The 250,280-nt window shown below is 53.6% G+C and overlaps 8 protein-coding genes and 2 long non-coding RNA genes across 26 annotated transcripts in view; 4 read left to right on the plus strand and 6 right to left on the minus strand.

The window, feature by feature from the left end:
- The window catches only part of ARHGEF37 (Rho guanine nucleotide exchange factor 37), a 16,716-nt gene extending 3,281 nt beyond the window's left edge, over positions 1–13,435 (minus strand). The window contains exons 1-13 of one of the 2 annotated variants that reach the window (XM_065690743.1): positions 13,110–13,435; positions 9,363–9,578; positions 8,810–8,939; positions 8,516–8,663; positions 7,461–7,660; positions 6,771–6,901; positions 6,151–6,255; positions 5,134–5,244; positions 3,763–4,092; positions 2,716–2,844; positions 2,241–2,436; positions 1,708–1,880; positions 1–1,451 (exon numbers count right to left, since the gene is read on the minus strand). The exon at positions 1–1,451 is cut by the window's left edge and continues 3,281 nt beyond it. In XM_065690743.1, the coding sequence (XP_065546815.1) occupies positions 1,242–1,451; positions 1,708–1,880; positions 2,241–2,436; positions 2,716–2,844; positions 3,763–4,092; positions 5,134–5,244; positions 6,151–6,255; positions 6,771–6,901; positions 7,461–7,660; positions 8,516–8,663; positions 8,810–8,939; positions 9,363–9,566 (2,067 nt within the window). In that variant the 5' untranslated portion in view covers positions 9,567–9,578; positions 13,110–13,435 and the 3' untranslated portion in view covers positions 1–1,241. Of the gene's footprint in view, positions 1,452–1,707; positions 1,881–2,240; positions 2,437–2,715; positions 2,845–3,762; positions 4,093–5,133; positions 5,245–6,150; positions 6,256–6,770; positions 6,902–7,460; positions 7,661–8,515; positions 8,664–8,809; positions 8,940–9,362; positions 9,579–11,540; positions 11,699–13,109 lie in introns of those variants that run through there. The other variant, XM_065690742.1, reaches the window with a different exon arrangement.
- A 15,952-nt stretch (positions 13,436–29,387) lies between these two features.
- Positions 29,388–64,653, plus strand: CSNK1A1 (casein kinase 1 alpha 1). Of its 4 annotated transcripts, none has more exons than XM_065691075.1 (11): positions 29,388–29,950; positions 30,746–30,852; positions 43,428–43,554; positions 45,256–45,354; positions 47,751–47,834; positions 51,148–51,287; positions 54,465–54,543; positions 55,543–55,617; positions 56,899–57,005; positions 57,832–57,980; positions 63,136–64,653. In XM_065691075.1, the coding sequence occupies exons 1-11, from the start codon at positions 29,828–29,830 to the stop codon at positions 63,141–63,143; spliced, it is 1,098 nt and encodes a 365-aa protein (XP_065547147.1). In that variant the 5' UTR covers positions 29,388–29,827; the 3' UTR covers positions 63,144–64,653. The 4 variants fall into 4 exon arrangements, with proteins under 4 accessions (XP_065547147.1, XP_065547149.1, XP_065547148.1 ...); XM_065691077.1 differs by having other exon boundaries at positions 57,832–57,944; XM_065691076.1 differs by lacking the exon at positions 63,136–64,653 and having other exon boundaries at positions 57,832–57,985.
- Positions 64,654–77,909: 13,256 nt separating this feature from the next.
- LOC136019829 (uncharacterized) lies at positions 77,910–82,526 on the minus strand. Its single transcript, XR_010615076.1, has 2 exons — positions 81,141–82,526; positions 77,910–79,966 (listed from the first exon to the last, which is right to left on the minus strand). It is a non-coding gene; the product is annotated as an uncharacterized LOC136019829 (long non-coding RNA).
- A 5,525-nt stretch (positions 82,527–88,051) lies between these two features.
- On the plus strand, positions 88,052–98,021 carry IL17B (interleukin 17B). 2 transcript variants are annotated; one of them, XM_065690634.1, is made up of 3 exons: positions 88,052–88,194; positions 96,789–97,075; positions 97,286–98,021. In XM_065690634.1, exons 2-3 carry the CDS (start codon positions 96,816–96,818, stop codon positions 97,542–97,544), a joined length of 519 nt encoding a protein of 172 aa, XP_065546706.1. In that variant the 5' UTR covers positions 88,052–88,194; positions 96,789–96,815; the 3' UTR covers positions 97,545–98,021. The 2 variants fall into 2 exon arrangements, with proteins under 2 accessions (XP_065546706.1, XP_065546705.1); XM_065690633.1 differs by lacking the exon at positions 88,052–88,194 and adding an exon at positions 95,866–95,906.
- Positions 98,022–98,599: 578 nt separating this feature from the next.
- PCYOX1L (prenylcysteine oxidase 1 like) lies at positions 98,600–101,558 on the minus strand. The gene is made up of 6 exons (XM_065690416.1): positions 101,468–101,558; positions 101,092–101,298; positions 100,524–100,698; positions 100,235–100,446; positions 100,001–100,141; positions 98,600–99,424 (listed from the first exon to the last, which is right to left on the minus strand). The coding sequence occupies exons 1-6, from the start codon at positions 101,556–101,558 to the stop codon at positions 98,766–98,768; spliced, it is 1,485 nt and encodes a 494-aa protein (XP_065546488.1). The 3' UTR covers positions 98,600–98,765.
- Positions 101,559–103,841: 2,283 nt separating this feature from the next.
- GRPEL2 (GrpE like 2, mitochondrial) lies at positions 103,842–115,836 on the minus strand. 3 transcript variants are annotated; one of them, XM_065690542.1, is made up of 4 exons: positions 115,712–115,836; positions 110,445–110,613; positions 109,495–109,576; positions 103,842–108,121 (listed from the first exon to the last, which is right to left on the minus strand). In XM_065690542.1, the coding sequence occupies exons 1-4, from the start codon at positions 115,777–115,779 to the stop codon at positions 107,766–107,768; spliced, it is 675 nt and encodes a 224-aa protein (XP_065546614.1). In that variant the 5' UTR covers positions 115,780–115,836; the 3' UTR covers positions 103,842–107,765. The 3 variants fall into 3 exon arrangements, with proteins under 3 accessions (XP_065546614.1, XP_065546616.1, XP_065546615.1); XM_065690544.1 differs by lacking the exon at positions 115,712–115,836 and adding an exon at positions 115,217–115,614; XM_065690543.1 differs by lacking the exon at positions 115,712–115,836 and adding an exon at positions 110,839–110,925.
- A 1,970-nt stretch (positions 115,837–117,806) lies between these two features.
- On the minus strand, positions 117,807–139,176 carry AFAP1L1 (actin filament associated protein 1 like 1). The gene is made up of 19 exons (XM_065690604.1): positions 139,097–139,176; positions 125,854–125,982; positions 125,238–125,321; positions 124,832–124,932; positions 124,574–124,685; positions 124,093–124,191; positions 123,237–123,448; positions 122,729–122,908; positions 122,020–122,106; positions 121,550–121,643; positions 121,256–121,408; positions 120,629–120,840; positions 120,184–120,329; positions 119,718–119,796; positions 119,500–119,605; positions 119,136–119,300; positions 118,752–118,930; positions 118,369–118,497; positions 117,807–117,992 (listed from the first exon to the last, which is right to left on the minus strand). The coding sequence occupies exons 1-19, from the start codon at positions 139,110–139,112 to the stop codon at positions 117,969–117,971; spliced, it is 2,307 nt and encodes a 768-aa protein (XP_065546676.1). The 5' UTR covers positions 139,113–139,176; the 3' UTR covers positions 117,807–117,968.
- Positions 139,177–140,492: 1,316 nt separating this feature from the next.
- ABLIM3 (actin binding LIM protein family member 3) lies at positions 140,493–191,140 on the minus strand. Of its 3 annotated transcripts, XM_065690564.1 has the most exons (23): positions 190,699–191,140; positions 160,267–160,407; positions 157,743–157,926; positions 157,288–157,400; positions 155,120–155,246; positions 154,890–154,983; positions 150,893–150,980; positions 149,973–150,031; positions 149,661–149,732; positions 149,107–149,262; positions 148,007–148,036; positions 147,629–147,758; positions 146,677–146,775; positions 145,339–145,389; positions 144,015–144,149; positions 143,700–143,764; positions 143,370–143,517; positions 142,777–142,806; positions 142,312–142,370; positions 141,776–141,836; positions 141,666–141,673; positions 141,045–141,125; positions 140,493–140,657 (listed from the first exon to the last, which is right to left on the minus strand). In XM_065690564.1, exons 1-23 carry the CDS (start codon positions 190,709–190,711, stop codon positions 140,544–140,546), a joined length of 2,058 nt encoding a protein of 685 aa, XP_065546636.1. In that variant the 5' UTR covers positions 190,712–191,140; the 3' UTR covers positions 140,493–140,543. The 3 variants fall into 3 exon arrangements, with proteins under 3 accessions (XP_065546636.1, XP_065546634.1, XP_065546635.1); XM_065690562.1 differs by lacking the exons at positions 140,493–140,657; positions 141,045–141,125; positions 146,677–146,775; positions 148,007–148,036; positions 149,107–149,262 and having other exon boundaries at positions 141,159–141,673; positions 160,267–160,404; positions 190,699–191,130; XM_065690563.1 differs by lacking the exons at positions 140,493–140,657; positions 141,045–141,125; positions 146,677–146,775; positions 148,007–148,036; positions 149,107–149,262 and having other exon boundaries at positions 141,159–141,673; positions 144,015–144,134; positions 190,699–191,130.
- A 9,119-nt stretch (positions 191,141–200,259) lies between these two features.
- Positions 200,260–200,915, plus strand: LOC136019767 (uncharacterized). The gene is made up of 2 exons (XR_010615035.1): positions 200,260–200,322; positions 200,397–200,915. It is a non-coding gene; the product is annotated as an uncharacterized LOC136019767 (long non-coding RNA).
- A 738-nt stretch (positions 200,916–201,653) lies between these two features.
- SH3TC2 (SH3 domain and tetratricopeptide repeats 2) lies at positions 201,654–220,058 on the plus strand. 8 transcript variants are annotated; one of them, XR_010615033.1, is made up of 20 exons: positions 201,655–201,841; positions 203,630–205,208; positions 206,124–206,222; positions 207,382–207,486; positions 207,740–207,865; positions 208,282–208,387; positions 208,741–208,884; positions 209,010–209,211; positions 209,808–209,881; positions 210,662–210,857; positions 211,891–212,027; positions 212,141–212,182; positions 212,276–213,979; positions 214,083–214,263; positions 215,564–215,714; positions 216,487–216,609; positions 217,144–217,294; positions 217,918–218,114; positions 218,200–218,351; positions 218,460–218,542. XR_010615033.1 is itself a non-coding variant. In XM_065690315.1 (19 exons), the coding sequence occupies exons 2-19, from the start codon at positions 204,912–204,914 to the stop codon at positions 218,239–218,241; spliced, it is 4,077 nt and encodes a 1,358-aa protein (XP_065546387.1). In that variant the 5' UTR covers positions 201,655–201,841; positions 203,630–204,911; the 3' UTR covers positions 218,242–218,438. The 8 variants fall into 8 exon arrangements, 6 of the variants coding, with proteins under 6 accessions (XP_065546386.1, XP_065546387.1, XP_065546385.1 ...); XR_010615034.1 differs by having other exon boundaries at positions 218,200–218,301; positions 218,460–218,536; XM_065690315.1 differs by lacking the exon at positions 218,460–218,542 and having other exon boundaries at positions 218,200–218,438.
- Positions 220,059–250,280: the final 30,222 nt, after the last annotated feature.

Here is a 250,280-nt window from a genome sequence, read left to right on the forward strand (position 1 = left end):
AGCGCCTCCCAAATGGGTCGGCAGCATCATAGAATGGTTTGGGTTGGAAAGAACCTGAAGATCATCCAGTCCCAACCCCCTGCCACAGACAGGGACCCCTTCCACTGGAGCAGCTTGCTCCAAGCCCCGTCCAGCCTGGCCTTGAGCACTGCCAGGGACGGGGCAGTCACAGCTTCTCTGGGCACCCTGTGCCAGCGCCTCAGCACCCTCACAGGGAAGAATTTCCTCATAGCTAACCTCAGTCTCCCCTGTTTAAGGTTGAACCCATCACCCTTTGTCCTATCACTACAGTCCTGATGAAGGGTCCCTCTCTGGTATCCTTATAGCCCCCTTCAGACACTGGAAGCCTGCTCTGAGGTCTCCACGCAGCCTTCTCTTCTCCAGGCTGAACAGCCCCAACTTCCTCAGCCTGTCTTCATACAGGAGGTGCTCCAGTCCCCTGACCATCCTCGTGGCCCTCCTCTGGACTTGTTCCAACAGTTCCACGTCTTTCTTACATTGAGGCCATCAGAACTGTACACAGTGCTCCAAGTGGGGCCCTGCTGCGGTGGGAAACCAAGGCCAGGAGTGATGCTTGGTGGCCAGGAGGGCCTGGGGGGACCCAGCCTGGCACCTTCCACCGCTGGCAGTGCGGTCGGGCGCAGGCTGGCATTGCTGTGCCCTTCATAGCAGGATGTGAAGGCTGTGCTGACAAAGGGACCACAGTGGCACATCGGGGTGGGCACCCAGGCAGGTGCAGAGCCTGGTGAGGAGCAGGAGCTGTGTCTCCAGGGCTGCTCCACCTCAAGTCTCTGCACTTACATCAGCATTGTCCCAAGAGCCCATTTCCAAGAGCCTCAGTTGCTCCCCACTGGGCTGAAGACCCCTCTGCAGCACTGCACCCTTTGCAGCTCCATCCTGACCTAACTGGGGACAAGGACAACGCCGTCTCCTCTTCCCGAGGGACCTGTCACTGACATGGATTTCAGCAAACCCCTGGTAAGCACCAGCTGCCTGCCCTCACTCCCTCGTGCTGCTTCCCTTTGAACAAACACACATGGGACACGGCACCCTCATGCCTACCCATCGAAAAGTGCTTCCCAACTGCCATCCCTCACACCTGTGTCCCTTGGGCCCTATTCTGCCAGCTCCTTCCCACCATCTTCCCAGCCCGGGGTCACCCCCCTCCAGCATCTCCCTCAACAAGTCCTCAGGTGCCAGGCAGACCACTCTCATCCAGTGAAGCCCATGCCCTTGGGTGCTCACACGGGCAAGCTCCAGCCCGTGGGCTCCTGCACGGGGACGGTCACCAGGTAGCTGGAGGGCACGTAGCCCCTCTGGCCATTCACCTCCACCAGGCTCCACTCCTTGTTCCCCTTCTTGTCGTGCGGCTCCAGCACCACCACGGGCTGCCCTGCCTGGAGGGTCACCTCCTGCGGGCTCCTGGCTGCGAAGGAGAAGCCAGCGACCACCTGTGAAAGGCAGGGGAAGGAGGGAGGAAGCCCTTGCAGGACATGAAAGGGGGAAAGGACAGACATGGCAGGAGGCCACCCCTGAGAGGGCAGCGCAGCAGTGCCACGGATGCAGGGACACTGGGGACCACACCAAGCACAGCTCTGTCCATCCCCAGGTCCCAACAGAGCAGACACCACCTTCCCCCCCACCGCCTGCACACACAGGGACTAGCACAGAGCTGGTGGGGTTGCTAGGAATGGTCCCCAGTCTTACCTGGTAGGTTGGGGTGAAGGTGGGCACCTGTGGCCTGGGAGCTGCAGGTGATGCATACGAATGTCTCCTTCTCTCTGTGCCACTCTCAAGGGTCAGCATCTGCATCCCGGGCTGCTGGCTTTGTGCCGGGCAGTAGGGCTGGAGTTTTCCAGCAGGCACAAACCCTCGGGGACCTGGAGAATAAGCACACACACAGGTCATGAGGCCCTGCTGGGGCTATCCAGCAGCAAAACCCCCCGAAAGGGATTTCAAGATGTCTCTGTGTGCATGGGATTCTCAATTCTCCTTTCCCAGCCACAACACTTCATAACAAGAGTGCTCTTTGGGGAACGAATGGGGAAACCTGAACTTCACTGCTAATGGCTACGGGTGCAACCGGCAAAGCGAAGGTGGTTTTGGGCTGAGCAAGCCCTGGAGGGTAAGACCCAGGGGGAAATGGCCCACTGTTTCTTCCAATATGAAAAGGTGATTCGGGTTTGGTTTCTGACCCTGGCGCCGAGGGGGGGAGAGGCTCCCCATAGCGCTCTCAGTACCTCCAGCATCCACCAGCCATCTGTTCGTGTTCCCCTTGGTGTCCACACTCTGCAGCAGAGCTACAACCTGTCCTCTTTGCAAGGTCAGGTCCAAGTCTCTGCTGCCACTGATGTTGCTTGTCACTTGGTAAAGCTTGTCTGGGCCGTGCTTGCTCACAAGGGAAAGGACCTTCCGCTCCTCAGCAGGGGTCAGAGGCTGGTGGGGAGCAAGAGACACAGGAGCACCTGATGAGACAGAGGCGTGCACACGTGCTCTGCTTTCTGCAGGATCACAGGTTGAGAGGTTAGAGGGGAAACTCCTTCACATGAAGCTCTGCTTCAGGGTTTGGAGATGAGTGTCCAAAACCAGAAGAGCTGAGACAGTGGTTGTGGAGCCTTCCCCACGCCACTTTCTGAGCCAGATGTTATGCACTGGGAAGCCACAGCCCTTCCTCTTTATCCATGTGGCCTGAGCCATCCCCTTCCCAGCTCCTACCTGCGCCACAGGGCTTGGTGCGACGGTCTCAAACGTCTGTTCGAAAGCATGGAGCTGAGCACCAGACTGTTGCAGGGCATCCTCCACCATCTTCCAGAAACTGGGCAGGGGCATGCGGCCATGGGGCATCTGTGGAGACAGACTGAGATCAGAGAGGGCCCCGCAGAGGAAGAGCTGCTGGTAGTGTCAAAAGAAATGGAGCAAGAAGAAAAGGGGCGAGAAAGCAAGAGAACAGACCCAGCCACTAAAGATGCACCTTGCGTCTAGGATCAAAGCTGCTCCTCTCTAGCTTAGAGCCACCTTCCCTGGGCAGGACCATCACACATGGGGCTCTTGGGGTGGCCCCAGCTCACCAGAGCAGTCCTTGAGTCCTGCTGCCCTGCCCTGAGGCCACAGCCCTTCCCTCTTTATAAATGGAGATGGGCAGATGTAGCTCCAGGGTAGATGTCTGCAGCATGAGCACTCCAGACTGAACAAGAGGAATCCAACCTCACAGCCAGGTGTGTATGAAAGCTGCCTCCATGTGGCTGCACCTTGTTCTTGTCTTGATCATGGGTTAGGCCAGGGCCATGCTCTACCCCAGGGCTGTGGACTGGCCTGACCCACTGCAATTGCAAACGCCAGCCTTAGGGAGTACTGCGTGGTGGGGAGTCCTGGGAGACACCTCCCAGTGGATGGGGTGAAGGGATGCTCATTCCTCAGTCCAGAAGCTGTCTCTCTCCTCCTTGCCTTCCCAGCACAGAGCTCTCAGGAGCTCAGAGTTAACACTGATCTCTCAGGCAGCACATCAATAAATTAACAGTGGTGTCCTCTAAGAGAAAGCAGGGCAATTCCTGGCAGCGAAGAAGAGAAAATTTGGCTTCTCCCAGCCAAAGGAGAGGAGAGACCCCTACAAATGCTAGGGGAGGAGCTGTGTGTCTGCATGAGCGGGCTTGGGCTACAGCAAATCAGTGCCCTGATGTCCAAGGGATGCCCCAAGCCTGAAGCAGTGGGTCTGGCTCAGCACGTGTGCCAGTCTGGGCACGCACACCGAGGGGTCACTCTCACCTGCTCCAGCTCCTTTTCTGCCTGGTGCAGGACCTCGGCAGCCAAGTCCCCCTGCAGGGCACTGAGGGAGCGCAGGATCTGCCCCAGGAGCTGCAGGGCGGCCTGGTTGAATGTCGGGAGCTCGGCCACGAGCAGCGCATTGATGGCGAGGTAGGTGTTCATGGCGGCCTCCTCGTCGTACGTCACGCTGCCCACCTCGCTCTTCCGCTCCTGGATCTCCTCGTAGTCCAGCAGCTTGTCCAGGCGCTTCTTCACCAGCTGCTGCGGCCCCACCAGCATGTCTGAGAGGCTGCACAGGGGCTGGCACACCAGCTTGTCCAGACGCTGCTTCTGTGGGGCGAGAGAACACGTGCATCCATGTCAGCCCTGAGACAGGACAGGCTGCCTGCATGGGGCTTGCTCTTACAGAGAGGAAAAGACTTGGGGACCTGTTGAAGGGCTTGTATGGAGAGGGGAGCATCTGAAGCATCCTCCCCAACTAAACCAAACCCCAGTAGAGAGCAGTTATGCATGCCATGATTCCAAACTCATGTGGTTATCCCACACAGCTACACCCTCTCCCTGTGCTGGTGCTCCCTGGGGATTCTGGCACCCAGATGTGGGACCCAGGCTGTCCTGCTACACTCCTCACTGCTTGGAAAACTTCCCCAATGGCATGCAGGGGAACAGCCACCACCCAATAGGGAGTCCTGGACAACCAAGCAGTGGTAGGAGGAGGAGACAGATGGAGGGTCTTGGGCCCTCAGACATAAGCATAATGTCCACAAAGCACGGGTAGGTTGGATTTGGGAGCTGAAGCCTTGTGTGAGCCAAATAAACTGTACCCCTGGGCTTTCCACCACCCTGTCCTCCACTGCAGCCCTACCTGCATGGCTGGCCATCAACATCTCAGGGTCCTGAAAGGCGCAGACAGCCTTTAATAGCCCAAACCAGCCTCACCTGGGGCCTCCACCCTGCTCACAATCCATTTAAAGGCCTCCTGCTTCTCCTTGTTACTGCTCTGAATGTGTTGGGTTTTGTGTTTTAGCTAAGCCTTGGATCCCTGCTGTAGGTAGCTTAGCTCTTGGATGAACCTATCAGCTGGGCATTGCAGCTTGTCTCTAGCCCTGGATGGGCTTTAGAGTTGTGTTCTAGCCATGTCTCTGGCTCTGCCTCCTTTTTCCTGGCTGGATGCTGGACTTGGTTCTTTACTTCATGTGTCTGAGGCTGCTGATGACGCTGTTGCCTGGCTCTGCCTGCAGTGTTCAGCCCCCAGAGGAGTGTGCCTCTCGGTGAGGACACCGCTTGCTCTGGGATCCCCCTCAGCTCTTGGCTGCCCTACCTACCCTGGCGGGAGGCATGGCAGCAGTGCCTGGCAGAAGGAGCACTCACAAACTCAGGGAGAGCAGTGCAATGGAGGTGCTGTGCAAAGCGGCGGTGCTGCTGCGCAGGTCCCTCGGTGAGCTCCAGCTCATGCTGGTGTGGGGTGGGCAACAGGAATGCCTGAAAGGGAGAAAGCCATCAGAGCTGACCTGCAGAGTCTGTCACCACTGGCTAACCTGTCTGTAGCCTGGCCCTGTGTTCCCAAAGACATGCTAGCGTCCCTGTCTGGGTGCTCTGCAGCCCGGTGGGATGGGTGCTCTGTGCTACTCCTGTTTGCAAGAGAGGGAACTTGCTTGGGTGTTAACAAACATCTCTGCCCAAGCAGGGGTCTTATGTTGCTAAGTACCTGCTCAAGTACTCCTACCCCAACAAGGTGGCCAAGGCTGCCCTTTGGCCCCAGGCAGCCTGCCCCAGATTGATGCTGCCTGGTGCTTTGGCATTTGGGTTTGGTGCTCCAGCAGCTCTGGAGCTTCTTGTATTTGTGAACAAAGCCTTCTCCCTGCCTCTGCAATGAGAGTGAGACTGGTGGGAAAGAAAACCGGCCAGGGACGGTCTGGAGGAGACCTCAGCTTTGAGAGGCTTTGCCCTAATGTTAACCCTGGGCAGCAGCCTCCTTCCTGCCTCTCCTGCTACTGAAGCAGGTGATTTTGGAGGGGAAGTCTGTCATCAGGCCTGATCTGGGGACATTTCTGTCTCATACCTGTTATTAACACAGCAATTCCTTGGCTGAACAACACTTGGCCTTTTCAGCTATTTAACACCTTGGAATAATGATCATTTTAAGGACAGGTTATCCTCAAATGACACCCAGCTCAGACTGCATTGACGAAGCCTCATTTTGTTTTAAGCTCCCCTGGACCTGAGCAATATTTGGATGCTGTGCAAGTCACCAGCACAACAGTGCCCTTCAGCTGAGAGATGCAACTCCCTGAACATCCCCAACTGCTATGGGCTTCCACAGAGCTTGAAAGTATTCTGTGACCCCAAGAAATAGGTCCTGAGGACTGAAAGAGGTCAAGGGTTTACCTCTAAATGGCCCATGTAGGATGCCACATTCTCCTTCAGTGTGGTCACAGCAGACACCACGTACTGGAACTTCTCTTCCAGGTCATCATACTCCTTGTCCCGAGTCTGCAAGGCAAGGGACAGCTTAGCACCAGCCTGGGCAGGCCAGGTGATGCCTTGACAGAGAGGATGCCCCTCACTGAATGCCAACACAAACAGCATCTTGCCTGAAGCTCACAGTGCTGGGGGCAAGCAGGGGAGACCTCGAGAGGGTCCAGGAATCTGAAAAGGGCTGAGATCTGGTGTGCTCAGGATGCAGCTAGAACCAAAGCTTCTGCTATGGTGCTGCTGGAGAACACTGGGGTGTCTTTCCTTTTGCTGGGGTGCCCAAAGATCCCTTTGGAGGGCAAAGTGCTCCCCTGCAATGCCTTGAAGCAGGGAGGGAGGTGTGTACCTGCGTCCCTCCTGCCCTTGCTTGGGATGAGGGATCGGGAGCCGGGCTCCAAATGCAACTGCAGCTCCCATGCCAGCACCGGCCACCGGGGGTCAGCATCGGCCACCCCACCCGGCTCCGCTCTCCCGTCCCGCTGCAGAGGCAACCCGGGCAGAGGCAGCAGGTCCGTGCGTGCAGGGCTGCCCACCTTGGCCACGATGCCGGCCTCGTGCATGAAGAGCCGGCTCAGCCGCGAGGTCTTCTTGGCGATGGAGTGCGTGTTGAGGCGGGCGAAGCGGTCCCGCAGCGTCAGGTGCTCGGCCTTGTTGTATTTGGTTGCTGCCTCGGGTCGGGGCACAAGGGGCGAGAGAAGAAAAGATCAGAGGAGGAAACTTCAGGGCAGCATCCTCAGCAGCCCGAGCGGGCAATGAGGCCCCGAGCTGACAAGTCGTGATCAACGGGATAAGCACAACCCACATCAAAAAAGGGAAGCCCCGGGGCAAGTGCGAGCAAAACCAAAAAGAAGAATAAGCTCCTCTTTGTGGGGAGCCTGACTTCTTCTATCCCAAGGGCACGACTGTTCCATCCCATTCCCCATCTCCAGCAATGCAGACACACTGGTTTTGTGCCCACCACTTCCCACCACCTTGCTCCTGCACCCTTTGGGTCTTGCCCAGCTTGGCATCTGCAGGACCAGAGCAGTGTTGGCTGCTGCTTGCACCATGCCAGGAGCTGCCTGCACTAGGCTGTGGCTCCACAGGTAGGACGGGTGGAGGGCAGGAGGGGTCTGAACTGATTCAAGTGGGAATTAGTGCAACACCAAGGGGAGACAACTGGGACTGGGCTGGGGCTGCCCAGACACTGTGCCCCCTGCCTGCACCGTGCCCCAACCACTCACCCACTTCCTTGCGCCGCTTGTACTCGTTGATGTTGGTGTTCACCTGGGCCACGGCACGGACGGCTGCCTCCAGCGCCGAGTACACGCTGGTGTTGGGGGGGGTGTTCTCAAGGATCTTCCCCAGCAGCAGCGGGTATTTGGTGACCCTCTGCACCGGCATCACCAGGAAGAAACTGAGGTCCGATGCACCAGTGTGAGGCCTGATGGAGAGGGGATCGCTCAGGGCTGGCATTGAGGGCTGCCCCCTGCTCTGCTGTTCCCCCAGCTTCTCTGCAAGTATTCCAGGGGGAAAGCAGCACCTCTCCAGCTGCAGGGGAGCTTTGCTGCCTTGAACCCACAGGCAAGCTGTGCCCAGCAGCCGGGGGGGTTCTGGCTGTGAGCCCTGCTCCCTGCCAGCCGCTGGCAGGGGATGCCATCAGTGCCAGCCCCGAGCAGTGCTCCCTAAACAGTGCCGTGCTTGTCTAGCTGAGAGGCACAGGATGAGAGCTTGCTCCAGAGGCAATGGGGTGGGAGGGTGTGGGTAAAGTGCAGGCAGGCTGCAGGCAGGACAAGCATTCTACCTGCACGCAAGGCATAGCTCATTTGGGAGCTGTACCGCCTGTGCCCTGAAACAGAGCAGCAGATCCCAGCAGCTCCTCTGAGGTCATTCCTGCTTCTCCTGTCCTACTCTCTGATGATGTTTGTGACTCCTCAAATAGTTCAGGAGGGGTTTGGCAGGTCACCCAGGGCCAGCCTGTCCCTCTGGTCAAGCTGGGGGACATGTGTCCTATGTGGGCACAGCCTCTTGGACTGTGGAGCAGGCAGGAGATCTGGGTGCCACCCCATCCCTTACTTTGGGGTCCACCATAAAAGCCCACCAACCCGGCAAGTGTCCCCAAGAATGCAGGACAGGCTGCCAGCGACTGCACCAGGCAGTGCCAAAAAGGCAACGGCCATGAAATTAGACTCGGCCTGGTGGCATGTGCCCATGCAGCCGCTTGTCCAGACAGAAGGAGGACAAGGCCAGTAGGTAAAACAGGGAGAGGGAAGCAGTGGCCTCAGCAGCAGGTACCTACACTGTTGCGTTCAGGGTGTCCAGGATCTCCTCCTGCAGCCTGGGGTCCTTGCGGTAGCTCTCCACCAGCAGGAGGGCATGCTCATAGCTGGCGCAGTAGATCTTGTAGGTGGTCTCCATCTCCTCCTTGAACTCCTGGAACAGTGTGCCTGGGGATGGAGAGCAAGGTGGGAGAGGATGGCCCTTTCCTGTGGCCTCAGGGAAAGGCAGAGGTTTCTCCCCAGCCTGCTGGGAGGGTGAAGCTGGCAGAGCAGTGCCAAACAGCGCAGGTCAGCTCTCGTGCTGTACCACTTACTGATGCAGAACAGCTGCTCGTGCTCACTGGTGGCCGTGGTCGTGTCCTCAAGACCCTTCAGGAACCGTCTGGACATGTGCAGGATGTCATCAGTGTTAGAGAAGAGTCCTTCCAGGTCAAGGTCAGGCAGCTGAAGGGAACAAAGGTGCCCCAAGGTAAGCTAAACACATCAGGCAGAGGTGGACTACGTGTTCTGGAGGCACCCATGCCCTCCTGAGCACTCGTGTCCTTCCAGCTGCCCCACATGACACCCAAGGAGCTGGAGCGATGCTCTGTTTCAGGAGCACTGGGGACGCTGAGACCTGCCTGTGCTCTTGAGTGAGACAAAGAGGCCCCTTCATGTTACAGATGCAGGGTCAAAGCCATAGGACAGCTGTACTGGGTCTGACCCAATGTCCAGCCAACCCAAGACCTTAGTTGACTGAGGGAGACCAGGAAGGTAGAAGGTGAGCATGCGGCTACCTCCCTGCAGTGATTTTGGACATCTTGCAGCTCTCAATAGGTTCATGCTGCAGTCCCCAGCCCCTGGGTAGGGGGATGCATCCTGTCTCACCTGCTTCTTCTGGAGGTGTGCTCGGATGTCCAACACGCAGAGCTGGATGTTGTGGACGTAGCTGGCCTCGGTGGTGATGAGCTCCTCCACGGCCAGCCGCTGGCTCAGCTCCATCCTGTCGGAGGGCATCACCTCCTCGTAGACACCCTCTTCAGCCTCGGCTGCATCCTCAGCATCAGGCTCTGCCCTGGGGTCACTCGCCATCTTGGCAGGACACTGCAGGAGGCAGAGGGTGTTAGGGACAGCCCACACAAGGGCAGCCCCAGGACCAGTGCTCCAGTGCCCAACCCAGCTCAGTGCCCGTGCTCCCTTCCCTGTGCTGGGGGCACCTCACAGCACATCCCCAGGGACACTCAAGCCATCCACATGCGCTTACAAGCAGGTCATGGATGACACTGCAAACCCACAAACCACAAAGTGCTGCAGGCAGGAGCAGGCTGGCTGCGGAGGGCAAGCACCCACGTGAGACAGGCAGGGACTTGCCACACACAGATGCCCAAGCTCCAGCAACCACGTGCAGGGCCAGAGTGCAGGCAAGGGGAGCTCCATTGCAGGCAGCGGCCTGGCAGCATTCATCCCACACTGGGACTACGCAGGACTGCTCCCCAGGGCTCAGTGGTGTTTGCAACCTCTGCTCCCACTCCTTGCTCCCAAGGCAAGCTGCTCCCTCCCTGCTGTGGTTGCTTGCGCCTGGCACCTTGCCTTGCCTTCAACAGGCCTATTCAAAGTACAAACAGTGTTTTTGCAGTGCTCGAACAAAAGACGTTTCTGTGGCAGGCAGAGATGGTTTAATAGTGACGGGGATGGGGGAAGAAGCTGCTTGCGCCTCTGCCAGGAGCACTCCCAGTCCCTGGTGCGCAGTGCCTGTGCCCTGCCCAGCACAGCCTGCTCCCCGCTCCCTTCTGCCTGCAGAGAGCGTGAAAAATTGGAGCTGATTCATGCCATTTCCTTCCCAGGGAACATCCTCTGCTGTAACCGATACTGAGGAGGATGGAGCAGCTCCCAGAGCACCACAGATAGCGCTGATCTCAGGCAGGAGGCCTTGAGAGACAGGCATGGCGCAGCCCACACCAGCGCAGCGCACAGCTTGTCTGGATCCAGACCCCAGCCAGGGCCGGGAGGGATGGATGCTGCCAGGCCGCCTGCCCGTGGAGGAGTGCAGAGCGAAGGCAGGGACGAGGTGGCTTGGCAGGATAAAAGCTAAACGGCAGAAGCAGCAGCACTGCCCTCTGCAGCCTGCCCAGCCAGTGCCAGCCCACAGCCAGACCGGGACACACCAGGCTCCTGCTTCAGAGGCTGCAGCCCCGGGCACCTGCAGCGGGAGCAGAGGGGCTGGCAGGACATCCTGAGCCTGGAGAAGGGTCCAGCTACCAAGCGAGCATCGGGCAGGATGAACGGCTCCTCCTGGCACATGCGCACTGTGTGCGCTGGAGGAGAGCTGGGCTTGGCACAGCAAGCCAATGCCTATGACGAGGCATGGGACCTCTGCCTGCCTTCCCGGGGCACGATCCCCTGCCGGCTGTCATCCCTGCCCTCTGCACATTTGGCTGCCACCCCTGCCTGTGGCATGGCATTGGCTGCTATGGGATATGCGGAGTGGGAGACGCTTTCCTGTGTCATTTTGGGTGCTTCCGAGGTGTCCAGGCAGAAGGATACCCATCAAGAACGGCTGGACAAGCCCAGTGCCCTCTGCCTGGGGATGACAGCAGAATCCTTGCTCAGAGGAAGGGCTGCGATGGAGGCAGGTGGAGAGCCCTGGTGTGCGACATCCCTGAAGAGATGCCTGGCAGCATGCAGGCAGTAGTGCGTCACTGGTCCCTGCACCAGCATCCCCCAGAGCCCGCTGCTGCTTTGGGGGGTTGTCCCCAAGCTGGGGAAACCTCTTTCCCTCCCCTTACCCCCCTGGCCTGAAACATCAGAGGAACAGGAGAATAGGGCAACACGAATAAGGAGCGTTTCTGCGCAGCGTTGGACCAGGCAGGGAGAGGAGGAGCAGGTTTCCCTCCCCGGCTCTCCGCCCAGGCAGCTGCCTGCCTCTGACATGTCACTGCTGCTCCGTGCCTCCGCGGACCCGCACGGAAGGGGAGCGGTGGCCCCGGTACGCTCATAGCGCCCGCAGCCCCGGCACCCGCTGCCCCGGTCACCCCGCGCCCCGAAACCAGCGGCCCCGGCTCTTACCTGCGGAGGCGCCGGGGCTGGCGCCGGGGAGCCGGGCCCGGCCGCGGCCGCTCTGCCGCCGCTGCTCCCGTTAATGATCAACCCGCGGCGGGACCGGGCAGGGCGGGACCCCCCCGCGCCCGCCGCCCGGCTCGGGCCCCGCCAGCGCGGTCAGATGAGCCGCGACGCGCTCCCTGCGCAAGCCCGGCCGCGGCGGGGGGGGCTGGCACCGGGCGCTCGCCGCCTCCCGGCAGCCGAACCGGCGGGAGAGGAGCTGGGAGAGAAGATGGGGCCGGGAGGTGGGGACAAGAGACGGGCAAACGCCGCCGGTCCGCCAGCGCCGTGCCCGGTCTGGGCTAACCCCCGGCACGGCAGCCGCGGACCCTCCTTTCCGCCCCTCCACCCCCAAGCCTTGGTGCTGCGCCAGTGCCGTGATGTCCTGAGCCGGCGGCAGCTCCGGCTGGAGCGCAGGGGATGATGCCCCGGCTCACTCCTGCCGTAAAGAAACAGGGGAAAGTCCTCTGGGGCTGTTTTTGCTATGGCTACAGCGGGCTGCTGCCCCAAGGGGAGCCCAGCTGGTGCGCTGGGTGCTCCCGCAGCCCATCCAGAAAGGAACAGGATTCCCCCTGAGTTATCCCGTGGGGAATCCGGGATATGCCACATGCCCCTCTGCCATCGCTTCCCAGCGGCTTAGCCATGGAAAAGGAGCAAACAGAAATGAAAATATGTAACTGAGGAAGTGGTTGCACGGATCGGGCCATCGGGAGCTACTGGTTATTTGGTGTGAAGTTGTTTTCTCGCTGGTGAGGTGTTCGCATTGTTAGGAACAACTATTAGAAGAGAGAAGCTGATCTGCTGCCAGCTCCTGCCACTGGAGCTCAGCCACAGCGTGGCCACAGGGAGGGGATGGTGGAATATGAGGTTTCCAGGCTGACCCACACTGTCCAAAAGCTGTCACAGCAAAAAGGACCTGTGAGTCAGTGACTCACACAGGTCACAGCTGGTGTCTGCGCCCACAGACAAACATCCCTGTGGCCAAGAAGAGCTCTCTGGCACAGCACTTCCCTCTGGGTCTATTGCTGAGGGGAGTGAGCCAGCCCCCCAGCTAAGGTGCAGGGTTGATGTGGGCTGGGCAGGGCACATGGGGGCCTGCACGCATCTGCTCCACTGGCTCCCTCCCAGTGCTGATGCCAGGAAGGCCAGCCTGCCCCACCGCCTTCCCTGCCTGCATCCCATCCTACCCACAGAGGGGCTGGCTGCAGCTCATGGGGCTGTGCCGAGGGGCCACAAGCTAAAAGCATGAAATCTCTCTCCCTCACCCCTGTGCTGGAGGGATGCTGCAAGACACAAGAGGGGCTGTGAGTGGATAATCTGGCCAGCAACACAGCAGGAGGAGCCAGGGATGCGAAGAGGCAGGAGCATTAATGTCCCTGCAGGTCCCTGGGGGAAAGCCAACGCACAGCAATGTCCCCTCGCTGGGGTAAAGCCTCCCCACGAGAATGGTTCCCAGGCTGACCCAGATCATACGGGCTTAGGGAGAGACGTGGCCATGGGAGAGACCCGCACACAGCTGGGCAGCAAAGGCTTTACCTGGCCTTGGGGACACAGATGTTGTCCTTCCTCCCTTGCACGTGGGAGCAGGGATTCAGTCGTCGCTCAGGCACTTTGTGAAGCAATGAAATGCCTGGCCAAGCAGCCTTCGGGCTGGCATCACACTGATGTCAGGAGTTGTGCAGCTCTGTCCTTGGGCAGGCACTCTCGCTGCTGTGTCCAACAAAACCATCATCCCTCCAGGCACGTCACCGGTGCTTTGCTCCTACCAGCATCTTGCTGCTTATCACGCCAGGGCAGAACCCACACTCCAGTGGATGCTGATGGAGTCCTGGAGGGCAGCGCGCCCCTTGGATGGTGTCCTCATGTCCTCACTCCACAAGGGCCGGCACAGCAGGCAGGGTTCAGGCCACCCGCTCCGCCCCGGCCGGCCCACGTCACGGGTGTTGCCTTGGGCATAGTTCCCATTCCAATCCTGTTTTTCAGTCGCTGGATAACCTGCCCCCAGCGAGCTGCTCGCAGCCCAGTGGGGAGCGGCTGACACCTCCTCTTCCCCACTGCAAGCCGTTTCCTTTCTGCCATGCTGCTGCTCCCCTCCCGTCCAGCCCAGGGGCTGGGGTTGCCGTGGCTCCGCTTTGCCTGGGTGGCACGGGGGTAGGAGCGGTGTCACAGCGCTGTCACCACCCCAGGGCTCCCCAGGGAGGCGAGACCAGGCTGGCTGCCCCGGCCTGGCTCTGCTGACGGAGGAAAAGCAAACAGGCGCCGGCTGGTCCAGCTCGGCTGTTCGTGTCCCAGGGCGAGGTGCTGTGATCAGGTTGAGCCAAGCTGAAGGGTCCCAGTGGGGTGAGCTCTCCCCTGGCACTCGGCATCGGCACCAGTGTGTGCAGCTGGCGCTGCCAACGCGGCACCTGGCAGGCGGTGGGACCCTGCAGTGGGGAGCAGCAGGGAGGCAGGACTGCCTTCACCCGCAGCAGAGTCAGGCTTGTGTAACCTCGAGTTTATACAGGGTGCTTCTTGCAGAGCAAGGGTGAGCATCCTCCACAGCACTGCCCAGCCACAGCAGAAGCGCTCTGGCAGCTCTTTTATGGCACTGTTTAAACAAAAACCAACCCAAGCTGCTGGTGGGACAAGGTCCCTCTGTGATACTCCTCGTGTGAGGACCACAGGCCCAGTCCAGAGGCTGGAGAAGCACCTGCTTGATGGTGCTGGGCTCCAGCTCAAAGCATCAGCAAGAAGAAGACAGGTTTGCAGGGCAGGAGGCTGATGGTTGCCCGAGCCAAGCTGAGGAATATGTGGCTGCCCAGTGTGTACGCAGCAATCTCAGCCCAGAAGGTGGTTATTGCCCCCCTACATCTTACCCTGAACTTCTGCTGGCTCCCGGAACGCCTTTTGCTGCCATCAGAGCTTTCCTACTACTCAAAATGTTAAAGCTCAGCTTGCAGGGATGAAAGCTAAAGCCATCAGGGGGCTCTCTGGGAACACAGCAGATAAGCTCTGAGCTAGACAGGGCTTGCTCAGAAAATAAACACAACTTCGAGCCATGCAAAGCACGGCTGTTCAGGCTGTGCCTAATAACAGCAGGCAGGGGCTCCTCCCCGAGCAGCAGCTTTGCACAGGAAAGTTACATTTCCTCTGTTTAATCTTTTCCATTATTACTGCTCTTTGGATTTCTTTCCCGTCTTGAAAGGACTTTGTGACCCCATGCCGCTATCAGCCATTCATGGTGGAAATGAAAACACAGGGAGAAACACAGCAGCTCAAGAATGTGCTTGCAGGTGCGTCCTAATCACTGAACTTCCTCCCACGCTGCAGGTCTAGGAAGTGGACTTTGCCTCCAACACCATTGCCTGTGTGTGCTGTGGGGCAATTTGAGCTAAGGTGGTAGGGAAATGGGGGAACAACCCATGCGATGTAGGTCTTCATTCTGCTACGCTGGCCATCAGCATGAGCAGCTCCTGAAAAACCACTTGGGTGTCATTCCTTTCTCTTCCTTCTTCCCTCCCCAGCTAACCTAACCTGTGCTTCCATCTTCTGTGGGAGGCAAGGAGGGGTGATCCCATCCGTGCTCTTGGCCTAGGGCCTGCTCCTGGGCAGGTAGAAACCATGTTGGCTCCAGTGGTCTGGAAGGAGCTGCAGGCTCCAGCCTCATGGCCGGGGAACACTGCCTGCACCACAAGGCACAGCACAGGCTAAAAATAAGCAGATAGAATTTGATCCAAGCGGAATAAGGAGCCAGTTCTTTATTTCTAAGAGGGTTATTTATGGGCCTTAGTCAGACCTTCATGGAGAAGTCTTCAACTGCCCTTGGCTTCTCTGAGGCTACAGCAGCTCAGGTCTCCTATATCAATATTTTAGTGCTTGAAGCTTCGTGTCCACCAGCCTCTGTGGTCCTTCCCTCTCGCCATCAAGTCCTGCTGCCTTGCACTGCTTTTCCTACCCCAAGATCTCCATTTCTCTCGCAGGGCTGGTGACTCTGGGCCTTTCGCCCATGTGTCCCACGTCACTGACACCCCATCAAAGGGCAGTGCCAGTGGCACCGCTCCTTGCCCAAAGCATCCTACAGGGCAGGTGCACCATCCCACCCAGCACCCTCAGTGAGGAGGGAACGAGACATGAGGGAGACAAGAAGAGGCTCTGGTGGTCTGTGCTGATCTGCCGTTTCCACTGATCAAACCCGCATCTTCTCCCTGCCTGGCTTTGAGCAATTCCTGCTCCTGCCGACTCATCACACCCACCGCCGCGGCGCTGAGCTCCACGTGAGCACCACCACCTCCTCCCAGTGCTCCCCACACCCTCGCCCTGGGCCACCCCAGCGCCGGGCACCCACCCCGGAGTGCAGGTGTGCTCCTGCGCAAGGTGAGGGTGTGAGAAGATAAGCAGAGGTGCAGCCCCTTGAGATTCACTTGGGGATCAGGTACCTCTGGAGTCCCACCAGCACCTGCTTCTCCAGGCAGATCCCTGCGGAAGGGGTTATTCTGGAGTCACTGCAGTAGCTGCAGTGCACAGGAATGTTTCGGGGGCTGACATCTCTTGCTCAAGAGAGAAATGAGGAGGAGGAGGGAGGCAAGAGCAGCCCTATGAAGCTGCCAAGCCAGTCCATGCGTAAGCTCTCCATCCTGTGTTCCACTGATGCAACAGGGAGTGCCTCTGCCATGACGGGGCTTGTGTCTCTGCCACAGGCAAGCCTAAAAGCTGCCCCCTTGAGAGGCATCATCATGGGCTTCTTTCAGTACTGAAGGCAGACACCCAGCCCAGGAATCCTAGCCGGTGTGCTGTGTCATAGTAAGGATGCCTGAAGCAAAGTCCTTGCAGTAGGCCACCAGTTCCATGTACTGGAGGGAGGGCAGGGGGGGACAGCCCCTGAGCTTTGTGCAATGGGCTGGAGAATCCCAAAAGGCTCTTCAGGGTGCAGTATAATGCCTGGGGTCTCCTCTTATGTTGTGGGCAGATAAACCAAGCAAGGAAAACCAGGCATCTCCCCTGGAGGCTGCGGAAGGCTGGGGGAGGCAGCTGCCTAGCATTAATGCAGCTCTGAATGCAGATCGCTGGCAGCATGGTGCTGTTGGGGCTGCCACATGCCAAGGCTGAGAAGACAGAGGGATGTGGCCGAGCAAACCCACAAAGGCTGAAAAGAGGCTGAGGTGGAGGGAGAGGTCCAGGCATCCTTGGAGCCCCAGCAGCAGCAGAGAGGCTGCAGGACCAGCTCGTTGTGTTGCCCACGGCCTCCTCTACCCACCTCCTCACCACTTGTCAAGGAGGATGTTTAACTGGGGAGGAGTTTGCTGTGGAAAAACACATCATCAGCTAATACCGTGGAATGTAAAATGATGGCCAGGAGTCCCAGGCGCTGGTGGCACTGTCTGCCACTCAGCATGGGCACAAAAAGCCCCAGACCATAAGGCTCAGCACCCCCTGTACCTGCCAGGTTACCCAGGCTCCAGCAACATGGGGCTTCCGGCCAAAGCATGCTCTGCCCGTCAGTCACTTCTGCCGCAAGCAGAGCTCCACTGTTGCCAGCAGCCATTGCTTCATCTCCTTCCCTCCAGCCTCAGGATGGCTGCAGCGTCAGAGGGACGTCTCCATCACTAATGTGCGTAAATGAGATGCCACCTCCAGCTCTTCCACCCGCCTTGACTCACCAGTGTACGCCCCAGCTGCAGGTCTCCTCCCCAGGCCACCATGGTGGAGAGCCTCCAGCCTTGGCACCTTCCACTTAGAGACCTCTCTGCCAAGCCTTGGGTCTTGCTCTCAGCCAAGAGCCATCACAGGGTGATCCAGCAAGGATGTGGGGAGGGAAACCTGGTTCCTGTGGTCTGCTGGGGTGCACAGTGAGATGTTCAGCCAGCCTCCCACCAGAGACCCTTGGGGTCGTGGTGCTGTATGGGAGGGAGAGGAAAGACCTGCTGGGCAGAGCCGTTGATACAGGCAGGAAAGGAAGGACTGAAGTCAAGGGTTTGTTTTCACAGCAAAGGGGTGTTACCCACAGAGAACCATTGAGTGTGCCCAGAAATGGTTTGAAAAGGGCAGGGGTAGCAAAGTGACCGTGTCTGTAATCAGCACTGAGTACTTCAGAGCAGAGCAGAGAAGGGCAGGCTGTGAGGAGCTGCCAGGTCTGCCTCCCCAAGCAGTGGGACAGTAAAGCAGCCAAGGAAACTGGGGCAAAGACAAACCCACAAACCCAGTCCTAGTGCTGGTAGCCCAGTGATGGGCTCTGACCGGTGCATCTTCTTTCAGAAAGGAGATATTGTTGGTAATGTTAAATGAGGTTTCCAAAATGTCTGGAGCAGACGAAGCAGAAAATGGAACATTGGAAGTGAGTAGGAAAGAAACAAGAGGCCGAGAAAGGAAGCATTACCACTGTGTAAGGCAGCGATGTGCCCGTGCTCAGGGGGCTATGTGTGGGTCTGGCTCTCCCTGCTGCCTCCATCTCTACAGGGATATGGAAGAGGCTCAGAGAAGGGAAGCAGGAATGACCAAGCTCTGGTGCAACCTTTGTGTGAGGAAAGGCTCCGTGGCCAGGAAAAGGGATAATGGAGAGGGGTGTGGTACAGATCTGCACCATCTTGAGAGGCATGTGAGGGCATGGAGGGGGGATTGCCACCATATGTTCCAGTACAAGCTCCAAATGAAACTACCTGGAGGGAAGTTTAAAACAAGGAAAAGGAAGTGGTTCTTGGTGCAACCTATAATTAAACCATATTGCTCCTTGCCACAGGATGTGACAGATGCAAAGCATTTAAACAGGAACTGGATGAATTCATGGAAGAAAAATCCTTTGGGTTATCAAATACAAAGAACCACCATCTCTCTTCCTTACGGCTGAAGGACTGGTGGGAGCTCAGGGACTGCTCTGAGGAAGTCTTGCTGTGCCTGTACTCTGCAAACCTCTGCCATTGGCCACAGCTGGAGCCAAGGTATTGATCTGGATGAGCTGTCACAGGGCTCTTGCGTCTTGTCAAACTGGGACGAAGCCACAGCACAGGCAGCTCCCAGGAACACGGCACACCACTTCCTTACCCAAGGGAAGGCCGGGACCTATAGGGAGGCCGCCCCACATGGGGGGCTCATCCCAACCTGTGCCACATGCCGAACCAGCCATGCTATCACAAGATGTTCCCATTCCCTTTGGCTTTCAGAGAACAGTTCATCATCATCAACTGACGTTCACTGTTTTTCTTGCAGTGTTTTGGGGGATGACTCACCCGGGGAACATCCCTCTGCCTGCTTTCCTCTGGATTTTCAGGCAGCATACGTACAGCCTAACGAAAGCAAATACTTCTGCTGCTAACAGCCTTCTGGTGATGCCCTTGAGAGAGAGGAGGGGAAAAGAGTCTGGGAATTCATGGAAGCCACAACACACGTTCTGGTTGCAAAAAATCAGTCTTAAAAGTTGTGTTGCTGTGACTCTGTCCTGCCTCTCACTCTCTGTGTGCATGTCTTCCCTCCACTGCTTAATGTTTTCAGGAGCTGTGATCAGCTCAGAGGTGGCAGGAGCTGGCTGTTGGGACATAGCAGCTAACGCCAGCGTCTTCTGTTCACCTGCTGCCACACAGTTGATGTGACCTGATCACTGTGATAGGCAGGCAGCCCTATCTGCTGAATCCAGTCTGAGTTTGAAGGTTGCAGATCATCGTCTCCAGTTCCCTGGGGGGATAAAGCAAACCTCACAGCAAGGGCACACAAGATGCTGTCATGTGCCTGGAGTTCCCTGCAATGCACCAGTTCTCAGCAGCCAGGTACCAGCTGCTGGGTACAGAGGATGTGACTCCATCAGCTTTATTGGGAAGATCTGACTCTGGTCTGTCCCCTCTGTCACTTGGGAGAGGGTCCAGGAGAGGTGAAATGAGGAGAAATGTCTATTTTTAGAAACATTTATTCTCAGGATAACTTTTCAGAGGTGACTGACAGGGCTTCATGTGCTCCAGAGCTAACACAGCAGTCACAGCGTGACGGTGGCACATACGTGACCCTTGGGCAGTGAGCAACACACTTCAGGGGCAATGATCCTTTCTCTAGCCTTGGGTGAATGTCAGACACTCATTACTTCCCCTCTGGCCTCAGGCCATGTTTTGTGTCCCTGCAGAGGGGATGCAGGTCCTACACATCTGAATTTTCTTGGGCAGCTTCAGAGGGGTGTAAATGGCCTGTCTCAGGTGGCAGGTTGGATGTCATCCCAGGAGCATGGCTCCATCAACCTGGGTGGCCACCACACACCTTCCTCTCCGCTGGGGACCCAGGATACTCTGTGTCCCACTGGAGGCAGGACCACAAGAGACCTTGGGACAGCAAGGGAAGTGCCTCGCTTGGGAGAGAGGTGGCAAGTCTTGTGCCTGAGCCACAGCAGATTTCAATCTGCTCCCCAGGTTCCAGTGGGCTTTGGAACAGGCCAGCAGCACCCATAATCAGGGTGAGGCATCCCTGCTGTGTGCCATTCCTGCGCCAGGTGTCACCCCCCACCACACATGTGGCTTCACAGACCCAAAGGAGACGTCAGCAGGAAGGAGCATGGGTTTGAGAGCTCTGCACACAGAGCCTCACACAGCAATAAATAGAAACTCCTGTATTTTCACTCAGCCTCAGTGACAAGAGCAGGCTGAGAGCAGCAGAGCTGTGTTCCCATCATGGAGCTGCTCTGCAGCTCAGTCTGGTCCCAGGCTGTTGGAGGTGCCCTCCTGCTCTGTAGCAGGGATCAGTCACCACCAGCGCTCACTCCCCTTTGGCAGAGGGCAATGAAGCAGGACCTTGTGCTGCTCATGCTGGAGCTGCAGTCAGTGCAAAGCAAAGGGAGGCTCACCCCTAGCTTATGATGCTCCCATATTCACATCATGGGCTCAGTGAAGCACCCTGCTCTGCAAGGCACCCAGCTGCTTCCCAGGGCAGAGATGTGACTGGTCCTGTGCATCAGGACACCAATTCAATCTGCTGCCAGGAAACACCATGTCCAAAAGCTGCCTTGCTGTGTCACAGAGCCCGCGATAAGCTGTCCCCACAGTGTCTCACTGCCTCCCAGCTCTGGGTCTGAAGCTGGTGTGTCCCTGGCTAGTTTGGAGCACGGGCACAGCAAGCTCAGGACTGCTGTGAGATCCTGCAGAGCCATTTCTGTGTCTGGAGCGTCTAACACAGACCCCTGCTTTTGCAAACCATAGCCCCTGCTCCCCTGTGCTGTGCTGAGCTCTGCTGCTCATTGGTGCTAAAATTAGCCCAAAGCCCATCAATAAAGGAGCCCTTGAAAGAGCTGGCTCTCAAGAGCATCAAAGCAGGGCAGCCTGCACCCCATCTGCTGGCTCTGCTCCTCAGATGATAAAGGGGGACCCACGTGCGTGACTGCTGCTCTAGAGATGTGGCGCGGGGCCTTGTGCATCAAGGGGCTGATAGATTTGTTAGTGATATTTCCAGTGCTGTGGCAACAATGACATGTGATGAGCCTTTCCCCTTATCTGGCAGTTTGCACCCTGTACTTCCCCCAGGCGCTGATGAACCAGAGCTCGTGACGATCTTTGGAGCCTGGGAGGGAAAAAAATCAGGCACAATCAAACAGCATCTCTCAGCCCATGGTTTTGTCTCCTTTCTTTATAAATCTCAGCAAGAATCACTTTTGAATGTCATGAAAAGCTGCTCCATTGAGAAAAGAAGATATTCAGGCCTTCAGGTGACTATTGGCAGGGACAAGATACAAATGGATCCTACCCCCAGGAGGACAAGCTAACAAAGGGGCTGGAGACCCAAGTTTCCAGCCACAATTTGCCTGGAATCAGGTGCTGCATCCTGAGTCTAAATCCTGGGTGCTCTGCCCTGTAGCATCCCAGTGCCATGCCCTTGTGCATGGCTCCTGGGAGACGGGCCAGCACTCAGGATCCATCAACGCTCGTCTCCTACAAACCTCTCCCAGGATTTAGAAATCAGGAGGGTGGCCCAGGAAACGTGATGTTAAAATCCACAGAGAGATTTAAGAGCAAGCCCCTGGAGGGGTGGGCTCCTTCCTGCTGCACCCTGCTCTCCAGGCCCTCTGGGGCGCTCTCAGACATGTTTTTCTGTCCAATCTAGGGAGGAAGCAACTTGCTTTAGCAAGAATGGAAGGAGCTGTAGTGCCCTGACTCCACAGCACTGACTGCCTGCCCCCTGAGGAGGTGCAGAAAAAAGCCACCGCATGATGTGCTGTAAGAGATAAAATCACCGAACTCAGCAGCACTTGATTGCGTCCCTCGTCTGCAATCTGCTCGAGTGCTGATCCTCATCCAGAGGCAGCCTCCAAGTGTTTTAAGATTCAGGAGGTGGGAGGCAGAGGGAGAATTCCTGCTGCAGAGGGGCCTAGGGGCAGCGGGGCACAGTCTCTGCTCTCAGCACCGTGTCGTTTCTCCCGCAGCGCAAAAAGAGATCCAGAGCACCCCAAGCAGAGGGCGATGGGGAGCCCGCTCTGATGGACTTTGCTCTGCCGGCTCCTGCCATGGGAGAGCAGCAGTGTCCACTCAGCACACCCAAAGCCTGCACTGGGCAGGCAGGATCGAGCTGGCCACATCCTGCAGCCCAGGCAGGCTCTTGCTCGGCTGCTGCAGCAGACACTCTGCACCACCTACTTTCACTCCTCTTATCCTCCCCAGCATCCTAAACCACAGCACATGGCATGCATAAAACCCATGTTCCCTAAAATAGTTGAAGAAATTGTTCTTAGGGGGAAGATTTACTCCCAGGTGTACCAGCCATCATCCACAAGCTGAATTACTTTGCGTGAGAAGAGCCTCACCTCAGTAATTCAAACCTGACTGGATCTAAGCAGCCTCACAGAGGAAGTGTGCCTTGGATGCCAACTACCAGAGCTCTGCACTAGCAGGGTAATTAATTCAAAAGCACCACTGAAACTGCCGCTGAAGTCTTATCCACAGCACTTGACATGCAGTGAATCAGCTGTGCTGCCATTTACATCTTTTTTGGCTGCTCCAGTCTCTCGCCTCAGCTCCCAGTGCATCCGCTCAAGTACCCAAAGCAATTTTAAGTCTGACATCACTGGAAAGTTTGGACCTCAGCTTCACCCCCGCTCAGCAAATTGTCCCTAGGGACTGTGCCAAAGGAAAGGAGATGCAGCTCCTCCACCTACATGCAAATGCTTCTGGAGCTGCACAGCCTGCTGGCACTGGATGAGGGAAGGAACCTGCTTTTGGGAATCTCATGGCATTTCAGAGAGGTAAGGCGAGGTAAAGCAAGGTGTCCCAAAGGAAATCAGATGAGCTCCATCAAGAAAGAAACTTGTAATGATCTCATGTCTCTGAGCCTTTTTGCCTGGATGGATAGTCCAAGGTCTGCAGCAGAGCCGGGGCAATCCAGGCAGCCGGCAGATGCTGCTGCTTGGCACTAGCGTGTCCACTAGATAAACCCCTGTCTTCCAGGGAACAAGTTCTTCAGTAGAACTTCAGCTGTACACTAACGTAGTTTCCTATGAATCACCCAAATTGCTTGAAAATCCCCCTTTTCTGGCAGTACTTAAAAACCCCAACCTTCTGTCCAAACAGCCACGAATGTTCCAGACTGAAGAATTCCCCTCTAACTTCATGCAAGCCTCAAAAATGGTGCTGTTACCTCACAGACACCTTCTCCCTGGACCCAGATACCTTTGGTGCAATTCAAGTGCCATAAGAATCAGATTGGTCCCAGCCCTGCTCCAGGCTCTGCCCAAACAGACAGAGCCCTGCACCAGCTCCAGGACCCCCCATGTCCCTTCCCTGCTGGAGGACAAGCAAGGCACGATGCTATACCCACACTGTCGTGGCTGCAGATGGTGGGGTCTGTCTGGAGACACGATGTGGTCTAATGCAAGGAGTTGGCATAGGTGGGGAAGGCTCACCACGCCTTGCCTGTCTCTGCTGCCCCTTTCCTGCAACAGTGCTGGAGACAGAATCCCAGATTGGACATGGCTCGGCTGCTCATATCTTTTCTGATGCATTAAAGCATCGCCTGTGCTGGCTGTAACCCTGGGCTATGAGGGAAGACAACTTTCTGAGGGTTATGTGCGAACACTTAACGCAGGCACCCTTGCCAAACACAATGGTGCCTCTTGCCTTGTGCCAGCACTGGCGTGGAAGCTGTGCGCTGAGATCCAGCCTGGCAAATGCAGCCGGTGTCAGACTGCTCCGGAAAAACAGGGTTATTTTCAACCTGGAGCAGTTCCCTGTGCTGGCTCCCCACAGCCCTGTACTGTCCTGCCAGTGCAGGGGAGGGAGCAGCAGCAAGGCAGGGACTAATGGCCCTGGCAGGAGTGGCCACCAGCACCTCCTTGGTGCCTGCAGATGCCCTTGGCATGGGTGGGTGTCAGGCAGGAGACTGCCCAAGGAATGTGGAGGGACCGGATCCCTCCCACCCCACTGCAACACCCTGGTGATCCCCACTCAGCCTGCGGGGGAGCAGGGTTTGGCCAGAAGCATGGCAAAGCCACCTTGTGAGGTGTCCTTGGGCACACAGACAGGACCGTCCAAAGGTGAGCTACCTCACGTGGGATCCCAGCACAGCCTGGTTTGGTTCCTACCGGCACAAACTGCTCCTCTCCAGTCACCTTCCCAAGTGCTGTAAGCTCCGCTAACAATAGCTGGCTGGAGAATCAGCTAAGGTCAGCTCAGAGCCAAAGCCCCAGGGCTCAGAGCTAGGGCAAAGGCCCCAGTGTGAAGGTGTAACAGCATGGTCAGGGGGAGTGCAAGGAGATGATAAAGCAGAACAGATGACCCCAGACAAGCAACCTGCTGTGTCTACAGACCTGCAAACCACATCTGATCTAAAACACAAATCCTTCAGCCCTACCAGAAGCCCCTCCTGCCCAAGAGCAAAGGAATACTGAGATGACTTTGGCTGCCCAGGACTCAGTGAGACCCTTAGGTGGTCTCTTGGTTTCTTCAACTGCACTTGGGCTTTGCCCACTTTCAGGGAAAATCTGGGGGAAACTGCCTTGGGTTCTCCATCTCTGTGAGACAATAAATGCTTCAGAAAACAGAACAGACCTCGGGTTAAAGATAACGGACCTTGCTCTTTCGGGCTACACAGAGTGAACTTGCCCCTCTGGAGAGGGGCTGATGCTAGGCAGCGAGTTAAAAGAGAGAGGATAGCAGGTTTATTTTTTAAGATCTTCGGCTTCTGCTGCTCCCACTCTTCTTTTCCCCTTGCATCAGCACCAGCTTTGTTCAACCTTGCCATGAGACAATTTGGTTCCTTAAACCATCAGAAAACTAGCCCGCAATACAAGGGAATCATCTGCCAAGTTAGGAGGTGCACTGGGCTCAGCGAGAGGCCAGTCTGCTGGAGTGGCTGTCCAGGAGGGAGCTGGAATGGGCAGGGGATGGGATCTCTCAGTTCAGCTCAGCTCAGTGGCATGTAATTTTGCTCTCTGTGGTGGGTAACTTGGCCCTTTGCAGTCTGTACTGCAGAAGCGCTCAGGGCGTGCATCCCTGGTGCTCCTAGGTCCTACCCGCAGCAGCAGGAGGTAAGTCCTGAATGATGTCAGCTCCACTCTGGAGAGGCTCTGAAACTCTGACTTGACCTGAACATGAGCTGATGGCTCTGGAGCAGAGGCACTGCATGCCCTCTGACTTTTTCAGTCATGATTTTGTCATTTCACTGTTCCTCCCTCCCCAGAAGTGTTTAGACGGGAGCCCAGGATATCCCTGCTGCAGAGGAGGATGAGCAGTTCCCTCCTGCACCAACTTCACAGCAGCACGTATTTGCTGACATTGGTACAAGCATGCAAAGCTCCATCAGTGCTGCATCAAGCAGCTGGTTTATTACACTGAAACACTCCTCCCCATTGCTGGGATCAAATTAAGAGGTTTGGAGATGCTCAGCTGCAAAGCAGGCACAAATAAGAGATGAGCAACTTGGATCAAGGAGGGCTGGTTACACTGGAGGCTTGGTCATGCAGCAAGACTTCTGGCCCATCTTCTGGAAAGAGAAAAGAGGGAATTTATTCCTTTCACTTTACCAAGTGATGCAGCTATAAACGTGTTTTCACTGTTTTGGTGTCCCTGAAAGTTGTGAAAAATAATAACGAACAGGAGCTAAAGAATACCTTGAGGATACTTTAGCTCTCCAGTACACCCCATCCTTTTTGGCAGTGGTGCTGAGGCTGGTGTTCTCCCTGTTAGCATTGAATGCAATGATTCTCATGCTCTCTCCTGGGTAGAGCACCTTTCTGGGTAGCAGGGGATGTTTCTTCAGTCTTCCCCTGTGATTGCTCCCATCTGGTGTTCTGTCTGACAATGTCACTGCCAGCAGGGGACAACCCTTGCACTGTCCCCCGATGCTCCTCGAGCCATTCAAGTCACTTGTCTGTGAGAACATTAACCCAGAGGAAACACGAAACACCAAGAGAGACCATTTGGACAATCTTCTGTAGGCTTGGAGAGACAAACTGACCACAGAGGGTCCAACAAGCCACAGAGCTGGGCACTGAGAGTGGGCTGAGTAGGAGGAGAAAAGGATGCAGAAGTGAGAACACTGTGTTAAGTGCTTAGATCAAGCCAGCTGCTGTGAAACCACGGCCTGAAATTCCCCTCCCAACCTACATTTTCAAAGCTTTTAATTATTCATTTAAAAATGAATCTTTTTAAATCCAATCAGTGTCTCCATTATGTCTGTGCAACTCTTGGTATTGTTCGTGTTTGTCTTCACCAACTTCTGAGCTTTCCTAAAGACTCAGGACACAAACTCCAAGGCAGAGGCCATGGAAGGATTTTTACAAGGCCAGCACTGCTCTCAGACTGTCAGTATCCCCATTGCTCAGCAAGGCAAACCCCAAACATGGTGCCATGGGATGTGGTTTCTGCAAGGGGCTAGAAGGGGAATTTTCCTGTCACAAAGACAGAACGCATCCATTGGCCAAAATAAAAACAGCAAAAGCTCTTGCACAGGTGGACTTTGTCCTGACACAGGAGGGGACAACACACCAGGTAAGACCCACCTCCAGATGTGATCTGCTTCTGGACAACTAGGATCTATCAGACTAAGAGTTTCCTCCAATCTCATGCTCTGAGTAGTGGTGTTCATGCATCGGGTTAAATTCTTCCCACCCAGAAATACACATGTACCTTCCCTCTTCTCTGAAACAGAACAAAGCTCTCCTTGCTACTGGAGTGGCTGAGGTGTGAATCTGGAAGGTAGGATTCAACAGATGTGGTCTGCAGCCATGGGAATGAGGAAACGGGAAGCAGGTTGAGGTCATCTCGGTGTGGCACATGGTGGGAGGCTGCACACGGGGCTCCCCGGATCTTCCTCCATGGAGCGGCCCGAGCTGGAAGTGGTGGAGGTTTTCACTGCACTCCTGGTCCCGTGTTTGCAGGAATCCTCACTGCTCCTGCAGGGGTGAAGGAGCTGCAGCTGCACTGCTCGGTGTTTCTTCTCTTCTGTGTCCTGGTTTATGGCTGACTTCTGCCATCTCTGCTTTCCTCCAACCTGCACGTTGCCTAGTCTGGTCCTCCTCTGAATTCTCCATTCCCATCCTTCCTGCAGGACCCATTAGTGAATGGATGTTAAAAATAACCAAGACAAAAGATAGCAAATACTGACTGCTGGCCATCTCTTTTTGCACAACACCCAGCTAGATTGCAGACACACTGCAGACATTCCGGGGAAGATGCGCGCCTGGGTGCATTTGCACCAGATCAGCTCAGCCAGTCCTTGTCCTGTGCGATGTTCTCCGTCCCAAGGCACCAGCAGTGCTCCCTGGACACAGAGATGTCCCCCGGAAGGCAGGAGGTGGCAGCATTGTATAGCCCAGGAGATCCTGCTCTCCTGCATCCCCATGCATGGTCTATTTACTCGCCAGGAGCTGCAGACCTGTTTTTCCAGCTCCTCCAAGGATACGTGACTCAAGCCGAAAGCCTCCAAACTGCTCAAATCCCACCCAGAGCAACCATTAAAAACAACTAAACCCCAAAGGCCGGTAAGTGCACATCAGTCCTGAGCAGTCTGCAAACCAGCATTAACAGCCATGTGGGGGCAACTGAGGACACGGGGGCTCTGCATTTAGAAACGAGTGTGATGCTCAAAGATACCTCATTTGCCCTCGAAACTCCAGCCCCCTTAACTAGTGTGCGATGTATCTGAGCTCCTCCGCACAAGATCTACATTCCCTTTGAGTGACAAGGGTGCAGATATTCTTGCTTCAACAAATGCTCCCTGACAGAACTGAGGTGGGAATGAGTTGGAGGCTAGTGTGCTCTCAGAGCATCGTTTTCATTCTGGTGCATCTGGCACAGGCCGGGCTGATTTTGAATCCTTCACATTTTATTTTTATTAGAGACCTGTAGTAAACCCTTGGATCTGAGCTCCCTGAAACACACGGGGAACTTGGAACTGGTATTTGCTGTTCAGTGGATTTCTGGCTGCCAATCTTCCCTCTCCATTCCTCCTGGTGTCTCGCTATGGAGTCATCCTGTAGCTGACTGAGTCCACCACAGGAAGAAACAGAGGCAAATCACAGACTTCCCTCGCTGCCTAACAGCCAGGTGGATACAAGCCAGGACTTTTTTTCACTTGTGCAGACAGAAAGTGTTTGTAGCGCAGTGCCTTTACCAAGCTAGAAAGCAACATGGTGAGTGCAACACAAGCCTCTATCACCGTGTGAATGCTGTTCAGAGAACTCCTTTACTTTCTATGAACGCTTTCCAACCAATATAGCAGTGTCCTAACCTGAACCTCTTCATTGCACTTTTTTCTCCAAAATAGTTAACGATTAAAAAAAATAAATCTCTGCATAGACCAGCCTTAAAATCGAATTTTTATTATTCTCATGGCCCTGGGTGTCAAGCAGGCAAGCTGGAAAGCAGATTCTCCTACTGCTTCCCTTAAAGGCAGACACCATGAGTAGGCTTTGCTTGTACATACATGAGCTGCATTCCTGTAGGAGCTTTCTCCTGCAGACTGAATCATTTCCCCAATGTAGGCTTGCAGAGCAAAGACGCCGCTCTGACAGGCAGCGATGATGAGTCACCGGGAACTCACAGGTTTGTGTTCCTGCAAAGGCAAAGCTCACAGCACCCAGCGAGGGGGCAACGGAGGAGGCTTCCATTGGGTTTGACACACAGCAAGGAACAGCGCTCAGAGCGTGAGCTGCTGGGTCACAGCAGTGTGGGGAAGGGGAGGACACGAGGGTAACGGCCCTGTGAAGGCAGGGGCTGCAGCGCTAAGAGATGCGGCCACTATGGGTGCCTGTGCCCGCAGTGTGGTCCTTGTGAGGGGTCACAGCTCCCTCAGCGCCTGCTGAACCCTCACTGCATCAAGGAACTCAAGCCTCGAGTGAGCCGAGGCTGAAGGTGCGAGGGATAAACTGGACACGTCGGATGAGCATGGGTGGTGAAGAACATGTGGCGTGCACCCGGCAGTGGGGAAGGCACCGCGATCCCCTCAGCCCCACAGCCTGCAGACGCTACAGCACGGGAGACACGCTGCTGTGGGTTCACACTGACACCCGCACCACTGCCGAGCACGCACGTCGGGTGTGGAGCCGATAAGCACCTTGCACCAGCGCCCGCCACAGCCCCACATGGAACCGTGCGTCACAGCAGCGGCTGCTCCAGCCTTATCTCCTGATGGCTGGCGGCACCCCACAGCCCTGACGGGGACACGGGGACACAGGGTCACGGGGGAGGACACCCGCAGCCGCCTCCCCCGGAGGGGTCGCCTGCCCCTTTAAGAGGGAAGGTGGAGAACACCGCCTGGTCATCGCCTTTGAGGGCGGGGCGCGCTCTTGGGCATGCGCAGTGCACGGGCTCGCAATGTGCGCATGCGCACCCGCGGCACCGCCCTCTTGCCCCCACCCCGCGAGGCGGGGCGGGAGGGGCGGGGTCTGTGCGCCGTCCCGCCCCGCTCCCAGCGTCCCCCGCGCGGTGAAGAAGCGGCGGCCGCAGGCTGGGGGCATTTTGTGTCCGCCCGAGCAGCGGCTCCGAGACAAGATGGCGGCGGCGGCCGCCGAGTGACGGGCCGGCGGCGGCCGCGACCCGGGGGGCTTAGCGCGCCCTTTCCCGTTCCCTACCCCTGTAGAACCGCGGGCCCCGCTTCTCGTCTTTCTGGAGGGCTCCGAGAGCCGCCCGGCAGCGGAGCGGGACCCAGCTCTGGAAAGGGGGCGCCCGCCGGAGCGGCCCGGCTGGAGCTGAGCAGCGGGGACCGGGCTTCCTTGTTCTGTCCCCCTTCCCCTCCCCTCTGTTCCCTCCCCTGTCCCTTTCCCCTCCTCTGGGGCGGCGGTAGAGCCCTCTTTCTCCCCTCGAGCCCCTCAGCCGCCCCTCACCATGGCGAGTAGCAGCGGCTCCAAGGCCGAGTTCATTGTCGGAGGCAAGTACAAGCTGGTGCGGAAGATCGGGTCGGGCTCCTTCGGGGACATCTATTTGGCGATCAACATCACCAACGGGGAGGTAAGCGCGGCTCGCACTCTCTTCCCTCTTTGGCCCCATCGGCGGGGTCCCTCCCGCACCTCGGGGAGAACCGACGACCAGCGATAACATTCCCGAGGCCTGGTTTTGCCCCCGGTATCGCTCCCTATGGCGGCCCCTTCTCGCCAAAGAGGGGGAGCGAAGGTGCATAACCCAGGGTTGGGGGGCTAAGCCCCTCGAGAGCCTTCATCCCCGAGGGCAGAGCCGTGCGGTCGTCGTGTCCCCCACCCAGCAGCTGCATAGCTCACTTGTGTGTTGCAGGAAGAGGAGGCCACCATTGTGGGCAAACATACTTTGTCTTTTATGGGTGGCCAAAGTCGTCTTTTTCCCACCAATCATCTATCCCCCTTTCTCTCAGCCGGGGAACACTTTAGCTCGATTTCATCAACAGTAATAGAAACAAAGAAGATCCCTTGTTTCTTCAGCTCTTTCTTTTTTTCTTATTTTTTTTCTTTCCTCCCCCTCACGGCTGTGAGCTGTAAAGAAGAAACACCCACATATGTTCTTCCTCACTTACATGGATCTGAAGACTTTACATCTCCAGCTCAGTTGCATGACCTGGGATGGATGTTTGTGTACAGATCATCACCATATGGATTTTATTTGAAGAAGCAACAAAATAACAGGACATTAAGCACCGAGAGCTTAAAAAAAATTACACCTCAAAGCATTTGCAGCAGGGCTGTGTGGGGGATATTGAAGTGCTGTGCCCCTTAAACCTCAGTGGCAAAGCTGTGCTTGGTGGACAGTCTGACTCCTTGTTCCCTCTCACTGTAGGAAGTTGCTGTAAAGTTGGAGTCTCAGAAGGCTAGACATCCCCAGCTGCTGTATGAAAGCAAACTATACAAGATTCTGCAGGGAGGAGTTGGCATCCCACATATACGGTAGGAATCCTTCATATGTGCCAGTACTTTGAATGTTAGTGTGAGGCAGGGCACCACCATTAAAAGGAGATTTACCTGGGCAGGACTGAGCTGTTGGGGGGGGGGGAATACTCCATTCCAAGCTGTACAACTAGTTGGGTATCCTCCCAACTGGCTTGCTGCCTGTTCTTACCTGTACATAGTGTGCTTTGAAAGCAAGATGTCCAGCAGCTCCTGAATTGTGATGGGAGCAGGGTGGGCCTGCCCCGGTGTGTTGCTGGGGCTGGAGTTTGGAGCCGGCTCTGGAAATGGCTGCTTTCTTTTGTTGCTTTTTTTTTTTTTTTTGTTCCAACATGTCTTCCTCCTCCGCTCAGAAAATGGCGGATGGACGTGATTAACCCTCCCCCTTCTCGTGTTGGGACAAGGGACGTGCTCAGGCATGTATCTTTTCCTTTCATAGTTATGTGCTGCGAGGCTTGAGAACCTCAACCAGGAACGAAATGGCAGCCCCCTTTCTGTTACCCGCAACAGATGCGTCACTCGGGTTTCCGTGCAATTAAAGTGCCAAGATGAATCTCTCCCAGTTGCTGCTTATGCAGATCCTTGCTCCATACTCTGAAACTTTCAGTGGTGGTTAATAATTTCCTGATCTGGAAGAAAATCACTGGTGCAGCAGACTCTGAGGAGTTCTTTCTCTTGAGATTATTGAGGTGTTAGTACTGGATTAGTTCCCAACTACTGAGTCTATTAATCAGAACAGTTTATGTGAAACTTCAATATTCTTCAGAAAGACTTCGTATAATAAGTTATTTTTTTTAGACTTTGTTAATGATTGTTTTCAAAGTCAGAATACACTTATGGCGTAAAGGAATCTTGTTCCTTGAGCTGCAGCAATGATTTCAGTTTAGATACTTCCATTAAACTGACGATTCCATGCAATCTGTTAACCCTTCCCTGACTTCATTGTATTGCACCTATATGAGTAGTGGCCTGTAGGGTCTATTGCAAGGTAACGATGATGACTTATTGTAGATTGTGTCTTAGTTTTAACAAAGCCTAAACCAAGGTTCCGAGGTTAATAGCTTCCCCCTGTCCTCTTCCCTGCCTGCCCCAACCACAACTGGCTGTAGTCCTGCTTGTAAGCTGGAGCTGTATGGTGGAGGAGACAGTGTTGTCGTGGCCATCTGGCCTCATTCACTACAGCCTTTTGGTGTAGGAGCAGGACAAACATATTCTGTTTGTATTCTGAATTAATCAGAATACTTGCAGCTTACATGGAGCTGCTTATGTGAAAACATATTTAGTCTTCATTTTAGACTACAGATTCCTTTATTCCTTCAAATGTGGTTGCCTTCCTTTCACAACTGAAAGACTAGAAAGTGCATTTTGGAAGGCTATCCCAGTGTAGTTACATGCTACAACAAGGAAAACTGGGAAAACAGCCAAAGCCAGCAGATATCAGGTGTTTCATCGCAGAACTGGAAAAGCAGGCATTCTTCAACTACTTTTTTTTCTTTTTTGATGCTATAATGAGGCCCAAGTTGGAATTTTCTCAACTTTTCCGTGTAACAGAAATGAACTGCTGAGTTCTTGGATTTGGTGAAAATACCCTGAGAGAGTTTTATTTAAAGCTGGAATACTGGAAGCAATCTTGCATTCTTACTTCCAGCTTCAATTGTAGCAGTCATTTTTAAGGCGTTTTTTCCTCTCTGTTTGATGTTCAGGGTGTGTGATCTATTTGATAATGTTAGTGAGTCTTAAAGTTTTTCACTTTCAAGTTCTTGCTGTATAAACCCCAAATATTTTTCTTAAAGTTTCTTTCAGAAAATTTATATAAATACTTTTTTTTTTTTGTCTTCACTGAAATCTATTTACATCTATCAGACACTGCTTGACAGGTTTTTTGACTGGGCTTTTGTTACCAGTTGTCCTCTTCCTGTATGACATCTGGTGATGCTTGAAGAAATCCCAACCATTATTTTTCTCTTTAAGAGGAAGCTGAGCAGGGTACCCAGCACAGGTTTTGCTACAAAAGTGCATGTGCTCAGTAGAAGTAGAATCCATGGCTCTCTGAATCTGAGGGGGAGGAGTTGACTGACCAGATGAGATGTATCACTGTGGTTACTTAACAATGATGCATCTTTGAATAGGTGATTACAAAGAGTAAGACCAAGATGAAATTACTGTCCATATTGTTTCGGACAGTTCAAGCTTTTCTGATGTGTGTTTTCAGCAGCAGCTGAGCTGAGACTTTGTACTTAGGTCACTTTGCATGTGTAATTGCTAATACTCCTTCCACCATTGTTTTATAATGGTATGCTGTCAAGTTGGAATAAGCTGTTCTTGGCTCAGTGGATGTAGAAGGATGAATCAAGTTGAAGGAAAATCACTTGATACATTTTAAGAGACTTCTGTACTGTGACACCTTTAAACAACAGCAGCTCAGAGCATTTGATAGAAAATTAAGAAATCACTAAGCTTTTCCCATTGTCGTGCTAAGCTGGGCTCAGCATCATTTTTCTCTCTGTGATCCCCGTCTGGGAAATGGAGGCCTGTAATCTTGCATTCATCATTTAAGAATGAGGGACTTGTTCTCTATTTTTCATCTCATTAAGTAATGCAGCAGCCAAGATCAACGTACTAGAAGTTGCGTTACGTGTCTTTGCCTCACTAAAGTGGTCTGCTGTGGTTCTTTGACTCACAAAGCTGAAATCATAGGTGAGGTATGGATTGCGCATTCATTCTGGGCACCTGTTCCTAAACTGAATTCTGTCCTTTAGATATGATTGCAAACTTAGTAATGATAAGATAGTGTATCTGGAGTGTCACTTTAATTCAGAACCAAGCAACTTGGCTTTATAGCTTTTCAGTTTGATTTGATGGCCTTTCTGGCTGACTGCAGGAAAGGTAATGAGCAAAATCTCAGTTTTGAATTCAAAGGTTTTTAATATTGCTTCTGTGGGATCAACTGTGAGCTTGTTGTGGAGGGCCCACAAGGGTTGGTGGTACTCACTGGAACAGAACATGCAGTTTGCACATAAAATAGCAAAAATTGAGATGGGAGTGTCCTTATTCTCTGAATGTTCTAAACCCTTTTAAACTTGCAAGTCTTTGACTTTGCTGCTTATTGCTTCCTGGAGGAGCAGCAAAGTTTCTGAACTTTTGTCTCTGGAGTTTCAAAAAGCCTCATGGAATGACTCTGAGATTATTTTTTTTTTTTAAGCTGTAATTTGTTGTCAATGTACAAATTTTGGTGAATTATTACCTTCATTTTTCACAAAAAGCTCTTGAACCAAGCTTCATGTTCTAACAATGTGATCTGCCTTTAGGACACAATGCAGAGCCTGCAGTATTCTGCTGGGCTTATTCTCATTGTTCTCAGCCACCAGCTGTCTTTTTTCTTTTTTCCTCTCTTTTTCAGTGACAAAGCGTTTTTAGCTGTAATCTTGTTAACTGGGCACTGATCCTATTAGTGTGCACTGTCTACCTTTATCCCTATACTCTTGGTTCTGGCTTGGAGGAATGCAGCAGAATGGGTTTGGTGATGTGTGTGTGGTGCTTTGTTCATAGTGTAACTGTTACAGCACTCTTGACAAAAGCAGTTGGTCAAATTACCTGTGACAGCACTTCTGGTTTTTGCCATTTATGGTGTTTAGCAACTATTGCTCATCTCCTTCTACCTTTATGTACTCTTTCAGACATACTTTTAAAAGAAAAGTGGGCTTCAGACTTTTACCCTGGCAATATTATGGGATAAGTTGTTATTGTCAGTTTGAGATGGAAAACAGCTATGCTGAAAACAGCTCTGGCTGTTGGTGTTGTATTAGATTTATTGCACTTAATAGCAGGAAGACCTAGTGAATATGAAACATATTGCATGTATTCTGGGCTGGGCAAGGCTGAAGAGATGCTGTAGAGCATGTGAGGCTGAGCAAAGTGATAGTTTATAAGTTTAGTCATTTGGAAGTTTAAAAACCAAAAGCTACTGAGTGGGCAGTGCTTATATTTTTGCCACATCCTCTTGCAAAGGGAGCAACTAAATCCCTCCATTTCTGAGCTTTTCAATGCAGTATGTTCTTGCAAAAGATTTTGATGTTGAGAAATTCAGTATTGCCACCCATGTGTCACTGCGCAATCTTCCGAATAGTGAAGGAATTGTCAAGTTTCTGTCAAGAAGTAAAAGACCTACAAAAGTATCTACAGTTTTTTGTTGTTCTGATTGCTGACTGCCATGTTGGATAATGTATTAATAACAGACTCTGGCTGCATTCATCTCACTGAGTAATGCATGTAATGGAAAAATGTGGTCAAGTTTGATAGCTTTAGGGTTGTTCTCACAACAGTTTTTTCCTTGAGCACTTCAGATTTTGATCTCTATAAGCAGTGCTTAAAATCTGTAAATATACCTCTTGGACACCTTCGTTCTGAACTGTTTTCCCAGTAACTTTCTGCAGCATTAAAACCCACCCCAAAACCACCACTGGAAAAGCACCTGCCAGACCCACAAACAAACAACACCTCACCAATGCTCTTCCCAACAAACAAATACCCAACCAAACACCCCAAAACAATCCTGAAACTATTGGTCATATAGTCTGAAAAGTTTTCTCTTTTATTTTCTTTGCCAGGACTGGTACTTCTATGTAGGTCTGCAAGTAATGAGGAGGAAGGTTCTAGCAATAGAGCCTTATGTTAATTAACCTTCTGTTATTACTTAAGGCTGCATACTGAAGGGCAGAACCACTTTAGTAGGTAAGAGGAAGCCTCTTGTTCTGGTAGCTCAGACTAAAATGGCCAGCAAGTATTTTGATGCCTACAGTTTCTTTACTGAGAGAATGAATGTCTTTAAACAAAACCTATTTCATGTTTTATAACATTCTAAACTTCTGTCTTAATCAGTCTTTGTGGACTCCTTTGGAGCATCCAAGAGAGACCACGGTTTGAAAACAAATTAATCTGTCCTTTTTGATTCTTTCCTTTTTAATCCTTGCCTTAGCTCAGTCTTTGCAGAAACAGCTGCAGAAGTTCAGTGTAACTCCTGTTTGGAACAGGTATTACTGAAATGCTTCAGCTCAGCAATGTTTCCTATGCCTACTGTGGATTAATGGCTTTACCTTCTCAATTGAACCTTCTGACTTTTATGGAAGAAACTTGGCTTAGTTGCTCCTTCCTTCCTACCAGGTGTTAATGCACCTCATAAACCAGCTAGCAAAACAGCAAGTCAGCTACATGGAAGTATATATGCAACATAATAACACTTGGCGGATGAAATGACCTTATTGCTTAGGAGATGAGTTGCTCTGGTGTGCTTCACACATTCATATTTCTCTCATAACTGTACAAAAAGTGATACAGAATTTTATTTATAGAGTCTAGCTAACTTCATAGCGTAGGGTGTTCATTGCGTTTCTTTATTTAGTGCTTGGGTGGCCTAATTCATGCTCACCATGGCAACTAACGTTAGATGACATCTGCTAAATATTCCACTTCAGTATTTCAGTCATGCCATGTTATGTTAAGTTCATTTATATTACTTCTAGCTGGCTAACAGTTTAGAAGTGCTTTTCCAGCTTCAGGGGAGATAAAACTAGCAATATAAAATGTCTCAATTTAGACATGGATCTTAGGATGATAGATTACTTTTCTTGTGTGCATTGCTTCAGTGTCTGCTAAGACTCAAATTAGTATATTTTAACAGGCAGAATATACTTGCCAATTTGTTTGAAACATGATTATGTCAAGAGTTGTCTGTGCTGAGAAGTCTAGAACGTGGGACTAAAAGGGACCCCTTTGGTCCACATTCATCACCTGTTTTGGACAACATGCAGTTCTTCCTGTGCATTGGTCAGGTGCAGTGGCAAAACTTTCTAGGCTGGCACGGCAGTGCTTATGACTGTTATACAGAGAACATGCCTCTGTTCCTAGCTAAATGCTTGTATCTGTATGCATTCAGCTCCTATTTATTTCTTCTGTGATCTTTCTTTTTATTGATAACCTTCTGCCTGTTACACTCCTCCTGTATCTGTAAAGAATAGTTGTGTAACTCCTTAGCTGCCTTGCTGAGCTGTTTGAATAAATTATTACAGTATTTCCCATCTTTCTTGAAAGTCTCTGTCCCTCTTGATTTGAATTTCCTTTCCTGAATGTTGGTGACGGGGTTTGCACGTCAGTGCTGAGCTTTGGTACAGATTGCTTCACAGTCTGTGTAGAACACTTGTATTTTTACTGGTTAGGATTGCTTATTATTTTTCAGTGATGCCTGATATTAAAACTAAATGATTATAGGGACGTCTGGTTTCTCTTTAGTCACATCATCTGACTAATGCCTAGTTCAGACACTTTTGTATAAATTACTTAATGCTTGCAGAAATGGAATACAGTTCTAAAATGTGCATCAGTTCAGCGTCATTTGGATTTCTGTAGGATGTCTGAATCCTTTGTGTTCATGAGGCCTTCCAGACTTGCATATTCACCCCCATGCTCCTGCTGACTTGTCAAACTTACTGATAAGGTGATCTCAGGTAATTCTAGTAGTAAGCTCTCTCCAGCTTGCTTGTTCACTGTATGCCTTTTGTTTTAACAGCTTTTTTATCCGCTCTGGTTTTGACAGTCTCAATTTTTGTCATGTGAACTCTTTTGCTTGGTGGTTTGAAAGGCCAAGTGCTGGGGAGCTAAATTGTGTAGGATTACACAGAGTAATCATAGGTTCGCATACTATGAATTAGGGAAGTGGCAGAAGTTTATGTAATGTCAAAGGAGTCCAGACCTGCCTCTTTTTCTTTTTATAGTGACTGAAAGGTTACTGCAAGTCTAAAGGTTTGAGTTGAACTATTCAAGTCTTGTCATAGAAGCATTGCACTTCCTTACAGTGAGGAATAAAGAGATGTGTTTTGTCTCATGAAAGCATGACCTTCTGCAGTTATTTCTGTAATTCCAGGTTGCCACAGCCTCCAATGGAACAGTCTGTGATGGAGTTGACAGAAGCTTTTAGTGAAGGATAGGTTACCTGGCAAAGCAGGCATTGATTGAGGAGAGCTTTTATTAAATTGATACAAAATAGCTTGGGTAGAGCTGCCCTGGTAGTAGGAACACTTTTTTTTATGGTACTGATTTTTGGTTTGTATATAATAAGCTATAGACCAAATGATGCACCATTATGCTAATGGTGGCAGTGCCTTTACTCCATGGCTTCAGAATGCATGGGATTTGGGGTTTCTTTACTGAGGACTGTAGAGCTGTTGATCACTGGTAATTCAGTTCATCTTGATCTGAATTTGAGATTTTTCTTTTTCATGTGAATCTTCTGAATACTGTTATTTATCACATGAACAGCTCACACTTTGATAATTGTGACGTTTTTGTTACCTTGCTGTAGCAATTACAAGTGCCAGTGTAATGGATGAAACTGCTGCTGATCTACTAACGAATGCTGTTTAAGTGGTACAGGAGTCTGAACCTGGCCTGTAATTTCATGTCCTATGTCTGAATGAAATGTTCTCTCAGTTAAAAACAAAACAAACCAATCAACAAGCTATTAACAAACATTTTCTCAAACATTTATTTTGTCCTTGGCATTATTTACAAAATATGCAGTTGCTGAAATGTACATCATACAGTTTTGGGAAGCTGCAGCTATAAAAACAGAGGAGGATTTTAAGTTCGGGTAGAACTGACTATAGTCTTTGCCACCCAGTGCTAGAGGTGCACCAGTGCTTCACTTGCTTGTCTCAAGGTTAGTCAAGGGACTTAAAAGCCCCACCCTGCATGAGTTCAAATAAGCATTCACTTGTTGTGTGATCTGGCATCCTCCCCATTGTACTGTATGTGAGCTGGAAACTGAATCCTTTCAAATGACATTGCCATGTGACTCAGTTGTTGAGCACGGAGCTACAAATGTTGATACTGAAGAAGTTACAGAACTTCATCTCTGTGTGTGTGACTGCTAAACCACATGGTTTGGAAACTTGTTGACGTGGTGAGACTTGGCCTTTCAAAGTAGACAAGTTGCTGAAGTCAGATTAAGGTCACTGTTCAATGTTTAAACGAGCATTGACAGATATAAAGATATTTACTGTATTCTCACTGATCTGTAGCTTTAAACAGATGAGGCAAGGGAGAGTGACGAAGCATTTTAATGCCTGCATGAGCCTGGGTGCGCCTAACAGCTTGAATATGGCCTAGTGTTGTTACCAGCTGTATCAGATGTTACCAGTTCAAGGGCAACTCTTAGCATTTCATAATAATATTGTCCTTTTAATGTTTTGTTTGCTCTTCAGTAAACTGCTGTTCAGGAAAGCTACTAATAATCTTTATGTTGTGTGGGGTTTTTTGGTTTAAGTAGGTATAAATGCACCTGTGCTACAGAATCAAAACTTGCTCTAGGAAATATGTCCTAATAGGACATGCAGCACTATGGGATTGAATTAGAGAAATAATAAGTTTTCCTAGATTAGTAGTTTAGCTTTTCTTTTCAAAGTAATACACTGTATATAGCAATCTGAAATACCCACCCAAAGTGAACTGTCATGTTGTTTAATCCTTTGCTTCCATTTTCCACTCCCCTCCAAAATACTCCCTCCTTAAAATGTACTGGTGCTGTTGCTTCCTCAGCTTTAGCATTAGAGAGTACTTAAGTGTGCTTAAAAAAAAAAAGTCTATGGAGCTCAAACAAACGTGGGACACTTGTGTTCTGAGATGCTGTTGTCATAGTTGCCCAGGGCCTTGTAGGCATCATTCCTTCATATTAGTAGTTCAATCCAAGTTTCATTATTAGAAACTTGAATTAGAAATGCAGTATTACAACTGGGTTTTTCTTTGAGACACCAGTTTGGCATGCAGGTTTTAACACTACTGGGCAGTATGGCAAAAAAAAAAACCTCCCAAAAAACCACACACACAAAGCACTAAAAGTGCTCTGAATCTGTGCTCATCCAAAACCTGTGCTTATGCCATCTTACATTGATTATGCGAATGTGGGAGTAAGGAGCACTTGCCAAGCTCTTATGTATCATTATATCCAAGGTTTACTAAGAAGAGCCAAGACATTTTTTACTTAGAGCTGCCAGTAGTAGCAGCTACAAGACTGAATGGACGTGATGTAGCCTTACTTCTTAATCCCATTTTCCCTGGAAGTGTTCCAAGGGAAATGAAAACTTACTTGCAGTGTTAGCAAAGTAAATAAAGTACAGGTTACTCCAATACCCCAGCAGAAGTGTCTGTTCTCAGGAATCCTGTGAGGAATTACAGGCAGGTAAACATGAAAATAAAATGTTGAGGGCCAGACTTCTTTCTTTGTCTTGCAGAGCTGATCCTGCGTTCCAGCAGTGCAGAATGGTCAGGAGATTAAAGTTTTCTTGTGCATACGTAGAAGTAGGCCAAATGGAGGTTGTGCAATCAACCTGAATTACTGTGCTTATGAAGCAGAGAGATCCCTATAGAGGAACCAAATGCTTTTTAGAATGTAGCTCCCAGGGTAGGCTGCCTTTTCATCAGCTTTGCTTTTTCTGTGATGCTGTAACTAAATTTTCTTAGCTTGGTTGAAGACTGATCTTTGATCCTTTTCCCTTGTAGTGCAGTCTCCTGGGCACTGAACCATTACTGTGGTGAACCATTACACTCAGTATCAGTATTGGACTTCCGTTTCTTGAAGAACATTTTTTATCTAGATCTTGATTTACTTCTTAGGAATCTTCAAATCTACTCATTGTTCTTTAGGCTTTTTCACAATAAACCTAAATTCCATGTGACAGAATAACAAGGCAGGGCACATGGTCCAGTTTTCATTATGCTAGATAATAAGTTTTCAACTGTGATCTACAGACTTGTTCATAGAGCCTTGTCAAAACTACTCAGCCATTTGCATAGGTGACTGATAGTAACCAAGAAGTAGATTTACTGGCATAGTCAGTAATTCTTGAACCAAATCTGGTTTGGAGATTGCTAAACTTCTCAACAGCATCTCATTTTGACTCTTTCCTCCATCTCTGCATTGCACTTTTAGAAGACTCCTCTTGGTTACTCTTGCAGTTGAAACTCCTTCTCACCAGTCTTTAGAAGGGCCCTAGGCAGGTCTTAAAATGTGTATGTTTCATGGCTCAGTATCAGGTTGCAGTGTGAACGTTAACCTCTCCATAACTTACAGGCTTCATCAAATAATACCATCAGCATGCTTTCCTATTTGAGTCACTTGCAAGGGATTTTTTTTTTTTCGTACATAATAGTACATTCAGTGAATTTTTAGATGGCAAAACCTGATGGATAGTACTTACAGTATTGGTATGGTCATTAACATTTTGGAGAAAACTTTTATTGACATGCCATTTGGATGACTGCTTTCAAAATACATTTTTCTACATCCCTTCCTGATGTAGGCAATGAATAAGGGTCCTACACTGACCAGTAAAACAATATATATGAGCCATGGCTCATACTCAACTTTTATAAGATGTTCAACAACGCATTACAAAGTGTGAGGTTTCTACTAGAAGAAGGTACAAGCCAGTAGTTCCTGAAGCAAATCCAAATATAGTCTTTTCTCTGCAGTTTTGTAAACATTTGACTCTACTACCCGGGCAAAGCTTGGAATCCTGTGAGTACCGATGAATTTGTTGGCTTTTTTAGTGCAACTATTTTCCAGACAACCGTGTATTAGCCTCCTGGAGTCATTGCCTAAAGTGGAAATAAAATGTCTATACACATCTTTAAGCCCCAGCTAACACTGTGTTTGAGCTGAGACTTGGTATTTTTTTTATCTACATGCTCTTATTATGGGGTCTATTCTTGGTGTATCTTTTCTGCACCCCTGTTGTTGGCACTTCAGGACTCCTCCAGGAGAGGAGTTGGTCAGTGCATTATCCCCTGACGGCTGGTACTAGGACTGGGTGCCTGGGAAACGCAAAATGCACCCTTCTGATTGAGGTGTTGAATCTTTACAACAAAGTATTAGAATTCAGCACAGCTTCATAAATGGTTTTTCACATGCACTTCTAGCTTAACTGTAGGTATCTGGAATGTACAGAAGGACCATAGAAAATAATATTCAGGTTATGTCTTTCAGTGGCCAAAGTATGGAAATTCACAGCTGAAATATGTGGAAGCCAAGGTTGTGACTCCAGGTCTTCTCAGGGGTAGTTTAGGTGGTGACTTACTATCTGCAGTTGCAGATAATATAAAACAGTGCGATGGTGGAAATGCTAGATAGACATGGATTGAAAGGAAGAGCATGTGTGAGGCTGCCTGCTTGTCCTCACAGCATTGGTAACATTGAAGTTTTTTTGCACTGAATTGATACCTGGGGGTCCTGGTGGATAGGAGGATGACCATGAGCCAGCAATGTGCTCTTGTGGCCAAGAAGGCAAATGGCATCTTAGGGTGCATTAGAAAGGGAGTGGTTAGTAGGTCAAGAGAGGTTCTCCTCCCCCTCTACTCAGCCTTGGTGAGGCCGCATCTGGAATATTGCGTCCAGTTCTGGGCCCCTCTGTTCAAGAAGGACAGGGAATTGCTTGAAGGAGTCCAGCGCAGAGCCACAAAGATGATTAAGGGAGTGGAACATCTCCCTTATGAGGAGAGGCTGAGGGAGCTGGGTCTCTTTAGCTTGGAGGAGACTGAGGGGTGACCTCATCAATGTTTACAAATATGTGAAGGGTAGGTGTCAGGATGATGGAGCTAGGCTTTTTTCAGTGATATCCAGTGATAGGACAAGGGGCAATGGGTGTAAACTGCAGCATAGGAAGTTCCACATTAACATCAGGAAGAACTTCTTTACTGTAAGAGTGACAGAGCACTGGAACAGGTTGCCCAGGGGGGTTGTGGAGTCTCCTACACTGGAGATATTCAAGGCCCGCCTGGACAAGTTCCTGTGTGATGTACTGTAGGTTACCCTGCTCTTGCAGGGGGGTTGGACTAGATGATCTTTTGAGGTCCCTTCCGACCCTTGGGATTCTGTGATTCTGTGATACATCAGGGCTTAAGGTGGATATAATAGCCTGGCTGCAGTTGATGTTTTGCTACATTTGTATTTTTGCTTTTGTGACACTAAATGTTTTCCAGTTGGAATGTTGAAAACCTGGTGAAGAGTCCTCATCTCCTACTTAAAAGGACACGGGAACTTGGTTGACATTTGTTAAATTTAGATGAATGAATAAGGAGTTAACTGCATGAGATGCTTTAGTCTGTTGCAAAGTCGCCTGAAAACAAAGCCTGAAGGATGTGGAGTTAAATAATGCAGGAAACTGATGGGAGCATAAGGAGTCCTGCAGATGAGTTTCAGCTCAGACTTTGTACACACATGTCACTGTAATGACATGTAATGGCTTCTGCTTTGATTGCATTTTGATTTTGGTGTTTGGTATTTCAGTTGATGCTTAAGTGTAGTGTTTCCTCTTCAGGGAAAATGAAATATGCTCACACTTGCCAATTTGTGTGTCCTCTTTTGTCCTCAGACTTTGTTTCCAGGAAAAATACAATTCTACAGCCTTAATTTTTAGTTAGCACTCAAGATTCAACATTAGTCAGCAATGTGCCCTTGCAGCAAAGAGGATTAATGGTATCCTGGGCTGCTTTAGGGTTCCTGCTAATTCTCTTTTTCTTCTTTGCAGGTGGTATGGTCAAGAAAAGGACTACAATGTTCTAGTTATGGATCTTCTTGGTCCCAGCCTTGAAGACCTATTCAACTTCTGTTCTCGCAGGTTTACGATGAAAACAGTACTTATGTTAGCAGACCAGGTATGTACAGAGCTTGCTGTGAGGAACTTAAAAACCCTGAAGTATTTTCTGCAACGTGGTAATTCTTAAGAAGGTTAATTAACATGGTAGTGTTGTATATAGCCAAGTGAAGACTTGACCCACGTAGGAGTGAAGTAATGGTGACTGGCTGTGTCATACAAAACGAACATGGGCAGCATGGGAATGTGGCAGCACAGATACCACCTCCTTGATGCTGCAGATCTAACAAGTGCAACTTTTATAAAGTGTCGAGGCTAGCACGGGTCAGTCATATATCAGCCCAGTATCAGCCATGAGGATGGTGATACAAGGTCTGAAACAGTCTTCAGTTATGGTTGATATGGTTCAATGGAAACCTGTTGTCCAGCTGCTGTGGTGGGCAGCATGGAAGCATGTGGGTTCTTACTGAATCTCACTGTGCACTCACAACCTTCTGTAACTTCTGGTGCCAGACCATGAACTAATGAATACTGGTTTGGTTGTTGTGGTGCTTAAAGGCAGTTCTTAAAGCTGTTAGTTGAGATACCACTCCACCTCAAACTTAATCAGGGCCTGTAAAATTGAGGTCTGTTAAGTCTTTCTCTAGCAACTGATATTTTTGCAACTTGGTCATGCGAGTACATGACAGCATTTGAAATGGACAGCCATTGCATTTTCAATGGTGGTTTAAATTTCATCTAATATTTCATAACTGATGTTAGTACCAAATTGTCACTTAGCCAGATGCTCGTAGAATCCCAGGCTCTTGGCCAAAGAAGTTCACGGCATTTGTATGGAGACAGGGTCAGCTGTCCCTGTTGTCAGATGCCTTGAGTGGTACACTGTCTTTAGAAAGCCATTTGCCTGCTCTAACACCCTGGAGTCTCAGTATTAGAACATCTCCAGGGAACCTCTAGTTTTTATGCAGTATTCCTTTGGATGATAAAACACTAATTAGTTGCCATCTGGGAAACATAGATGGGATGTATAGTATCTCTACACAGAACTGGCTTTTAAGGCGTGGTGCCACAGAACAGCTGTCAAGGGTATGGTGTTGTAACAGTTCAAATCACTGTGGACTGTGTGAGGGGTGTTGTAGTGGCTGGAAAGCTGCACCATGTAAGTGCCTGTGCTGTGATCTCATGCGCAGGAAGCTGCATGACTGCTTATGATGATACAGATTTGCCAGACTTTCTTTGAGTCTTCATTGCTGACACTCCTGGATCAGCCTAGATATGACACTATGGGCCACAATCTCGCTTGCTCTGTGAAAACTGTTACCTGGAAAAGTGATGCTTGATGATGGATGAATGAATAACCAGATGAATGAGTAACTGGGACAGGGGGGAAGGAAAGAGCTTTAAAATTCTATTATAGCAGGTATAGAAGACCTTTGAAGTAAGAGAAATTACTCTTTAATGGGTCACTATAGCTAGAACATGAACTTGAATATCTGGAAAGTAGTTTCAGGTATTTAATCTGCTATGTCCTGACAAATATTACAAAGTTTTAACATAGAACGCACATAAACACACCCCCCCACCCCCCCAAATTTATTTGAACAGCATAAAAACAAGACTTGGTTTTCATTAAGCAAATATATAAGTTGCAGAGGAAGGTAACACTAAAAATTCATGCTGTCATTGCAGGTTTAAGTGAATTGTATTGCTTTCATTGAAACCTCACCTGTTCTCTTGTTGCTTTTTTTTTTTTTTTTTACAGATGATCAGTAGAATTGAATATGTGCACACAAAGAATTTTATACACAGAGACATTAAACCAGATAACTTCCTAATGGGTATTGGGCGTCACTGTAATAAGGTTAGTCTAATGTTCTTTGTTTGAAAGATCCAAAGGGAATGGCATGTTACTTGATTCAAGCTGCACAACCTTTTTAAAACTCATTGCTAATTTTGATATTTTAGATGCTAAACATTATTCTTGACATGAGAACTTGGATTTCTCAGTGTCTGCTTCCAAGTGCAGTGGCATACATGTCTCTGACCCACCATGTCAGATGCACTTGATTGCAAGCCTAGAAATAATCTTGCAACAATATGATAAACTAACCCTAGAGAATATTTTACTACTCTTCTCTCAGTGATGGTGTTTCAGTATTGAGAACTGTTATAAATAGCATTTTTCTCCTCAATGGTAAAGTCAAAACTTATCTTTGGCTTTGGGGCTGACTTCCTGGACGGAAAGAATTCATACCAATGTGGGAGCTGCTGACCTACCAGTCATCAGGGCATTAAATCTTGCAATGACAGACTGGTAAAGAGAACTCTTCAGCCATCAGATACAGCTAATAGCTAATACATAGATAAATTGCCTTTATAATCAATGAAATTATGCAGATATGTTGACCATAGTACCTGAATATGTTATACAACAAAAACTGCTCTCAATTTACTGTGTGGGGCAAAAAAAAAAAAAAGCAGGGGAGGGGGGTGGCCTGAGGTTGCACTTGTTTGGATGGGTAAATGTAGTCAGAAGTGCATGTTTCCTGTTGAAAACCTTATATAGAAGAAAACTTTAATTTTATTTGTAGTTCTCTTGAGTGAAATATGCTTAATCCTGCAATTTGTATGTCGAGCTCGGGCAGACAGGCAGCATTGGCAATGCATTAAGCATGCTACTTAATAGAAATTAACTTCAGGACAAATGTATGTGATCAAGCTGTTTATTGGAAGCAAGATTCCCACTTATCTTCTTTATATGCCATTCAGGAATGTCTCATCTCTTTAGGCACTACTAGTATTTAAAATGTTTACCTTTGTTTGCCTGTATGAATGCCAACTTCAGGGCCATGAACATTAGAAGGGGAAAGCTTGATTAACATGACATAACAGCTCTTGTCTGAAGAGGTGCAGTGCACTGAATGTTTAGATCCAACCATTGTTGGAAAAGCTTGTAAGTCCAGCTGAAAGGCATTTTTTATGTAATCCTGTTGCTGTTAAACTTTGCTTGTTCCCAAGTTTCATACTTTCACTCTGTAGAGCTCTATTTTTCTCTGCTGTGTTGAGCAGTTACACTCCTGAATTTTCTGGCATGACTTAGAGGACAAATTGAAAACTTTGATTTTTATTTTTTGTTCTAGTTTTAGTTTCTGATTTCCAATTGTTCTTTTGGGCCATTTTTCCAGACTTCTGCACAGTCATGCTAGGTTGGCATTGTTGCACTCTGGTTCATCTTGATGTGGATTAATGGCCTAGAAATTGCTGCTGTGCTTACTTTAGTGGAGGAACACATTAGATTTGCATCAACTGAAATGAAAAGCAAAATTGCCTGTAAACCATTATATCTTTTTCCCATTAGTAGCCTAGCTGGGGAGCCACACAATGATTTGGTGGTGAGCAGTCTGTGGGCATAGGCTTGCCTTACTGTTGCAGGGTTTTAGAGATCAGGGACATAGTTCTTGATAGATTTACATGAGCAAACTGAGGAATGGGTTGCTTCAGTTTGGAACCAAGTGCTTTGTGTAGGGAACACTTGCCACTATACAGTATTTACCTTGTTTCTTTATTGTAACTAAGTGTAGTTTGGGATTTTTTAGAGCTGACTGTACCCAGTTTAAAGCAAACCATCCAGCAGGACTAGAGCAGCATGGTAATCTTGTTCCAGTAGCTTCCTGTCAGTTGTATTTTAAAAAAATGATTTTTTTTTACATATTTTTTTTAATTCCAAATTTGAATTGAGTGAAGGGGAGAAATTTTGCTCCCACCTTTAAAAGACGAATCTTTAGCTCTGTTAGAAATCAGCCCTGCATGCTTATGAAAGTAAAGTTTAAGGTGACTAAATGCCTTCTACCTCTTCCTTACTGAAGATTTATGTTTTCCTTGGGGGAAGGGCAGTTTGTGGAACAAAAGGCTGCTTTTGTAAGCAAAACTTCCAATTTCCTTTTTTAATAGAGCCAAATGTCACCATTGCTATCCCTGGTCAAGGCAGTGCCATGTTGGAGCGGCTCACAGTTCAAATTGACCTTGTCACATCTTCCAAATTTTCTCCTTGGAGGAAAAAAAAAAATAAAAAAAACCCTAAAAATTCAATGTGAACATAGCTGGTTTTTTTGCGAACTACAGTGCTTGGTGGAAGAAGGATGGCATTTGGCTACCCTGTTCTTTCTCAAACGCCTCGGTGTTGCCTGTCTGCGCCGGCCATTGTTGCAATGTAAGCAATACTGTTTGATGCACTGCCACCCTCTATTGTTTGTTCAGTGTTTAGAATCTCCAGTGGGGAAGAGGAAAAGAAGCATGACTGTTAGTACTTCTCAGGACCCATCTTTCTCAGGATTAAACCAGGTCTGAACTGTCTCCTATTCCAACCTCAACCCCAAATTCATGTGCTTTATTTTTGTTTTGTTTTTTTGGTTTGTTTTGTTTCTTTTTTTTTATTTCCTGGAGAATGTAGACCTTGCAAAAGCACCTCTTATGTTGGCATTATTCAGACATACTTGGCAAACATGTAACATTACTAAGATGTTTCCCTGTGGCGCTTGTTTAAATGGTGGAATTATTTCTAAACTGGGTATTAAAAAAGGCTAAATGTATGTGCTTGATTTCACATGCAGAAACGGTTGTATTTTTGTCCTTTAAAACTCAAAGGCAATCTGTTGAATGTGTTGAAGGATAGATGTGCCACCCTAGTGAAATAGTGGGGCTTCTGGGTAGGGCTGTCTGCTTGCCTTTCTGTAGGGTTCCTGCAATACCTTTGAATGCATGTGGAGAAGTTCTTTTACTGCTTCAGCTAGACTCCTTCCCTTGCAGTTTTTGTTCAAAATCTTTCCAAATGTGTAATGAGGACTCCTATTTTCATCCATTGTGCTCATAAAATGAAATTACTCCGGTAGGCTATGTCACGGAGAAGCATGAGTTTATCTTGTAGGGCTAAATGTACTACTCCTGACTCTCTAAGAGAAGATAAATTGGAGAGGAATGAAGCCATATGCCAGTTTGTAGCAGGACAGCTGGAAATTGCTGAGTATGAATCATAGCTCAGGAGTTTGGCCATAGAATCGGTCCGTAGCTTTCCACAGTGATAGCCTTCATGTATTAAATCCCAGGCAGCTCACTGCTGTATGCAAGCTGACAGGCTTCTGTTGTCTGCCTCTGAAACTTTCTTATCAGTCAAGGCAGAGACTTTGATCTACTTCTCTAGTTGCTCTTGGCAGAAATCTTGCCCTACTTCTCCAGTTTCCTGCTGATCGTGCAACAAACAGAATTAAGGTGGTATGAGGTTATCTGTGGGAATACATCTTGTGTTCCTGCTGGCTGGCATTAGTACTTTCTGTGCTCGTCCAGATCAAGCTGTGTCTTCCAACTTAATTCTTTGCAACATGGACTTGCTGCTTTGCCTTCCGCTCATCATGAATGGGAAGTACAGAATGGCCCCGAGCAAGGGAACAGAGTAAACTTCCCCAGTAACATCAGTGCTGTAAATAATATCCAGTTACTTGACTAGTGTAAAACAGGTCTGCGTTGCTGAATTGATTCCTCTCTTCTTAGGGGTTCTACCCATACCTCTTGAGAGAATTTGGGGTTCCCTTGTTCAGGTCTAATATTGAGAGCTTGTAGATGCTAGGGAAGAGGCAGAGCATCATTTTTAAGTTGTTTGAAGAAAGTGGTCTTACCATTACTGTGCTAAACAGGGCTGGACACCAGTTATTTGTCTATGAGGCACACTTCCAGTGTTAACTATTTTGATTCGTGAACTGTATCTCTTCATGCGATTAAATGCAAGATCACCAGGATGACAGAAAGCACATGAAGGCTTTGACTTGTTTAAAGAGTTTGTAGCTAAATATGCAGTGAAAGTATTCGACTGATGTGCATTTGGTTTTCCATTCTCAAGTCACAGTATTTTGCTTAAAATAAGGGGCAGAGGCCCTGCAAAAGTAATTGGTGCAAACCGTGCATCAGAGGCTGTCATTGGGTTAGAAAGCCTTAATCAGAAAATAAGGGATTGCATTTGAGCTCAGCCTTTGCTTCTAGGAAAGTTGCATTTGCAGTATAGTAATTGCATAGGAGCTTTGTACTGTCTACATTAGGAGTTCAGTATCAACCTAGTTTATTGCTTGGTAGCTGGAGAACATATCCATCCATGCTCACTAAGTAACTGACTCTAATGTCTTTGCACTGACACAGCTACCAAGACCCCCAGTTTACTGAACTGTCTGACCAGTATAGTTGATATAAAAACTTGGATTTATGTGCTCTTGCTCTGAGCATTCTGGGCTTTCAGGGCGACCTTCACCAAAACAGCAAATGTGCTTTGTGGCTGCGTATAAATCATGGCAAGACTTCAATTCAAGGTTTTCTGCTCTGACATTGGTAGTTTAAGAGGGTTTTAGCTTTGCTTCTCTTGTTGAGACTATTATAGTTAGAAAATCTTTAACCAGAATTCTAGGATGTGCCTTACATGCAATTCAGAAGCTTTCAGTCTTTCAGTGTCTTTGATACACCTCGTGTCGCTTTATAATTCAGTGTTTCAATGTGCCAGAGTGACCCTTTGTTCCAGTTTTGGATGCAGGTGTACCTTCATATCAATCTCCAGTACTTGTTTGCATTTAAAGCTGCCTCTTCTGTTCTGGAATCACCTTTAAGATGATTAGGTTTTTATTGGGAATTTCTTGACCTTTTTGTTATCTTTCCATCCAGCCTTCCACCACCCCTTACTTTCTCAGTATTCATTAATCTGTAGGAGTTGTCATTCCTGATCTTGTAGCGTTAATCCAGTGTTGGAACTGGGATCTCAGCCTGATGATTTGTAGTTACAAGACTGATAGCTAGAATTTGAAGTGTTCCTGACATATTTCTGCCTCAGGTTTTTTTGCCTAGTCCTGAAATCTTGTCACAAGAAGGTACAGTCTGCATTAACCTTCGTACGTAGGCTGGCTGTTACACACTAATAACAACACGCACTCAGTTGTTGTTAAATATCAAACCATTGGGCAAGCTTGGTTATTAGAGACTAAAATTGGATTCCAGATACTAGGCTGTAGCTTCCTGCCTGTATTAATATTATCAGCAAGTGCGTCATGCTGCTGTGATAGTGTTCTGGTAGTCTTAAAATGAGCGTATGATTGAAAGCAAGATGTCTTGTTTGCTGTTGAAGGTTTTGGCCTTATGCTCTGCAGAATGGCCAGTGCTCTTTGAAACCTGGAGAAGAATACAGGATGTGCATTCATTGCATTAAGCTGCTGAGCTGCCATTAACTCTCTGTATGTGTAAACTGCTGTAGCGTGAATGGGGTTTTGTGAAGTGTGCTTTTGCACATACTAGTTTCCTTCCTAAACTGTGCACTGTAGTTATTGAGCTAATGTGATACAAATTACAATAGCGACTTCAAATAGTTGCAGGTCTGAGATACAGATGCAGAGTAGCACAGTCTAACCTATCCCACTGGACTGAGAAAAAGCTTGAACTAATTCACTATGAAGTTGTTTTAACTGGCTAGTTAAAGCTAGTTGTGACACTGCACTGTTACTTTGCTTCCTCTGTAACTGTAGGCTGTTACATTGTGTGGATGTCTTAAAATGTAACTAAGGCCTAGTGAAAGAGGTTGGGGATTCCTTGCGTTGTATAGGAATATAATCTATTTTCATTTTTCTTTAAGTTATTCCTTATTGACTTTGGTTTGGCCAAAAAGTACCGGGACAACAGGACAAGGCAACACATACCATACAGAGAAGACAAAAATCTCACTGGCACAGCTCGATATGCCAGTATCAATGCACATCTTGGCATTGAGCAGAGGTGAGTTCAAGGATATTACTGCTGTGCTTTTGAAGGCTGTAAGATGATCGTATTTGTAAGCTTCTGAAGTGTCTGAACTAATGTTATATGAAGAAGTATATGTATCCCTTTGCAAGTGCTTTTCTTTTTGGCTGCCTGTGTAAGGGTAGGGCAAAAAAAAATCCAAGCATCTGATTCTCTTATTGAAGAGACTTAGAAGTCTTGAAGGCATGAGGTGGATGCTCTGCATACAGTTTTCCTTTTTATTAAAGGATAAGCTATACTTTCATGTGGATCTGTCAGAGGACCTTCACAAATAAAGAGGCGTACTTTCCTGGCTGTGTTGGTATCTGTTGATGCCACTGCTGATTGGCTTGAGATGCAGCTCTGTAGCCAGGAGTATTCTAAAGCTGGTGTTTGTGTTCTGCTTTTTCACTGTCCTTTCAACTGTGGTTTGTCCTTTTGCCTGCAAGCAAGACTTAAAGATCTTCTACTTCACTCACATTATATTTTGGTTTCTGGTATACGCAATCACAGTGGCTCTGTATGTGTGTGTATACACACACGTATATATATATTTATATGCTTGAGCTTTGCTTAATCAACAACACGCTTTAATCATCTGGATCAAAAGCATATTGCTATTTAAGTGTCCTAGCAGCAGTGCATTGGAGATAACAATTCAGGTTGATTGGAAGTATAGTTAGGTACTCTTAAGACACGAAGTGATGCCTTTCTTCCTTACCTATATGCCTAGATATTGTATAAGTGTAATAGTGTGGCTCTGTCACATGATGCTGAGGTCACTTAGACATAGTTAAAGCTGCTGTGAATGTCTCTGCTTCTGTCCTTCAGTTTAATCAATATGAGAATGACTGAATTTCTAGTGGTCAGCTTCAACAGAACATGTGACTTAACAAATACATGGTGCTTTTAAAATGCTTCATGTTTCATTTTTTGCTTTAATTTCCTTAAGTTTCCTTAAGTGGTTTTTTTTATTATCTGTCAGTATAATTATTTAAGCCTGTTTGACATGGGACGAGTAAGGTCATTTCTGAGGTCAGTACATTGCATAGAACCTAAGCTGTTCTTGTAAGGGAATAGCTGTGTAAAGGGGAGGAGCTGCAAAGGATGATGCTTTTGAATTTAGTTGGAGGTCTTGTACCATCTCTGCTGGTACTGGGAGTTCTAACATGTAGCTTGGTGCATATTAAGAGCCATTAAATTGTCTAGATGAAGTCAGTGGTGAGGCAAACAAATAATATATTCCTGTAATAAAGAGAAACCAGTCCTGAAGCTTATGGCAGAATATTTCAGCTGTTACTGCTGTGCTTGGACTGCTACAGAACATGTTTTCCTGTTCGCAAGGAGCTGTTTACAATGTTATCCGTGTTCTGGTTTAGTGATGGAGTGTTGTCCTGAAAATCACTTCATATGCTCCAGTGTAATATGTCCATTACAGATTTACAGAACTAAATGTTTCCTACTACAAAATAATGAAATTAAACATTAAAGCAATGAACTGAATGGGGGATGGAAACTATTAATCCCTTTATTGCTTCTGAATTTACCACTGCCTTCTTGGAAAATGTAATTTTATATTATGACCCCATACTGGTTCACTGAATCCCGTTGATGATTAAAATCTGCAATTCTAACAGAATTAGCAAGTTTTGCAGGCTGGAGCTTGTAGTCTTGGTATCGTTTTTCATCCCTCTGTTTTCGGCTGTGGCTTCGTGTTTCAGCTGAGATGACCTCAGAGCTAGCTGCTGTCAAGAGGAGAGAACCAGTCTTTTATTTTGCTTCACCCCTGGGAACAGCCAGTGGTGAACTGGTTTAGGGAGCCAAGCTGGTTTTCTTCTGGGATAGCTGAACTGGATCCCCAAAGGGTTAGAGAACTGGAACATGAGTTGAGGGGGTGACAGGCTGGCCATTCTCGTGATTGGTAGTGCCTGTATTGGGTTGGCTATAACATAAAGCATTGCCTACAATTTCTTTCCTCTCATACCAGGATCTGGAGATAGATCTGACAGGGTTCTTGCAGGTTGTTTCCACTTAAAAGCTGCTTTACCCTCATGCACTCCTGTAGTACTGTTTGTAACACTGTTCTCAGCCTTTTGTGCCCTTGTGCAGATAGTGTGTTCAATTTCCTGCCACCATTTAAATGCTTTTCTTGTAGATGTGCCTGGGTGGCAAAGCAGCAGCAATATGTGTCCAGCTCTTTTGATAAGAGGGCTGGGTGGAGAAAGACCAGTTGTTTTTGTGTCCCTTCTTAAATAGATAACAGCTGCAGAGGGGCAGTCAGAGGAAAAACCTGATTCTACCACAGCCGGGAAGAGGCAGCTTTGCCAAGAGGAAAAAAGACCATGGAGCATTTTTTCCACTTCAGTGAACTGTACTAGGCCTAGTAACCTTCAAAGCCATGTAGCTCAGTAGATGGTGTTCATGTGGCTGAAGCATGGATGTGGAGCCTGTGCAGTACAGAAAACATTTGAAGCTTTTTAGATGAGTTTGCATGCAAATTCTCAGTGAGGTCCATGGGTGGAAATCTTTAAGTGCCTTGAAACAGACTTCTTGTGGGAAGAAAACAGAGGCTCTTCTCATATGGGTGCATGCACCTTTCTAAATTCTGTTTGTCTTAGAAGTCACAAAGACAATTCAGGGTGTTTTAACAGAGTGGAGAAAGAAAGCATTTATGCCCTTTTGGAGCTGGATGTTCGGTATTGGTCCCAGATTGAGGCAAGGTTCAGGGAAAAAGTTAATGAAGTTAAAGCTAATACCATGTATTTTGTACAATGCATTCTGTGGTTCCTGCAGGTAAACTTGAGCTTCTATCCAAGCTGTTTAATTAAATGGGAAAGATGTTTAATGTTTCATTCTTATTTTCCCAAGTTTTTTGTTTCCCAAATTATTCTAATGTAACTACAGATGGAAACTTACCACACACAGTACCTACTGACTGTTCCTTACTTGGAAAATGAATAGGAGCACTTCTTGCTTGTGAAGACTTGCATGCCTGCCAGTGGAATCCTGAACACCTAGATGTCTTAGCTGTGTTAGAGACCTTCCTTTGCACCAAAGCTTAGGTTTTATTCCTTAATTATTCTCTCTTTAAATAAAAAGTAATACTTGCACTATTTGGAATCAAGTGTGAAATGTCCAATTGTGTAAATTGGTGTTTTCTTCCTCTTTCTCCAGTCGTCGGGATGACATGGAGTCTCTAGGCTATGTATTGATGTACTTCAACAGAACCAGTCTGCCTTGGCAAGGATTAAAGGTATGTTAAGTTGCCTTCCCCTCCCTCCACACCCTCCTTTCCTCTTCTTTTTCATGTTTGGGTATGGTGCTTTCCTCTGGTGCTCTGGAGAGGTCATTTTATATAATATTAAGCTTCAGTTACACAAAGTGGCTTTTCCCAAGGCCATGATATTTATAGAATATAGAAGAAAGGGTCTTTCTGCTTCTCGTGCAGCAGGCAAAATGTGTATTGTTTGACTGTCTTGTAAGCTATTGTTCAGCATAAGTTTTCGTCATCTTTGCAAATTATTATTGTCCTGTTTAGGCTGAGGCCCTTGGGAAGCAGAAAATTACATTGTTAGTGGAGAGCATGGAAATAATCTCTTGCGTAGGAAGTTTAGCTTTAGTGATACCTTCAGTCCAGTTTATGGCACAACTGTAGCTGCAACAGAATTACTTTGAGTGGTTTTCATGTATGGTTGCCAACTAAAAGCATGGCAAATATTTCTGTTCTCTGGACTTCAGTGATTTGTTTTCATGTTTTAATTATTACTCTTCCTCCATGTAAGACTTGTGTAACTCAGATGGTGTTGCAGCTGCAGGGTCTCTGTACAGGCAAGCTGCTTGTGTAACACTGGAACTCTTCAGCTGCAAATGAATGTAATGGCTGCTTGCTCTAACATGCAGGCAGCCCTTGAATGGGGTGCTGAGTGGGAATTAATAGAACTTTGGCAAATGGAAATGTAAGTCTGGTCTGTTTAATGGACAAAAGCAGCAGCTAGAACTACACGAGCTGTGCCATGTGATGGAGGCATTAGACTGCGACAAATGGTATTAAACTGTGTCCAAATCTTAATACCAGATTGACCTTCATTCTCTCTGCAGTAAGTGTGTGGGACTTGGAGATTTCACAAAATGCTTATGGTTGACCAAAGGATTTTTGTCTCTGGTTTTTTGTTTGGTGGGGTTTTTTTGCTACTGTCCTTGTTAATCCATTGTTGCACAATATCTCTCATATGGTGACCTGCATGTTCCACAGGCTGCAACAAAGAAGCAAAAGTATGAAAAGATTAGTGAAAAGAAAATGTCCACTCCTGTTGAGGTTTTGTGTAAGGTAAGAGTTTCCAAATGATGTCAGACTGTGAAGTGGAACATCTTTGCTTTCTTTAGACAGGGGGAGGGTGGTGGTTTTGGTGTGTAGTTTTTAACTAGAGCCAATGTATTAGGTATTTTCACACGGTATTTGCTGCTGAATAATACTTCTCTGGCAGTCATGGTTGCCTTGTTTGGCCACCCAGCAAGACTGTGAATGTGTGTAACAGGGCAGGCAATTGTTGCTGTTTCTTGGCATTGTTCATGCCACTATCATTCCAGTTCTTGGTGCCTGTCAGCTGTGCAAGCTCTCCAGCTCTCTTGGGTGAGGCTTGCTCATTTCTTAAGTTTCTACAGTGAAAGCTCTACATGTGCCCTCTTGGATAAAAAGCAAACCAAGATAGAGCTGTATAGCTTGCCTATATACACTTCTGCTTCTTCAAGATTGTTCATATTGTGTTCTTTATTTCCAATCATAACTCTGACCCCAAACGACCTTTAGAGCCAGAACGTTTTTCCAGAGCTGCCACAGTTCAAGAGAAATCTGAAGACCCAAAGTATACTTTTGGGTCTTGAACTGTGGCAGCCATTTACTTGTTAGCAAAGGTCCTTGAGAACATGTGGTAGTCTTTGCACATAGAACAGCAGCAGCAATGATTGCACTTTCTAGTCATGCACACTTATATACCCTTACAGTCTGACAGCATCTTTCAGAGTGCTGAACTGTTATATTCCATTTTCTTTCTTGCAGTACAGCACTGTGCTGTATGCTATTACCTGTTTACATGTTGGCTTTAGTATAGCATTAAATGTACAGATACGTAAAGCAGAGGATCTTTGAAGGAGATTTCCATGGTTCAAGTCTTCACACTTACTAGTAGTAACTGACCTTGCTTCTAGTATGCTGAAGTAGATTGTAAAGGAAACAAGGAATGGAATCTTTTAAGAGACAGTCACTAATTTCAGAGACCTAGTTAATGAGAACTAGTTTTAACTAGGATGAATGAAGTGCTTTAAATACGTTGTGTTAAGGGTTTTGATGGTAGAGAACTTGTGATTGTGAAACATGCATCAGGTAACAATTCTAGGGAAGGCATGTGTACTGGGGACTTGCTGATCAAATCCACTTTCTGAAATACAGTATAAATGAATAACTAGAGGCTCAGTGGAATTTACACTTACGAATCTTCAACCAGTTATTATCTGCCATTATAGACAGAAATACAGCTTTTTGCCTTTATTACAGGGTTGTTAGAAGCTTTTTGCTGCAAGCTGTGGCTTGATTAACACTATTGATTTACAGGGATTCCCTGCAGAATTTGCCATGTATCTGAACTACTGTCGTGGCCTGCGCTTTGAAGAGGCACCAGATTACATGTATCTGAGGCAATTATTCCGTATTCTTTTCAGGTCAGTCTCAAAGTGGAAAAGTACAGGAATGCTGTCAATGCTTTACCAGTTGTTAACTGCTGTTTGGGATTTGCACTGCAGAAAGCTGCCTCGTGTGTGTGAGGGGTAGGGAGTTCTTCTGGGACTTATTTTCATTTCAGAGTTCAAAAAGCTATTGAGCAATATTTTTAGATCCTTTAAATATTAAACATGAAGGCAAGGATTCTCTTGGTTTTGTGTTGCAGAAACTGACCACTAATGCTAGAGGGTTGAGCCCATGCTTCAAGTTCTGTTGCAGGTAGCTTTAAAAATGGACTCAATAGATGGGTTTGAAACTTTGTGTTTGGAGATTGGTGATGGGACTAACAGTGGTGCTCAAAGGATGAATTTCAGTGGAGGGGAATAGTGCTGTTTGGCTGAGCTTTTTAGAGAAACCAGAACATAAACTCAACCTTGTAGAGTGAACAGCATCTGTCAAAAAAAAGAGCTGGTACTGATATCCCAAGGATCTCACTCCAGGTTTCTGGAACCCAAAGTAATCTTTATTCCATCATCTTGCAGTCCTTAAAACTGTGTATTAAAAGATAGAAAAGCTGAGTGCCTCAGTGCAGGCAAATAGGTAAGCTGGGTTGTGAGGAAATAATGCTGTTACAAATGCAGACTTTCGTGTAAGCAGTGATGAAAACACTGCTCGATGGTATTTGGGCTTGCTTCAGGAATCTTTTTAAGTTACAAAAGCCTTTAAGCTTACAAAAAGAGTTAACCTGTAGTTCCAGGGTTTCAGCAAAGGATTGGTATTAGCAGTAAGGAAGCTGTGATGTGTTAAAGTATTTCACTCTCTTTCTAGGACCTTGAACCACCAATATGACTACACATTCGACTGGACAATGTTAAAGCAGAAAGCAGCACAGCAGGCAGCCTCTTCCAGTGGGCAGGGGCAGCAGGCCCAAACCCCCACAGGCAAGCAAACTGACAAATCCAAGAGTAACATGAAAGGTTAGTAGCCAAGAACCAAGTGACGTTACAGGAAAAAAAAATTACACTAATTTGGACAATGTTGGCAATTTAAGTGTTAGATCAAGGAGGTGGTTAAAAAAAACATATTTGGCTGTTAATTGGAGAAAAACCAAACAAACCAAAACCAAAAGACGTCCTTGGAGAATTTGACTACTAACTTTATACCAAAATGTCCTTGTTCTTCATATCATTTCTTCTGGGGATGTTGGGTCATTTTAACCACTGCATCTTTTGCTCCCGCATTAACCACTTTCCAAAAACAAGAAACTGACTTGGTGTTGGGAATGTGACATCTTTATTTTATATATATATATACACATATATATATTTATATATATATAAATATATAATACAATCCAAAATCCTAGACCTAACACTTCTCCAAAGGTAAATCTCATTAACTAGACAAGGATCTAGTGACTTTGGGTTCTACTCTGTTCCAGCTGGTGTAGTGCTGTGGGTTTGCATCTGTTCTGTATACCTCAAACATTGGAAACAGAAAATTGTGAATGATCTGGCTTCCTCCAGTGGGTTTACATTGAGACATTTGGTCCAGAGTTAAAGGAGAGGACCAGTGAGCTCAAAATGCCTTGCCTAAACCAAGGAGTAACCCTGAGCTGATGGGGATTGCCAAATCACAATTTTCTGAAGTGTCTGGATACACCTGGGTGGGCTTCAGGTTTCTTGACTATTTTTAATGTTTCCAGGTTATGGTTTCAAAGGGAAATGTTGTGAGATGTTCAAGGTGTAATTGTGTAAGAATTGAAAACTGAGTTCTGAGAAGGCAGATATGAATTACTTGATTTATTGTTTGGGGTTTTTTTACACATTCTCTCTAGAAGTGCTTTTTTTGTTATGTATATCTCCCAGCGTTAAGTCTCTTAGGTTGCTAGAATGAAACTGCTACAGCTAGTGACTACTGCAGGCAGCCTGGTAATAAAACTGATTCCTCAAGATGAGCTGTGGATAAAACTGAAGCTAATAAGGTTGTTCAAGTAAGAATAGAGAAGCTAGGCTTAAATTATGTACTGGGGTATTGCTAGTACTTGCTGCTCTTCAGTACATTCTTGCTAACTATCACTTTTATATGTATAAAACAATATATGAAGCTAACCTGGCAGACTTGAAAGTCTGAGAAATGCACAAGTGTTTACAATAATTCAGAACATTGGTATTAATGTATTGTGGCTGCGTTCAAACATTATCAGGTGACTTTAGTCAAAATAGCTATCCAAAAATACAACACTTCATCCAGAAAAATGCATCCAGAAAAATGCTGGTCTTCCTAAGACTCCATCTGAAATGATTTCTTGAAGAAAAATTTCCATAGGATACCATTAAAATGTCAGGTTCTTTGTAGCATTGAAAGTCCGACCTGTTCTGCAGGAGCCAACTGGTGTTACAACATTGAGGGCCATAAACCAGTTCCCTCAGCCGAAACCCCAGTGCATACAGAACCAGTGATTAAGCACCCAGGCTTCCTGAACTTCAGCCCCCAGTGCTGAACCCAGCCCTGTGTCAGGGTGTGGAGAGGCTGGTGGTTAGAGCAGGAGGAAATCATCTGAGCAACAGTGCACTCTTTGCAACAGCTGGTGCTCAAAGTGAAGCTCTTACAGGAGGTGATGATCTGTAAATGGGCAGTGCCCTGAAAAGCAGGTTGTATGCACTTAAAATATTGCCTTGCTGGTGAGGTATCCTGAGGATTAAGGTGCTTTTCTCCTGGCTCACTTTTCAACTGCTATACCTTAAGTGAAGAAAAGGTCATTATAATGATTATCTGCCTCCACCTTGTAGTGATGATTTAGTGTGAGAGTGCAAAGTGGCAGCTGACTGACAAGCATGAGTACAGGGAAGCTGTCTTGCTGTTGAACCTTACAGACCATTTCTGTTTCTTGACACGTTCCTTACCAATTGTTCTTTGATAATAAAGCCATAGCTATAGCTACAGAGAAGGTGCTGCTGGTCTAGCAGAATTTCATTGACGCTTGCATGGAGTAACAGCCTTTGGAGGAATGACTCCCTCCTCTTTCCTCCCCATGATGAAGAAAAGGCTTGTGACCTTTGGATTGATCAAGCTGTAATGTCAGCAGAGTGTTAACGTTGTGCTTGTCCAACATCTGAAGACTTCCCCAGGTCCTAAAATAGTTATCTTGGTCTCTTCATCCAAGTAAAGATTCCAGATTTCTAAAATCCTACATGCCTTTATGTGGGGAATATTGCTTGTTAATGAAGCTTTTCTGAAACCAGCTAAGCTCAAGCAGGAGACTGTATGAGTTGCTGAGTGTGTAGAAGTTGCTGTCACATCGAAGACTAATGAAATACCTGGCAATTTTTTTTTCCCCAGAGTTCAGTTAAATTCTTACGTAGCTGCTGTAGCAAAGCCTATGCTGAAGTGGCTTAAAAGGCTTCGTGGTATCAAATTATATCCCTCTGGTAACCACATCCAGTTTAACAAGAGTACTGGAAATAGCAATGCACAGATGCATTTATTGGTTAAATCCTCACAGGATACCGTATAAAGTGCAAGTACTATTGAAAGCATGCACCTGGGGATGGTGGTGAAATGTGAATTCTTTCAAGTACAGAGACTTCTGTGACTTTGAGTGCTTGAACAATGTGCTCATTTATCAACATTCCTGTCTCGGATCCATATTAAACCATCTCACTGAGTTCTGTAGGCTGTTCAGGCTGAATATTCTGTGTGGTTCCAGGGCAGCCTGTCCCGTCAGTGGCCTTTTCTTTCCCCTCCCTGTCCCTCTCTGGAACTGTGTGCTGTGCCTTTTGTAACAGCAAGGTCAGCTGGTTTTGAACCTGGGAGATGTGAACAGAGTGAGCTGTTCTGCTGACACAGGGAAGTTCAGCTCTTGATCTCTTGACAGTGCAGTGGTTCAGGTGTGATTTGTAGCAACGCTTACAGTCAGCTTCCCTCGGTCATAAAACTGACTCAAGCAGTCAAACTCTGGGATAAAGCCTGTCAGTTCCATTTGCAAGAAATGTTTTAATTCCCTTCAATGTTGAGTTCTGTAAGTCTGTCAGCAGCCCCATTAGCCCCGTTAGCTTGTGATCGTGGCAGTATTTCTCAGAATGGACTATTAGTTCACTTCTTGAGATTTAGCCAGTTGACAACCAAATACTTCTGTTTGCAGGTATTAGAGAAAAAGGTTGAACACCTCTTAAGTAGAGAAGCTTCTTGGAGTACAGCAGTATAGTTACTTTACCCTTGCTGATCAGATCTGCAGCTATGGTAATAATAAAGCAATCTTGGTATCTCTCACATAGCATAGAGGTTGAGGTTTTGGGTATTACCCCAGGGGGACAAGGAGTGATCAATGTGCAGACTCAAGCTGGTCTTGTATATAGCAAACATTTGTTAGAGAGGTGCTGGCATAAACTCCTCAGCATGTTCTTCATATTGGCAAAGTCTTGTGTGCTACATGAATGAGTCAACATCTCACTTGAACAGCTGTGGCTGTGCGGTGTTTGGGAACATCTCTGTGTAGTCTTAATAGGACTTGCAAGGGATGTTGTGGGTTGAATCCAGTTCCCTATAGTGCTCCATAGTCGGACATTCTCTTGCCTATAATACCTTGGATTTGAGGTACTCTAACAGCAGCAAGTCATTTGTTAGCAAATCCTTTGTCCTCAGGTTCAGGATCCTGCTTTCATTTGAAAGGTCCAGCCTTCTGAGGCAGGGAGTTTCCACGCTGGGAGCGCATTCCTCCTTTGTTGACTTAGTTTTGGCTGCTTTGATGGAGAAAGTGCTTCAAATGATGAATCAGAGTTCATGGCTGAGCACCCTATATGGAAAAACAGTGTAACTTTCAGTTGTACGCATCAAGTGAGGGTTATGGACAACTTTATGCCAGTGGAACTAGGGAATCACTGAGTTTTCTGTGAGAATTTGCACTCAAGTGGGAATGGCTGTCCTAGTTCTGGTGCAGGAGTTTTATTTTTAATTGCTAGTGCCGGATAAAGAGAATTGTCCTTCAGTGCATAAAGTCTCAGTTCAAACAAAGCTATTGAATCTCTTCTAAATTACCTGTAGCCTATTTTGGAAGACTTAAAGCTGTCTTCTGGGTACTGTCCAGATACGTTTTTTGATTGAATGTGAGGCTGTGTTTAAGACTTGTTTGCACTTGCTTCTCTCTGGATGACAGCACAAGCTATAGCTGAGGTCAGCTTTGTATTTCACTGAAGAGATTGCTGTTGCTAAAGCTCAGAGCTGTTGCTCAGATGAATTCATCCATCACCAGAACACTGTGCCTTTGGAGGGCATCCAGAACGGAAACTTGCTTAGCAAAGTCATCTTTGCTTGAGGCTCCTTTTACCTCTTTAAAGCACAGTGCTACTACCTGAGTAGTAGAAATGAGTACATAAGCAGTCACATGAAGACTGGCTTAGCTTGCAGTAACTGGTTCTTGGAGATGTGTGTATGTATTCCTTTACTCTCCCTTTTCCACAATGTCTTGAATTTGTCATTTGGAGTACTGACTGTTGAAAGGATTGTTCCTGACACCCCATCTCCCCTGTCACATGAGCTGTTTCACTTGTCCTTCCAAGGACAGAAGGTATATTGGGTTCCTAGTCACTGACAAAGGTTCACACTTCTGGTTGCCCAGAGCGTCGTACATGTGAGCTTGTAGCTAACACCAGTTACTGTAAGGTAAGTTATTCCTGTTCCTTTTCCTTGTGTCTGTGTGACACTGCTGTACTGCTTCTCTGAAAAGCACCACTGCAATCAGATGACAGTTTGACATTCAAGGATATAAACATGAGACACTGCAGACAAGTAGAAAACAATCCTATGAAATTACATCCTGCTTCCTAGTGGCACTAACACATCTTGTTTTCAAACTGTTGGTCTGAATTCCTATTTGAGGAATGTGGCATCCAGCTGGTACATAAATCTCTTCTTCAGTGTGGTAGTAGGTGTGAGCGAGAGGTGTGTGTTTGAGCTGAAGGGCGGTGGCAAATGCTGGTTAGCTTTGGAAACGGATACCAGGAACTCTGCCGTTCTGAGACAGCAGCATTTTCCCCTTTGAATGACCATAACTGATGCTTAATTCTCCTACTGTGAAGGCTGTTTCTTGTTTCCATCCCATATCAGTAAGTTGCCCTTGTGTTTATCTTGCAGGTTTCTGAGCATGGCGAGGATGGGACAAAGCAGAGCAGATCGGAGCAGGACTTGTCACTCCCCAAATCCTAGAAATTTTAGTTCATACGTACACTTGCCAGTGGCTGTGGGCAACCATTTACTTGGTGTAAAGAACTTACTATCAGTATAAACTGGCTCTGGGCAGTGTCAGTGATGCTGCACTTTGAGTTGTAGCAGCTGTAATTGTGAATATTACTGAGATAGTGAAACATGGTGTCCAGTTTTCTATTGCATTTTTTTCAAGTGGAAAAGTTGACTAATGGTTGACACACAAGTGGAGAAAATTGTGCATATGCCAATTTTTGTTACCTTTTTACTTTGAACTACACTGCTTATGAGATCTCATTGTTTTGGAAGAATGGCATGAACAGTCTTCGGCAACAGTTGTGATAATTGTAAATGCTCACAATTGTGCACTCTTTTCTGGTTATTCCTCCCTGGGTTTTGAAAGTTGTACACTTAAAACATTCTTAAAGTTGTTGGCTTCTATGTGCAACATACCAAGCCAGCTGACATGGTAGTAACCAAAGATTCCAGTTTTTAAGCGTATGAAAGACTCTGCCTGCTTACCTGTGCTAGAAATAACAGCATCTAAAGTGAAGACTTAAGAGAAACTTAGCGACTACTAGATAATCTTTAGGACTCTGCATTAACTCTATAATGTTCTTGGTATAAAAGGAAAAACAGCATATTTGTCACGAAATTTAGTTAACATCTTACAACTGAACCTGTATGTAAGTTGCTTAGATAAATGTAATCACTGTAAACATCTATATGATCTGGGATTTTGTTTTTATTTTGAAGCGGGAGCTTTTTTTGTTTACAAGTTCATTAAAAACTAAAAACTGTTTTCTGTAAGGAAATGAGGTTTTTTAATTTGCCTTGTTAATTCAGTTGAAGAAATCTGCATTACCCTGTTTTTAAACCAAGTTGCAAGGCCATTTGTTAAGCAAAAGACGTCCTATTTCTTTCTAAATCATTTTAGATTTAGTGTTGTAACTCTTCCTCGTTTTGTTTTTAAATAAATTTTGTATTTTTTCCTTCAGGGGGAAGGGGCAGTCTTGCATTTTTATAACTTGTTGGTTGAGACCAGCCCTCTGTACTAAAGATTGGAGCTTTTTAAACCAAAATGGCATCTTTTGCAGACCCGGCACGGGCAGCCCCCCACCAAGCGCTGCCATGTCCCGCACCGGCTGGACTGACCTGGGATTGCTGATTTTAAGCAAACAAATTTGGATGGAGTATTTGGATGGTTTTAAACCAAGGCATTTTCTTTCAAGTTCTTGTGAAGTGGATATGACCAGATTTACTCTTGTTCTCGGGGACAGCCTTGCACCATGCAGAGTTCACATTGGTTACTGCCCCAGGCTGTCTTCCTTCTCACTCCTATTCTAGCCCAGCTGAAAGAAAGAAATACTTTTATTGCTGGTAATTCTTTAACAGTGTAATTTATTCCTTTATAGCATGTCAGAATAAATTAAAAAAAATGTCTGAAAATGCTGCCAGATGCCTATTGTGTAAATGTTGTTTGTATGTTAGCTTTTTAGACAGTTTCCATGCATGTAGCAGAGTTCCTGCTCACAACTCATCTTTTTACTGTTTGAAAAGGTCTTTCCTTTTGAAAACCATTTCTCGAAGATCACAACACTTACACTGTGCACCCTCTGCCCTCATGGAGGGGTTACCTGGATCAAGGCCGTGTTCCTGTGCGGTCACTATGCATACTCTCCTTACAAGAAGGATCTGCCCTGAGAAGATGTTAAACTTTAGGTGGAGAACATTGTGTGCTAATAAACATTTGTATAGATAATCCGGGAGTACAGGGCAGCAAAAAGTCTGCTGGGCTTCAGAGATAGCGGTGCACATTTGGAAACCTCTTCTGAGTCAGAGCAGTCTCTCTCTGGTACCTGGAAGGTGGAAGAAGCTCGTTCTGGCTAGGATGTTCTTCCAGACCCAAGTATTGCCCTATGCGAATAAGGATGCTTTACAAACAATGCCTCATATGAAAACTGGTATGTTTCTAAGAACTGGTATCTAGAATACTGTTATGTCCTTATATATGATTTCTACTGTCAAGGCAATGCCTCTGACAACATACATTGGTGGAAGGGGAAGAAGCATCAACGAAATGCCTTCTTGACAGCTGTTTTCAGAGTGGCTGCTCGGAATTGTTTTAGCACCACTTTTCTTGCTTTGACATGAAATATTTGAAAGTTGGAGGGAATGATTTGGTTTCAGGAGAAGAAATTATTTCCTCTGTCCATTAAATTTGCTCATGACTTTGAGGAGGGTTGTCAAACTTCAGAAACAAAACTGCCCTTGATAAGCACTGTAAGTAAGAGCAGTTCATGTGCTTGGAGTGTCAAAATGCGTTTGTTTGTAGTTGTTACAACTGCAAGCCTTGTCCTATGGAGGGGCAAGGAGTCCAGTTAGTCTTTCAGATGTGGTGTTCAATAGAGTTTACTCCTGCGCAGAGGTGTGAGCTTGAACTGTCAGCCTTGTTGTGCTGCTTTACAGAAAGCCAGCCTGCAGCAGGCATGTGAGCAGTGCACGAGATGGCAACCTTCCTTAAAGAGATGCTGTGATACTGAACACTCATTTGCTGTGTAATCAATTTGGTTTGTAACAAAGACTTCCAACTGAAAGCATTAAAAACTATGTGGACCTTGACTTCTGGCTGCAGCTTTGCAAAGGGTTTGTGTTGGGAGGTTTCTTCTTATCTGCTGTCCTGATGCAAAGTCAGAAACTTCTGCAAGCAATTCCAGGCCCTTCACAAGTAATTATCATTATAACAGAGGCTGTAAAGGGCAAGAGCTACAACCTGGTGCTCTCTGGAAAGTGCTGGAATTCAGGTAATGACATTAGGCTGTGACAACAGGTTCTTAGTCATTTTACTAAGCTGTGTACAGGGTTTCAAAGCAATTTGTTAACCTCCTTATAACAACTCTTGAGGGGCGTTCTAAGGCCACCTTGCAAAAGGATTGCTTAATTTGGATTGTGAAGAGCTCCTATGTGCAGTGTACCGGTTCATTAGTTTTAACCTATTTAAGATGTTCCTTGTTAAAAGCAATTGAAAACCTTTTCTCCCATAAAAGGCTGTGAAAGAAGGACAGATTTCTGTAGGTATCACTTGTTGGTGACATTACTAATGTTCCTCTCTCTGCCTTGCCCCTGTTCTGTGTGGTGATGGGCACTGGGACTAAGTGATGAATTCAAGCCCTGGCTGTGTTGAGAGCAGTCGGGCTGAAGGCTGGGTGTTTCTGGTAGGTGTGTCAAGTCTGTCCAGTGTGCGCTACTGTAATTCTGTTTCTGCTGACTCCTGTTGAATTCCATCTGTGTGGGGTTCTTTTTCAAGGTTGCGTGTCCTGCTGCTGTGTTGTTCTGCCTGTTCTCTCATTTGGCTCTTTCAGGTGTGTTGCTTACAACTTGCAGGGACTTGCATGTGCTTTGTGTGCCGTGCCTTTCCTACATGAGCTGCAGCAGAGGTGAAGGCCCCTGAGCTGTGCTGCTCTGATCATGACATTGTGCTCTATGCCTCCCTGCAGTACCTTCCAGCTGGATTTCTTCTGTGATCCCAGGCTGGCTTTTTTTGCATCAGGCTCTAATTTCTCTTGACAGCATTTTCCGATTTAGATTTGTTGCTTAGCTGGCTCCATCAGCCCCATCTGCTCCTTAATTGCAGTGAAATCATCATGATATCATATCAGCTTGATGTCATAATGCAAGTTCAGGAGCATGGCAGGCTCCAGGCTAAAAGGAATAGTGGCCTGGGAGGAAGAGCTGTCTGCTCTGAGCACTAATGCCTCTGGAAACATGAGGCGAGGGATGACACAGAGGAAGTGCCCACCCTCCTAATAGGGCCTGAGTGGAAGGGCTGCGTTCGTGGCGTGTTCTAATGTGGAAATGGCTCTTTAATGTAATCCCAGGGCTAATCAGGAAAGGGGGAGGGTGGTACCAGGCCTGCATGCAAAGAGCTGGGGTGGACTGTGGTGCTAGAGCATGAGGACAGGCGCTGTTTTCAGCTGCATTAACAAAGCTTTTGAGAATAGAGCCAGGAGTATTGTCCTTCACCATGGGGAAATGCGCTGTGCTAAGGGAGGGCTCTGACCGTGTTTGTAAAGCAGCTGCAGTGTGCTCAGCTGCTGCGCAAAGCTCAGGACTAAAGGTGTGAAATCTTTTAGATTAAGATGCTAACTTGACTTTCTGCATTGTGTGAGATGTTTGTAGATGTGACTGTTGCAAATGCTGCATTCAGGTAGCTGGAAGTCAGAAGGCGCTAAGGAGTATTCTCACAAAGTGATTAGAGAACAGCTTGGCATTTTGGTACCAGGGTCTGCTTCAGAAGTACCTGAGCACACTCGGCTCTAACTGTTCTGCTTGCCTTCTCCAGGAGCATTTTGTCCTGTTGATAATGTGGATAATTTTTGTGAACACAGCTGGTCTGAACTCCATGTCCTTTCCGAGTTGAAGGATAGCATCAATATGCTGCTCTGTGCACTCCCTGTGTCTCAGAGAGCCAGCTCCTGGTTCCCTGTTCTCACCACCTGTGAAATAACAGCCTTACGCTGCTTTTCAGGTGATGGACTTGGAACTTCTTTGTGAGTGCAAGCAATTCTAGATCATCAGAAGAGCCTGAAGGAGTGTCCATGCTGTCGTACAGGCTGTGAGCTTCCCTTGCTGCACCCAGAGCCCCTGCGCGCAATGATGACCCTGGGCCTTGCCTTTTACAGCGCTGTAAAGGCACAGGGCAGGTGTCTGGTGACTGCAGGGGTGGGGTGGTGGTACCTGCGTGACTCACTGCTTCCTGCCACCTCCCGGTCCTCCACAACAGGGGCACAGCGAGCAAAGGGGCCAAGGTACGAGGAAGGGAGGAGGCAGAGTCCCTCCCTTGTTGCTGTGGCACATACAAAGCAGCGCTCTGGGACTTTCCCAAGTGAGACCATCGGGTGTGTGTAACTGAGAACCCCGCGATTAGAGGCTGGTGTCTTGGCACCGCTCACCCTTCTGTCTGTGTCTGGCTCGCCCTCGCTGCTGCATGTGCTGCTCATGGGGTTTGTACACCAACTGGTAACTCTGCTTCTTGGCAGTGTGGGTAATTGAAAGGTCCTTGAGCCCAGCTCTGCATGACTAAAAGGGCTGAAGTTTCACCACTGCTGCTGGCCCCAGGACCAGCTTGGGGCTTGCGGCTGGGTTCTAAAGCAGGTTCTTGCTGCTGGACCAAGCTGACCAGCCTCTGTGGATGGGATTTGCCAGATCTTCATCTGGTGACAGCTATAGGTAGGGCTTTGCCCAGATCAGGCAGACAGGAGCAAGGAACCATTTGCCTGCCTTGGTGGACAGGCAGGTACATTCAGGCAGTGCAGGCCAAGAGCAGAGAAGTAAAGCTAGAGACTGGTTTCAGTGCTTTGAGCTGAGAAGAATCACTTGGGCAGCAAACAGATTGGTTCTTGCGTGCTGAAGGCCTTCCCTGGCATAGCTCAGCTTGTGCACAGCTTATTCCTCCTTCTCAGTGGCTGCTGGTGCTGGGCCAGGACTGTTTGCACCAGACCCATCCAGGCTGGGGTTACTGGAGCACCTGTAGTGTTTGCACAGTGGAGCTTGTGTTCATGTTCCTGGGGGCTGGCACTTGCATTATGCCAGTCGGACCTGGGGTAACTCCTCCTGCATGGCACTGCTCGAACAGCAGCTATGGCCAGAATCCCCCGCTGACTCACATCCTGGAAGCGCCCGGCTTCCTTCCCAAGACCCTTTCTTCTGGGGGCCGAAAGGCGAGGAGCCCATCTGCGGCCATTCTCCCCTTGGGCTGCCCAGGGAGCATTAACTGATGGCTTTTATTAGCTGGGCTGGTGCTGCGCTGCTGAGGAGCACCAATAAACCCTGTTTGCACTGCACGCCCGGCGTGGGCAGGTGCTGCTGTGCTAACGCCGAGTGACGCGGCCCTGCCGAGCTCCCGCTGTTAACAGATCCCACAGCCAGATTAAGGGCAGAATTCACCACACAGTGACCTCCCGCTCATCAACAGCTCTTCACACTGCACCTTTGCCCTTCCCATACCTGCTGGGGAGGGCTCGCAAGTGGGATATGAGCTGAGTGCTGCCAGCGGCTTCCCAGGAGGCAAAGGATGGGCTTGGGAGCTTGATGCTGATTGGAAGTGGCTTGTTTTTTGCTTCCCGACATGCAAACAGCTTGTGGGGTCTGTGCTGCTCTGCTCAGCCTTTCCTAGTGAAAGACTGCTGCGTTTGTCTGCGCTCTGCTCCCGTTCCTGCCCTGAAGCGTCCCACAGGGCTGCAGTCCGGGGTAGCTGTGTGAGCAGACGCCATCAGTGGCTGTGGAGGATGGAATCACTGCACTGGCCAGACCGGCTCAGCTGGGCAGCTCTTCCTGAGTTGGCTTTTCCAAGGAGGGAGCTGAACAGCCGTGTGCTGAGCCTCCGGGGGCCGGCCAGCCCCATGCAGAGGGTTCCGGAGCTGCAGCATTGCTGTCTATCAAACACGGAGTTCACAGCAGCTTCCCTGTAATCTCTAGGAAGAAGTTTAAATGCAAGACACTGGAGCAAGCAGGGCACAGACAAGCCTATTGCAGGCTGGTTCTCCCGAGGCATGACATGGGGGCTTGTGTGGAGCATGGTGGCAAGCCTGCGAGGTTCTATCACATGTGGGGCTGCCATGCTGGCAGGCTGTGCTCTGGAGGGTAATGGGAGAAGAAATCGATGCTGGGAGCAATCCTGCTGCTCTAAATAGCTTGCCAGCTGCTGGTGTTTGTTAGTGTGGCTGAGCTGTGGGAATGTGGGGTACTCGGGATCAGTGCTGCAAGGGGAGCTTTGTGGGATCGGAAGGAATCCCAAAGCCCAGGGAATGCTTTCCAGGGAAGAAGTGCTTGTGCCCGAATCCTATCTCTAGCAGGGCAGGGCAGCCTCCTGTGTGCATCCACGGCTGCTTTTAGTCCCACTGTGGTAATGGAGAGCCAGCGCTCAAGTCCTGCTCTCAGCCTCTCTGCCAGCACCCTGGGGACTTAAAGGCTGAACCAGCTCCACGTCAGTTCCCGAGAGCTCTCCGGCTGCCCTGGGGCTGACTGCGTGCGGCCTGAGGGTGCCGCCGGTCTGCAGACCTGTGCGTCTGCTCTGCAGTGTGCTCCATAGCACTGGGCCAGCCCAGGGCTCGGGCACATCCTCACCCTGCTCCCCTCTGCCCCGCTGGGTCCTCACTGCCTGGGAGCATCTGCAGAGATGGCCCATGGTAGTGCTGCAGCAGCTCTGCCTGCTCCCAGCCTGCCTGGCTCCATCCCAGGGGATGGGAGTGCTGGGCATGGCCTCTGCAGGGCTTGTCCTGCTGTCCTTGAGCCTGCCGCTGCCAGCAGCCTCGTTGGGAAAAGCCCTGATGCTGCTAAAACCCCATGGATGAATTAGGTGAACACGAAGCAGCTGAAGCCTTAAGATCACCCTTGTGCCCGCTTGCCGGGGCTGTGCCCCAGGAGGGACGGTTGCTGGGGGACCTGACACACATCTTTCTCTCCAAGAAAAACGTTTTCTGCAGCACTCTTGAGTGCAGGGGGGTTGGTGCTGTACTTGCTCCAAGAGCCCCTAGAGCAGACACGTGTGTTCTGCAGCACAAGCAGAGCTGGGGCAGAGCTCCCTCCTTTCTGGGTCTGCAGGATCAGCCATGTCTGCCATCTGGGGCACAGGCAGTGTCTGTGGTGCTTTGCACACGGGTTCAAAACGCAGTATTGAAAGAGCCTGGTTTATAGGTGCTGGGTAACGCAGCTCAGCCTGGCTGCCCTCTCCAACCCACCCGCCACGGTCCTGCGTCCCCACCGTCCAGCCTGAGAAATAGCACTGCTTTTCCCTCAGATGGGGCGAGAATAACGTGCTCGTTGCTTCAGCTTGCATCAGGAGGAGCGTGGTAAATCCCTAGCGTCTAGTCTGGCTTTGCCTGATAGCTGGAGTCTGGAGGTGTTGCTGATGCAAAGCAGAGCACAGCGTGGGAAGTGCTTTGGCTTAAAATGTGTGAGCTGGCACCCAGTCTCTTCCCTGCAGAGAGGCCTCAGGTACCGTGTCCGCTCCTGCGGGGCTGGTCCCGGCTTTCCCAGGCTCCGGAGCGGGAGGGGAGGCTGCCAGCCTGGGCAGTGCCGTCTCTAGGAGCAGATACACGCGCGGGACTTGCAGGTCCTGTTAGATAAGCACCTCTGTCACCCGGCCGGCTGGGCAGGCCCAACGCCTACCCCTCAAAGCTGCCACGGAGCTGAAACGCCGCTCCCGCTGCCGGCAGCGTTTCACCAGACGAATGCGTTCTCCGGCTCTTCCACCCACCAGGGAATGTCTGCGCTGCTCCCACCTCCCGGCTGAGAGCATCACCGTGGCCTCGGGAGCGGAGCTGAGACCCAACCTCCCGCTGCCCCTGCATCCCGTCCCTGGTCCCTCCACCTCCCTTGGAGCTGGCTGAGCAGGGATGTCCTCTTGCTGGTGGGCTCAGGAGGGAGGCTGCAGCGTCAGGTTGTTTCCAGCTATAAAAACCCTTAGGGCATTTTCTCTCAAAGCTCTGAACTGGCTCCCCTGCCCTATGCAAATCTGGAGCTCACGGGCTCAGCCTGGTTTGTGCCATGGCACCCCTAAGCAGCTGGCTCCAGCTTCTTCATCCCACTTAGCCCAGATTTCCCTCTAAATTAGGTCACTCATTAATTGAGGGCAAGTACAAAGTTGCTCTGTTTCTCCAGTTCTCCTCGGCTGGACAGACCCACGTCAGGAGCTGCGCGACCTGGGGCAAGGCTGAGTGATGAAATGCTCCTTGGCTGCTGCAGCGGCTCTGGCTGGAGCCTCCAGCCCCAGGACTCTGGTCGCTGGTGCGTGGAGCCGGGGAGGGCAGGTTGGGGCCGACTCCCAACAGTCTGTGAACGCCCAACCCTTGCTGGTCTGCAGGAGGAAGATCGTAAAAGCAGAGCCTGGGTTGTGGCTGTTGGGAGGTAGGGAGGAACCCGGCTCTGGCAGAGCGGGGCTCTGTGTACCCCATGGCACAGGGGGAGCAAGTGCTGTGCGTGTTCCTGCCCTCGCAACTGCTGGGCACAGGGATGCTGGTGCTGGTGCTGGGTGATGAGGGGTGCAGACCCCAGCAAGGACTCTGTGCTGGGAGAGGGGACTGAGCTTTGTTCTTCACATTCGTTGTGGGCTGTTGTCGTGGTGCTGTGCAGAGCCCGCTGCTGCTCAGCTGAAAGGGGGTTCAGGGACAGCCCGCAGGGCTCATCCTGGCAGCTCCTGCCCTGCACAGGCTCATACTCCCAGCCTCCATATGTGTGTGTTTAGCTTTCCCTGCCCATTTCCATGCAGATTAATGCAGATGGAAGGAGCCAGCTGCAGCCCTTGTTCAAGCTCCATAGTCCACCTGGGACCACAGCTGGCTTGCGGCTATAGGACCTTTCCCTGCCCAGGCAGGGGTCTACTGTAGCAGGACAAGCCATAGCTCAGGGTCCTGCCAGCCTGGCTATGGCATTACCCTGCACCTGGATGGTCTAGAGTGGGCAAAGCACAGCAGCATAGCCCCAGGGTAGGGGTTAATGTGCCTCAGCACCCCGTGCTTGGGCTGCTTCCCTAGAGGAGGAGGCGAGGTAGAACCAGAGCCCGGCCCGTAGCGCTGAGGTTGAGGTGCTCCTTGGGTCAAACCTGGCTCTCAGCATCCCACGGGCGATCCCGGCGAGCGGAGCAGGGCAGTCCCAGCCGGCCCTGTGGGACCGCCCGTGCAGCGAGCCGGGCACGGTCTCTGCTCCCGGGGCGGATCAAAGCCAGCCCTCATCCCGTGCCCGGGGCCCGCGGGCAGGAGGGACCGGCGGTGGGAGCCCGCCCCGTTGGCAACGTCCTGGCGCTGCCGCGGCGCTCCCTGGGCGCGTTCGGCTCCGCAGGGGCAGCGGGGCAGGGCGAGCCGGCCCGGCCTGGTGCGGAGCCGCGCGGAGCAGGTCTGGAGCTGCCGCGCCGGGCCCTGCCGACGGAGGGGCTCTGGCAGCGCCGCCGGGCTGGGTGTGCGCGCCGCGCTGCGCCCTGGTGCCGCGGGCACGGGCTGGGCACCGGCGGCTCCGAGCCATGGGCTGTGCTGCGTGGGTCCCACCGACACCCCCGTGCTGCCCGCACCGTGAGCAGGGTACCTGGGGCGCGGAGGTGCGGGGTTGGGCAGCGCCCTGCCTGCCCGTGCTTTGCTCAACCAGGCCAGGGCCGCTGAGCTCCTGCGTGCCGGGTTTGGCAGCCTCGCAGGGCTCAGGCACCAACACGACCCGGTGCTGACTCAGCAGGGCGGGTGGCTGCGAGCCCAAGCTGGGAGCCAGGGCACCCGTGGGTGCTGGGCGAGCTGAACCCTTCAGCAGGCACAGACACCCGCATCCCCAGCCCTGTGCACGGGCTGGAGCCGTCCCCGTGCTGGCGTCCTCCTGCGCGACTCCTGCACGCCCGGGCTCCCATGGGGCCCCGCCTGCCCCCTCCTGCTCCCTCTCCGGCTTCCTGCACGCATTAATCCCATCCTGCTGCAGCAGCCGGAGCAGCTCAGCCGGCGTGGCTGAGCCCCGGCCGGGCAGGGCTGGGGGTGCAGGCACTGCTCCGGAGCTGGGGACCCTGCGGTGCTGTGAGACCCCAGGGCCGGGGGGGACAGTGCTGCCCGCATCCCTGCTTCCAGCACAGCGCCGGGGGGCTCAGCAGTGTGGCCCCGGGGGGCTGCTCGCAAGAGGTGGTGGACGTGGGGCAGGGGAATGTGCCGTGAAGGGCCCATGGAAGGGCTGTGCGGGGCAGGCAGGAGCAGGGGTGCATGCAGGGCCCCTGGGGACGCGGTTGGGCTCTGCTGCTCATCTGCCTCTCACTGTGTGCGTGAGTGAGTGCATGTTCACACGCCCTCGCCTCATCACAGCCCTGCTGAGCTCTTCAAACCCTGCACATGCACAAAGCCCTAATCCCGGGAGCCTTGCCCAGCGCGGGGATGTCCTGCCCTCGCCAGGAAACAAACCAGGATACTCCACACCTCCCTGGGGCTATGTGCTGAAGCGTGGTGGTGCAGTGCTGTGGGGGCCTTGGTGCCGAGCGGGCTGGGCACTCATGGCTGGCACCAGGGTCTGGTCACGCCATGTCAGGCTGTGGAGCTCAGGGAAGGGCAGTGGGATGCCTGGATCTGTGTGCCAGTGAGAGCCGACAGGGCGCAGGGCTGTGGGTACCAGTGGCTGTCCCAGGGCTGCCACACCAGCACCCACCAACCCCTGTTAAACCCACCCTGTCTCTCTCCAGTCCCTGGCAGTGGTGGCATCACCCGCCCCGCGGGGCCCTGCCTGAGGCCAGCGCAGGACACAGGGATTAGCTTTAAGCCGATCGCTGCTGCCTGGTAAGTATATACTTGTCCATGCTTCCCATGGTGGGTCAGGGAATCCATTTGGTTTTGCCACCACAGATCAGGGCTCATCACGCAGATGGTCTCTACAAGTGATGGTGACAAGCCCCTGCCCTGCTGCAGCTCAGTGGCCTGGTGGGACATGCACAGAACCCTCCTGCCACCTCCACCCTGGGCACCCGCGGGGACGAGTGTCCCTGTGCTGGGGACCCCCAGTATCAGCTTTAGAGGGCTGTGGCACCACATGCGGCTCTGGGAGGAGACGGAGAGGAGGCAGAGAGCGCAGGCAGGCAGCCCCTGCAGGCAGAGGAGGATTTATGGCTGCTGAGTTTCTGCACAGACAATAACTGCAGGACTCTGGGATGGGGGAAGCTGCCCAAAAAAGGGAGTGTGGCCGCTCAGCCTCCCCTCCTGGGTGCTTTCCAGAGAGCAGGCACCGGGGGGGGGCTTGTCCTGCTGGGAGCAAGGAAGGAATGAGCATGTCTGCTCAGCACGGCTGCTGCCAGCTCCCTCCTCCATGCGGGCAAGGGCTGTGCCAGCGGTGCTGCGGCTGACTCAGGACAGCTCCCTTCCCGCATGGCAGCCCTGGCCCGGCACCCAGCGGCGCGGCTCAGGCCTGGGCCATGGCAGCGCTGGGCTGTGCTGAGCTGTGCCAGCGCCATCGCACAGTGGGGACACTGAGGCAGGGAGTGTGCAGCGCCTGTGGCTGCTGCCGGGGCACCATGGCACCGCTTTGTCCTTGGCACAGAGTGGCATGGCCCCAGCACTGCCCCGTGCCAGCTCTGCTCACCCCAGCACTGCCATAGCCCTGGACAAGCCTCATGGAGCGATGAGGCTTTGCCCCCATCCCATGTGGCCTGGCCTTCCTCCCCTGGCCAGTCTTCCAATGCCTAACAGGGCCAACAAGAAGTCTGGAGAGGGACTTTCTATGGGAGCATGTAGCAATAGGACAAGGGGGAATGGCTTTAAACCAGAACAGTGCAGACTGAGGTGGTATCTTAAGAAGCTGTGGCACAGGGTGCCCAGAGAAGCTGCGGCTGCCCCATCCCTGGCAGTGCTCAAGGCCAGGTTGGACAGAGGGGCTTGGAGCAAGCTGCTCCAGTGGAAGGGGTCCCTGCCCGTGGCAGGGGTTGGAGCTGGGTGAGCTTTAAGGTCCCTTCCAACACAGATCAGGCTGGGATGCTGTGACCCTGTGGTGGGTAGCAAAGCCCTGGCTGTGTTGTTCTTGAGGTAAGGGACAGGCAGGAGATGTGTGCCTCGGCTTCCCTATCAAGTAGATGGCTCAGTGCTCCAGGCTTTATGCACAGAGCTGCTGGTAACCCTTATGAATGGGGTTGGGGGATGCACCCAGCGAGTCCCAAGGTGGACATTTGCCTAGTGCAGGGTGTCTGCTCATCCCCTGCTGCTGATGGTGCTGGTGCTGCCGCCAGGAAGGTCCTGGTTGGGAGCTGGTAGTGAGAGATGGGGACAGTGGTGCCTCCCCAGGCTGGGGCAGGTCAGGAATTCCTCAATTAAAGGGCATTTTTGGGCCAGAAATCACCAATATTGTCCAAACCTAAATGTCTCAGGGACAGGGTCATCCCTGATAGATTTCCCAGCTGAGAAAAGGGAGGAAGAGAAAGAAGGAAACAATCAGAGCTCTCTGAGCTGGCATTTCCTGAGCCGAGTGCCGTGTTGTTTTAATTTGGGTGTGTGCGAGGCAGACATGACTTTCCGTCCTGCACCGGCATGTCGTGTAACCCCCTAACAACCGGCGTCAGCTTGGAAAAGGTTGAGATGGAGCAGTTGGAGCCACGGCAACCCAGCAGCGCTGTCACGGGGGGAGGCTGGGTTTGGGGTTTGCCTTGGCATTTCCAGAGAGGTTTTGTGATTTCTACTTATGCGGGATGGGAAGGGTTTTCCCCATCATTGTCCATTCCCGGCTGGGTTTGGGGTGGTCCCTCAGGGTTGGATCTGTCCCTGTCCCATCGCAGACACCCCAAACCCCACCAGGAGCCTTGGGAACCAAATGGCAAGAGCCCAGTGCCCCTTCCGTGTCCCCAGACAGGCACGCATGGGTTTGCCCATCTCTCCTTTGGCAGCCATAAGGAGGGGATAGGAGCACGCATGGGAGGGTGGTGCCAGGCACCGGGAGTGCAGGCAATGGGGTGATGGGGCCCTGCGTCAGCAGCGAGCCCCAGCCTGGTGTGCTGCTGGCTGCACCCTGCTGAGTCAGCAGTATGGGTGGGGAGGCAGTTGGCCCTGGGACATGTCAGTTACCCCTGAGGCATTTCAGTTAGTCCTAAGGCATTCTGGTTACCCTGGGGCATTTCTGGTTAGCGCTGGGGTGTTTCAGTTAGCCCTGGGGCGTTATGGCATGAGCTGGGAATGGGCTGGGTGGGATCAGGGCTGTGTGATGTGCGGGATGTGCCGTGGCAGCAGCATGGTGGCTGTGCTGGCATTGCACGGCTGTCCCCAGGGGCCTGTCCTTGCTGTGGGTGTCTGTTTGGCTGCATTTGGGGGTGGGAGTAGCTGGGGGATTAGGAACACTCGTCTGTTCCGGCTGGGAGACACGGACCAGCGCTGCCAGCCCTGTACCCTGTGCTGCCCCTCACCCTGCACTTGTTCTTAGAGCCGGGGGGGGTCATCCATTGCTCAGCTGTGAACGCAACCAGACCGGGGGCAAGCGGCGTCCCTGTGGCACCCACCTGGACAGGCTTCGGATCGCTGGCATCCAAGGAGGCAGGGCACGAACTGGAGCGGGGGCACGTGGTAAAGGAGGGGACAGCGGCTGCCCCTCGGTGACTGCGTGCTCCCGCTCCAGGGCCGGCAGCGCTCCGGGAGGGCAGGACCGGGCAGGACAGGCAGGGCGGGCAGCGCTCGCTGCCTGCTCAGACCTACTCAGCACCGCCACCTGCCGTCCGCCCTGCCCGGACACGCTGCCTGCTCTGCTGCCTGCTCTTGCCTGTTCCTGCCTGCACCTGCTGCCTGCACCTGCTGCCTGCTGCCCCTGCCATCTCCTGCCTCCATCCATGTGCAGGCAGGAGCAGGCCGGTGGTGCCTCTCCGCACCCCCCCCTGTCCCGCAGCTCCCGGGCTGGGGTCGGCTCAGCTGGGCAGGCCGGGGCCCCGGTGCCGGCAGGGCTGTGATTCATGCGGGGTGGACCTGAGCGCCCGGAGCCTGCAGGCAGAGATCCCAGCTCCCGGCCCAGCCCGCAGCAGGGGCAGTGCATCAGCGCCAGTGGCAGGAGCACGGCGGGGCTGGGAGCTGTGCGACGTGGAAGGGAGGACAGGGCAGGAGGAGAGAGCAGCCCCCGGGTTGCTCCACAGGTGGCTCCGGGCTCTCCTTTCTGCCCCTGACTGTGCTGGCATCAGACCATGGGCTCCCACTCTGCTCCCAGCCCCAAAGGAACAGTCAGGACAGAGTCAGTCTGGAGCTCAGACCTTTATTGACCCCAGGGCAGCGAGGTGCGGGATGGAAGCAATGTGCACCGGTCGTCTGCACACCAGCCCCATCCTCTTGCAGTGAGGATGTCCACAGGGACATCCATCACTGTCCAGTGTGGGACAGCTGGGGCTGCCTGTGCTGGGTTGCCCACCTCCCCATGGTTGAGGTAGCCATGCCCCCCCTCCCACTTGCAGCCCCCCAGGTGGCCCCATACCTTGGTGGATGTCTCTTCCGCAGGCTGTGGCTCCCCATGGGATGGGCCCTCTGCAGCCGCCGAGCCGCGGCCCCAAGAACAGTATTTCCAGGAATCCCCAACGTAGCACCCAAGGGATTCCTGGGAAAACTGGACCCTGAGGGCACGGCGACCTGGGCTCTGGTCCAGCCCCGTGTGTCCTCACTGCTGGCTGATGGGGGGTGCTGCTGCCACATCCCTGCTGTGCCCCTGACACACGAGGCTCCCACATTCCTCTGCAATCTCTCCCACTGGTGCCCAGTGCCAGGCCAGCGTCCTGAGCAGACACGGGGGTCAGCTCTCCTCACATCCTGTGGGGTCTCAGGGTGCGCAGTTCCTCCCTTCCCGAGCTACAGTGCTTCATCTCAGACTCCCAATTGACCAGAGATGCAGCACTGCACCTTGGGCTGGGAGACATGGAGGAGCCCGTGGTCATCCTCGCTGCGGCTGGCGTGTGTCCATGGCTCATCCCATAGGAAAGCTGTGTGTCTGCCTGGCTGGCTGCAGGCACAGAGATTCCCCCCCTCCAGAGCCGTGTGTCTGCATCCCCCATGCCCAGCCCCAACACCTTGGCAGGACAGACCTGGGCTTGGTAGCATTGTGTGTGTGTGTGTCCCACCTCCCCGAGAGTTAGTGAGGAGCTGGGCAAGAGGGTGATGGTGACGGAAGTGCCCCCAGGGCTGCCACTCAGCAGGGTCAGGGCACCCCGGGACAGTGTGGGGCCATGGGTATCACACAGCGCATACCCCCCTGCCCCTTCCCTGCCCCAGGGGATGAGGAGCAAGTGAAAGCTCCTGCTGTCCCTCCAGCCCTTGTCCCTGTCCCAGTCCCCATCAGGGCAGAGCCTGCAGCTGGCAGGCACCTCTGCTTCCCATCCACATCCATTCCTAATGTGGCAGGGCTGGGACCAGCCCTTCCCATCCGCAGGGATGAGGGGCTGTGGGATGAATGCGCCGTGGACCTTCACTCCCAGGTCTGAAGAGGCTTCAGCCCATCCGGACCCAAGGGTGAGGATCCGGGGGGAAGCAGGAGGAGAGGGAGGATGGAGGGAGCAGCCGAATCCAAAAATGCCTTTTGCAGGCAAACATTAACATCCTGAGCAGAGCCGGAACGTGATAAACAGAGCATCTATCAGAGCGGGGCCCGCGCTCCAGCAGCCTGACGAGAAGCAGATGCTGCATCTCCACTGAGCCTCTGCATCCGGCATCGGCCCCCGGCCGGGTGCACCCAGCTGCGAACTGGGGCAGAAGGCACCCCGTGCAATGGGCCGGGCTGCCCACTTGCTGCCCCTTGCTCTTGGTAGGAAAGAGTGGGGAGAAGACCCCCACAGTGCCTCAAGTTGGCTGCATCCATCTGTTGGGAATGAGGCCTGGGAGCAGCCTTGGCCAGCGTGGGGTTATCTCCATACCAGCCATGGCCAGGCCAGCCCTGAGCTTGCGCCAAGGGTGGAAACGGCCACAGGGACACAGCACCAGGGGAGGTGCTGCAGGGACCCTCCTGCTACCACATGCAACTGCAGGGCTTCTGCCCCACTGCTGGCCCTGCCAGGCAGCGCCCCAGCCCCACACACACCCCAAGGAAGGGACCATCCTGCTGTCAGCAAGGAGCGATGTGCTGGGAGGCAGCCCCTCTTTGTGCGGTGGGGCAGTGGGGACAGGGGCAGGATCCTCCACAGCCTGTGCCCATGCTGGCAGCTGCTGTCTTGCTGGCTCTGCCCGTCCCTCGCCGCTGGCCATGCTCCTGGGGCTGAGCAGTCATCACGTGCCTTCAGCAGCTCCCATGTCCCCAGGGACACCCATGGCTGAGCCTGTAAGACAGAGGGTGGCAATCAGCGTGGTGGGGCAGAGGGAGTGTGGGCTGCTGTGGAGCTCTTGGATCCCTTCTTGGGCAGCTGCTATGGGGCCCAGCACCCCATGGGACTGAGGATGGCAACGCCAACGGTTCTGTGCACACAAGAAACCCCACCACAGTCACTTACAGGCCTCCCTTTGGTTGCTCAAAGCCATGTGTGTGTGGGACACATTCCCCTCTCCTGGTGGTAGCTGCAGGTCACCCTGCAGGAGCTCTGCAGTGGGCCCTGGGGATGGCCCCTGTCCTCCCTCTGTCAGCGTCCTGGCCTTGGTGGGAAAGGACAGGACGGAGCCTTCTCTGCCCCCACAGCCCTGAGCTCCATCCCCAGGGAGGTGGTGGTGGGGAAGAAACACCAGGAAGGGCTGCAGGAATGCGCTGGGCTGAGCATCCCGCCGGGATGGAGGGAAAACATCTGCAGGGCTCACCCACGGCTGCCACAGCGGAGATCTTGGGGTGAAAGAGGCACCCCATCCTCCCTCTGATGTCCCCAGCGCATGTCCCCAGGATGGGATAGAAAAGCCAGTGCTTCAGGGCCTGCCCTTGCCCCCATCTCCACTCTTGGATTTGTCCTGGTTTCCCAAGGAAAGGAGGCTGCCACCACCGTGCCACACAGCCACCACGCTCTGCTCCCCAGCACTCATGTTGCTGCTGGAGGACCTCTGTGTCAGGGGACACCAGTGTGTCCCAAGCTGTGTCTGCCAGCACAGCTACAGCCCGGGGTTGCTTGTCCCTTCGCTCGCATCATGCAAACACTCCCCATAGCTCCAGAAGAAGACACCAGGATAACAAATGGCTGGACTCGAGGTCCTGCCAATGCTGTGGGGACCACCAGACAGCACCGCATCTCCCACCGAACACCACCACATCTCTCACCAAACACCACCGCATCTCCCACCAAACACCACCACATCTCCCACCAAACACCACCGCATCTCCCACCGAACACCACCGCATCTCCCACCAAACACCACCGCATCTCCCACCAAACACCACCACATCTCCCACCAAACACCACCGCACCTCCCGGCCGAGGCTGCCGGGGCACAGCGTGCGTGCCCAGGACAGTGCCCGGCTCCTTCCTTGCTCCCAGCAGCACCGCTGGTGCTGCCTTGCCCCTGCCCGCTGCTCACCTCCAGCCTCCTGCTCTGCTGAGCGCTCCCCCGGTGGGTGCTCGGTGGCCATGAGCTGCCTGCCCGGCGGCGCGGGGCTGAGTCAGAGCTCGGCCCTCCCCGCGGTTACAACACAGCGCCCTTTCCCCTCTCCAGGCAGCCCGGAGCTGCAGGAAATGTCCCTTTAACAGCAGTTGGGATTTGTTTCCTCCTCCAAATTCCCCAGCCCCATGAGGCCAGCTGGGAGGCCAGGCCCTTGCTTTTGAGGGAAGCCTGAACCCTTCGGCTCTGCCCTGCTCCCTGAAGGAGGGAGGAAGGCACTGGGTGATGCTCAGCCCCACGTGTGCACCCTTTCTGCTCCTCCTGGTCCCCCAAAAGCCTGATCTCCACCAGCACCTGGGGCTCCATCATTGCCCCAGACGAGCTTTGACCCAGCTTGGCCATCTGCTACCCAAGCAACCCTGATGCCACCTCCCGCTAGCTGCAGGACTCATTGCTGGGTGACACCAGCAAGGTGAATCCTGCCCCAGGACCCCTCCACCAGGTGCCTCCTCCTGGGTGATGGAGGGGAACATGCTCCTACTGGAAGCACTCACTTCGCTGTATAGAAACCTAAGGGACTGACCCCAGGGCAGCTTCTGCTGCCTGTTGGATGTCCCTCACAGGCAGCAGTCACACAGGGATGCTGCTCAGTGTCCTTTGGCAGCACACGCTGGTGGCAGGACGGTTCCAATGCCCCTTCCCAGTGGGGCCTTCCAGCTCTCCCAGCATCTCCATCCCGGTCCCCATGGACTATAGCAGCCTCCACAGAGGAGAGGTACCTCCTGTCTCCCTTCCTCCCTCCCTCCCTCACCAGCACTGGTATTAAATCAAAGGTTTTATGAGAAAGTGGAGGGGCCAAGGGAGATCCTAATCTGGTGGCAGGCTGATTAACCCCGGGTTCAGGCTGAGGTCCTGATGCTGGGCTATAAATAGCTCTGCCTTCCCTTTCCCATCCTCCCACCGGCCGCGGCGTTCCAACCCTTTTATGGTCAAAAAGGCAGATTTGGAGACCGGGCGGCCCCCATCTCCCATGCTGGGGATGAGCCAAGGGGGCCCCGGGGGATGGTGCTCCTTGATGGGCTGTGCTGGGATAAATTATAGTGCCAAGAACAAAGGAGCAGGTTTGGGGGGCTTGGGGCAGGGATGGGTGAGGAGGGGAGAGGGCATCTGCTTTGTGCTCATTCCTCCCTGGGGCAGGCGACCTCTCTCCTGGTGTGGAGTGAGGGAGAAATCACCTAATTTGGTGCCTATGAGGAGAGCTGGGCTTGAGATACAGGGTGGGGATGGCAGGAGGGAGCCCAGGGACAGACGAGGCTTCTGACACCTCCAGGCTGCAAACCAAGGTGACATCAGCGCGGGGCAGGGGACCAGTGATGCCCATCCTGTGCTACCACGCAGAGCCCAATGGTTCCTGCAAAGCCGCTGGTGCCATGAGGCTGAAACCCTCCTGCAGCACTACAGCCTGGTCTGGGGGAGAGAAAGAGCCTCCGGAGGAGCAGGGGGAGCAGGAAGCAGCATGGCTAAGGAAGGGCCAAGGCACGCAGCAGTGCGGTCATCGCCTTTCCCACGGCCGCAGCCCTTCCCCGCTGCCCCCAGCCCACCAACAGCCATGTCCCCATCCTTAGATGGTTTCCCCCGCTCCATGGGGCAGCGCAGCCCTGGGCCCCCTCCGCAGCCCACCACTGGAAGGTGTTTTGAGCCCAAGGCCGATGCCTGGTGTCCCGGTGCCGGCCCCGGGGCATGCGGAGCGTGGGAGCGGTCCGGCACCAGCCCTCCCGCTCTGTTTACACGTCACATTCCCGGTCCAGAGGAAGTGGTGCAGGGGTGAAGTCCCAGCGGGATCAGGCCATCACGTCACCGGCCGCCAGCCCTCGCTGGTGGGAACCCAGAGCGCTGCGCAGAGAGCTCCCCATGGACGCTGTTCCCAAGCGGTGCGGGGAGGCTGCTCCAGCATCTTCCCTGCTCCCTGGGCTCTGCTCCTCACCCAGACCCTGCGTGGCTTCCAGCCGGAGCTGGTGGAGGAGCTGGTGGAGGGGATGCTCCTTGGGATGCGCCTTGGCATAGTGGCATGCAGGAGCTCATGAGGCCAACAAAGAGTCTGGAGCTGGAGCACGCAGGGAGCAGCGAGGCTCCCTTTCCTCTAGCAGAGGCTGGAGCTCATTAGGCTGCCAGTGCTCTTGGCTGCTTATCCAGCCCTTATCATCTTATCTCTGCTCCATGAGGGAGAGGGGGACTTGGGAGTGGGGGGTGTGTGCGGTGCACAGCATCATCTGGACATGAGAGGACCCCAGTTAGTAATTCACATCCCCTGCAGGCCCCAGCGTTCCCAGCCCTGCCTGCTGCTCACCCAGCTGAGCAGTAAAAGACACTAAAAGAAAAAGCCCTAAATGGGCTGAGCTCCCAGCAAGCAGGAGATGAGATGCAGAAAAGGATGGAGCACAAAGGGTACTGATACCCGGCTGGTGGGAGCAGTGCAGCTCCTCTGCTCAGGTGTGATGGGGTTTGAGAGGGATGGAGGCGGCAATAATGAAAATGGAATTTAAAATACGAGGTTGGAAGGGGAGGGGATCAAAGGAAGAACAGACCCACAAGGAGGGATCCCAGGTAAGAAAGGCCAGGCTGGAAGCGAGAGACGTGGCCCTGTGAACCAGCAACCAGCGAGTCAGTCCCATAGCGAGCACCAGGCTGACCTGCTGGCCACCATGGAGCGTCTGCACCACACACAGCATGGCGAGTGCCACAGCCCCATCCCAGGCCCTGCCCGCTGCTGTCTCTTGTCTAAGGGAAGCTGCTCATCCACCCCCAGCCCTGTGTTGCCACCATGACAGGGATGTCCCCACAGGTCAGATGTGCTCTCTCACAGTGGTCTTGGGGCACAGACCTGGCTGCCTGCATGCTGCCGGCCATCACCCACAGACCCTGCTGCCCTGGGTGGGCAGCACCCAGCATTGGCAGCACATCCCACCTGTAGCAGCTGGGGAAGAGGCATAACAGCACTGCCGGGTCCCCATCCCAACACAGCCTCAGCTGGGGCCAAGATCATGAGGCTCACAGGGGGCAGATTGCCCGGAGTGGGATGGTGCCCACCAGCACGCTGCATCCCAGCACCATAACCATCTCCTGTGGCTCTGGCACTGCGTGGCACCATGCTTCCCAGCGGGACAGGGAACACGTCGGTGCTCAGCACCTCCTACTTCAATATCTGAAACCAAACAGAGCCTGGGCAGGCCGGCTGCATGTGTGTCTGTTCTCCTGCCTCGCTGACAGCCGCATACAGCACACACCTGATGCAAGCACTGGACTGGCTCCAGGAGCTTGCCAGCCCTCCAGAGCCTCCTCCCCATCCCCACAGGCAGTGTGACCGTCCCCACTTTGTCCGCCAGCACAAAGCAGCTCTGCCCCTCACCTCAGCCCAGTGCTGCCTCACAGCCACCACAGCCCAGGCGCTGGAGCTCAGCCCCACTGCACCAGAGCTGCGATGGGCTCCTGTGCACTGCCCTGCGGAGGCCCTGGTGCTGCTGCTTCTCCCTGCCCCAGGACGGTGCTGGCACAGCAGCTCCACGCGCAGCTCTGCAGCTGCACAGGCTGCATGTACAGCAGGGATTTGGCTGCTGGAAGGGTCCCTGCCTGTCCCTGGGGCAGCCCAGAGCACCCGCTTGTCCCTTTCACTGCCCAGGCTGGCACTGCTGGGGTGTGGGACAGAGAGGTCTGGTTTCCCCCCACCACCCCCAGGGAACCCTGGCTCTGCAGGGGTTTGGGGTCCAGCAATACTGCATGCCCCCCCAGCACCACCGGTCTGCAGCCACAGGATGTGTGTTGGGCTTCATCCCCCGGCTGGAGCCTCCCCCAGGGCAGGATCTGCTCGCTCGTGTCTGTGCTCCCGGCCAAGGTCAAAGGATGGTGAAACGTCCCCAGAGCTCAGATTTCCAGCCTCTTGCCTCATTGCTTGCTGCTCACGGCGGCTCGCTCCTGCTGCTTCTGCCCCGCACAGGTTAAGGCACTGGGGCCATCCTGGGGACCCCAGCCCAGCGCTCAGCCCCTGCACTGCCTGTGCTCCTGCCTGCACCACGCCACTGCCCATCACCGGCACCAAAGCATGGCAGTGACTGCTGAGCGCAGTGCCCAGCATCCTGCCCGCTGCTGCTCCTGCCCCACTGCTGGGAGGCAAAGCAGTGCCATGGGCTGAAGTATGGCTCATTGTGGCCATGGTCACCAAGGAGCTGCGGCAGGCTGCACACTGGGCCCTGGCTCAACCCAGCTCAGCCCTAGGAGAGGAGCAGCGGTATGCCAGGGATGAGCAAAGGCAGGTTTCACTGGGGGTACAGAAGAACAAGCCTTGGAAAAGCCTGATCAGGAAAAATGCTGGTTCTTGGGTAGAAAAGGAGACTGAGAAAAGGGAAAGAAAAGCAAGGAAAAAAAGCCCTTAATCATCTCCAGACTGCCTCTTGACAAGCGTGGAGGGAAATGCCACTCCATCCAGCAGCCACCCAGAGCTGCAGCCTGTCTAGACAGAGCCGTCCCCGAATTCCTGCTGATAACTGCTTGGGAAATCTTTGGCGGAGGCGTCTGCCTGTGTTTGTTGGAAATAAACTCCTCTCCTGTTGGCAGGCAATGGGGAGGCAATGCCATTGCCCTTCAACACAGCACCCTGGCCAGTGCGCAGAGGCCGGAGAGCTGGGGCAGCATAGCCAGGATAAGCTCCATGCTGGGGACGCTGCCTCTAGGACGGAGATGTCGGCCATGTCACACTGGTGGTTCTCCATCCCCACATGTACCATCCCAGCGCTGAGATGCTGCAACTCCTTAGGAGCAGCCAGCGACAGTGGGAATCCCTTGAAACACAGCGGGATGGGGACAGACTGGGACCGTGGTGGCCACAGCTGCCCTGAGAGCTTACGGTGCCTGGTTACTGTCACTGTCCTTTTGCAGAGGGACACGTAGCCCATACAGGAGCTTGCACCCCAAGGATGTCACTCGCCCTGGCTGGACCCACTGTGCTCATGGAGGACCCTGCTGGTGGTTGTCCCTGCGGCGGTGGGAGCTGCCTGCACAGGAGGGACATGGCAGCTTGCTGCCACATGCCCGTGGGGCACTGTGTCCTCAGGTGACTCTCTGGGAGGGGACAGCCACTGCTGGTGCCTTGGGAGCAGAGGGACAGCACGGAGCCAGCCATAACCCAGGCAGAGGCAGCACCACGTCCTGCAAGGGATGGGCAGGGAGGAGGCACAACCCAGAGGGAGCCTTTGCAATGCTTCAGCTCGAGGCTGTCTAGGAACAAGCTGTGCCTGTGCCCTGAAGCCATCGCAGCGCTGCCGTTGCCGGCTGCACGCCCTGTGCTGTCCCCACCAGCCCAGCCGCTGGCTCCCAAAGGGTGACCTCGCTCATCAGCCGCTGCAGAGCCGCCAGGGTAGGAGGACGAGGCAACCGCTCACCCAGTGAGTGATGGAGCCGGGCGATGCCAGCGGCTGGGGTCACACCAGTGTGCTGGCTATGGGCTGCAGCAAGGGGCACAGAGCGAGGCAGCGGCACCGGCTGGGCTGGCGTTGGGGTCCCAAGAGCTGTGGGCTGTGGGGTTCTCTCGGTCATTGTGGCTTCAGCACCCTGGAAGTCCCTGGTGGTGAGCTCCAGCCCCCTCTCCTCCCAGCCTGTTTCCCCCAGACCATGGCAGCATCATGGCTGGGCAGCAGAGCCGAGTGAGCGGCCCATGGTTCTGCTACATGAGGAGCCTGCCTCCCACCGGTTTCCCATTTTTCCCATCCTAGACATGAACAGAGCAGGAAGCAATTCCTCCCCCAGCCCTGGGAGGGCACTTCCCCACCTCCACAAAGCTGGGTGGGCCCCAACAAACCCCTCTCCCAGGGCGAGGACGGAGCTGTAGGGGCAGACTTTGGGGAACCTCTTAGCTCAGGGCTGCCTGGTCCCGAGGCAGCTCTGGCCATTCCTTGCCAGCTCCATGCCCAGTGGGTTTCCCTACTGGCATCCCAAGGCCCTGCTCCGCTTGCCTCCCTCAGTCATGGCATCCAAAGCACCCCTGCCCACCTCCTCGAAGCTGGCTGAGCCGAGCATCCCGTGGCTGGAGGGGTGCTGGAGGAGCCGCACTGTTCCCTGCCTGTCCTTGCACACACCCAGGGCAGGCACAAGGCAGAGCAGCAGCACTCACACTGCACCAGCATCCACACATCCTCAGCACCCCGTGCGCCCATCGCTGCCAACCCCGCGCCTTCCCGCTCCCTCCATCCACGGGCACCTACCTGCTGCGCCACACGAGGCACCGCGGGATGCGGGCACAGCCCCGCCACCTCCTCCCGGCACATTATAACCGCCACTGGGACCCCGGCGCTGCCAGCCGGGGTTTTTTAAGCAGCTGGCACGGGACCCCTCGGTGAAAAACTGCTTCCAGGCTGCTCAGAAGCTGCAAAACCTTTTTGTTTTTACCTTATATGAGCTGCAGGAGGAGGCCAGGCTGCGACGGGCACCGCTGTCAGGGGCGCCGAGGGGATCCATTGGCTGGGGTGCCGTCACGTGGACCCGCTGCCGCGACCCGCCGCCGCGCAGCCGAGTGTTGCTTTTACCCCCTAAGGAAGGGCCGCTTGACAATTTTCATATTTCTTCTAAATTTGGAGATTTCAGACAATGCTGGAGGCTTGGCTCGGGATGCCAGAGGCCCATGTGGAAGTCATTAAGGCGGAGAGGGGGAGCGAGGGAAGGAGGGCTATGGGGGGAGCAGGGGGGAGGAGAGCGGCCAGGGCTGCAGGGCTGGGAACCCAGGCCATCCCGACCGGAGAAAGTTGTTTGCAATAGCTGCCTTCCTGCGGGCATGGGGGGGGTGTTGACGCGCACCCCACCGCCGGTGGGGCGGGGGTCCGGCGGGGCGGCCTGGCCGTGGGGCCGGCGCTGGCCGGCCGGGGGAAGGAAGCGGAGATGCTCCCTGGCCCGGCTGGAGGCGGCCCGTGGTTCACATCGCTTTGAAAGGCTCCATCTGGCCCTGGAAAAAAGGCGTTTCGGAGGACACGGGGCTGCCTGTGCGTGCAGGGTGAGATCCCGAGCGCCGCTGGGGCCGGGATCCGCATGGGAGGGTGATGGTGAAGCCAAAGCTGGGTGCACGTGGCACCTTTCCCCGGGTCTTAGCACCACGGGGAGCTGGTGTGGGAGCTCCATCACTGCAGGGCTGCGTCTGCTCCAGCCCCTCCCGGCTCTGCATGGACCATGAGTCCATGTATGGCCTCCAGCCGGCACTGGGGCCCCGGTAATGAGCAGCCAGTTGGCAGCTGCGGAGGGAAACACCCGGCACCGATGTGCCTTCATCCTCCTGCGCTGGCCGTCAGCCCCCGGCATGGCAAGGAAGGCACGGCCTCTGCTCTGAGCACTGCTGTCCTGCCTGAGCCCCGGGGCTGTGCTGGGCTCTCCTGGGGCACTGGAGCCAGCAGATCGACTCCAGAGGAGGAAGCAGCCCCTGAAGGGTCCTCTGCAGCAAGCGGTGACTGAGGGAGAGCTGGGAAGCAAGGGGAGAACCAACAGCTTCTCCTCTGGGGTTTCCAAGCTGGTGTCGCTCCCTGGGGGGAGCAAAGGGCTGGTGTGGGGGGGGTCTCATGCCCAGAGAGCTCCCCTGGCTCACGGGAAGGAGCTCATCCTGAGCTGAGCACGGGCACAGCAGCGCTGCTGAGCACTCCTGGGGCCTGGGACGTGAACGCACTGCCCTGGCCTCGGTGGGGACAAAGGTGGAGTAAGAGCCTGGCAGGGCAGGATTTCCATCAGCAACACATTCTGGAGGGACCAGGAAAGGAGAGGGGTCCTACTGTCCCCAGAGCATTGAGCCTGGGAGCTGGGCACAGCCCCAAAGCCAGGACCAGGGCCCCTGTGCCATCATGCCAGGCTTTGTACAGGGATGCTGTGGAGTGCTGGTGCTCCTCCTGCTCCTCCTAGACTTATGCATCACCTCAGCACCAAAGTCTCTGCTACAGGAGCTGAATGTCCTTTCAGCCCCCCTGTATCCAGCCTGGGACATCCCCTCATGCTGAAGCTGTGGCTGACCAGCATCCCCCTCCTCATGCTAGCGCCATGTCCCAGCAAACCAGCCCCCAGTGGCTGCAGGCATCTCTGGAGGGTCAGGGCTGGAACAAGCCCTGCTGCCTGTGGGAGATGGGTGCTCAGGGTCATGCAGCTCACCTGGGGGTGGAGGACAGCTGGCAAAGCCAGCTCTGAACTGGCTGGACTGGTTTAGCTCAGCTGATGGAGAATCACCCACCACTGGAAAGGAGCATGGGGAAGTCACTCTGGGAGGTAAAGGGCTGAAGAGGAGCAGCAGCGGGTGGCCAGGCTGCTGCTGAGCACCCAGCTGTGCCAGCCAGCTCTGGGGATGGCACCTCGAGGTGTGAGCAGGGACAGTGTGGAGCACAACCAGTGTGGAGCAGAGGTACCAGCAACAGGGTCCAGCTGAGGGGCAGGGTGAGTCGTCTGGGAGGTTTCTGCCCTGGAAAGGAGCAGGGAGTTGGAGTGTGCTTTTTGCACCACCACACACACACGCACTCCCGTCTCCTCCCTGCAGCCATGAACCCTGCATCACAAAATGGGCAAATAGGGGAACCAGCGTGTGCTCAGCCCTGCTCTGCAATGGGGATGCAGGGCTGCAGGCCAGCGCGACCCAACCCGGTGCGGGGAGCACAGGACACTGGAAAGCAGCCATCAGCATGGCCATGGGGGATGCTCAGCATCTGCCAGCAGACCAGGGACTGGGGTGGCAGTGCCTGGACCTGTGACAGGATGGCCAAAGCCAGGGCAGAGGGAGATGGGGTCCTCCAAGGAGCCTGGGCCACCACTGGGGTACCTGGCCAGGAACAGGAAGGACTTTCATGGGGCTGCTGACAGCAAACCCTGACTGCTTGGTTCAACCCCTGCACACACACAGCTCCAGTGGCCCATGGCAGGACAAGCCTTGATTTTGCTACAGCCCAGGAGCAGAGAGCCTGCAGGAGGTCTGCCTGTGGTCACCGGGGCACAGGGCAAGCCAGGCTAGGCTGGACGATCAAAGGGAACCGCAGAGAGCACAGCGCGGCCCCTGTGCTGCAGATAAGCCTTGGTGCATGGCACAGAGCTAGGACAGCACGTGTGGCATGGCCCCAGGACACGCTGGGGCTCCTCCGGGGCACAGAGTCTTCCCACACCACATCTGACCCCTGTACCCCTCACTATGCGAGGCACCCCATGCCAGCATGTACTAAGCTCATCCCTATCCCCTGCCCTGTGAGCCCAGCAGCCTCCCTGGGAGCCAGCAGGGAGCCAGCATCTCCCTGCCACCCCATCCCTTCTCTCCACATGGCCACGCAGCCCCTGCTCTCGGTGGGCTGGCTTTGAGTGAGACACAACTAACTGCTGCCATGAAACAAGCCCTATAATTAGAAACCAGGTTTCCTAAATGAAGTGAAAAATGTAACGTTAGCCTCTGTTTGTTCGCTGGATGCTGCTCTCTTGTTCCATGACCCAGAGGGGTCGTGCCCTGTGGTTTCTGAGAAGCCTTAATAAGGTAATGTTTAGGAGGTTACTATCTTTACAACTCTTGTCTTGTTACAACTCCATAAGAAAAACATTTGGGGCAAAGCAGGATTCCTTGGCGCGGGTTTGTTTTCGTTGCTCCTTTGCTCAGATGCTGCCCAGCGAGCCCTCCTCACCGCCATTCACATTCGGGATCTCCACAAAAGTGCCTTTTTTTCCACCCTGCTGCTAGGTTCCAGCCCCTGGGCTGGGTGTGAGGGACCGGAGCTCCCACTGCAGGCAGTGGGCGATGCTGTGGGGCAGTGATGGAGAGGGTGCCCTGGGCAGGCTCTGAGGGCTGCTCCCACCTTCCCGCGAGCCCAGGGAGCCATAAGAGAACCCCCTCTCCCATGAGCCCTATTGACATCCAAACACACCCTATTTAGAGCCTTTTCATTTGCTGCCCCACATCAGAGGGGTGCTGGGTGCTGTTGGGTGTTTCTCAGCCCCTGAGTGTATCATTACACCCCAGAGCAGGCAGCCATGCACTCACCGTCTCCATCGCAGGGGCAGGACGGTGATGAATGGGTGAGCTGTGCTCCGAAGGTGACCTTCAGGGCTGGCCTGTGCTGCTCTGTAAATCCCTTCCCACCACAGACTGCTGAAACAGCAGCACAGGAGCAGGGATGGGGACCAGGGCAGGGGCTTTCTGCCCTGACTTCAACCACCAGATCCCACCCGGTGACCGTTCCGCACTGGGTACCCACTCGTGCGGCAGTGTCCCCATGCCCAGGGCTGTGGAGAGGAGAGGTTTGATTTGAGCACTACGCACCAGACGTCACTGTCACTGCTGAGCGTTCCATTTACCTCCGCCTTCTGCTGTGCCCTGGGAAACTGGGAGCTTGGACGCCTGCCCACAAGCAAAAGCAACCAAAGCCCTCAAAACGAGAGGCTTTCTCCTTGCAGATCCAGATGGCATTGCTGCCCTGAGCTCCCCCCAGCACCGTGGCCTTGCAGGGAGGGCAGCGGGGCTGGTTCCAGGCTGCCCAGTGTCCTGCATGGAGCTGGAGGAGCAGCCCTTCCCATGGCCAGGAGCCAGGATGCAGAGGACATCCTGGCAGGACCATGTCTCACCTTTGCAATGTATCATGAAATGCAGCCACCCCTCTGAAGTCCTCAGGGGTCAGTGACTGATCGCTGCGTTGGCTGCTTCCAGCTGCAAGGGGGACCAAAACCAACTTATTTGGAAGCCCCACATCACCTGTCCATGCTCTGCACTGGCGGGCAATGGGGCACACGATGAGGCCAGGAGCCCGAAGGGCTGGGGCAAGCACAGGGGACACAGAGGGAGCAGGGCATGAGGCCGAGTGCCCATTGGGCTTAGCAGGCTGATGGAACACGTGCCCAGGTAGTGCCTCAGTGGTCCCTGCAGCCTCTCTGCCTAGAGGACACCATGGCTCTGCCCTGTTATGTCCTATGGGGGTCAGGGACTGCCCCACATAGAGAACCCAGAGGGGTCCCACTGGGTCTGGGGTCTGTCCCTGCCATACTCCTGTCCCGGCCTCTCTGGTTGTTCCCCACTGCCACCGTAGGGTGAGCCAGGTGGGGCAGCAGGAGCAGGGATCCATCACGGCGCAGTGCCGAGCAGAGGCGGAAGCAAGCGAGCGTGTCCGTCATGGGAAGCGGGAGAACAGGCTTTTTCCATCAGGTGCTCTGTCTCCAGGAGCAGGAGGCAAAGGGAAACAAAAGGCAGGAGAGGAGCAGGGCAGGAGGAACCTGCGCGTCTGGATCATGTAACCGGCGACGTGCTGTAAACGCTGGGCTGCTGATGGATGTGCCGGCGGCAGGATGTGCCGGACCCGCACCCTCCCTCCCCACCCCCGTCATGGAGCTCTCCCGACGCCGCCGGCCCCGTGTGAGCCTCCTGGGTGCTGCTGGCCCCGCAGCACAGCCCTGCCTCCCGACCCGGAGCCTGGCTGTTATCTCACGCCCGTGATCCAAAGGGCGTGATTTACAGACAGCCCCCAGCATCACCCAGCTCCCCCCCACCCCGGGGAGACAGCCGGATTAAGGCTGTATAAATAACACTGCCCTTTGATGTACGCCCCAGGCACAGCGAGACCCCAGGCTGCCAACAGCTCATCCAGCCCCTCATGCAGCCACCATGGTCACCCCTACTGCCTTCGGCGACCCAGAGCCTCAGGGTGGCTCCATGGCCACAAGCACCCACATTGGGTGCTATCCCTTCTCTCCTATAGGAAAATCCTTCCCACCAGGGACTCTGGGGACAGCACCAGCGTCACAGGGGCACAGGAGGGGAGGGCACCCCCCCCGCTCGATGCCAGCACCAAATTCCCGGCCGCCCTCGCCAGCTGGGCCAGAATTCAGCACTTTTTGTTTTTCCCTTTTTTGAGAAGGAGGAGTTTTAATTCCCACCAAACAATGTTCCTTTTCCAGAGAGCTCAAAATAAGCCTTTTTGGCCCGGGTGTCTCTGCAGTGCTCACGCGCTGCGCGGGGCTTTGTGCAAATATGGATGTGAGTGAGCTCCGTGCTGCCGGCTCGGATGGCAGATACCTGCTGGGGGGGCCCTGATGCCAGCCCTCCTCCCCGCTGCGGTGTGGGGCTGGGTGGGGTGAGGCCAGAGCACACTTACTTTTGATGAGTGGAAGATGTTGCTCATGCAGAGGCAGGAGGTGCCACCGCGGCAGTGCCGGAGCCTCCTGCCTGCCCCGGTGTGCTCAGGTGTGCTGGGGCATCACAAGCCCTGTGCAGGATCCAGGCTCTGGAGCAGCGTGGTGCCTGGGAAGCGGCCCTGCCCTGCAGTGTGGCACCAGCACTGGAGGGACCACAGACGCCATGCCAGCGGCTCTCACCCCGGCAGGGACATTCCTGCTTGTGACAGGGGCAGAGAGCTGTTTTCTGCCAGTGTGGGAGCTGGGGTCTGATTGCCACCATTCCCTCACCTGCAGTTCTCACTGTGTGCTCTGCCACATGCTCCCTGGCCAGCATGTCCCTTCTGCCAAGCACAGCACATCCACCCTGCATCCCTCTGCACTGGGAGCTTGAGCTTGGCCGGAGACACGGCAGCAGGTTCTGGGAAATATGTGCCAGAGTTTACTCAGGGCAGGTAGAACCTATCTATCTCCATGGCCCCTCCTGTCCTGCTTGGGACACCACACGTTTGCTGCGACAGTGGGGCAATGTGGTGGGGGGAGATAGCAGGGATGAGCACTACAACAAACCCCAAACCACATCCCCCCTGTGGAAGCCATGCAGGGGTTTCCAGCCGCCCTCCCCCTTGCCTCCCCGCAGCAGGATGCCCCCAGCACACCCTGCTCCCGCCGGGGCAGCACCGCAGCTGGCCCTGGCAAACTGAGCGTGCCGGCTGTGCCATCCCAGGCGGGAGGCAGGGGCTGGCTGTGACCCAGCCGGTCTCACACACATTGCTCCTTCCCTTGTGCGAGGCGATGGGGAAAAGCCACCCCCGCCTCCCCCAGCTTATCAAATGCGGCCATGTCTGGAAAGCCCTGGTTTCCTTTTCACCAAAAAAGATCAAAACTGGGTAACTGGCTGCCGGTGCAGATGCCTCTGAGCCTCTCTCATGTGTAAACAGCATTGCCGAGCGCTGACACAACGCAGGCGGCCGCGGCACACACAGGCGCTGCAGCACCCTCCGGGTGCCCACGCTGCTCACTGCCCCTTCCCGGGGGATCATGGAACAGGGGTGCAGCAGGGGCCGGCTCAGCACCCCAGGAAGGGCTGCTGGCAGAGGGATGAGTGCTGCTGAGCCACTCAGCGCAGCAGAGGCAGGTGGCTGCAGGGCCCCTGCCATGGCCAGGTCCCCGAGGTGACAAAAGGGACACGCTGTGCTCAGTGCACAGCATCAGGCCTCATCCGGGAGCATGGCAAAGCCCCAGAAATGCTGTTCTGGGGGTGTTAGCGTGGGGCTGCCCTGTGCGTGGGAGCAGCCAGACTGTGCTCCCTGCTGCATCCCAGGGGATGGCGGGGCTGGGAGGAGAAGGACAGTATGAGCTGGGGGTGCAGGGAGTTTTAGCCTATTCACAGGGTTTTCTAGAGGCCCAGTTCATGGGCTGGGAAAAGGAGGTGGAAATTTCCCACTGCTCTACAACGCACAAGGGCCTCCAACCCCCTGGGGATCAACAGCGAGTCAGGAGTCAGAGGGAAACTCGGCATCTGGTGCTGCCACACACGCTGGCGGTGCTGGGGTGGGAGCAGGAGGGGCAGAAAACACCAAAGAGAGGTGGAGCATCCCCTCCGGGAGCAACAGTGCAAGGGGCACCTCCAAAGGAGCAGGGCAGACCCCGCTGTCCGGGACCGAGGGGAAGAGCACCGGGCATTCCGCCTCCCGTGGCCGGGATGCAGGGAGGGATGGAGGGGAAGAGGAAAGGAGGGAGGGATGCGAGGAGGAGGGATGCAGGGAGGGAAGTTGCGGAGGAGGGATGCAGACGGGAAGACGGCGGGCTGGCGGTGCGGTTGAGTGGAGGACAGCACCATCGTGTGGCACAGCCGCTGCTTGGCCACGGGGACAGGGGCAGCCCAGGGCAGGGGGCTGCAAAGCCGAGATGCTGCGGCCCCCGTCGCACGCCCAAGGCCAGCCCCGTCTGATCAGGGACAGGGCATCACAGCCTCAGCGTCCCCCACGCCAGCATCCTGCGTCCCGGTGCTCAGCACCCCACCGCTGACACCCGCCACCCTGCTGCTCTGGTTTGTCCCCACTCTTAGGGGCTGCGGACAGGCTTGAGGACAGCAGGAGGAGAAGGGCTTGGTGCCACAGACCAGGGGTGCAGGAATTGATGGGTGCTGTTGCCCCAGTGGTGGGCAGAAGGGTCTGGTGTCTCCTGGGGACAGCAGAGCTGGTGGTGGCACAGGACGCAGCCCATCCCCGCCCCGCTCACCCCTGCTCCCCCAGCCCAGCCGCCGTGTCCCTGAGCTGGTGGCACCACCGGGGTCGAGTCCAAACCCCGTCCCCAGGGCAGGGCATTGCCCAGCGACCCCTCCGGGCTGCAGCGGGGTCCCGCCGCTGTCGCAGCCGCAGATGGAAGCAGCGCCCGGGGAGGCGGCGGGTGGCCGAGTCCCAGACCACGCTGGCCCCTGCCCTGCCAGCGCTGGCACCTCGGGGACCGGACACACCTCCCGAGGAGCACAGCCGGGGGCTGGGGCTTTCCCTTTATAGCTCCCGGCCGCGCTGGTGCCAGCCTCACTGCAGGACGGCGCCCGGCAGCCCCTCCGCCGCGATGGAGCGGGCTCCAAACCTGGTAGGTGACTGCACGGCGGCGCGGGGCTTGCTCCTGCTTTGCCTTCTTTAATAGAACCGTTTGCACGCTTGTTTACGGGTGGCTACCTGGGTTTGTTTGCTTTGGAGATGCTGTGGCCTGCCAGCCCCGTCTCTCCCATGCTTGGCATGGTGAGGATGCAACAGGCTCGGAGACCAAAGAGGCAATAGTGTGACCTGACAGCATGGGAGGGGGAAAACAGCCCCGGCCGAGCGGTCCCTGCCCTGGGGCCACACACCTCAGGGCACGGCTGCAGGACGGCAGGCAGGGTGCGGAGCTGCCGGCTGCAGGGACACAAATAGCAGGGAGCAGGACTACAGAAAGCCACTTTGTTCGCCACTGGGCAGCCTGCCGGGTGTCGGCACAGGGGAGCTTGGCCCTGCGAGGCTGGAGCGAGAAGGGAAGGAAAAAGCATCTTTCTTTTCTTTCTCATCGTCCCCCGAGCATAGAGGGAGGGAGAGGAAGGTTTGGATAAAGATCCCGTTCTTGACTGTGTCACCTCTAAAACTCCTTTGCAACCTGGGATGCCCAGGTAGAGCCTGAGCTGAGGGCAGGGAAATGACCAGGCACAGCTCCAGCAGTGCGGGCAGGGAAACTTCGGGCAAAAGCCAGGGCAAGGGGCTTTGCAGCCACGTGCATCAGCTGGGCCTTGGCCTGGAGGCTCACCACAACCGTGTGCCCACCATCCCTGCAAACTGCCCTCATGTGCTCCCATGGGTCTCACCCTGCAGGCTGGTGTTGCTCTTCGGAGACTGCACATGCCCCTCCAAAGTCAAAGCGGTCATGTTATCACCCCATGACCCCTGGGAGGTGGGAAAGCTCCCCTTCAAGGGGAGCCATGAACCATCCCTCTTTCCTCCTCAGCTTCTCCTCTGCATCTTCACCTTTGCCATGGTCCTGGTTCCCGAAGCAAAGGACCAAAGCAAGGCAGCCAAGGGCAGGAGAAGGGCCCTGGCACGGCCCCCCACAGCCACCCCTGCCCTCGCCTGGGCCCCGGATGACCCCTATACCACCATGGCAGACTACGAGCGCAGCATCCAGGACATGGTGCACCAGCTGAGGAACAGCTCTGAGCCAGGTGACACCAAGTGCCAGGTTAACTTGAGGCTCTGGAGGTCCAACCGGAGGAGCCTGTCCCCCTGGGCATACAGGTGAGTTGGGGCAGGGACCTGGGGGATACGCCAGCAAGCACCATGGCAGCTACAGCTCCATCAGTACAGGGCTGCGGTGGCTGCTGGTGGTGTGGTGCAACGCAGCACCCCACATCACCCTGCAGAGGCAATGCCCTGCCCATCCCAAGCCACCCATTGCCCCCCATCTCACCGTCTCTCCAACCATGTCTCCCTTTCCCTCCCTTCCAGCATAAACCACGACGCAACACGGATCCCAGCAGACATCCCCGAGGCCCGATGCCTCTGCACTGGCTGCATCAACCCCTTCACGATGCAGGAAGACCGCACCATGGCCAGCATTCCCATCTACAGCCGGCTGCCTGTCCGCAGGCTGCTCTGCCCAGTGCCAGGAGAAGCAGGGCACAAACCCTCTGGGAAGAAGAAGTGTCACAAGAAGTACCAGATGGTCATGGAGACCATTGCTGTGGGCTGCACCTGCATGTTCTGAGATAGCAAAGCTAACCCCTGCAGCTACCTATGGGCATCTAACCAGCTTGTTCTTGCTTCCCAGCTTGCCCAGCCCTCTGGGAGAGGGTCACCTCGCTGAGCATCAGGCTGAGGGGAGACCCTGTGCGAGGTGATGGCAACTGCAAGCACTCCCTGAAATCTGCCTGCAGGCTCCATCAGCCTCAGCCCAAGCAGCCACTTTGGGGACACCCATTGCAGTGACAGCCCCTGCCAGTCACCAGCTATGCAGTCCCCCGGCCAGCCTCGCAGTCAGACACCCCCCTGAGACCCCTCCGTTCCATGGAGTTGCTCAGCAGGGTGGGCTGCTGGTCTCCCCCCCGGGCAGGATCCGGCCTCCTCCATCCCCAAAGCCCCTGTTTGCCTTCATTTGCTCCACTGGGGCAACAGCTCCAGCAGTGCCCAGTCCTCCCCTGTGCACCAACCAGTTCCTCTGTGCTGGGCCAGGGAGTGGGGCAAATGGATGGGGGTTTGGGTGGCTTCTGAGGTCCTCAATAAAGCGCATCACTGGCCCCTGTCTGAGCCGCTCCCTGCCTCGGCCCTTCATGCTGCCCCTCTGGCCCTGCCCAGTGAGGGGGTGCTGCTCTGTCTTCTCCCAGAGAGGCTCTTCTGATCCCTAAAACACAGCCTGCACAACCCTGGAAGCAGGGAGCATCCGGCAGCACCTCTCCCTGCAAGCTGGAACCTGCAAGCGCCCACTCTGCATGCCCATCCCTGGGGCATCAGGCTTGCAAGTGGGGCTAGGCTCCAGGCACACACGGCATGGAAGAGGCCACAAGATCTCCTGCCCTGGCTGGGCCGGCCCTACCACCCAGTTTATTGGAAGCAAATCCAGGCAGAAGACTAAGGTGGAAGCTGGGCAGCTCACCAGGGGGAACCCATGTGTGCCAATGCCAGCCACCTTGTCCTTGAAAGCCCCCTGAGGTCCCTCCCCAAAACAGATGCAGTGACCCTTTTCCAGAGGAAAAGGCACAAGCTTCTTTTAAGTAGAGCCTAGGCAGGGGTAAAAGGGAAACTGAGGCACACGGCACACACAGCAACACTGGGCAGGGACTGTATTCCTGAAGGTAATGCATGTTCAAGTCACCTGGGACACAGCCCATCCCTTCTCCTCCAGCCCCAAACCCCCTGGTGTCCCCACAGCAATAAATACTCCCCACACTACCACACGCAGAAGCTCCCAGCCCACCACCTCCCCTGGGTGTCACAGCTCAGTCTTCACCTTGTGCATCAAGTCCTTCTGGTCGATTTTCTCCAGGTCCTGATGCCAGCGGTTATAAGCCAGCAGGGCCACGTTCTTGGCTGCCACCGCTATCATCTCCATGGAGCTGGCCACCCACTCCACCCCGCTGAGGTAGAACAGGTTTTCATGGAGCACGATGGGCGGGAGGGACTTGGCAGCATCGTAGCGGGGATACGTCTGCCACTCCGTCACCTGCACCGAGTAGTAGGACCTGAACAGGGTCTTCAGCTGCTGCTTGTCCAGCGGCTGCTGGGACAGGACGCGCCACACCGCGGCCTCCTGGGGCTGCTTGCGGCGGAAAGCTGCCGAGATGTTGACCGGACAGATATTGTCCATGGCGTGGAAGAAGAGGTCGGGGGTGTCGGTGGTGAGGATGCTGGCAAAGGGGAAGAGCTTGGGGTCGGGGAAGCCGAAGTAGGAGGAGTTGAGGTAGCCGTGCACCACGGAGGTGACGGAGGGCTGGAAGGCTCCAGGGAAGTCAGCGATGGGCGGCTCGAAGTTCTCGAAGGTGAAGTTGCTCCTGCTGGGGTGCAGGGGAGTCGTCACAACCACCATGTCGTAGAAAGCTGAGCCCTGGCCTTCACTGCCCTCGTAGTGCACCTGGTACAGGGCTCTCCCCTCTGCAAAGAGATGGTGGATGGTTAGGAGTAGCCCTGAGAGCCATGCAGCATTGCCCTGGTCCCCTTTTTTCTAGCATGGCCTCCATCCCCCGGTTTCCCAGTACAAACCAGTGCTGGACCATAGCATTTGATGGTTAGGGATGAACTGCTTGCTGATGCTTTAGGGCAGCACAAGGAAGACTGTATCAAGTCTGTGGAATAAGTTTCCAGAGAAGCCCAGCCTAGTGGGGCAAGCAGGACTGGGGCAGCACAGTGCACCCCCAAACACCACAACCCAGCCCTTCTGCTGTGCTGAATGGGGGGAGCCTGCAACAAGGATGGTGACAGAGAACTGACCTGAGGGACCTCAGGACAGAGAGAGAGGAACGTCAGGGCTGAGGTCTGTGCTGCAGGGCTCCCATGGGATCAGACAACGCGAGGAGACAGACAGACCCCAGGGCCCTCACCCAAATGCTGTACCAGGACCCGCATGCTCTCCAGCCTCCCAGTGCTCTCTCTTTGCTCCAGCATCCCCATGCTGCCACCACCAACCTCCTGCCCTGGTGCGCCCAGAGCAGACCCTGTGCCCAGGCTCACCCGAGCTGTGCAGAGAGATGCCGGTCACCCTGGCTGCAATGACGTTGGCTTTGGTCAGCTTCAGCAGACCTGAACACACCAGCTTGTTGCCTCCTTCCACTGCCCAAGTGCTGCCCTGGGCCCCCGCCAGCGACATGGCACCTGGGAGAGGAAGAGGAGGGAGGCTCAAGAGCCTGCCCATGGAGGGGGCACAGGGAAGGAGTCACAGGGGGAGGAGCGCGGTCCTGGTCTCACCTGCAAAGGCGGGCACCAGCACCGACTGCCCGTAGCTGGAGCGCAGCACGGCCGCGATCACATCGTCCACGAAGCGCTGCGTGACGCCCACCTCCAGCAAGGACTCGGCCACCGAGCGCTGCGTCATGTTGATGAAGGCATCACCCCCCAGCGAGCGCAGCAGCTCCTCCAGGCTGGAGAAGGCGTAGCCATGCGCCTGGTACTTGTAAATCCTGGAGGGGACAGGATGATGTCCTTGGTGCTTGGGAAGGCCCCATGCATCCCTCCCCTGCCCCATGGGCTTTCCTACCTCATGAACTTCTCCATCACCTCCTCCACCCACATCTGCAGGCGCAGGAAGCTGATGCCATAGTGCCACCAGAGACGGAAGAGGTTGAGCAGGTACCAGTCAGTCTCCTCCAGGACGAAGTGCTCCCCGCTGAATATGGCACTCTTCCCTGCCACCTCGCGCCGGTGCTTGAGGCCTGTGGGGAGCATGGGGGCCCCGCTGTGCTCAGCTGGCTCCTGGGAAAGGCCAGCACCAAACACCAACATGGTGGGGATATGGGCAAAGATGCTCTTGGAGGAGCATCAGGGAGTGTGAGACCCTGGGGCAGTGGGACCCCAGCCAGAGCCGGTATGGTGGCGCATCCCATGGAGTTGCTCCTGCTAGTGGGTCAAACTGGGGAAAGTTTATGAACAACCGCCCCTCATCCCACCAGGACCCCTTGCCCTGATGCTTTGCTGGGCTGCCCCATCCCATTCTCTTCCAGGGTGCAGGGACAGCACTACCGCACACTGGGAGCGACCTCCCCCTACCCCGAGCTAACAATGCTCGGGGACGGAGGCCACGCAAGTGTTGGGGCGCCGGCACTCACCCAGGATCTTGACGAAGTCCTGCATGTGGAGGCTGAGCGCGTGGATGGAGGCTCCCCTGCTCTCATACTGCTGCTTGTTGACGGTGAGGGTCGCCAGCCGCCCGCCCACCGCCGCCGCCTCGTACACATCCAGCTGCACCTGCGGCCCGAAGTGCTGCTGCAGGAAGTAGGCGACGGCCGAGCCGCCCAGCCCGGCGCCCACCACGGCTGCCGGCGGAGAGGGGCGGCGGGGTCAGAGCTCCGCTGCCGCCCGGCTCCCCGCGGGGATGCATCCATCGCGGCAGCGCACCGCGGATGCAGGCAGGGAGGAGGCCGGGCGCCGCCGGTACCGCGATGGGCGCCCTGCCCTCCCCGTACCCCCCACCTCTGCTCTTACCGATGCTGCGCGGCGGGGCGCGGGCGGCGGCGGGCGCGGCCAGGAGGGCGGCCAGGGCCGGCAGCAGCAGCGCGGCGGGCGGCGGGGCCATGGCGCGGAGAGCGGGGCCCGGCAGCGCCCGCCCGGCACGGCCCGGCTCGGCCCGCCCCTGCCGCAGCCCGGCCCCCGCCGCGCCCCGCCCCGGCTGCCGGCGGGCAGGAGGGGGCCTGCCCGGGCAATGGGGACCCGGGGCCAGCGCGGCTGCCGGCGGCGAGGAGAGGGGATGGAGCAGGGCAGCGCCGGGCGCGCACAGCCCCGGTGTAGCGACAGCCCCTGCGGTAAGCGACCTCCAGCAGCTACCCCCAGAGCGACCATGAGGGTGGGAGGAGACGCGAAAGCGCCGGGTGCAGCACATGAGCAGCCACCGGCACAGCCACAGCCGGGATCCTCGGTGCCCTCTGTCCCTCACACACTGGCTTGCGCTGCCATCAGACCTTCAGCAGCACCGCACTCGCTATCAACCCACGGGTGAACCAAGGGCCCAGAGCCAGGAGCTTCCCCCAGCATTTAGTGTGCTCAGTCTGCACGTGGGCAATGGCACATGGTGCTCGGTACCCGGCTGAGGGGAGCAGGCTAGGTCCTGCACGGCTTGCACATCACCAAGGGTATTTCAAGCTTTCGCTTGTACTTTGTGCCCTGGGCAAAACAAGGTGCCTGAGAGCAGGCAGCTCATGCCATGGGAATCCCATCTGGGAGCCTGCTGCTGCTCAGATTACAAAGGACAGCAAAGACTGAGCAGAAACTCTAGAACAGGTAGGACATGTAACTGCAGACCTGGAGCCTGCTGTAGCCCAGCACTGGCTCCAGACCAAGTGACACAATCTAGGTCGAGAATCGTCATTTGAACTTTGTTTCAGGAGAAACTCGACACAAGCACAGGCTCCCTCCTTTCCCCCCAGCCAGGTCCCACCATGGGGGGGCACACACGCAACCCAGAAACTCAGGCATGAACATTTTTTGGGGGGGGGGGGGGGGAACGACAGACAAAAACTCCTGTTGCTCAGCTCACCCAAGTCCTTACAATGGGCAGTATGAACCCACCAGGATGGGGAGGAGACATTCCCAAAGCAGCTTAAAGCACAGCACGCAAGTATCTGTGCAGCACGCCTCTGGTTTTAACAACCTCTTACTTAACCAGCCTGATTTAACCCCGGCTGTGGGCGATGAGAAATCTGGCTCCAAGAGTGCGGGTCAGCACCGCTCCCCATCACCTCCCTCTCATGGCAGACTGTGCCCTTGCTTGCAGGTGCTCTGCAATACTGTGCCAGAAGCAAAATGCTCTTCCCTTTGCTCACAAGCTCCGATGCTTTTCTGCAGATAGCTGTGGTTTGAGAACTCACAACTCTCACTGTTGCCGTGGAGAAAAACCAGCAGAGCCAGAAATTAACTAACACAGCAGCAGGCAGCACTGCTTCCTGGTCTAGTCCGGTTAGTGAGCATGGAGCCGTGCCCACACACCTCGGGCACGAGAAAGAGCCCCTGCAATGGGATGTAACCTCTGCAGTATAAGGGGACCCTGCTGGCAGATCTTTGGCACACAAATACAGCTCTCTCCCCATAAGGGCCGTTTGTAAATGGTATTTCGCAAAGGTTTTTTCCAGTGAGAAGTACCCAGGGGCATTCAAGTTTCAGGAGGACGAAGGCAAGCAAGGCCTATCAATACCTATCAGCACCAGTGAGACTAAGGCAAAACCAGGAATGGAGGCCCAGCTATTTTTGCAGACAATGAGATCTGCTGCAATCACACCCTCCAGGGAAAGCTTGTTCTTCTCTCCAACAAATCCCTGAAATCACAACCCGCCCGCGGATATCCCAAGCATTAATACACGCTGTGTACTGAGCCATCCTGCACGGCGCTCAGGCCCTACAGCACGCCTGCTACGGCACATCACACACAGAACACCCAAACCACAACAAAGCAAAGCTGTGAGAACAGAAGGGCAAAACCAGACATCAAGAGTTCGACTGCTAGCAGAGTTCTGCAGAATGAGCTGTCAACAAAGGCTGGCAGACAGCGTTTCCCTACAGGATGGTTCACCAGAGGACTTGCTCAGAACAGAGAAGCAGGCACAGGAGAACCAGGGAACAACAACATACCTGGACCATTGACCAGTGCAGAAATCCCTGACGATTCACCCAACAACTCACCCATGGCACACACACATCCAGATGCACTTTTGGGAGTCCACCTAAAGCACTGTTCGTAAAATGTTCAACATGGCCAAAGGCCCTCAGTTTGAACCATCAGATCAGAACAGCAACAAATCTCTCATCTGCACGCCTGCCCAATCAGAACAAGCAGCAGTCTGGGGCAGGGAAAAAAGGAAGAAGAAGCAACTGCAATGCTTTTTTATTAGCAAATGGACAGTATCTGGACATCCAAAGGAGATCAGCCCTTTCCAACATTAAATGTTGTTGTCAGTTACTTGCACCACTCCCATACTTCAGTCTTTGTCTTTCATACCACCAGAACCTTTGGGTAAACAAAGAGCACAGAAACACAAAACAATACAATATATACAGGATTCCCAGCAACTGAAAGAACCTAGGTTTTTGGAGATCAGCAACGCTTTGTTCATTTGCCTTTGCAAGTAACATCAGAGCATCTCAAGTTTGAAAATAAAATAATACTACAATATTCACAAAATAAAACTTAAATACAGGGGGGTTTAAAAATTAAAGGACTGCTAATAGCTATTGATCTATCACAGCTGTCTCCCAACAGCAGCTCTGCTGATGAAGCACTGAGAATTTAAGGTTCACAAAGCAACATTCACATTCTACACTGCTCCTGGTCAGAGTTCAGATGCCGCTGCACTCATGAGACAGCACAGCTGGAGACTCATCTGGGAGCTCAACTCAAATACATCCCACCGACGGGTGCAGCAAGGTCACAGAACAAGGCAAATGCCATTGTTGGTGGGGCTGCCACCTCTTGAGAGCAGAAATGCAGGTCCATGCACCAACACCACCTGCACGTCTCACCTAGCTGTCTGCATTCCCAGCTCTCCAGTTTGTGGCTGTGCAAATGGAGTGGAAGTGACTAAGAGGTATGTCCTCTTCCTCTCCTCTATCCCATCCCTGCTAATAATCCTCTGTTTTACTAGTCATTGGATAAAGTGACCGGAGAGAAAAAGCTCATGGGCTGGTCTCCTCTCTGGTGTAACTGCAGACTGCAATGGAACCGCAGCAGTGGGGACGCTGCCCTGCTGTGTTGAGTGTGCAAGCTTTACACAAACAGGGCAGACCTACAGAGCAAGCACCTACAGCAGAGAAACTCGATCCACCCGTACGCAATCTCATCCACGAGAAAAGAGATCATAAGTGTGCTTGAAAGGCAAGTGAATCAAGTTTTGCCTAGGAAATCTGGATTCTGCAATGGAATCCAGGTTTGGTTATTTCATTTTCACTTCAACATTCAAAGGAAGCAGAAACGAGGACAAACAATAGCTACAGTATTTATCTCTTTGGTAACATCTGTAAAAGTCTCTGAACAATGGGTACATCTGACAGGAATCAGCATAAAAGCCTGGTATGATCCTGGAGAAGTTTCATAGATTGAAAAAAAACAGGGAAAATAACTTGGCCCAAATTAAACAGGGCCTGCAGGAAGGTGAGAAAGACTGCACAGGAACTGGATCCCTCAGATTCCTGTTCTAGCCACACAGCAGTGCCTCAGTGAAACTAGATCCCACACACACAAGCTGAATCAGTAAGCTCTTAGTACAGACAGAAGGTTTGGAGTGCATTTAAGGATATTTCTTTAAGGCAAAAATGGGTGAATACAAGCTGAGGAGGCAGGAAGGTTGGCAAATAGTCTGAAGGTAGACCAAGCAGCCACAGAATACTTTCACAGTCAAGTGGCTCTGTGGGTCTATTTACAGAGGATTTGGATCCCATCACTTCTGGTCATACATGACTTCTAAATCTGGCTCAGGTAAGCTGCAGCCTTGCTACAACAGAAAACCACCTGTTGTATAAAATGCCTTTGCTTTTTAGTTCCTTAGAAAGAAAGTTTTACATTCAAAGTTAAGTTTTCATAACCAGCTCTCCCCTCATATTGCAAAAAGACTCAGCTGATACAGCAGAGGCTGAAGAAGCAGCAGAGAACCAGTGCTCCTTCCAGCTGAAGACAGTTTCCTCAAACAGGCTGTAGACAGTCTTGAGGCAGAACAGCAAGACTTGCATTGCCACGTCTCATATTTTACCTGTTCTTTGTCTTGGGTAACAGCATGACCTGGCGGCCCAGTCAGCATGCAGACCAGCAAAACAATGAACAGGAGGTCCTGCATATACCTGAGCCTTCCAACACCACATTACAACAGGAGCACTGAACAAGAGGTTAGTCCAAAATGCTCTAATGCTGCCATGAAGCGCTGTTTCAGTGTTGAAATCACAAGTACCTGCCTGAAAACCTAACTACTCAGTGGCAGAAAACTGCACTTCAAATGTATCTGCTACCGAGTCACCCACATAGAGCTGTCACCAAAGCAGCTTGCATGAAGCATATTAAAAACATGCATCTTCCTTAAATTTCTGGAATGACAGTCACAGAGTTTTCCAGATCAGGCTGTCGATAGCTGCTAAGTGAAGGCTGCAGTAATATTGAAGTCCACCACAAAAGGATTATGCAACTGAAACCTGCAAAGGAATGGGAGAAGAATAAGCTTCCTTCCAAACCAGTGATGGGATCCAAAATAAATAAAGAGCTTTTGGAAGTGGGTATCAAATAACTGTCAGGCCATGGATCCAATTCCAGCACATAAAAAGGCAGGAATTAATGAATCAGTAAGGATCAACCTGAAAACAACCATTCCTGCCTTGGCTTTGTGTTGTGCAGACCACAGGCTGGTTTTATAAAACTCTTCTGTCGCTGTACTGCTTGCATCTCTGTAAAGGGTTAAATTCTGATCTTACTCAGTGACTGCATCCGTTCAGCTGAGATAAATGGACTCCCAGGCAAAAGGACCACTGGGAAATACATATGCCATGCTGTGACAACAACATGCCTGCAACTAAGAGGACGGCTTGAGGTCAACTTTCACTTCCTCAGCCTTCTGCTTCTCTTGCTTTCTTGTCACCGCTGCTAAAATTGGTTCAAGGGCACTTCAGATTTCTAGTAGAAAATACTTCTCTTCTTGCATCAAAATCCCAAAGGTTTAACATTTACTGCGGGCACACAAAGGTAGAGTCTGAATGTGAACTGGAAGTTGGTGTTATCTGAGTACCATTATTGGAGAGCTGAGAAAAGAAAACAGTCCAGATTTCCTGCTTAAGGGCACATCTCCATTTTGCCAGCAGCTGCAACAAAGAGCATATAGTTTATCATGCTTCAACGCTGCACAAATACCCATCAGGGAAGAGAAATTACTCTCCTCTAAAATACAGGGTTTTGCTGGAGAAAAAGATATTTGAGAACAGTTTTCCGGCTCCACCAAGAACCACTACCCCTTGTTTTACCTTTAGGAACAAGGAGGTAAGCTGAAATTTTACCTGGAAAACAAATATGAACACGTTAGCCTGACCTAACAACTGAATTCTCTTCAAAATATCATCCCTATTGAACTGTAGTACAAGAGAGATTTCATTAATTCAGGATTCTTTTCCTGAAGTTGAATGGAAAAGAAGAAAAAGTTGCCCCTCAATGTCATTTCAAGTGATGATCTTCATCCCCACCTGAGGGGTCTGGGGACAAGGGAAGACACCAAAACAGCCTGATAATAATACTCAGCCCTTTGGGCTTTTTCTCTTCCGAGTGCTTTGCAAAGAAAAAGCCTCACCACATCCCTGTGAGGTAGGTCAGTAAGTATTATTATATTCCCTTAATACAGATATGGAAACTGAGGCAGAGAAGTGACTTTTCTGAAGGCCACTGCAGGAATCCATCTCAGAGATGGAGCCAGGAGACAAGATTCCTTAGCTCTCAGAGAATTCCCTTTCTCTCCCATATCTCCCCTCTTCCCCATACAAGTCTTAATCTTAATGGAGAAATAAGCAATGGAGAAAAGGGCTACAGTGCCATGTTTCTGACAAATAGCAGGACTCCTAGTACTACTTACTCCACATATTCCAAAAAGGATTATTAAATATACAAGTACCTTAGAATGAATGCCAAAATGACTGCACACATTATAAAGAAGCCAACATACAATACAAACCTAGCTTAATAAATAAGTAAAGACATGCAGCTGCAGTTGTCACTGGGTGCTGAGGGGTCCTCAGCCCAGCAAGGTCCCAGATGCTGGTGGGCAAGCCCACGTCATTCCTGTGACTCTACTGCCACGCCGACGAGCGCGTGTCTGATGGTACGACCATGGAGTTTATACCCATCCTGAGTCACCAGTGCTATCGTGCCTGGCTGCATCCCCTCTGCTGGCACATGGCAGACTATTTCATGGTCATACGGATCATATTTGCCACCAACAGGGCTCATCTTCTGAAGGCCATGTTTGGCAAATACACTTTGCAATTTGGCCTCTATGAGAGAGAGACCTTCGTAGATTTTCTTCAGGGTTGGGTTTGGATTACTAGGCTCTGCTTCTTCTGCAGCACTCTCAGCGGTCTTCTCCAAGATATCTGCTACCTCCACAAGGTCTCTGCAGAAACTCTGGATCCCTGCGGGCACAAAGAAGCAAGAAGTAAATGAAGGGTAGAACATACAGAGCTACAGCACTGATGACAGGCACAAAGCCACAGCAGTTTGAAAGCCCCCTTAAAGCTGCTAACTGAACTGCTACTTCAGCAAGAGCAGACAGTGTCTTCTGTATCCTATAGCCAAAGCTTTAGCATTACATGGGTAGTTATCGAGACTCCCCTGATCAAGGTGTGCGCAGGAAAGGTACATCCATAAATACACGCATATACATATAGCATACCTGACAAAGCAGAGCATTAGTGTTTCACTCCAAGAAGTTCCAGCAATTAAGACTTGTCATTTAGGACACTGTTCCACACCCTCTCACATGGTCCCACAGACAAATATTTTGCCAAGCCACTCACGCAAATGCCCGTGCACATGGGAAACAAATACAATGGGGGAAGTAAAAATAATACATGACCATTCCAAAGTACAACCACAATTTAATTCCTAAGTTAAAACCACTGTGGAAGACTGGACAGAATGGTCCTTGGGTTGGTCGTCAAAAGTCATGCAGTCTTTTTCATTAGAAAAAAGGGGTTAGATTGTATACATCAGCAGAAGTGGCGCAGTACACAGTGCAGAAATGTCAGGAAAAGCAGCCTCCCTCAGTTATATAGATGCTGTAATGAACTTACTGGAAAGACACATTAGGAAAACAGAGAAAGAGAAACAATAGTTAGGTTCTGTCTACAGCTGTACATACATGTTTAAACATGCACAGAACAAAGCAGCATGAAGGAGAAGCAACAAAGGAGCAGACAGAAGGAGACTGATTACCAACCAGCTCATAGAATCGTTTATGTTGCCAAAGCTACAAATCCAGCTTTCTTCACTAATGCTAAAATATTTCTTATAGAAGTTTTAAGGAACATCTGATCTAGGAACTTACAACCTTTGTCCCAGGCAGGATCTACCTCCTAAAAGCTAGAGCAGAAGAGGAACTGTTAATATGGTAAAGGAGATCACAACCTGGTAACACAGCTAAGAGTATGTCATACACCCTTGCCAGAGCCAATTCTCAGCATGCAGAAAAGCCTGTAATTTCAACCAAGTCAGAAGAACTGCACTCAGCTGCATTGGGCCTATTTTATTTAAAAAATAAAATAAAATAAGAATTAAAAAAAAAAAAAATCACAGAAGAGTCACTGAGGTAACCCTGACAAGACACTGCTGGACACACAGGAAAACTCAGTGAGCAAGCCCAGACACCAAGAGTCCAGGCCAAATATCATGCCAGACTTTACAATGACTGAGTCCAGAATAGGCGCAGGAAACACTGCTGATCAGTGCTTTATACTCAGACAGGCAGGATAGTGCAGTAAACACAGCTCTGCCTCCTTTCACTTACCAAAGAGCTTGGCATCTTCCACAAACTTCTGTGTTCTCCTCCGGACATTCTCAGAATCCGCCAAAGCTTTCCGGTATCGTTCCTGTAACCACCATCACAAGGGGAGACATCAAACAAAGAGATAAAACCCACTTCCTGACAGCTGGCAATCCCTTAAGCTTTAAATAGAGCCCGCTTCACATCAGAAGGCTGTGCTGGGCTCCTCGTTTTCATTACATGCAAACCCAAGTCCCTCTGCTGATTCATCAGCACAAATGCAACTACCTCAAAAGACCCAAGTGAAGGCCAGAAGCATTTGGGGTACAGCTCAACTGAACATCACAGAGTCAGGCTGCTGCTTTTTGCCTGTCTCACTGCAACTACTGAGACACTCCCTCCTCTAGCAGGCACTGGTGGTCTCAGCAACAGCTCCACAAATGGCTGATTTATCACTTGGTGCAGTAGTATTCTCAGGGTGATTATCTCCAGAGTTGCCTGGTGCTCTGGTATTTAATCCTCTCCTTTGTCACATCTGTTCTTCAGAGTTCCAATAACATGATCCCCACCATCTCCACCACACTGCTGTCACTATAGAGGACTTTCCTTCTCAGACAATCCCGATCTAGTGCAACACAGTATGTGATGCTAATCACGACAAAGCTACTGCCATTCCCTCTGTACAATGCTGTGAAAGAATTGACCGGACCATCTCCAACACAGAGTTTTGCCTGTCAAGATCATACTATCAGTGTCTTGCTCCTAGGTACCACTGACAGATGGCGTTTCTGCGGAAGGCAGACTGTACTTCCACAGTGCAACCTCTCACACTTAAAGCACAGCTGCTTTGAAGTCTGCCACAGCACAGTGGTGTTGTGTATGTGCATAGGGCTTACAGACAAAGCTGGGTGTGAAAGACAGACCAAGTCATGGGGACTGAATGAAAGAGATGATGCCACCAGCAGCATACTCACAGTTAAATCTCGGACTTGTTCTTCCAATTTGATGGCTTTGTGTTTTATGGCACAGTCAGAAAGGGGATGCTTGGGCTCATCATGAGGATCTTCTGGGCCGCACTCGTCTCCTGTACTTCTCTGCTGAGCTGCAGTGCTGAAAACACGGGGGGGACCCCTGAAATATAAACTAACGACAAAGAAGGGAAGTTAAGTAACAACAGGCTCAACAAGAGTTTGAGTTTAGTGCTGTTACTAAAAGCAGCTCTTACAAAGGGCACATACGTTCTAGATAAAATCTTAGCTCCTCTCAGGAAATACAGACAAGCAGCACAGAAGCACAAAGAGATGTTTTGAAAACTTCTTTTACTTTACACTCATGTCACTACAGAGGCTGAACACTTCCCTGACACACCTTGCAACGACTCCAGTTTTCACACGAAAACAAGCTGTGGGCTGCATTTTTGGTGACCCCCAGTACAGGCAGTCAATACCAAATGGCAAACTTCAGCAAGTTTTTGCAAGGCAGTCTTGAGGAGTTGAGCAGTATAAAGCTGGTTTTAGTGATGTAGAAAACCCCAGACAGACACAGTATTTGGCGTATTCAGTTTTTCTCCTACTGAGAAAAGAGGAAGAGAGCTTGAAGCTTTTGCCAATCAGTTCTTCTTGCAAAGTAGCACTCGCTAGACTGAACCAGCCTTCACATCGACTGTGGTTGAGAAACGAAAGAGAACTGTCAGAGACATGACCAAGTTGTGTACATCCCAAATATTCTGGAGCCTTCTGCCAGGACCTTCACAGCTCCATTAGCTCTGGAAAAGGGACTGAGCATGCCAACTGAAAGTTGTCCCTAATATTCTCCAACAGTTCTAAGCACTTCAACTGTTTTTATCTCTACTGGCAATGAAGTCCCAAAGGCAAAAAAAACCCAACCGAAAACAAGCCCAAGCCCCAAGTGCTGAAGCCTACCTTATCTGCAGTGACTTTTTCATCCCAAGTATGCTTTTCATCTAAAAAGCACACTTGTCAGAGGTCGTGCTGGTACAGCAGGTGGAGCACCCAGGAGTTGACTCTACAACTTGCAGGTGAGATGACAAAACCACCACAGAGGTGGATAATTGGGCTGAGCTGCAAGAACACCGCCTCAGTAACAACCCCACAGGTTTCCCAAAAACTGGATAATAGAAGTCTGGCTGAAAACAGTTAGGTCAGAAGATGATCAAAACCCAGCGTCAAAATACCTTTCACTTCATTCTGTTCTTTTCCAAAAGTCCTTCACCTGCAGTAACAACGCTGTCACTGCCAGAGTGAAACCAAGAGCTTTCACACCCCTTCCTACACCACTTTTACAAATGGACCTAGACAGGACCCCTTCTTGCCAGCATGAGGCCAAAGCCTCAGCCCATCTCCCCTCTCATGACTTTATACAGGTCTAGACCTAGAATAGGTCTGCAGAAGAAAGTTCAATTTCCTTCCAGACCAGCTCCATTCAGGAAACACTTCAGTATACACTTAACAAGGAAGGGTGTCTCCTTTTTTGGGAACGCCTGAGCTCTTCCTCTGAGCAGGGCTTTCAACATCCCCTTTAATAGAGGGGTTTTGCATATACTAAGTGCACATCTACCGAGTCAAATGAAGCATGGCACGGAAATCACTGCACTGGCACCGACTCAAACTTGTGTGTTTATACAGCACAATTCAACACTGCCCAGAGATGCTAATTCAGGCTCCAGAACCAATAGGGTGAGTTCACATTACCAGGCCTGCACCATTAAAAGCTTTCTTACTTTTCAGCAAGGCTTATATTGCTCAGGTACAATGTCACAGAGGAGTCCAGCATTTGTTTCTGGGTCTGTCAAATGGGCCGTAAGACCCAAGTGCTGTTCAGCAGTCCAGCTAAGCTGAGCTTACAGCAGCAACTGGAAGGGACATGTTTTGCTCCCCTTATACCAGTACTAGAGCTGTGCAGAATGAAGCTGTGGGGAGTTAAACCAGCTGAAAACTAACCCTACAAAACAAAAAGACTTTTCTGTCTGTGTCCCTGAATAGGTCTGCTGACAGATCAGATGAGTGCAAGTGCCAGTACAAAAGAGAAAACAAAGACATGAAGCCTGGTGAGATGTGGGAAGGAGAATATGGTGAAGGGAAGAGGTGTCCCCCTTTGGGTGGCAGCCAGGGCTCTTTGACCAAAGCACAGTTTAAGAGGTTTATATGTGCCCAAGCACCTCCCATCACCCCAAATTTAACAGCCCAGATGTCGCCTCAGTGTATCTTTAGTACAAGGCTGCTAAATACTCACAGCACTAATGACAAACTTCCTTTTTCCCAACTGAAGGCATTTTTTATTAAGTACTTAAAACACGATCTGTATGTCAAACCATTCCTTTTCAGCACGCTGCATGCCAAATACTAATCTGAAAGTGCTTCTGCTACCTACACTTGCTCTAGAATAGCATGTTCTTCTCACTTAATCTTTAAAGAACCAGGAGAGGGGCTGTCACCAGCCTTTTTTCAAAGAGCTACCCAGCCACTGCAGTTCTGGGTTTCAGGAATGCCAACACAGAAGATAACCCCATATTTTATCCCTGGCTGCAGAGATCAGTTTAAGGCACAAGACCCCATCTTGAATGATTTCTAAGATGCTTGCCACATCTGTGCGTTGACCGGCTTACACAGCACTTTTTCTAAGTTACAGAAATCAGACTAAACTGGAGGTGAGGACAGAGGACCTCCTTCACCAAGGCTTCAAAATCAATCCATGAAGCTTTAAACAACTGCAAAGCTTCCACTGTAAAATAAAAGGTATGTTTGTGGTAAGCACCAACTACAAGCTCTGTCCTTTATCATCTTACCTTTCACTTAAAGAGCTGCAGGGATGGAAATTGGCCGTGCTACAGATGAAGCAAGGAACCTGAAGTGCAGCTGAGGAAGCAGCCTTGGCAGGCACCTCACAGGTTAGACTCCCATGCCTTAAAAAAGCTACACAAATGAGTTAACTCTTGCATCCATGAAGCAAAGGTGAGTCATTTCCCTCTGCAAGTGATTTACACTGCTCCAATGGGTGTGTTTTGGTGTGTAGGAGGAGAGGGGCAGGAATGAGCTGGTGCCTCAGCTGCAGGGCCCTGCCTACGTGAAGCAGAGAGTTGCCTGCATGGACTCCTTTCTCCAGCTCCTGAAACTGAGCCACAGAGCATTCCCCCATGCCCCATGCATCACTTGCTGCTCAGACGAGCTCCCTTAAAAGTTGTGGGCAGGTCACAAGCACCACAGACTGACTCCAAAGGGAATTCTTATTATGCAGAATTGAAAATGCCACTCAATTTACATCTTCCTTGCCACTAAAATGGGCAAGTGCTATTTACAGTCCGTCCACTGCACTGTGCTCCATCTTCAAAACACAGTCTTGATCACAGCCACCCTAAAAATAGGCAGAAATCCCCCTGGAGGAAGTTGACACATCCTAAAGTGACAGACACATGGAAGTCCCAGAGCATGTGAAGGGATTATACAAGTAAGCTGGTGATACAGAAAGATTTACAAAGTGATGTCACAGAAAGCCAGACAGATGTAGCAGACAAGCTGACTGTAGCCACACGGCTTAAGCCAACTGTCCTTAAAGATCAGAATTTAAACGATGAGAATACCCCTCTGTGGTTAGAACAACAGTATCACCTCTTTCTGGAGCATAGGCACGATGGTGAAATGCTCCAAGACACTGTTGTGTTCCCTCTGAACACAAGGGTCCTACCACACCTCTCCTTAAACACTCCCTCCTCCTCCCAAATTAGCATGACAAAGCACGCAAGTGCTGAGACACACAGAAACATCTGCATTAGCAGTGGTTTAACTCTATGAGCTTGCTTTGGCAGGAAGTCTCCTAAGTACCTCAATTACTGTGCTCAGTTTCATCAGGAAGTGATACCAGAGATGAATTCTATGTGGATTCCTCTCCCATGGAACTGGAGAACACAACTGCACCTTAACACAGGACAGACTTAAACTGGGCAGCAGGCTCCCGACTGCAGTGAGTTTACAGAACCATAGACTCACAGACTGCTTTGGGTTGGAACGGATCTTAAAGCTCCTCCAACTCCAACCCCTGCCATAGGCAGGGACCCCTTCCACTGGAGCAGCTTGCTCCAAGCCCCTGTGTCCAACCTGGCCTTGAGCACTGCCAGGGATGGGGCAGCCACAGCTTCTCTGGGCACCCTGTGCCAGCGCCTCAGCATCCTCACAGGGAAGAGCTTCTGCCTGAGAGCTCATCTCAGTCTCCCCTCTGGCAGGTTAAAGCCATTCCCCTTGGCCTGTCCCTACAGGCCCTTGTCCAAAGCCCCTCTCCAGGTTTCTTGTAGCCCCTTTAGGCACTAGGAACTGATCTAAGGTTCCCCGGAGCCTTCTCTTCTCCAGGCTGAACAAGCAACCCTCTGTGGATCAGCTCCCATCAAAGCCACCTACTTCAAACTTGGTGCACAGTGTGAACAGAACAGTTTTCACATATATATGAGCATATAAAAAAGGGATGACTTTCACTTCGCACCTTTACATCTAGTCCCAAACACAGCTGCTCCTATTACACGCTGCAGAAATATTTTAATGCATTTAAATGGTCTTTTAATTTTTTTTCTTCCACAGGAACCCCCTTTCTAGAATAAACTAACACAGAATAGACTTTTCTCCTGCCCACATTCTAGTCCCATAACCAAAGCACCCGTTACGGATTTCCCTTTTACAAGCCATATCCCACCATGCCCAAAGGTAAGACTGGACACTGGGTTTTCTGTCTCAGTACTGACCCAGTTAAACGCATCCTCTTCCCTCATCCACGCAGCGCACGCTGAGAGCACAGGTGCCGCATCACTACCGAGGATAAAACCCGAGGAGCACACGGAACGTGTAATTCATGAACAAATGGTTCAGACAGGCAGGAAGAGATGCAGAAACCACCCGTGGAGAGGTGTAACGGCAGGAGACAACCTCACACCGCGGCTCGCTGACCACAGAAACGCCCCTCGCTAGGAATGACAATCAGTTCCTCCTCAAAACGACACTCTCCAGGCAACAGATCGATTATTGCGAGCCCATTTTTGTTCGGGCCTTCTGACGGCGGGCACCGCGGCCCCGGTGAGGGGAAACCGAAGCCCTCCAGGGTATGGAGCCCGCCGGGCGCTCCGGGCCCGGCCCCGCCGCGGCGCCTCGGCAGGCCCGGGGCTGCCACGTCCCGCTCCGCGGGCAGGGAGGGTTCGGGGCCGGGGCCGCGGCCGCTCCCGCACCCGCACCGCCGCACGTACCTGCCCCGCCGCGCCGCGCCGCCCAGCGAGAGCCCGCTGCCGAGCCGCCGCACGGAGCGGGCGGCCATGGCCCCGCGCAGCCACGGTGCTGCCTGCAGCGCAGCGCCACCGCCCGCAGACTACAGCTCCCGGCAGCCCCTGCGAGGCCCGGCGGGCAGCGCGGCCGGGTCGGGCCGGGCCCGCGGAGGCCGCCGGGGGGTGTTCGGCGGTGCGGTACGGTACGGTACAGTACGGTACAGTGCGGTGCGGTGCATCAGCTGTGAGCTATGGGGGGATAGCGGGGTGGGTTCAGCTCTTGATCAGCAAATACCAAGCGGCTTGGCCCAGCTGGCGGACCCGAGGTGGAGGAAATGGTGCTTCTTACCTCTTGGTAAAGAAACATTAAAACCCCCCAAAACGGAGGCGAAGTGTGCCTTTGACTGACCGCGGGAGAGGTGGGGGGATCTAACGGGAGCGTAGTGACAGGCGGAGGGGAACGGCTTTAGCCTGCCAGAGGGAGACTGAGCTGAGCTCTTAGGCAGAAGCTCTTCCCTGTGAGGGTGCTGAGGCGCTGGCACAGGGTGCCCAGAGAAGCTGTGGCTGCCCCATCCCTGGCAGTGCTCAAGGCCAGGTTGGACACAGGGGCTTGGAGCAAGCTGCTCCAGGGGAAGGGGTCCCTGCCCGTGGCAGGGGTTGGAGCTGGGTGAGCTTTCAGGTCCCTTCCAACCCAAACCAGTTTGGGATTCTATTATATACCTGTAGTGGTCCAGCTGCAGTTCTGCCCACTGTGGGCACAGGCTCCTTGTCTCCGCAGTGGGAGAGGTGAAGCTTAGAGCAGAGGGGTTTCACCCTCTTCTGATGGGAAATGGGGAGGTGCAGCTGCAGGCCTGGAGGGGACAGGAGCCATGACAGCCAGCACAGGGAAGCTGACAGCAAGTACAAGCACATCAGGAACAGGGCTTTCTTGTACTTTATCCCTGGGCAGCAGATAAATCTCTGAGCTGACAGCATCCGAGATTCCCCCATCCTGGCCCCTGGCAGTGCTGCAGGGGTGCTGAGCCCACCCCATTCCCCATGGAGAAGCATTTTACCCACCCTGCCCTTATAACCAGGGCTAGTGCAGGCAGGCCAGTGCCAGCGTGTTTATTGAAAGCTGCTTACCTGGTTACCAACAAGAGGGCTTTGAAAGAGCGAGCTCCAAAGGTTAATGGTGGCAGCCGTTAGCATGAGTGGGTGACTGGCCTGCTCCCTTGTTCCCGGCACAACAGCCTGGACCTTTCCTTTTCATTCCTATTCCTCATTTCTGCCAGTGCTAATTGACCTTCCTCCATTTCTCCTTCCTCCCCTCATTTGAAAGCACCTTTTTTGGTCTTTTGTGTTTTGTTTTAATGTTTAAACTTCCCTTCACTCCATTTTGACCACATGCCTTGGCAAACTGTGTCTGACTGCAGCAGCAATAGTGCGAATGTGCTGTTGGCTGGGAGACAGCCCCGTCCCTTTTCCCAGCTGCCCCCAAAAGCTAGCATGGGGCTAGGGAAGAGAGAGCCGGGCTGCCTTCAGCCTCAGCCCTTTGCAGCACTTCTAAGCTGTTTAGCAAGGTTGAAAAGTGTCCATTGTTAATTTGCTTTCAAATGCTGACACTTGAGTTTTGTTCATTCCTGAGGGAAGCCAGCATGCCCTCACCCTTACTGCCTGCAAGACAAGAAGGAAATACTGCACAACGGCATTTGAGCTTGAGATATAAGGAACCCTGAGATGAGACCCTGCGGAGCTGGGAGCAGTGAGCAGGGCAAATGATCGGCGTCTCGAAAATGTCCGGTCCTGAGCAGCTCATGAACTCCAACACTGAAGGGGGCAAAAAACCCCAACAAGTCCGTGGTCACTTTGGAAAGCTTTAGACTGGCTGCCAGCATCCCCAGGGTGGCACACGCTGATCCTGATAAATCACAGTGCACGCAGGCAGTGCCGACTGACACCCCTCTCCTTCCTTATGCACCTTGTGCTGAACTTCTGCCCCAGGGAGGCTCCCCCAGAGATGGGTTTCCCAGTAGTATGTGACCCTGATCCAGAAAGGACTCCCCTTTCCCCACCCGCCTCCCAGATCCCCCTCCCGCCCCTTCCCCATGGTTCATAGTGTTGCCCACGAGGCAGATGGTGCTGCAGTGGTGGGGTGTGGGACAGCATCTCTTGCCCCATGCGCCTTGGAGAAAGGGGGCTTGTAGCTCCTCTGTGCGCCCCAGTGTCCATCGGGGCTTGGCAGGCATTCCTGCAGCCTGGCTTAAGTCTGTTTCTTCTCCCATTCCTGCAGAGAAAGGACAAAAAGCAGAGGATGAGGAGACATTGCTGGAGAAGCGAGCACTGAGCTCAAAGGCATCCCTCCCTTCTGGGGGCTTTGGGCCACTTCAGTGTCACCGCTGCCTTAGGCATTGTAAAAGCAATGCTTTTGTCCCTGCCCACCCAGCCTGCACTTCCCAAATCTGCCTGCAAGCTGGGATCACGCCAGCAGTGAGTGCTTCTGAGCTGGGTCAGCCTGGCTGCAGGGGACCCTGGCAGTACCCCTTGCTTTTAGGGTACGGAGCCAATCCCCAATCCCTCGATTTCATGATCAAGCAAAAGGGACAGAACAAAGGCTGAGATTTCCCATGGGGCCAGGGAGCAGAGAGAAAGTGAAGCAGGACCTTGGCCTTCCGCAGCACATTCCCCTTGTTGGCAGGGAGTATGGAGGGACTTCTTTTCCTCAGTTCAGCTGCACAGTTAACAGGGACCAAGTGCTCAGGGGTGCTCCCATTCGGCTTGTTTGTAGCTTCCTGTAGAAAAGAGGGAGCAAGAAGGACAGGGATTTAGGAGACCCAGGGAACAAGGACAGCCAGGAAGAGGAAAAAGCACAAACTGTCTTGAGGTCAAAACTGATGTGGCCAAACCTAACTGATGCTTCGCTTCCCACCTCTGTCCACAATGAGACAAAGGGGCAGGGATAGCCCCTCTTCTCCATGTGCTGCTTCCCCCGCCACCCAAGCATCACTGCTAGGGGAAGCTGGAGCCAGGAAGAAGGGACGCATACCCCATTCTCAGCCTTGCTGGTCACAGCCAGCCCCAGGGCCGGGCCTCCCGCCAGCGACTGTTTCAGCCGCTCCTTCACTTCGGTCAGCTTCAGCTCCAGGTCGACGCGTCCCTCCTCCTTCTGCCGGCACTGCTCCTCCAGCACCGCCACCCGCTGCTCCAGCTCCTGCAGCTTCGGCCCTGCTTGCACAAGCACACCAGCTCAGCGCCTTTGCCCGAGGATGAAGAAGCCAGCCATCCTCCTGGGTTGGGACACTAGATGGGGCCGCCAGCCTGGCAGTGTGCTGCAGCCAGCCCAGCCCACAGCCACAGTGCCACCACCAGCCCAGTGTCCCCAGTGCCTTCAAGCAGCCGCAGCTGCAGCACTTGGATGGCACCAACCTACCCGTGCTGCTCTTCATGGCTTCCCGCAACTCTCGCTTCTCTTTCCGCAGCAACACCAGCTCGCTGCGGATCGATGCTTTCTCCTTCTCCAGCTTCTCCTTCTCTGTCAGAAATCGCCTGGCATCCTCCTCCGCCCGGTTCTTCCCGTACCTGTACTGGTTGGCATCTGCATGCCCAAGGAGACCCTGTCAGGAAGGCTCTGGGTTTGGCTGCACCGATGCCAGCTGAGCCAGCACAGCACAACCCATCACCCGTGTGCCGGAGCCGGTCAACCCCAGCCTGGCTGCAGACCCCCTTGTGGAAGCAGCATCCCCCAGCCCTGGCCAGGGTCCCCATGGAGCTCTGTGGCTCAGGGCCTCACTCACTCGACGCGTGCCTCTTGACCTTCACTTGTGGGTCCACCCGCCGCGACTTCTCACTGCAGGAGGATGCATGGCGCTTCACCTGCGCGCCTGCCGGCCGCTCCTCGGCCTGCGGTGGTACAGGAGGACACCGTGCTGTGACACCCACGGGGCCATCACAGGGCATCTTCTGTAGCCCGACCACAGTGGTGGGAGAGGGCGAGCCACGGAGCCTCACCCACCTGAACCTTCTCGTAGGGGACATCATCGTACACCACACGGGAGGAGTCTGGCTGGTGGTCCTGGGAGGAGCTGGCCCACCTGCAGGAGGAGAGATGGGGTCTTCACTTCCATTTGCCAGCCCCGCAGTGAGCCCTTTCATCACAGAGGGATTCTTGCGTTGCATTCCCAGCTTCACTCATGAGCACTCTGCCCTACTCACTCTGCCTTACCACACATATCCCTTGAGTCCTTCATCCACACTGATGAAATACATTATGCTTTCCATTCTTTACAAGGGAAAGTGCCCTGCTTTGGGCTGCCCAACTTCTGGGGCACTGGCTTTCCCCACCATCACAGCACAAACAGTATCCCAGTCTGGGCCTTTTCTAGGGAGCACAAGGGCTGAGGATCTCCATCCCCAGCCCAATGCTCTGCCCCCAGCACAGCCCCTTGCCAGCCCGCAGCACAGCAGGAGGACAGCCTTACAGGTAGGAGTGCCTCACAGCCGTCACTATGTTGGCAATGGTCTCCACATCCACATAGTCGTAGTGCAGGGCCTCTGGTGCTGTCTGCGAGCCTGTCTCCACCAAGAGAAGACCCAGCCAGCGGCCCAGGTCTTCGGAGCAGCTTGCCTATGGGAGAGAAAAGGGTTTGGGGTGCATGCCCAGCTCCCGAGCTCTCGTCCTCACTCCTGTCTCCCAACACAAAGCCCTGCTGTGGAGAAGTGCTTTCTGACATGAAGCGTGTGTGCAAGACTTAGGAGCATCCATATGAGAAAGCACGCAGGCACATGGAGGAGGTCCCAAGAGCCCCAGCCCTGGGCTTCCTTGACATGCAGGGGAGGGGAAAACACAGCACTACTTGGATGCAAGTGGGGATCATCACAGGAGATGCTCCCCAGCACCCCCTGCCCACCCCAGTGCCTGCTTACCTCCAGCGCCACCACCTCCTGCCCGCTGCGAAGGATGCGGAAGGCAAAGGGATGTTTGGGGCCCAGCCCCGGGACCACCTCGCAGCCCCGGAGCACAATGGCGTTCACGTGTGTCCGCAGGTCGGTGCGGTCCTTGTGGAAGTAGAGGGTGTTGCCCTTGAGGCGACACCAGCGCTCCTTCCAGCACTGGTTAACCAGGACGCTGAGGTAGCCTGGGGGTGGCAGGGCCAAAGGAAGGGTCTCAGACATGGCTGCACAGAGATTACAGCATGGCTCCCTACTACTTTGGTCCTTGTGTGCCTCAGTTTCCCCGCAGAGAGCCATCAGGAACACCCTGGTTCCAGGTGAGGTGCCAGCTCAGTGCCACACAGTGACCTAAGCCTGTTTTCTGGACACAGGTAACAGTGAAACGTGGTTCCCCATGCACCACAGCTATTTGGAGAACTGGGGCTGGGCACCATTTCATAGCCTGAGGCATATCACAGGCCTGGAGCAGCTCCATGCCCTTTCCCCCTCCCCACTGCCCCTTTACCCCCAGCCTGCCCACTATATGGGAGGAAGGATGCTGCTCCCTGCTGCTCCCAGCCCCACATGAGCCGAGCCCTCTCTGCCCCAGCCCACACGAACCACAGCAGGGGATGTCCTCCTCGGTGGAGGAGGTCTGCGTGTCCTCGGGGGAAGGCTTCTTCTTGGAGAAGCTGATGATCCTGGTGATCTTCTTCCCTGCCGCGCGGCTCATCGAGCCCTTCAGGTCAGCCAAGCCACTCTTTTTGCCTTTCCCTGGAAGGAGGACAGGGTAGCTGTGTGCCCCTGGTGCGTTTCATGGCATCCACCTCACCAGGAGAGGATGCTCTCAGCTGTGGAGCGCACAGATGACCCTTGGCTGGGGGACAGCCAGCATGGCTGGGGCAGGGACCGTACCATGCTCGCCAGGCTCTCTGCGTGCTGCTGCGGAGCTGGTCTCACCCGTGGCCACGCTGTCCGAGTCAGAGGTGTGCTTCTCCTGTGACAGACGCTGTGGGAGGGCAGAGCAAGGACCCTGTCAGCAGCATCCCCATCAGCAGCATCCCCCCTGTCAGCAGCATCCCCCCTGTCAGCAGCATCCCCCCTGTCAGCAGCATCCCTCTGTGCTGCTCCCAAGCAACAGCCACCACCAGCCCTTCAACTCTCCTGTGCAGGGCTAGGATGTGTCATGGTGCCAGGGGAGTCCTGTTCCCCATCCCCAGGGGTACAGAGCCCCATAAGCCCCACAAGCCCCACAGAGCTGCTGCGCGGGTTGAGAAGGATTCCTTGCCCAGCACCAGGAGCTCGATGTTTCCAGCCCCACATTCCCCAGTCTTGGCCACAGCAGCCCCATGCAGCACTTCAGTGAGGTGGTTAGAAACCATCACCTTATCCAGGTCCAGCTTGCAGGGCATCACCGGGGAGGTGGGGGCTTCTATCCCGCCCACGGCCGGACTGCTGGCTTCCTTTATCACCTGTGGAGACAGCCCCCAGCAGACACTCAAAATGGACCCGAGGGACAGGGCTTTTTCCGCTTGGCTCAGCATGCTCCCATCTTGCTGCCAACGCGAGGCTGAACCCCTGGGATGTGTCCTGTTCTCTGCAGAACAGGCCAGCAAGCCCTGCTGAGGGCACCAGCCCAGCTTGCTGAGGTGTGACCCACACCTTGGCCCCTTCAACTGCAACTGGTTTGGCAGATTTTGGCAGAGACTTTGGGAATCTGTCAATCAGAGGCGAGGGCCGTGGGTGCCGAGCCGCTCTCATCCTGCCAGCATAGGGCACACCAGGACCCCCTGCTTTACAGGCGGGCACAGCGTGGCTCTGTAAAACAACCCTGTTCTCCCACATGTGGGGCAACAGCGGCGTTTGTGGTGAGCTCAGAGGCTCCTTTCCCCCCGCAGCCCCCACCTCCTGCCCCTGAACAAAGGCAGGAAAGGGCCATGGGGAAGGAGGGGGAAAGCAAACATCCCCACCCGCGGGGGCTATCAGCGCCGGAGGCGCCCCGGCCCTGGGAAGCATCTGGCCACCCCCCAGATGATAAGAGATAGGAGCAAAGCCCCCTTCCAGGGGGCAAGACCTTTCCCAGGGCTGTGGTACCTTCAGCCACTCCTCAGCCTGCTCCTTGCTCTGCACGGCCAGCACCAGCGCCTCGGCCCCCGGCAGCGAGAACCGCAGCTCGTGCTTCTTGCGCCGCCCGTCCTTGGGGACATAGATGACGTTGCAGGAGCCCAGGGGCACCTCCACGTGTGGCTGACGGTCCTTGGAGCTCTTGTAGCACTACGGGAAGCAAAGGGAACCGCTCAGGGCCCAGACACTGGCAGAGCTGGGGTCCCTCTGGGGTGGCACAGGTGGAGATGGCTCAGTCTCTGCGCCAGGCTCAGTGGCAGAGGGCTGCAGGGTGTCCCCTCACTCCATGGGGTCCCAGAAAAGAGGACTCCTCCATTTGCTAGTAAAAGAAGCAAGGGCAGCCTCTGCATGTGCTGTAGGGCAGTGGCAGCCTTGGGACAGGGTCTTGGCTTGGATAGTGCTATTCTTCTTCAGCTTGGACCCAATCACCCTCATAACCCACTGACAGGTTTCTGTCCCACAGCAGCTTTGGGCTCACCAGCAGTTTGCTGTCCCGTATGATGGTGAGCTGCTTGGCCCACTGTCCGAAGCGCTTCTTGCGCAACAGGAAGGCACAAATCCTGCAGTCCTTCACGAGGTTCATGGAGGCTTCCTCCGACGGCCACTGGTGTGTGAGCTGCCGGCTCTTCCCCTCCTCCTCCTCCTCATCGTACGACTCGTAAGAGCTGCTCATCGCATCCGAGTCATTGTCTGGAAGGAAGCAGGCGAGTCACCCTGAATGGCACCCCAGGTCCTGCCTGCTGCGCACCCCCACACACTGCTCTGGGGCAGAGCCTGGGCTGGGTGCTGGAATGGAAGGACTCCATGTCATCCTCTGCAAACAGCAGTGTTTTGACCTGAGCAGTCTCAACTTCCCTTCCAAACCAGGCAGGATGCTCATGGGCTGAAGGCCAGTCCCAGGTGCATCTGTTCAAACCCCATGGATGGCTTATTTCTGTGTGAGGCTCCAACTTTGAAAGCCTGGGTTAAACCTTCTACCTGCATCACAGCATCCCGTGCTGGCCCTCTGCACACACCTCCCACACAGGGCACGGAGGAGCAGGGCTCTGCACTGGTGTCTCAGACCTCCTCTGCCATGGCAGAGGCACCTCACACAGGTCATGAGAGCTGCACAGTCCACCCCGTGATGGTGACAGACACGGCACCAGTTACACCCATTCTGCAGCACAAGGACTCTGCTGCCATGACAAACAGCACCACACGCTCCTTGTTTTTTGGCCAGCACATTCTGATATGAGAGGTTCTCCAGCCTGAACCCCACCAGCCCCCAGACCAGTGCTCAAGCCCCATCTCAGGGCTGGACTTTTGCTGAAGCAAAGGCACCAGATACCTACAGGAGGTTTTCTGCTCCCCGTTCATCCTGGTGACAGGATAGCTGCTGTCTGCATCCTCGTAATAGCCATCCTCGATGGAGTTGGGGGGGCTGGAGCTGTCTGTGGAGTAAGCAAGGAGCAGCAGGGGCTGTTAGAGAGCTGACAGGGGCTGGTTTCCCCCAAGGATGCTCTTAGCAGCGAGCTGTGAGCCAGGGCAGAGCGAAGCGCAGCTTCCCGAGGCATCTCAACATGAGCTTCCCAGGGCATCTCAACATCGGCTCCCTGTGGATCCAGCCTCTCCCCATCACTCCCTTCCCTATCAAACCAGAGCATACAACTCCCTGCAATAACAGCACAGCGGGATGGGAGGGGAACAAGACAGGATCAGCGCTGGTGGGAGCAGTGGTGCTGCCTTCCCCAGGACCAGCTGCCAGGCGGGCAGGCAGGGGGTGCAGAGGGCAGCTTTCGGGTCTCCCCCGCCCCGGCACAGGGCAGGACTCACTGCGGGAGGTGATGTACTCGGGGGCCTTGCCAGGGCCCAGGGGCAGGGCTTCCTCGTAGTAATCCTCAGGCGGGGGAGTGGTGGGCAGTGGTGGGGCAGGGTCCACAGGAACCTGCGGCAGAGACACCACTGCGTTAGCAGAGCGGGTCATGATGGGTCCCAGCGGTGACACGGGACAGGAAGGGGCCCCAGCCCCGGCCACCGCCAGCTCCCCGTGCGGGTGCAGAGCAGACCTCATCGGGGCACTCAGGCACTCACAGGTTTCGCCGTCTGGGTCCTCGCCAGCTCCTCCCCTGCAGCACCCTCACCGATGTCCCCCTCCTCCTCCTGCATGTCCTGGAGGTCCCGCAGGTCACAGTCTGCCCGGGGTAAGCGAGAGGGTGAAGGGAGTGGGAAACCCCAACCCCATGCCCTCCCCGGCCATGCCTCCAGGGACCGCCAGGCAAGCACTTATGGCCCTTCACTGGGAGAGTGCTGGGTGATGGCATTGCTGGTAACCACTGCTGCTGCATGGACCCCAATGGCCAGGCCCCAGAGAGCGATGGGGGAGTGGGAGCAAGTGCCTGGGGTGATGATGCCCATGCTAGACACAAGGATACAGCTTTCACCCTCTTTCCCCGGGCACCCCAATAGCCCTGCTGTCAGCAGGGGCCCCAAGACGTACCAAACTCCTCAAAGAGAGACTCCACGAAGCTGGTGCCATTGCTCAGGGATGCTGTGTTGACATACATGTAGTCCACGTCCTTCCCTGGGAGGAGAAGGATGCTTTCAGCCTGGGGGTGGCTGGGACAAGCACTGGCACCCTTCCTCCCCGCAGACACCAACCCAAGGACACAGCCCAGCTCACCCCACCATGCCATGGGGCACCCTTCTGGAGCAGGCACCCAGGAATCCCCAGGGCTGCCGCCGCCTCCCCAGGAGGGCAGGAAGGTGGGAAGGCTGTGAAGTCTCAGGTCCTCCTGGCCTTCCCATGGAAACCCCTGCACTCAGCAGGCAGGAAGACCTCTGTGGAGAGCCGCTTCCACAGGGAGCAGCCCCCTGCAGCCATGGCAGGGCTGACACCGGCCCCTGCATCCAGGGTGGGATGAAGATGGGAAGCAGGACCAGGGAGCAAAGTGCCCCGAGGGGGCTGAGCATGTGCTCGGCACTGGGCACAGAGGCAGAGCGCCCTTGCCATGCAGAACGTGTTCCTGCCCTGCTGGGGATTTGGCCAGGATCTCTGTGGGGCAGCTGCCAGCCCTGGGGACAGACAGCAAGCACCACAGGAGCGGGACACAGACCTGCGGGCGGCTGCAGCTTCTGCAGGATGGTGGACACGGCCAGCTTCTTCTCCTGCGTGGTGGCACTCAGGTACTCGTGGTCCAGCAGCTTGAGCAACACGCTGAGCTCTGGCAGGAGCTGATCAAGCACTGGAGAGAGCAGGGAAAAGCCCGTCAGCCAGGTTGGTATTGTTAAAAACAGGCAGAAGGGGCTGGAACGTATGGAAGACCCCAGGACGTGGGTCTTTCCCAGCTGGCCCATCACGGCTCAGGCGGCATTTGCTAAATGCACACGTGCTCCTTCCATGCACAAGCTCTTCCACCTGCACACAGACACCAGGATGCAGCCTGCTGAGCCTGTGAATGGGAACGCCAGCTCTGCATGCTACTGGACCAGTATCAAAGGGCTGAGGACACATATTTTTCCATCAGATAAAACTACACCTCTGTCTGCCCGACACCAATCACTGCTGTTGGTAACCCCTCACTGTGACAGGCCCTGGGTGACGATGAGGGAGGGAGGAAGGGAGGGAGGGAAGGAGGGAAGGAAAGGGAGGAAGGAAAAGGAACCCAGATGCCATCTCCAGAGCCACCTTACAATGCCACCTCCAGCTGGGGGACATTCATATTCCTCTGCTGTGCTCAGCCCACCTCCACATGGTGCCCATACACAGGCTAGAGCCTTCCTCCCCAGGCTCACCAACAGCAGCTCCTCTGCCCTGCTGCCACTCCTTCCCTGTATCATTGCAGCTCATCCACCCCACTCCAACCACCCCACTCTTCACTCCATGCATGGAGTCCCTGCCCCAGCTGACAGTCCCTGCCCAACACAGGCACCTGAAAGGTGCTTGGGAGCATGGAGGGGCTCTCCCCACCCAGCTCTGTGTTGCTGGTCCAACACACACAGCCCAAGGTGCAGCCAAGAGAACAGTGGAAATCTTGGCAAAGAGGAGCTGCAGCAGAAGCCACAGCTCATCAGCTTTCTGATGTGTGGGAATCATAGAATCATCTAGGTTGGAGAAGACCTTTAAGATCACCAAGTCCAATCACCAGTCCCAGTACCCACCAGCTTCTGGGCTGCTGCTGCACCTGAGCACAGCATCATCCCAGCAGACAGAAGGGAGACAGGGAGAGCCCAGCAAAAAGCAGGAAGAGAGAATTTGCCACAAATCACCATCACAAGCACAACACAAAGTTCTGGTCTCCTTTCTGATGTGGTGATTCTTGGGCTAGTTTTTTAGCACCCAGCGGCTGTGGGGTTACCCACGCAGTGAGGGTCCAGAAAACACTCGGGTATTTGCATGTCAGAGCATGGCTACATAAACAGTTTCATCAGTGAAAGCAGTATTTATGGGGCTGGCAGTGGCTGACCAACACATTAGCAAGAGATGGGAAGGATGGGGAGGACCTGAAATCTCTCCTGAGCTCCCACACCCCCAGTTCTGCAAGTGCACCACATCCTCATCCCAGGTCTCTTCCTGTACCAATCTCCTCTGAGCAGGATAAGACAGAACTGAGCCAAATCTCAAGCCAAGTTTCTGTTTTACCCAGGACCATGGGTACACCCAGATGCCCAGGGTGGTCCTGCAGGGTGCAGTGCCTGCTGGAGATGCATTGGAGAGGCCAAGCTCAGGGACACCAGCAAACCTGCAGCCCTGGAGGCCACAGAGGGCAGAATAAAGCTGTGGTTTCTTCCAGTGCAAGTGTGTGCAGGATCCCTTCCCTTGGCAGCAACCAAAAGTCATCATGGCACAGCTGGGCAGCATGCAGCTGGCTTTGGGTCTCCAGGGACAGTAGGAGATTGCAGAGACAGAGGTGATTGCAGGGGCAGATTGGATGTGCCGACTGATGGGGATGGCTGGCAAGGAGGGGAGAGCATGCCCAGGAGTATGGAGCATCAGGGACACCCTGTCTGGGCTGTACCCATCCCCACCACCAGGTACTGGGATCCCATAGCAGTGAGGGCTGGCATGGGGTGTATTTCGCAGGAGAAGAGCACAATGCGCTGCTGCATCTGACGGGATCCTCGTCACTCATGCTCTTTAAGGCCCTCTATTGGGCCCTAACACCACATCCACTCTGTCCAGCACCCATCTAAAACTGCGCTGCTATAGTTTGACCCAGGAGTTTGGGTGCCCACCTTCCACCCTTCGAGCCACGACACAGAGCATGGAGTGAGCCTCCCAGGAGTGGCAGGAAGCAGACTGGAGCTGCTGCCCAAAGCAGGGACAGTGCAGTCAAACCAACTGCTGTTTTCAGCTGAAGGAAAGCCAAATGTGAGTGGGTTGATAGAGATCAGCACCCGGCCAAGATGAGCCCCTGGGCAAGGAGACAGTGTGCCCAGCCCCAAATCCCTGCCTCCCCAGGACACAAGGCAGGATGCGCCTCACAAGTCTCTTCCTGCCGCCCCAGCCGATGGGTTTCTATCTCCGCAGACCTTCTGCTTCCTCCTCCCTCCCCAGCGCCAACCTAAACAGCAGCCTCAGCCCTTTCGGCAAGAGCAGCTTTGCCAGCACTCATCTCCTGTGGGCAGGCCAAAGCAGGACAGGTAACCCTCAGTCGGGGAGCAGAAGCCTCAGCACAGCTCCAGAAGGAGCTGACAGCATCCCCCAGCCCATAGGAAAATAGAGGGCAACCACAAGGGAAGCGGAGGTCCTGCTCCTTGGGCTGGAAAAGCATTGCACAGCAGACAGGCAGCCACAGGATGCAGGTCCTGCTGGTGCTCTGCTCACTGCCACTCTCCACCATGCACCTCCTGGGGTGGGGACCTGCTCCGCCACGCAAGAACCTCATGCATGATGACCGAGGGTAAGCACTCAGTTCTCATGGCCCTCTCTTTGCCCCTCTGCAGAGGCAGGGAGGAAGGGAAAGTGCTCCCTAGGATGTCTGCAGAGTGCAGCACAGGCAGGAATGGAGCAGGCTCCTGCTCAGCAATGTGGTGGTGGTCTCCAGCCCAGGTCAGATGCCCTCCCCTTCAGGGCTTGGCAGGGCAGGGGACTAGCAAGGAAGCAGATTGGACAAAAAGCAAGATGCTCCCTGTCCACCCAGCACCTGCAGGCATCTAAGGAGACACCCATCTTCCTGCTGCCCCGGCTCTGCATGCTCTCAGCTAACCACAGGCTCCCACAGAAGAGATGGGGACCACGTGCACTCCCTACATCAGCCTCACAGAGCACATGGAAGCCCAGGCCATGGTGGTCACCAGCATCCCCATCCCCTGCCCTGTGTAGGACATCTCCCGTCACAGCCACCAGCTCTTGTGTCAAGGCTTCAGGCCAGCTGAGAGCAAAAGGGCAGGAAGGTTCCTATTAATAGTGACAAAGCAGGCAGCAAGGGGTCCCTGCTGCACACAAGGAATGAGAGTGGCTGATAAGGGAGGCTTGTGGCCAGCATGGCAGCCGGGTGAGCTCATCACAGCGTCCTGAGCACCCAGTGCTGAGCTGGGCACACAAGGCAGGGTGAGCACTGAAGGCTCCTTTGTTCCCCACAGCTGAGCTGTCCCCTCCATCTCCCTTGTTAAACATCCTCCAAAACACAAGGCACTAAAAGAGGCCTGCAAAGCAGGAGGGCACAGAGCTGCAGAGCCGAGCCCTGCTTGGGGCCAGTGCAGGAAGGGAAGAAATTCATTTCCTACACTCGTTAGGCTTTCAGCGTAAATTAGGTCAATGGGGTGGCTACAGGAAGTTAAGGGGAGATTGCTCCAGCCAGGAGGGCGATGGGGACTGATGTGATTGACCCACAGTCACCTGGTCATGTGTGAATGGCACATTGCTCCTGCAGTAGCCGCTGATGGGACACGGACACCTCCGGCCTCACACCCACCTCTGGTACTGACAAATGGCTCCCACCTGCTTCCTTCTGCGGCTTCTCCTACAACTGACATCCTGTGGGATCGCACTGCTTTGCTGGGGTCAGGCTCTGGACACAGGCATCCCAACACAGGGAGCGGAGCCAGCCTCCCCTCCCAGGAACTCGCTCCTCTCCATGCTTGCAGCCTGTCCTGCTGCGTGGTGGGATGGGGAGATGTCAGTGAGGTCCCTGAGCCTGGGAAGGCCAGGAGCCGGGGCAGCAGATGGCTTTAGCATTAACTAAGTGGGGCTGGATGGGCTGGGGGCAGCCAGGGCAGCTTTGCTGTGGTGGGGTGAGCCGGGAACCAGCACCAGGATGCTGCTGCTATTCACAACAGGGCAGTGTTTGCTCTGCTGCCCTGGCAGTGGTATCAAGCACGATGCTGGCAAAGGAGCTGCATCTCGCCCACCACCCCTCTTCACCCTGCACCCAGGCCAGCTCTATTTTTAGACCCAATGAACACTCCCCCCCACCCCAGGGACCTGTTTCCACAGCACAGAGATAAGGGTCCAGGCACAGCCTGCAGCTGCAGAGCCCTTCTCCCCCTCCTCGGCCTCTGCTCCGTCACAGAGCAGGAATCGGGTCTTGCTCCAGCAACCTGCAGAGAGGAGGAAGAGGAGGAGGAGGAAGAGGCTCTGGCCAAGCCAGAGCAGGAGTTTCCTGGTGTTCAGACACAGCTTTTTTTGGGGGGGGGGATGAGACAATGGATGTGGAGTTGTCACCCCCAAGGAAAGTGGCTCTGCAGCCTGAAAGAGAGCCCCGGGGAGGGCAGACGCTGTTTCACAGCACCTAACGCTGCGAGGCTGCTGCAGTGGGAGGTGGATGGGGACCTCCATCCTGTGGCTGCGGTTCTCCTGTCCTCCTCCTGCCCCCGGCCACGCTTCCTCCAGCGCCAGGTGAAGGCTGGGGGTGAGGGGGAAATCGGATGCTGGGAGTAACCACCATTGTTTGCAGCTAAAATAAAGCCCAAGCAAAAATAAACCCTTCCTGTTGGCACGGGCGGGCCTTGGGATGCTCTGCCTGCTGCGCGGGGCTGCTTAGAGCCATCGACACCGGTAAACAAACGTTTATAGCTCCTGGGATGCCATCAATCGCTGGGGCGTGGGCCAGGGAAGGGGGCACAGCAGGGGACACCCCAGCCCCAGGAGGGGGGGTCACCTGCCCTATGGGACAAACAGACCCAGCGCTGCTGGGGGCCTTGCTTGTAGCACACAAACCACTCTGACCTGTCCATGGGCTGATGTTGACAAGCGACACCCAGGCACCGGGATGTGCCTCCATCCCTCACTGCCTGTCCCAGCACAGGCTGTGGGCATCAGCGGAGGGGGGATGCCTTAACTGGACGCTGACAGTTCCCGTCCAGCGCGCTGCTTCCCACCCCAGCAGGGCCAGCTTTCCCCCACCGCTGCTCCTGGAGGAAAGCCGTGGCCTCCTGAGCTCTGAGCTGAGCTCCCGGGGCAGTTCCTGTTCCCGTTCCCATTCCCAAGGAGGTTTCTTTCCGACGGGGAGGAGGCAGGCGCGCAGCCGGTGAGGAAGCGCCTTGGCGGGGGCAGCGATCCCAGAATTGTTCCTTTGTGCAGGAGTAGGACACGCCAGTGCCTGCCTGCGGCCACTGCTGCTCCGGCGAGGGCACGGCACCCTGGGGGAAGGAAGGGCAGCGCTCAGCCCCGAGAGGCGGCAGGGATGAGCAGGGCATCCCTGCCAGCCAGGCACAGCCTCCCGGCCAGACGTCACCAGTTGGGCATGGTGCAAACTGGGATGACTGGGATGAGCTGGTGGGGCCAGGAATACCAGCCTGGAAAGTACCTCCTGCTCCCTGCACGGCTGTGGCAGCAGCTTATCGTGCTCCAGCCCAGAGGGTATTTAGGGAAAAGCCAACCATTAATGATCACGCTGAAACTCTGCCCCCCCCCCGTAACAGTGGAAGATTTGCTAAGGGGCTACTCAATGGACATGAATCATCTCCTCCTGGAAACAAGGGCCCCTTGAGTGGGGCGGATGGGGGGAGCACGTCTGCATCGAACAGTGCCATCAGGAGACTGAGTGCTTGGGGCTGGCTCCTGCATGGCCAGGAACCCTCCACCCTCCCAGCTCTCCGACTGCTCCAGCCGGTGCCTCTTCCCACCCCTCACTGTGATTAACCACCTTGCTGTTAGCCCCAGGACCTGGCAGCGTCCCTGCTCCCCCCCGGCACCGCAGCAGCATCCCCAGTGCTGTGGGGAACAAGGCGAGCTCAAACCTTCTGTCTTGTCCCCCAGACTCCCAGCACCTCCCTGCTGCCTCCCCACAGCACAGCCTGCACAGCCAGGCTGCATCAGGCAGGGACACGTCTGGGATCTCATCATCCTGACCTCACAGTAACTAATATCCTTAGCTGATAACCTTGGAAAATCAATCGCGAGAGATGAATGTGAAACCTGCTTGCTCGAGGGGGCAGAAGGTCCCTGCCTGCTCTCCTTCCCAGCACAGCCTCCCGCTGGCTTCTCTCCTTAGATGAAGGAGCCCACGGGGTTTGTGGGGCCCCTCCATCCCACTCCAGACCTGAGAAAGGGGAGATGAGCAACCAGAGAGGTTAAATAGCAAGAAAACTGCCCTGGCTATGCCTCCTTCATCTGTGGCCCCATCTTTTCCAGATGCACACCCCAATGCTGACAGCAGCTCAGGAGGGGATGCCTTTCCCAGCACAGCTCCAGCTTTCAGCAGTGCTTGTGTGAAGGGTCCTGTATCTGCCCCAGTGCCCTTGCCAGCAGCGGCTCCTCTCCCCAGTAAAAATAGCCCTGCAGAAAGCCTTATCGCATGGCCTGGCTCCCAGCAGCTCACATCCCAGCAGAGACCAGCCAAGCAGCAAGTCTAACCTGAGGCCGGGCAGCAGAGCTGTCCTTGCAGCCAGGCTGTCCCCAGGCCCTTTATCCTGTCCCTCTGCACAGAATGGGTTTCTCAGTCCTCATCACCACCTAAAAGGGGAGAAGAACAAGGGGAGCTGCTCTGCCCAGCACACCAAGCCAGGCACAAGGGAACTGGTCACAGAAAACTCCAAACATCCCCATCCTAGTGCACTATTTTCTAGAGGAGAGACAGTTTCACATCCTTGTCACAGTCTTAAACTAGACAACAAGAGTCCTGAATAGAAAGATGTGTAATTACAGGCTGACAGAGCTTGCAAAGGGCAAAGATTATCACCTGCATTCACGCCCCTGCCAGCTCATACACAGCAAAACCCATCCCTCACTGCTGTGGGGCCAGTCAGGCCTCTTCTGTATGTAACCAGATTAAAGGAGGAACTGGAGAACCAGGGGATGGTGGTGGTTCCCTTCGCACCCAGCCCTGTGAAGGCAGCGCACCCCTCTCAGCATGGCCCACAGGGAAGGGTGCAGCTCTGCAGCCCCAAGCTGGTCCAGGCTCTCCTGGGGATGCTCATACTCAGAGCATGGCTGTGGGTGGAAAATCAACCCCTCAACAGCAGCAACTGCATGTCCAGGGCTCTGCTTGGTGCCCAGTCCCCTTGATGGCATCTCCCATAGAGCCTCCAACAGTGCCATGAGGATTGAAAGCCTCTCGCTGGGCTGCAGGGTATGTCCTTCCACACAGCAACTTTCGTCAAAGCAGAGCAGCTTCACAAGTGGTGCAGGTAATAATTAACAGCCTGATTAAATTACCCACAACCATGTCCTGTGACCCAGGCAGATAACCACCCTCCAGTGCCCCATGCTGCAGCAGGACTTCTCCAGGGGCTGATCCCCCTCCACTGATGGCTTAGCAGCTCTTTCCTCACCTCCTGGAGAGGACTGTTTGCTTTAGCTCTCCGAAAGCAAACTTTACCCCTCTAAACCCCAAGAGGCTGCATTTGCCCCCACCCCAGAGGAGCAGTGGGTGGTTTCTCCATTGCCCTCTTACTGCTGAGCACAGCAACAAGTCAAGCAAATAAAAACACCCAGGTGAGATATCGCTCTGACCCTGCTCATGCCCCCAGGCAGTGCATGGGCAGCCTCCTCCCTGTCTGTTCTGCCCTTGATTCCTAGGGGCCTCCTAACCCCAGGAACAAGTAGTTTCCAGCCACAGCTCAGCCCAGTTAACACAATTAGCTCTGCAAATATACCTGGACCAGATTCAGTAGTTCCAGGCTGCATTTCAAACCTCAGTGCCAGCCTCAGCGGGTGCATGGCAGGATGCTTGGCCAGACCAGCCTGGGGCTTGGAGGCTGCTGGCTGGAGAATACGTTTAAATAATGAATGAAAAAGAAAGGTTTGAGATGCCCTTTAAAGGAATAGTCAGGCAGGGGCGAGACCTGCTGAGTAATGTATAAAGAACAAGCTGCAGGCAGAGGGGAGATGTTAGCATTAGTCAGAACCAGAATAAACTCTGCTTCCTCCAACCTGAATTTTGGTGTCTGCCTTTTCCAAACAAACTCTGCAGCGCAGGCAGCAGCAGGCTGGCCTGGGCTCCCCACGGACACTGGGATTGGCCCTGGAACCAGTGCTACAGCATTTACCCATCCCTGTGACCACCCCCTGTGGCAAGCAGAGCATCAGGAATCCTCCCCCCGTCACACCTTGCTGCTGTCTCTGAGCTGGGGCGACCTGAAGCTCTCACCTCTCTGCAGCCCTTCGTCTCCACCAAACCTCAGGCTGCACAACAGCAGGAATTACAGCTAATTGCAGGCACCGTGGTGGGAAACCCGCTGACTCAGCACCCCAGTGCTTGATAATGGCTCTCCTGTGGGCATGCTCTCCCCACTGCCCTGCCCGTGGGCAGGCACAGCTATGTCAACACCCAGGGCCAGGTGGGTCCTTCAGCCCCCCGATCCCCAAAATGGACATCCCAGCTCTCTGCATCCCAAAAGGCTGCTCTCCGTGTCCTTCCCCAAAACTAAGATCCAAAACACATTGGGTGCAATACCCAACCCGCAGGAGTGAGATGTGGGAAGGCTGGCAAGGCCGACACATCTTTTTAGGAGGAAGAGTCACACAATTGGCTGTGAAAGTGACTGGACCCTCAGAAGCATAATAGGGTATGAGACTCTCATCTAGCAGGATATGGGTGCAGGATTTGCTGTAAGGAGCTAATGGATTAGCCACCAGCCAGCTCTGCTTTCCCAAATGCTTTCAGCCACGTTGCACAGTGTGGACCCCTCTTTTCAGAGGCAGTGGGAGGACAAACCACAGGCCTTCTGTGGGGGAAATATCTCCACAGAGTCGAAGGGAGACAAGGACACAGCACCCAGCCTCCTGTGTTACATCCCTGCCCCGACCTGGCAATGCCCAGGAGCTGGGAGCTGTGCTGGGCTTGAGTCCGCCCTGCCCGGCAGTGGAATTGGGACCCTCTCAGTGGCCAGCTCAGCCCTGTCCCTGCAGTCAGTGATGCTCCTGGACAGGCAGGGCAAGGCAGAGGGTGTCTGTGTGTGGGGCCATGGCCGTGCTGCCCCGGAGGACCCTCGGAAGGCAGGATAAGCGTATTTTCTCAGCTGAGAACAGCCCTTCCGTTTCCTTCCCTTGCCCAGCTCCGCCGGGAGCATCAGGTGCAGTGGCAAGGCCACCGGCCGACAGCATTTCCTACCCGCTTAACCCCTGCAGGGCAGGGATGGAGAGGCAGGAAAGCCAGTTTATCCCAGCAGGAAAACCAGTTTATCCCAGTGGAAAAGCCAATGAGCTGGAGCACAGGGGAAGATGCGACTGCTCTGGTTATTGCCGATGGCTCCCTCAGTGCCAGGACTGGTTCACCAAATCTGCTTTTAACTGCAGGACACAAAAGCCAGCTATCAAACCTGTTGGTAGGAAATTCCTGGCTCTGTTCTTTACAACCTTAGCTTCCGAAGGCGTAAGATGACACTGAGATCACATAAAATGGGAGGCTGCACCCAGTGGACAAGGAACCAAAAAGGGTTTTTCCCCCCATTACCAAGCTGGATGGGTTTAATGTGCAAAAAAACCCAGAAGAAAGCCAAAGCCATTCTTTGAGCCACTCCTTCCACATCTCCTGCTAACTGCCAGTAATCAGAACATACCAGCCTCTCCCGGGGCTCCCTCTTATCACTTCCAGGATCACACGCGCATGAAACCCACTTCAAAAACAGAACAAGAAAAAAGCATTTTGAGCATGGAAACCCCTCGCAGCAAAGATCTGTTTTCGTTCTAAACTCTTACGAAATATCAGTGTTTTCCCCTGCCTGCCAAAGAGCCTGCCTTTGATGCGATGGGAGGCATATCAGGAACAAAAATGGAAGGGGCTGCAGCAACCTTGGGAGGTTTCCAACCCAATTGTCCTGCTGCTGCCCTGGAAGGGTGGCATTCAGTAGATACTTCGCAGAATTGACAGCTGTGCCCTTAATTTTAAGGTTCCTTACATGTAGGAAGAGATGTGTGTTCCTTAGGAGAGAGCTTTGGCTGTGCCAAGCTAGATAGTAGTCGGTGTAGGGAAGGGTTAAGAGGATAGAACATGAGTCTGGGATGTCAGAAACCACTTCAGGCCTCTACTCTGCTAAATCGCTCTCTCTGTCCCCAGCAAGTTACTTGGCTACTGAGCCACACGCAAAGCTTGCGTCAAGCTCAGTTTTTGCTCCCTGTCCTCCCCTGAAAAGCCTTCCCACTGCTGGGATGAGACAACTTCTTCAAAGCCTTAACCAGAGTTTTCCTGGGCTGGGATAAGAGCCACCAGTCTGCTGCAGGCAGGAGGGTTTCAGGTACACGGGGGCTCAGCGCTGCTCCATAGCAAAGGGTGAATCAGCCTCGCAGCTCAGCACATTTGCACCGGAAAACAGCATTTCCAGGTCAAACGTGGGAAAGAGGCAGGTTTTCCACACAGCCCAGCACAGTCCCCAGGGGCCCTGGCTGGAGGACACTACCTTGGCTGGGAGCACCAGTGCTCTTCAGCAGCCCCTGCTGTAACATGCACCCGTGATGTACAGGGAAAGTCCTTCTGGAGCAGCCAGGCTGGCTCCAACAGTGATCCAGGACCTACAGCAAGGCCCATTTCCCTTGGTTAAGGGCAGCGTGGCGCAGAGAAGGATATTGGAAGATACAGGACAGATAACTCCAGTGTCGCTGTGCTCCGCTTGGCATCAGCACCCCTGGGGCCATCCTCCCACTGCTCTGCCCAGCATGCAGGGGCCTGGGCAGCCCACGGTGGGCTCAGCCCCTTCCCCACATGCGCCCCGCCATAAACAGGCGGCGGATCCAAGCAGCTGGGTTTCCAGCGGAAGGAATGGCTGCAATGCGGGGGAGAGCTCGGCACTTGCCTGGCGCTAGCAGCTGATCCCTGCTTCTCACCCACTCCGCACCCTCATCCACCGGGCTCCGTGCATGGATTCCGGCTGCTAGGAATGATCCGGGCTCCCTCCCACCAACCCCGTGGCCTCCCCATTCCTGTGGGCAAGCTGGAGCCAAGTTTATCCCTGACACACCTCCACTGGCTTTGCTGGATTTAGACCCCAGATAAGTTTGGTGCAGGAGCTAAATTCTGGTGGCACAAAAGGTCAGGGAAGAGTCACTAATGAGGAGAAGCCGTGTGTGAGCACAGCCCTGCTAGAACAAAAGCTCATGGCACAGATCACCTCCCAAACCACACACGTGTGCGCTTCTCCATCAGCACAACCCAAAACAGCTCCACAGGCAGCCACTGGTGTGGAGCTGAGCCCTGCACTGGGAAGGCAGCAGGCTCAGGTGGAGCACGGGTAGAGATGGAGGAGCTGGCAGATCATAAAGCAAGAGCAAGGCAGGATACACACAGGGCCCGACCGGAGCTCCAGGTGAAGAAAGGGGCTGCCAGAGGGCAGGTAGGGGCTGGAAATAGGACACAGAGCTCCTACCCACCTCAGATCCAGCACCCCTTGTGCTAGGGAAGGGAGCCTGGTGAGACCTGCACACCTCCCCTCTGTGAGGCACAGAGTGATCCTGCAGTTCAGGGTGATGAGCAGGAGGTTTACATTAGCAAAGAGCCATCCAGATACTAACAGCAACTCATTACAAAGCAAAGCAGGCATTGCAGCCACTACCACAGCAGGCACCAATGAGGGGGATAAAACAGCACCAGTGGCACTCTTCTAGCAGGGTCAGCCTGCAGAACAGCTACACCATGCCCAGGCCTGTCTGCATGGTGCTCCAGGATGGTCTCTGCAGCATCCCAGGCACCCCCTGCCCGTCCATGCGGTTTGGCCCCTGGTTTGATTCTGGGCGGCCTCCCACCAGCTTGCACAGCAGGAGGATGGGAAGCAAAGACCCTCTGCTCTCCTCTCTCCCCATCAGTGAGGCCCTCTGGAACCTTGAAAGACAGCTCTGCCATCACATGTCATTTGACAACACAGCTTCCAGCAACAGCACCCTCCTTCAGCGCTGGCAAAGCCACCCTGGCTGGCTGGCAGGCAGGGCGAGCCGCAGCAGCGGGGGAAGGCTGTCCCTGTCACCGTCCTGTCCTCTCGCAGGCTGCTGGGCACTGGCACTGCTCCCTGAGCACAGACACCGTGAGCGGCAGCCCAGGAGTCAAACTCCTAATAACTGAGTTTCCACTGCGGAAACGCCACCCCATCCTTTTACATCGGGAAGGGGAACTCCTGACCCTCGGGTCCTTCTGGTGCTGACCCAGAGCTGCAGACCCAGCACTGTCTGAACCACCCTGGGATTTCTGCGTGGTCCCAACCACCAGAGCCAGGGATGCCCCTGCCCTCCTCCGTTATAATTTTTGGCTGGTGCTTCTGTGGCACCTCTGAGAACTGGTTAAGGGCCAGTACCCCCATGCTACACCATGTCATCACCTGCAGCCCCAGGCCACCGTTCAGCAGCAGCGAGCAGCAAACCCCCAGCCCGAAAGTTTCCTCTGCTCCCTTCAGCGACCTGCAAGCCCCAGCAGAAAGCCCAGACCTTCTCTGCAAAGTTGGCCCAAAGCCCTGGCAGGTTTATTCATATCCCAGATCAAAGCCCGACAGCTACGTGAGCCCCATGCCATAGACTGCAGGCAGGAATCACACACATGTGGGAACACAGCCTCTTCCCAGCAGGGTGGGGATCAGGTCCTCCATGGCTTTACGAGACCACCGGCATCCTCCCCAGCTAGGGAAACTCTGGATCCGGCCAGCTTCATCTGGAAACACCAGCCACCTCCCTTTCTACGACCATAATTGCCCCTAACAAGTGCTTACACCCCATCAACTTGCTTTCAAGCCACTGGCTTTTCACCCATCCGACCAGCGAAGGGAAACTGGTACCAGTCTGTGTCCCTGCTGGCCCTGCCGCAGGGTTGGTGGGGGGCAAAGGCACCAAGGGGACAAAGTCCCGCATCGATCCGGTGGGTGCACCCGCTCGGTTTGGAAAGGGATACGCGACCCGCTGTCCCCCGGCTCCGCACGGGCATCGCCGGGCGCCTCACGCCCGGCACAGAAGGGAGAGGGGATGCACGTCCCGTCCAGCCCCGTCCCACCGCCCCTTACCGCTGAGCCGGTCCATGGTGCCGGAGCCGCGGGCAGCACCGGCCGGCCCGGGAGGCGCGGACGGGCGAGTGTCACCGGCAGCAGCCGCCCGGCGGGGCCGGGTCTCGCCGTCGGAGCGGCCAATCGCTTGGTCCGCCCCTCCCCCGGTGCGCGGCAGCGCCGAGCGCCGGCCCGGCCCCGACACACCGCCCGGGGCTGCCCCCAGCCGGTGCCCCGCCACGGCCAGCCCCGCACACACCTCCCTACACCGCCAAGGGTGCCCCGGGATGCCCGTGAGCCCCACAAGCGCTGCCCCACACCGCGCACTGAGCACCCCGGCACCCGCAGATCCCCCCCGTTAGTAGCAGGGGTCCGGAGCGGGTTGGTTTGGGCTGATTCCCCAATCCCAGTGAGCAAGGACAGCTCTCCATTAGCATCTCATTCCCTGCTTCACCTGCGCTGTCCCTGCCCACAACCCCTTCATATCCACTCCCTCCTGGTGCCGGTCGTGCGCCCAGGCTGGCCATGATGCTCATGTCACTGTCACTGTCCCTCCCCAGCAAAGACCTCAGAGCAGAGCTGGGTTTGGGAGAACGGTGGGGTGTGCAAGGGAACATGGGGCAGCAGGGACAATGACTCCTGGCACCCCCAGGACAACTGCACCCACCTCAGACCTGCAGCGGAGCCCTCTGTGGCAGAAACGTGATTCAGTTTCACACGTACCCACTTGTCACTTGGGAAAGCAAAAACTGGACCATTAGACGTGCATTAGCAGCTGGGCTCCAGGGCTTCCCCATCTGGGGCACTCAGCACAGGACAGTTGGGAGTCAGTGGTCCCTCTGCATCCCCTGTGCCCACCCCTGCTGCCCCTGAACAGCATGGGCTGGAGAAGCTTCCCTGAGAGCTAGCACTGAGCCCTGCCTCAGTTTCCCCATCTTTGCCATGCTGGTAGTTATGGGCAACAGTTACTGTCCTTAAAATGCTTTGAAAATGAAAAGACTCCCACCGTTGTGTTATTATTAATAATAGCCTCCAGGCTTTATCACTGAAACTACTGCTGGAGATGGAAGTTTCTTATATCCACGAATGGTTGAGCTTGATTTAGGGAGACACAGGTTATAGGAGTAAAATCATTATAAATAAAAGCGGTTCATTTGCTGCTGCCCTAAAGCAGACAGGAGCAGTCACCAGTGCAGCATTGCCATCCCCACCTCAGCAGTGACAGACACCAAGTGCTTCCGGGCCCTGTGGCTTCAGCCCCTGGAGAACCCAAGAACGGACACAGTAACAGGGTTGGGAAAGAAAAGGAAGCCGAGAGCATAAAATGATCTGCGAGACTCCAATTCACTCTCAGGGGTGCAGAGGGCGCCTCTGCCACGTACAGCACCGAGAATCATACAGAGCTGCAGGATAGAGATCTTTCTATGTATATATTTATAGGTATGTATATATTTATAGTGCACTGCATTTAAAACAGCCGGGCCTGCTTCTTCAGCTCATTCCTCTTCCACAGCGCCAGGCGGTCGAACTCGGCGATGGTCATGCCGAAGATCTGGTAGAACTCCTCTTGGGAGAGGTGCCGCTGGGGAGAGATGGGATGCTGGGCCAGGAATGGGGACCAGAGCCACCCCGCAAAGGTCCGATGGCATCCCCTGCCCTGCTGTGCGCAATGGGGTGCTACAGCCCCCAGCAGTGCTCACTCGGGAGAGGAGAGCACCCGGCTCTCGCCTGCTAAATGCACTGATGCTGTGGGCATGGGGAACAGCGCTGCCTGGCCAGCGGAGCAGCAGCACCACCGTGACAGTGCGCTGGCACATGTGTGCTCCTGGGGAGCCATGGAGATGCTCCTCACACATTCATGAGCCCCTCACAGCCCCACACTGCCTGCTGGGGCTAAGGGGACACCCCACGGGATGGGATCCTTCTGAGCCCTGAAGAGATTATCCCCAATGGAAAAGGCTCTTCTCACCTCTAACCGAGTCCTGTCCACATCTTTGGGCAGCTGGTTCCTTCCCCTCGTCTTTACCAAGAGCAGCTCGTAGGGGTATATCTGCACAGGGACAGGAAGACCACGGGACATACTGAGGCATACCTGGGAATGAGGCTGCGGAAGCCACCAGGATAAAGCTTCCTCCTGCCGTGTTCAGCAGGGTTTGGGTGGCACAGCTGCCTCCAGGGCTTGGACAGGACAAAGCAAATGGGGGACTTGCTCTCATGGTGACCCTGATCCACACTGAATCACTGCGGTGGCTCTGGAATTGCCTGTTCACTGTGAAACCAGCAGTGACCCGGGGATGAGCGTGAGTGGGGGAACCACCAGCACTACCACCCTTCTCTGCTCCCCGCCAAGGAGACACTTCTGCTCAGCTAAGCGCTTGGGACCCTGGCAGGAGGGGAAGGACTGTGGTCTGAGCCCCACAGTCCCAGGACAGGGCTGTCAGGTGGGGAATGGAGGGGGATGAAGGTAGGGCACGGTGAGCAGAGCGCAAAGATCGCTCCTAAAGGGCCTGAGGACACACGGACACATCTCTGGGACTCTGGTACTTGCACCGCCAGCTGGCAGCCACCCCTTGGAGCAGCAGCATCTTACCTTGTACTCTGTGGGGAGAGAGAAAAGACAAGAGACATGAGCCATGCTGGCCCCTCTGCAGCCAGGCATCTGGCTCTGTGCCTGCAGGGTCCCCTGGCCCACGGCCTTACCTCGCATCCCCCAGTTGACGGCATTCGTGCTGTCGTAGTGGAAAAGCTCGGCACTGGGAGGCTGCGGGAAGGATGCAGGGAGGGAGGAATAAGAGGGGTCCACTCTAGATGCTCAGCACAACACCTCCCATGTCCCCAGGGGGAACGGCACCCACCCACCCCAAAGCATGACCTGCTCCCCACTCCTGGCAGTGGGGAAACTGAGGCACGAGGTGGTGAAGTGACAAACCCAGGTCACACTGAGGCACCCCAGTAATCAGTGCCCCAGGGTATAAAGCAAAGCTCTTGCACTGGGAAGTAACACTGGCAACCCTCTGAATGTGCCCTGCAGGAGGTTCCTTCCTGCCTGGACAAGGCACTTCGGTCCCCAGTAAGGGTCAATTTGGACTGGCACAGACCAGCAGTGACAGTAGGGGAGCAGAGAAGCGGGCAGCAGACACCCAGGAGGGCACACCAGGGTCTTTGAGGAGCCTGCGGAGAATGATGAAGGGTGCAGAGATGTGTGGCAGCAGCAGGATGCAGCAGGAGGCACTTACCCGGTGCAGCCCATTCCTCCTGTAGGCAGGGAGGGAGGCCGACTTAGAAATGAGGGGATCTGCAAAGAAGCCACCAAGGTGCCATAAGGGAAAAAGCAGGGATGAGCCCCGCACCCTGGGAGAGCACTCTCTGGGCCACCCTACCCCTGTGTTCCCATGTGGCTACCCAGCTCCACCTCCTTCCAGCTCCAACTCATTTCCAGCCTGGCTTCCTCCTGTGCGGACATTCCTCTGCCCAAAATCCCTTTCCCATGGCAGCCCTCCTGCCTCCCCCTTCAGTGCTACACAATCTCTTTCAGTTTCTTTGTCACCAGCTCTGCACTGGTTCACCTTTACCCTGGCCTTTCAATGCCTCCTTCTTCTCTCCCCTTCTTCCCTCCCTGGTCCCAGCATCGCCTCCAGCCCAGGCTCTGGACCCCGCCACGCCAGGGGACCAGCAGTGGAGGGCTGCAGGCTCACACTCACCACTGTCAGCCAGGTAGTGCATCCGGGGAGCTGCAAAGAGAGCAGAGCCGGGCGTCAGGGATGACCGGGCACCCCACACCATGTAGAGCTGCCCGGCTGCCAGCCCCATGGCTCCTGCCTGGGGCTCCCTGAGCATCTCTGACAACCCCAGCTCCATGATGCACCATGAGGAGGGGGAGCATGGAGCGAGCTGTGCTGTCAGGCTCCCCAGCACCCTCCTTGGAACTTGAGGGCTGCGTGCCCTGGGTGCTTTGCAGTGAGAGCAGTGCAAGCAAGGATGGCAGCCCTGAAGCCAGTCGTAAGGAGTGAGTCCAAAACAGGTCAGAGCAAGCCCAGCATGGCTGTGCTGTGAGATTCCCAAGGGACCACCAACCACCCCATGAGGCCCTTCACCAGCCTGCTGGAGAGACTGCAACCCCCATTGGGCAGTGCCCCATCCTGGCCAGGGCACAGGGAATGGATGGAGCCCTGCAGAAAGGAAAAGAGCCTCCCAGGTCTAACTCTGGTACTCCATCCCTTCCCCATCCTCTGCCCTTCCCTCCCACAGGGGCTCTGCTGGGTGGGATGGACAGACAGACAGACAGGGTCCTTACAGCCGTTGAGGGAGCCCTCATAGCCAACTGTGTGCAGGGCTTCTCTGCTGCTGGCCGAGCTGCGAGGGGGTGTCCAGGGGTCTGCATAGGAGTTGGACCGAGCCTTCATCTCCTCCCTCAGGATCAGCCGGCCGATGCCGCTCTGGATCTGGGCAGGGGGGAAAGGCTGCTTCGCACCCCCCTTCAGACCCCATGTTGGGGATGGCCAAGGGAAGCAGGGATGGTGGTGGCCCCTTCCTGGGTGGTGGAGCAGGGCTGGGTCTCCTCCCCAGAGCCCACTGCCATGGGGGCAGCTTGCTGCTGGCTCTCCCCTGCCAGGGCATTGCTCACCTTGTGCATGCCCCGGTCGTACCCGTCCTCCTCGCCTCCAGATGAGAACCTCCGGGCCCGGGGGGCTGCAAGGAGACAAACGAAGGGGTCAGACGGGGATGAAGGTGGAGGCAGGTTGGGAGCAGGCAGCTCTCAGCTGTGTGGGGACTATAGAGTCCCAGGGGCTAGGATTTTGGGGTCACTTTGGCACGTATCATGGCCCAACCCCACCTTCAGGTCCAGACCCAACTTGGGGGTGGCTCCCCCCTAGAGAATGGCTGGGTTATGGGGCAGGAATGGGTTTCCCTTTCCCCCAGGTCAATGAGGGGCTGTTACCTTTGGGGGAGCTTTGGAAGGACCAGTACTCTGACTCGGAGTGGTAGTACGGGTCCGGGGAGTAGGCAGGGCTGTACTTGGATGACTGTGCGATGTCTTCGCTGGTTTTGCTTTTCGTGGCTGCAGGGGGGTTGTCTGCAATAGGAGCAGGCAGAGCTGCAATGAGGACCCCGAGTCCCGCTGGCAGGACTTGCAGAGATCCATCCCGGGATGAAGGCAAATGCTCTTCCCTCCCCTCTCCCCAAAGGGCCACCAAAGAGCACAGGAATAATCCATGTTCAAAGTGCTGACACCTCGGGGAGACAAGGGTGCAGAGGCAGGTAGTGGGGATGGTGACAAGCAGAGGGGCTGTTGCTGATGTGGCTGGGAAGGGACCTGAATGGCTCACAGCTCACAGCACCACAGCAAGCTCGGCTCCTGCAGTGTCCACACCAGCCACTTGCACCAGCAGTGCCACCAGCCTCCCCATGGCTGTCCCATCACCAAGGAGGGGGTTATAACCACACAGGCAGGAGGGGATGGGAGAAGACTCAGTGCAGCAGAGAAAGGGCTCTCAGTGGGTTACTGCCAGGGAAGGCAGCAGGGAAGTGGAAGGAGCACCAAGGCCAGGCAATGTGGCAGTGCTATCCCACCACCCCAAGCAGGCACAGGGGACCCTGCCAATGGCAGCTACTTACAGCAGCGGGTGCAGCCAGCAGCAGGGCAGTGGGAGTTGGGCAGGAGGGAAAGGAGAGCCCAGGGAGAGAAGAGGAGACACAGAAGTTACTGCCTGGGGGGAGCCGCTGTCCCTCTACACACCAAAGCAAGCAGGGACGGTGCAACCCAGCCCTGCTGAAGCACCAACCACCCCATGCCTCAACACCCCCCAGGCCCTTTGCACCCTGGAGCATCCATCCAGGATAAGCCGTGATTTTTCTCCAGTGCTCCATGTCAAACTGCAAATTACCTTCATCCTCTTCCTGAAGCTGCTCTGGCTCTTGGCATCAGCAAGTGATGCTCCTGGGGGTAAGACACCCTCTGCCACCCCTCCACAGCCTCATTCCCCCTCCCACAGCTATCCCTGACCCCAGTCCCACTGACAGCCTTCGCCTCCATCTCTCCCAACAAGGATGCAGTCCAAAGCTGACTTTTTCTCTCACTGAGCCCTGCAACTGCTGCCTGGAGGGGAAGCAGGAGCACCAGCTCACCCGGTCAGCACCCCAGCATCTCACACCTTGATGCCTGCTCCCATGTCCCACCCTGCCCCTAAATGCCACTGAGCCAGACCAAGCTGGTACCCTGCCCGTGTCCTGAGGCCAGTGCACAGCATGCAGACCACACGTACCGTGCCGCTTGTAGATGGGAGGCTTCCGGTAGATGTTGCTCTCGCCGGCAGCTGGTAGAGGAAAGAAAGGGAAGAAAGTAAAGAAGGGAAAAGGGGATGTCAGTGTGGGCACGCTGAGTGCTGACAGGACACAGGTCCTGCAGGAGATGCTACCCACGCCACGTTTCCATCACACTACCACCTCTGGCTCCACGCATCCCATGGGAGCCCAGCACCAGGCCAGTGCCCGGCAGGCTGCAGGATGGGCAGCAGGAGGTCGGTCCCGGGGCTGCCCTCAAACACGGTGCGCACGAGGACATGCAGTGAACACCCCGGCATCAGCATGCACCACCAGCCCCGGGAGCGGCACAGCCAGGAGCCACCGGCTGCTGCTGCAGCTCCTCAGGGTGCCAGCACCGGGAACAACGGCCTGCGAGCTGCCTGGGGCAAAACCACATCAGCCAAAGCCTCTTTCCACAGCAGAGAGAGAAAAGAGCGAGCCGGGAGGGAAAGCAACTGGAGCCTGGCGCCGAGAGCTACGGCCCCTGCGCAGGGGACAGGCAGCGGAGCAGGGACGGGGCCATCCATAAACCACCGACCGGCAGCGGGACCGAACCCTGCCAGGGGTGGGATGGGAGCAGGGGACCATGGTGGGGATCCTCTGGGTGTCCTCATGGTGCTGTCCCAGGGCATCAGCTCTGCATCATGGAGGAGGACACAGGCAGCAGGAGATGCTCCAGCTGAGCAGGGTGTTGCGGGGCTCTGGCCCCCCTGCGCATGCTGAAGGATGGATGGGCAGCTGCCTGCTTCCCTCCCTGCCCCTCCATCCCCATCCCCGTGGGCTCTGTGGGAGCGGGTGGTGGCCCTTACCTGGTGTCCCCCTGCAATCCCTGCAGAAGGGGAGCAGGCATCTGGCAAGCCCAGAAGACTCTGGGGGGAGGGAGCAGCGGGCCCTATGGGGAGTATAAAATAGTCATCTGTAGCGGATGGGTGCGGAAAGGCCTCCAGAGACACGCTTCGGCTTGTGATCCTGGGAGGGAGGCAGGGGAAGGGGCAGGCTCTCCGCAAGGGACTCATCTCCGTGTAGGGAGTGGAGGAAGATAAAGGAAAAGGGATAAGAGGGACACTGAAAGGATCAAGCAGATTCCGGGCGGCTTTGGGGCATCCGGGTGGTGATGGGGAGGAAGGAGGGTTCAAGCTGCAGGTCCTGTTTATGGATGGCCTCTACCAGGGGTAGATCCTGCTGCCAGCTGGCTCTAGGCAGGCGGCGGAGCTACGCATGCGACACAGCAGGGACGGCACATGCTGGCATGCCACAAACACGGCGCTTCCCTGGGGCCGGGGCACCCCAGAGCCTACCTGGGATGTGGAAATGCTTGGGTGCTTGGTATGAGGTTGGAGTGGAGGACCTCACATCTAACTGGCTATAGTAGGGGGAGCTGCGCCCGCTCTCGGTGCCTACGCGGTGCCGAGCAGAAGCAGCCATAAGTGACCAAGAGAGAGAAGAGGCAGAAGAAAACGGGTGTTAAATGCAGCAGTGTTAGAAGAGCAGAGGGTGACCCATGTGCTGACATGGACGTGTGCCAGGCTGTGGTCCAGGATGGGGCATGATGGAGCAGAGATTTCCCGCATCTCTGGAGGCAGCGGGATGCAGAGGAAACCCCGTGTGTGGGTGCTGTGCAGGGCTGCCCCACTGCTGGCAGAGGAAAGCCGAGCGCGCTGCAGAGGCAAACAGTGACGGGCCCTTGGAAGCACGGCGCAGGGAATGCGGAACCTCTGGGCTTACTGACCTCGGGTTTTCCCAGTCGTTCCTCCCTGGCTCCGAAGGGCAGGAGACATGGCACAGACACACTCTGCTTCCCCCCGACATGCTCCAGGGCATGCACACGTGTGCACATGTGCATGTATGTGCGTAAGGACCCCCCTTACAGCACTGACTGGGCGTAAGCGCTCTCATGCACATCTCTCCCAGAGGCAACAAGCCATTCAAGGGGTCTTCACTGGACCTGGGGCTTACCACCCTGCATCCTCCGTGGGCCCCAGCTCAGACCTGAGCCAGGACAAAGCCTCTATGGCCTCTTCTCACAGCTCACACGAGTCAGGGAGGCAGCGGATGCACGCAGCAGAGCTGGTCACTGCCCCACAGATCCTGTTGCTGTCAGCCCCACCACAGACCCCCCAAGCCTCCTGCCTGCTTGCCAGGAGAGACCAGCAAGGTCCCCTGGGATAAGCAGGGGCCAGTCTGGTGATTCCGACTCCATCTGGGGGTCTGAGCTCAGCTTAGCCTTGGGACTGCAGCTGAAATCCTCACCTGAGCGGTAGAAATGGTGTGGGGACCTCGGGATGGTGGGGGACATGCCCTGGCGGCTGTAGGTGGGGGAGTCGATGTAGCCAGGGCTGGAGGCTCGCCTCTGCCGTGTGTCAAAGCTCTCATAGATGTCCTAGGGACCGGGAAACGCATGGAGAGAGAGGATTAGAGGCGGCGGGATGAGGGACGAGGCAGGTCCTCTGCCAGGCAGGGCTTGCACACTGCTCTCCCCGGGGGCCAAAGGACAGGACCCTGCTGGGCCCGGTCCCCCCATCCCCACCCGGGCAGCGGATGTTCAGCAGAGCCCAGTGGTCCCTGGGCACAGGGACACTCTGTAGTGGCAGCAGGTGGCAGACCCCAAAGCGCCTGCTGGGGCATTACCTGCGAGTACAGGGAGAGGGTTCCCAGGGACTGGAGGCAGCAGGAGGCAAAGAGAGGTGGGGAGAGAAAGAGAGAGACAGCACATGGTTAAAGGGAGCAGTGGCAGACTGGGGTCCCACGTTACAGCCTCACTGCAGGTAGTGAGGCCAGCTGGTGGCACAGCCGGAGCTGAACTGTGGCAGGACACGGGTAGGAGCCCCTGGCCAGGAGGGGAGCTGGTGAAAGGATGCAACCTCCCGGGTCAGCAGCCTGCATCCCTGCTCAGAGACCTTGGTGGAGTGGCTGTAAGGGGAAAACGTGGTTGCTGGCCCCATGGTGCTCCACAGCGGGCCATGGCCATACTGCATGCACCATCATTGGTGGAAACCAGGCTTGTGACAAGCCTTGGGATGGAGACGCAAGAGATGCTGCTGTGGGCCATTGCAAAGTCCTCTTCCAGGTCCACCTCAGGTCCCATCTCTGAGCTGCTCAGAACCTTTCCTTCCACAGGCTTGCTGAAATCACCCATCAATCCCAGTCTGCCCAGGGGAGTGGGGCAGGGCAGTCCCGTGCCATGTGCTGCTTGAGCACCATCTCATCACATGCTTACAAAACACACTGACCAAGCCCCTTTCCCCTGGCTGTGGGACCAGCATCCAACGGGAGCAGCCCTGCATGTTCCAGAGACACTGTGCTGGGGCCGAGTGGCCAGGCTATGGGCAGAGCCTGCTGTTCATCTGTCCCTCCATCCCAGAGGGATGCACGTGTGCCGTGTGCCGTTCTCCTCTCCTGCTTCAGGCTGCCATGGTGAGCTCCCTGACACTTCACTCCTGAGGGTGACATCGCCTCCTGCACAGCACTGCCAGTCCCAGCACACTGGGCCTGCAGCACTGCCATCAGCTGATAAGGTCACTGGTTTCTTCCTTACTCTATAGCAGCAATGTAAAGATTACCCTTCTGGCCCTCTTCCCACTGATGGGGAGCCTCTGGGAGAGGTCTTACCCCCGCTCCTGTCTCCCTGCAGTATTCCTACTGGAGCAAGTGAACCCACATGCAGCTCTCTCCATTGCCTCAGAGTGGGGCCCAGCTCCCTGCAGAGCTGGTGCATTGAGACTCAGTACCTCCCCATAGCTATATCTCTCCAGTGTCTCATCCGATGTGTATCTGTGATAGGGCTCGTAGGAAATGAGGTCAGGACGCTGCACTTCATAGATGGCTTTAATCTTGGGAAGAGCTGCCAGGTCTTTGTAATTAAGGATCTCATTATCCACTTTAGCCTAGGGAGAGGGAGAGACAGAGACAGAAAGGAAGACAAGACAAGAAAGGGGGAGGCTGGAGTGCACAGTGTGGAACCAGCACAGAGCAGACGGAGCCCACCGACACCCCAGCAGCAGGAAGAGGTGAGAGGAGATGCATGAGAGGCAGCAAGTGGGAAGGGGCAGAGGAGCTGGAGTGGGGACTGTGACCCTCTGAGTGCTCCCGGCCTGTGCCAGTCGCCCTGGCAGCATGGCATGCTGCTGCAGAGGGGACACGGCTTGTCCGTGCTGGCCCCACACACTGGGCTGTGTCCCTGGGGGACACCTCACACTGCAGAGCAGCACTGGGAACTGCTGCTCTCTTCCCTGTGGCCAGAGCACCCATCCTGCCCCACACAGATGGGCAGAGTGGTACTTACACAGATGACACGGTTCGGGGAGCCGATGCTGGAACCAGGGGGTGAGATGGAGGTTTCTGACGTCCTTCTGTGCTGTGGAGGCAGAAAAGCAGAGGATGGATGAGAGCACAAGGAGGGACCTCTGCACAGGACAGTGCTGGGTGCAGCAAGCAGATTGCTTCCTCTGGGCAGCAGGGACATGGCTTCTACCAGCATTAGGAAGCCACCTCGGGCTTGGACAGTGCCACAACTGTTCACCTCCAGCAGGGACTCAGGGGCAACACCCCCTGGGCGGTGCCACCTCTGGGGGATGCCCATCACCCTGGTGCCTACCTTTAGCTTCTTCTCTGCTCTGGCCGCCTGTTTGCAGATGGGGTGCCACACTTCAGAGCCTGTAACGCAGCAAAGAGAAAGCATTTCATCAGCTCCATGCACAGCTGAGCTCTGCTGCCCAGGATCGTCCTGCTGCCCCTGCCGTGGCGGAGACCTGTCCTGTCCTGCCACCTCCAGCACTGACCTGCACCCTGTGGTCCCCCCGTCCCCAGCAGCAGCTGTACTGCAGCTACAGGTTGCGCTCCTGTAACCGGTGTAACCACAGCCATGTGCCCGTTGGGAAAACGAAATGCAACAGCTGCCAAGCACTGAGATGTGGGGCCAGCACTATTAAACTGTGACAGCAAACCCAGGGGTGCTTTTGGCACAGCCCCAGCGCTCAGCGAGGCAGCTCCTGCGGGTTAAACCTGGGGTAACACTGAGCCTGCGGCAGTTCCCTCACGGCTGGAGCCAGCAAAGCCACCAAGCCCTGGGATGTACACTGAGTGCACCCATCCTGCTGCCATGATGGGGCCGTGCTGGGACCCTCACTTGGGTGCTCCCAGTGCACAATTCCCCCTTTGCCACCCATGGGATCATTAGCGACTCAGGGTGACAGCAAGCACGGGTTACTGAGCAGACCAAACCCTCCCTTCTGCACTGGAAATATCCCCTAAGGGTGCTCTGGGAATGAGCTCCTGCTGAAGCAAAACCCAAACCCAAACCATTCAGCTGTGCGCAGCAGAAGCCTGACCCCTCCAGTGCTGATCCCAGCGTACCCTGGGCAGGCTGGAGGCAGTGGGGAAGGGGTCCTGGGCCACCCTTCCTTGGGCACCCATCTCCATGGGCACCCAAACCCCAAATGCCCCGGCAAACAGCACACACATCCCCCCAGCCATGCAGGGCAGGGGAGCTCCTCCTCAGCACTGCAGGACCCCTACCTGTGAGGTACATCTCCTCTCCTTCCGTGAACATCTGGTGGCAGCGGACACATCTGGCACAGGTGGGGTGGTAGTGCTTCCCTCCTGCCTGCAGAGGCGAGCACAGAACAGGGGCTCCTGATCAAGGCAGGACATGGTAACCTGCTCACACCCCTGCGGGCAAGTGGCCCTGGCATCACTGCAGCAGACAAAGTGAATGGGGCAAAACTGCCCAGGGTGGCCTCAGGGACTACCACAATGCATGGATAAAACCAGAGACTGCTTCATCACTCATCTTCTGACCTCATGGACTACAAGTCGGACTGGAAGCTTTCTGCTCTCCCTGAGCTGTCCAACACACAAGAAAGCACAGCCAGAAGTCCCAAACCCCCAAGGACGATGCCACTACAAACCTCACACCTAACAAACCGCCCTTGCATTCTGGAAACAAGAGACCCTCTGCAGGAACACTCAGGTGTGCTCCTTCCCTACTACAGCTTTGAAGAGAAACAGCAGATTTGGCCCAGGATGTCACAGCAGGGAAGCAGCAAAGGGAGAAGAAGGGCCCCAGTGACGAACCTCACAAAGCCGTCAGACCCTCCCTGGATGCCATTGCCAGCCCCTCTCCATCAAGAAACTTTTCTCCTCCTACAAAGCCATGCACAAACTTCAGTGCTAGAAATACGCCATTCCCCAGCTGAGCTGGAGCTGGGCTGCTCCCTTTGCTCTTTGACAGGGATAATAGCTTTAATTGGTAGCTTGTTTCCACTCAAAGTGTCTGCCTGCACTTCAATTACAGGCTCGTTTTCTGGGCTGGGAGGCAGGAGCTGGCTCAAGGCAGGAGGAATCTGGGCTGCGCTGTCAGAACTCAACCCCGAAGGCCATTTTACTCCCATAATAATCCAAACGAAGAGGAACGATGATTTAAGGCAACAGAGGGAAGATGAGGCTCTTGCTGACAAAGAGGGTTATGGTAGAGGGGGCTGGAGCCAGTCTGAGACATGAGGATCAACAGGAAAATTTGCTGTGAGAATAACTGGGAATCTGCCAGTTGATTGCCCATAAAAATCAACCTGGAATTCAATGTCCCGGCGGTGCAGATGGCAGCCAGCAGCTTTTCCCCCTCTAGTTTATGCCAAAATAGAGTGGAAGGTTTTAGGGCAGACAAGGGAGGTGAGTGGGAGAGTTCAGACCCACTGCACTGCAACCCAGTCTGGGGAAGGGGCAGCCCCGTACACAGGCATCTCCCTGTGCCAGCTGCAGCAGTGCAGCTACTGAGCCGGCTCGACTGAGCCCACAGCCCAAACACCCCCAATTCACACCCAAGAGCTTGATAACACGGCCGGAGAGTCACTGGTGAGAGGGCTGCAGGGACAGACCCACTGTGAAGCGAGAGGAGCAGAGAGGTCACCCACCACCAGGCTCTGCCCCACGCTCCCTAAGGACAAGCAGCTCCTCCTGCTCTGCCCCATGCCCTGTGCTCAGAGCCCTGCCTGGAGCTGCCCACTGCAGCAGAAGCCAGCACCCTCTGCATCACGTACCCAGCAGCAGCACCCACAGCAGGCACCCTGAGCTGCATCAACAAGAGATGGCTGCAAACACAGGGAAAGGGGTGAAAACTAATCCAGCTCTTACACGCTTCAAGCCAGTGTGCCTGCAGTTCCCACTGCTTCTATTTCCAGCTGGCTAGAGGCAGCTAAAGCAGCAGATGTGGGGCTCTGACGTGCTGCCCTCCCTGGTCCCTCTCTAAATCTGGGCTGGGTTTGGTGCTCTTGGACCCTCTTAGTACTCTCAGAGGCTTGGTGCGCTGACAGTAAGGGAAAAACCAAACCCGTATATACACATCTTTTCCTATCTAGACTATATGGGCTGCTGTCACAGGTCAGACAGTGCCAAAAGGGGATGCTTTGCAGACGGGGGTGTGGATGCAGGGGGGCAGTGGCTGCTCCCCCAGTGGTATTTACCAGCCCACTCCCAACTCCCATTTCAATGCAGACCACCAAAACCCACTCAGCATCTCAAAACACACCACCCCTTCTGGAGGAGCAACTCTCCAGACCACGACCAAACCTTGTTCCTTTCATAGTGGTTAATATTACAGCTCATAAAAAGCTGCAAGGGAAGAGACCTGCTTGTTATCACTTGGGGTCCCTTCAAGACTCATTAATCATCCGAGCCTGGCTGCACAGCTTGGAGCAGTTGGAAAAGCCTGGAGGCTGCTGGGATAGCATGGGAAGGCTCCTTGCAGCCTAAAATTATTTTAGGGCACCCTTTCCATTTCACGCTCTGCCAGAGAAGACAATTAAAGCCTCTGGTTTTACACATCACTCAATACTGCGAGCAGGCACGTACTGGGGAGCATGGGGAGGTGAGGGATGCTCTCCCAGCACTGCTCTCTGGTACCCAAATCCACGCTCCTCTTGGCTCCATGATGGTACATGCAAGGAGGTGGCACCTTGGCTCTGCCCATGGTGACCCTGGCACCAAAGCACCTTACTTCTAGCCCAGAGTCCCATTGCACAAGAAGGGGTCCCGTGTGTGGCCACGGGTGCAGCATGCAAAGTGCTAAGGCGAGAGGACTGTTTCCTGGAGCACCTCGGCTCCCATGGGGTCTCAGTGGGTTTTGGTCAGCTCATTCCAGCCAGGAAGGGCAGATGCTGGGAGCAGATCTAGGGCAGGAGGGCACAGGGGGAGGTGGACAGAACTAGAGCTACTGGCAGGAGAAGAGCCAGGGGAAACAGACGTATGGGAGAGGAGGGAAGTCGGTCCCCTTTTCACCACCCCAGGGCTGCTACCCCACACTTGTTGCTCTGTCTCAGACACACAGCTGCAGGAACAACCTATGGTTGTCCTCATTTCACTGTGGATGCACCGAGCAAGGAAAACCTGAGAGTAGTGCAACAAGTGGCTCAGAGGCAGCAGTGCCCAGTGGCATTTGCCAGGCTGGTTCCAGGTTCCCTCTGGCTCCTCTGATCATCCCACATCATGTGCACCCAGCCTGCTTGCCCTGCTGGGGTGGCTGGGGATGTTCTGTCCTAGAACAGGGTTATCAGGGAGCAGCAGCAGGGATTCCACATCACAGGAGCCTCTGGCTTCACCCTGCTCCACTCGGATGTTTGCTGATCAAGCGGCCCCATGATGGGCAGGTGCTGCAGTGCTGAGCTCACACTAACAGCAGCCAGCACTGGGGCTGCCACCGGAGCCTGGAGTCAGCAGAAAGCCCTCAACAGAAGCTGCTCTCTGAAGAGGGGGAAGATGCTGGAGGGCTCCTGGCCCTGGCTCCAGCTTCAGGAGGTGGTCCCCAGCCAGGCTGGGTGCTCTCAGGCCATCAGGACCAGCAGGGTGACCACCTCTTGGTAGGTAGTTCCACAGCCACCTGCACCCATGCCTTGCTGTGGGATCCCTGCATCCCTCAGTGGTTCTGCTGAAGCAGCTCCTGCTGCCCCCAGTGTGATGAGTAAAACCCCTCTGGATCCAGCACAGGGAAGGGAACCCCTGCTCTGGTTGCTGCCCTGCAGGAGATGTGCCATGGGGATGCTGCCCATGGGCAGGGTGCTACAGCCCCTCGCCCAGGCTCCGCAGCAGCAGCTGAGCTGGATGTGTTTCCAAGGCAACAGCAGGCTGCCTGCACAGGATGCCTTCGGAAGGCTGGGACCAGCGTGGTGGGGACCCCCCAGAGCTGGGCACTGGTAGCAGCATGGTTAAGGCTTGTGTCCTCACATCCTGGGCTCCAGATGTGTCCCAGCTCACACAGGCCACGACATGCTCTGGCTGCTTAACTCTGGCACCCAAATCACCTTTCCAAAGGTCTGCAGCATGGTGGTGCTCCTTCCCCCATTGCCACCCTCCACAGAAGGTGATCACACTGTACCACAGGAAAAGCCCTGAGAGATCAAGGTTATTACAAGGGCACAGGATGATGAAGCTCCCACACCTCCCCAAAGCATGCACCTTTAGATGTGACGTACATGGTCCCTATTACAGACTGGGATGGAGTGGCTGGAGCCCCAGGACTCACCTCCAGGACCCTGCCGCTGATGTACCTGTCACAGGTCTCGCACTTGATTCCAAACTGGGCATGGTAGTCGGACTCACAGTAAGGGATGCCATCCCTTTGGGAGAGGGAGAAGAAGGCGGTAAGGGCAGGTAAGCAAGGCTGGGCACCCCGTTGCTTCAGCCCCAGCCCCAGGGGCACAGCCTGGCAATGGCCAGCACAGCCAAGCCTGCTGCCAGGACCGTGGCACTCACTTGCTGATGTACTCGCCGGTGAGGATGATCCCGCATGTTTGGCACTTGAAGCAGCTGACGTGCCACTGTTTCTCCAGGGCCAGGAGGGACTGCCCTTGCTTGATCTCCTCCTTGCAGCCTGCGCAGTCTGGGGGGACAGAAGAGTGGGATGTGGGACCACTGCAGCTCCCTGTGGGGAGCACCCCAGCAGAACACCCACATCTGCTGACCCACACCAAGGCACCCCAGCTGCTTAACCTGGCACAGCCCTTGCACCCAGAGGACACCCTTTTCCAGGGATTCTGCCGCTATAAACACCCTGCTCCTGACACCACTCCAGGGGCAGCCTCTTGGGGAGCATTTCTTCATGGGGAATCATTTCTTCATGGGAATATGCCATCCCTGCTTGCTCCCAGCAAAGGAGGCAGGAGGAAAGCCTCCTGCTGGAGCTGGGACTTCCATAGCACCACTGGCACCCAGCCATCCCACCCAAGCACCCACCAGGCGAGACCATGGGCTGGCAGGGCCACGCTGCCTGGCAGGTCCCAAGGGGCTCCCATCCAGGCGGGAGCACTGGGAAGCGACCGGCAGTGCACGCAGCAGAGGAAGGGCTGTGCTCTCCGGCAGGCGCGTCCGGCCCCATTGCAGTATTGACGAGACTCCCTTCCTTCCCCTCTTCCCCTGACTCCCGCCAAGGCTGGGAGCAGGAAGCACATGGACCCCTGACCTTGACTCCTCCTTGTCCTCTTCTTCCCTGGGCAGCAGGTTTGCCTGGATGGGGTTTCTCCTTAACCCCTTCCCGACCACCTCCCTCTCCACTGCGGCACCAGGGGGGTACAGGAGCACGGCACTGGCAGCCTGAGCAGACTTCGCCTCTCAGCCCATCCCAGGCAGCTCTGCACCAAGTCACTGCTCGCTGGACAAAGCTAAGGAAGGAGGATTTCTGACCCCTGGCAAAAGCAGGCTGGCCAAGTCACCTGAGACAGGATCTGCTCCGTCTCACACAGGTCCTGCTGGCTTTTGAGCTGCTCACAGGAAGAGGATGAGCATCTTCTAGGGATGTCCTGCCCGTGGAGTACATCAGCACTGCCTCCAACAGGCAAACCTTCCCTGCCAGGGTCACCTGGGCAGCAGGAGGCACATGCAGGCAGCAGAGTACATCTGGCTGCTGCCTATGAATAAAGCACGGTGCCCTTAGGTAATCCCCCCCTGCAGGCAGGGGGGAGCGCTGGGCTCTTGGGAAGGGGATGGGAAGAGAGAGGAAGAGGCAGAGCATGTGGCTGCCCTTCCCCTGCCTGCTGCCCCGGCCCTGCGATGGGAGACAGCAGGGCGCTGCAGCCGGCCACAGCCTGCCTCTGGGCAGCTCCAGGTGCTGATGGAGGAAGATGGGGGAAGCACTGCCCTTTGGCTGGGGCTCCTTCAAACCCTGCCACATCCCCTAACTCCATCGAGGCCATGGTGAGAGCTGCGGGAGCCAGCTTGGGAGGGCTCCCAGGGACCCATCAGCACCAACTCATAACTCAACCCAAACAGCCCCACCAGTGCCACCAGGGTGGCAGCAGCTCCATGCCACAGTGATGCTCTACCAGCCCGCAAGCACAGCACCTACAGATGATCTGCAGTGGCCTGGGGCAGAGAGCCACCAGCACAGAAACACTGGGGGAACAAAGCATGGCATGAAGAAAAGGTATCCCAAGGAACAACCTGGGTCAAAAGCAAAGCCAAATCTATCTAAAAGAGCCTGCCTGTTGCTTGGACTCATCAGTGCAAGGGGATGAGGGTAAGGAGCCTTTCAGCGCTTGCAGAAGCAGTGAGTAGCTGCAGCACTGGGACAGCAGGTGAGCAGTGCTGGGGCTGGCACTTGGACACAGACCTTGGTGCAGCTGGACACAAACACCTGGGCACTGCCTCAGAGCAAACCCGGCTCCAGCACCTCCCCACTGCCTCAGACAGCTCCTACTGGGCTGGTGGCCCCGGTCCAGGTCACAGACAGGCCAAGGGAGTTCCCAAAACCAGCGGTGAGCTGCAAGGTGGAGCTGCAGGACTGCCCTGTTCCTCCTCCAAACCGCTGTGAATGCCTGTGGCTCTGTGCAGGGCTGCACACTGGCCCCAGAGCCCAGCCCAGCACCACCCAGGGGCACACGGTCCCTTCTTGCAACCATCCCATAACACAAGAGCATTCAACTTACGGCTGGGCCCGTGGATCTTGATGGGTTTGGTGCTGATGAGGGAGTGGGAGCAGTTCTGGCACACGCAGTCCTTCCCGCTGAACGTGACCTTGTCTCCAATGGGGAACGGCTTCCTGTGGCCAAGCAGAGGTGGGGAGGTGTGAGCTGCTGCTCCCCTCCATGCGGTGCTTGGGGCTGTCCGTGAGCTCCTTCCCCAGGGCTATCAAGACCCATGGTGCTGAGGGGCAAGGGCCACCAAGGGAGGCAGTGAGCATGCACGGGAGCTGGGGCAGCAGCACCACGGCAGCTCTCCTGGGCGCAATGGGAAGGGTCAGAGCCGTTTCATTTCCACCAAGAAAACCCAGAGGAGGCCCCTGCTGAGGTGCTGAGCAGGGAATGAGGGCAGCGAGCAGCCCTGTCCTTGGTGCACAGTGCTTCTGCAGGGGGCCGTGCACCCTGGTGATGGCAGAACTCACCTGCATGTGCTGCAGACGAAGCACTTGGGGTGGTAGGTCCTGCCCAGGGCAGAGATGACCTCTCCAGTGATGAAGTCCCCGCAGCTGTCACAGCGGGTCCCATAGAGCTGCTGGTAGTCGTGCGTGCAGATGTACTCCTGGTTCTTGAAGAAGAAGCCAGACTGGGCCAGGTCGCAGCCGCACACTGCAGGGGGGACACGCACCGTCAAGGAGGCAGCGGGCATCTCTGAGCCCACCTCTTCTGCCCCTGCAGCAGCATCCCTGAAGACGCAGCTTTCTCCAGGTACCTCAGGGGGTTTCCCTTCCCACCGGACGCGCTGGGGCCTTCGCCCAGCACCACAAGATGTCAGTGTTGGGCTGCAGCGGGGGGCAGGATGGTGCTGCCCGGACAGCCAGGGCTGGGGCTCACACAGGGAAACCCTGCAGCTCCCACTCGCCATCCACAGACAGCACACGGCATCCCCCTCCTAGACCCATGGCACCCGGCTGGGTTCAGCCCCTCCGTTTGACATTGACAATGTCAGGAAGCCCAGTACAGAACAGCCAAAGAACGGGGCATGCCCTAGGGACAGCTGGGGAAAGCTCTGCTCCACACCCTGGGGCACGGCTTTGTCCATGGTGAGCCATCTCTGCTCCCTGACCTGGACATGAAGCTGGGGACAGGTCCTGGGAGCAACTGGTGTTGACGCTCTCACTGCTTGTTTTTCCTTAGGTGACCAGCTCAACCTCACTTCCTTCCCCGCTGTGGGAACCATGGGTGGTGCACAGCCCATCAGGGTAATCCAAGTTGACGTGGCAAGCCCTGGCCCTTAGTGTCATTTCCCTCCTATGTCTTCTCCATTTACAGAGAGACCTCAAGAGCATCGGCCCCTGGAAGGCACCTCAGGAGTGGCACAGGCATCCTGGGGTCTTTGTATGATGTCCATCACCCATCCTGCAAGGTGAGGAGGTGGAAGGGGAAACTACAAAGCAACTGAGTACCCGCTGGCACAGCACATCTTGGTCTCTGCTTTACCCCTCATCCCCGCATACCCCTTGGTCCTGCCCTTGCACACCTCACCCACGGGCCAGCCCGCACAGCAGCCACCCTCCTGCCCCACCCGGGCAGAGCTAGACCCACTGTTGTAGGGCCCATGGGGCAGAGATGCAGTTCCTCTCCCACTGAGCATCCTCACCCACTGCTCCCTAAAGCAGCCTGCATGCATTTACTTGTCAGTGACAAGGGACAGGCCACCAGCTCTGGGACAGTGCCAGGGAGCAGAAACAAGAAGAAACGAGGCAGGTCTGGGCCCTGTGTGCTCTGGGAGCCATAACACTTCCCCAGGGGCTGCACCAGCCATGCCAGGCTCCCAGGGACATGTCAGGAACAAGCCGTGGGGCTGGCGAGGGAGCTGGCAGCAGCCGGAGGTGGCAGCGGGGTAAGAGCTGTGAGCGAAGGTGAGACAGGAGGATTTCCTCTCATTATGTATTCCCTTTTACTTGGAAATCGGGCAGCGAGTGCTGCCAAGCTCTCCCTGCTGGCTCCTGGACCCTTTGAAGCCGGAGGCTGTCTGAGCTCTTTGTCTGGATGCGCAGCTCCTGCTTTATCCCTCCTGTCCAAGCTGGGAAGGGGTAAGGGGCTTAGCAAAGCCCCTGCGACATGGGGCAGCCCCAAGGGCAACCTGGGACCCACACTCCTCCTAGAGACCTGAGGGGACAGCCCTGGGGAAGAGTCCCCTCCAGCCAAACCTCCTGCTCCCCAGAGAGGAGCAGCAAAGCATGACCAAGGGGATGGGGATTTATGTCCTGCTTAGCACAAAGTGCTGAGATCTTGGAAGCCCAGAGCCCTGGTAATGGGATGCTTTACAACCTACAGAAGCAGATACTGGCCTGGTTGAGAGCTGCTGCTTTAATAAACACGCTAAGGAGCCCTTCAGCATCAGCTCTGGGCCGTTGGCTTTTACAGCTCTGCAGCTCCTGTGCACAGGGAGGATTCAAGCAGCCTCTCTATCTGCCAGCCCCTGGGGGCTGCGGTGTCCCTGCTGCAGCAATCTGCATCCCACAGCGCCTCGGTCGCATCCCATGTGCGAGTGGCAGTGATCCATCACCCACCCCCAGCCCCATCAGGAGCCACTCAGGGCATCTCCCTCACCTTGCTACCTCTCAGCCAGGCTGGAATCACCTCCTCCTCCTCCTGACATGGGGGCAGGAGGCTGAAGGACACAGGGACCCCCAGATCCCAGATGGGCTGTGGGAACGTTTGGGAATGGCACAGTGTGGGCTGTTGACATTCAGGTAGCTCGAGGGCAGTGATGGTGTCCAGGTTTTGGTCACCCCTGTTCCCAGGGGCTCTGCCATCACACAGGGACACTGCCTGCACCCCTGCAACCCCATGCCATTACCTCCCCTCCTGCACCAAGCCATGGCCACCCCTGGGTATGTGACCACATCCCAGTGGTCCAGGTATGTCTGCCCCCAGCCTTCTGCCTTCCAGGCTGCACCCAGGGCTGGGGGGGAAGCAGCTTCTGGGGCAGCACCCTCCTACCTTGGCAGGTGAAGCAGCGGATGTGGAAGTGGTTGCTCTGCACTCGCACCACCTCGCCCTTGCAGGTGTCCCCGCAGCGGTAGCACTGGATGACGGTGGAGCTGCTCCCAGGGGTGTAGGAGTTCTGCTGATAGGGAACTGCTGGCCGAAAGGAGAGAAGCGAGAGAGAGGAAGGGTCTGTCAGCACTCGGGACATGCACTGACCCCACACGGGTGGCTGCAGAGGAGCCCTCCAGTGACTGCGACACAGTGCCAGACATCAAGGCATCTCTCAGAGCAAGGACAGCAGAGCCTGTGCTGGCACACAGGAACTCCAGGCTGAGTGCATATTCCTGTCTGGATTCATGACCTCCCTGTCCCCACAAGAGAACCACTACGCGTGTCTGGCTCACAGGTCTGCAGCCCTAAGTGCCCAGGCACTGCTCCCTGTCCCTGCGTGCATAACCACGTCACCTGCATGGATAACCAGGTCACCCACACCATCACCCCAAACCCGCACAAAGCTCCACAGACACTCTCCTATCTCCTAGTCAAGTGCAGAAGGACAACGCATGGACCGGCTACCCTGCGGCTCTGCTCCACTCAGCTCTCAGGCAGTCCTGGCTTGCTGCTGACCTGCTCAGCCACAGGCCAGCGAGCGCTGATTTGGCAGCAGCACGGGAAGGAACTGTTGTTTTTGTGGAGCTTCCACTTGTTTGGGTAAGAACTGGACAAAGAAGTAATTTTTCAAGGAGCTTTCAAACACCACAGCAATTGAGCATTTGGCGCTGGTGGGACCGTCACCTCCTCGGTGAGGAGCAGCACTCCCAGCCCCACTGCTCCTTCCGGAGCCGCACCGTGGCGCGTGCAGGCTCTGTGCTGAGCTGGGGGCTACAGGGGAGGACAGGGGAACACAGGTCCCTGGAGCAATGGGAAGAGCCGACCTCCTGCTGCAGATGGTGCTGGTCTCACCTCCACTCTCACCTCCTGCAGCAGCTCCGCAGACCACCACGAAGGGCTGATGCCTGGCATCTTCACCCCGCGCTCCAGCGGAGGAACCGTACGGAGCAGGAGGTCTTTCTGCTGCCCCAGCGCAATCCCCAGACACACAGAACACGTTTTAAAGAGCAGCTCCTCCTTCCCTGCCCCACCTGCAATGCACGGGCTGCTCGCAGGAGATGACACCATGCTAACCGCTGCAGGCAGGGGCCAAGCAGCAAAGGACTTGCTTGTGTAAGATGTCAGAGAGGGAGATGCAATTTGGGCAGCTCGAGCAGTGAAGGGCAGGATTTCAATGGAGCAGAGACTTTCTGACCTAGTGCTGAACTGCATTCCCAGGAACAAGAGAAGCAGCTGATTGAAACCTGGTATGAGAACTCCCTCCAGAGCAGGGAGGAAAGGACACAGGACAGAGGAGATCACTCATCAGAGAGGCTCCTCATTCACCGGGGGGGAACAGATCATGTGGCAGGGAACAGAAACAGCCCATTATTGGCTTCAAAAGCAAAGAAAGTCAAAGTGACACTGAGACTGCCTCACAGTAAAACCTCATCCCATGTGCCAAGCGCCCAGAGACACGCTCTGGGGACGTGCAGCACTGGGAAAATGGGCTGACCCTCCCTGACCACTCCAGCTCCATCCTGCTTTGCCCAGTCCGACCTGAGGGCTGCAAGGAAAGCTGAGGTCTTTCCTGTGTGCCCCTCAGCAAAGCTCCTCCTCAATGGGAGCTTCCAAGAGCTGCTGGGACTTCCCTCCTGACCGTGCTCTTGCAGCTCTCAGAGGCCAGCAGAGGTACCCAAGGTACTAAAGGGCACTGCAGTGCTAACAGAGGGCCTACAAACGGGATTCAGGTCTGGAGCTCAGGCCAGCAGGGACACTAACCAGAGTAGGTCTAAATCACTTTGGGAGCCTAAGTATGATGAGGGATACCTGTAAAGGGAACAGGGAGGCACAATCCCTGGGAAGAGGGGTGCAGGACCTCCTGTGGTGGCTGCCATGAGCTCTGCAGCAGCCTGGAAAGACCCAGGCGTGATCCCAACGGGATGTCTGGGATAAAGCAGGGGGGGGATCTCTTCTATAGGGGTCTCCAGCAGAGCAAGAGTTACAGCACTGAAGCTTCCTCCCACACAGCCCATGCTCACACCCTTGCCTAGAATGAAGCAGAAGCCAAGCCCTGGGACACAGCCATTGCAATCCACAAAGCCTGGAGGAGAAAGCAGGAGGGAGGTGGGACGAGAGGCTGGAATTAATCAACACTTAAACAAACATTAATAATACAAAAAAGGGAAGGAGAAAAAAAAATCAATGTCAGAAAATGCAGGCATCACTTATTCCGGGCTTCTGGTCTCCAGGGGAAACTTCCTGGTGTCCATAGCAACACATTGCCAAGCCCCTGCACTGGCAGCTCTGATGGGAAGGAAGGCAGAGGAAAAGGAGCCAGGATGGAAGAGATGCTTATAGCTGCCTTACACCACTGGCACAGCCAGAACTGATATGGTCACTCCTATTTGTACCCATGGAGATGGGTCAGGACCTGGCTTAGGCACCGTCACCCTCCCGCCTGCCAGCTTTGTTCAGCATTATGCCGAAAGCTCCCTGATTTGTGATTAACCTCCGGTCCACGCTGGAATTTCGCTCTGGGAACATTAACGCATTGTGTTGCTGGGGCTCTGGTTGTTTGTGAGCAGGCAGCTGCCCGCCTCGTGGCCCTGCACAGGAAGTATTACACATCACAACAGCCCTGAGCGGGGGGACGGCTGAGCGGGGCAAAGCTCATTACACCCAAATAATCCAGTAATAATGTAAGTAGCATTAGTGGCCTTGCAGGCTGGAATACACTGGGGCGAGGGAGCTGCCCAAAGAATGCCTTAATCTCACCCCAGTTTGCTGCTGCTATTGCTTGTAGTGGGAATTAAGCTGGCTTCGCTCAGCAGTTAATGCACTCGTGCACCACGGTGCAGTGCAAGAGGTTGCCCAGGGCTGGTCTCCTGCAGGGATGCCCCATGTCCTGTGTGGTACTTGATCTGCTGCGGGTGCAGCCAGGGCTGCCTGCGCACCCAACAGATTTCCCACTGATCCGGATTACGGTGGCAGCTCCGGTCAAGGATCCGTGCCCTGCATGGGCTTAGGGACAGACAGCGGCAGCCATACGTAAGCAAGGGAGCCTGTGACCTGGGAGGGGGGAGACAGTGCCCCCAGCAACACCTAGGAGCATGCAGGAGCTCTGCCCCCAGGCGGAAAGAGGGACCTTGCCCAGGAGATGCTCCCAGCCACACTGCAGGGAGCGATCTGCACGTTCCTGCTGCACATCCCTGGGCAATCCCCCTCCTGCATTCCCAGAGCACCCACCTGCTGCTTCAGGGGGGTCAACAGCCTCGTTTGCCTTCCTATCCTCTTCCTGCCTGCCCTCCACCGAGGAGCAGCAGGATGGGGGAATACTGAACACTTACACTGCCTCTGAAACACTTTGAGTCCTTCAGGAGGATGGGGCTGATGGGAGATGATCCCCATCACAAAGGGATAGCAGCTAAACACCAATGCAAGTAATAGGGCACAGCCCCCAGAACATCTTACAGGTGAAAGGCTCCAAAGAAAGCTCCATACTCTACCAACACCAAACCAGGACCAAGCTTCCAGGTGCACAAGCTGAAAGACACCCAGGGGCATTTACAAAGAACCATCCACTATCCCTTCCTGGGATCTGACCAGGTCCTGCTGGTTTCCCACCTATCTCCTCCTCCCAGCCCATCAGCCCTCCAGAAGATCAATTAGGTAGAAACTGCTGCAGGTGGAGTGTGCATCATTAGCAACAGGTAATTGGGAGAGTCTGCCCTGACACCCTGTTTGCTATCAGCATGTTTATGAGACAGCATCTCCACAGGGGGATGGGGAGGCCTGATTTAATTAATTACCGGTAATTAATATTTGCACAATGCTTGGAGAGCCACAGGTGAAGGAGACTGTGAAAGAGCAAAGCATTCAGACTTTAATTAATAACGAGAGGTGCTGCCACTGTGGGAAGCTGAGTTGGGTGGGTGCCGGGGGCTGAGCTCTGGCACGTGCAGTGAGATGTGAGCAAGTGCATGCAGGCTGCACGTAGGGGAGGTGTCCTTGCTGGGTGCTGTGGGTGTCAGCATGGGATCCAGCTTCATGGGTGCTGGGGATGTGCCTGGCAGTTGGGATGGCTGCCGGGGGTTGAGGGAGAGCAGCAGCAGGGTGTCAGGGCAGATGATGCCGTCAGGAGTTCTCACACCTCCATAGGGCTGAGCCCTCTTCCAGCAGCCGCTGCCTCCCACTTCTCCCTGCTCCCTGCAGTGAGCAATTGACCACAGTCATTCTCTGCGCATCCCCTGCTCTAAGTGGGGTTGTGAATCATCCTCTCACCCTCATCCCCATGCACAGGGGTGCCATGCATGGGATGTGGCTCTTCTGGCAGGGACGATAGAAGCCGGGCACCCCGCTGGGCACCGAGGTGGGCTGGGCAGGCAGACCCTGTGCCCTCGTGTCCCTAGGGAAGGCTGATGCCATGGCAATGGTCGAAGGCGAGGAGCAGGCTGGGAGCATGGCGGGGGCTGCAGCAGCTCAGGAAGAGGAAGCCCAGCCCCATCAGTTTGTGCCGGCCCCGGAGGCGTCGAGGCCGAGGGGCGGCAATGACTGGCCAGAAAGGAATTTTGCTGGAAGCACTGGAGGCTGAAGGAGAGGCTGGGTTGAAGCACGGCTGATGGGACACAGTGTGCTGGGCTGCGGGTGGAGAGTGAGGGGGTGCAAAAGAAACCCCACTGGGATGCAGGGAGAAAGAGGTGCTGGGAGCCAGCCCCCCAAATCCCCCTGCTGCAGCAGGGATGCAGGGTGACCCAGCCAACTCCGAGCCCCAAGGGCAAGGGCAAGGATTTCCCCTTCAGGAGCTGTGCTGTGCCCCAAGGGTGGCCGGGAGGAAGGGTGGGAGCTCCAGCAGCCGTGGGATATGGGTTTCTCATCAGCAGCAGGCCTGAGGGCTCCTGCCTCCTGTCCTGCAGCAGCCAAACAGCTCGGCCACAGCCATAAGAACCCCTTGGGGAGGAAGGGAAAGATGGGATTGGAGCCAAATGATGCGGGTGCTACAGGCAGGTGTGGAAGAGCTGCTGCAGCCAGGCATCCTGTGGGGCTGCCTCCAACCCTGACATGTGGGAATGAGCCTGCTCCAGCTGTGTGGGTGCCAGGCTGTGGTGGTGACAATGGGGAAAGGTGCTGGGGGCTGCTGGCAGTGGGTAGGTGGGTTGGGGACACAATGTGGACACGTGCACCCTGCCACGCCAGTGCTGATGGCCCAGCTGCACGATCAGCAAAATCACCCCTGAGATAAAGGAAGGGGCCAGCAGTCAGGATGCTCAGCTCCAGGGGCACATCTGACATGTGCTGTGACATCTGCAAGGCCACGGCGCTGCTCAGGCAGCTGGCCACTGCTTTCCATCCAGCTTCCGCAGATAAAAGTCATTTTGATCAAGGAGAAAATTACGTATTTACTGTTGGTCAAAACGTTTTCTGTTCTGACCTTTCCCTTAAGGAAAAGCCAGAAATGTCACACGGTTCCTTACCCAATATTTATGGTTTTAAACTGGGGCAGGTTGGGTGCTTCCAATAAAGGCATGGGCTGAGGGCAGGTACCATGGCTCTGCTGCGGGACAGTTTGAGCTTGGAGTGGCTCCAGCTGCTTCTCCTGATGTTTGCATTGCATCTGTTGCTGTCCCCACATGTGCAGCACAGCAGTGGGCTGTGATGGGTACTGGCAGGGAGTGAGGCAGTGTGGCTGGGAGCAATGGGGACCACCCTCATTACGCAGACCAGGCACTGAGGTATGTCCAAGCCATGAGGAAACAGTCCCATTAACCAGCACTGAGCATCGTGCAGGCAGGATTACAAGCCCCTGGCAAGTCCATGCCAGCCTCTCCTCTGCCATCGCAGCTCCTAAGCAGAGCCGTCTGCGACTTACAGCTAAAACCCCTCCACCGAGCCACAGCTCCTAATCGAGCCCTTGGCTTCCCTAATTAGATCATAACCAATTACCGCTTCCACCTGCTTCATGCTGTCCCCCTGCCCCTCACTGCTGTCACTCCTGCACCACATCACCTTCCCTGGCGTGACACAGGACACAGACAAAGCGTGGGTGCCGCGAGGATGGCAGCCACTGGAGCTGAGCAGCAGAGCCAGTGCGGGAGAGGCTGCAGCAGCAGGACAGCGCTGGGATGGGGATGCTGGGGTGGGGATGCTGGGGTAGGGATGCATCTGGCATCACACGGGACAGGGAAGAGTCCTCTTTAGCTGGGTATCGCAGGGAAGACCTGAACGAGCATGGCTGGGTATCACAGAGAATAACTGCAGCTAATGTCTGTGCAAGCCCTTTCTGTGCAGAAATAGGTCAAGGGTGCAGGGCAGAGGTGCCAGCCCCATGCTCCCACCCTGCAGCACCCTCACTGCTCCCTATGTGCCACTGCCCTGCTCATCTATGCTCCACAACCTCTCCTAGGAGGGCTGGCAGCCAGAGAAACCCTGCATCAGACTCAAGGAGCTCAAATGCACCCTCGTCCTGCTCCGTCCCTGTATCCTGGTGCTCACTGTGGGTTTGAACCTTGCCTTGGGATGCTCAAAGGCTCAGGCCCTGCCTTGGTGGGATGACAGGAGGGAAGGCTGAGGGACAGGGCTGTGAGCACAGCACAGAGAGCTGACAGCACTGTGCTTTGCACCACATGGGCAGTGTCACCCATGCAGAGGGATGGAGGGGGCACAACCAGGCTCTCCTATTGCTTTGCTCCCCATGCTCCCAGCACCATCCTGGGAAGCAAAGCAGCCAGTGCTAGTGGGCTTCCCCCATGCTGGGGAGTTCCCCAGAGCTCATGTCAAGCTGGAACTGGTAGGAGGCAGCAAACTGTCACTGTCACACAGCCTCAAGTGGTGGCAGTTGCTGTGGTTGGCCAGCGGCGTGGGAAGGTGCTCAAATGGGTGCCAAAGCCTCGTGCTAACAGCAAAGGCATGGCAGAACCATGTGCTGGGGTGGGAGCTGGACCGTGGGAGGACACACACTGCTGCTGGTATGAAAGGAGATCAGAAAAACACAGGGAGAGAGAAAGGACAAGGGTAAAGAGGGAAGGAAAGAAGGAGGAGAGAAAGAGGCTAGAAGGCAGGAGGGGAAAAGCTGCAGCAGTGACCAGCGAGGGCCCTGCCCATGGAGCAGAGTTTGCTGCTGGCTGCGTTCATGGAAACTGTTCTCCCAGCGCGAGCACTGAGGAAGCAGTGATTGTCTCCCCGCGCTGACCCCGCTGCCGGCTGCTGCCCTGCCTGCCCGCAGGATGTTTGCTTCCCTGGAGCAGGCAGGGCTGCAACAGGGGAAACCCAAGACCCCGCTGCCAGCTGGGCTGCAGCAGTTGTACCTCCCCTGGTGCATCCAGGGCCCCGCGCGTCCCTGCTTTGCTGAAGGCAGTTGTGATCCTTACAGATTCTCGAGGAAGGAGCTGCTCTCTGAGCTCTTGCAGCTGCAGGCAGACGTGGAGACCTCAGCGCACAGCAGCGGGACAACGGGAAGCCTTGTGTAGTGCTCACAAACCTCCCCAGCCTGACAGCTACGCCCTGGGCTGGCGAGGCAGGGAGCACATTGTGCCGACAACCCCAGCCATCCTGCCTGGTAGCAGGCAGGGAGCACCACAAGGAACAGACCTGTGCATGGCATCCTCAGGGCTGCAGCAGTCATGCCCAGAGCACCATCCAGGAAACAGGTCCTTTTGCCACTCTCCAGGTAAAGGAGGACAAGCACCCTGCCACAGGCTAAAGGGCATTCCCAGCCCCACGCTGCTCTGTGCCATGGGGCGTGTGCCCGGAGCTGGGCTGCACCCCTCACTGCTGATGCTCTCACCCCAGCAGCAGCACCCAGTCCTGGCACTGGGGTATTTAACAGCAGAACCATCCTTTAGAGTTTAATCTTCACTCACCAGCCCCTGCTACTGAATAAAGGAAGAAGGGGAGGGCTTGAGGGGCACAAGCCTGTACTGCCATGCAATCACTGCAGCACAGGGCTGGCACCTCTCAAGAGCTGCAGTAACATCCTCCCTTTCCTGGGATGGCTGCACACGGACTAGAGAACAGTGAGGGACCAGGACTATGTCTGTGCACCCCTGTGTGTGGGAGCTTGAGGAGCACAGAGCTCAGGAGGGGGCTGGAGCAAGGCAGCAGGTCTTGGGGGTGTAACACTGGAAGGTAATGCATGTTAGGAGTTCAGTGTGTGCGGGTGAACACCTTGCTCTTGCAGCCACACATCTGCATGGCTGGCATGGTATCTATGTACGTGCCCTCTGCACCGTCTGCATCCCCCCATCGCCAGCAAGTGCTGCCAGGGTCTTTTTTCTCAGATAACACTTGTACAGCTTGTCATGGCAACAAGATCTCCTTGAACTGCAGTCACAGGCAGGATGCCTGGTGCTAGCGCATTTGCCTGTCTGCAGGCATCATGGAAGCCCCTTCCAGCAGAGCTCTGGGCTACACAGACCCCCAGACTGGGTGTGAGCAGGACCCCCAAGGCAGGGTGGATGCTGCCTCTCCATGCCAGGCCCAATCTGCTCCCTAAGTGGGATGCAGCCGAGACCTGGGTATTTTTTGCAATGATTAACAGACAGCACCAGGCAGTTCCTCCCATTTCATCTCTCTGAGCACCTGTGGGACACTCAGACCCCTGCCACCGTGCTCCCTTTGCTCAGACCCTTTGCACATGCTCCTTTCCCAGCAGCAATTTGCAGGAGGGATGGAAGGCCTGGGAGATGTGGGAGAAGGAAGGCTGTGCATCCAGCATCCCCCTCACAGGCAGGGCAAGGGTTGGGGCTGCTCCTTCCACAGTCAGCCTCCTGCACACAGTGCTCAGAGCTACAGGCAAAATCCTCTTGGAATTGCCCGCCAGCACTGCCCTCCATAAGCAATAATGTTCTCATCGCACCATGCAGCATCACACCCAGAGTGCCTGTCCCATAGGGACCTCAGGCTGCATCTTAGAGCTGACACCGCGTGTTGCAAATAACCACATAGGGCAGAGATGGGGAGTTCAGCCCCTGCAGTGGCTCATGGAAAAGAGATCCCGCAGCACCTGGTGCACCATATCTGCACTGAGGCTGACCGTGCCGCAGCTGCATGTTCATCTCAACGGCGTGCCCAGTCTCACAGGCAGGCATAGTGTTTCCACCCAGCGCGGGGCTGGAGATGTAGCACTCAACAGGGAACCGCAGGCTCTAGGAATTGCAATAAATCTCCAAAAGGCAAAGCTCGAATTTCACAGCTCCCATTTAATTCCCCTCCCTATTATCCCTGAGAATATTTTCAGCAGTTCTTGGTGTCTCGGGGACAGGAAGAGAAAAGGTAGATTGCATTTTAATTAATGGCTGAAATGCATGGCTGCCCAGGGCAGGAGCTGCGGTGAGCCCGGAGCAAGGAGTGATGCTGAAACAGAAGGGGACAGCATGGCAATTCCAGGAGCCAGAGTCCTGGGTCCTGCTCTGAGGTGGCTCCATCGGGACAGCCGTGAGCATCCTCCTCTGCCCACTCCCCAGCAGGAGCAAGGATGCTCCTCACCTCTGCAAGCCAGGCAGCTACTTTCCTTCTTTCTCTTAAAACCATTGCAAGGACATTAGCTATTCACAGCCCTGGAGCTCTGACACAAGATCTGGGTCCTGAAGGAGTCCCAAAACAGCCCGGTGAAGGGGAAGCTTCCCCATAGTGAAGCTGGGAAGCAGCAGACACCGCATGGCCAGCCCTGGCTGTAATGCCCAGAGGTGGCTGAGGCTTTTGGTTGCCAGAGCACAGGTTCAGTGGGGCACCAGCAAGGACCATTGCAGTGCCAAGCATACTTCTGAGGTGAGCAGGATCACTCCCTGGTGATGCAGCTCCCCAGTATTTGCCTGTCCAAATGCTATCCAGATCCACTGTAGTGCTATGAAGTCATCAGCGACCTGGGACTAGCAGTGTTGGGAAGTGAGATGCTTCCTGCAGCATGTGGGATAAGCACCTCCATCCCCTAATGACTACAAGGTGAACTGTGCTGCCAGCTCTGCTGGGTCTCCCTACAAGTGCAGCCTGGTCAGGAAAGCAGCCCGGCTGGCACAGGTATCAAGTGCAGCAGGGGCTGAGGGGACCACATCAGAGCTGCTCCAGCCCCACAAGCAAGCCTGCAGGGCCCTGGGGCATCACTCTAGGACCAGATCCCAGTTCCACTGAGCTCCGCACAGCCACACTGAGGTCCCAGGCACAAGAGGCACTTTCAGCCCAAGCTTGGGTCGTGGTTTTGGTGCATGGTGTAGGGCTGGGGAGCTGTGTGGAGCTGCCTGGGAGTGCAGACAACTATTGATTTGCTTTGCTTTCAAGAAAAACAGAGCAGTGAAGCCATGGGGGAGAGCATGCGAGGGGCATGTGTGCGTGAGCTGAAGGAGAGATGGAGGATGCAGATAGCAAGCAGGCATCCCCAGGGGATGAACCCAGAGCATACGCACTGCCCAGAGCTCTTCTCTCTCACCTCAGGAGATGATGACAGAGGCGTGCTACCAACACGGTGAACACATGCACTTGGATGCCCCAAGCAGACATCTGCATACCTGCGATCCGGTCCTTACTCAGATCAGCTAAGATGTTGGATCTGGGCCCAGAAAGCCAGAACAGGTCCTTCTTGAGGGATTGCCTCTTGATTCAGAGGGTCAGCCTCAATTTAGAAGGTCTGATGAAGCAATAAGCAGCAGGAGCAAAGCCCAGGGTGATGCAGGGATACCGGAGCCAGCAAGGAGCTGCGGAGAGCCCCTGGCTTCGTGCTGTGCATCCCAGCCCTGCACTGAGGGGGTCACAGCCCTTCAGACCCAGAGCCTCATGGCTCCTTCCAGGAGAGACAATACCAGGCTTCTACAGCACTGCACAAACTCCCCTTTTACACCAGTGACAAGGGACATGGTGAGAGCCAGCAAACACACTCCTGCCCTCTCGCAGCTCTCTGCAGCATCCCAGCCCCGACCCACAGCCAGAGGCATCCCCTGCCTGCCACACGCAGCCGGGGCTGCTCCTGCCGACAGCGCTTGCCACCGCTCCCACCAGCCGCTGCCTCGCCAGCAGATGCGCAGCACTCTCCGAGATCAGCATTTTGAGCTGCAGAAAGGTTTATTTGAGGCAGGCGAGGAGGGATCCCTGCTGAGAGGCTGAAGATGGGATTTCATCCTTACATCTGGTTCAGCTTAATAAGAGTCTTGCCCGAGCTGTTACAGATACAACTAAATTGTGTATGAGCGAGGGCGTGCGAGGCAGATGAGTGCATCCTGCACACAGACACATCACACATCCACGGCTTGAGCACTGCCTGCGGCCCAAAGCAAGGCTGGGGACTACCCTGGGACAGGGAGCTGGGCGAGCACAAACCCAACCTGAGCAGTCACAGAGATACATGGCTGCTCCTGGTGGCCCTCTCAGATCCAGGTGCAGGACAGCCACCTCAGGCCACATTCCATGGAGGACACCTCTGTAGCAGCCTCCTGCCTTGCTGCTGGACCCTGCCATCCCCAGTGCATGTGTGCCCCACGGGGTGACACAGCCTCAGCCCTGAATCTCCACTGCAGTGAGATGCTGCAGAGCAAATACAAAAGCTTTCTCTACATCCCCTCCTCCAGCATCCTGTGGCATTCCCCTCCCTCAGTACACATGGCCACTGCATCCCACACATCCTCCACGTGTGGGGTCAAACCAGGACTGCCACCCCCAGCAGGAGCTTTGGGCCACTCCAGCCTCTCCCGTTGCTCCCCTGGGGTGATGCTGGCTGGGGAAGGGACCTGGGTGGTCTCAAGGGAGGCAGCCAGGCACTGGCCAGAGCCCATCTCCTCCCCCAGATCTTATTCATGATGCGTGACAAGTGGGTGAGCTACAAACAGCTCACACAGCGAGAACACAGGGAGAGCACGCCTTGGCTGGGGGCTGGACCCAGCCCCAGCCCACACGATGCTATTTCCTGCTCTAACCAGGCTGGACAGCTTTCAAGGGTCCATGCAAGAGGATGCCTTTGGGTCCTGGAGTCAAGGGGTGCCAGATGTGCACGGCAGAAGAGACTAAACTTGAGGTCCCGGCCAGGAGATGAAAACCATTAGCTCATCATTTTGCCGAGGCCAGATTCCCTGCTCAATAGAGTCTGTGTTCAGTGCTGGGATGCAGGCAGCGCTGCGTAGGAGCACAGGGGGACTCTCTCCTCCCTGCCAAAGCCCACCCGTGGCCAGCAGCCAGGGATGCAGCAGCCTGGGTGAGCTTCAGCAGGAGGGATCCATCCCAACCAACAAAACCACCCCCAAACCAACAAAAACCCCCAAAACCAAAAGCAGCAACGGGGCTTTCTGAGGAAAGGAGAGGGCAAAGGAGCTGTCAGATGGGCTCCGACACGGTGGCTTCTCCCGCTGGGCCTTGGAGGGGGCTGTGGAGTCAGTGCCAGGGTGTCCGGGACTGGAGCTGACACAATGGAAACACTGAGGCTCGCTCCTCACACGCACACAAGCGCGCTGGAGACAGCCGGGACAGAAAGGAGCTTATTCCTGGCTGAGGCATGGCAGGATTTTCTGTTTGCTGCTGTGTTTTGTATTTGCGGCTTCCCGTATGGAAATGCTTTTTCCCTTTAACCTCCACCCACAAGCCCAATGGATTTCGTTGCAGTTTTCAAAACTTATGGTACATGCATCAATAACATAAAGGATGCTATATTTAAAATGTTACAAAGCAAGCCAGGAGCCAGCATTTTTAAACTAGGGCAGTGTCTGGAGAGTGAAAAATGTGGGGATTTAGGATTTTCTATGCCAGATCAGAGAAACAGCCCTGTTAGAAGAGATGGAGCCAGGCTGGCAACCCGCCACCTTGCAGCAGACTGTTGCTTGCATAGCCCGGTATCTACTTCTGGAGAGGATCCATGGGGTCAGCCTGCACCCAGCGCAGTGCTGCTGAGCCCAGCACCTCTCTGGCCCCATCACTCCATCCAGCCGATACTTGGCAAGGTGGTCTGTGTGTGATGCTCTACAAAGACAGCCCAAACCATAATGCACTGAGCTAATTTCTTTCTGGTTTCTTCTGCAATCAGTTGATTCCCTGATGGGCTGAATACCTCCTGTATTACTCCACTAATCACTCTGCGCATAGCATCATTTATCTGGCCAATACGAGCACTGCAAGGAAGAGGAATTCTTGCCTTTTGCAGGCAGAGGTTAGAAGACCAGAGGACGACTCCATGCCACTGGAGCTTGTTCTCCTATTCTACAGAGTGCAGTGCACTCACTTGTTTTATTTTAAACCACATTCATGTTAGCATTGTAACTCCAACCTGAGAGACTGCGTCATCGCCAGGGAATGAGGGGTGTTGGATTTGCTATTTTTAACTCCTTCTACTCCAGGGAGGTATCTGAAATCAAATCTCCATCCAGAGACACTGTATAGATATTAATGCAATGAAATGGGAATTTGGACTGGAGGTGACAGCTGGCAAAGCAAGCCCCGGCGTCACAGAGGGGACAATCTCCCCATAAATAGGATGCATGGAAGGGGGATATGTTACAGAGCAGTCTCGATGCTATCAACGCGTGCTCAGAGGGACAGGAGGCTCAAGACCAGCCGACCCCAGCCAGGCCCATTCCAGGGGATGAATTACAGCTCGGGGCTGGGGGCAGGACACCATCAGGAGCTTCCCCAGCAGGCTCCAAATTCCTGTATCCACTCTGATATCCTGGGAAGGTGCTTTCTAAAACAACTGGGATCTCATCAGCTGTGCTCGTTGGAGGGGGGCAACACAGCCCAGGGCTGCAGCATGGAGAGCACTGCCACATCCCCTTGGAGCCCTGCTGAACCATCCTACTGCCTGCAAACACTGCTGGAAGACACAAAACAGACTCCTGCAGCCAACTCACACAGACCATCCCACAACAGGTCCCTGCAGCCAAGTACCACACAGCACAGAGGGTGTTTACTGCTTTTCTTAAGCTACTGTGATCCCGCTCTAATTCTGTTAAAGGTACCAAATGGAACCTTTAAGTGGCCATAAAAAGATTGGGCCCACCCCCTACGGAGCTCATCTGGCCATGCACAGGTGGCAGAGGGGAGCACAGCAGGCACCAGGGCTGTGCAGGCAGTGGGGTACAGCACCATGCCAGGGAGCCCTATGGCCCCCAGCAAGTTACAGGCACCGCAAGCACTGCAGGACAGGCAGACACTGACACACAGGCTCCTCAGGATGGTGTTAGGAAACACCTTGTGCTGGTTGTCATTGGCTCACCAGTCCCATCCTCAATGCCTATGTTAGGGTAAAACCCTGTGCAAGAGTGCATCTTGTACAAGTTATGAAGAGCACAGCCCCTGGGCACTGCAAGGGTCAACAGAAAGATGCCCCCGAGAGGATGCTCCCCTATTAGCAGCACCCTTGAGCATGATGGGCAGCCAGCCAACCACAGTGACAGTGGAGACAACCACATGTGAGGCTCCGAGCCACCCCGCAGAGATTAAAGGTGGGTTGAGAAGAAGGAACTTCCTCTGCAATGCAGGGATTCACTAAGGAGTCCCTGGGACAGAGTAGTCACAGGTCACCCCTGGTGCAGAGTCACTCTGGGGCTCTCGGCAGCTGAAGCCCTGCCCATGGCTGGCTCCTATCACACAGGTGTGCACTCACACAGGTATGCACAGCCAGCCACCACCACGGCCTGGCTTCCCCGCTCCTCCACCAGCAGCTGCCATGGGCTCCCGTCCATCCTCTGCCCTGGGAAAGGCAGATCCCACTCTATGCTCTGCCACAGCCCCAAGAGATCCTGCACGGGCTGCTGAGGTGCTCACCCAAAGCTGTTAGTGTTTAGCTTCTGCCGTGTGTCGGTTTCAGTTGGATGGAAACTGAGTTTCGATATTAAAAGACAGCAGTTTTTGTTCTCCTTGCCATCTGTATGTTTGTGTATTTCCTCTACCACAATAATTAGCAGGCTGGGCTCCAGCCAGGCTCAGGAGGAGATCTTCATAGAGACATCTTCCCAGCAATTCAAACAGCTTCATCGTTTCTTTTATGGCTCCCCTAGTGCAGCCCCCATCACCAAGGTCATCACAGCCCAAGCTGACGCTCTCGGCAAAGGCAGCACGGATGGAGGTACTGCACCCCAAACAGCATCAGTCCCTGTAGCTATGGGGCTCAGTACCCAAGAAGTGCACATGATGGATGAAACCCCACATCATGAAAGGCAGTGGGAGGCCTCCCACGCTCCTGCCAGGTCCCCCAGCATGGATCCGCATCACCAGCACCTCCAGAGCCCTGCCACAAGAAGCCCAGCCCTCCCTGGGGTGCACACTACTAATGTGGTCCCTACAACACACAGAGCCCAGCTGATGACTGGAATCAGCCAGTCACCTTCTCCCTGCGTGTCCCCAGTTCTTTCCCCGCCGACCCATCCACCAGCACTAAGGCTTGAAGTCGCTGCTGCTGGGCCAAGGGTGGTCAGGACTCAACCAAGCCCAGCAGGACCTCAGCTCCCACGCCAGGCCAGCGCTGTTGAAAGCCTCTGCATGGGTTTTGGCAATCACATCTCTCCTCCCTGCCCCTCCATGAGCACACCCGTGTGTGTGCCTTGGGCAAGCCGGGTTTCTCCTGGTGCAGTCTCCTACAGTTGCTTCTGCTGCCCTCACACAATCATTATGGTTGGAAGAGGCCTCTGGAGATCACCCAGTCCAACCCCCTGCCGAGGCAGGGCCACCACGAGCAGGTTACACAGGATCACATCCAGTGCATCCCTATAAGCCCCAGCACAGCCAACAGCCAGGGCAGGACCCTGCACAGCGACTGTGTTTGAGCAAAGCACTTGTGTTTGAGCAGCTCTAGCAGCAGGAAGCAGGGATGTGCTGGGATCTCCATGTGGGGCCACGGGAGAGAAGTGTTGCTGTTACTGCTCCGCCTTGGCAAACCATATTCTGGTTTCAGGCTGCCTGATAAACAGACTTCAGCTTGCACATACACAGACATCTGCCTGAGGCAAACAGCAGGACAGAAATGTACAAGCAAATTTGGCAACTTTATGTGAATTAAATGTGCATTTAATTAAGATTTATGGGGGGGCTGTGATAGCAATTGATTATCAAAATCAGATTATTTATGGGGGTTTAGCAACTATACAGGAGATTAATGTTGCTTCCAGAATAAATCCTCAGTAAATATATGTTTCCCCACTAATCAGCTAATAACATGTCATCCTAATTATCTCATGAAAGGGGCACAGCAGCTCTGACAAATACTCAAGAGATAACACTGTTGTCAGCACCAGAAGGCCACAAGCCACGCTCTGCCTCCAAGCCACACTCCACTTGTGTCCTCCAGCACCAGGCCACGGCCAGGGGATGCCTCCAAGTCCCCACTAGCAGCCTTAGTCCCAGGCAAAGGCTGGATCTGGGATCCAGACAATGCTTTGCCCAAAGACAAAGGGAGGTTTGCAAGCCCTGAGCCTGGCCAAGGCAAGGTCAAGTCACTGCAGTCATTGGCATGGTTACAGGTAATGATAATCGAAAGAAGAAGGAGCATGGCTCCTAGGATGGAAAAACGTGCATCTTTGCTCTTGTTCTTGGGAATAAGCCCATGTCCTGCAATGGGGAACAGCTCATATTTATACAATCTTATATTGCTCTGCTGGCAGGTTGTCTTGCACATTAAACCCAAAGGGACTGCTTGTGCTGCAGCAGCTCCTCCGTTTTCCTTAAGTAGCATTTGCACACTAAAAACCCCAACATTTATTGAAGATGAACAGTTCTGGCAGCAAGAGGAGAATGAAGCAGTGCCATGCAGCCAGCCCTGCCAGCTCCCCTCCCAGCCCCCTGCACAAGCTGCTGCACAACCCCATCCTGACCTGGTGAGGCCACCCCATGTCCTGATCCATCGTCTCCCCAGACCCCAGGATGTGTCACAGGGATGGTCCCAGGGACCCCCATCCCTGGGAGGAGGTGGCACCTGGACACTGTGATCATGGCCAGGGCAAGTGCAGGACCACTAGTCTGGGATGCAGAGAGATGCTCTGGCAGTCGCCATGGCAACCCCGATACACAGCAGAGTGAACAAAGCTGACAGAGAAACAGAGAAAAAGGAAAGTGGTGGACAAAAAAAGAAGGAAAGGGAAACAGTTTAAAGTCATAGGGTAAAGGCTAGGGGCAGGAGGGAGTGATGGGATGGGGAAGTACGGGTGTTATGGAAGAAAGCTGCCTTGAGGGTGCCAACCTTGAGATGACCTTCAGCAAGGTGACCCAGGGTGTGCACTGAGTGCACCACCGAGATGCTGTCTGTTGGCACTGCTGTGACAGCCCCAGCAAAGGTCCCTCCAGGACACAGTGGGCACCTCCATGGCTGGTTGTGAAAGGACCCTGGAAGCAGTAGGGGCAAAGTACACTTTGTGGCATGGCTTGGGGCTCACCTGAACCCCTGACCCAAGGTCAGGGTAAGAGGCTGAGGCCAAACCACTAAAATTCACTGTTGTAAGCCCTTGAACTGTGAGAACACAAGGTGCATCCACTGCCAAAGCATGTTCCATTCTTGCTTCCCTGTCCCACTTCATTAAGGCAGAGAACTGAAAAACAGACATCAGGGTTTGGGTCAGAAAACAGCAACTACAGCCTCTCTCAGCTGGAATGGAAAAATAACATCCCACTTTGGCTGGTTTTTTCTAATGAAATAACAAATCCTCAGAGGGAAGCTCCCCCCTGCTGAGTCGCCCTCTCGATAGCTGAATAGTAAACACAGAAACAGCCTCTTGCAGCAGACAGAGAGTGGTGCCTCAGCCCACAGGTCATGGGGATGAGAGCAGGGTACATGGGGAGCAGGAGGTGGTCAGCTGGGCTGGTTGTACATGGGAACCTGACGGCAACAGGAGGAAAACTGAGAAAACTCCTGGGAAAAGCACTGGGTGGAACAGCTCAGCCATTTTAGCAAAGGGAAGGTGAAGGAACTACAAGGTATTTAGCAGAAATGCTACAGGACGAGCTGGAGCAGGGCAGCAGGCAACGGGCACCTGTGGGAGAGGACCCCTGTCCCCCCTGCAGCACAGGCCGTAAAGCAAACCCTGGCACCAGTGCTCATACAGTACAACACTCTCAGGGAGCTTAATCATCTCCCCAGCCACATCCTGAGCCCAGGATGGAAGAACATGGGGCAGCCCTGTAATGGGGCCAGCAAGTGACAAGCAGGGCTCGGAGCTGGGCAAGGACAAACCAGGCTGGGGACACGGCAGGACAAGGCACAGCCAGAACAATAAACTTACGAGCAGACAAGGGGTTTGGGCACAGACATAATCCTGTCCCTTCCTCCTCCCCGCAGTCTGCTCTGCTCAGCTCCTGCATACACCCAGAAACCCCACTTCAAACAGAGGGGCTGCAGCGCGGGAAGCGGCAGGCAGGCAGACGCAGCTGTCTCCTGCTAAAAGCCTTTGGAGCCAGGGGAAGAACAGCCTTCAACCATCAGGCCGCAGGCAAACAGCCAAGCCCTGGCATCACGTCCTGCTGCCCAGCTCCTGACATGGACCAGCCACAGAGATTCAACCTCCCTCCCAGACAGGGTGGGTTCAGCCCTCCCCATCCCACCTCTCTGCTATGTATACACGTAAGTAAATCCATCTGTGTACAGTAAGCATCAGAGATCCTCTTAACCCTTCACGCTCTCCGCTCTGGAGACAGGGCTAAGCGCTGCTGCCCTGTGCTGTAGGCACAGGAACTGGGGCATTCTCCACTAACAAACCCAGTCGCGCAGCAAAACTCACCCGCGCCGAGGTCACGGCTCCCTTCCCACCGAGATGTCCCTCCCAGGCTGAACCGATGGTCTGTCCCCAACAGCCTCGGAAAACCACAGCTCCCAGCTCCTCATTAGCGACAATTAACAGGCACCCAGCAGGCCCAGCAGAGCTGGCACTTTCCAGAGGGAACAAGTCCCCTTTCAACAGGGAAAATGAACATGTGCTTTGTTGCGCACGCTTTTGGCTTAAATGAGCCAAAACCTTCCTGCCAAGGAACAGAATTATGTCCCAGACCAGACCCTTTGTGCCACCTTTGACCAACCAAGCGAGGACTGAAGGCCAGGGCAGCCGCAGATGACCTCTGTTGGCAGGCCCTTGCTCTGCCACATGCCGCAGGATGCTCCCACAGCAGCCCAGACAAGGCAGGAGCAGGGGCTGGGGGTATCCCTGCCTTGAGGACGGCCATGGGCACTCATGGGCTGTGCTGCTGGCTCAGAACCACCTCCTGCTCCTCCAGGAGTTATTTCAGACCAGTGAGAAACTTCTTGGAGCCAAGAGAAGCCAACCAGGGTAAGAGGCACCTCTTCACCCTCCCCAGGTGAGGGGCTGCCCCAGGGTTTGGCAAAGGAGGTGGGTAGAGACCTCAGCACCCACAGAGGGTGGCTGCACTTCGACTCCCACGCTACAGCATTAAAGCAAGCTGTGGGCTTGAGACATACAGCGAGATCAGCGCATTATGAGTGGTAACTCCCTGCATGAGGCCAGTGCAAGGACCAGGCAGCACACACTCTCCAGCATCACCATTGCCCAGCCTGGAGCTGGGCAGGGATAACCCATCCCCAGCCGCTGCTTCCCTGGGTATTTGCCTAGCTTATGAGGAAGGGAAAAAAAAAAAAGACAAGCAAGCAAGAGGGAGACAGCCTGGATGTGACAGGCTGGCAAGTCTGACAGAGGAGTCTTGTTAGCAGTGCTTTCTCCCTGCAGTTCGAGCGGGGGCAAAGCCAAGGAATGATTCCCAGCAGCCTGCACCAAACAAGCCCAGCTGCACCGAGCTTTCAATTGCTCTGGCAGAGCAGGGGTGGGCAGCACCAGTGAGGGGTCTGGGAGGACAGAGCAGCACCAGCAGCATCTCACAGGGTGCGAAACCGCCACTGCCCCTCCAGCCACCCTTCCTCCAGCAGGAGGGGTGCATCTGACCCTGCGCACTGTGCCTGCCGGGGGCTGAGCTTGGGGTGTTTCACCCTGAGGCTGCGATGCCCTGATGACAGCACATCCTGCCTTGTGCCACTGAGTATTTGGGACCTCTGGGCCAGCTTGGGTGCAAGCCTGCAGCTCAGCTGAGAACCGGGGATGTGGGGATCAGCAATGGCCATAGCAGAACTCCACCAGTTCTCCAGGGGAAGGAGAGGAAGGATCTGGCAGGTCTCTAAGCTGACTAAGAGCTCTGAGTGCCCAGTGGCTCTGCTGTACCAAGCACAAGCCAAAGCAATTAGCATTTCTTGGAGACGCTCTGTGTAATCTTCCCTGAGTGATGGGGAGAGCTGCCACAAGCACAGGGGAGGGCCTGGAGCCACTTTCCGGGACCAGGAAGATGCTGTGCTGGCAGTGACACAAGGCAGAGCAGGGCTGTCCTGCTGAAGGGACCTCCTGCCAGCAGCCCTGCTACCACTACTCCAGCCAGGCGCTGGGGAACTGCATCCTCATCCAGCCACAGCCCCATCACCAGATCCTGCCCCCAGGTGCTGCAAGCTGTCAGGCAGCAGGAAGCCAGAAGCCAGAGCAGAGAGGCAGCTCTCAGCATCCTTCCTGGAGCACAGCCCAGGTGGGGAAAGGCCACCTTGGGAAAAGCCAGGGCCAGGACCAACCTCATCCATCAGCTCCCAGGCAGAGTTGTCAGCCAGAGCCCAGAGGCAGGAATGGAGCACAGATGAGCCTGGAGCTGTTTGGGGAATCACGCAATAGCAGAAGCAGCCAGCCCAGCCCAGGCATCCAAGAGTCAGGGATTATTTTTAACGGCTACTTGTAGAACACAGCGAGCGCCCACAGGAGAGACAGACAGAGCTGATGCTCGCCCCATCCCTCTCCCCACACGTGCAAGAAGCATATCTCACAGCCAGGCTTTTTATAGGGTTCCCCATTCCCGCTGGGCACGCAGCTCAGTATGACCACACCACCCCCTCCCTCAGTAATCACTCACATGCCGTTCACTAAAGTCTTTCCATTCCCTCTCGAGCTGTTTCCTCTCCTCTCCTTATTAGGGATCCACCTACCTATCCATCTTCTCATTCTCTCTCCCCCTGTGGCTATTTTTAAAATGCCATAAAAGCTTTCAACTGGTAGCATCCTCAGGGATGCAAGGGATTTTATATGTAACCCATCACAAGCAGTCATCACCACATAACTCACTATGCAGGCAGTGACTTTCCTTTTCTCAGAAGCAGGGGAAGGGAGAACATCCACGCTCATCCTCAGCTCTCCCTGGCCAGCACTGTCAGGCATCTCCCATCCCAAAGGGGAAGGATCAGGTCCAACCCACTCCTCTCCCAGGGTGGCAACTGGGACAGATGGTGGGACAATGGTGCAAGTCCCCTCAAGTAGCATCTGTGGGTGTATGAAGGGATGGGTTTGCTTACTGAATAAAAGGCTGTGAGCTGGGCATCATCCCCTTTCGTGCCTTAGCATCCGCCACCAGATGAAGGAGGGCTTCCTTGCTGAGAAGATGGCTGTGTTTCAATTTGTATGCCCACGGCTCACGTAAGCTGCTTGGCTCCCACATTGGCGGAAGGTCAAGGGGTGGGGGATATGTTGGTGCTGTCGGCAAAACTCCCTCCAAAGACACAGCTTACCCCAAGAACCGCATCTCTGCCAACAGCCGGAATAAATAGAGGACCATGATTTTCCTGATCAACCCCAACCTCCAACACAGCTTGGATGGAGTGAGGAAGCACTCAAGAGCTGCACAGGTGCCGCACCAGCACCACAAACCCCACTTTTCTCTCCCTGACCTGGTTATTCCCTATGGAACAGCTGCCTTCCCCTTCCCTACCAAAGCTCTGCCCAGAGACTGACACACACACCAGACACCTCCTTGCCCTGCCTCATCCATGCCAGCACCCGGGCACGGCTCGGCCAGAGCCGAGGGCAAAGCTGCTGAAGCTCTACCGCAGGAGGAAGGTTTCCCATGCAAGCTGTGTCAGTGCCGCTGCCAGCGAGGTGCGGGCACGCCTGACCCAGCCACAGGACGCCAGCCTCGGCGGCTGCCAGACGGGATTAAGCTGTGCATAACCTGAGCGGTGTCCCGTGGTGTGCTAATGCGATGACACGCTCCGTGCCACCGGCCGCAGCCCTCCTGACCAAGTGCGAGGTGTGCCTGCAACACAGGCAGGTCTGCGGGAGCCCGGACGCGCTCACATCGCTCCCAGACGATGCTTGGGTGACGCGGCTATTTATAGCAGGAGGAGGTTAGGGGCAGCTCATCTTACCTTGCTCCACCTTCTTCATCCTCCGAGCACTGCGAGCTGATGCAGCGGGTGCCGAGGGGGCAGCGGGGCGATGGGGAAGGACACCCCGCAGCCCCCGGCACAGCCGAGGCGGAGGGAGGGGTTTGCAGGGACCAGCGCTGAGCCGTGATCTGAGCGCAGATGAGGGAGCGGGAAGCCTGTGCTCTATCACACTCTGAGGACTGCCGCGATATGAGCTGAGAGAGAGAAAATCCGGAGCAGAGCTGCCTGGTCAGATGGCAGGAGAAGCCGGCACTGCACGGCACACTGCCTGCCCAGTGCTGCCTGGACCTGGCTGCCACAGCCCCACACGGGATGCATATGAGCTGGGTGCTGAGAGCAAGTGGGGTCTGCACCACCTCCAGAGGAGCTCTGGGACCTCTGCCTGCTCTAGTCCTCATTTCTTCAGGCTAGGCAAGGAGAGCCTTTCCATACCTGTGCTGTACTGAGCACCTGAGCATCGATCTCCAGCTTGCAGGGCAAGCACAAACCATAGGGACCTGCTGCAGGTCCTTCCTGGCAGACCACAGACCTGTTGGCCCAGGTAGTCACACACAGGCACCTTGGCTGACGCAGACCTTGCAACCACACTGAGAAAGCTGCTCACCACCCAGCCGGGCACCGCTGCAGCCAAGCCAGCCAGAGGTTATTTTACAGGGGAAGAGCACGCTGATTCAGAGCAGCAGGAGACAGGCAGGGCAGCAGCAGCCGATGGACAAGCCCTGATCCAGCCCTGCCTCATGGCCAAGGCAAGGAAACCCCTTCCTTTGGAGAAGGGCTGCTGGGAGAGGCAGCTCACACGGCTTGGATGGCCTGCAGCTCCTGACGTGAAGCAGAAATGGGTTTCACACAGAGCTTCCTTCCCTATTCCTGCTCCTCTGAGGATTTCGGCAGGGAAAAGTCCTTTATTAGGAGTAAAACACTGGGACACTCCCTGCTTCCACTGAGAATCCAGGCTGGGGAGCAGCTGACTGGGAGATCCCATCACAGCACCCAACATGTCCCAGCAAGTGCCGCTGAGCCGCGGAACAACCCACCCGGTCCCTCAGCTGCCTTAAAATAGCTCCACAAGCAAGGGCCCCTGGGCTGGGCAGTGCTGCTGGGACACTGCAGCGTGCAGGGGTCCCATGGGGATGGATGCCAGGAGAAAAGCAGGAAGATCCTCACCCAGATTTAGGTAGTACAAAGCACAGATGCTGGGAAGAACGGGCAGGGCCTTGCAATGTGCCTTCTCAAGCAAGATGCTGCAAGTGCATTTGTGTGGGGTGCTGAACTGCAGAGCCTGGCACATGCACGTTGGGAGCTCACAGTTTGGGTTCTGGTCTAGGTCTCATCCAGCTTGGCTCATGCAGCCTGGCTGCATGTATCTGAGGAAGTAACGTACTTCACCACTGTGAGAACAGGTCAAACCCTGAAGCTTCAGTTCAGATTGCAGTGGATTCAAGCTGGGCTGAGGAAGGGCTCTGGGTTGACATTGTACTAGAAAAGCCTTTCTTGCCCCACAGCAGTGCAATGTTCTCCAAAACATACCACTTGTTGCTAAGTAAGAACACAGAAGCCAACAGGACGGCTTCAAACCCTCAACTACATGCTCCCCTCTTAGGCTGTCCTCTTCCTTAGAGAAACATTCTTCCCAGTGACTTTCACAGTTGTTCAAGTCTCAAAACCAAAATGATTCAAAATGAAAGCAGAGTAAAACATCCATGAAGTGAAAAACAAGTGATGCTTGGGGCTCAGAGGACATTGCCAGTTTAGAAAGTGTAAGAAGAAAGGAAGGTCAGGCTGCATAAGGAAACCATAGCACCAGCTCCTTGTTGTTTCAGATCTTTGCCCCAGGCAGTGGTGAAAGCACACCAATTCCCAGCCCAGGGCTTATGGCCGGTACTGATAAAGCATTCAGAAGACTATACCCAAACTTAAAAACGCAGGTGTGAACTATAGCCCATCAAAAACCCAACCCACCATGGAATAAATGGGGACTGAGCAGTTTGCTGCACACTCCATCAGTTTGGTCCTGGTGAGTGGCAGATACCCCTTTTCTAGAAAAGAAGGCATGTCCATCAGGGCTGTGAATCAGTGCACTCAAGCTCTTCTATTTCCCCAGGGATTTCCTGAGCCTACAGATGCAAGGGACAGAGACAATGGGCACAGGAGGACTTTGGACAGGTAGGTGCCCCCCAAGAAAGAGCTACCTTCCTATCCTGCCACGTTTACCCTGAGCTGCTCACAAGCAAACTTCTTGGGTCTCGACTTGGGCTCTGCCTTCCCTATGCCTACTGTGGTCACTCCAAGCCCCCTTTCATCCTGCAAAGCTCTCTCCTTTCCCCATTGTTTCCCAACTGAGCCCTCGCCATCACCAGTCTACCCCCAGGATGCTTCCTGGAGGTGCTGCAGTGCTCACAACTGAGAAACGCTGATGTATTTGGTCTAAAAATACATAATTAGATGTTCCAACCACTTCATTACAGCACCATCAGGATGGGACTGCAGGGTCTGGCAGGAACTTGGTGGGTTTGCCTTCACTTCTGCACAGCTTTGCTGCAAAGGCAGCACAACTGACTCCTTGCTGATAACAGGACAGTCTGTCATCAGCCCAGCCTGCTGGCAATCACAAATACCATTATCTGGCTAAACTGATCATCACTTTGTCATCAGAAAACTTGCTATTTTATAAGAGGGCGGTAGGCCCTTGAATTAATTCAATTGCTTCAACTGACCTTACAGCATGCACTTCACTGGCCTGCAGTGACACTTTCCATGGCTTCTGCTCTTCGAAGTGCAAGCTGCCAAGATAGATGGCTTGCAGGAGAGCCTGAACAGAGCTTGGTGGGATGACAGAGTCTATCCACCCGCCCCAGGACAGGGAGAAGCTGCTGGGGCTCTGAACTTTCTGGCATCCAAGTGAATGGAATGGATGATTATCCCTTTGCTAGGCTGCCCAGGAGAACAGAGGGGACCTTTTCTATCAGGTTGTTTGTGGCAGCAGAGTGATAATTGAGGGGACCAAGATGTGGGTGGCAAGCCCAGAGGTCCCCTTGGTGCCCAAATCCTGCAGAACACAGGGCTAGAGCCCTCCATGGAGGAAGCATGGACCCTAGGTAATGCTCACAGCTGGGTTTGGAGAGAACATGCTAGGAAGGTAGCTTTTAATCTAATGATTAAGAGCATAACCCCCCAAGCCTGGTGTCACCCCACAAAAACCAGAGCCTCCTCACAGGGAAGACACTACCACCGCTCATCACACCAACACGCTGATCCCTTCGGGTTCACTACACTTCCGAACATAGAAGGAAAAACTCTCTTGTATCCGTATCCCTCCTCTCTTCGCTGTCCCACCTGCACCCACACCTTGAACAGAGCCTACTCCAGCCTTTCTGGAAGCTCTCCTTCTCCTCCATGAGATGCTGCAGAGAAAGAAGAGCTCTACTTGAAGACCTGCCTCTTTCCCCACTGCATGTGAAGAGCCTGTCCAGCAGCGATCAGGGGAGCAGGGGTGAGGACCATGAGTGCTTATCCAGAGCCCACCTCAAACCCCCAAGGACTAGGCAAAGCACCATAACCATAGTCAGCATCTCACTCTGCTGGGTCCTCCCTCACTGGAGATGTGCTTTGTCCTCCATTCACTTCCTGCCTGTGGCAGCCTGAGCATTGCAAAGATGAAATGGGAATCAGTGCTGACCCGGAACCATGAGTGCTATGACTGTAAAGGTTCATCTGTAGCATAAACCCCCAAGGCCTGGTGTCTCCCCACAAAAAACAGAGCCTCCTCACAGGGGAGACACTACCACTGCTCATCACACCAACAGGCTGATCCCTTTGGGTTCACTGCACTTCTGAACATAGGAGAAAAAAACCCCATGTCCTCCTCAGCTGGTCCCACCTCACTGGGTGGTGAGACGTGGTAAATCACCCTGCCTGGGGCAGAGCAGAGCTGGAGCTCCCAGAGATGTGCAGTACCATGTGATTCCTCTTTAATTACACAGGGACTTAATAGAGTTTGCTGGTAAACACCTTGTAACCACATGTGCCTAGAGATTACTGGGTAATTATGCTTAGTGGATCACCATGTAAGAGGGAGCATGATTTAGGAATGAAAAACAACCAAGCAAACATGCTGCATTCATCAGTATCTGTCATGATGCCTTCCTGATCAAATGCTTAACTGGCCAGCCTTTCCTCATGTCTTCTTCCCCAGCTTTCTGCAACTAGGGAAGCCTCAGAGCAGGAATTTGAGAGGACCAGGGGTTGGGATGGTCTGGAGCAACTTCCCACTTCACATACCAAGCAAGAGCTCTCCATGCTCCAACAGGCTATCAGCTGCTCAGATGGAACACAATGTGGGATACACGGTACCAGTTCCCCCCACCCTGAATTTGCTTATTACGGGGGCAGATTCTGGTCTTCCAGTACATGCTGGAGACAGAAAGGAGTCTGGAGAGCTCTAGTGTGTCAATCAGTTTCAATCTGAAATCAATCAGCCATTGCAACACTGGTCCAGAGCCTGCCAAACCTGCATCCCCCAGGAGCTGTGCAGGTCTCTGCTGAGACCAGGGTGACTATAACAACCAGGGACACCTTGCTCCTGACAAGACACATGCCAAGACCTGCAGGCAGCATCCCCTTCCACCCCAACAGAGCTGGACCAAAAGAGACAGTGTGCAACTGCCATTTCCCATGGCCCCTACTCACAGCCTGTACTCACTGCATGGACCCGCAGCACCCAAACCTGATGGTTACCTTCAAAACAGCAGAAGGAATTATTCACGCTTATTTCAGAGTTTTAAATCCTCATGGCAGATGACAGCTCCAACCCTTTGCCTTTTAATGAGCACAAACAGCAGCACTGGTCATGTTAAAATCCCTGCACCAGAACAATCTGAGGGAGAGGTTGAGCACAGAATGTAGGTGATTTCAGGCAGTGATCCTAAGGGATGTTCTCTCGGGCAAAGGTTTCTGCTACAGAATCCAGCTTCAATGGAGATGCAGAGCAGCGCTGATTGACCTGTTTATGAATGTATGAATCCATTTGCAACCAATTAGCAGTTCTTAGCAGAGTGGGAGGTATAAATACCAGCACCAATGTAAACATCAACACTGTGCCCTCCAAATGTTCACTGCACACCTGGGAGCACAGGAGGAGAAGCCACCTTCCCAAGCAGCACAACCCTTGCACCCTCAGGGCCACCTAGTCTCATCTGCAGCCTCAGGATATGAGTTTACACTCAAGATCAAAGGCCTTTTCCTCTTCACCTTAAAAGCACATTTCCATATGGCTTTGCCTTCCTGCATCACGGAGAGATGACAACATGGGTCCTCCAAGCCTGGGACCCATACCAGGGTGAAAAGCAAGCCTCTGTCCCTTCAACAAGGGCTGGCAAGACTCCTGTGTGATGTGCACAAAGCATGTCCAAAGATACAGCTATACAGCCCAGCAAATCCTGCACAAAGCGCCCCGGAGGCCTCACAGGTAGTTTTGCACAACCACATGGCTTGGGGCCAGCCATGGCCCTCAGCCACAGGTTTCCTGCCTCATGTCAGCCTCAGATGGGATAGGAGTGTTTTCTAAATGCACCAAGTGAAGTGGAAAGGAGCAGTGGGAATTCACAGATCAGATGGTGGCATTTCATCCTCAGCTGTGCATCTGATTTGTCAGCCCCAAAATCTTGGTCCTGCAGCCATAGATACACCTGCACACGATCAACCCATGCACAATCTGGCTGCATCATCCCTCCTCCTGCGTCTTCCTCTCTCCTCCCATCTGCACAGGTAGAGTGCTGTGCACCAGGGGCTGGAGTGCAGCGGAGCTGCTGGCTGGATCCCACCACATCTGAGCCATTGGTCACCGCAGGGAATGGGCAAAAGCCAGAACAAAAATCAGTGCCCAGAGCAGGAGAGCTGGCCATGCCTGGGAGGCAGAGCCACAAGCAGGGCAGCCACTGACCAACAAGTGGCACCGAGCTCCCCTAAGCCACTGGCCACTAGCAAAGGGATGCAAAAGCCACTGCAGGTCACCACCAGGTAGCATCAGCAGAGTGAAACAGAGATAACACAGATGGCAATGGCACAAGGCTTCTGAGCTCATTTTTTGCCTCCCAGGCACACAAACCTGAGGGATACAGGCTGGGTAAGGATTTGCAGAGCTGGGTGAGGCGGCAGTGAGGAGACAGCTCTTGGCAACATTCACACCAGTCACAGAACATGCTGATGGGAGAGACGGCACCCCATGCCTTGCTCACAGAACCAGCTAGGAGATCGTGGCTTAGCTAAGAACAGACATGAGCCAGCATTTGGGTACAGCAAGTCCTGGTTTGAACCCATCAGCTACTGGGAAAAAGTCTGGAGGCACAAAAGCGCAGAGCCCACTGCCTTCCAGGCAGTGCACAGCCCTCATACCACCTGTGGTCCCAAATGGATCTTAAGCAATCCGTAAGTGATCAACAGCACAGGAAGTGGTCAGCAGATGTTACAGAGTCCCCAAACCTTTACTAAAACTCCTGGCTACTTAGAAGTAATGGCAATATTTAGGCAAAGATGGCAAAGGCATCCAAAGGGCTGAGCAAGAGCCATGGTGGCAGCAAATCCAGAAGCTGAGGCACAGCAGTGATGTACCCAGGGTCACAGAGCAAGGCAGTGGCAGGAAGAGAAGCACCACCCAAGAGACACCCAGCCCTGTGCTTGCTGCATAGCCGGTGGCCTCCTCCCGTGAGTCATGTCACAGCAACAGGCAGGCAGCATATTTGGGTTTGCTGGCACCTCTCTGCATGTGGGGGAGGACTCAGCGAGGGAGCTCTGCTGCACAATCAGATAGTTATAACACACCAGTGCCATAAACAGCCCTTATCACTATCAGCAGCCAAGCTGGCTATTAAGGCTGGAAAGGAATCCCAAAAGGAACCAACGTGCATTTGTTAAAATTGGCTTAGAGGAAGCTTAACTGTCCCACCTGACCACTGTGGTCACTGACCCCAGCGAGCACATCCCAGCCCTCCACACCGCGCCACAGCTCATTGCCCAGAGAGGCAGAGGAGCAGCCTTTGTTATCAGCACCCAGCAGGCGCAGAATCAGTCCCTATTGTTCCCTACCCGGGCACCACCAATCCCGCTCCCCCGGGATGGAGGCTCGCTCCTGGTCCCAGGCGTGGCTGAAGCAGAGGGCACCTGGAAAGTTTTCTCGGCTCTGACACAGCCCAACAGAGCTGGAATCACCTGTTCTGTTGCCTTGCAGCATGCCAAGGCATTTTTCACGGTGTTTTGCTTGGGAACCACCCCAAGCCTTCGGATTGAGAAACCTCAACAGCCAATGCAATGGAGAAGTCACTGCTCCTGCTGCTCTCTGCCTGGGGGAGTCCTCCTGTCTTCATATAGCCTCTAGGGCCCACGGGAAGGGAGGACGTCTTCCTCAGGCAGGTTATCCCAGGAGGACGACCCTCAGGTGGTCATCAGCATCGACACCTTTGGCTGGGGGCTCACTGGTTTTAAAGGAATAGCTCAAAGCTGTGCTAGTGAGGTGGGTACCACTGCCACACATCGCATCAGCAAGGTTTAAGAAATTGAGTGTGACTCAACCAAACCTGATCAATCTTTCCAGACTTTGTAACAAGGACACGAAACCCGAAGTAGCCACACTAGTTCCAGGTGCCAGTTCCCATCTTACGCAGCACATTTCCAAGCTCTGCTTTAGGAATTCATGCATACTGCATGAGTGCCTCTGTCCCCGTCTCACACAAAAGAAACACCCACATCCCCAGCTGCAGAAGGTACATGGTTTTCAATGCTGCACCTGTGCTTTTCTCAGGCCCCTGGTTTCTGGGTCTCTCCTTACCCTGCTCTTCCTCATCGGTTGCTCCCCCATGTCCATTTATCTGTAGGCAGCAGCATCAGCGAGCGAGCCTGCTGCCTGTCAGAGTACTCCTGGCTCCCTCTCACCATGCTGCGTATCAACATTTTATTCCATGATCTGCCCTCCAAACCCCAGAAATACAAGCCAAGGAAAGTACTCAGCAGAGATAAGCACCATGGCTTTGCCCACATGAAAGAAGGGCCAGCAATGCTAGAGCCTGTCAGAAAGCAAAAACCAGGCAGGAAATAACAAAAATCCATCCCATTAGGCTTGTCAACCCGGCTGTGACATTTTCTTTCCAATTCCTCCCAGCCAGACCAGTGCAAATATCAGCCCCATTCCCACAGCCATGGCAAGGGAATGCCATACTCACTGCTAGTGCTCATCTTGCTGGTCCCTCCTCTGCCCTTCTCATCCAACAAAGGGGGCAAAGATGCTCTTTAAATCCTCTTTTCCTCCGCGCCCCCTTCAGCGGGAGGAGGCTGCCTCTCCTTCCCGGCAGGAATCCCTCTGTGCGATCCGCCGACTAACGCATCCTAACGCATCCTAACGCATCCCCACGCAGCCCCGCACCGCCGGCTCCCCGCCCGCCGCGGCTGCCGCTCCCGAAGAGCAAGGTCAAGGGTGGCTGCGGCTGGGAGGGGGCGCGGCGGGACACCGGGGCCGGCCCGGGGGAGGGTCCCGGCGGAGCCGCGGTACCGCGGGCGAGGCACGGCCATGCACTGCGGAGCGCGGCGCGGCTCGGCTCTTATAGCGGGCGTGGAGCCGCGGCGGGGAACGCGCAGCGCCTCGGCCCGCCCCGCCCCGGCGGCTCAGCCCAAGGACGGCCGAACCGGGCGGGGCAGCGGCGAGCGGAACGGAGCGGAGCGGGGCAGCGGCGGGGGCAGCGGCGGCCCGCACCCGGGGGAAGGCTGCGGGACGCGCCGGCCCGGCACCGCCGCCATCTGCCGGGCACCGCCTGCCCGCTCCCTGCCCTGCCCTGCCCGCTCCCTGCCCGCTGCCCTTTCCTGCCTGGTGATGCTCGCTGCCCACCCAGCGCTGGTGGGACGGCTGCAGTCCCGCACTGCTCGCCCTCCAGCTTGGCCTGTGGTGGCTGAGCTGCAAGGGAATGCTGTCCCAGGACGGAGGCGGGGGGTGTGCAACTGATCCTGAAATCTGGATTTCCTCTCGTGCCACGGTTCCTCTCCAGCCACTGTCCGGGCTGGACACCCCTGCCTGTCCTGCAGCCTGCTGCCTGTCCTGCAGCCTGCTGCCTGTCCCATGCTGGGAGCAGGGAGAGGGCTGTGGGTGCCTGCACTGGCTGCAGGATGAAGGGGGGCTTTTCCCCCTATGATCAGCAAGCAGCTTTGCTGGCAGCACATCAGGATTCCTGGAAGGGCTTCAAAGCCATTAGCTCCTTGTTTTGTTTGTGAGACACTATCTATCAGAATAAAGCCTTACCCAGTGGACCTGCTCCTGGGGTGCAAGGGGAGATGGGGCTGTGGCTGCTCTGCCTGGGAAGCTGTGCTGAGATTCAAAGAGGCGAGCTACAGTCTTGCCACTAAATAAAGGGTTTTTTCATGCGGCGTGACAGGCACCGCTTCTCTCCCACTCCTGGGGCTGGAATGCTGCTCTGAGAGGGCCTTTTGCTTTCCCTTTTCCTCGCTGTTCTATGCGTGCAGCAGATGTTTGCAGTGACATGACAAGACAGGTAGCAGGTCATATGAGCTATGCCTGTGCTGCCGGTGACGCAGCCAGCTCACTGCAAGCCCTGCTGCCTGTCCCCTTTGGCTCTATTCACTCCCAGAGGCCTTGAGTGGGTAAGAAGTGTGGAACCAGCAGTGGGGATCCCTGCAGGGCTTGGAGGGGAAAGCAGTGCTGCTGATACAGCATGGCCGGATAGCTTGGACCGTCCTACGGTGTTGATTTGGGGCCTTTTATGAAGTTTTCCTCTGCCTGACAAGTGCCTGTGTGTCCCGTCCTCAAGGGGAGAGCGCAGGACCCCATCAGGGTGAGGTTCGCACCTGCTGTATCGATAACGTCCATTCAGAGAGTCAATAAAGCAGCCACGATGCGAGCTGGTCCCCACGGTTCAGTGAGCTAATTAAGCTTCTTCCGCTGACCTGGTTTGCAAATCTTGTTAACTTGCTGCCTTCAGAACAACTTGAAATTGGGAGGCTGGGATGGCAGAGGGATGCGGATGGGGTGCTCCGGTGAGCTTAGGGGGCAGCAGCGCAGATCTTCTTCCCCTTCATCCCCTTTCGGATGGGTGATCCCAGCACAGTGGAGCTGTGCCATGGGGCAGGGGAGTGGGTGCTGCCAGCAGGGCAGGGCCTCAGGTGCCTTCAGGAGGGGATATTTGGGGTTTGGCACTGGTGAGCTGACAGCAGGAAGCTCTGACCCTCATCACCTCCCTGCCTCAGCCACCAGATCCCACGCAGGGACCTGTGGTGCAGGGCACTGCTCAGAGCCCATCACTGTCAGCACTGTCCCAGGGTGTTTTGGAAATCCCATTTCCTTTTCTTTGACAGAGGAAACTGGCTGCAAAAGCTGCTGTAAAAGGATGTTGGGGATGCCTGAGAGGAGAAGTCAGAAATGAGGAAATGTCAGGATGTTAAGGCAGCCTCCTTTCATCCCTTTGTGTCTGTGCATTGCAACACAGTCTTTCACAGCAGTTATTAGATGCGTATTTTTCCCACAAGGCTCTTGCCTCGTTCAGTACCCAGCATGTACCACGTAGCTCGGGCTGTGCAGAGGAAGTTGCTGCCTTCAGGACCCTGCATTGCTCAGTGAAAAGGGACTTGGTGGAGATGGGGGTAAGAGGACAGAAGAAAGCAAGGTGCTAATTTCATTTATTTTTACTGATGGCTTCCCTGGACATTGGGTTTCTCATCCCTGCCTGCACGGCCTTGTGAGATCCTGAGAGTCATCTGAACCAGACTTTGCCCACTCAGTTGATAACTGCTCCTTCTTTCCCTGATGCCTGACCTGAACACTGTCTGGCTGAATAATGTGAGAGCTGGAGGTTGCTGGCATCACCAGGAGTTGGGCCCAAAATGTGCTATGCAACGGCAGGAACTCAGATAAATCGGGATCACTGCATCTCCTACCAGTGGCTGTATGTTTCCATGTGAGGCTGTGCTCAGCCACTGTCCCTGGGAAGAGATGCTGGTCCCCAGGGCTGGAGGGGCAGCCCCGTCCCACTCCTGCAGAGCAGGGTGCCTAGGGAAAGCCCCTGGAAAAGGGTGTCTGTCCTCACTCCTGCGTGACCTGGGGAGGAAAGTTGAGGCTGCAAGCGAAATATCAGATAGCAGGTCCCAGGGCCAGAAGAGACAGGGTTAGGGGAAGTTAGAGAGTTAAAAGATCATGTAAGCATCTCTGTCTTCAAAACACATTGCGGGGATGGTTCATCATTAGCCTTAGCTCTGGCATTTCTGGTTTACTTGAAGCCATAACATCCCCTTCAGCACACCTAGGCACAGACACATGCACACATACATGTTTGCAGACACACACAGACATACAGTCACATGAAACAGCTTTCAGAGGTCTCTTTGTAGGCACCCCAAGCTTTCTACCCCCTTCCTTTCCCCTTCAGCTGGTAATCATCTTGGTGAGCAACCTTCCCTGAATCACGGTTGCAGGAGGAGTGGAAATGCCTTGGCTGGAGGTCGCAGCTGCTGCCCTTGCTCTGGGCGCCGTAGCATCGACATGTCTGTCCCAGAGGCACCAGCCAAACGCATCCCTGCCAGCCCGTGCTCCCGCAGCCCTGCTGCATGTGTGCTGGCAGCAAAGCCTCTCCTTTCTCAGGAAGATTTAAGTCCAAACAACGGCAGCGAGACACCCATGGGGACCCCAGCCCGGCACTGGGCAGGCTGCAGAGAAGCAGGACTCTGACTCATCGGAAGCTGGTGACATTTTCCACAAAAAGCCTCAAAGACCAGGGCTGTAATGCTCCCAAAAGGCAGCAGAGAAGCCTAAGGGGTCTGCAGACCCCATTATAGCACAGCACATGGTCTGCGTCATGGGATGGAGGAAATTCTGCTTCACTGGACACCTCCCCACCTATTTTTCTCTTGTCTCCTGCCTCCCCTGTGAGGTGGGATGTGGCAGAGGGAAAGGCAGGAGTGGTCAGATGCTGCTGCCCGCTGCCCCAGTGCAAAGCCAGGCACACTCATCCAGTGATGACGGAATTACTTTCCAGATGATGGAGATCAGCATTTTACTTTGGAAGTGCCTGGAAAATGGAGACTGGGACCAGAGGCAGTGAACTGGTGTTTTAAGAGGGGGCCCTGGGAGGCTATGGTGGGACCTGTGCCTCATCCAGTGCAGGACCCCACTCTTCTTCCTCAGTCACAGCAACCACCAAGTCATTTGCTGGTGCTTTGGCTTTCTTCCAGTTTACAAAGCAGTGCAACAGCCCTTTCCAGCAATTCCTCGTGTCGGCAGGAGAAGGCACAGACAGGCAGAGGCAGATGTTCCCCAGGCTGCCTGCATTAAAGCGATAATCAAATGATAGATTGTTTTCAAGCAAACTCACATTTTCAGTCATTAATTTTAGTGCTGTGCAAATAGTTTCAGAAAAAAACCCCGAAATACCCAGACAGTGGAGAATGGTCGTGAGCTGGATCTGCTCCAGGCAGTGCTGGTGTGCACCGTAGCCCATCTGTAACCTGTAGCTATGCTGCAAGGCCAGGAGGGGATGAGTACACCATGCACAGCAGGAGCTACAGGTCCTCTGGCATCATCCATCACATCATCACAGGGGCTAAGTCCCTACAACAAACATTACCAAATCAAAAGCACATGGGTGAAAACAAGTGCTTCAGAAGTTCTGGTCCTGCATGTTGTGAGTGCTGGGCCGTCACCTTTTCCCTTGAAAGATCAGGACAGCAGGAGAAGAGATGTGCTGCATGATCTGCCAAAGGGAGGGGTGATGGCAAAGGCTTTGGGGCATTGGAAGCCAGTGTTTGTCCTAAAACTTGCAAGAGTCTTTCACTCTCCAGCCCTTCAGGAGAGCTCTGCCACAGCAGCATGGTAGAACAGCCAAGGAGCACTCTGCTGTGGCTTGCAGCAAGGCTGGGTCTCCCAGGCAGTATCAGGGCTTATTGCTTGAGACTGAGCATCTTGAGGCTGCTCCATTTCCCGTCTGTGTGTGTAACTGAGTCGGTGTGCACTGTGCTGTGCAGCCCTGCCACGGGGTAAGTGGGGACCCACCGGGGACAGCTGCCCCCAAAACCTGGCCCCTGCCAAGCACCATCATCAGAGCGATGCAAAGGGAGATGTACACCAGCTGCAGCTCTGCCCCCAAGGTACCTGACCTGCTTTCCCATTGCCAAGTATGCTTCAACCCACTAAAGGTCATCGGAAGTTGGGTTTATTTTTAGTTTTCCCTTTTAAGTTGCCCTGAAGCAGTGAGGACTGGTGGAAGGAAGAAACATCCTCCCTCCATTAGGTCAGGATCCTGAGACGTTGTTAGTGGACAGCCTTGCCCATCACGAGACCCTTGTGAGAAGGCAGCCCCTGGAACCCTCTGCTCATGGAAGCTGGCTGCCCAAGCTCCCATCTTGCCAAAGCTCCTCGGGGAGCATCACCTCCTCAGAAAGAGCGATTTAAAGAGTGATTTTGCCTTGCAAATGCTGCTTCTTTTTCATTGCTGGAGTGGCATTATCATGATAATTCCTTTTTCCTTTTGTTCCTCATATTATTTAATGAGGAAACTGAGAGTCAGGGTGATTCTGGGAGAATCTGGGGGACCAGTAGCAGAGTCAGACCAGGTCTCCAGATGATGCTGTTCAGAAGGAGGCCAAACAATGCAATTAAGAAAAGATAACTTCTTTTTACTCCTCTAAGCATGTGAGATGCTGCGGAACGGGCAGCCCCGGGTAAGCAGCGGGTTATCTCTTTTCTAGGAAAGCTGTTTTTTTCCCCAGTCTATAAATGGAATGCAGACACTGAAAATAAATTCCCAGAGAACAAAACTGAGAAAACACAACGGGCTTTGGATCAAAGCCTTTGGATTAATTAGCTTAAACTGAAAGCTTTCGTTCTGATTTCTGCCTCGGCTTGATGTACAAAAAAATTAAAGCAGCAAAGCTTTGTAAGTTGGAAAATCAAATTGTTCCACACTGAAAATATCAAAACGAGATGCTTAGCCTCGCTGGGATGCTTTGTTGCTTTCTAAAAGGAAATGGCATCAAGACCAACACCTTTACAAGCAGCTTGGATCATTAAGAGCTTCAAAAAAAGACCTAGATCAGCATAGGCATAATTAATATCTTAATCAATTTTCCTCTTTTTCTTCTAAAGGAAAGTATAAAAATATTAATTTTTTTCCCAAATTATCAAAAGATTTCTGTATATGTGTTGCCTTTACTGTGTGGTTAAACTTGAGCTTGAGTTGTGTGAATTAGATGGAGTGGTTCATATGAATCACGCTGCAGCTCAGGCTCCGTGATGGGCATTGCTCATATCAACACTTGCTGGGCTGCCAGTGGGGAAAGCAGCACTGGATTTGCCCTTGGTGTTACATGTGCAGGAGATGGCAATTGAGCCCCTTGCAACTCATATTGTGGATGTTGAAAGGAAAAGTAATACCGAGATTGGAATTTTATACATGCTTGTAATCTAAAGATGGACAAAACGCGGGTTTGTGACCATTTTCCTACTGTGGGTGAAATTGAAAAATGAAAAATTGGAGATCTGGGGAGTTGTGCTCACTTTGTCATTTTTCATTCTCCTTCCTCGTCCTGCTCATTTCTGTTTCAATGGCAAAATAAGAACAGGGTAAAAGCAAAGGCAGGGGAGAATAATAGAAGAAAAGAGAGACTGGGAGGGAGAAATACAGGGGAAATGAGAAATTAAAATGAAATATTTGGACAGCTTGATTTGCTAGAGATATTTCCAAATGAAACACATTTCTTGCAGAAGCTTCTCCAAGGAGAAAAACAAAACCGGGCAGCTTTTCTTTCTGATTTTCAGTTGTCTCTCCCCAGCGCAGAACCTGAACGAACCTTGGCTGCACCTCCCAGGTGGGGTTTGCCTGTTACCTGACCCAAGGTGTCTTTAACACAGAGGTAGTAAAACCCCTGCTGGCAATGAGCGTGGCTTTGCTGGCTGCTCCTGAGCGCCCTGCACTGAGGATGCTTCTGCAAGTCAGCAACCAGAGGTTCCCAGCTGTGTGCTCACAGCAGCCCCCTGCAGATGGACTCCACAGAGTCACCTTGTGTGCACACGTCCTCCAGATCTGGATGGTCGCACTTGTGTCCCCACTAACATTGCTGTTCCAGAGGTCCCCTATTTCGGAGCCTTCCCTTGTTTTCCATTCAAGCCCAGTTCTGCAGTCCCACCCCAGCGTTATTTCCCTACCCATGGCTCACATGTGGACCAGGTTGAGGCTGCTGGTGCTGGTGCTGTGGGCAGCCGGGCTGGGGCCTGGCTCCAAATCGGTTTTTCCCATGTTTGGGACAGTGCAGGAGCGGTAGCTGCTGCCATCTAATGGCTCTGACTATTCATACTCGGGATGGGGAGAGCCGGCACACTGCCTGGCTCCACGGGCTTGGTAGTGATCAGCTAATGAGCTCTGGTGGGGCTAGTGGGGTACACTGAGCCCAAAAAGCAGCACAGTGTCCCCTAAGGTGACACTGGTCACAGTGGGGAAGGCAGAGGCTGGACACTGCCATTTCAAAGCCTATGAGAGTATCCTCAGAGGTGATGCTTTCACTCTCTACAACTACCTGAAAGGAGGTTGTAGTGAGGTGGGGGTCAGGATCTTCTCTCAAGTAACAAGTGATAGGACAAGAAGAAACAGCCTCAAGCTGCACCAGGGGAGGTTTAGATTGGATATTAGGAACAATTTCTTCACCAAAAGGGTTGTTGAGTACTGGAACAGGCTGCCCAGGGCAGTGATGGGATAGCTGTCCCTGGAAGTGTTTGCAAACTGTGTAGACGAGGCCCTTAGTGACATGGTTTAGTGGTGAACTTGGCAGCAGGTCCCAGACCAGTCTGCAATCTGCAGGAAACCAGCTCAGGTTCACTTCTCATGGGCACACAGCCCTGACACAATGGCTTTCCAAGCACCTTCCCAAAGAAAGGCACAGCGTCACCTTTTTCCAGTTGATTGGATGGGAATAGCACAGCTTCTGGCTTAGCAGCATCTCCCCAACACACGGGGGACACATCAGAGAGACCCTTCTTTGCTGTCCCAGCATAGCTGTGGACTAACTGGGGCTAGATCCAGAGAGGTGGGCAAGGCAGGAGGGCTCCCAGCCAGATCTTGCCTGAGCTCAGCATCCCAGTGTGGGCTGCAGGCGTTTATCAAGCCCTCAGGTCCTGCCTGGCCATGCTCAGGGAGGTCTTAGTGCCCCTTAGAGGCTGTCAGCAGTCTACAAGCTACCTGCATCAATTCTCCTGCATTATTGATAGGGTTAAGGCCATTTGATGTTCTGGCCAGTGCTGGGCAGAGATACTTCCAGTCTGGGAGAAGAGCAGGGATGAGAGGCCAACGGGACAAGCCATGACTGGATGGGGCAGCAGGAAGGGAGGAGCTGGGGGACCTCTTTACAGCAGCTCTTCCATCAGTCAGGAGAGATCAGATGGCCAAAAGACACTTCCACCACCTGGGGACCCTGTTCTACTGTGAAGATGGGGTGGATCTGACTGCTGGCTGTGAGTGCATCCTGGTGGGGTTGATTCCTGGGACAGGTGCATGGTGTGGGCCCATGGAACAAGCTGGGAACGTCAGGGGTTCATGACACATCTCTGTGTCCCCTTGCGCCCTTTGCCAGGGTGCAGGTGTCCTTGTGCACGATGGAGTTGCCACGGGGCTGAGAGCCTGGCACCCCTCATCCCTGCAACCTTGTCATGGAGCAGGCAGGAGAGAACTGACAGGAGTCAGAGGGAGCTGGGAGGAGTATCCCGAGGGTGCATGCAGGTTTCACGAGCTGTTAGCTCAGATCTGGCAGAGGATGTGAGGTCCAGGTTACCTCTGTGACCTTGGGAAAAGCTGTTCTAGAGGCAGAAAGAGATTTTCCCTGATGGTCCTGTGCCTAAGAACTGCTATGATGTGTGATGCTGTGGCTGTTTAACCTGCAGCCGTTGCCAAAGCAGCGGTGGTGCTGGAAGGTACCATAGCTCTGCCTGCTCCTGTATAAGGATGCCCAAGCATGGCAGTGTGCTGAAGCAGTGACTGTGGTGGGCAGGGTGGCCGAGGAAGGGAGGTAATGACCAAAAGAGTTCGAAGGGGCCTTGAGATACAGCACTGTGAGGCTGTACGCTCACAACTGCTATTCCTGTTGCTCTTCTACACCTCATCATCGAGCTCTCTGTAGTGAAACCTGTGCCTCTAAGGCACCTGCACATGGATCATTACAGTGGGGCTTTCCCTAGTGCCTCAAACCTTCCTGCAAGCTGAACTGGAAAAACCCCAAGGTGTTTACACAGGGCTGAACTAAAGGATGCTTCCAGCAACACAGTGCCAGGCAGGGGCTGCAGCGATCTTCAGACCCTGGAGCTCAGCTGGCTGGCTCTGGTCCTTCCTTCTTCCTTCCCATGCCTTATCTGTGGCCGGCACTTCCCTGGCTGTGTCTCCAGGCAGTCTGGAGGCTCCCCTGGGTGGTGACGCCACACTGTTCCTTTGAAGCAGTGGTCATGTTCGGGGGGAGCAAGGAGGATGCTTTGGGTTCACACCCCAGTGCCAGGGAGGACACCTTGAATCAGCACCCTGGGCTGCTCCCTGCATGGCTTCCCAGGGCTGTGTGTGCCAAAGCATGGTCCCAGCCTCTGGACCCACCCAGGCACTGCTGACACACAGGGCCCATGTTCCAAGAGCACTTACTTCCTCTGCCCCTGGCTGAAAACAATGCAAGAGCAGCAGGCCTCAGCATTACTGAAAAGTAACTGCTGAGTTCAGCTTAGTTCAGCCCCGGAGCCTGCTTAACCCTATAGTTGTGGGATGGAGCAAATGTCCCAGTGCAGGCAGTAGCTATGGATTGTCATGTGCTGCACAGGATGGAGAAAGGTAAGAAGGGTCTTGACGGTGGAAGGGAAATCTTGAATGAGTGCCATGGATGAAAAGATGTATCTCAAAGCCAGGCCTGTCTGCCTGCATTTCAGTGACTTGCCGTGCCGGTTTTGCTGCAAAACCATGGCACTTCCCATGTCCTGCAGCCAAATATGACACCCTGCTTCCCGAGCTGCTGGCACTCCAGGAAAGATGCTGTCTTGATGCCACCCAGTCTGGGGCATGCAAGGGTATGAGTGAAGGTACACGGGGGCAGGTCCTTCTCTGCCGTTCTCCTGTCCCCCCACCCAAGCAGGCAGCCTGAAGGGCCCGGGATTGCAGGCCCGTGGCACAGGCAGGTGCCTGTCACCCATTTGCAGAGGGTGAAAGCAAAAGCAGAGAGTGCAAGAATGAGGAAATGTCCCCGCTGGCCCTGCTTGCTCCTGGCCGTGCCCCTGGCTGCAGGCAGTGCCCGGGGTGGGTGGGCGAAGAGGAGGAGGGGAGGAAAGCACTGCTTCACCCAGCACCAAAACGGGCCCCCACCCACCTCGGAGAATCGAACCCGTGAAACGGGAGTTTGTTTAACCTGGAAATAAACATTTCGTTTTGTTTGTTTGCTTGCTTTCCTTGCCCGAGGGCAGGTTTAGGCTGGCTTCCTTTTTCTTTCACGTTCGTTTTTAAATAACAAAGTGAGAAGCAAGAAGCTTTGTTTTGAACCTGCCAAGGAATGGTGAACTGCAGAGGGCTTCCAGAAGGAAACGCGGGTATTAGAAAAGCTTGATATTAACTCTTTCATTGTTTTCAAAAGAAAAACAAGATAACCCCTGTTTTTCTCTCTGGTAGCCCTGTTTGTGGAGTTGAGGCAGGTGCATAAATACTGCTGGGTCCACAGATCTCTTGTTCTGTGCGTGTGTATTTGCATTTTGCCAGAGAAGGGGGTTTCAGAGCTGAGCGCCTCTGCCACCTCACCGGGGTGCAGGTAAAGCCTCTCCCTGGGGTTTGCTGCATCAGAGGCAGCCGGTGCACAGCAAGGATCAGAGGCCCCAAGCCCCAAGGATGCAGCGCTGGAGCTGGGAGCAGGCGACAGGTCAGTATGGGAGAAGCTGCTCATGCAACGCTTGCAACGGGAGGGAGCCGTGGTCAGCGTGGTCACACTCAGGCTGAGCAGAGCCCTGACCATGGTCACCCTCTCCAGCCCTTGTTTGCTGTGGGGCCGGGGTGAAGGTGTCCCCAGGGCGTTCATGCTTCCCCCCGGGAGCCGGCAGCCTGTTTATAGCATACCTCTGGGTAACTCATTGACCTGTGCTGGGAAGCGGAGGTTCCCAAGATGATAAGCCACTCTTGGAAGAAATTCCTTTCCTCGCAAGGGAGTGGCGGCGCTGGGCACGCTCGCCCGCCTTGCGAACACGTACACAGCCCCGCGCCGCGTCCCGGCACCGGCAGCGGTCCCCCGGGGACCCGGCTCTCAGAGGCTGGAGCTTCGTGGCCAAGAGTGCTCTGGAGGAAAGCGGTGCTGGGGAGCAGAGCGGAGGAGCAGGTCAGTACAGCCTCGCACCGCTCTGCCCTTGCAGCCGCTGGGCTGGGTGTCTCTGGCTGGGTGCCGGTCGCATGCCTGCGCCCTTCGTCCCCGGCTGAGCAGACACAGCCGGGGCGCAGGGGCTGGGAGCAGTGCAGAGCAGGGACACGGCTGCGTGAATACAGGTTGGGGGAGAAAGTCTGCACTTTTGGTCCCGGCTGAATTTGAGGCTCAGATGGTGACGGGCACACTGGGGAAGGACAGGTTTGGTTTGGGTCCTTTGTACCCGGGAACTGACAGGAGAAGGGAAGGAGAAATCACAGCAGACACACTGAGTTTAGCAAAGTGGATTTGGGACCAGGAAAGGTGCTGCTGTGTGGCAGCCCTGGAGACCAACAGTGCCTACAGCAGCTCCGTTGCACAGACAAGGGTGCCCTGACAGTCACCCTGCCTCCTTTTTTGTGCCCTGGGGAGGGAAGCGTGAGGCTCTGGTGCTCTGCCTGCAGAAGGGGCTGGTATGGCTGCACCATGTTCACAAACGGAGCAAAGACCCTGGAGAGTCAGCACAGGCAGAGACCCCCGGGAAATTGCTTCTCTACTTACTAGGACCAGGCTTTCCCAGGGAAGCCAGGATGAGGGCTTCAGCAGAGGAGATCCAGGGGGGTAAGCGGAGGGGTAGGGAGTGGAACGGGAAGTTTTTGAGTTGCTGGCCAAAAGGAAAATTCCACTTCAGGTCAAACAGAAGCCTGATACCTTTGCTTGTAGGGGTCGGGTTTGGTCACTGGGTTACACAGGTAAACTTAAAAGCAAAAAGAGATTTCAAAACCACAAAGGAAGCCATCCTTGTTTAGGAAATGAAACATAACATTCACTTGATCTAAAAGAAATAATATTGTCCACTGGGTAGAAGAATTTGATGCGAATTGGTGAGCTATTGCTAAAACCAACAGCATTCTGAGGGAAGCAAAAAGCTTTACCTGAAAACACCAACCCCACTGACAACATGGGCCCAAACCAGCAACATCTTTCATGTAAAGATGTGCCAGATTCCATCACAGAACCCTCGTGTTCCTGCACCTTCAGAGCATCCTTAGGTCGACTGTGGGAGTTTTCTAAATTCGGAGCATTCCAGGCCCAGCGTGCAACAGGAACAGACAGGGTCCTTGCCACAGGGAGGACAGGGCTGGCCTGTCCCAGCACTCACCTTCGTGCAGCTCCCTGCGGAGGCACAGCTTTGCACAGGACATATCAGCTTGACTTTAGCACACCAGGACAGAGCCGTAGCACTTTGTACCCTGGGGCTCAGGAGTCAGGTGAGCTGCAGGGAGGAGGATGAGGAGGATGCTCCCTTCTCCAGCCAACCCCAACATTTTGACATCTGGTTTCTCCTGGTGATGACGAGAAACCCCCGTGCTCTCAGGCTGCTCATGGGCAGGCAGGCTTTTCTTGGAGGCTTCCCAGTCAGCTCCGTGAGCACAGACTCCATCCTGCCACAGCCTGTCCCACATCTGGCTACTTCTTGTCCTTTTCTTTAGGGGTGTTGCAGTGGTGCCAGGCAGCCCCCATCATGGCACAGGAATCTGTCTGGTGAAAAACTACTCACTGGGGTAATTACTCACTCCTCTGGAGAAGCTCAAGGCCTTGCTGTGCATTGGGATGCATGGCTGAAAAGAGCCAGCAATGCTCCTGGAGCACTCCACAGCAAACAAGTCACTGCTGTGGTGGCACCAGCATTGGCTGGTTGCTGGTTGCTGAAGACCTCCCTATCTGTGACTTCTGTCAATAGACCTTTTGGTTTTTATTTTGCAGGGGCTGTGTTGCTCTGCCCAAGGATCCTCTGCAGACACCAGCCACCCATAGCACAGTGAGAGCACGCAGCTGGTCCTGAGTCCTGGTCCTGGATGCTGGGGAAGGTCAGAGCATGTGAGCAAAGAGGGAATGAGATTTCATCCTGTGCAGCCCAAAGGATTCCAAACAGCAACCAGATCAGCCTCTCCTGGTGTTCACACCTGAGGTTCAGACAGTTCTGATCCCAGAGATGAGATGAGCCCTGCTAGCCCTGCAGGAGCCCACAGTGTCTGTGCTTGCAGAGAGCTCCCCTGTGGCTTGCCTGGCCATAGCCCTGCTCTGCTGAGGTCGGTGTGGAGCAGGCAGTGCTGCCAGCCACCCTCACTGTGAAACGGGGAGAGCAGCAGCTCGGCCGGGAGGAAGGTGGTCCAGGAACAGCCAGCCCTGGATGGAGGATCCTGGACGAGCCCCAGCGGGGCAGCTCTGCAGGTAAGGCAGGTGCTTGCACTGCAGTCAGGAGCAGGGCTGCCTTAGGAAGGAGGGGAGATCAGTGCTGACGCTCTCCGGAGAGCCCAGTGGGAAGCTCAGGCAAACCATGGGGCTTCCCATGCCTTGGCTGGCAGGAGGAATGACAGGAATGTGCCACGTGGGCTGGGTGACACGCTCTCAGGAGCCCAGGGTAATGGCAATGGTGGGGCCAGCACAGGGTAGCAATGCCAGTCAGTGGGATGAGACCCCCTCCGAGAGTACAGCATCCAGCTCTGTGGCCCCCAGCACAAGAAAGGCATGGACCTGTCAGAGGGGATCCAGAGGAGGGCCATGAAAATGATTGGAGGGCTGGAACCCCTCTCCTAGGAAGAAAAGCTGAGAAAAGAATGGTCCAGGGAGGCCTTACTGCAACCTTTCAATACCGAAAGGGGGCTTATAAGAAGGGCGGAGAGAGGCTTTTTAGTAGGGCCAGTAGTGACAGGACAAGGGGAAATGGTTTTAAACTGAAAGAGGGGAGATTTAGATTAAAGAAAGAAGCTCTTCCCTGTGACAGTGGTGAGGCTGTGGCACAGGGTGCCCAGAGAAGCTGTGGCTGCCCCATCCTTGGCAGTGTTCAAGGCCTGGTTGGACACAGGGGCTTGGAGCAAGCTGCTCTGGTGGAAGCTGTCCCTGCCCATGGCAGGGAGCTTGGAACAAAGTCTTTAAGTGGAAATGGTGGAGTCACTGTCCCTGGAGGCATTTAAAAGATGTGTGGATGTGGTGCTGAGGGACATGGTCATGGTTTAGTGGTGAGCGTATTGGCAGTGCTGGGTTAATGGCTGGACTTGGTCTTAAGGGGCTTTTCCAACCTAAACGATGCTATGATGCTGTGATTCTAACCCAAGCCATTCTATGCTCTGTGCCTATCGCCCCCGCCTCGCGGGCAGACGGTGCTGCTCAAAAGGCGCATTGTGCATTGTGTCTGTGGCCGGGGCTGAGCCACGGTGCCGAGCAGTGCACTCCCCCCTGCCAGCGCTCCGCCAGCCCCCAGCTTGGGGCTCGGGTGTTGCTGGACACATGGGCTGCTGCCTTGAGATCCCCTGGCACCAGGACCTGTCCCTGGGATGCACAGGTAAGCTGTCCCTGGGGATGCCACGGCAGGACTGCGAGACCTGTGGCTGCAAAGCTCACACCACTGATGGGGCCACTGGGGAGCTGAGCACTTGGCTGCTCGCCTGCCATTGCTGAGATGGCCGCTGGTGTCCCCTCCTCTTGCTGGCCACTTGTGTCACTAGATTTGGGGGTGTGGGGAATGAGGCAGGGCACTTTGGCCAGGGAGGGGAGAGGATGACTAAGGGAGGGGGTGGTTTATTCCCATGGTGTTGGCTTTTCAGAAGCCCCCTTGCCACCCGTGTCCTGCTGCCACTGCTGCCCAGGAGCACCCCAACACCACAAGGCTTGCAGAGCCCATGGGGTGCTGCCAGCCCCTGAGGAGCGATTCCCGTGCTGAAATGCCCAGATGACCTAAGGGGGCTGTGCTAATGGGCTGCAGGAGGGAGGTGGCTCAGGGCCAGCAGCTGTAGCCATGCGTCCCCAGGTGAGCCGGTGCCAGCGGGTGCCACAAGCACCACAGCCCTGAGTGCTGGGACCTGCCCCTGGCTCCGGGCTGGCCCTGCTTCGTGTCCCCCGTTACAAAACATTTCAGCACCGGGGAGGTGAATGAGTCACTGGCACCGCTGGGGACAACTTCTCGCCAGCCGCTGCAATTGGTCTCTTGAAACAGCTCCCAGTTCCCTTTCTGAGCCTGGCCCAAACAGAAATAAACACCAAATCGGTGCGTGCCGCGGGAGGAAACCCGTGCCTCCTCTCACCCAAGCGAGCCCTGGTCCCTGCCTGGCTCTGTGGAGACCCACCAGCATGCTTTATCATGCCGCAGGCAGCAGTGTCTGTCCTGCCTCCTCCTTTGGCACATCCTGTGGAGACCTCTCTGGCAGGGAGCATCCTGCCAGGGATCCGCATGCTTCTCCCCACCTCCTGTCTTTCCCAGGGGAAGAGTGTGACTCCTGCTGTCCCCGCTCGCCCGTGCTCCTGCCCCGCTGGGACCGCCTGGAGGGAAAATGGTGGCAGGACAAGACCATGGCATCAGGTACCTGTCCTTGGGGAAGGGGGCTCAGCTCCTGCCCACCAGGGTCTGCCGGGATGCCGGGAGGTGAGGGAGGGATGGAGCAGCCCCGTCCATCCCAGCCGTAGGAGCCAGCTCACATTTAGCTCTGCCTCCGGCTCATTTCGCTTCCACATCTCCGTTTCCCCTGTGTGTAGAAGGGATGTGAGTTGCTGGATGAAGTCCTTTGTCAAGTGTGTTCAGATCAGCTGTTGAGAAATGTAGAGCCTTTTCTTTCAAAGAAAAGCTCATTCATTACAGGTCCAGCCTTGGGCCATTCTTTTCTACTGCTAACTATAAACAAGGATTATAATTCTGCGTGCAAATAACAGTTTATTTGACTGATTTGCAAAGCTGGCTCATTAAAAACAACAGCAGGGTATAGTTATGGTCACAGAAGTGACTTACAGAAGCCGCTGCGTGTTCCAGCTCCAGATCTCCAGGTACGTGTTTATCTTACAAGTCCAAGCTGATTGCTGACAGAAATTGGTTTTTAATCTTGTTACCCCTCCACAGCCAATACAGCTGTGGAAGAGCAAGCTGGATTTTTATGTGCCTCAGCCTTCATTAGCACAATTACCAGCTGAAGTTTCAGTTCCTGAATCCTTCATGGCAATAGCTGACGATGTGTGAAGCACAGAGAATCTAGCTTGGGTTTCAGACATTGAGCAGAGTAGGCAGGGAGCAAAATCTCATTTTGACTGCCAAATTGATGAGCAAACTCTCCTGCACTGGGGAAGTTCTCTCGCTCTAAGGCCTCCTCCAAAATACTCTGTGTCAGGGGTGACCGCCTTCTACCAGATCTGCTCAATGAGGGTCTGTCCCAAGAGTAAGTAAGTCCCCTCGCTTCAAAGCTACTCCAGTGCTGGAAGTAAGTCAGTATCAAGTGTATCATATAGTTAGGACACATCAGTCCCATAGATCTGGACTTCAGCCCTGAGCGCGAGCTTAGGGTGATATGAGACTCAGACAACCACCAGCCAGATCTGCATGGCAACCCATGGGCTTTGCTTTCAGGTGGTGTGGTTGGGCAGATGTCCTGGGTTCAGAGTTACTGGCTGGGCTTCAACCACAACAGCAGAATATCCTAGACCTCTGCCACAAAATTTGACAGCAGCTCTTCTGTGTGTGCCCCCCTTGCTAGGTAAGGCTGGGGCATCAGAGCCAAGCAACCCCGCTACTGAGGCAGCAGAAGGTTCTCCAGACACCCCCTTGGTGCTGCTGGCTGCCAGGGAGAGCTTTCCTCAAGGTAAGATGCTGCCTTTGGCATCACCCATATTTCTGTGGTTGAATGCAGCAAGGCCTGGCACTGCAGTTAATTGACCCCCTGCCATCCCTTGCATTCCTCAGCTTTGCTGCTGAAGGGGGATGAGGGGTTGCGTTTGTGTTGTTTGAGCATCACAACCAGGCTGGAGGCACTGGTGGGGCTGGCTGCAGGGAGGCAGCTCTGGGTGCATGGAGCTCCTTCTCCCCCTTATCCCTGCACATTTCCTTTTCAAGAGATTTCGCTCTTCTTCTCTGTTGAGAGCCGCTCCTCCCGGTGCCTCAATTCCCAGCTCCAGGAAGCAGCCAGAAAGAAGCTGTGGGCCCTAGAGAGTGATGACAGAGATGTCTGTGCCCTGTTTAAGGTAAGTGTCCCAGCCGGCAGGGCAGAGTGTGTACTGGGAGGGTCCTGGTGTGATGGGATCTGTGATGATGGGATACCAAACCCAGCTGAGAGAGAGAAGTTCCTCCAAGGCTGCTGCAGGGTATGTTCTGCACGTGGGGACTCTGTAAGGGAGTGGAATGATGAGGGAAATGAACTGGTAACAGTTGAGAGGCAGATGCAAAGCTGAGCCTCATGTCAGGAGCCTCATATGGGAGGCTCTGAGCTGCCTGGAGCTGTCGACTGCAGCACCATCCCCTTAACCCCAGGCAACTAAATCACATAGCTTCGGTCTCAACTACGCTAATAAATGAGTGCCTAGTCTCATTCCAGGGAGTAGTATTATTCCCACACTGAGAAAGGAGACCCCCTTAATCTTCCTTTGTCTTCCATGCTCAGGAGCTGTCAGCCAGGCTGGTCTGCATGCAAGCACAGGAGGATCGGTTCGTCCTCACCTTCAAAACCCTAGAAGAAGTCTGGAAGTTTTCCACATATCTGACTTTAGGTAATGTTTCCAAGGTGTGGGAGACCTAAACGGACAGTGTGAGGAGGAGTTTTAAAGAAGATAGTCTTTGTCACCAGAAAACCAGTAATGTAACAGGGTGCACAGACGAAGAATATTACTTAGAAAGCCTTGGTGTCCATCTACAGATTTGTGAAACCGCTGTCTGCATCAGTGAACGATACCCAGGAGGATGCCTTTTGGGTAATCCCTCTATAGCATTTTGGGGATGGAGACAGAATTAGAGGCTGTTGCCTCACAGCATGGTTGCAGCTGGCAGGCTGGGAGACACCCAAAGAGCACTTCATCCTGCCCCATGGAGAATGCTAACACTACTTTCCCTCTTGGTTTCATAGGGTATGTGGGCAGCTGCCTGGAACAGCTTCTCTTTGACCAGGAGTACTGGCTAAACTGTGCTCTGATGGAGGACACAGAGATCAGAGTTACTGTGGATGAAGATCGCTTGGCCACCATATATATGGGTCTGCTACTGCAGGAAGGTGAGAGGGACTGCATATGTAGAGACTTCCTCAAAAGCATCTCCTCTGGGCTGGGTTGTAGCCCTGTGCTGGGCTATGTCTTGCACTCATGCCACTGACCTGGGCACGACTCTTTCTATCTGCAGGTAACTTTTTTTCCAGAGCAGTTCCTGGTGCCCGGCAGCCGGAGCAGGAGGGAGAGGAAGCCCTGCAGCTCTGCAAGAACGAACTGATCCACGTGAAGAGTGTTGGGGAGGAGTCCAAGTGGGAAGGGGTGTCCTTACTGACGGGTCAGCGCGGACTGGTGCCTGTGACAGCTCTAGAGCCAATACCTCACCCATTTTACCAGTAAGTAGACTGGACAATTAACAGAGCTCAAGCCAGGATTCTTCCCTGATCCTGATGCGTGAGCTGGCACCAAGCCTGGAATGAGAAGTTGCTCTTGCCTCTAGCAGGGGTCAAGAGCTGCACAGTTCTGTGAGGATATACATTGTACATAAAGACAACCACTGGGACCAGTTCAGGTCCTGTTAAAGGGACAGCGCAATGACATGCTTCAGATATCATTCTTGTACGATATCGATTTAGGTCATACACGAGACTATTTAGGTTTACATGTGAATAACTGGGAGAAAAAGCATAACCCAAGCCTTAGCCAGTCAAAGTGTGGATTCATGTTGAACACATGGATGAGCCTCAGACACCCTCAGCTCCTCTTGTCCTGCTCTTACCATGGGCTGTAAGGCTGCAGTTGTGAGATGCAAACTGCCTCCCATGCCCAGTAACAGCATTACAAGGCATTACTAGACTGGCCATGCTCCATAGCAGCTCTGGCACTTCCAGGGGAAAGAATGTCTGTCCTGCTTGCATGAGACCACCCCTGGTGCTGGCCTGAGGGCAGGGCTGCTCGGAGAGGACCAGTGTGGTTCCCTTTTGCTTTGCAGGTGGTTCCTGAGGAACTATGCTGTGAGTTTTGGCATCTCCCAGGACATCAGTGGGACAAGCACCGAGCCAATTGGTGAGTGACACCCGTGTAACACAGCTGCCCTTCCCAGGGAAGGGTACAGCTCTTGCAAACCTGGGTTTGGCCACAAATGCAAAGGACCCATCTGATCTGATGACACTCCATTGCAAGGTGCTTTAAGGGAAAACAGCATCTTTGGCCTCTCTTGAATGGAGAACAGAGCTTGCAAGTTGCATGTACTTAGAAGGAAGATCTGAGCAATACAGAGTACAGAGGGCTGCTGGTGGTATCCTCCTGCCACTGAGTTTCCTGTTCTACTGCAGTTTTACCACTCCTTTAATTCTTTCAGAACTGAAGTTTTATATAATTAGTCTCCCATCAATGTGCATATGAAATCTGTGCCCACCATTCTCCAAGCCACTCCTTCCCACATATGGGCATCGTTGAGTGCATGTTGGACTTGAGAAGTCACTGCAGGTGTGAATTTGGCATGTAGTGTGATGGACATTTGTACTGCCAAAGAATTCACTCCTGGCAGAGAGCTGAGACAGTTCAGCTTCTATGAAACTTCGTGTTTCCAGACACCTTCCATACTGCAGCTCTCAGAGGTTTCACTATTTGGCTATGTGGCTTTTGTCCGTGTCTTTTGTGTATTTTGTTATAATCTTCTTCTCAAGAAGAGATGTGACTCCGAGAGCACAATAAATCTTAAGGGACAGGGAGGTAACCTTCTCAAGCTGAAATCACAGTGTCTCCTTGCCCAAGTCTTCTCCAGTGAGGAGGTTTTGACAGTGGCCTTACACTGAAATGCCCTTTTTCGCCTTGGTTTCCCAGTCAAAGGCAGCTGCACAGCCACAAAGGACCATAGAGGAGCAGCATGGGATGAACTGAGTTTCTCCAAAGGAGACAGCATAGAAGTCATTGGCTTCTTCATTCCAGGACTCCCGTGGTTTGTGGGCAAATCCCTCAGCAGTGGGAGCATTGGATTTGTCCCAGCTCAATACATAAGTCCCAAGGCTTGCGAACCTCTGTAAGTTTACTGCTACCATGTCAATTAAATTAAACTCAGGAGAAAATGAAGGGAAGACTCCAAGTCCCAACTCAAGGCTATGTGAGAGTCCAGGGCTGGTGATTTGCTTTGCAAGGCCTTCACAGAGGATTCATTTGAGGTCTGTCCAGAAGCCTTGGCAAGGCTGTGCTGCCAACAGGCTGCAGGAGGCTCTGCTCAGACAAAGCAATCGTATTTCACTTGTCTCAGGTGATTCTTGGAGAGGAACAGATCTGGCCCCGGGCTAAGACTGGCTTCGTGCTAAGGAAGCCCAGGAGATCTGTGTACCAGACAAACTGGCTTCACAGTTCCACCTAGAAATGTTCCTGACTTCGTGGCTTTGTCTGAGGAGCTGTGAGTGTGTCAAGGGTGGGGAGTGCGGTCACTGCCAAAAAACCAAGTCCTGCTTTGCTTCCTCCTGCCCCTTTGCTTTCTGTGGGAGGTGGAGGCAGACAACCGCTGGCACAGTTCCTCCCTGAGCGGAGTTAAACACCCTCCCAAGAACACAGACAGAAGTTGTCCAGGGAGGGAGGGTGACACAACCCCGCGCTGATGACCTGGGCACTTGTCTTTGTTGGTGGCTTAAAGACATAGGTCAGGTTCAGTACCCATCCAAAAAGGCTTCTCCTCCAAGAGTGTATGCGGGAGGACGAGGTCCTAACCCGTTGCCAGGTCTGCTGGGTTTCCTGGGTCATGTGCACTCAGGGTAAGTCTTTGGCACTTTTCTCTCATACTACAGAGAACAGAGAGATCAGATGATGCCCCGATCTACAAAGGGCTTCCGGAGACAAAACAGACCGATGGGTTACTCCCTCTAACACCCATAGGTTCCTCCATGAGAGCATGGATCTGGGAGCCTTGATGAGGAAGGTGTCCCGACAGAATTCATCTGCAGCAGAGCTTTTCTGGTGGGAGGAAGAGGAGGAGTGGGAAAGCCCAGCCCAGCCTACAGGGCATCTGTCGTGTCAGGAGACGGGCAGGCGCTGACTGTTCTCTCCTGTCTGCCTCAACCTAGGGGAAAAGGCTTGGTGTTTCTGAGCGAGGAAGAAAAGTCCCCGCTCCTGCGCATCCCCTGCAATGGTGGTGAGCAGCACTTCACCACCCTCCTCAGTGACATGGCACGCACGGACATCACCTCTGTGTACCGGCTGGGTGAGTCTCCCCTCTCCTTACATGTCCAGCCATACGGCTGCCCATGGGGAGCAGTGCTGGGCAGTGCCTAGAGAGCTCCTTGCTTTTTGTTTTCTGTTTGTCTCTTTGTGTAGATGGTTTTGAACCTACAGCCATGTTCCCGAAAGTGCCGTCAGGTGAGTATGTGGAAGGGACATTGCTTTTATGATAACTTCTGAGGGTGAATTTTGACATGGGGAAACATCTCACTATGATCCTGTCCCTTCCAGAGGCTGTTCTCCGTGGCTGTAAAGATATCCAGCTGCTACAGTCCTGGGAGGAAATAAATGAGTTGGCTACCAATAGCACCTCTGAGCTGTCTAGCCCAGGGAGTGAGTCAGCCCCTCATACACTGGAAGATGTTCTCCTGGAGAAGCTGGATGATTTTGATGATCCCAAGTTCTTCATTGACTTGAATGCTGGACACATGGAAGACGCTGATGTCTTTGACCCTATATTGACCTTCCTTAACCAAGACAGTTACGTGCCCAGTTTTCAAAGCCTCTATGATCTCAGTTTTTCCTTTCTCAACTCCACTTTTTACGGTTTCTCTGATGAGGATGAACTGATCTTGTACCTTGAGGCGTCCAGGAACTGGGCCAAGAGGACTCATTCAGTTTGGGCTCATGTCAGGCTCTGTTTCCTCTTGGGTAAGCTTTGCATCAAAAAGGTCAAGTTCTCCCAGGCTCGAGTCTACTTTGAGGAAGCCATGAGCGTCCTGGACAGGGGTTTTGGGGACCTGCCCCTGTTGGCTGCATTGCATGTGAACCTTGCCTCCATCTACTTGAAGCAGAACATGAAGCACAAGTTCTCCTCCCTGCTGGGAAAAATGGTGGCCTTGCTTGTCTGCCTGCCTGACCGCTCTTTCAGCTCTGAGAACGAGCTGGAGGTTATGATGTATGTCCTGAGGGAAGCCATTGCTGTGGGTAATGCTCCCTTGGAGGCAAGGGTTTGCTTCCTTATTGTCAAGCTCTTCCTACAACTCGGCAAAAATGATGAAGTGCTGCCCTTTACTGAGCATCTTCAGTGTCTCGCCACCACTTTATTCAGCCCGGACACTAGTTCTATGCCACTGGATGCCACCCCCATCTTGAGCTACCTGTATGACAAGAAGTATCTGCCAAATATCGCACTGGCCTCCGCCAGACTGTTTGTTCCCACTGGCATCAAGGGGACACCGACACCCACTTGGAGAGCTGGCTTTATCCTCCAAAATACTTCCAGACTCCTGGGAAGCCAGCTGGAGAGGAGCAGCATCCCAGCACTGGCCTGTTTCTATCTCAAGCAAGCACTGCATTTCTCTGGGGAGAGCAGAGCGGTGCCCATCCAGAGGACGCTGTGTACCATCTTGTCCAGGATGTACCTCCAGCATGGTGTGTTGGATGGGGCGGTCTGCTACGCAGCCATGGCTGTAACCGTCAGTAGACTGATGGGAGAGGAGGAGGCTTTTGAGTCTTCCCTGTCGTTGGGGTGGATGTACCTCCTGCACAGCCAGCCGGGACCTGCTGCAGACATCATGTGGCAGCTCTTGCGCTCTCTGCATGGGACAGACAGCGTGACTCAGGGGGGAGCGGTGCACAATCTCCTGGCCATTGCCCTCAAAGGAGAAGGGCAGGTACAAAAAGCTGCAGAGAACTACCTCCGGGCCCTGCACAAAGCCAAGGAGACTGGGAACAAGAGGAACCAGGCTATCGCCCTGGCTAACCTGGGGCAGCTGAGCCTTTCACATGGGGCGAACCAGCTCTCTGAGCTCTACCTGCTCCAGTCAGCTCAGCTCTATGCTGAGCTCCAGGGTAGCGAAGACCTGGAGATGGAGCTGGTGCGGGTGCTGCTGTGGCTAGCGCAGGTCATGGTGAACAGGCAGAGGATGGAGGATGGCAAACTCTGTTATGAACTGGCGTTGGTTTTTGCCCTGAAGTGGCATAACGTGAGGAGTGAGTACAGCCGTGCTGGCGGGAGCCAAGGCAGCGTTCAGCTCTGTGTGCACACCTAACGCAGTCCCCTGACCTGTCCTTTTCCCTCCCCTGTACCATGCAGGTCAGCTTCACATCACTGAGTCTCTCTGCCATTTCTACAGCAAAGTGTCCCCCAATCTTCAGGCCTGCATCACCTACCATGAGCACTGGGTATCTTTGGCACAGCAGTTGCAGGACAGGGAGCTGGAAGGCAACATCCGGCAGACCCTCAGCCAGCTCTACCAGGCTTTGGGCACACCTGAGTAAGTCCTGTCTGTGGCTGCTAGATGCTGCTAGAGTGGGGTCCGTGCTCACTCAAAGCAGGAACAGTGGCTGTTAGCTGGGACAGAACTGGGTTCTGGCCAAACACAGTTTTCCAGGGAGATATCCAGCCTTGATCAGAGGGGACTCAGCAACAGTGGTTTCATCACTTCCTTTGGAGGCTTTTTCCAGTGATCAACCACCATTCACCAGTAAAAATAGGTTCCTTATCTGTTATTTGAGTAAGTCTGGCTTCAGCCTCCAGCTGCTGAGTCTGTCTTTCCTATCTCTGCTGAAATATTTTCCCCAGGGAGGTACTTAAGACCCCGTATCAATTCACCTTTCAAACTCCTGCTTGACACATGCAGGTGACTGATTAGATTAGGTGGGAGGGGAGAGGAGACTTGGACAGACCACAGACTTTCTTCAGACTTTGAAGGCAAGTGTGTCAAATAGTGGAGGTAGCTCCCATGTTCCAGAAGGACAAATGAGCAGGGGCTGTCATTAACTTGGATGTTAACCTTGCCTCGCTAGGTCACAGTGAGTTCAGAGGGAAGGTATTTAGGAAGCAGACGCCTGTCATGTGAGTGATGCTATTTAAGATCACAAAGCACCCCATTCCCTGGGCTCCAAGGACAGCTGGAGCCCAGTCGCCAGCAGGCGAGACACCAAGCAAACACACATGCCCTGGGCAGTGCCCAGCGCTCCCTTGGCCACAGCTGCCTTCTGCAGGCAGTGTGTCCAACCTGCTTGCCTGTCCTGCTGCTTGTCCCCTTGTCCTCCAGTGACCAAGGGCTTGGAAAGGGGCTCTGAGGTCTTGCACATATAGCCACAGATGTTCCTCTTCGACTGCACCGAGGGACAGACACTAGGCAGGGATGTGGGTTTGGGTGCCAGATGATGTATGGAAAACTTAGGTGCAAGCTCTCCCTGTCTTATAGCCGGGAGTGACTTTGAGGCTTAGCACAGGGGACCAATAGGGTTTACAGATGACGTGGGCAAAACTCTCTTTATCAGATTAAACAAGCAGAGGTGGGGAGCAGCGCCTTTGGGAGCTACCTTGGGCTGTGCTAAGCACTGGGATCCTGGGCTGGTCTGAGGTTACCAGATGATAACGCACACATGCACTAAAGCATGGAGACTTGCACAGTTTTCTCTTGCTCAGAGCTGTCCGTTTGTCTCTAACCTTTGGCAGCTGCAGAAGGCAGGATTGCCAGTGGAGAGGTGTTGTAGCTTTGCAGCTCATTGCTGGAGGTGTCCTCTGGTTTCCCTATAATGGATTTTTCCCTGTTTCCATCACAGGGCTCTGAGACAGTCCCTGGACTGCACCAAACAGAGTCTAAGGATCTTCATTGACCTTGAGGAGACTGTGAAAGCAGCAGAGGCCTGGCTGCAGGCAGGAAGGCTCTACTATCTTATGCAGGAAGATGAGCTGGTGGAAATGTACTTTCAGGTATGGAGGAGGTGGCTGAAGCAGTCCCATACCCATCCTGTCTAGCTGCATTTCCATCATAGCTCCTTAGTAGGAGCTTTTTGCAGCTGGAAGACGGGGAAGAAAAAGTTCTCATGAGTAGTATAAACCTGCTGCTGGAAGGAGGAGCTGTTGCCTTACACTCACGCGCTATCTAGCACTATATTTCCTATCTTGCCTTCATACACTGGGTTTAGAGGATTTTTGGGTGAGAGCCTGTGAGTTTATTGAGTGAGAAAACGATGTAGGAGTGCCAAAGGAAGCTGGAGGTGCCAGGTGACCAGCTCCCATTGAAACACACATAGATAAGGGGTAAGATGCTAGGGAAGTGCTTGCAGACTTCTTGTAGTAGAAGACTACTGGCTTCTTTCCATCTCTAGCTCTATTTTAGCAGCTGAGCTGCAAAATGGAATAGCAGGTCATAAAATCTTAGGGCTCCATTTGGGGAGCAGCTTCTATTAAAAGATGGGAAATCCTTTCAAGTGCCCTGAGTCAGCAGAGCAGAAAGCTGGTTGAGTCTGCTGAGGCTGAGCTGTGCTAGGGTATTGAGCAAAGCACCAGCCTGGACACACAAAGAAGATGCTTTGGGTCCTCACTCTGTTACCCAGCTACTCGCATGTGCTGGCCAACCTGTCTCCATGCTGTTTGGAGCACTGGGGCTCATGTTTATGATGGATTGGTTTTATTTAATCACACAAATTTCTGTGTACAACTGTCTCTTTCCAAGTCTCACTCCAGTTCATTTTCCTTCTAGGCAGCCATTCAGACTGCTCTGAAAGGGGAGAACATCTCCTTGGCCATGGATCTTTATGAAAAAGCAGGTGATACCTTTTTTAATGGCAGCCGAAACAGAGAGAGAGCAGTGGATTTTTACAGGGTACTGATCCCCCCAGGCATTTCTGTCCTTGTGTCCCCGCAAGGTGATGGCTGTGGGGAGCTTTGCCTCTGGGCTGGCTGCAGCACTGTGCGGACAGGCTGGAGGGATGGAGAGGGCCGGGATGGTTCTGAGTGTGCCAGAGTGCAAACTGCTGCAGGGGGCAAGCCTGGAGCACAGACACTTTGCAACAGCTTTAGCTCACCCCAGAGATCATCTGGGAGGTGGGAGCAGGATCCTTACGTTATAAATCCTGGCAGTGTTAGGTGTGAGCTGGTTGCTCCTGGGGACGTGCTCAGGGTCAGAATAAGGGCAGAGATGTGCTGCTCAGGTTTTGAGAACCACGCTCTGGGATATGAAACCAATTTTCAAGGGAAAGAAGGAGCTAGGACCTGAAACTGCAGCACTCAACCCCTCCATCATCTGCCTGCTATGTCAAGCACTTGTTCCATGTGCTGCTGTTCTATCACCCCTCTGCGGGCAGTCCTGTACGGGTACATCCAAGAACAGCCTGGACTCACTGTCCTCTCTCCTCAGGGAGGTGCTGTGCCCTTGGCCAGAAAACTAAAGGCCTCTAAGACAGAGCTGCAGCTGTTCAATAAGCTGACAGAGCTGCAGATCAGGCTGCAGGGCTACGAGAAGGCTCTGGAGTTTGCCACACTGGCAGCCAGGCTGAGCATCAGGGTCGGTGAGTGACGCACACGCACAGGGTACAGGGACTGCTGTTCCCTGCAGACGGGGTTGTCTTTCTGCGTGCATGTGAAAGGGGGATCTCCTGCTCTCAGGAGACTGCTGACCTATTCTTGTCCTAACTGGTAACATCTTTTTAAGGCTGCTTCCCTTTTTAAGCTGCATGACAGGCACATGGGCGTGCTTTGCTATGGTGGTGGGACCGCCTGAGCAGAGGGTTGTTGCTACACCGAAGCACGGGAAGTCTGGTGAAGGCACAGGACTGAACAGTTCCTCTCTGCCCTGGCTCTTCTGATACCCTCATCCCTTCCCATTACAGAAATAGTTTGAATGGGCAAAACGCCAGCATAAATGTCTGAGATGGAACCAGTCTCATAATAGCCCCTTTGCAGCACCAAAGAAATCCCCTGGTTGAATGATTTACTCCTTGGACAATCTGTCCAGCATTGGTATCAGCACCCCTGCCCACAGCTCTGTTTTCTCTGAACCACCTACTGATGCAGTGTCCCCTTAGGAAGATATCCATGCCTCAGGCGGTTGCGCAAATGCACCCCCAAGCAGCTCAGCATGGGATGTGTGGTGAGCTGTTGCAGGGAGACTGTATCAGCAACTCTTTTCCAGGAGATCAATTACAAGAGCTGGTTGCATTCCACCGCCTGGCTACAGTCTACTATTTCCTGCATATGTATGAGATGGCAGAAGATTGCTACCTGAAGACCCTTGCCTTGCGTCCCCCCTTGCTGCAGTGCTCTGGAGAGGCCCTGTACTACTGCAAAGTGTATTGCCACCTTGGCAACCTGACCCTGCACAAACTGAAGGTAGGAAACCTTTCCATGACGCTGTGTTGAGCACTCTGGTCTTGACAGAGAGCTGGAGGTAAGAGTATCACATCTGCACGTGTAGGCAGCTGCATCCTGTGACTCTCCATCCGATCTGCAGCTTTAGAATGAATGCATACAATGGGCACAGCCAAGTTTTGAAGGGGGAAAAGCAATTTGGAAAAAGGTGCTGGCACTTGGCTGTGGCTGTGTGGAGCCCCATTTCAATGAAGTCAGGTGTCACCGTGTTCTGCCTGGAACCACTGGGCTCTACTCCAGCTCCCTTATTCCCCGCAACCCTCAATTAAACCACTTCCTAACGCCTGCCCTGTCCTTTACCGTTAGGATGAACAGGATGCAGCAGCCTACTTCCTCCTGGCCCTCGCCGCTGCGACCGAGCTGGGAGACCAGGGGCTGCAGGGCCTCATCCGCGCCAAGCTGGGTGACATCCCGGGTGCCCTGCAGGGACCTGAGGGCACAGTGGGCTGTGCCACGTTCCGGCCCAGGTGGCTGAGTGAAGGTGGCCACGTCGTCTGACTGACCACAACCTGGGGACTCCACTGTGAGCTGTCACACAGCATCGTGCTGTGCCACTGGCATGGGTCCACATGCTCTGCAGGACAACCGGCCCCGGAGAGCACCACATCCTAAGGAGCTGCAGTGTTTGGTCTTCTTGTCCCCGACAGACAAGGGGTGAAGCGCTTGGAACCCTGCCCTCACTTTCCAGGAGCAGGGATGTACATCAAGGCTGGGCGTCTGGGCAGGATGGGGAGCCGGCAGCAGTGCTGGCGCCTGCAGTGCAGTGGGGATGAGCAACAGATGGCAGTTGGAGTGTGGGTGCCCTGCCTGGGTGGGGACACTAAAGTGCTGCCATACACCAGCTGCCACACGCAGCTCAGGTCCCATGGGGCAGCTCAGCCCAACCCAAATGTGTTTTAACTTGAATAGTAACTCCTTTATTTATTCCTACCTGTTCTCTGTCGTCTGCTCTGCACAGGTCTGTGACCCATACCTCTGTAAAGCCCTGGACCTCTTTGGTACAAAGCACCACCAAAGGTTGTGGCAGTGGGAGGCAGAATTCGGGAAAGGAGAAGTGAAAGGGGCTGTGGACAAGCCCTGGCTGCAGGTGGGCAGGAGCCCGGGGGCAGGCAGAGCCCACCCTCACTCCAGCCCTGCCATTCAGCTCAGCAGTGATGTTGGAGCAGCTGTGGTGGCCTCTTCTGCCCCACAGCCCATGTGCGCTTTCTGCATCTAAAGCATGAGCACACTGCGGGTCCTGCATGGCAAAAGAGCACTGGAGCGGGCTGCCCAGCGAAGTGGTGCAGTCACCACCCCTGGAGGTATTTAAAAGATGTGTAGATGTGATGCTTGGGGACATGGTTTAGAGGTGAACTTTGTGCTGGGTTAACAGTTGGACTTGATGATGTTGTGTGGCACACATCCAGCCCCTGGGCAAGGGTGCTGATGGGACACAGGGGGACTTCTGCGGGGAGAGGCAGCTGCAAAGCCTTTGCATGGGCCGTGGCCAGCCCCAGGAGGAGCCAGCAGCCTGCAGGCAGCAAGCGAGCTGCCTTCAAGTGCCCTGACCTACATGGCTGGAGAGAAGCAAAAGCTCCTCTGTGAAGCAAGCAGGAGGAGCAGGAGGCACCGAGAAGCCTTCTGAAAGCAGCAGGAGCAGCAGCAGCTCTCCTCCATAGCCCATCTCACCACCAGAGAGCAATAACTGCCCACGTTTGCAGCCTCGTGTGGGCAAGTGCTGCTTCCTGGCTAAGGCTGACTTTGGTTTTCAGTCTTGACTGGTGCAGAATGAAGAATGAGCAGGTTTTGCTCTGACAACCAGTGGCCCAGTGGAGCTTCCCAAGGAGACCCAGCTCCCAGTCCTTCCACCTCCCTGCCGTGGTCCTCTGCTTGGAAATGCTAAATGCAGAACATTCATTTCCTCACTGCTCTTTGCAAATGCTGACTTCATTTTCCCCTCTAATTCCTGCGAGGCATCCATCACTGGGGCAATGAATAGTTCACTGCTTGTTTACCAGGCATTCCTGCAGTGCGTTTAGGGAGCTGCAGCCCTGAGCACAGAGAAGGTAAATATTCGTCCCATTTGGAACACAGCAAGCTCAGGGGAGAACCAGTTCCTAGAACCTTCCTGCCTCGCTCCACAGGGCTGCCTGTTCTCAGTTCAGGCGGCTGAGAAGTGCCATCCCCAGCACCTCACTTAGGGATGTTGCCTAGCCCCACGGTAGCTTGATTGCAGTACCCAGCCTGTCTGGTCCCCAGAAATGCCCTTTGAGGTCCCTGTGATGACTGGAGGCTCAAGGCCACCACTGCTGCTGCCCAGGGATCCCAGTGATGCTTTTGTTGCCAGTGGTTGTAGAGGCTGGTGCTGCACCACTGCCCGGGCTCTGTGCTTGTGCCTCTATATCTGTGGCAGAGCCCCCAGACCCACACCAGTGGCCAGTGACTGTTGTGGCTCTTGCCAAACTTAAGTCCAGTGGAGGATGAATCACACAGAGAACATCCCTGCAAAAATACCCCTTCCAGAGCCAAAGCTGAGGCCATGCTGCCTAGCACCAGTGAGAAAAAGCAGGCTTTGTTTAAACACAGAGGGTCAGTGTCTCAGCTGGTCTAAATCAGTTAAGCCCCATGAAGTCAAACAACAATGTTCTGATTTGCAGGGACTGTAGATCTGGCCCATCAGTTTTAACCAAATGTGTCCTCTTTAAATCACAGCAAACAAATCTGTGGTGCCTGCAGTTAAAACAAGAGACTTGCTCCTTGGGAACATCCCATAAAACATCATTTCCCCTCTCCCTTGCCTGCCTGCCCGCTCCCCCATGCTGTGACAAAGCTGGGATGTTCTCCAGGGGGATGAGGGGTCAGGGTGGCCAGGGCTAATTAAGCCCTGCAATAATACTTGGAAATAAAGTCTTAGAGCAGTCGGTTGTGTGTAGCAGCTTCTGGGCCTTGTGCCCAAGGGAGGGTGAGGATGCAACCTCCCTCCAGCCGCCAGTGCAGTTTTGTGGGCAGAGAAACAGATGCCTCTGGGACTTCGTGCCAGAAGAGGTCAGGTCCTGGGGCAGCCAGGCTGGGGGTTGTCATCCTCCACCCCTTCCTGGGTGGAGGGATATTGTCCATCATTCCTGGGGCTTGGAGCTGTCTGTCTTTTAGATGCAGCAGAGAGCACCCACGTGTGTATGTAGGGGGGGAGCACAGGGACCATGTAAGGGATACGCATCAAGGTGCTGCAGGGTGCAGAGCCTGGCCAGAGCTGCGATGCTGCTCCAAGAACAGCAGGACTGTAGAAACACATGAGCTATTTAGCCTAGGATAGGCCACCAGTGTGCAGCCTTCCTTCACCAGCACTTATGTCAGCTCAAACAGACAGGGGAGGAAATAGGGGAAAGGAAGGATCAAGTCTCCTCTTACTCCAGGTATCATTATCTTGCTGTGGGTTGTGACTGATTTCTGAGCCACATGTGACTGTCAGCTCCATGCCCAGTCCCAGGAGTTTTCCTTCCTTCCACGCTGAGACAGCCGAGCTGGAAATAGGAGTGGTGTGGACCACGTGCAGCAGCACATGCCTTCACACAGCTGCCAAAGCAGCACCTTCATTTCCAGCACTTCCAAAGAGTGAAAGGTGCTGTAGGAACCTCATTGCTTTGGCTGTGCTGCATCTGGGTATCAGTGTCTGGATCTGGTGCTGACCCATCTCACTCCAATCTTTCATCAGTGCAACTGTCCAGGCACCAATACTACCAGTCCTGATGTAAGCCCACCATAGAGCCAATGCTGGCACTCTGATCCCATTTTTATTCAATGCTTCAGGGGGGGACATTTAAGGCCTGGAATAAAGAGGGACTGGATTTCTTTAACATGTGCTCATTCTCGTAGAGTGGAAATACCATGATAAGAATAATTCTTGGATCGTCTCAGCTCTGGTGTGAGCCTCCTGAGTCATTAGGGAAAAGGAAGTGCTGATAACTATAAATACAGACATGAACAGAAGTGTAGAGACAGCTACACTTATTTGGGTTTACATGGAGACTAGTCTTTCCTGCAGAAATACAATAATGATTACCAGCAGACATCTTTCCTCATTCCTCCATTGAACAGTGCTGCAAATCTTCACTGTGTCTGTGCTGGACAGAGGCTGCGCTGGATGGAGAGACCTTCCGAGACCTTCCTTACTCTTCCTTACCATCCACTTCTCCCATCTCAAAGTCCCACACCTGGGCTTACCTTTAACCAGAGCAATCAACCACAGCTGATGCTGCTGCACCACCCCTGCTAAAAACATACTGTGGGCTGTGCAGAGCTGCTTTAGAGCTCAGTGCCCAGGTTTTACAGCTGGTGTCCATGGATGTCACATCTTTTATCCATCTCTATCAACCATGGCCTTTGGCAGGGGCTGCTCTCCAGCACAGCCTGTCCCTGCTGGAAGCTCATCAGTGATGTGGAAGAGCAATGAGTCTGAGGCAGAGGTAAACCTGAGCTCATCTCAGAGGCGGCTGGTCCTCTCCAGCCCATATCTTCTTGTGTTGCTTGGAATAGTAATGAAAAGTTGGTAAACACCAGCTGTTGTGCTAAGCAGAGGTGGGTGAAGTATGTAAACTGGGCAATTTAGATTAAAAGTCATTTATTTTCACAGCAACCTGGGGTTTTGTTCAGTGATAATTGAGATCATAAATATGCATGCCAGAAGGCGCATCAGAGGTTGATGCTGGGAGGCTGAGCAACAGCCAAGAGTCACTGACTGTATCTGCATGTGCTCACACAAAATTTCCCTTCCCTGCACTGTGGTAAGGTGGGCAGCAGGGCAATGCAGCCCATCTGTGTGTGCTGAGACAGGGGGCTATGTCCACCCTGCTGGTGTCCCTGTCCCAAGAGCTTATTGTGTCCCTGGAGAGGGGAAAAGCATCAAGCATGGGTCAACCCTGGAGCTGTCATCTCTGCTCAGTGGTCACAGGACACCCAGATATCCCCAGGTTTCACCAGCAGTGATCTCGAGTCACTTTCTGCTCTGATGGGCATTGGCAGGATAGATGGGAGACCAAGTGCTGGATGCTGTGCTGGGCTTTGCCAGGGAAAACATCTCTCTGGGACTGGAGAGGGCAGAGAGAGTGAACTGGTAAACATGGTACAGAAAACGTTATCCCTTCCAAGTGTACAGCTGGTAGAAACCATGTGTGCCTGTTAATGGGCAAAGAGCTCCATGTTCCTGTCTTGTTCCAGCTCCGCAGGCAAGCATGATGGTGCCAGGGTGCACTAAAGGTCCCAGCTAAGCTGGTTATAGCTCCCCAGCTCCTGCATGCTGTCCCAACAGAGGGGAAACAGAGGCAGGAAACCTGGCAGCAAGAGGCTCCCCTTGCAGCACTGGAGACAAGTGTAGGAAACAGCACAAGCTCCAACAATTCCTGTCACACTGCAGGAGAGGGATAAAAATTAAAAAGCCTGTGTTTGGCTGCCATGGAAGCTGTTGGGATACAGGCCAGGAATGGGGATGAATACAAAGAAATAAGCCCCTGAGCATCCAACAGTTTTGAGAGAGGAAGGATAAATTCTTACATAACCAAATCCCCTTTGTGCACTCGTTATGGGGTGGTTGGTTTATTCTGCCATGCTATTTTGAGTTCATTCTTTCTTTTGCACCTGCTCTGAGAGTGGTGTTGGGGCCACACAAGAATGCATAAACACACATTAGTGTGTGGGGAGCGACGGCTGCAGCATTTATGTCCTGACTCTAAGGTTTAATTCTCTCTGGGACACCTTCAGTTCCTTGCAGCTGGTTTTTGAATTGCAGCGTGACTTTTACTCACTGCTGTCCAAGGTTTAAACTCTGCTTGATCTGAAAGTAGTACAATGTTAAGCCCCATTGTTCCAGTGCTTTGGGAAGGGTTTGCGGAAGTTCCGATGTGACTCCAGTGTGTCAGGCTTCTGTTCTTCGGAAGTCTCCTGCAGACTCCCCTAACCCCTCAGCTGGGCTTTCCCATCTTGTCCATCTCATGATCTGACAGAAGAATAAACTCTGCTCTGGTAATAGCTCCCTTTGGGACAGACCATGTTGGAGCACTGCTGAGGTGCAAGGCACCTGCAGGGATGCTGTGTATCTTTGGGCAGCCAAAGTAGGCAGGAGTGTCATTGCCTTCTGAGTCATCTCTGCCCTCTGTGTCTGCAGCATGTTATGTTCTATTTGACACTCCAGGAGCTCCAGTTTTTGGAGATGACAGGTTCTGCTTTGTACCTCGCTGCTTCTACTGAGTAGGGTTATGAGCCCGTTATGGCTTCTGGCAGTGCTTTCCTCCTGTGTCCTGTTGAACTCCTCCTCACAGTATCTTTGTCTGGGATTTACATCTTCTTAAATCTCCTTGATGCTGTCTTGATGAACCAGTAGACATGAGCACTAACAGTATGGTTTGTTCTCAGATTCTTCCCAAACCTGCCTTGAAAACTGGCACATGTCTATTTTCTTGATGCCTTGTCCCTCTGTGCTCTCAGTATTAATCTCAGATTGGAAATCTCTTGATCCTGCTTACCTGTTGTATTTTCACACAGAAGGATAAAATGGGTAAAGGGACACTTAGGCAAGAGTGTCTGTGGGGTGCCTTATAAATCTCATTAGTCTCTGAAGGGACATCTGGTGATTTGTGTTCGCTTTTTGGCAGGAAGGCTGTTGCCTTTGAAAGTTACTGAAAATTTCATTCTGCTTTTGTCCAAGCTGAATCCTCCTCCTGCCTCTCCTCAAAGACCGAAGCCAGGGCTGTGATGGTTGGTGGGTCAGTGCCTTACCCCAGAATGTCATCTGCTGTGGCATTGCCCTGCCAGCCCTGCTGCTGGCAGTCCTGTTCTTCCACTTGCATTTTAACTCAGGTTTGTGTCTGCGTCTGGCTGATGGGGAAGGAAAATGTTACACGAAGGACTGAGAATGGATGGTAAGCTCTGCCTCCTTAGTGCAGTGGCTTCTCTTTCTATTTACTTCATTCCCCCCTTTATTTTTACTTCCATTGCGGTACATCTTCCCTGGGTAGAACTGTGCTGCATGCATAATTCCTTTCTTTTTACTGGTACCTTTTCTGTAAGCTCCTCTTCCTGGAAATCCACCTTGGGCGCTTTGTGCTAGCAGAGGCATGTCACAGCATGTCACCTGCATTTGGGACTTCCTTGTGTCCTTTCTTCTGCCTGTAGCACACAAAGACTTCCTCTGGGGTTTGATGGCACCGGGTGTGTGAGATGGTGGTGTTGCTGAAGTCTCTGAGTGCATTGCTTCCGATGGCCTCGTGTGAATGTCCACCCTGCAGCTCCTGCAGTGGTTGTGCCAGCGCAGACACCTCAGTGTGGCTTTGCCTGCTTGGGTTGTGCCATCTCCACTTCCAGAGTGCTGAAGACGATTCTCTTGACTCACAAATGCCCTGATGTCCTGGTGCCATTTTGACGCTGGGGCTGACATTGAGGCTGATCCGCACGTAGCTGCCTTCCTTTGACTGCTCCAGTCTGGGTGCTCCTTTCTCAGATTTGCAGTACCTGCAGTGTCACCCGAGGGTATAACAGAAACCTTCAGTCATGGCTTTGACAGGGTGGCTCTTTCCCCTGCTTTTGTGCCCTGCGAGCTTTAGAATAACAATTCCTTTTGCCATGGTGACTGTACAGGAACCACACGCACATCATTTTCCATTGTGGTGTTTTTCTCGGCGCCACCCACAGACCTTTCTTTGCAGTTATCTCTCTTCTGCTTTTTATCTCTGCATATTCTCTTGGACGTGTTTTACTTTCCTTCTCTCATTTCCTCTGCTGGACTGTGGAATATTGCTGATCCTGTTTCAGTCACCCTGCCCCTACGTGCCCTTTCTCACTCAAGTTCCCCTCTTCCCATTCTGTAGTTAAAAAACACAGCTCTGAAGGCTGGATTGTCTTATTATAGGTCAGGTAAACTTCATCCATAAGCAAATCCATTGTTTTCCAGGCTCACAACTGGATGTTTCCCTGGATCACAGCTGTTGATAAGATGCTCTCACTGATGCTGGTTTTTAGCAGACACAAAGCCTTTCCCATGCCTACCTACCACTTCTGCAGTGGGATGTTGAGGGATCTTTCTGAGCCGCGAGCAGCACATGCAGCCTTTGCCCATTTCTGCTTGTAACACTGCTGCTCTTGCTGCAGTTTGGCTTCCTCCCCATTGTGTTCTGAAGAACGCCCAACTGCTAAACGTTTCCTTTCTGGAGTGGAAAGCCTTAGGAAGCTGGTACTGTTGTTTTCTGGGTGCTGTTTGTTTTCTGTTTGCCTGGTTGGGTTTCCTGGCCCTGGCTGCCTGTGCCTGTGGGAGCAAGCATGTCTCTGAGCCCTGACAGTGCTTCAGCCTGAGGAAGCAGGGAAGCGGCATGGCTTTGTGCACTCCATGCTGTTAGCCAGCTCTGCTCTGGTCCAGGGCAGGGCACGGAGGAAGCTGTAGATGCTGTTTCCTATTCCTCAGCCCATATTGCCATGTGTGCTGCCATGGGGGCCTGGGTTTGCTGGACTTGGCAATCTGAAATGGCCAGTATCTGGCTTTTCCCAGGATTACAGGAGACTCGGAGGCTGCAGGGCTGCATCCCGGTAGATGAGAGCAAAGTGATGCATTGTCTAATTTGGGCAGCACTGCTCCGACCCATCACCAGCCTCCTGCCAGGCTGGAACAAGTGTCCACAGCAAAAGACACTGTGTAAATACTTATTACAGGACACGGTGTTTCTGCAAGGGGATTGCACTGCCTGAACTACAGGGAAGGGGAAGCATTCACAGCTTCTCTGCAAAGGAAGAGATGAAGTTGCTCAGACGGCAGAATAATACGTGGGAAATGATGGGAGGTGGCTCTGGGAGGACCACCAGGAAGAAAGAAAACAGCAAAGAGAAGGCACCTTTGTGGATGGTGAGACCTTGCCAACTCCTCCTCGCCAGGACCTGTGAGGGTGCATGTGTGCAGGGGTGCATGCGAGAGGGAGGGAAGCTCAGCAATAATTAACAGCTCATTAACGTTTCCTGCTCTCTAGGCTAAAGGCAGCCTCGAGCAGCCTCTCGGTCACAGCTCTGCTCTCACAGGCATCCTGAACCCATCCCCTGCCAAACAACAGCTGCTGTTCCTGTGTGATTGAGGGAAACGAGCCCTTTCCTTTCCCTTCCCCTCAAACAAGGGTGAGAGGCCTTGGCTGATGCGAAAAGTAAACATGAACCATGGTGAGGACAAAGGCAGTCGCTGGGCCAGCTGCTGTCATGAGCAGGGCCTTTAGTGCCTTTCCTCCCCTCCCCTGGCTTTCCCGGAGGTCCCCTCCGTCCCCTGACAGCCAGCTCTTCATCCCACATCTGGATTCCTGCTCTTCTCCCTACATCTGGCTTCACTGCCTTGCTTTGGGTGTCTCTTTCCAAAAAGCTCACATCTGGGCTGGTTAATGCAGGGTAACGCTGTCCAGTATCTGTGTGAGAAGAAGAGGATAAAGGCAGCAGAAAGGGAAATGGACTCTTCACTCCTGGGAGCTGTGGGGATTTGAAGCATTGCTCTGGCGTCCATCCACCTTCCAGTACAGCCTTTCCTGGACTTGCCTTCAGGCCCAGGAGCAAAGCCCATTTGTACCTGTCATCACAGGGAGCTGCCTGGGACGTGCACGCTGAGTTGCTCAGCTCACTGGTAGCCCATCCACACTGGGCTTTGGAGCAGGTAATGTTCCTGCTCTGTCCCATCTTGCTCACAACCAGGAAGGGATGGTACATGGAGAGAAATGCTGGCCTGAAATCAAGTGCAAGCAAGTTAAAATGTCTTTAGTGGGGAGACGATCTGCGGCTTTCCTTTAGGATGGAAGATCTCTTGGTCACCTCTCCAGCAGTGCTTCAGTGGAGGAAAGATGCAGCACAAGCAGTTTCCAGAGGGCTGCAGGTAGCTGCTGTGGTGTCACCATGTGATGGGGTGTTGGTGCCTGCCTAGGAGAGGCAGGATGGAGAGCAGCAGGGGACAGAGCCGTAGGTCACCACCTCATTGCCCTGGGCTTCTTGCAGTGAGGTAAGCCGGTTGATCTCAGCCCACAGCAGCCTGTAGATGCAGAGATGAGCTAACACTCAACTCACTTGGGAGCATGGCACACAGCCAGCCTTGTCCCTTTCTCCTCTAAGAACCATTAATTAAGCTGGATTTACTCAGCTAAGGGACACCTCGAGTCAAAGCATGTCTCGAGTAACTGTCTATGCATTGCTTCTTGTACAATTAGACTGCAGTAAATTATGGTCATTACCAGGTTCTGACACTGAGATTGTGTAAACACTTCAATTACCCTTCTGGACCCCAGAAAGCTCATCCAGCGAGGCACGAGGAACTCCTCTGATCCCACTGAGCCCAGACACTTGTGTCCTCACCCCTGGAGTGTGGATAGCAATTCCTGATGGCAGGAAACTGGTTCAAGGGGCTCTGCTCCCTGCCCAGCCTCACCCTGTGAGCAACCAAGGGCCAGCCTCCGTGGTCTGTGCTGTGTGCTGGGATGCATGCTGTAATTGATGCTATTTGTGTGCTTTGTTATGGATATGGAAGCGGCAGGGACCGAACTGCAGCCCCAAACCAGGTACAGGTGCTTCAGGAGGTGCCCTTCAGGCTGGCAGGCCCAGATCTGCTGTGAACGTGGCACACAGCATGGATCACTGTGACTGATCCATGGTGTTTCCCTGCTGCAGGATGGAGTTTCCAAAGGTCTTGAAAGCAGGTGGTGGACCCATATGTGTAACCCATAGCCGCTGGGTTACAGCCTCAGCTACTTCCCTGTCCCACCTTCCGAAATCCCAAACCTTTCCTCAATATTCAACTTTTTAATCAAATTAATTCTGAAGTTACCAGTCTGGGCTCCCCAGGGCACTAACACTTTGGTTCCTATTGGCCCTAGATCTCCTCCTTTAGCCTTTTAGACAGACATTCAGAGCTGATTTTCACAGCCTGCAAGTAACAGTGAATCACTCCATCCCGTGCACGCTGTACTGATATTTCTCACCCTGCTTCCTATTTGTCTCATTTCAGTTTCCAGGCTCTGGATCTGCCTGTGTCTTCTGCTACTCAGTTGAATACCTTATCATCACAAAGCTTTCCCCAGGCTGGCATTTAGAGTCTGTAATCAAGTTACCCATCTGCCTTCCCTTTTTCAAAGGAATAGATTGATCTTTTTTTAATCTGTTACTGCAAGCCCAGGTTGCCAGACCCTTTTTATTTTCTTACATATAAAGTGCACCTCAGCAAGGGCTGTAACTATTATATATGTGCCAAGGGAGCTTTTTAAGGAGAGAAGAGATAATTTCTCTCCAAAACTGGCTGAATTCTGCAGTTCAGATTGTTCTCGCACTTGCTGGTTTTGATTTTGCTCCCATATACAAAGAAATGTGTTTGATGTTTGGTTCCATTGGTTAATAAACGGAACCCTTTCCTGGCTACCTTTAGCTAGCCAAGATGACGAGTTTATACCATGAAACTCAGACTGTCCTGAAGCTTTTGTGATCTTATGTAAGACAAGGGACAATGAGAGAAGCCATTTACAAGGGCAGGAGCTGGTTGAAGGTGTTGGTTGGGGGTACAGAGGCAGCAGCAGGGGAGGAATGGGATGTGGAGGGAGAACTGCTGATGGGGATGGTTTTGGAGGGTGAGGAACAATCAGCACACCCGTTTCTTGGCTCTTGTTCTGTGACCGATCATTCATGCCAGGCTTGTAGGGTTGTGACTGCAGCTCCCAGCAATGTGCCGTGAGTACCCGCGGCCTCGTTATCACTGCTCAGTGACCCGTGGACAAGCCTGGCCATCGCTGTACCTCCCACCCCCCACATTCAGCAGCTCTCGGCAGTTTGACACCACCAAAGAAATAATGAAATAGATTTTAAAGCTAACCTGGGAAGTTTGACTCTGCAGATGTCCCACGGCCCCTTTGTCAGAGCCGTGCTGGGGTGTCCGAGCAGCACGAGTGATGCTGAGACATTGGCTTACTTGGTTCGTCATGGAATGAAACGTTCAGACAGGCAGTTTCTGGGGTAGCCCTCTATCAGCTCACTGTGTTCTCTTCTGCATGCTCACTCTGGAAAGCTTCACTCTGAAGAGGCCCTTCTGCATTTTCTTAATTTTCTTAGGGTTCAGGCAGGCTGTAATGGGAAGGTTGGGATCTGCACTCATCAGGTTGGCCCAGGGGCTGGGTTTGTGAGGGACAGCATCTGAAACCCAGGGTCTGCCTGAGATAAACACAGGTCGGGGCCAGAAGGTGGAAAAGCTGCTCGTGGCCGGGAACAGGATTTACAGGGCACTGACTCCTCCAGGCAGGGCTGTGCTGGGTCAGCCTGGACCTCTTCCGGGCTGAGCTGGAGCCTTTGGAAATCACTGCCACCCGCCAGAGCTGCTTTACATACAGGCACGTATCAGCTGCATTTGTTAATTCAGTTTCAGTGAGACCATAATTGCATGTTTATAAAAAACATCATAGTTTTTGACTGACTGATACTCAGTGGATGCCCAGGAGACATGGATTGATTTCCTGCTCGTCGGCCAATCTTTAATTATTATTATTAGGCATCAGCATATTTAGTTTCATAAACAAAAGGCAATGAAAACCAAAGAGATTAACATCAGATACCTATAAGTTAATTAACATAGAATAGCTTTATTAGCTCAAAGCCTGGAACATTCCAGGAGAGTTTTAGCTCACATCCTTGGGATACAAGTGCTCATGGCAGCTTTCGGAAGTATGTGTCATGCTGCCTTAACCAGAGGCAGACTCCCAGAGAAGCCAGAGATCTCCCACCTCTCCTGCTGATGCCTTGCAGCACTGGCTACTTGGGGATGCAGGAGCACCCAGGGTTAAAGAGCTCTGAGTCTCTTTTCACACGTGTTATTCTCACTTTAAAAAGCGCTCATATTTCAATGTATATTAGTGCATTAGCTCTGAAAGCTTGCCTCACACTTGCTGCTTTGCAGGGCACCTGAGGGGAATGCCACACTGAAGCACTTAATGGCTCTGTCATGTCTTCTGCATGTCATGCTTCATCGTATGTCCCCTCAGTTAATTAGAGGACAGAAAAGCAAGTGGTAGAAGCCCTGCAAAACGTGTGAAAATGCCATATGAGCTCAGAAAGCAAAGCCCAAGGTGCTGCCCTGTGTGAAAGCCACGCTTCGGGCATCTTGTTCCTGTCGTTCAGGATGAACAGGGGGCACAGGCTGATGCTTGTGCCAGGCCAGGACAGCTCTATTAGTGGGTAAATACACTTAGCACAATGCATTGCTGCTGCACTGTGCCCAGAGAGCATCTCCTGTCCAAGGGTGACCATCAGCAGTGTGCTGTGGCCCTGGCTTTCAGCAGGGACCCTCCTCATTGCAGAACAGGGCAAAGTGAGCATCTCCAGAGTGTCCTATGCTGGCACACCTGCCCTGCAGCCCTCAAGGGTGATTTCCAGCATTTCCTCAGTTTTATGATGCTGAAGCTGGGTTGTGCTGCCCTGGGAAAGCCAAGGTGCCCATTAGTCATGTGTTAGGTGATGTTTGCGCTGATCCTCTTTTGCCATGGGCTCTCTCTGCCAGCCTCATCTCTCCTGTTAATTTAGATACTGAACACATGGCATTTCCCCAGCTCTGCAGCAATGCACACTGTCAGTCCTGTGCCACAACCAGCCAGGGAAGAACCAGCTCTTGGTCCCACCAGTGACAGAGGAGAACACAGCGAGGTCCTCGGCTTCTACCTAAGAGGCAGAGCAGGCAGTGCTGAATTTGCCTCTGCTCAAACCTATTTGAAAAGTGAAAGAACCTGCTGCAGGAGCTCTATCAGTGCTCTCCTGCAGCCCATGCCATGGGCAGTGTGTACATTGGTGCTGTCCCAGGCTCACAGGGGACAAGGGAAGGTAGGAGCAAGTCCTTCATTGCAGAATGCAAACAGTGCTTTATGGAATTTGCTCTGCCATGTGGCCTGCAACACTGATTTTTAAAACCCCTCTTCTGGTTCTTTAGTTCTGAAACAGAGCAGTGTGCCTGTGAGCTCTAAATTTTAGGGAGTATATTGTACCTGACTGATGTTATGGTCTGCATTGCCTTTTATCTTGGCTTGCTATTAATTTAACAGCCAATCTCTGTGTTTGTCAGTTTTGATTCTTGGGGTACCATATAATTTCGTTTGTAAATTGATTTGTGCTTTCTAGTACTTCAATAAACCCATTTGGTACAAACACATCTCTTCATTCCCCAGTGAGGACGTGGGGAACAAGCAGAAGCTGAGCACAAAACTGACAAATACAACAAGGGGAGGTCAGTAGGAATGGAATGGTCAGATCAGCAGCCTGCTGACAGCCTCTAAACAAGGTGCAGATTACAGTGCAAGCTAACCTGCAGTTTCATCTTCAGGCAGAACCTGCTGAATGTAATATCCTGATTATTTGCTGTCAGCTGTGTGCAGGTGAGAGGTTCTGGGCATCCCCAGCTCCCTGGGTATCCACTGCCAGAGCTGCCTTTGTGTTTCTCAGCACTGGCATCTCTCTGCATGTGATTGATCAGGGACCAAGGGAAACCAAGCCAAAACTGGGATTGGGCTTGGTGTGCTGGTTTTGGCTGGGGAAGAGTTAATTTCCTTCCTAGTAGCTAGCATGGGGTTATGGTTTGGATTTGTGCTGGAAACAGTGTTGGTAACACAAGGATGCTTTCACTATGGCTGAGCAGTGCTTACACAGAGTCAAGGCTTTTTCTGCTCCTCACCCACCAGGGAGTAGGCTGGGGGTGCACAAGGAGCTGGGAGGGGACACAGCCAGAGCAGCTGACCCCAACTGACCCAAGGGATATTCTGTATGTCATGCATATACATCTGGGGGAAGAAGGAAGGGGTACATTTGGAGTTACAGTGCTTTGTCTTCCCAAGACAGCATCAGGTTTTGCTGACTGCATTGCTAAGGACTTTGGTATATGGGATGCTACCTATAGCCCTGTCGTGGTTTAAACCCAACCACAAACCTCTTTTACTCACTCCCCCCCCTTCTTGCCCTCCCCCTGCTTCTGGAGGGACGGAGAGGAGAATCAGAAAGAATGCAACTCCCACGGGTTGAGATAAGAACAGTTTAGTAACTAAGGTATAACACAAATCACTACTGCTACCACCAATAATAATAGTGCTAAAGGAAATAACAAGAGGAAAGAATACAACACCTCAACACCAGCCGACCAATAACTCACCCCACTCCCCCCAGCCAAGCACCGACCGATACCTTCTCCAACCCTGCCGTCCCAACCCTTCCGGGTCCCTCCAAGTTACATCCCTGGGCATGACGTGCTGTGGTATGGAATACCTCTTTGGTCAGTTTGGGTCAGGTGTCCTGTCTCTGCTTCCTCCCGGCCTCCCCTCCTCCCTGGCAGAGCATGAGGCTCAGAAAGTCCTTGGCCAGACCAAACATTCGAGCAGCAACTGAAAACATCGGCGTTATCACCACTGTTCCAAGGCCAAAAGATCAAAACACAGCACTGTACTAGCTCCTAAGAAGGAGAAGAATGACTGCTGCTGCTCAACCCAGGACAAGCCCGCAGGAGCAGCGCATGCAGGAAAAGCAGGGCAGCATCCTAATCAGAGCTCTGAGGACTAGGAGAAAACATGCCAAAAGCTGTGAAGATAAGGGGGATGTGGTGAAATGCACCGATACGTGGAACAACACTGCATCCATGCAGTACGGTAGGCAGAGGAAAGGAAAAGTTGTGGAACATCTAAGTACAGGCAATGCAAACCACATGTATGAGCTTCTTTTTAGTATGCCAATTTGATAGACCTCCTTTTGTTTCTGTAGAGCGAGTCTTTAACACCTCTCTTAACAATCAGCAAAACACAGTTTTGGTAAATGTTCGCCTTTTGTCATTTATTTAAGTCTATAAACCCAGAAACCAGCACAGAGGCACACTGATCACTCTATTAACTTCCTCATTGAAGCTGTGTGGTTTACTTATTTTTCCCCCCAGTTAACGAAGCTTACTTGTGTGATTGCAGGTTGGGAGATTTGAGAGCTAGGAAAGTTTTATTTCAAAGAGCTGCCAATTGCCATCTAGATTTTTGTTAGGGTTTTTTTGTCCTCCCAGATCAATACTGCCCTTAACTATTTCAGATTGGGGAAAAGCCATCAAAACAGTCTATTTTCACAAGAGATATAGGATTAAACCGCTAGTTCCAGGTAGATGACAGTTTTTGCGTTAATGTTTTGTCTAAAGCAGCTTTCTTTTTCATTTCTGATGCCTTTTTTTAGGAACAGAGACACCAGGAATTGCTAGCTAAACTCTAAACTCAAACCTGACTTCTTGTACTGTAACATGTTGGCTAATGGGGGCAGGGGGGGGGGGGCGGGGAAGATAAGGCATTTGGAAAAACATGGATAAAGAATTTGAAACCCAGCACAGAGAGCTCATTTCAACCCTCAGAAACAAACCAACAACCTTCTTGAGTTGGGCTGTTTGGTTTTTCTTCAACAAATGCATCTTCTCTCTCAGCACTGGCAGTGGCTGGCTGGGAAACATCTGTGGGGGAGAATGCAATTGCCCAAGCTGCGCCAAGCTAATGGTGTTGAGTAAGATAGATTGATTATTTTATTTCTTTCATCAGGACACATGGTTTTCGGCTTGTTTTGTTTTTTTCCCCCAAGTTTGAAGTGCTGAGGGGAAGGACCCGTGCAGAGGAAAGGGAATAAAATCATCACAGAAGTCGGGACAGAAATGATTGGTGCTGGTCCCTGTGTACTGCGAGGCAGCCGGGTAATGCTGTAGCCATGAACCATGTCAGAGAGAGAAGGGATTTGGGGGCTCTGATGGAAAACTTTTGGAAGCCATGAGCAGCTCTGAACTGCTCACGTCAGAACACGGTACCTGGCAGAGCAGGGCTGCTGCTGCCTGCACCCGTGGGTGCAGAAGGAGCGCTGCCAGTTGGGCAGAGAACAGCCTCCTACATATTTTCAGTGCATTTTATCTCTCCTTTGGTTATCCCGTAGCTGAACCTTCTCCCACCAGTGCAACCCTGTGGATGGTGGGTGATGCTTCTTCAGCCCAAATGGCAGTGATACTGTGGTGTGCCAGTGGGGCAATGGCTTGTGTGATGGCTGCTACCAGAGAGGGTTGAGCCATGCTGTCCTTCCAGCAGTGCCCAGGTGAGCTCTGGATCTCATGGTCACCCCCATTTGCCCTCTCCTGAAGCATCTCTTTCTCTGCTTATAACACTATAACATGGAATGCCATGGCACGGCAGTAATGACAGCCATTCCCCTGCAAAGCACAAGTGGGAATTTGAGGGCTCTTCTGCTCCCCCTATTAAAACCCTCTGTGTTAGATGCTGTAGCCATAAGGCATGGTGAAGCTGAAGAGAAGCTGAACAGAAGAGGAAGCTCAAGTGGCTGCTTTAACAAAATGGCTCATTTTTCTTTGAAATTAATTGGCTGAATCCCGACAAAACCTGTTATTAAAAGAGCACCCTTGTCTTTTTTTAATCATCTGAGTTGTGTGTAAAGCTCTCCCACAAACTGCAAATCGTACCCTTTCCTCCGGCTCTTCTGTTCATTTCCATCTGGGGGAAAGTAATGAGAATTCATTAAAAATTATTGGCACCCCAGAGCCGAAGGCACCAGGGCTCTCAGAATGTCCAAATACAAACTGTTTTAACGAATAGCCACTGTCAAATGGGCAGGCAAAAAGGAAAAACAAAACTAAACAAATCTTGAGCACTGCCTGCTAAGCGGGGGCTGCAATTAGGAGCTGTGTGATTCACACAGCAACACCCACCCACCACTGCTCTCTACACCAAATGATTCACAGCAGATAGCATCACTCTAATGCCCTAGGACTTCCCTTGTGCCAGCGAGAAGCTAGGGCTGAAGGCAGGCAGGATACTCTAAACCTACAAGTGCAGCTTAAATTGCGAGAGTACACTTGTCATCTCGCTCATTGCGCAGTCCCACCGGCACAAGTCATCAGGTCACAATCTGCCTTGAGTTATCTCCTTGTCACCATAGCGTGGGCAGCAGGTCCAGATGAGGTAACTGCCTGATCGTGGGAGCTGAGCCTGCAGAAGGACAGGGAGAATATCACTTAGTCCTGGGCGGTGGTGCGAATGTGCTCCGTTAACAGCTAGAGTAAGCAGCACGAAGTGGAATGTAGAACAACTGTGTGTTGGGCTCTCCTACACAACAGCACAGCCTGGGTCTGCACTTGGCAGAGAACAGCCTCCTACATATCTTTAGTGCACATCTCTCTGCATTCAGCTGTGGGGACCCGTCCCCAGTGGCCCATGTCCTCTGTCATCACCCCATGTACTTGCTTTGCAGCATTCAGGCTGCCCTTGCGATGGCTGCATCAGTATTCATCTCTTTGTAAACATGAACTGCCCCTGCTGCTCAGAGTCGCTTCACATTATTCCTATCGATTCAGCACTGTTAATGATTAAATACAATGTTCTTCAAAGCCTGCGTTTAACAGGAAAGCTTGATTGGATTTACTGTTTTGAGGTTGGGTGGGTTGTTTTCAGTTACGTTGCTGGTCTTTTTTTTTTTTTTGCCTTGTGGAACATTGTGTCATTTTGCAAATGAAGAATTACCCTCTTGCCTTTTAATAAAAGCTTTCATCTCTGAGGCATTCACATCCTCCTGCTTAATCAGACAACTGATGCATTGCATGCCCCACAGTCATCTCTGCGGCCCTCTCCCCCACAGCCATCACAAGCAGAGCAGTTCCTGCAGGTCCAGCCCATTGAGCTGACCATGCCCAGAACCCCCAGGCTGGAGGACAGGGGACAGAACACATCCCAGTGAAGGCAGACAATTGCAAAGTACCGATCTCTGGATGGCATCCCTAGGGCTTCCTTGGATAGGGAGAACAACAATCACAAAACCCAGTGCTTGTCCTAGAGAGAACTTCACGCCTTTACAGAGGAAGTCAAAAGACAAAATGCAGAGTGTTTGTATTCCCACTAGAGTCAACAGGCATCCAGTCAGCAGAGCCTGCAGAGTTGACCATACAGACCATAAGCGTCCACTTTAGGGTATGTAATCATCATGCTTTTCTGCTTGATTTTCAGATGACACATTTTTGAGAGCAGGACATGTTTTGCTCTTTAGTGAGCATGCTGGCAACTAATTCAAACACTGTGTGTACCAAACAGAGCTACACAACTCCTTCTGTAACATAGAAGGAGCTGTGTAGCAAAGGACTGGGGATCTAGGACTTTCTTTCCAGTTATAAGGGTGACACCTCAAAAAGTAAAGCAAATTGCCAAGCAAAATTCCTCCTTAACTCAGCTGTGTTGCTTCTCATCCCCCAACACATGCCTTGCAGTCTTCTGGAGTCTCTGATGGTCCATTCATACAAGTGAGGAGTTGTGGTCCCTCAAGCCAAACTTTATATCAATGTGCATCTGCTCTTGTTTCATTTATGCTCTCCACCATACGATACTCTAGTTAGGCACAGAATCTGGTAGGAATAGTTTCCATCTAATATCAATTTCCAGGTAAGTAATATCATGGCAGGGGGTTGGAAATAGATGATCTTAAGGTCCTTTCCAGTCCTAACTATTCTATTCTATTCTATTCTATTCTATTCTATTCTATTCTGTTCTGTTCTGTTCTGTTCGGTTCGGTTCGGTTCCAGCCTAGTCTATTTTATGTTCCAAAGATCCTCTTGGCTGTGCTGGGAAGAAAACCCCCAAACCCCAGTGTAATGCACTGTGCAGTTTTGCCTTCCAATAGTTCATCAAAGAGTCCATCCATTCATCACAGATTCCTAGCCTCTGTAGGAAACATCCAGACTTAAGTCTGAAGGGGGAACATGTTTTCACATAGGACCAGCAGGATACAATCACTGCATATATCTGGGGCAACAGCTGCAGGTGAACTGGTGCATTTATTTCTTGCCTTATCTTTAAGACAGTACATGAGGTCTTGACCACACAAATTAAGAAAGGGAGAACAGGGTGAGAACTTGCTGAAATTGCTGTGTTTTTACTAGGTAGTGGCAGTTTAAAAAGAAGACGTGAAATCAGATTCAGGAAGAAAAGCCCTGACCTGAAAAAGCACAAAACCCTGTGAGCAGCAGCAGAGAGAGGCAGATTGCAGCTCAGCAAGACTGATCCACTGCAGGCAGCAGCAGAGCCCTGCAATTCCCAGGGCTGGCTGGTCAGGAGGAGCTGGCGCTCTGCCGGTACTGGGATGGGGATATGCATGCTTGCCGCAGCCCAAACCTACGTGCATTAGCAGTGAGATGTTTGCCATGTATGCATGTCATGGGCATGTTTTTGCTCTCAAGTCTCTCTGCCTGATAGAAGATGGACAAATAAAAGTGACCCGGAGGTCCAGGGTTGCATCTGGTTAGACTCAATGAGATGAAATCCATTTTGGGATCTCTAACAGCCCTCGCTCAGCGGTGTCACACTGGTGCCAGGACATTAAGGCACCTGTCAGGGATATTTAAGGAAAGAGGCCTCCTGCCTGGTGCCTCCCCCCATGTGCACTGAGCTCACATCATGTCAAATGAGGTCTGCTGGAGCAGGGCACATGGAAAGTTGTGGGTTTAGTGGAAAGCCTGGATGAGAAAGTGGCTTCCTCGTCACACACAGCTCCAGCCTGGACTCTGTAGGTCTATTTTTGGCATCTTACGTGGAACTTCCACATGCAGGTTTGGACCCAGCTGCACACCTCAAGCATCATCCATCCCCAGGGACAGGAAGAGGGTTAGGGCTTCTGCCTTGCGAAACTGAGATGCTATCTTCTCCCACAGGGAGAGCCAGAGGGGTGAGAAGGGAAATGAATTCAGTGACTACACATGAAGACTTCCCCTAATGCATGAAACAGTTTGTGTGCTGGTCATATACAAATAGGCAAAGCAGCTGGGTTCTGACCTGCTAAAGCACAATGCTTCGAGTTTCACAAGTGGGTCTGGGTGTCAAGCCCTTTGAGAGATTGAAAGCCCTCTAAGCCTTCATGCATTTAGAGTGTTCTAGCCTGGCTCCAACCTTTTGCACCAGGATAAAGCCAACAGTGACTAGATATATTCTTCCACAAGAGCTATTTCTGGAACTACTGCACTTTTTATCTTCCTTAATTACTTCCATAGGTCACAATTCCCTAGTTTTGAGGGGCAGGAGCTAAGCTGATCACAGGAATATCTAATGGGCAGTCAGGCTCCAGCACAGCCTGCCCATCAAGTCAGCGGTGGTTGGGAGCACTGCAGATGCATCATGCTTTGCTTGATTCAGGATAACTTTCTCTTTAGAAATCCTGCTTTCTTGCATAGAGGAAGTCACCACTCCACTGCTAGCTCCCCACCAACAGGTTACAAAGTTAAGGGATTCTCAGAGTCCTCATGACATGAGATGCATTTCACTTACAAGCCTTAAAACCCAAAGGTGAGAAAGAAACAGAAGCAAAGTAAGAAACACACAAAGGAAGGAGTTAGTGCTTCATTTTGAGATGCCTGACCAGCTCGGTGAACCCTGAGTACTGTCATAGCCATGCCATGAGCTGGGTTTGGATAGATTATCCACCTTTTGCTTCCAGCCTTATCATTGTAGTTGCAAATTCAGGCTTTTTCTTCTTCTCTCATACTAGATCCAGGGAAGATCTTCAGGGAGCTTTACATGCCAAAGAGTGGGCTTTTTCAAACCCACTAGTGGTTTTGGATAGGGAGCTCAAGACCAAAGCCAGTCACATTCTGATGATGCAGCAGCAAAGCTACTCCTACAGATGGCTTGGTTGATGAGGACTCCAATAGAGCCATGCTTACTAGCAAGCACATCTCCAGTCACATAACATGGCGTTGCTAGGCCTGGTTTTCAGCTCTTTAAAGGCATCTGTAGATAATCAGGCAACAAAAGCCCCTCAAACCCACTTCTGGCTCCTGAGTGCAAGGCCCCAGCCCTCTGCCACACTGCTCACTATCACATTCCCAGGGGAAGGAAAAACAAAAGAGAAAGACTTTTTCCTTCACTACTGCCAGCACAACAGCAGCTCGCTGCTTGGAGATCCTCCCAGGCTCTCCCACCCTACCTTCTTCTCTCCAAGCTCACCTTCTCTGAAGGATTGAGAACTATCAAAACAACCATCACAGCCAGCATGAGCTCCACACACACCAGCAGTAGGTGCTGTCTCATAACACCCCTCACTCCAGCTGTGCAAGAGGCAAAAAAATCTCCTTCTCCTTCTCCTTCTCCTTCTCCTTCTCCTTCTCCTTCTCCTTCTCCTTCTCCTTCTCCTTCTCCTTCTCCTTCTCCTTCTCCCTGTGCCTGCAACACCTCTATCCCTTAAGCCTTTGCCTCTGGATTTAAAAGCTCCCCAATTATCACACCTCTTTCACTCACCTGCAGAGCTACTTCAAAAGACAGAGCATGAGCTCCTGTTTCCTCTACAGCTCAGCCACAAGAATCAGAGCTGCATGCTAAGGCCAGCTGTGGTACATTAAGACTCATCTGCACAGGGGCAGCTGATGGCAGGAGTGGAGGGAAGGCAGCCCCAGGTATAAAGCCTTAGTTTGTTTCTCATACACCTTGGCTGGGGAGTTGGAGATGATTTGAGCTGCAGGGTTATGGCTGAGGAAGTTTGGTTTGTTTGGCTCTTTGTCAAAGCTGCTCATGGCTGCTCTCTGCAAGGCACTCCCAGTGACCCACACGCTCCTTCTGTGCTGCTGGTGACCCTGGGCTCCTGGGGAGCACCTTCACACCAGCCCTACTCTGCAAATGGCATTACACTTCGCATGCCAGCCTAGTCTTTGTTCCCCAAGTCCCCAGTCTCTGTGGCTGACATTGCTTTGGGAATGAGTGTGTCCTGAGATTTCTACTTGGAGAAGTCTGTCCCCATCCCAGCTGCTGTGGAGGAGTCCTTGGGGAGCCCCTGTAATGGGGGAGAATGGTCACTCACATTTATTGAATTTAGTTATGGGGAGGATTGAAAGACGTGTGGTTCAGCTCCTAATGTAGTAAATGATCCTTTTGCTTATAAATTCTGTTCCATCAGCAGAAGCATTTTATGTTGCTGAAGGCTGCACTAATCACTAGAAGACAGAAATATATCTTCCACTGAGATTTATCCCTGCACTTTAGCAGGGAGGACGGATACATCCCAAGCCCCTGCATCCAGGGCTAGAAGGAAATTTCCCACTCAGAATTCCTGTTTTTTCCTTGCTTTTTGAAACCGTTGAGGGTGGAGAAAATGGTAGAAAATGGGGAAATCCATATGGGTGAAGCTTGAGCTTTGTCCATCTGCTTCTGGCAGAAAGCAGCAGGGCCCTTTGCTGCGTCTCCCATCTCTTTGCATGCACCACTCAAGCTGTGGGTGAATGGGAGAACTGAGGACCTCTGCCTGTGCTGCTGCTTTCCCCTCTGGGCTGTGTCCCCACTACCTGCCCCTGGGGGACCAGGTTGCAGCAGATGAAGGTTATGGGCAGGCGTGAAGGACACTTCTGTCATCAGACAGACGTCTGCCTGCAGCAGGAGTCAGGGAGCCTCCTTCAGCAGGCAAAGCCCTGGAGAGATCAACCCCGAAAAGGGGATGGAAAAACAGCCCTGAAGTGAACCTGCATTCCCTGCTAGCGAGGCAGGAAGGAAACTCAGCCGCGGGAGCAGGACCCGGTGAGTCAGGCTCCTTTTTCTCCCCTCTAATAATACCATCGCAAGAAGGGTCCTTGGGAGCTGGGGTTGGGTTATGTGAGGTCATGGGGGAGCGCGAGCAGTGGAGGTGTCCTGGGAAAAGCAAAACCTGAGTAATTCTGGAGGGCCTGGCTGGTCTGAGCCCTGCCGGGACTGCAGTGGGGTTGGATTTACACTGTGTAAATGAGAGGCGAGAGCCAGTTTGGATGTGGCTTATCAAGAAACACTACCCTAATAAACATATATGCGTATGGGTACAGCATCTCTGAAAGGGGCACCCTTCCAGCCCACAGAGCTCCTGCAGAAGTCCCCACATCAGAGTTTTTCTGTTCCAGAAGAAGACAAGCCAGGCAATAAGTACTGGGAATGCCATGAAGGATAAATTGCTGCTGCAAAAAGAAATCCCTTCATCCTGGCAGAAGCTCTGTTTATCTCCCAAAGACTTTAGCCTCAGTCTCTCCCAGGGGGACATTGATGGAGCTTGTTAGGAGCTCCCATGACAAACAAACCTTTGTGACATGCCAAGAGGGCACACAAGTCTGCCAGCTCCCTGGTCCTCCCCTAGAGACATGAGTGGATGCTTCATGCTGTAAATACCATGCCAGGGGACAATGTGACAGTACCACTGAGAGACCCATCTACATAGGGGCTGTACAGCAGGGCTGCCAGTGAGGATCAGACCCTTCTCCCTCGAGGTGCATGCACCTTGGTGTGACTTGCCACCTACATCCCTGCCTGGGGAAGAGGGCTGGAGATGGCAGCCATGCTCCAGGGGCTCCATGCTCTGCATCCACAGGAGGCACCAGAGGGCTGGGTGATGATGGTGCCTTTGCCTTCTCCTCACCTTGTTACTCACTTTGCTGCTATAGACAGTGCCCAGCTTTGAGCAGAGCTCATCTCAGCACACACTTTATGAAGTCACCTTTGCTGAAGACCTTCAACAACAGCTGCCACTTGTCCCGTCAGGCCTGGTCCTGCTCCTTTGCTTATTAGCACCGCTGTTCATGGGAGACCATCTTTCTGTGGCAGAGTCGCGCTCTTGGCAGGTTAAGTTACTCAGCTACTGACTACGCTCATTAGTCAGATATTGATACATCATGCTGAAAAAAATGAGGAGGACTGTTACAGTGACTGCCTTATTGCTCAGCCTGTGAAAAGAGAGCTGCTCCCTGTTTGCTTCTCCCCCAGAAAAGCTGAATATTCAAAAGGTCAGAAGGATGTCTCAGCATGAATCAGCCAGGAGACATATATCTAAGATCAAAGGGATTGTCAATCCAATTAGCAGCCCGGGTTCCTGCAGTGGCAGGTATTTTACATGTAAAATACACTCTATTCAGTGTTTCATCTCCAGGTCCAGGTCTCTCTGGAAGTCTCTTCTCAAGTCTTTTTCCCCACCTCCCTGCTGTCCCAGACACCTCTCAGCTGGCAGGAGCAGTTCTGTAACCAACAGAGCAAATTCTCTTTTCTCTCCTTCCCCAGAGATGCTGCCTGACTCTTTTTTTCTGAGGTTAATTAAAACTCCCTCATTTTCACATTGCAGCTGCCTGCCTGGATCAGAGCGAGGAAGCTCACAGCCTGTGGGGCTGGAGCAGACAAACAGACCCCAGGTTTCAGACTATAAACAGGGCATGAGATGAGCAACCAGAGGATGAACCACGCTTCCTCTGCCTGGGGATGCATTGTTGGCCGTACCCAGCCCTGCTCTGCAGAGCACTGCCTGCCTGGGCAGGTGGGGTAGCAGATCTTTGCCTTGCTTTACATAAAGGCACCATGGAACAGATGGGGAAAAGGTGGATGTATACAGTGGGCTGTTCAAATCCCTTCTTTGGGGCTCTCCATCAGGAGTGAGCAGTGCTGGCATAGAATCATAGAAGGGTTTGGGTTGGAAGGGACCTTAACGATCATCTAGATCCAACCCCTCTACCATGGGCATGCCCCCTCAGTGCCAGGCTCCCTGTGGGACTTCTCTGCCCCAGTGCAGCCAGCCTCTGCCATCCGCAGAAAGAAACCACAGCCTATAAAAACAGCTTGTTCAGAGCAGGTTAAAGTCAAGGCACACCACATATAACAACACCTCAGTGGAAATGAAGATGAGTTATTAACACTCTGCATCAGTGCCAGTTCCTCAGGGACACCCAGGGCACCCACATGAATACCCTATCAGCACATTAGGATTCACGTGGGCACAAGAGAGTCGGCACCAAAGGAATGAATAGTCATGAGGCCATTATTTTATCTTTCTGGAAATGCCGGCATTCCCCGTGTGGCATTAGCACAGCCAGGAGCAGTGTTGCAGGCAGGCCAGGAGGACACAGTGAGCTGCTGGGACCTCTAAGCACCCATACCTCCGCAGATACAGGCTCCTACAGTCCAAACCCCTGCTTGAAGGGAGGTAGGAACCCAGTGCTGTGGTATTGCATGAAAGCTCCTCTCTGGAAAAGGACAGCTTGTAGGAGAGGAAGACTTGACAGTACCTTTGCACTGAGGCCAATATCCTGGCCCTGATAGTGGCACCTGATGTCCCAGAGGAAGATGGGGGAATACACAAAGCAAGCAAGCCCTGGCCAAATGTGCAAGGTTTTCCTGTTCCTCAGCCAAGTTAATAATAGTGCAGCATTCAAACCCAGAGAGCCAGGTTGTATTCTGGGCTGATCCCAATTCATTCAGGGGAGCCTTTAGGCTGCACACACCAGGGTGGTTCTCCGGCCATGGGAAGGTGGGAAAGCTGCAGGAAGGCTGCGCTGGTGGAGGGAAGCCCCCCTTGCGTTGGTCTCTGATACCCTCCTCTGGCTGAATCTGGAAGCTCAGCCTCCCAATGGACAGGACATAACCCCAAATGGGTCCTCTTCAGTGCTTAGGACGCCTGCGGAGTTTGGGACCAGGAGTACCTAAGCCATCATTTGGATGTGCAGGAGGGGACATGAAATGTCATGGAAGACATGCCCATGGATAGGCAGAGATTTTGTTTCTTCTCACCAGCCATGCAGAAGGCTGCAGGGATCAGCACAGAGCTGGAAGGCTCCTTCTGCAGCCTATGGCAAAGAAATGGAGGTGTTGATGGGCTCTGAGGAAACAGATCTATCAGAAAGTGAAGAGCAAGAAGACACAACACCTTAGAAAGGGAGGTGGTGCTCAGGCAGTTGCTCCATCAAGCAGCTGGGATGCTGTGTTAAGGGGAATTCAAGCACAGAATAAACCTGACTTTAAACCATGTTTGCTTCCTTCCAAGTTATCCAGCAAGTGCTTTCCTATTAAAGGTACCCTTGGAGATGCAGCTGCCAAGTTGACGCAGCATCGCTCCGGTCGGCTCCGCATTTCCCAGCTGTGCCGTGACGACACTGCTCTGGTACATTCTGTGATTGTTAATCTGCGCTACAAGCGCACAACCACTGCAGGAATCGATGCTTAAATAAGCCCAGGGAAGTCTTTGCTAATGAAATGGGCGTTCATTTCTATTCTGGGGACAGGCTTCCTCTGCTGCTCCTGAGAAGTACCCGGGATTTCTTCATGTGCTGAAGCGTCACCGTTGCAGCTCCCCAGCTCTGCATCTGCTGAAATTTTTCCCCTGACACATTTGCAGTGGCACCTTGCAGATAAACCTGGCTGCTTCTATCCCCCCACCAGCCTTCGCCTGCCACCTTTCAGCTATATCAGGATTGCTGCAAACTTGCATTCTCCTCCCCAGTGCTGTCAGGGCTGAGATCTGAGCATCTTGCTCTGGACTGGCCCTCTCCAAGCCCAAGGAGGACCAGGGGGGGCCCTTCCTGCCCCCAGACCTTGTTGGTGAGCAAATCTGAGCCCTCTCTGCTCATAATAAGCCCGGCTCTCCTGAACGTGGGGCACGCTAATCCTTCCTGCCCTCAAGCATGCTCCAGAAATAGCACCAGCCTCAACAGCAACAGGTGCCATTCTGGGCACCGCAACCAACAAGCACAGCTTGATGCGGGCAAAGCAGCACAATTCCTCTTGCTGTTATCCCGTGGTTCGCTGCCAGGTGCAGCTGGGGTGCGTCTGGTGCTGGGATGCAGGGAGCAGTATGAGATGGCAAACAATGGGTCCCCCTCTTCCTCCTGTGCCTGGCTTCCAGCGGGGTGTGGGATATCTGTGGCACAGGGGCTCAATTGCCGAGTGAGATTCTCTGGCTGTTTACCAAAACCATTGGAGTTTGTACAAGGATCAGTGGGAAGTACTCAGCTACAGCCACAGGATGGGGAGCTGTAAGTGCCATTTAGCTGTGGTTAGCCACAATTTTGGGATCAAAGAGGTAGATTCCATCAAAACCACGTTCTCAAGGACCCAGTCATTTCAGGTTACACTTTCATAGGGGAATCTCTGAAATGTGGTGAACTTCATTTTGCATCGACGCATTCATTTTGCTTTGGTTTTGATGATAAAAGAAAACTGAAAAGTTTAATTTCCTCTTCGTTTGCTTTGTCCCCAGATGCCCTTATCTAGATGATGCTGGGGGTGTTCTCAGTTTTCCTTTCCCTCTCCTTGGTTGCTTTAAAAAGAAAAAGCACAAAACTTCTCCAACCGAAGAAGTGCAGGAGAAAGCGCAACCGTCAGCAGGTCAGTGCACTCATTTAGCATTAGAAAGGGGAAGAATGTGGCAATGAAAATGCGAGTTCTTTGTATTTTTAAAAGGAATCTGAAATGATTTTAAATTATTTAAATTATTAAAAAACCTTCCAGAAACTTCCCCAAAATCTGCGCTTGCGAGCTGGGTGCTCATTGTGCAATTGCTTTCTGCTTCTGCAGTTTTTGCACGTGTTGCTTTGCAAGAAGCAGCGCCTGATGCTCCTGCCAGGCTTGCACAGCACTCAGGCATCTGTGGGGATGCAAACGGGAATGTGCAGTTCCCCAGAGCAGGGCACCGCTGTCTTCCCTGCGCTGGGAACGCTGGCACCAGGGGCAAAATACACCCCTGCCTCAGAGCCAGATCCCCGCTCCCATACCAGTGCAGGGCCATTGGAAAGGCTGCAGAGAGCAGAGGGAATGGCCAGGATCTGTCTGAATAAATGCAGATGTCTCCAGCTGAGCTACTCCAAAGCACTTTTCTAAGCTTGGTAGAAAAATAGCCGGTATAGAAAGGCAGTTTATCCCAGCATAGGGTGTTCATAGTTCCCTGGGGTTTAGCTGACCTCTGCTTAACCAGGGTATACACTTAGATGCTGTTTGTTACCCCTGCGATGTCTCCTCTGCCAGGCTTTTACTCTCCTATTTATTCCTTTTTGCCTATTTAGATCTTGAGCTTTGCAGGACCAGACCCTTTCCCATGTGGGCTGTGTGATACCCAGAGCCACGGAGCTCTCTTCTTCAGTTGCCTGGCTGCTATTGCAGTTGCAAACACAGTTCATAGTCATCTGCAGCCCTGCATCCCGTACAGCCTTTCCATTGGCTTGGGTGGCTTTGAATGAGGATTAACTCTCAAAACCGCTCCCCATGCAGGCTGCAGTGAAGACTAATGGCAAAATAGTTAATGGTTAACAACAGCATTGGATATTTCTCAACTCTTTCAGCTTCCAGTCACAACAGTCTTTAGGGAAACAGCACTGATAAACCAGCCTGGTGTTTGTAATGCCAACGTTCTGCTGTTATTTTTGTGGTTTAATTACCATAATTTCCATTTCTTTAACAGCCCTTCTTCCTGTTTTTTGTTTCCTGATGTCAGGTGACAGCCTGCAGATTCCTATTTTCAGTATGAATTTCACTGACAAAATAACCCAGCCCCCATCACTTCTCCAAATGATGGGGCAAAACCATTCCCCTCAGCATCAGGATTCTGCAATCAAAAGGTGAGCCCTTCTGTCAATTTCCATGGAGACCAAAACAGAGCATCTGGGATTTAAATGTTCTCCCATAATAATAAAAATTATGGTAAATCACCAGCACAAAGTTACTGAATCCAACATTTACTGGGATTTGTGCCTATAGAATTGAAAGCAAATGTGTCTGGGGGACCCAGAAATCAGCTTCTGCCTCGGGAAGGCAGAGTGCTACCAGCTGGGGCTGGTGTAGTATCAGAAAGGCTCAGGGATAGTATCAGTGCTGTGGAAGCAGCACCCTTTGGGGTGGTGTCAGGCCAAGAAAGCATGGCCAGGGAAAGGGACACATCCTCCAGAAGGTATTTAGGGCAGGAAAAGAAAGTACGTGTTGCTTATGCCCAGTGTGTGATTTCGAAAGGGATGCTAAGAGATGGAGGACCACTGAATGAAGGGATGTGGCTGCAGCTGTGAGGGACCATGGCTTTCAGGGAACTGAGAGCTCCTCCTCCATCCTCCAGGTATCCTGGAGCAGAAGCAACAGGGCACTGCAGGGAGGCATCCTACAAGGATTTATGGGGACTGGGAGCCCTGCTTGTGTGGCAGCTAAAAAAACAACCCTAAAAGTTACAGCTGGAGCAAGCGAACATTGATTTCCTCCTGCTGGCTGCACATGAAAATCCCCTGACTTCCCTGCAGCTGCTGCTATTTGCCAGGTAGCACAAAAGCCAGCCAGATGTGGAGCTTTTTATTAACCTGTTCACATCTGCAAGTTATGAGGGATCTCATCTGCTGCGAGAGGTAACAGTGCCAGAGCCCTGAATGAACAACAGGTCAGAAAACCAGGATCAAAGAGTGAATGTGCTGCTTGGTGTGGTCATTTGATTCCTGAAAGGATTAAACTGGTTCATAAAATCACCTCATTCAGACAGCGGCATTTGCAAGCGCTGACATCTTAGCTTAACAAGGTCCTTTACCAGCCATTTGAGAAAGCTGCTCTACACACTGCTCTCAAGAGGTTTCAGTTACCATAATTCATGTTCACGCCTCTAACCATGAAAGGATGAAGAAAAGGTTTATTGCAGTTATGTGCTGCAGTAATCTCCCCACAGCTCTTCTCTCTGGATTGTTTTAAAGCTTTAGGAACTTGAGGAAGGTATTTGGACACATCCTGGGATGTCTGGAGGCAGTGTGGTTGCGTGTGCCCTTGGCAAATAAGGCTCAGGATTTATCCAGTCCCAGATTCCAAGGCTGACCCCGGGGCTCAATAAATCCAGATACCAAGTCTGGGAGATGGAGAAAATCCATCCTTTTAGCTTGCTGGAGGCCTGCAGAGGTTAGGCAAGCCTCTTTGATGTGGATGGGCAAGTACTTGTGTGTGCACATGGCTGGCACGTGTTTGAGCCATAAATGACTTTGGCAACGTCCTTAGAAAGCAGGGATGAGATGCTGAGGTGTTGTGGTTCACACTCATACTAAAAACTGGAGCTGTGGCACTGTGGAGACCTGCATACAGTCATGCAGCAGTTCAGGGCTGTCTCTGGTATGATAAAAGCCATACGAGATCCCCCTGGCAGCTCTGCATGCAGGTCCCACAGAGTGGTCCTGCAGTGTGTGGGTTCCCCAAGGCCCCGCGCTCACTGGCAGCCAGAGAACAGGCTGCTGACAGGCATACACAACCACTGCCTTGAATATCTTTGTGCATTAGGGCACCCGAGGCCCTCCCATGTTTTAAATTGGGATGATTAATCGTCTAATCATGAATTCTGTTGGAAATGCGTCATTTTGATTCTTTCGCTGTTTGGGGACCAAATTCTTCCCCTGACAATTGCTTCTTAAAGCTGTGATGTTGTCACTGCCACTGTGCCCCACATCACTGGGGAGGACAGAGAGGAGGAATTAAGGAACCTTCTGCTCTATCATTGATCTGAAGCTTGAGCAAGGAACCAGCCCTCAGGACACACTGCCATGGAGAGTCCGGATTCCTCTGTTGTCATCCAGCAAAACCCTCAGAAGTCTCTTCACTCTCATCTGTCTTTTTTTCTCCCCCTTGGTTTTTGTGGTGTATCCTCCCCTCCTGCTCTGCTCTACCGTACCTCCAGGCACTTACGCAGACTGCCGTGCTGCTGCTCAGCTCCCCTGCAGCCTTGTTGCACAGCCCTGTTCTCACAATGCTTGGAGATATTGCAACCCATCAGCAGCAGCAGGCTTTGTGGAGAAGCCCTGGAACCTGCTCTGGAGCACTTTGTGTTTTCAAATCCCTGGATATTCTGCCTGCATCCACCTTCTGCCCCAGGTAGCCCTAGCATCCTCCCCACAAGATGCCCCGGCATCTGCAGCAGCACAGTGACATTCTGCTCCCACCACCCCAGTGCCATCCCTTTCTCTGGTGCCGCACGGAATAGCATAGAAAAAGACAAGGAGGACTTTTCATTCTTTATTGGTAGGAACGATTTGTTCGGTGAGAACAGAGCTCTTACAATCACAATGTGCTCCAGCCAAGTGCTGTACACAGACTCCCCAAGCGTGTGCTGAGCCCGATGAGCCCCCGTGCTGCTCATGGGGCTCCCTCCGTGCAGAGCTGCGGCTCCAACTCACGGATATGGTTTCCAGGCAGGACAGACCACGGCTTCCTGCCACAGCACAGACCTCTGCCCCCCACCCATCCCTGGTACAGCAGCACAGGCAATACTAGAGCAGCACCCACCTCCATTGCCCAGTTTGGGCTTTATTGAGATGGAGGCATTGTTGTGTCCTGTCCCTGGCAGCCATTCACTCCCAGCAGGGTAGGAGTGCTCGTTACC

The sequence above is a fragment of the Lathamus discolor genome, chromosome 10 (genome assembly GCF_037157495.1).
Source record: "Lathamus discolor isolate bLatDis1 chromosome 10, bLatDis1.hap1, whole genome shotgun sequence".
Taxonomy (NCBI): Eukaryota; Metazoa; Chordata; class Aves; order Psittaciformes; family Psittacidae; genus Lathamus; species Lathamus discolor.

Bases quoted from the DNA above. Each gene is read 5' to 3' on its own strand.
- CSNK1A1 (XM_065691075.1), top strand. From the start codon at position 29,828: ATGGCGAGTAGCAGCGGCTCCAAGGCCGAGTTCATTGTCGGAGGCAAG. The intron at 30,853-43,427 runs GTAGGAATCCTT...TCTTCTTTGCAG, and splicing joins GTTGGCATCCCACATATACG to GTGGTATGGTCAAGAAAAGG. The intron at 47,835-51,147 runs GTCTGAACTGTC...TTTTTCTTTAAG, and splicing joins CTTTCTCAGGATTAAACCAG to TTATTCCTTATTGACTTTGG.
- IL17B (XM_065690633.1), top strand. From the start codon at position 95,886: ATGGAGCGGGCTCCAAACCTG. The intron at 95,907-96,788 runs GTAGGTGACTGC...TTTCCTCCTCAG, and splicing joins TGGAGCGGGCTCCAAACCTG to CTTCTCCTCTGCATCTTCAC. The intron at 97,076-97,285 runs GTGAGTTGGGGC...CCTCCCTTCCAG, and splicing joins CTGTCCCCCTGGGCATACAG to CATAAACCACGACGCAACAC.
- PCYOX1L (XM_065690416.1), bottom strand. From the start codon at position 101,558: ATGGCCCCGCCGCCCGCCGCGCTGCTGCTGCCGGCCCTGGCCGCCCTC. The intron at 100,447-100,523 runs GTAGGAAAGCCC...TGTCCCCTCCAG, and splicing joins GTGATGGAGAAGTTCATGAG to GATTTACAAGTACCAGGCGC. The intron at 100,142-100,234 runs GTGAGACCAGGA...TTCCTCTCCCAG, and splicing joins GCTGGTGCCCGCCTTTGCAG to GTGCCATGTCGCTGGCGGGG.
- GRPEL2 (XM_065690542.1), bottom strand. From the start codon at position 115,779: ATGGCCGCCCGCTCCGTGCGGCGGCTCGGCAGCGGGCTCTCGCTGGGC. The intron at 110,614-115,711 runs GTACGTGCGGCG...CTTTGTCGTTAG, and splicing joins GGCGCGGCGCGGCGGGGCAG to TTTATATTTCAGGGGTCCCC. The intron at 108,122-109,494 runs GTAAGTGAAAGG...TTGTGCCCGCAG, and splicing joins GGAAGATGCCAAGCTCTTTG to GGATCCAGAGTTTCTGCAGA.
- AFAP1L1 (XM_065690604.1), bottom strand. The intron at 125,322-125,853 runs GTCTGTGTCCCG...TTCTCCTCCCAG, and splicing joins GAAGCTGCAGCCGCCCGCAG to GGAAGGACGTGGACTACATG. The intron at 124,192-124,573 runs GTGAGTCCTGCC...CTTACTCCACAG, and splicing joins CGAGTACATCACCTCCCGCA to ACAGCTCCAGCCCCCCCAAC.
- ABLIM3 (XM_065690564.1), bottom strand. The intron at 149,733-149,972 runs GTAGGCACCAGG...CTGCCTCCACAG, and splicing joins GAGCAGAGAAGAAGCTAAAG to CACAGAAGGACGTCAGAAAC. The intron at 143,518-143,699 runs GTGAGCAATGCC...CCCCCTGCCCAG, and splicing joins ACGACCGGGGCATGCACAAG to ATCCAGAGCGGCATCGGCCG.
- SH3TC2 (XM_065690313.1), top strand. From the start codon at position 204,989: ATGCTCTGTGCCTATCGCCCCCGCCTCGCGGGCAGACGGTGCTGCTCA. The intron at 208,885-209,009 runs GTGAGAGGGACT...TTCTATCTGCAG, and splicing joins GGGTCTGCTACTGCAGGAAG to GTAACTTTTTTTCCAGAGCA. The intron at 209,882-210,661 runs GTGAGTGACACC...TTGGTTTCCCAG, and splicing joins GACAAGCACCGAGCCAATTG to TCAAAGGCAGCTGCACAGCC.